Source organism: Vigna umbellata, chromosome 3, assembly GCF_029865625.1.
Source record: "Vigna umbellata cultivar VRB3 chromosome 3, Vumbellata_1.0, whole genome shotgun sequence".
Classification (NCBI taxonomy): domain Eukaryota; kingdom Viridiplantae; phylum Streptophyta; class Magnoliopsida; order Fabales; family Fabaceae; genus Vigna; species Vigna umbellata.
The window spans coordinates 1,894-288,027 of record NC_142167.1 but is presented as its reverse complement, the minus strand read 5'-3'; the positions used below and the strand labels follow the sequence as shown (position 1 = coordinate 288,027).

At 34.7% G+C, this 286,134-nt stretch overlaps 29 protein-coding genes, 6 long non-coding RNA genes and 4 pseudogenes across 43 annotated transcripts in view; 22 read left to right on the top strand and 17 right to left on the bottom strand.

Annotated features, from left to right (window-relative positions):
- The first annotated feature begins 2,327 nt into the window (after positions 1-2,327).
- Positions 2,328-4,457, top strand: LOC148201315 (DNA repair protein RAD4-like). The gene is made up of 2 exons (XM_088108462.1): positions 2,328-3,203; positions 4,235-4,457. The coding sequence occupies exons 1-2, from the start codon at positions 2,470-2,472 to the stop codon at positions 4,455-4,457; spliced, it is 957 nt and encodes a 318-aa protein (XP_087964588.1). The 5' UTR covers positions 2,328-2,469.
- LOC148201314 (DNA repair protein RAD4-like) lies at positions 4,330-7,851 on the top strand. Its single transcript, XM_088108463.1, has 5 exons — positions 4,330-4,479; positions 4,559-4,753; positions 4,853-5,005; positions 6,785-6,994; positions 7,345-7,851. The coding sequence occupies exons 2-5, from the start codon at positions 4,679-4,681 to the stop codon at positions 7,747-7,749; spliced, it is 843 nt and encodes a 280-aa protein (XP_087964589.1). The 5' UTR covers positions 4,330-4,479; positions 4,559-4,678; the 3' UTR covers positions 7,750-7,851.
- An 8,487-nt stretch (positions 7,852-16,338) lies between these two features.
- On the top strand, positions 16,339-19,685 carry LOC148201313 (uncharacterized). The gene is made up of 5 exons (XM_088108790.1): positions 16,339-17,605; positions 17,711-18,314; positions 18,378-18,884; positions 19,047-19,387; positions 19,627-19,685. Exons 1-5 carry the CDS (start codon positions 16,339-16,341, stop codon positions 19,683-19,685), a joined length of 2,778 nt encoding a protein of 925 aa, XP_087964916.1.
- Positions 19,686-20,328: 643 nt separating this feature from the next.
- Positions 20,329-23,270, top strand: LOC148201312 (uncharacterized). Its single transcript, XR_015784645.1, has 3 exons — positions 20,329-21,188; positions 21,286-21,374; positions 23,137-23,270. It is a non-coding gene; the product is annotated as an uncharacterized LOC148201312 (long non-coding RNA).
- A 747-nt stretch (positions 23,271-24,017) lies between these two features.
- Positions 24,018-25,273, bottom strand: LOC148201311 (uncharacterized; annotated as a pseudogene).
- Positions 25,274-26,263: 990 nt separating this feature from the next.
- Positions 26,264-28,548, top strand: LOC148201310 (organelle RRM domain-containing protein 2, mitochondrial-like). Its single transcript, XM_088108563.1, has 3 exons — positions 26,264-26,378; positions 28,040-28,108; positions 28,186-28,548. The coding sequence occupies exons 1-3, from the start codon at positions 26,264-26,266 to the stop codon at positions 28,419-28,421; spliced, it is 420 nt and encodes a 139-aa protein (XP_087964689.1). The 3' UTR covers positions 28,422-28,548.
- Positions 28,549-46,997: 18,449 nt separating this feature from the next.
- LOC148201309 (uncharacterized) lies at positions 46,998-49,783 on the bottom strand. 2 transcript variants are annotated; one of them, XR_015785232.1, is made up of 4 exons: positions 49,567-49,783; positions 49,314-49,379; positions 49,125-49,213; positions 46,998-47,295 (listed from the first exon to the last, which is right to left on the bottom strand). It is a non-coding gene; the product is annotated as an uncharacterized LOC148201309 (long non-coding RNA). The 2 variants fall into 2 exon arrangements; XR_015785231.1 differs by lacking the exon at positions 49,567-49,783 and having other exon boundaries at positions 49,314-49,533.
- Positions 49,784-50,847: 1,064 nt separating this feature from the next.
- On the top strand, positions 50,848-52,005 carry LOC148201308 (uncharacterized). The gene is made up of 2 exons (XM_088108447.1): positions 50,848-51,641; positions 51,718-52,005. The coding sequence occupies exons 1-2, from the start codon at positions 51,450-51,452 to the stop codon at positions 51,988-51,990; spliced, it is 465 nt and encodes a 154-aa protein (XP_087964573.1). The 5' UTR covers positions 50,848-51,449; the 3' UTR covers positions 51,991-52,005.
- An 862-nt stretch (positions 52,006-52,867) lies between these two features.
- On the bottom strand, positions 52,868-53,718 carry LOC148201307 (uncharacterized). Its single transcript, XM_088108789.1, has 2 exons — positions 53,519-53,718; positions 52,868-53,438 (listed from the first exon to the last, which is right to left on the bottom strand). Exons 1-2 carry the CDS (start codon positions 53,716-53,718, stop codon positions 52,868-52,870), a joined length of 771 nt encoding a protein of 256 aa, XP_087964915.1.
- A 10,156-nt stretch (positions 53,719-63,874) lies between these two features.
- LOC124845387 ((+)-borneol dehydrogenase 2-like) lies at positions 63,875-67,156 on the top strand. 2 transcript variants are annotated; one of them, XM_047322477.2, is made up of 3 exons: positions 63,875-63,948; positions 64,049-64,125; positions 66,158-67,156. In XM_047322477.2, exons 2-3 carry the CDS (start codon positions 64,082-64,084, stop codon positions 66,954-66,956), a joined length of 843 nt encoding a protein of 280 aa, XP_047178433.1. In that variant the 5' UTR covers positions 63,875-63,948; positions 64,049-64,081; the 3' UTR covers positions 66,957-67,156. The 2 variants fall into 2 exon arrangements, with proteins under 2 accessions (XP_047178433.1, XP_047178434.1); XM_047322478.2 differs by lacking the exon at positions 63,875-63,948 and having other exon boundaries at positions 63,970-64,125.
- An 11,788-nt stretch (positions 67,157-78,944) lies between these two features.
- Positions 78,945-81,543, top strand: LOC124842493 (xanthoxin dehydrogenase-like). Its single transcript, XM_088111147.1, has 3 exons — positions 78,945-79,105; positions 80,162-80,625; positions 81,037-81,543. The coding sequence occupies exons 1-3, from the start codon at positions 79,062-79,064 to the stop codon at positions 81,369-81,371; spliced, it is 843 nt and encodes a 280-aa protein (XP_087967273.1). The 5' UTR covers positions 78,945-79,061; the 3' UTR covers positions 81,372-81,543.
- Positions 81,544-82,491: 948 nt separating this feature from the next.
- RPL27 (ribosomal protein large subunit 27) lies at positions 82,492-85,098 on the bottom strand. Its single transcript, XM_047319002.2, has 3 exons — positions 84,751-85,098; positions 82,949-83,050; positions 82,492-82,853 (listed from the first exon to the last, which is right to left on the bottom strand). The coding sequence occupies exons 1-3, from the start codon at positions 85,042-85,044 to the stop codon at positions 82,674-82,676; spliced, it is 576 nt and encodes a 191-aa protein (XP_047174958.2). The 5' UTR covers positions 85,045-85,098; the 3' UTR covers positions 82,492-82,673.
- Positions 85,099-93,831: 8,733 nt separating this feature from the next.
- LOC124842496 (uncharacterized) lies at positions 93,832-97,220 on the top strand. Its single transcript, XM_047318996.2, has 2 exons — positions 93,832-96,435; positions 96,805-97,220. Exon 1 carries the CDS (start codon positions 94,067-94,069, stop codon positions 96,419-96,421), a length of 2,355 nt encoding a protein of 784 aa, XP_047174952.1. The 5' UTR covers positions 93,832-94,066; the 3' UTR covers positions 96,422-96,435; positions 96,805-97,220.
- On the bottom strand, positions 97,194-97,776 carry LOC124842498 (subtilisin inhibitor 1). The gene is made up of 2 exons (XM_047318998.2): positions 97,695-97,776; positions 97,194-97,595 (listed from the first exon to the last, which is right to left on the bottom strand). The coding sequence occupies exons 1-2, from the start codon at positions 97,759-97,761 to the stop codon at positions 97,315-97,317; spliced, it is 348 nt and encodes a 115-aa protein (XP_047174954.2). The 5' UTR covers positions 97,762-97,776; the 3' UTR covers positions 97,194-97,314.
- Positions 97,777-112,944: 15,168 nt separating this feature from the next.
- Positions 112,945-115,538, bottom strand: LOC148201306 (uncharacterized). Its single transcript, XR_015785152.1, has 3 exons — positions 115,407-115,538; positions 114,999-115,264; positions 112,945-113,169 (listed from the first exon to the last, which is right to left on the bottom strand). It is a non-coding gene; the product is annotated as an uncharacterized LOC148201306 (long non-coding RNA).
- A 320-nt stretch (positions 115,539-115,858) lies between these two features.
- LOC148201305 (uncharacterized) lies at positions 115,859-118,927 on the bottom strand. Its single transcript, XM_088108784.1, has 7 exons — positions 118,654-118,927; positions 118,061-118,494; positions 117,193-117,484; positions 116,530-116,770; positions 116,340-116,427; positions 115,968-116,195; positions 115,859-115,873 (listed from the first exon to the last, which is right to left on the bottom strand). The coding sequence occupies exons 1-7, from the start codon at positions 118,925-118,927 to the stop codon at positions 115,859-115,861; spliced, it is 1,572 nt and encodes a 523-aa protein (XP_087964910.1).
- A 1,349-nt stretch (positions 118,928-120,276) lies between these two features.
- On the bottom strand, positions 120,277-123,227 carry LOC148201304 (uncharacterized). The gene is made up of 3 exons (XR_015785117.1): positions 122,736-123,227; positions 122,328-122,593; positions 120,277-120,501 (listed from the first exon to the last, which is right to left on the bottom strand). It is a non-coding gene; the product is annotated as an uncharacterized LOC148201304 (long non-coding RNA).
- A 1,302-nt stretch (positions 123,228-124,529) lies between these two features.
- On the top strand, positions 124,530-127,876 carry LOC124842486 (protein trichome birefringence-like 38). The gene is made up of 5 exons (XM_088109991.1): positions 124,530-124,828; positions 126,286-126,457; positions 126,838-127,013; positions 127,204-127,362; positions 127,489-127,876. Exons 1-5 carry the CDS (start codon positions 124,578-124,580, stop codon positions 127,778-127,780), a joined length of 1,050 nt encoding a protein of 349 aa, XP_087966117.1. The 5' UTR covers positions 124,530-124,577; the 3' UTR covers positions 127,781-127,876.
- A 1,345-nt stretch (positions 127,877-129,221) lies between these two features.
- On the bottom strand, positions 129,222-133,645 carry LOC124842487 (RNA-binding (RRM/RBD/RNP motifs) family protein). The gene is made up of 3 exons (XM_047318984.2): positions 133,512-133,645; positions 131,063-131,524; positions 129,222-129,674 (listed from the first exon to the last, which is right to left on the bottom strand). Exons 2-3 carry the CDS (start codon positions 131,504-131,506, stop codon positions 129,522-129,524), a joined length of 597 nt encoding a protein of 198 aa, XP_047174940.1. The 5' UTR covers positions 131,507-131,524; positions 133,512-133,645; the 3' UTR covers positions 129,222-129,521.
- A 3,519-nt stretch (positions 133,646-137,164) lies between these two features.
- On the top strand, positions 137,165-138,546 carry LOC124842499 (isoliquiritigenin 2'-O-methyltransferase-like). Its single transcript, XM_047318999.1, has 4 exons — positions 137,165-137,586; positions 137,689-138,002; positions 138,092-138,156; positions 138,253-138,546. Exons 1-4 carry the CDS (start codon positions 137,165-137,167, stop codon positions 138,544-138,546), a joined length of 1,095 nt encoding a protein of 364 aa, XP_047174955.1.
- A 3,767-nt stretch (positions 138,547-142,313) lies between these two features.
- On the bottom strand, positions 142,314-142,727 carry LOC148201303 (L-type lectin-domain containing receptor kinase S.4 pseudogene; annotated as a pseudogene).
- A 1,150-nt stretch (positions 142,728-143,877) lies between these two features.
- LOC124842492 (dirigent protein 21 pseudogene) lies at positions 143,878-144,630 on the top strand (annotated as a pseudogene).
- Positions 144,631-155,373: 10,743 nt separating this feature from the next.
- LOC124842489 (GRAS family protein TF80 pseudogene) lies at positions 155,374-156,648 on the bottom strand (annotated as a pseudogene).
- LOC124842506 (GRAS family protein TF80-like) lies at positions 156,124-160,433 on the bottom strand. Its single transcript, XM_088108494.1, has one exon. It carries the CDS (start codon positions 160,245-160,247, stop codon positions 159,102-159,104), a length of 1,146 nt encoding a protein of 381 aa, XP_087964620.1. The 5' UTR covers positions 160,248-160,433; the 3' UTR covers positions 156,124-159,101.
- A 3,517-nt stretch (positions 160,434-163,950) lies between these two features.
- On the bottom strand, positions 163,951-175,533 carry MUS81 (Restriction endonuclease, type II-like superfamily protein). 4 transcript variants are annotated; one of them, XM_088109278.1, is made up of 16 exons: positions 175,064-175,529; positions 174,320-174,408; positions 174,132-174,210; positions 173,922-174,008; positions 173,697-173,822; positions 172,986-173,211; positions 172,016-172,169; positions 171,780-171,898; positions 170,075-170,223; positions 169,659-169,716; positions 166,802-166,960; positions 166,281-166,360; positions 165,520-165,591; positions 165,354-165,411; positions 164,777-164,863; positions 163,951-164,305 (listed from the first exon to the last, which is right to left on the bottom strand). In XM_088109278.1, exons 1-16 carry the CDS (start codon positions 175,255-175,257, stop codon positions 164,201-164,203), a joined length of 1,842 nt encoding a protein of 613 aa, XP_087965404.1. In that variant the 5' UTR covers positions 175,258-175,529; the 3' UTR covers positions 163,951-164,200. The 4 variants fall into 4 exon arrangements, with proteins under 4 accessions (XP_087965404.1, XP_087965405.1, XP_047174941.1 ...); XM_088109279.1 differs by lacking the exon at positions 165,354-165,411 and having other exon boundaries at positions 175,064-175,533; XM_047318985.2 differs by having other exon boundaries at positions 165,354-165,591; positions 175,064-175,520.
- A 464-nt stretch (positions 175,534-175,997) lies between these two features.
- On the top strand, positions 175,998-176,910 carry LOC124842503 (uncharacterized). The gene is made up of 2 exons (XM_047319004.2): positions 175,998-176,331; positions 176,412-176,910. The coding sequence occupies exons 1-2, from the start codon at positions 176,028-176,030 to the stop codon at positions 176,705-176,707; spliced, it is 600 nt and encodes a 199-aa protein (XP_047174960.2). The 5' UTR covers positions 175,998-176,027; the 3' UTR covers positions 176,708-176,910.
- Positions 176,911-177,712: 802 nt separating this feature from the next.
- LOC124842490 (protein EARLY RESPONSIVE TO DEHYDRATION 15-like) lies at positions 177,713-180,169 on the top strand. Of its 2 annotated transcripts, XM_047318988.2 has the most exons (3): positions 177,713-177,866; positions 179,031-179,400; positions 179,757-180,169. In XM_047318988.2, exons 2-3 carry the CDS (start codon positions 179,049-179,051, stop codon positions 179,915-179,917), a joined length of 513 nt encoding a protein of 170 aa, XP_047174944.2. In that variant the 5' UTR covers positions 177,713-177,866; positions 179,031-179,048; the 3' UTR covers positions 179,918-180,169. The 2 variants fall into 2 exon arrangements, with proteins under 2 accessions (XP_047174944.2, XP_087966898.1); XM_088110772.1 differs by lacking the exon at positions 177,713-177,866 and having other exon boundaries at positions 177,935-179,400.
- Positions 180,170-183,705: 3,536 nt separating this feature from the next.
- Positions 183,706-189,250, top strand: KOB1 (elongation defective 1 protein / ELD1 protein). The gene is made up of 11 exons (XM_047319003.2): positions 183,706-184,220; positions 185,020-185,169; positions 185,300-185,352; positions 185,735-185,843; positions 185,963-186,097; positions 186,225-186,269; positions 186,917-187,104; positions 187,187-187,328; positions 188,125-188,171; positions 188,280-188,367; positions 188,578-189,250. Exons 1-11 carry the CDS (start codon positions 183,852-183,854, stop codon positions 188,857-188,859), a joined length of 1,608 nt encoding a protein of 535 aa, XP_047174959.1. The 5' UTR covers positions 183,706-183,851; the 3' UTR covers positions 188,860-189,250.
- Positions 189,251-189,935: 685 nt separating this feature from the next.
- HCF153 (high chlorophyll fluorescence 153) lies at positions 189,936-193,084 on the top strand. The gene is made up of 2 exons (XM_047319014.2): positions 189,936-190,277; positions 192,638-193,084. The coding sequence occupies exons 1-2, from the start codon at positions 190,014-190,016 to the stop codon at positions 192,794-192,796; spliced, it is 423 nt and encodes a 140-aa protein (XP_047174970.2). The 5' UTR covers positions 189,936-190,013; the 3' UTR covers positions 192,797-193,084.
- A 1,405-nt stretch (positions 193,085-194,489) lies between these two features.
- Positions 194,490-197,682, bottom strand: EMB3131 (Pentatricopeptide repeat (PPR-like) superfamily protein). Its single transcript, XM_047319008.2, has one exon. It carries the CDS (start codon positions 197,537-197,539, stop codon positions 195,389-195,391), a length of 2,151 nt encoding a protein of 716 aa, XP_047174964.2. The 5' UTR covers positions 197,540-197,682; the 3' UTR covers positions 194,490-195,388.
- A 730-nt stretch (positions 197,683-198,412) lies between these two features.
- LOC148201302 (uncharacterized) lies at positions 198,413-200,951 on the top strand. 2 transcript variants are annotated; one of them, XR_015784910.1, is made up of 4 exons: positions 198,413-199,016; positions 199,473-199,704; positions 199,921-199,998; positions 200,231-200,267. It is a non-coding gene; the product is annotated as an uncharacterized LOC148201302 (long non-coding RNA). The 2 variants fall into 2 exon arrangements; XR_015784909.1 differs by lacking the exon at positions 200,231-200,267 and adding an exon at positions 200,429-200,951 and having other exon boundaries at positions 198,414-199,016.
- Positions 200,952-202,168: 1,217 nt separating this feature from the next.
- LOC148201301 (uncharacterized) lies at positions 202,169-204,110 on the bottom strand. Its single transcript, XR_015784911.1, has 3 exons — positions 203,604-204,110; positions 203,170-203,259; positions 202,169-202,543 (listed from the first exon to the last, which is right to left on the bottom strand). It is a non-coding gene; the product is annotated as an uncharacterized LOC148201301 (long non-coding RNA).
- A 3,070-nt stretch (positions 204,111-207,180) lies between these two features.
- On the bottom strand, positions 207,181-210,054 carry LOC124842510 (uncharacterized). The gene is made up of 2 exons (XM_047319009.2): positions 209,823-210,054; positions 207,181-208,347 (listed from the first exon to the last, which is right to left on the bottom strand). The coding sequence occupies exons 1-2, from the start codon at positions 209,920-209,922 to the stop codon at positions 207,443-207,445; spliced, it is 1,005 nt and encodes a 334-aa protein (XP_047174965.2). The 5' UTR covers positions 209,923-210,054; the 3' UTR covers positions 207,181-207,442.
- Positions 210,055-217,180: 7,126 nt separating this feature from the next.
- On the bottom strand, positions 217,181-220,674 carry LOC124842491 (E3 ubiquitin-protein ligase RGLG2-like). Its single transcript, XM_047318992.2, has 11 exons — positions 220,305-220,674; positions 219,879-219,963; positions 219,649-219,789; positions 219,449-219,562; positions 219,213-219,310; positions 219,010-219,086; positions 218,822-218,927; positions 218,360-218,484; positions 217,842-217,953; positions 217,561-217,617; positions 217,181-217,474 (listed from the first exon to the last, which is right to left on the bottom strand). The coding sequence occupies exons 1-11, from the start codon at positions 220,548-220,550 to the stop codon at positions 217,391-217,393; spliced, it is 1,245 nt and encodes a 414-aa protein (XP_047174948.1). The 5' UTR covers positions 220,551-220,674; the 3' UTR covers positions 217,181-217,390.
- A 4,710-nt stretch (positions 220,675-225,384) lies between these two features.
- On the top strand, positions 225,385-228,445 carry LOC124842485 (protein IQ-DOMAIN 11-like). Its single transcript, XM_047318977.2, has 5 exons — positions 225,385-226,013; positions 226,090-226,446; positions 226,935-227,153; positions 227,333-227,464; positions 227,758-228,445. The coding sequence occupies exons 1-5, from the start codon at positions 225,942-225,944 to the stop codon at positions 228,304-228,306; spliced, it is 1,329 nt and encodes a 442-aa protein (XP_047174933.1). The 5' UTR covers positions 225,385-225,941; the 3' UTR covers positions 228,307-228,445.
- A 23,180-nt stretch (positions 228,446-251,625) lies between these two features.
- Positions 251,626-255,603, top strand: LOC148201300 (cytokinin dehydrogenase 6-like). The gene is made up of 5 exons (XM_088110674.1): positions 251,626-253,574; positions 253,879-254,006; positions 254,111-254,371; positions 254,496-254,758; positions 254,894-255,603. Exons 1-5 carry the CDS (start codon positions 252,932-252,934, stop codon positions 255,213-255,215), a joined length of 1,617 nt encoding a protein of 538 aa, XP_087966800.1. The 5' UTR covers positions 251,626-252,931; the 3' UTR covers positions 255,216-255,603.
- A 6,237-nt stretch (positions 255,604-261,840) lies between these two features.
- Positions 261,841-267,760, top strand: LOC124842494 (putative glycerol-3-phosphate dehydrogenase [NAD(+)] 1, cytosolic). The gene is made up of 5 exons (XM_047318995.2): positions 261,841-263,040; positions 263,852-264,073; positions 264,638-264,885; positions 267,249-267,388; positions 267,497-267,760. Exons 1-5 carry the CDS (start codon positions 262,389-262,391, stop codon positions 267,621-267,623), a joined length of 1,389 nt encoding a protein of 462 aa, XP_047174951.1. The 5' UTR covers positions 261,841-262,388; the 3' UTR covers positions 267,624-267,760.
- Positions 267,761-269,245: 1,485 nt separating this feature from the next.
- LOC124842512 (protein EIN6 ENHANCER) lies at positions 269,246-273,229 on the top strand. 2 transcript variants are annotated; one of them, XM_088108656.1, is made up of 4 exons: positions 269,246-269,409; positions 271,606-271,786; positions 272,347-272,414; positions 272,784-273,229. In XM_088108656.1, exons 2-4 carry the CDS (start codon positions 271,612-271,614, stop codon positions 272,913-272,915), a joined length of 375 nt encoding a protein of 124 aa, XP_087964782.1. In that variant the 5' UTR covers positions 269,246-269,409; positions 271,606-271,611; the 3' UTR covers positions 272,916-273,229. The 2 variants fall into 2 exon arrangements, with proteins under 2 accessions (XP_087964782.1, XP_047174967.1); XM_047319011.2 differs by lacking the exon at positions 269,246-269,409 and having other exon boundaries at positions 271,579-271,786.
- A 1,489-nt stretch (positions 273,230-274,718) lies between these two features.
- The window catches only part of LOC148201299 (uncharacterized), an 11,798-nt gene continuing 382 nt past the window's right edge, over positions 274,719-286,134 (top strand). The window contains exons 1-3 of the mRNA XM_088110317.1: positions 274,719-274,978; positions 282,283-282,594; positions 286,060-286,134. The exon at positions 286,060-286,134 is cut by the window's right edge and continues 382 nt beyond it. Of these exons, the coding sequence (XP_087966443.1) occupies positions 274,866-274,978; positions 282,283-282,594; positions 286,060-286,114 (480 nt within the window). The 5' untranslated portion in view covers positions 274,719-274,865 and the 3' untranslated portion in view covers positions 286,115-286,134. The remainder of the gene's footprint in view (positions 274,979-282,282; positions 282,595-286,059) is intronic.

Genomic DNA, 286,134 nt, shown 5'->3' with positions numbered 1-286,134 from the left:
ATTAGATTCACAAGATATATAAATATCAAATATTAAATTGTCTTAACTATTTGTATCACTTCACCCGATATCACAGTTTAATTAGACTCTATTAATATTTAGTTGGTTTAATCATTCACTAAGTCCCTATTTTCGCATGAAATCTCAATTTCGTCCCTTTCTTTCTGAAAATATCAATTGGGTCCCTAATACGATCTAAGGTAGGGGTAATAATAAGGGTTAGAAAGTATATGAGCAGAGAGAATATTTAGTATAAGTTAATTAGAGTAAATAAATATAGTATAAGTTAATTAGAGTAAATAAATATAGTATAAGTTAATTAGAGTAAATAAATATATATTTAGGGAAATATTCAATATAAGATATTTATAATTAAGGATATATGTTAGGATAATATACGGAGAGATATTTATATTAAAGATTGAATATTAAATATAGGGATATTTATATTAAATATTGAATATTAAATATAGGGATATTTATATTAAATATTAAATATAAGGATATTTATATTAAATGCAGATATATTCTAGAGGAATATTTAATAAGAGATGGGCGGGAAATAATTAATATAAATAAGGTTAGAGTCTAGGGTTAAGAGGAGGCTTTTGATTATTGAATTTTGTGACAGACATTATTGTCTTGTGAGGGAGGTTATGCTCTCAAAGTAATTGAAGGAGGTTATGCTCCCAATTATTGTTTACCCTTGTTTATTCAGATATTACCATCAATAAAAGAGATCCATTCATCCATTGTTATTCGTTTATTGTTCTATTACGTGTGAGAGAGTGTGAAAGGTTGTATTTGGCTAGTTTACGTACTCAGGTACGTAACAATTGGTCCGACCTGCCGGATCGTCAAGGGAGGAAACTGCCGGATCCTCAAGGGAGGAAACTGCCGGATTGTCAAGGGAGGAAACTGTCGGATCCTAATAGAGACGAGTGAAAGACATCATGGAGGGAAGAATAAATGCAATTGAAGGGAAACTGGAGAGCATGGAGCAGAGACTAAAGAACATGGAGTTCTCCCTAAGGAGGTTGAAGGCAGAGTTGAGTGGAATACGCCATGAAGTCCAAGCTCCAAATGGGAAGGGACTGTTGGAACCGAACGATAGTGGACTAACGGATCCGAACGTGAGCGAACTGCCAGAACCGAATGATAGCAGACTGCTGGATCCGAACGTGAAAGAACGGATGGAACCTATAGAGAGAGGACTTACCGAGCCGAACGGGAGGAGACGGCCAGAACTGAGCGTGAGAAAACTACCTGAACCAAACGGTCTAGTATTGGAAGGAAGAATGAAGGCTTTGGAAGGAAGGGAAAATGGAAGAATCAATACCCTGGAGAGAACAATGGAGTCTGTGAAGAGATGGGCCGACAAAAAGAACAGGGGGCTTGCAGTGTTTGGTACACTGGCAGAAGGAAGAGAGCGACGTGAAGTACTGAAAGACATTGAAAACCATTCCCTCAGGGCTTATGATTTAGGAGAAGTGGTAACCAGAATGCTGGACGAAGAATGGAAGACATTAGAGAAGGTTTTACCACCACCCAAACCTCCAGACATGAATTGATGAGGAGCCATGAGATCCAGCTCCCCGTTTCCAACCTTGAGGACAAGGTTGTTTTGCAGCGGGGTGTAATGTTACGATCTAAGGTAGGGGTAATAATAAGGGTTAGAAAGTATATGAGCAGAGAGAATATTTAGTATAAGTTAATTAGAGTAAATAAATATAGTATAAGTTAATTAGAGTAAATAAATATATATTTAGGGAAATATTCAATATAAGATATTTATAATTAAGGATATATGCTAAGATAATATACGGAGAGATATTTATATTAAAGATTGAATATTAAATATAGGGATATTTATATTAAATATTGAATATTAAATATAGGGATATTTATATTAAATATTAAATATTAAATATAGGGATATTTATATTAAATATTAAATATAAGGATATTTATATTAAATGCAGATATATTCTAGAGGAATATTTAATAAGAGATGGGCGGGAAATAATTAATATAAATAAGGTTAGAGTCTAGGGTTAAGAGGAGGCTTTTGATTATTGAATTTTGTGACAGACATTATTGTCTTGTGAGGGAGGTTATGCTCTCAAAGTAATTGAAGGAGGTTATGCTCCCAATTATTGTTTACCCTTGTTTATTCAGATATTACCATCAATAAAAGAGATCCATTCATCCATTGTTATTCGTTTATTGTTCTATTACGTGTGAGAGAGTGTGAAAGGTTGTATTTGGCTAGTTTACGTACTCAGATACGTAACAGTGTCAGTAACGAAATTTATTCAATTTTTGTGATTCATGGACTTCTGAGGATATCTGCTGTTAAATTTATGAAATGCATATTTCAGGTTTGTGTCCATTTTGGATGTTTCTCCTCTTAAACCGTTTCAAGTTGCAAGTGGATCTAGTTGTGGGATATTTAAAACTTCTACACCAATGATATCTAAGCGAAAATTGGATTTTAAATCACCTCAAGAATCATTATCTTGTCGTGAGGGAGAGAATGTTTGTGAAAGTTCTCTTGCCCCTTCGCAGAAAAGTAAGAAATGTCGTGTGACAAAGCACATGGATCAGTCTAGAGAGAATGTCTGTGAAAGTTCTCTTGCCCCTTCGCAGAAAAGTAAGAAATGTCGTGTGACAAAGCACATGGATCAGTCTAGAGATCTTCCTATTTTTGAAGTAAGAAATGATAGTGTTGCAAACTTGAAAGCTTCTGAGACACAAGATAGTAACCTGGAATCGTGTCTCACTGACAAATCTCGTAAATCAAAGAGGAAAGGAGATCTTGAATTTGATATGCAGTTGGAAATGGCTCTTTCTGCTACAGCCGTTGAATCTAAGGAGAGTAAAAACAAGTCAGCTGCAAATCCTGAGTCTTTGTGTTTTTCTTGTCCATCCAAAAGAGTGAAAAGGGTTACCGGTGAAGAATCTTCAACCTCCTCTCAAGTAATTTCTACAGCAATTGGATCAATGAAAGTAGGATCTCCTCTGTATTGGGCAGAAGTATATTGCAGTGAAGAAAATTTGACAGGAAAGTGGGTGCATGTTGATGCTGTGAATTTGATTATTGATGGAGAGGACAAGGTTGAGGCCATGGTGGCTGCATGCAAAACATCTTTGAGATATGTTGTTGCCTTTGCTGGGCAAGGGGTCAAAGATGTGACCCACAGGTTTGATATTTTCTCTATATGTGTTAAGTATGATAAAGTGAAGTTTTTTGAACTTTTATATTATTGCCTAACTTGCTTTGTTATTTGTTTTTGGGAATTTCAAATATTCTTAGAAATTAAGAATGAATTATTTGTGTTTCTTGGAGATCAAACAGAAATTCTCTCTCAATACTTCTTGGAAACTAACTGAAGGACAATAGATGACAAGTTTTGCAGTGAATAAGCACTGTAGGATCAGTTATAGTAACATAGATTGTAATATACTATTTTTTATTAACTCTCACTCAAGTGAGAGGAATACATGGGGAAATCCTGTTCACTAAAATATCCATGTTCTCACTGAATACTTCTTGGATACTAACAGAAGGACAATAGATGACAAGTTTTGCAGGAATAAGCACCGTAGGATCAGTTATAGTAACTGAGATTATAACACACTATAATTATTTTAACTTTCATTCAAGTGAGAGGAATACGTGGGAAATCCTGTTCACTAAAATATCCATGTTTACTTTGGTCACATACACAATGATACGAAAAAACAAAATACTTCCTTAGACATTGGAGGGATTAGTTTAAGGCTAATAACTTGAGCTGCTGAATGGGTTTCTAAATTAGGAAAGGAAACATGGTGTGAAGACACAAGTGAATGCCTTTTTATAATTTTACCTTGATAGAGTAAAAATTTTGAGGGAACAGGTGGGAAATCTGGGGGCCAAAATCCCACCTTTCCCATTTTCAACCCAATCCTTCCCCCCCTCCCCCATCCCGCCCTTCTCCAATATTAGAACCAGTTTGGGGAAGAAAAGTGTTTTATAATTTCTGAATTGTGCTGATTAAATTGTCTTTAGATATTTTTCCCTATAATATTTAAGGTTGTAATAGTACATAAATTTTTCCCTCCCCTCCACCATCTTCTTTGAACATGTTCATGATTACTTTTTAGTAGCTTTTCTTAAGGCATGAGACACCTCTATATAAAGTTACATCTCATGGTGGCCTGAAAATGCTACCACATGTTGACATGTCAGGTATTGTATGAAGTGGTACAAGATAGCATCACATCGAGTCAATTCAACATGGTGGGATCCGGTGTTGGCACCATTGAGAGACTTGGAGTCGGGAGCAACTGGAGGTGTGAATGATTTAAGAAACAGCCAAATCATTTCTAAGCAATCCAAAGTGAGGGATTCATTTTTCCCTACTAGGAGCTCTATTGAGGATATTGAGTTGGAAACTAGGAGCATTAACTGAACCTCTTCCTACCAATCAGCAGGTAGGTCAAAAGTAATAGGAAACATGATGCTTAATACTCTACATGGTGATATATATCTTGACTTTTTATGCCTTTGCAGGCCTACAAAAGTCACCCACTTTATGCCATAGAAAAATGGTTGACAAAGTATCAAGTACTTCATCCAAAGGGTCCAATACTGGGCTTTTGTTCAGGTCACCCAGTTTATCCTAGGACTTGTATGCAAACAGTTAAGACAAAAGATAGGTGGCTGCGAGAAGGACTTCAAGTTAAACCCAATGAATATCCTGTGAAGGTATCAATTGGCTGACTATGTTAGCGTTGCTTTCCTGATTCTGTTGTTTTCTTTCACTTTAATTAATGTAATTTATTATTTACCAATAAAATCCATCAGGAACTTCAACGTTCCATAAAGCCTCAAAAAGTAGAAGATTCTGAAGCTGATGACTATGGCTGCAATGATTCTATGGACAAAATCAAACTTTATGGGAAGTGGCAACTGGAACCGTTAAATTTGCCTCATGCAGTGAATGGGATAGTTCCCAAGGTAATGTGTCCCTTACTTTCTGGGTGTTGTTTAAATATTGGAAATAGCATGGATATGTATGGTAATGGGTGTATGAAAAATTCTATGCAAAGTATTCAACTATTTACCACATGACTTGCACACCGGATCATTGCAAAACAATTGTTGGTTTGACATTTTAAGATCATGTCAAGTAGATTTGTGACCCCAACTGTACACTCCTACTGGTCTAGTGTATGGGTGTTCTAATGAGGTATTTCTGTTCTTAGTTACCGCATTATCTAGACTAGAGTATGAGATGACAATGTAAAAACCTCAATCATATTATAATCACCACACGTTCTGGGACCGGGAGGCGCCTTTCAAATAGTCATTTTATTGTACTTTAAATGTATGGAAGCAGTAGGGAGAAAGAACTTTTATGTTGTGTTTGGATGAGGTAATTTAGAAGGATAATTAATTTATTTCAAGAATTTAAAATTCTTTAAACTAAAATGACTTGTTTGGAGAAAGTCAACTCGGGTTAAAGGTTGGGCCTAATCAGCCCAAGTCGAATCTGTTGGAGTTGACTCAGGAGAGTTGCACCCTCCACCACACACTGTTCCCTACACCTTCCCAATCTTTTTTAATTCCAAAAATACCAGTTTTACTTTTCCCCTTTATCTTTTTTAACTTTTTCTTAAAACCCTAATTTTTTTTACTCTCTTATTCACTCAGCCACACACTCCACTCCCACCCCCACATCCTTTACCTTTTTTAACTTTTTCTTAAAACCCTAATTTTTTACTCTCTTATTCACTGAGCCACACATCACACCCCCACTCCCACACCCTTTACCTTTATTAACTTCTTAAAACCCTAATTTTTTATACTCTTTACCTTTATTAACTTCTTAAAACCCTAATTTTTTATACTCTTATTTACTCAGCCACACACCACACTCCCACCTCTCACCCTTTACCTTTTTTAACTTTTTCTTAAAATCCTAATTTTTTACTCTCTTATTCACTCAGTCACACACCACCCCCCACCCCCACACCCTTTACCTTTTTTAACTTTTCCTTAAAACCCTAATTTTTTACTCTCTTATTCCCTCAGCAGCACACCACACCCCCACTGCCCAGACTATTACTTTCTCTCTTCCTCTCTTATTCTCCTCTTCCTCTTTCCCCAATTTCCAATCTTTCTCTAATTTCCGTGGGAGTATTTGGGTGTGGGGCTGCATTGATACAGTGGGTGAATGTTGGTGAAGGTAAATACATTTTAACCACCACGAATTAAATATTTTATAGGGGCAAAAGTGGAATGGGGAGGTATAGGGAGCAATGTGTGGTTGTGGAGGGAGTAACACTCTTGACTCATATCGAAAGTTGAGACAAGTTGTTCCAGATTAAAGATCGAGCTAACTCAACTCAGGTTCAATGATAGAGTTCAGTTTACCTTAAAATAAAAATTAAACTTGCTTATCCAAATAAGAAAATTGAAATCTATGATATTTTAATTACTCCATCCAAACAAACTATTTAAGATATGAAGATAATTCAATTGTAAGTAATTCAAATACTATACATTTTAATTTCTTTGAATTGTTGAAATCCCTTATCCAAACGCGAGGTTAGGTTTACATTGAAGAGAATGAAACTAATGGAGCTTGAATACAATTACATGCTTTAGTAGCTGCACCGTGTTAATAGACATTCACATGAACTAACTGGAAAGCTAGTGTACATTTGCTTGTTTTTGTGGAGATTATAGATGTTTTCGTATTAATGACTGTTATATTTCTTATTTTACATCCAGAACGAACGAGGTCGAGTAGATGTTTGGTCTGAAAAATGTCTTCCACCAGGGACTGTACACTTAAGGTTTCCAAAGGCCTTTTCTGTTGCCAAGAGACTTGAAATTGATTATGCGCCTGCTATGATTGGTTTTGAATTTAAAAATGGTCGTTCATATCCTGTCTTTGATGGTATTGTGGTGTGTTCCGAGTTCAAGGATGTACTGCTGGAGGTATTTTTATCTTTCTTGCTGAATAAATATTGTTGGAAATAAATTGAACTTTGACTTATGAAGCTAGTATATCATCTACTTTATTGCTCTCAATATAACTGTTGAATTTAATTTGATAAACTTTGCTTTGCCACGTATGATAGCTTTGGTAGGGTAAGTTTGATGTGGCTAGCAGTTTATTTTTAAGGATATTCTTGATTCTAGAAGTTGTTTAGCCTCTTTTTATTAAAGTTTATTTCTAAGAAACACTGAACTTGCTTCTTCGCTTATGTAAATTTTGGTGAATTTTTGTAGCTTTTTCATAACGTTTATGATTTATGTTATTAATTTTATTTTACTCCTTTCTCTAGGCTTATGCAGAGGAAGAAGAAAGGCGACAAGCTGAAGAAAAGAAAAGGGATGAAACACGGGCTCTTAGTCGGTGGTACCAACTTCTTTCTTCTATTGTAACTCGTCAAAGATTAAATAATCGTTATATTAGTAACAGTTTGCCTTCAGAGATGCCAACTGGTGGCCAGTGTATAAATAATGAGTCAAGTGTCACAGTTAGTGAGAATTATGACAAGAATCATAACGTAAGACACCAACAACAGGTGGACCAATGTGATATTACTAGTCTTGATGCATCATTAAGTCCTCCAGTAAAAGATCACGAACATGTGTTTTTAAAAGAGTTGGAGAGCTTTGACAGGGAAACCTCTTTATTGACAAAGCGATGTCAGTGTGGATTTTCAGTACAAGTTGAAGAATTGTAGTATTCGTTAGAAGATAATTTCATGTTTAGATCTTAATTCTCTGTCCATGGTGCTACAATCAACGCAAGACATTTTTTCCCCTTCAGTTTTGTAGTTTTTGGAGCTCAAGTTGTTGTTAATTAGTGACTTGGTAGTGAATAGCTCTGATTAAACAACTTGGCTGTAAGATATAGGCTTAACTAATTCCTAAAAAAATCATGCTTATAGTATAAAATGCGCCATATTTTTTTGGTTAGCAAAATCCTCAAACCATGTTTATCAAATGATCTCTGGTTAGTTTTTCATTATGAGAATTTATTTTTTTATTTAGGCTCTTTAAATATCATGGGTTTCTTAAGTAGTGTTTGGAAAGGGGAGTGGATGTGAGAGAGAGTGTGGATGAATTGAGAGGAGATTGTGGTGTTGTTTGAATTAAGAGATTTGAAAGGATGAATAATAAAGGGATTAAGGAAAAGTTTGTGAAAGTTTATGAATGATTTAATGGGTGTAATGGATTTAAAAAAATATTTTAATTGATAAAAATAGATAATTACAAATTTATTATTTATAGAAATTTGATGTAAATATACATATAATTAGTAAAAATTATAATAAAATAAAATTGAAATTGTTATTGATAAAAAAAATTAAACTGTAAAAAGTAAAATTAAGATTTATAAAAAGGATTTGTAAATTTGAAATACATTTTCTTAAATAATAATTTGTATATTATTATGTAAATTATTGTTAATAAAAATATATTAAATTTTATATGATAAATAAAAATGTCTACATTCATGATTGAAATAAGTTTTGCACATGATTTGTTAACACAGACTCAATTAGTTAAATTTAACAATTTTGAAAAATTATTTAATTAAACTTAACAATTTTGAAAAATTACTTAATATAGTGTATTAATTTGATTTTTCAAATTTTGCAATCTTATATAGGTGTTTTTGAATCATCGTCTCACAATTAATGTCAATATAAAAAGACTATCTGTGATTTTATCTTCATAATTTGTTAAATTTTGTCATCTTCATTGATAGGATAACTTCCGACCTTTATATAATACATTGTATAAAGTAATCTAATATGTAGATTTTATTTTAATCTTTATAGATTTCACCTAATTGGATATATGACCATTATTACTAACTTTGAGGTTTGTGTAGAATCCTTTAACAAGTTTCATATAGTAAGTGAGACTATGAAACTACATAAAGCTTACTTTACCTAAATTATAATTAATATCTATTCTTAAATTTAAAGGAAATTAAATAAAATTCTATCAATATCTATCAAAAACCATATTAAAACTCCATAATAAAATACATATATCACCTTACATAATAAAAATATTAAAACTCACCACAATAAAATATATATACATGACTTTCATTTCTATCTATCACATTTTTATCCTAAATATTTCCAAAAATTAAAGTAAAAATAATAATCAAATAAACAAGTTCTACTTAAGATACCAACTAAACAATATATTAACCTACCAAATTAGTTTTCTAAAATTTGTATAATTACACTCCATACATGCAATTTTCATTAAAATGATCTAAATTAACTAACCTTTTTAAAATATAGACGACATAAACTCAACAATAAACAAATAACCCCTTCCTTTCTTGAAGAAGATCCACAAATGTAAACATTTTCCTTCCCGAGCAAAAGCTCATGAACAAGATCACCTCTACCTAATCCAAGAACCACCACCCTAGATGTGGGCTTGTTGTAAATGAGAAGCATCAACCACTCACTAACACTAACCACGTTTAAGAACCAGGACACCAAAGCAACACAAAAAACATACATAAAAACACCACAAAACAAATAAATCACACATTAAAAACAAATAAATCACACATTAAAAACATCGTACAAACATTCTTATGAATCATCGAAAAAAATAACCAATTTGAGAATACATTCTATTATCAGCAAATATGAAGAGAATCGATTGTATCCTTCTTGCCATCACAAAAATGATATAATTACAATTAAAGTTGCACAAAATCAATGAGGCCCTTAATTGATTCTGTTTCGGTGTAGATGTTTTCCAGTGTGTCTTTGTTGCTCCTGGCTGTCTGGGACGCTTGCTCTTCTCCAATTGTTGTTGTTCATACTCTCCAAAGGAGGGGGAGGTACCTGCAAAGATACTCCGACGCTCTCAAATATTATTTAGGGTCTTTAGAACATAGAGAGAACGTACCTGGACCTTTGCCCTGTTACTGTATTTATAGACAAAATAAAAATAACCACCTTACCTAAAAATGTGGTTAGTTACTTATAAATATCTTAATCGTTTAAAATATCTAAGATATTTTATGTAATAAATATCTTACTACATAACAGATTCTAACACCAATGGAAACCAATGGAATTTATTCCATTTCCAACACTAATGGAATCGATTCCACCATTCTCATAATAAATTTTAACAAATACTTCCGTGCAACCGCGTGACACATGAAAACAAAGTTGCCTCTAAATATTATAAAATACTTTTTTTTTCTCATGTTGAGCTCTTCAAACTTTCATAGATTCTACCAGAATTTTACTGTTTATGATTTACATGTCGCAAAATACTTCGCCAACATGAAAACTTTGAGATGAGTTGTACAATCTCAAACCAAAATACGAGGTATCTAGTATCCTTTAACTGACACTAGTCCCATTGAATTTATCTGTCGAATCCAAGTGGCATTCTTAGTCATTGCATACTCCTTAACTTGGAACCTTAATACCAAGCAATCCAACTTAGATGGAGCCTGTGGTATGATGAAATTGAGAATTTTTTATCATTATTATATATGGTATCAATTTCTATCTTGTAACAAGTTTTGATTCTGGGCCTCTTCATCTGACCCCAACTTATAATTTAGTTACCATCTCTTCAAGTACCCAACTCACCCCTAATTTCTCATAATAAATTTGATTTTCCTTTTCAAATCTAGGGCATATATACTCATCAAACCATCACCTGATAATCATTATTACTTTTGAATATAAAATAAACTATATTGAGAAGGGAATAATAGGACTATTGTGTTAGTTTTCGGTTTAGAAGATGAATAATCCTTGTCATAGGTATTAAATAAATAAAACTATGCCACAATCATAGTAAGAGGATTCTAAGACGTGATCAATTCTTTCCTACATCATTTTCCTATTACTTTTAGGTTTAATCCTTTACTACATCCCTATTTATGTACGAATTTCTCAATTGGGTCCTCATTTTTTAAAGTGTATCAAAATGGTCCCTAATTTTGAAAATTGATATCAATTGAGTCCTTTCCGTTAAGTTGGCTGGACGGCGTTAAAAAAATTGATGAGTGGGATGCTGAGATGACGAACGAGCGCTCGTCCACCAGCGACGAACGCTCATCCATCAGCGAACGAACGCTCGTCGACCACCGAACGAACGGTCGTCCAGTGTGGAACGAACGGTTGTCCAGCAGTAAGAGGTCGACGAGCGTTCGTTCTCTGGTGGACGAGCGTTCGTTCGCTGCTGGATGAGCGTTCGTTCGCTGGTGGACGAGCGCTCGTTGGTCATCTCAGCATCCACTCATCAATTTTTTTAACGCCGTTCAGCCAACTTAACGGAAAAGACTCAATTGATATCAATTTTCAAAATTAGGGACCATTTTGATACGCTTTAAAAAACGAGGACCCAATTGAGAAATTCGTACATAAATAGGGATGTAGTAAAGGATTAAACCTTACTTTTACCACCAACTCATTCTTTTATACCAAATATTTGTGTGTGTCTAGATAAAGCTAAAAGAGTTTAAAGGAATACTCTTAAATAATAATTTTTTATATATGTATTAAAAATCATTGCTATTAAATTTCATTAAAAAAAGTACATTTCAAATTTTGAACCCAACATAATCTAAAATCTACAATCTATAACAGTTTATTACAAGGTACTTTATTTGGTATACACAAACACCTAAAATTGTTTGTGTGCAGTAAAAACAAAACCTTTCACTTTTTATACTTAAAAAAAATAAAGTATCTACACAAATACTCACAATGAAGGATTATGGTAATTCCAAACACAAAAAGAAAAAAGATGATATTGAACAAGGTAACATTAAAATAGTGAACGAAAAGAGAACTATCACATTTACTATAAAGTATTGTAACTGTATAGTTTACCTTATTTATATTCAACTTAAGAATAATTCTCTCTAAACCCTTTTCACTGTAATAATAAACATACCATCTCAATTCACGTATATCTAATTTCACACAAGTTACATTGAATAGTTATATTTTTAATAAACTGCCACAAAAAATTATTTTGAAATCAATAAAATAGGTAAAATTTTGAAGAACATAAAAATGGATAAATTGTATTTGAAAAGATAATTCCATTATTTAGAAGTCGTGTTTTTAAATACAATTTCAATTTTTTTATTTTAAAATTAACATTGATGATGAAACTACGAATAATTTATAGAGCCAACCATAAAAATAAAATTTATCCGATAAATATGTATTAAAAATTTTATGAAAATCTCTTATGGTGTAAATTTTAGAATTTTTTATGAAAATCCTTCATGGTGTAAATTTTAGAATATTCCATAACCCGGATCTTATATATCACGAAACTTATTTATTGTTAAATATATACTTTTTTTTCATTGTGTATACGCAATCATTTCATTTTCATTACGTGGAATATTTTATATGACTTTCATAAAATACAAAAATTAGATACTTTATAATTTAATTTACAAATAATGAAACACAATTACAAAAAAAAAATTTGAGAATGAAAATATATTTAAGTCTTTCATTTTAAAAAAGACTGTTTCGCTATTAAAAAAATGTTATAATTTTCAACAGAGTAAATAAGAATGTAATAACTTCCAAAATTAGTTTTTAGAAGTATTTACATTCCTAATTCTATCACATCTGGATATTAGAGTTCGAGATTTTCTTTCAAGCACGAATTTTCTCCTCCTCGTAGCAACGTTCAAGAAGTACAATTTTTATCCTACGAATACCAATGTTAAGAGTTATTTTTTAATTAAATTATTTTTTTAACACCGGCGTATGCAGTCATCTAATAACTGCGTCTATAGGGTTTTCGGCGAAGAATCCTATTTTGATATCATGTTCATCAATTAAATTGTACAACACCATCCAAATATACAATGATACCAATACTCAAATTCAACCCAGCCCAAGGGAATAATTGCGTTTGTTCACAGACATACTAAGAGGATGCCCCAAATACAAGACTCAGTTTGAATGATAGTACATACTTAATTGTAGAAGGCAGTGTAAATTGTGAGCAAAAAAGTTTAAATTCTGTCTCTCACTCGTTCCTTGATAGATGTTTATTCAAAAAGCTATAGCCAGATTACCGAATCTCACACTAACATCTTCGGCAGCTGCGTGCCTTCTAATGATGTTCTAATGATGTCAATAAGTTCGGACTTTAGTCAGATACAAATTGTCCCAAGTGCAGAATCTACCTAACATCAGATAGATGCATTGTTAATATGCCAAACTGTAAACGATTTTTGTATGAAAGAAAAATGAATTTAGAATGTGCAGGCCAATGTAAAGAACATTAATATGCAAATGCAAAAAAAAAAAAAAAACATTTTTCATAATGAGTTGTTAGCCATGTAAGAGTACCTACCTACTATGACGAATTGCTCTAACAAGTCAAACTACTTTTTATTAATAAGTTTTTTCCTATAATATACATTCCATTTCCTATCACTGTCCATGTGCCTATCAGATACAGTCAGTGGAATTATCATCACAAGAATTGCAGTTCCCTCCTATACCATATTCCACAAGCTTTTTGTCACGCCCCATTTAATGCCTCTGTGTCTCATTAATACACCCACGCCCCTCCACGTGCTGTGTCATTAATGTGCACTTTCATTCTCTGAATCTCTCTGACATGTGTCACATCGGAAGGTTCTGCACTCAATTCTGGAAGCCAGGTGTCAGCACAGGAAGGAACGTCCGTATGATTTGGTAAGAGAATTAAATTTCTCTGAAAAACTCTTCCCCTCCTCTGCGTACACCTTCCTCTTCCCCAGAAATTCAAAATCTCCATTTTTCTCCTCCTTCTCTCTAGAACCTCCACCTTCTCTCTACCATAACTCACTTTCTTCTCCTCCGATTACGTTTCAGAGACCACAGAAACGTTCCCTGCACCAAGAGCTTCAGACTGAACCGAACAACTTACAGTTCTGGTAAGTTTATTTGGACGTTCGTTTCTAGAAGTTCCTGCAAACCCTATTCCGTTGCATGCAAAGGCGTGGACTAAGTCCTTTCTTTTTCCTTGGTTAGTTTAGTTGGAAAGCGTAAGTGAAACGCTGAGGGAGTCTCGGTTAGACGAATCAAGATCCACTCAGTTTAGGACGTTCACTACAATCCGGGTAAGGGAAGCTTTAGTAATTTAATTTAATACTTGTTTGATGTGTATGAAAGCAATGAAGTGTACTGGATGTCTGAAATGCATGAAATATTTGATGTTTAAGTATGCATGAACGAGCATGGTTGCACTGGATGTATATGATGAATATTGTTTGAACTGTATGCTGAGAATGAAACGTATGATTCGGAGTATGATTAAATTTCTGTATGGTTTGGGATGATAATATGAATTTTGTAATGTATGAGATTTATGGTGGGGAGAAATTATAAGTTATGAATCTTATGAAAACTGTAAAGTTATTGTAAAATGAAAAATCTGGAAATTTTCATATTCTCTGCTTGATAATGTACGCTCGTCATCGAACGGTCTTATACCGTTCGGTTTCCCTTGAAATAACTTAGAATAAGAATTCTTTCATTTGGAAAGGATTCTGATTAAGAACGAGCGTCCTTTGAGTGAAGGGTTAGGTTTGAGCGTTCGGCTCAGCCTAGCGTGTCCAACGATTGAAATAAATTGAAGTATTCTAGTAACGCTCGGTTTTATATTCCAGCGTTCGTCATAGGTAGCGCTTAGTCTTATACTGAGCGTTCGTCCAAATGAGCTCTCGGTCTTAGATTGAGCGTTCGTCCTAGTTAGCGTTCGGTCTAATACCGAACGTTCGTTCTAAATGAGTGTTCGTTCTATTTAGTGCTCGGTCATTTACCTAGCGTTCGTCCAAAGCAGAGTTCGGTTTTATAACTGAACGCTCGTCCAAATGAGTATGTGGTAAAAGAACGCTCTGTACTATACCGAACGTTCGTTCCTTCATAAATTATCAACGAGCGGTAATAGCGTTCGTCCCAAATTTGAAATAGCGTTCGTCCTTAAAATCTAAATAGTGTTCGTCCAATAATTCTAGTAACGTTCGTCCAAGACTTCAGTGACGTTGTCCAAAAGTTTCATTTTATCACTCGGTCATTGACTGACGGTTGTTTCTTGAATTAAATCGTGTTCGGATTCTTTATCTAAACAATTTGTGATATATCTATCCATTTGATTCGTTCCAGAGTTATTGAATTTAAATTATTCTAAGTAAATTCCAGATCATCCTAGATTCAGTTCATCTAACTGATTCAAGTTCGTGAATAAGCCTTCTTGGTATTGCATTACGTTCGTCCTCTATTACAAAGAGGGCTGGACGTTCGTCCTCTTATGGAAGTGAAACTAAGAATGAGAGTGTGAATGAGATGAAAGATTAAGAGGTGTGAACACTATGAGAACTGAAATTGTGATTTGTGTATTTGAACGAGCGTTCCAGGGTGGAACGACTCTTGAATGGAAATTGAGATTTGTAAGTATGAAAGTGGTAAGCTTAGATGGTGGTTCATCCTGATATTCCGTGAGTGCTCGTTCTCAAGTAGAGATGAGTACGTCATGCGTGGGAATGGCAGGAGGTCTAGTCCATAACTGTAACTTGGACAGAAAAGACTAACCTCAGGTGGCTACTGATGAGTATTCCAGTCACTCACCTGGGTGCACGGACGCCTTAGCTACACAGGATTCATACAGTCCGGACGGTCGGTCTAGCATCAGGATTTGGATGGAATTATTATATGAATTGAATGTATATGTTTGTGAATTTACTTGCTGTATTTAATAAGTATGAAATATATATATTTGACTTGAATTAAATTCAATAAGCTTACCCTTGCACTTTCCTTGCGTTGTCTGTATATGTGTATCCGTCTTGTCCTTGCTATGATCATCCGTGTGGATGTCAGAAGGTGATACTTCCCTGGAGCAAACACTTGAAGAAGAAATCCTAGCTGAGGAGAATCTCGTTGAACTGGAAGTGAAGGCCGAGCAGTAAAGACGTTCGGTTTTTGGTTAGAGAAATTAGAATAGCGGGTCACTTAAGCGAGCGCCCTTTTGTTGGTTGTTTATAGTTGGACGTTCGGTCATTATTTTGTAAACCGTTCGTCCTAATTCTTTTTGTGAACGCTCGTTATTTTTGTGTGTATATGTAAGGCCGTTCGGCCATTTTTGCACACTGCTCTCTTTAATTGTAAAACTGCTATATAATATTAATACATGTTAATATTCTATTATATAGTTGCTGACTGTATAATTTTGGGATGTTACACTTTTCATTGGGTTCAGTTAAGCCTTGTCTATTGCGAGGCTCTTGGCCTTTCTCCATGAGAAGTCTTGAGGCCGCACGCGAGAACTCCGAAGCTACTCAGAGACAATTAATGGAACTCATCGCCGCCACAAGGGGCACACCAGGAGCGTCCTCTTCCAATGCCGTTCATCATACCGAGTGGAGTTTGGAGAGTTTTCTTCAACACCATCCGGCCAAGTTTAGTGGGAAGGGTCTTCCGGATGAGGCAGATCAGTGGCTGCAGGATATGGAACGGATTTACAACGCCAAGAGGTGTCTAGATGAGAATCGTTTGGCTTTCACGGAATATTTGCTTACTGGAGAAGCAAGCCATTGGTGGGCGAGCATGAAGGCTTTATTGACGGACGCTCACAGTCCTATTAACTGGGAAATATTCAGAGGCAAGTTCTATGAGGAGTACTTTCCGGATAGCGTTCGTTTTTCTAAGGAAGTGGAATTTTTGCAATTGGTACAGGGAGGAAAGTCAGTTTCTGAATATACGAACAAGTTTAAACACTTGGTTCGTTTCAACACCATGGCAACCAGTGAAGAGTGGCAATGTAGAAAATTTGAGAATGGGTTGAGGAGCGATCTAAAGGTATTGATCTCCAGTCTTTGCATTCGGTCTTTCCCTGCAATGGTCGAGAGGGCTAAAGTGTTAGAGAAAAATATGGCTGAGGCAGAACAACATAAGAAACAACAAGCGTCAAGGGGACCAGTTCTGTCGAGGCCCAATCTGAACCGGAACAGGACACCGTATGCTCGTCCAGCACAGAATAGTGGGTCTCAAGCTTTGGTGGTTACTGGACAGTCAGGACAACAGGGGCCGGTTAGATGTTTCCAGTGTGGAGGACCTCATTTCAGATCATCATGCCCTCAACTGGTTGGAGTAAAGTATTGTAATCGGTGCAGAAGAAATGGACATCTGGAGAGTGAGTGTAACATGGGCGGACGCGCAGTGATGAGGCCGCCGAACGCTGGAAGGAATCAACAAGGAAGAGGTGGACGAGCCCAAGCTGTTGGGCGTGTGTATGCGATCACTGGGGCAGAAGCAGCGAGCTCAGGTACGCTCGTCACTGGTACCTGCTTAATTCATGGAATACCTTGCTGTGTGTTATTTGACTCGGGGGCGACACACTCCTTCATCTCGAAGGCGTGCGTTGCTAAGTTGGGAATAGCTGAGAGCGAGATGCAGTTTGATCTGGTGGTGTCGACCCCAACAGCTGGCGAAATCAGGACATCTACTGTGTGCGTTAGATGTCCTATTGAGGTAGAATGGCATAGATACAAGGTGAATCTCATCTGTTTGCCTCTCAAAGACTTAGAGGTAATTTTGGGAATGGATTGGCTGAATACCAATCGTATTCTCATAGATTGTGGAGCTAAGGAGTTAATTTTTCCTGAAGAAGACGAAGAGGAGTTGGGGATGACGCTCGGCAAGTTGCAAGAAGATATTATGGAGGGCGCGAGTTGTTTCTTGATTATGACGCATGAAGACATAGGGGCTGCGGATAAGAGCTTTGAGCGTTCGTCCAATAAGTACACTGAGGGACGAACGGTTGTGGACGAATTCCCGGACGTCTTTCCGGATGAAGTGCCTGGATTGCCTCCTGTTCGTGAGGTTGAGTTTACCATCGACCTGGTGACAACCACAGCACCCATATCCGTTCAACCGTATAGAATGGCACCAGCAGAATTAGTTGAACTTAAAAAGCAAATTGAAGATTTAATGGACAAGAAGTTCATCCGTCCAAGCGTGTCACCTTGGGGAGCGCCCGTGTTATTGGTGAAGAAGAAGGATGACAGCTCTCGGCTTTGTATTGATTATCGTCAATTAAATAAGCTGACCATCAAGAATAAATACCCACTGCCTCGGATTGACGATCTACTGGATCAATTGCATGGAGCGAGCGTCTTCTCAAAGATTGATCTAAGATCGGGTTACCACCAAATTCGGGTTAAGGAAGAAGACATCCAAAAGACGGCCTTCCGTTCACGTTACGGGCATTATGAGTATGTGGTCATGCCGTTCGGTGTGACGAACGCTCCAGCAGTCTTCATGGACTACATGAACAGGATCTTTAGGCCGTTCTTGGACAAGTTTGTAGTGGTGTTCATAGATGATATTCTCATCTACTCCAAGAACTGTGAAGAACATGAAGGGCACTTGAGATTGGTACTTGGAGTGTTGAGAGAAAAAGAACTGTATGCTAAGTTATCCAAGTGTGAGTTTTGGATGAAGGAAGTACAGTTTTTGGGTCATGTGGTATCCGCTGGTGGAATTTCAGTTGATCCGGCTAAGGTACGAACGGTTTTGGAATGGGAGAGTCCACGCTCGGTCACGGAAGTGAGAAGCTTCGTGGGGCTCGCAGGCTACTATAGGCGTTTCATTGAAGGATTTTCTAAGATAGTAGCACCATTGACTCGTCTTACAAGGAAGGACCAACCGTTCGCATGGACTGATTTGTGTGAAGAGCGCTTCCAAGAGTTGAAGAATAAGTTGACGAGCGCTCCAGTTTTGGTGATTCCGGACACTGCCAAACCCTTTGAAGTCTACTGTGATGCGTCTCACCAAGGGTTGGGGTGCGTTCTAATGCAAGAGAGACGAGCGGTGGCGTATGCCTCTCGGCAGTTGAAGATACATGAGAGGAATTATCCAACGCACGACCTAGAACTGGCAGCGGTCGTCTTTGCATTGAAGATTTGGAGACATTACTTGTATGGATCCGTCTTCCAAGTCTTTAGCGATCATAAGAGCCTCAAGTACCTCTTTGATCAAAAGGAGTTGAATATGAGACAACGGAGGTGGCTCGAATTCCTAAAGGATTATGAGTTCGAGTTGCTTTATCACCCTGGTAAAGCGAACGTTGTGGCGGATGCTCTAAGTAGGAAGGCGTTTCATGTCTCGGTAATGATGGTTAAGGAGCTAAGTTTAGTGGAGAGTTTTCGAGACCTAAGGTTGCAGTTCGAGTTGGAACCGAACAGTATTAAATGCTGCACCTTGAGGATATCAAGTGATGTGTTCGACCGAATCTGGATGAAACAACGAGAGGATGAAGAATTGATGAAGATTTTAAGCGCGCTCGGTACGGATCAAGCCAAGCATTTCAACGCTGGAACGGACGGCATGTTACGTTACATGGGACGGACGTGCATTCCCAATGATGGCGAGCTGAAGAGGATTATCTTGGAGGAAGGACATCATAGTCGTCTCAGCATACACCCTGGTATGACTAAGATGTATCAAGACCTTCGACGTTCGTTCTGGTGGCCAGGAATGAAGAATGACGTTGCACGTTTTGTGGCATCTTGTCTGACCTGTCAGCGAGCGAAGGCGGAGCATCAGAGGCCGGGCGGCCTATTACAACCTTTGGAGATTCCTGAATGGAAGTGGGACAGCATTTCAATGGACTTCGTGACTCACTTGCCTCGCACGGTCAAGAATCATGATTCTATTTGGGTAATAGTGGATCGTCTGACAAAGAGTGCTCACTTCCTAGCGATCAACTTGAAGATGCCCATGACTAACTTGGCCAAGCTCTACATCAAAGAGATCGTTCGTCTGCATGGAGTACCGTCCAGTATCATCTCTGACCGAGACACAAGATTCACCTCTCGGTTTTAGCAGTCGTTGCAAAGCGAACTGGGCAGCAAACTCCAAATGAGTTCAGCGTACCATCCTCAGACGGACGGTCAATCCGAGAGAACAATCCAGACGCTTGAAGATTTGTTAAGGACGTGCGTACTTGATCACATGGGCGTTTGGGATGAAGTCCTGCCATTAGTGGAGTTCACCTACAACAATAGCTTCCAATCAAGCATTGGAATGGCTCCATTCGAGGCTCTTTACGGACGCAAATGCCGCACACCACTTTGCTGGTTCCAAGAAGGAGAAAACATATTGACTGGACCCGAGCTCGTTCAACAAACGACTGAAAAGGTGAAATTAATTCAAGAGAGGTTGAAGACGTCCAGAAGCAGGCAGAAGTCCTACGCAGATAAGAGGAGACGACCCTTGGAGTTCGAAGCTGGCGATCACGTTTTCTTGAGACTGAATCCAACTACTGGAGTAGGCAGGGCGTTACGACCAAAGAAATTATCTCCCAAGTTCGTGGGGCCGTATCAAATTCTAAGGAAGATTGGACCTGTAGCGTACGAGCTAGCTTTGCCTCCTCAATTATCCAACCTTCATCCAGTATTTCATGTCTCGCAACTCCGAAAGTACGTGGCCGATCCCTCGCACATATTGGAGCTGGAGAACGTTCGTCTTCGACAAGACCGAACGCTAGAGATGAAACCGATTCGCGTTGAAGACGAACGCACTAAGTTATACAAGGGAAAGGACGTTCGGTTAGTTAAAGTAGTGTGGGACGAAAAGACGGGCGACTCTACCTGGGAAGTGGAAGACGCTATGAAGGATTTATACCCTCACCTCTTCCCCGGTAAGATTTAATTTTCGAGGACGAAAATTTTTGTAGTTAGGGGGATTGTCACGCCCCATTTAATGCCTCTGTGTCTCATTAATACACCCACGCCCCTCCACGTGCTGTGTCATTAATGTGCACTTTCATTCTCTGAATCTCTCTGACATGTGTCACATCGGAAGGTTCTGCACTCAATTCTGGAAGCCAGGTGTCAGCACAGGAAGGAACGTCCGTATGATTTGGTAAGAGAATTAAATTTCTCTGAAAAACTCTTCCCCTCCTCTGCGTACACCTTCCTCTTCCCCAGAAATTCAAAATCTCCATTTTTCTCCTCCTTCTCTCTAGAACCTCCACCTTCTCTCTACCATAACTCACTTTCTTCTCCTCCGATTACGTTTCAGAGACCACAGAAACGTTCCCTGCACCAAGAGCTTCAGACTGAACCGAACAACTTACAGTTCTGGTAAGTTTATTTGGACGTTCGTTTCTAGAAGTTCCTGCAAACCCTATTCCGTTGCATGCAAAGGCGTGGACTAAGTCCTTTCTTTTTCCTTGGTTAGTTTAGTTGGAAAGCGTAAGTGAAACGCTGAGGGAGTCTCGGTTAGACGAATCAAGATCCACTCAGTTTAGGACGTTCACTACAATCCGGGTAAGGGAAGCTTTAGTAATTTAATTTAATACTTGTTTGATGTGTATGAAAGCAATGAAGTGTACTGGATGTCTGAAATGCATGAAATATTTGATGTTTAAGTATGCATGAACGAGCATGGTTGCACTGGATGTATATGATGAATATTGTTTGAACTGTATGCTGAGAATGAAACGTATGATTCGGAGTATGATTAAATTTCTGTATGGTTTGGGATGATAATATGAATTTTGTAATGTATGAGATTTATGGTGGGGAGAAATTATAAGTTATGAATCTTATGAAAACTGTAAAGTTATTGTAAAATGAAAAATCTGGAAATTTTCATATTCTCTGCTTGATAATGTACGCTCGTCATCGAACGGTCTTATACCGTTCGGTTTCCCTTGAAATAACTTAGAATAAGAATTCTTTCATTTGGAAAGGATTCTGATTAAGAACGAGCGTCCTTTGAGTGAAGGGTTAGGTTTGAGCGTTCGGCTCAGCCTAGCGTGTCCAACGATTGAAATAAATTGAAGTATTCTAGTAACGCTCGGTTTTATATTCCAGCGTTCGTCATAGGTAGCGCTTAGTCTTATACTGAGCGTTCGTCCAAATGAGCTCTCGGTCTTAGATTGAGCGTTCGTCCTAGTTAGCGTTCGGTCTAATACCGAACGTTCGTTCTAAATGAGTGTTCGTTCTATTTAGTGCTCGGTCATTTACCTAGCGTTCGTCCAAAGCAGAGTTCGGTTTTATAACTGAACGCTCGTCCAAATGAGTATGTGGTAAAAGAACGCTCTGTACTATACCGAACGTTCGTTCCTTCATAAATTATCAACGAGCGGTAATAGCGTTCGTCCCAAATTTGAAATAGCGTTCGTCCTTAAAATCTAAATAGTGTTCGTCCAATAATTCTAGTAACGTTCGTCCAAGACTTCAGTGACGTTGTCCAAAAGTTTCATTTTATCACTCGGTCATTGACTGACGGTTGTTTCTTGAATTAAATCGTGTTCGGATTCTTTATCTAAACAATTTGTGATATATCTATCCATTTGATTCGTTCCAGAGTTATTGAATTTAAATTATTCTAAGTAAATTCCAGATCATCCTAGATTCAGTTCATCTAACTGATTCAAGTTCGTGAATAAGCCTTCTTGGTATTGCATTACGTTCGTCCTCTATTACAAAGAGGGCTGGACGTTCGTCCTCTTATGGAAGTGAAACTAAGAATGAGAGTGTGAATGAGATGAAAGATTAAGAGGTGTGAACACTATGAGAACTGAAATTGTGATTTGTGTATTTGAACGAGCGTTCCAGGGTGGAACGACTCTTGAATGGAAATTGAGATTTGTAAGTATGAAAGTGGTAAGCTTAGATGGTGGTTCATCCTGATATTCCGTGAGTGCTCGTTCTCAAGTAGAGATGAGTACGTCATGCGTGGGAATGGCAGGAGGTCTAGTCCATAACTGTAACTTGGACAGAAAAGACTAACCTCAGGTGGCTACTGATGAGTATTCCAGTCACTCACCTGGGTGCACGGACGCCTTAGCTACACAGGATTCATACAGTCCGGACGGTCGGTCTAGCATCAGGATTTGGATGGAATTATTATATGAATTGAATGTATATGTTTGTGAATTTACTTGCTGTATTTAATAAGTATGAAATATATATATTTGACTTGAATTAAATTCAATAAGCTTACCCTTGCACTTTCCTTGCGTTGTCTGTATATGTGTATCCGTCTTGTCCTTGCTATGATCATCCGTGTGGATGTGAGCAGAAGGTGATACTTCCCTGGAGCAAACACTTGAAGAAGAAATCCTAGCTGAGGAGAATCTCGTTGAAGTGGAAGTGAAGGCCGAGCAGTAAAGACGTTCGGTTTTTGGTTAGAGAAATTAGAATAGCGGGTCACTTAAGCGATTGTTGGTTGTTTATAGTTGGACGTTCGGTCATTATTTTGTAAACCGTTCGTCCTAATTCTTTTTGTGAACGCTCGTTATTTTTGTGTGTATATGTAAGGCCGTTCGGCCATTTTTGCACACTGCTCTCTTTAATTGTAAAACTGCTATATAATATTAATACATGTTAATATTCTATTATATAGTTGCTGAGTGTATAATTTTGGGATGTTACACTTTTCATTGGGTTCAGTTAAGCCTTGTCTATTGCGAGGCTCTTGGCCTTTCTCCATGAGAAAGCCAATTTCATTGCTTACGTGAATCCAAAAAGAGCCCTTCGACTTTGTGATAAGAATTATATACTTTTGGTGCGGGGACGTTGGTCGCAGTCAAGAAGTTCATACATAAAGGGGAGGGAAGGTAGAAATGAATATAAATATAATAACTGGTTGTTGGCGAGTGAAATCAAAGAGTATAGTCAGCTAAAAATTAGAGGGGCTGAACATGATACGGTGAGGACCCTTCAATTAAAAAAGTGAGAAAAAGAAAGTGGCAGTGGTGAATTTATAGTGAAAATGTGCGGTGGATTGGGACGGTGAAGAGTATGTCTTGAGTTTTAAGTGCATGATCACGAATTGCGCATTGATAAAATTTCTCAAAGAGTATCACTAGAGCAACATGTTCATTCCTCTACGTTTTACACTAATTCAATCGAAACATGTATTAAGTTATATCCCACCTACTTGCTTACCAAAACTCAAGCCACAAGATAAAAAGATTAAACCAAAATGCAGTTTACGAACCACAATTTTGGGCAAGACTTTGAAGTCATCACCACCATTGCGCATTTGTCCACAATCAAATCTATCTGCAATTTCCCGCTCTAGAGCTACAACTACAACAGCATTTTAAAATATTGGCACAGTCCCCGCTAACGCTGAATATTGAGCATGTCCTTGGCCTCGGTCTGCTCCTCCATAAGCCCCTCACTCACATACTTATTCAACAGCTCCATCTTCTTCTTCTCCAGCACCCTCCTCTCAATCTCCTTCTCATCCGGCAGCGGCACGTGCACAATAAACTCCCTCTTCTCCTTCTCCTCCTCTTTCTCTCTTTGCCTCTCCTCCTCCACCACCACCTCCTCCTCCTCCCTCAGCATCTCCCTAGCCACCGCCGACACCTCTGCCACCTCCCCACTTTTCACCCCCTTCCTCGCCTCCCTCCTCACTTCATCCAATCTCCTCCACTCCTCTGCCGCCTCCCACCGCATCGCATCCTCCGCTGGGCCCTCCAGCCGCTCCAGCACGCCATCCTCGTCATCACGGTAACCGTAATAACTCGCATCAATCCGCTTATAAATGTCATACCGCGTGCGCCGCTTGCGGAGCTCCGGGGGCTTCTCGAAGAGCTCCTTGACGCCGGGAAGCTTCTTCGCCGCGCCGAAGTATCGGTAACCGGGGCCGCGCCCGCCCGGGTTGGGAACGTCAACAATGTTGCCGTCGAGGTCCGTCATTTTGGCCGAGTGCTTGGCGTAATTGGGCCCGCCGAGCTCCACGATTCGTCGCTCCCAATGAGACTTCTCCCGAATGAGCTTGTTGATCTCGTCGTTGAGGTCACGCAGGCGGTGTTCGCCCAGACCCTCGTTCTGAATCTCCGCCACCTTCCGCCCGATCTCGCGCATGATCTGCTGGCGCCACTTGTCGGCCTCCGACAGGTCGCGGCACTCCGAAGCAAGGAACGGACGGCGTTCCTTCGGCTTCTTCTTCTCCTCCGCCTTCATCGTGATGAAGCGGTTCAGCATCGACTGCGCCTTCTCCTCGTTTCGAGCCATTTCCGATAACGAAAAGAAAAACCCTAATTGAATGTGAATGCAGAATTTCACTGTTCCTTCTCTTCCTTGCGATTTGCGATTTGCGATTTGCAAGAACGTAACCCTAACCAAAACCCCTGTTTCGCTGTTTATGTTGCTGCAGACAATCTCTACTGATAATCTACCAAACCTCTCTCTATCCACCATTAATTTCAACCCTTGGATGTATCACAGGGATCGCATTTTAAAGGCCAATATACTATCCTATTTTTTTTTTAAAAAATCATTCATAAGTACTCATAAAAAAGAGTAGTAATAGGGTGACACGCCTACGTGTCACTTACACTCATTTGACACGGTCCAGGTCAGCTTTTTTAAAAAAAAATTGCAATGTGATGGAGGGTAAAAGTGGAAAAACACCTACTGGGGGACGTTTCTTGTTTAGGTTAAGAATCTAAATCCCCATTTCAGTTTTCTTTCAAAACTCGATTTCCACCACTGTTGTATGGTTCCCATTTTCATGTTTGAGGCAGTTTAGTGGTTTGTTGTGAACGTTATTCAGGCGCTGAAGTGGTTTATTGTGGAGGCTTGTGCTTGGTGTATCGATTTGTGTCGCGTGTGTCGTCTTCGGGTTTGAGGTACAGGTTTTTGATTTTATTTTTTCTGTCTTAGGCTTTGTAGTTTTTGTCCCAATGTCATTTTTTGTTATATCGGTTTATTGATTTGGGGTTGTGGGGGACCAATCTCTTATTTTTGGGTTGATGGGAGGTGGGGTTGGTTTGTTGGTGATGTGTTCTATGTTGGAGGTGGGGTTGCTTTGCTGGTAACGTGTTTTAGTAGTACTCTTTGAGACTTTTTTGTAGGAGCTTTATGTGTGGTGCGACAGGAAGCACACTAGTAAAAAGGTTGAGACTTTTGTGTTTGATTTTGACCCTAAGGAAGAAGGGTGTAGGCGTAATAAGGGGTCCATTCGGTTAAAAATTGGGGAGGTGGTTTTTAAGAGTTTTGAGTTTGATTTTGTCGCTATGTCATTGACTGAGGTGGGTTTTTAAGACCCTTTATGCATGCATTAGTTGAGTAATGAGCTGCAGTAAGTGGTTATGTTGTTGACAATTATCGGGTCCCACCGCGTGTCAAATGAATGTATATTTCTTTAACCGTGTCAAAGAATCATTTTTGTTGCTTGAATTTGTTTTCAGATGGCTTTTATGTCTGGACTTCAGCGTCTACTTCGCCAATCCCCACTTCTTCATTCGCACCATGCTTCCATTCGTTTAGCCTCAACTCTCACCTCCCCCAAACTTTTCGTCAGCGGTGAGCTACTATCTCTTCTTTACTCCTTTTCGTTTTCCAAATACCCCTCTTCTATTTGCCTCTTCAATTGATTAAATCAATTGGTTAGTTATGGATGCTAATCGGTCTTCTCTTATTCCATTGTTACTATATATATATATATATATATAGTTGCAATGTGTTATGTTGTTCAATAAACTGTTGTGTGGGTAATAATTTGTTTCTCCTACTAGGTTTGTTTTCAAACTAGCGTTGCAAATTCATCGCACCCATTTTAACATGATATTAAAATCCAACTTATGATTTTCACTTGCCCTAGTTTTATGTTTTGTCGAATTGCAATCCATTCATGGGGGATTTCTCAGAATGACTCTGTTTGTTTAAACATAAGTTATGCCTAAGTAAAAGAGAAGAACACCCTCCTTAGAAAAACGTCTAGTCCCTCTAAAACTTGGGAAGTGCACTTTGGGGATTGTAGCTAGCTTGACTATTTTATACACTTTGATTGATCTTTAGCTGCACTTTTGAGGGGTTGGATCCCTTTGTTAAGACATATTCTGCTGAGCATAATTCATTTAACTGTTGTTTTCTCTTGGTTCTGTGGTATGGAACCTAGATATTGAATGGGGTTTGTTGTACAAGTACCTCTTTTCAAACTTTAGAATCACCTCTAAGGTGTGCATATGGATACAAATATCCCGAGGCAGGAACACACACAACATATTTTTAACTTTGCCAAAAATTAGTCACATTTGGAGTAGTTATTCACTGTCACAAGTGGGTCATTGGTGTGTCCACAAACCTAGAAGCTTTCTTTTGATTAAGGAGGGCAACAAGTTAAGATTATTTGTACTGTTATTTTAAGTGAAATGTCTGGGGTAGTTTCTTTGTCACAATATCCATTTCGTGGTGTCTCTTTTTTTTTCCATATATGTATCTTTTTGTAGGTTTCTTCTTGGTGGAAATCTTGCCCTATAAATCACGCCTGTGTTGTTTGTTTTTATTTGCCTTCTTGTCTGACTAAAGGAATTGTATATCCTCCTCTGTCTTCATTCTTTCCTTCGAACATGCTCCTCTTTTTATTAAAAAAAGCAGTGGTCTAGTGATGAATGTGGATTAGAACATTATAAAACTAAAAATAATTAGTCAAAATTGTTTTCTTCTGCAGTAAAAGAAAAGAGAATCTATGGAACTCGATAGTTCAAATCCAATCTGCAGATCTAATTTGGTTTAATTATATATCTTTGTTGCATCATAAATTTCTGTTCCAAGCAACGCAAGTTTAAACAAGAGATAAACTATAGCTCTTATTTAGGATAATTTCCTTAGAAAACCTTGTTGGATTCCAGCAGTCAAGATTTTCCTTGTAAAGGTTACACTTTTATTTCTGTCTCATGGACACTTCCGTGAACCTTGAATGGACCAGTTTTCTGGTCTATTTGATATGAACTTCAATTAAGTTATATTATACCTTTTGGCCCCATTTGATGTATGAAATCTCTAGGTGTATTATATTATGTATAATGTATGAAGACGTGTATTACAATAACCGATGCATGCATGTAAATTATTTTTCGAATCCTTTTGCTGGTTAAAAAATTTCAATATATTCATCTAACGTGCGATAGTTATATGATTCTGCATTTAACATTTATGAATGTGAATACTATGCATACGGACAGGTCTCTCTAGATTGACAACAGATGAAAAACTTAAGGAAGCATTTTCTTCATTCGGGCAGCTGGTGGAAGGTAATCATAAGTTTTTTCCCTATTACCATAACATGTTTTGCTTGATCTTGAGTTCATTTTGAATTTTCATTATCCAGCTAAGGTGATAACTGATAGAGCCTCTGGAAGATCAAAGGGATTTGCCTTTGTAACTTATACAACCATAGAAGAAGCTGAAAAGGCTAGAGAAGGAATGAATGCTAAATTTTTGGATGGATGGGTTATATTTGTTGATCCTGCTAAACCAAGAGAGCCTAGACCTCCTCAGCAATCACGGCCCCAACCCTCTGAATCAGGTTTCACTGTTAACAAAACAGTTGGGTGGTGTGGTTGAGCACTAAATAAACTTTAATTATGGTCACCATATTTGGATGATTTTTTAGAGACTGATTCAAATCAGCCAATTATACTACAATTTGTTGAGAAATATTTGCATCAAACAGTTGAAATTGACAATTAAACTCTGGGCGCATCATCCAACTTGTTTTCCATGGTATTGTATCTGCCATGTAACTCCACTGAATTCTTGGAAGTTAATTACATTCCCTGATTTTAAAAGTTAATACTTATCTTCTATCTAAACCTTAAAGAAAGCCTTTATGGAGAGCTTTTGGACATTTACATTGGAATAGTAATTTCAAGAATTCTTTGTAGTATATTTTCAAATATAAACGAGAATAAATCTTCTGATCTACTTTACCAGTGCCGCACAACACTCATAAAAAATCATAAAAAATAGTTTCAATTTTGAGTGTTGTGCGACACTGGTAAAGTAGATCAGAAGATTTATTCTCGTTTATATTTGAAAATATACTACAAAGAATTCTTGAAATTACTATTCCAATGTAAATGTCTAAAAGCTCTCCATAAAGGCTTTCTTTAAGGTTTAGATAGAAGATAAGTATTAACTTTTAAAATCAGGGAATGTAATTAACTTCCAAGAATTCAGTGGAGTTACATGGCTGTCAACACCCAATTTCGTCCGGATGGACTACTAAATTTATCTTATTGTATTTTCCTCAAATAAATAAATAAATAAAAAAAGAATGTAAATAAAAAAAATAAAACTAATAATAATAATAAAGAAAACGATCGTCTTTAGCTCGCGCGTTCGCTTCCATCATCTGCATCAAACCGATCGTCCTCTACCAGGCGTATCAGTGACGCTCGCGCGCCTAAACTCAACCGTTCGGTCATTCAGTTTGATCGTACGTTCGTCATTTATGAGCCTCGACCGTTCGGTCACGGTATTTAGTGAGCGTTCGGTCTTCATCTAAATGTTCGGTCTTCATTTGAGCGTTCGGCCTGGCCGAGCGTCCAAAGGACGTTCGTGATCGTTTTCGAGGATCGTTCGTCCTCTTCTTGGGGTGATCGCTCGTCCTTTCTTTGTTCGCCCGTTCGGCCATTTGGTCCTTTCGGACGTTCGTCCTCTGCTTCAACCGTTCGGTCATCCTCAAATCGTTCGTTGTTCGACCGTTCGGCTTTTGTTTAATTTAAGACGTTCGTCCTCGGTCTCAACCGCCCGTTCTTTGCTTTGTTCGACCGTTCGGCCATTCGGCTCTTAAGGACGTTCGGTCATGTGTTTACTGGACGTTCGGTTTTGGTTTCGTAATTGATCGATCGGTCTCATTGTGTTCGGCCTGGTATAACGTTCGGCAATTAGAGTATTGCGACGCTCGTACAAATAGTAAAGCGTTCCTAGAGCGTTCGGTCATTTGTCTTAACGAGCGTTCGGTATTGGTGACGTTACCATCTTCTACCGCTCGTTCTCCCACTTGTTAGCGTTCGGTGTCCTCAGGTTTTCCTTGTGAACGTTCGGTCGTATTTTGGGTTGAGTTTTACGCGTTCGGTCTGTATGGAAGTCACTGTGAGCGTTCGGTTTTGGCGTTTTGGTAACTCTTAAGCGTTCGACATGGACGTGAGATTTTATCTTGTGAACGTTCGGTCCGAGGGTTCGGTTTTTCGTTTTCTGTTTTGACCGAGCGTCCAAAGGTAGTGGTGTGTGTTTTAAATTTGGGCTGAGCATTGGGTTTCTGGAAATCATCTTTCTGGCACATTCATTTTTCGAGTTGTCTGCCACGGCTGTCAAGTGGTCTTTTACGCCATTCAAGAGAGGGAACATTCTTGGGAACATGGGGAAACCCATTATCTTGGGCCTTTCTTCATTGGGAGGAGAACTTTTGACCACGCTCACCCAGAACCATTTTGGAACTCAACGGATTATCTAGGGGAACATGTATTAACAGTGGACAACAGAAGTGAGGGGAAGGGAGGGCACACAAAAAAAAAAGAGGACTTAACCAAAGAAAAGAGGGAGAGACGTTAGAAAAAAAAGGAGTCAGCCACAAGAACATCACTCATCAGTCAGCCACAGGGAATATCACTCAAACAGTACAAGGAACAAGAGGTAGCATTCACAGCAAGGAGAAGGAGGACCGAAGGATTCATCTTGAAGCTGCGGAGGTAAGTTTCGTGTTCGTTTCCTCCAATCTACCGCACGGCTAATTCTCGTCTCGTCTTCCTACGAGCGCTCGTCTTTTCCCGAACGTTTGCCTCCAAAACTGACTTTCAACCTTCCGCTCGGCCAATCCCCATTTCGTTTTCCACACGAGCGTTCGTCTCCAACACCTTGCCCCCCGGCCAAACGGCCTATCTCATTCACGCCCTGCTCATCATCTCCAACGCCTTCATCCTTGTGTCACCGCTAACACCGCGTAACCCCACTCGTATACGCGGCCAACATCCAGCAGCCTTCATCTCCTTCGATCATCTCTTAACACCCAAAAACTCTTTTCCACCGTAACCACCTCAACCCTTTGCCTCTCACCACTTCCATCATCATCACTCTCATCTCCCCAACATCTCTAACATCACTTCCACTTTCACCGCTTTCATCTGTCAAAACCCGAACATAAAAATGGAAAATAGGAAATAGAGAATAGGAGGGTCCATCAGCGGCGGCTTCCAAGGCTGACGGCGTCGCGGTTGGGAATGGATTTGGGGCTTGCCGCCGACGGCCAGAACGGCTTCCAAGGCTGACGGCGTCCCGGTGGTATTTGGGGCTTGCCGGCGACGCAGGAAGTGGTGGCACGAGTGGCTGGGTCGACGGTGGGAAGAGAAGGAGAGGGACCAGAAGCAATTAGCGGTGGTCTGCTTGGAGGAGGCGGCGGCCAGAACTGCTCCGACAGGCGTGAACGGCATCGCCGGCAGTGGTCCTGGTGGTGCTGAGCGTCGTCGGGGAAGCTTCGGATGAAGTAGGGGTCCTCTCGCGGCAGCTGGGACGTGGGCACCGTTAAGGGGAAAAGATAATGTTGATGCAAATGGTTTGAACTTGGAGGAACCCTAATGGGTTTTTCTGAGTTGGGAATAAAGGCTTCGGGCCATATCCCCCTTCCTGGCACACACCAATTTCACGTTTGCACCCCCCCTCTGTTTGGGTCGAAGCCCATTCCGTCTCTACAAACCAAAGGAGCCCCAATTTTGTTCTGCACCCCCGTTTCTCATTTAGGCACCCCCACCATTTGTTTTGTTTTTATCACTTATTTATTTTTATTTATTTATTTTGTTCCCTTATGTAACATCCCAAAATACAGTAATCACTATAATTCAGAATTAATTACAATTAAAAGTAATCATAAACAGTCTTTGCATTAAAACAGAAATAAAAGCCTACTGGCTAATATTTACAGTAGCTGCTCCAAAATAAAACAGCAAATTACAGTGTTCATAAACTAATCAAAATATAAAACAGTTCTGGATAAAATGCGTCTGCAGTACTGTACACAGAACTGTTAAAATACAGTACAGAAATAACTAACAGCTACTATGGATCTAATCTCTACTGCTCCGATTTAACTTCCACTTCTACCAAGTTGGCATCCTCCAAATTTTCTTCTTCCAGCATTGTTTCAAGGGATGCACCACCATCTGCTCACATCCACAACGGATGATCATTGCATTTGACAAGACGGAAGTACATGGACAATAGACAACACAATGGAAAACGCAAGGGTAAGCTTATAATATTTAATTTATACAATTAACACATACGTTCACATGTCAATTCAAGCGTGCAGCACATAAATTATCAATTCGCAATCATAAAATAAATATAAAAGACAGACTGTCCGGACTGTATGAACCATGTAGTTACAAGCGTCCATGCACCCGAGTGGTGTACAAGCCGGGATATACCTAATCAGCTACCACTCGAGGTTAGCCCCTCGCCCATATCTAAGCGATGAACGAAGAACCTCCTGCCATTCCCACGCATGACTACCCCCTTCTACGTGAAGATGAGTATCACGGAATATCAGGACGGACAGCGAGTCCTAACTTATCCAGGTTCATACTTTACCATTCAACATTTCACATTCAACACATCAGAGACGTTCCTCCTTGGAACGCTCTTTAATATCCACTTCCAATATTTTCTTCAAAATATATCATTCGTTCATAATAACCAGTTCTCTTTATTCCCTTTCTCATTTTGTGTTTCATTCCCTTAACATTTTACAACATTCATCCTTTGATCAAATAAAACGAAAGTATTACAGTACTTTTGACCACGCGTTTCTGAATAAAAGAAACGAACCGTGTACTCACTTAATACGTTTCAATACTTAATAATTTGAAAATACTGATCTTTAAAAGAGGTGGATGATACTTAGAAAGATTTTGAGTGTACAGAGTTCAGGTAGAATCCAAAGGATAAAACCAGTAAGAAAATGTTTAGATAAACAACCAATATAATTGAATTTCAGATAAACAGCACTGCCAGTCAAAGAACGAACGTTCAGAATTTCAATTTGGACGAACATCAATTACGTTCGCTCAGAACTCAATAATAAGGACGAGCGTTCAGTTAGAAACCGAACCCTGCTGTGGACGAACGCTAGGTCAATGACCAAGCACGAATCAGCACTAACGCTGGTTATAACCCAAGCGCTTTATAGGACGAGCGTTTCGGTATAGGACCGAACGCCAACTTTGGACGAACGTTCAGTATAAGGACGAACGCTCTCTAGAACTAACGTTCGACATAAGGTCGAACAACAATAAGGACGAACGCTCGACATGAGGCCGAACGTCATTGAGGACGAACGCTCGACTTAAGACCGAACGTCACTTATTTATAAAGTTTTAAATATTGATCTATACTGAGCAGAACGAACGCTCATTCACTCAATTGGGGGACGCTCGTTCTCGAGCAGAATTCATTCCAAATGAATGAATTCCAATCTAAGTCATGTTAACCAAAAACCGAACGGTCTAAGACCGTACAGTGACGAACGACCTTTTAGCAACAGAGAATGATCAGAAAATTTAGATTTTTCACACTTAGCAGAATTTTTCCAGATTTCCATTTTCCAACTTTATACTTCCATTTCAGGTTTAATTCCCTTCAAACATCATCATCATGCAGATTTCAACATTTAAAATCATTCCAACCACACAATAGCCATTCTCCATTCATCCATAATCAACTCAACATGCATTTAAATCAAATTCAACATCAAATATAATTCATACAAGCCGTATCAGTTCATGACAGATTCATCCAAACCAGAATGCATATCAGATATCAGTGATCATTTCTAACAACTCAACTTCATATTTTTCACACATGCAAAACAAACCAGAAATCATATTCCATATCAGTAAACGTTTCTAAATACTCACACATCATGCTTTCCATATATGCATCTCAGATCATAAATCAAACAGTATAAATTAAACATATAAACTTCCCTTACCCGGATTGAAATTCAAACTTGTCCTAGGTGTAGAAATGGCTTTGTCCAACACTTTTTTTCTTATGATCTTGACTCTTCCGAACTAAAATCTAACCAAATTTTACAGAACACTCAGTATACCAGTTTGCATGCAACTAAAAATCCTATTTTCCAGAAACCTAAAGGATGAACTACCGCGAAGAGACTTACCAGGTTGGATTTAATTTCTGTTCGGTCCAAAATGAAGATCAAGGCTGGACGAACTCTCCTATGGTGCTGAAATCGTGATTGGAGAAGAGATATAAGTTTTTACAGTAAAAAGGAAGTTCACTGTTTCAAGAGAGAAGTTGGAGAATATGAAAGGGTGAGTTTCAGAGGTTGAAGATGAGTTCGTGTAAGTGAAAGTGTGTTTTCGAAAAGTCTGATTTTGTTAAACTAACGTTAAAATTTGAGAACTACTCACATGTAGCCACATGCACACCAACTCTGATTTCAGAAACTTCCAACATGACAAGTGGCATGCTTGCATGCAGACTTTAGTGCGTTTTAATGAAATCAGAGAATGATGGGCGTGGTGTTTTGTGCACGTCAGAGGGAATGGGATCAGTCTAGGGAGTGGTTTTAAATGGCTGGGAATGAGGTGGAAAGCATTAAGAGTGATGTGTCAGGATTAAATTGGGCTAATTATTAAGGGTCTCACATTCTCCCTAACTACAAAAATTTTCGTCCTCGAAAATTTAGAACTTACCCGGGAATAAGTGTGGAAACAAGTCTCTCATTGCACTCTCCACTTCCCACGTTGAATCCCCAGTCTTAGCGTCCCATACTATTTTCACCAAACGGATGTCTTTTCCTTTATGCAGCTTGGTGCGTTCATCTTCAATGCGAACTGGTTGCAGTTCCAACGTTCTATCTGGACGCAGTTGAATGTTTTCCAGTTCCAATACATGAGAAGGATTAGATATGTATCTCCTAAGCTGAGACACATGGAAGACTGGATGCAGATTTGATAATTGAGGAGGCAACGCAAGTTCATAGGCTACTGGTCCAATCTTCCTTAAAATTTGATACGGCCCTATGAACTTAGGAGACAGCTTCTTTGGACGCACAACTCTTCCCACTCCAGTGATTGGATTCAGTCTTAGAAACACATGATCACCTGTAGCGAATTCCAGTGGTCTTCTCCTCCTATCAGCATAGGATTTCTGCCTGCTCAAAGACGTTTTCAACCTGTCTTGAATCAACTTAACCTTATCGGTTGTTTGCTGGATGAGCTCAGGTCCAGTTAGCACGTTCTCTCCCTCTTGAAACCAGCAAAGTGGTGTTCGGCATCTTCTCCCATAAAGTGCTTCAAAAGGCGCCATACCAATGCTAGACTGGAAACTGTTGTTATACGTGAATTCCACCAGTGGCAATACTTCATCCCAAGCGCCTAAGTGGTCCAGGACGCACGTCCTCAATAAGTCTTCTAAAGTCTGGATTGTACGTTCAGACTGTCCATCCGTCTGAGGGTGATATGCTGAACTCATCTGCAGCCTGCTTCCTAATTCACCTTGCAAAGATTGCCAAAACCGAGATGTGAATCTCGTGTCTCGGTCAGAAACTATGCTTGAAGGCACTCCATGAAGACGAATTATCTCCTTGATGTACAACTTAGCCAAATTTGTCATTGACATCTTCAGATTCACGGCTAAGAAGTGTGCGCTCTTCGTTAATCTGTCCACGATCACCCAAATTGAATCATGATTCCGGACCGTACGTGGCAGATGGGTCACGAAATCCATAGAATTGCTGTCCCACTTCCACTCTGGGATCTCCAATGGTTGAAGCAATCCTCCTGGACGTTGGTGTTCTGCCTTAGCACGTTGGCAAGTCAAACAAGATGCCACAAAGCGTGCAACATCACTCTTCATCCCAGGCCACCAGAACGAACGCCTGAGATCTTGGTACATCTTAGTCATACCGGGGTGTATGCTAAGACGACTATGGTGCGCTTCCTCCAGTATAATTCGTTTCAGCTCGCCATCATTGGGAACGCACGTTCTGCCAAGGTAACGTAGCATACCGTCCGTCCCAGCATTAAACTCCTTGGCTTTGTCTGTACCGAGAGCACCAAAGATCTTCACCATCTCCTTATCTTCACGTTGCTTCACCCAGATACGATCAAATATGTTACTGGATATTCTAAGGTTACAGCACTTGATACTACTTGGCTCCAATTCAAACTGTAACCTTAGATCTCTGAAACTCTCCACTAAACTCAACTCTTTCACCATCATCAACGAGGCATGAACTGCCTTCCTACTAAGGGCGTCTGCCACTACATTAGCCTTCCCGGGATGATAGAGTAACTCAAACTCATAGTCCTTCAAAAATTCTAACCAACGCCTCTGCCTCATGTTCAGCTCCTTCTGATCAAATAAATATTTGAGGCTCTTGTGGTCACTGAAGACTTGGAATGTTGATCCGTATAGAAAATGCCTCCAAATCTTCAATGCAAAAACGACTGCTGCCAGCTCTAAGTCGTGCGTTGGATAGTTACGTTCATGAATCTTCAATTGGCGAGACGCGTACGCTACTGCCCTTTTCTCTTGCATAAGCACACAGCCCAAACCTTGATGAGACGCATCACAGTACACTTCAAAGGGTCTGGACGTGTCTGGAATGATCAGCACAGGAGCGCTTGTCAACTTACGCTTCAGCTCTTGGAAACGTTCCTCACACACATCAGTCCACGCGAACGGCTGATCCTTCCTAGTTAACTGGGTAAGAGGAGCCACTATCTTGGCGAACCCCTCTATAAAGCGTCTGTAGTAGCCCGCAAGTCCAACAAAACTCCTCACCTCAGTGACCGAACGCGGGCTCTTCCAATCTAACACTGCTCTCACCTTTGAAGGATCCACTGCAATGCCTCCAGCCGACACCACATGCCCCAAAAACTGGATTTCCTTCATCCAGAATTCACACTTAGATAATTTTGCATACAATTCCTTCTCACGTAACACTCCAAGTACCAGTCTAAGATGTTTCTCATGCTCCTCTTCGGTCTTGGAATAGATGAGAATATCATCTATGAATACAACTACGAACTCGTCCAAATAGGGCCTGAAGATGCGATTCATGTACTCCATAAACACGGCTGGAGCGTTCGTCACTCCAAATGGCATCACCACATATTCATAATGTCCATACCGTGACCTGAACGCTGTCTTATGGATGTCTTCATCTTTAACTCTGATTTGATGATAACCGGATCTCAAATCAATCTTTGAGAACACTGCAGCTCCATGCAGTTGATCTAGCAAATCATCTATCCTTGGTAAAGGGTATTTATTCTTGATGGTCAGCTTGTTTAATTGCCTGTAATCTATGCACAACCGAGAGCTGCCATCCTTCTTCTTCACTAAGAGTACAGGCGCTCCCCATGGTGACACACTCGGTCTAATGAATTGTTTCTCCATAAGCTCCTCAATCTGCTTCTTGAGTTCAACCAATTCCGCAGGTGCCATCCGGTATGGCTGAACGGATATAGGGGCTGCCGTTGTCACCAAATCAATGGTGAATTCAACTTCTCTAACAGGAGGCAACCCTGGTATCTCATCTGGAAAAACGTCCATAAATTCCTCCACAACTGACGTTCTCTCTCGACTGCCAATAGCGTACGTTCGTTCATGTCTCAAATCTCCAAGCTCTTGGTCTTCATGCGTCATGATGAGAAAACAGCTTGCACCTTCCATTATATCTTCCTTCAACTGGCCAAGCGTTACTGTTAACTCTTCTTCTTCATCATTAGGAAACACCAATTCCTTGTTACCACAATCTATAAGAATGTGATTGGTGGTCAACCAATCCATCCCTAGAATCACCTCCAACCCTTGGAGAGGTAAGCAAATTAAATTCACCTTGTAACTACGTCCCTCAACCACAATAGGACATCTAATGCATACAGTAGACGTCCTAATCTCTCCAGCTGCCGGGGTAGAAACCACCAGGTCGAACTGCATATTCCTCTCCACTAATCCCAATTTCTCAACACACGCCTTCGAGATGAAGGAGTGAGTCGCCCCCGAATCAAACAACACATGACAGGATACTCCACACAGCAAGCATTCACTGGTTATAAGGTTACCTGAGTTAGCTGCTTCCGCCCCAGTTATTGCATACACACGACCCGCTGCTTGTGCTCTACCACCTCTCGGTTGATTCCTTCCAGCAACAGGTGGTCTCGTCACTGCCCGTCCACTCATATTACACTCGTTATTTGAGTGTCCGTTCCTTCCACAAAGACTGCAGTACTTTCCTCCAGCTAGTTGAGGGCATGCATTTCTATAGTGTGGTCCTCCACACCGGTAACAAATAACGTTCCCTTGTACAGGCTGTCCAACAGGAACGATCGCTTGTGATCCGCTTGTATTAGCTGGTTGGTTTGGACGAGCGTAAGGTAATCTTCTTTGAACAGAACCTCCTCTGGACACTATTGGTCCCCTACTCACTTGTTGCTGTTTCTTATGTCGTTCAGCCTCTGCCATGTTCTTCTCCAACACCTTAGCCCTCTCAACCATGGCAGGAAATGTCCTTATGCACAAGCTTGAAATCATGACTTTCAAGTCACTCCTTAAGCCGTTCTCAAACTTCCTACACTGCCACTCCTCGTTGGTGGCCATCGTATAAAACCGAACAAGGTGCTTGAACTTGTTGGTATATTCTGAAACTGTCATCCCACCTTGAACCAGTTGTAAAAACTCCACTTCCTTCGCAAACCGTACGCTGTCAGGGAAATACTCCTCGTAAAACTTACTACGAAATACTTCCCAAGTGACAGGACGTTGAGCTTCTACCAGAATAGCTCTTGTGCTCGCCCACCAATGGCTTGCTTCCCCAGTCAACAAATATTCTGTGTAAGCCAACCTGTTCTCGTCCGGACACCTCTTTGCGTTGAAGATTCTCTCCATGTCCCCTAACCATTGGTCTGCCTCATCAGGGAGGCCCTTTCCATTGAATTTAGATGGATGGTGTTGGAGAAAACTCTCCAAACTCCATTCGGCATTTGGTTGGGCAGCGTTTGAAGAAGATGCTCCAGGCGCACCTCTAGTTGCAGCCAGTATCTCCATCAATTGTCTTTGCGTGTTTTCAGAATTAACACGCGAAGCCTCCAAACCTTGCATAGCAGCTTGGTTTTGCTGCATCAAGGTAGCATTCTGCTCCAGTAACGTGGTATTCTGTTGATGCAGTCTTTCCACCACGGTTTCCAACAATCTAGTGTTGCTGGATGTCTCGGACTCATTCGGTTGAGGAGGAGGAGGCAATCTAGGTGCCATTTGTTCTCTGGATACAGAGAAAACAAACTAACGTTAGTTATGTTCAAGAGTTAAAATAAAGTAACTCATTAAACATACAATAAGCACACAGCAAAACACAGTGCACTCATAACCCTACAGTGTCCTTTAACAAGAACAAAACTGCTCTGATACCAATAAATGTAACATCCCAAAATACAGTAATCACTATAATTCAGAATTAATTACAATTAAAAGTAATCATAAACAGTCTTTGCATTAAAACAGAAATAAAAGCCTACTGGCTAATATTTACAGTAGCTGCTCCAAAATAAAACAGCAAATTACAGTGTTCATAAACTAATCAAAATATAAAACAGTTCTGGATAAAATGCGTCTGCAGTACTGTACACAGAACTGTTAAAATACAGTACAGAAATAACTAACAGCTACTATGGATCTAATCTCTACTGCTCCGATTTAACTTCCACTTCTACCAAGTTGGCATCCTCCAAATTTTCTTCTTCCAGCATTGTTTCAAGGGATGCACCACCATCTGCTCACATCCACAACGGATGATCATTGCATTTGACAAGACGGAAGTACATGGACAATAGACAACACAATGGAAAACGCAAGGGTAAGCTTATAATATTTAATTTATACAATTAACACATACGTTCACATGTCAATTCAAGCGTGCAGCACATAAATTATCAATTCGCAATCATAAAATAAATATAAAAGACAGACTGTCCGGACTGTATGAACCATGTAGTTACAAGCGTCCATGCACCCGAGTGGTGTACAAGCCGGGATATACCTAATCAGCTACCACTCGAGGTTAGCCCCTCGCCCATATCTAAGCGATGAACGAAGAACCTCCTGCCATTCCCACGCATGACTACCCCCTTCTACGTGAAGATGAGTATCACGGAATATCAGGACGGACAGCGAGTCCTAACTTATCCAGGTTCATACTTTACCATTCAACATTTCACATTCAACACATCAGAGACGTTCCTCCTTGGAACGCTCTTTAATATCCACTTCCAATATTTTCTTCAAAATATATCATTCGTTCATAATAACCAGTTCTCTTTATTCCCTTTCTCATTTTGTGTTTCATTCCCTTAACATTTTACAACATTCATCCTTTGATCAAATAAAACGAAAGTATTACAGTACTTTTGACCACGCGTTTCTGAATAAAAGAAACGAACCGTGTACTCACTTAATACGTTTCAATACTTAATAATTTGAAAATACTGATCTTTAAAAGAGGTGGATGATACTTAGAAAGATTTTGAGTGTACAGAGTTCAGGTAGAATCCAAAGGATAAAACCAGTAAGAAAATGTTTAGATAAACAACCAATATAATTGAATTTCAGATAAACAGCACTGCCAGTCAAAGAACGAACGTTCAGAATTTCAATTTGGACGAACATCAATTACGTTCGCTCAGAACTCAATAATAAGGACGAGCGTTCAGTTAGAAACCGAACCCTGCTGTGGACGAACGCTAGGTCAATGACCAAGCACGAATCAGCACTAACGCTGGTTATAACCCAAGCGCTTTATAGGACGAGCGTTTCGGTATAGGACCGAACGCCAACTTTGGACGAACGTTCAGTATAAGGACGAACGCTCTCTAGAACTAACGTTCGACATAAGGTCGAACAACAATAAGGACGAACGCTCGACATGAGGCCGAACGTCATTGAGGACGAACGCTCGACTTAAGACCGAACGTCACTTATTTATAAAGTTTTAAATATTGATCTATACTGAGCAGAACGAACGCTCATTCACTCAATTGGGGGACGCTCGTTCTCGAGCAGAATTCATTCCAAATGAATGAATTCCAATCTAAGTCATGTTAACCAAAAACCGAACGGTCTAAGACCGTACAGTGACGAACGACCTTTTAGCAACAGAGAATGATCAGAAAATTTAGATTTTTCACACTTAGCAGAATTTTTCCAGATTTCCATTTTCCAACTTTATACTTCCATTTCAGGTTTAATTCCCTTCAAACATCATCATCATGCAGATTTCAACATTTAAAATCATTCCAACCACACAATAGCCATTCTCCATTCATCCATAATCAACTCAACATGCATTTAAATCAAATTCAACATCAAATATAATTCATACAAGCCGTATCAGTTCATGACAGATTCATCCAAACCAGAATGCATATCAGATATCAGTGATCATTTCTAACAACTCAACTTCATATTTTTCACACATGCAAAACAAACCAGAAATCATATTCCATATCAGTAAACGTTTCTAAATACTCACACATCATGCTTTCCATATATGCATCTCAGATCATAAATCAAACAGTATAAATTAAACATATAAACTTCCCTTACCCGGATTGAAATTCAAACTTGTCCTAGGTGTAGAAATGGCTTTGTCCAACACTTTTTTTCTTATGATCTTGACTCTTCCGAACTAAAATCTAACCAAATTTTACAGAACACTCAGTATACCAGTTTGCATGCAACTAAAAATCCTATTTTCCAAAAACCTAAAGGATGAACTACCGCGAAGAGACTTACCAGGTTGGATTTAATTTCTGTTCGGTCCAAAATGAAGATCAAGGCTGGACGAACTCTCCTATGGTGCTGAAATCGTGATTGGAGAAGAGATATAAGTTTTTACAGTAAAAAGGAAGTTCACTGTTTCAAGAGAGAAGTTGGAGAATATGAAAGGGTGAGTTTCAGAGGTTGAAGATGAGTTCGTGTAAGTGAAAGTGTGTTTTCGAAAAGTCTGATTTTGTTAAACTAACGTTAAAATTTGAGAACTACTCACATGTAGCCACATGCACACCAACTCTGATTTCAGAAACTTCCAACATGACAAGTGGCATGCTTGCATGCAGACTTTAGTGCGTTTTAATGAAATCAGAGAATGATGGGCGTGGTGTTTTGTGCACGTCAGAGGGAATGGGATCAGTCTAGGGAGTGGTTTTAAATGGCTGGGAATGAGGTGGAAAGCATTAAGAGTGATGTGTCAGGATTAAATTGGGCTAATTATTAAGGGTCTCACATTCTCCCTAACTACAAAAATTTTCGTCCTCGAAAATTTAGAACTTACCCGGGAATAAGTGTGGAAACAAGTCTCTCATTGCACTCTCCACTTCCCACGTTGAATCCCCAGTCTTAGCGTCCCATACTATTTTCACCAAACGGATGTCTTTTCCTTTATGCAGCTTGGTGCGTTCATCTTCAATGCGAACTGGTTGCAGTTCCAACGTTCTATCTGGACGCAGTTGAATGTTTTCCAGTTCCAATACATGAGAAGGATTAGATATGTATCTCCTAAGCTGAGACACATGGAAGACTGGATGCAGATTTGATAATTGAGGAGGCAACGCAAGTTCATAGGCTACTGGTCCAATCTTCCTTAAAATTTGATACGGCCCTATGAACTTAGGAGACAGCTTCTTTGGACGCACAACTCTTCCCACTCCAGTGATTGGATTCAGTCTTAGAAACACATGATCACCTGTAGCGAATTCCAGTGGTCTTCTCCTCCTATCAGCATAGGATTTCTGCCTGCTCAAAGACGTTTTCAACCTGTCTTGAATCAACTTAACCTTATCGGTTGTTTGCTGGATGAGCTCAGGTCCAGTTAGCACGTTCTCTCCCTCTTGAAACCAGCAAAGTGGTGTTCGGCATCTTCTCCCATAAAGTGCTTCAAAAGGCGCCATACCAATGCTAGACTGGAAACTGTTGTTATACGTGAATTCCACCAGTGGCAATACTTCATCCCAAGCGCCTAAGTGGTCCAGGACGCACGTCCTCAATAAGTCTTCTAAAGTCTGGATTGTACGTTCAGACTGTCCATCCGTCTGAGGGTGATATGCTGAACTCATCTGCAGCCTGCTTCCTAATTCACCTTGCAAAGATTGCCAAAACCGAGATGTGAATCTCGTGTCTCGGTCAGAAACTATGCTTGAAGGCACTCCATGAAGACGAATTATCTCCTTGATGTACAACTTAGCCAAATTTGTCATTGACATCTTCAGATTCACGGCTAAGAAGTGTGCGCTCTTCGTTAATCTGTCCACGATCACCCAAATTGAATCATGATTCCGGACCGTACGTGGCAGATGGGTCACGAAATCCATAGAATTGCTGTCCCACTTCCACTCTGGGATCTCCAATGGTTGAAGCAATCCTCCTGGACGTTGGTGTTCTGCCTTAGCACGTTGGCAAGTCAAACAAGATGCCACAAAGCGTGCAACATCACTCTTCATCCCAGGCCACCAGAACGAACGCCTGAGATCTTGGTACATCTTAGTCATACCGGGGTGTATGCTAAGACGACTATGGTGCGCTTCCTCCAGTATAATTCGTTTCAGCTCGCCATCATTGGGAACGCACGTTCTGCCAAGGTAACGTAGCATACCGTCCGTCCCAGCATTAAACTCCTTGGCTTTGTCTGTACCGAGAGCACCAAAGATCTTCACCATCTCCTTATCTTCACGTTGCTTCACCCAGATACGATCAAATATGTTACTGGATATTCTAAGGTTACAGCACTTGATACTACTTGGCTCCAATTCAAACTGTAACCTTAGATCTCTGAAACTCTCCACTAAACTCAACTCTTTCACCATCATCAACGAGGCATGAACTGCCTTCCTACTAAGGGCGTCTGCCACTACATTAGCCTTCCCGGGATGATAGAGTAACTCAAACTCATAGTCCTTCAAAAATTCTAACCAACGCCTCTGCCTCATGTTCAGCTCCTTCTGATCAAATAAATATTTGAGGCTCTTGTGGTCACTGAAGACTTGGAATGTTGATCCGTATAGAAAATGCCTCCAAATCTTCAATGCAAAAACGACTGCTGCCAGCTCTAAGTCGTGCGTTGGATAGTTACGTTCATGAATCTTCAATTGGCGAGACGCGTACGCTACTGCCCTTTTCTCTTGCATAAGCACACAGCCCAAACCTTGATGAGACGCATCACAGTACACTTCAAAGGGTCTGGACGTGTCTGGAATGATCAGCACAGGAGCGCTTGTCAACTTACGCTTCAGCTCTTGGAAACGTTCCTCACACACATCAGTCCACGCGAACGGCTGATCCTTCCTAGTTAACTGGGTAAGAGGAGCCACTATCTTGGCGAACCCCTCTATAAAGCGTCTGTAGTAGCCCGCAAGTCCAACAAAACTCCTCACCTCAGTGACCGAACGCGGGCTCTTCCAATCTAACACTGCTCTCACCTTTGAAGGATCCACTGCAATGCCTCCAGCCGACACCACATGCCCCAAAAACTGGATTTCCTTCATCCAGAATTCACACTTAGATAATTTTGCATACAATTCCTTCTCACGTAACACTCCAAGTACCAGTCTAAGATGTTTCTCATGCTCCTCTTCGGTCTTGGAATAGATGAGAATATCATCTATGAATACAACTACGAACTCGTCCAAATAGGGCCTGAAGATGCGATTCATGTACTCCATAAACACGGCTGGAGCGTTCGTCACTCCAAATGGCATCACCACATATTCATAATGTCCATACCGTGACCTGAACGCTGTCTTATGGATGTCTTCATCTTTAACTCTGATTTGATGATAACCGGATCTCAAATCAATCTTTGAGAACACTGCAGCTCCATGCAGTTGATCTAGCAAATCATCTATCCTTGGTAAAGGGTATTTATTCTTGATGGTCAGCTTGTTTAATTGCCTGTAATCTATGCACAACCGAGAGCTGCCATCCTTCTTCTTCACTAAGAGTACAGGCGCTCCCCATGGTGACACACTCGGTCTAATGAATTGTTTCTCCATAAGCTCCTCAATCTGCTTCTTGAGTTCAACCAATTCCGCAGGTGCCATCCGGTATGGCTGAACGGATATAGGGGCTGCCGTTGTCACCAAATCAATGGTGAATTCAACTTCTCTAACAGGAGGCAACCCTGGTATCTCATCTGGAAAAACGTCCATAAATTCCTCCACAACTGACGTTCTCTCTCGACTGCCAATAGCGTACGTTCGTTCATGTCTCAAATCTCCAAGCTCTTGGTCTTCATGCGTCATGATGAGAAAACAGCTTGCACCTTCCATTATATCTTCCTTCAACTGGCCAAGCGTTACTGTTAACTCTTCTTCTTCATCATTAGGAAACACCAATTCCTTGTTACCACAATCTATAAGAATGTGATTGGTGGTCAACCAATCCATCCCTAGAATCACCTCCAACCCTTGGAGAGGTAAGCAAATTAAATTCACCTTGTAACTACGTCCCTCAACCACAATAGGACATCTAATGCATACAGTAGACGTCCTAATCTCTCCAGCTGCCGGGGTAGAAACCACCAGGTCGAACTGCATATTCCTCTCCACTAATCCCAATTTCTCAACACACGCCTTCGAGATGAAGGAGTGAGTCGCCCCCGAATCAAACAACACATGACAGGATACTCCACACAGCAAGCATTCACTGGTTATAAGGTTACCTGAGTTAGCTGCTTCCGCCCCAGTTATTGCATACACACGACCCGCTGCTTGTGCTCTACCACCTCTCGGTTGATTCCTTCCAGCAACAGGTGGTCTCGTCACTGCCCGTCCACTCATATTACACTCGTTATTTGAGTGTCCGTTCCTTCCACAAAGACTGCAGTACTTTCCTCCAGCTAGTTGAGGGCATGCATTTCTATAGTGTGGTCCTCCACACCGGTAACAAATAACGTTCCCTTGTACAGGCTGTCCAACAGGAACGATCGCTTGTGATCCGCTTGTATTAGCTGGTTGGTTTGGACGAGCGTAAGGTAATCTTCTTTGAACAGAACCTCCTCTGGACACTATTGGTCCCCTACTCACTTGTTGCTGTTTCTTATGTCGTTCAGCCTCTTGCCATGTTCTTCTCCAACACCTTAGCCCTCTCAACCATGGCAGGAAATGTCCTTATGCACAAGCTTGAAATCATGACTTTCAAGTCACTCCTTAAGCCGTTCTCAAACTTCCTACACTGCCACTCCTCGTTGGTGGCCATCGTATAAAACCGAACAAGGTGCTTGAACTTGTTGGTATATTCTGAAACTGTCATCCCACCTTGAACCAGTTGTAAAAACTCCACTTCCTTCGCAAACCGTACGCTGTCAGGGAAATACTCCTCGTAAAACTTACTACGAAATACTTCCCAAGTGACAGGACGTTGAGCTTCTACCAGAATAGCTCTTGTGCTCGCCCACCAATGGCTTGCTTCCCCAGTCAACAAATATTCTGTGTAAGCCAACCTGTTCTCGTCCGGACACCTCTTTGCGTTGAAGATTCTCTCCATGTCCCCTAACCATTGGTCTGCCTCATCAGGGAGGCCCTTTCCATTGAATTTAGATGGATGGTGTTGGAGAAAACTCTCCAAACTCCATTCGGCATTTGGTTGGGCAGCGTTTGAAGAAGATGCTCCAGGCGCACCTCTAGTTGCAGCCAGTATCTCCATCAATTGTCTTTGCGTGTTTTCAGAATTAACACGCGAAGCCTCCAAACCTTGCATAGCAGCTTGGTTTTGCTGCATCAAGGTAGCATTCTGCTCCAGTAACGTGGTATTCTGTTGATGCAGTCTTTCCACCACGGTTTCCAACAATCTAGTGTTGCTGGATGTCTCGGACTCATTCGGTTGAGGAGGAGGAGGCAATCTAGGTGCCATTTGTTCTCTGGATACAGAGAAAACAAACTAACGTTAGTTATGTTCAAGAGTTAAAATAAAGTAACTCATTAAACATACAATAAGCACACAGCAAAACACAGTGCACTCATAACCCTACAGTGTCCTTTAACAAGAACAAAACTGCTCTGATACCAATAAATGTAACATCCCAAAATACAGTAATCACTATAATTCAGAATTAATTACAATTAAAAGTAATCATAAACAGTCTTTGCATTAAAACAGAAATAAAAGCCTACTGGCTAATATTTACAGTAGCTGCTCCAAAATAAAACAGCAAATTACAGTGTTCATAAACTAATCAAAATATAAAACAGTTCTGGATAAAATGCGTCTGCAGTACTGTACACAGAACTGTTAAAATACAGTACAGAAATAACTAACAGCTACTATGGATCTAATCTCTACTGCTCCGATTTAACTTCCACTTCTACCAAGTTGGCATCCTCCAAATTTTCTTCTTCCAGCATTGTTTCAAGGGATGCACCACCATCTGCTCACATCCACAACGGATGATCATTGCATTTGACAAGACGGAAGTACATGGACAATAGACAACACAATGGAAAACGCAAGGGTAAGCTTATAATATTTAATTTATACAATTAACACATACGTTCACATGTCAATTCAAGCGTGCAGCACATAAATTATCAATTCGCAATCATAAAATAAATATAAAAGACAGACTGTCCGGACTGTATGAACCATGTAGTTACAAGCGTCCATGCACCCGAGTGGTGTACAAGCCGGGATATACCTAATCAGCTACCACTCGAGGTTAGCCCCTCGCCCATATCTAAGCGATGAACGAAGAACCTCCTGCCATTCCCACGCATGACTACCCCCTTCTACGTGAAGATGAGTATCACGGAATATCAGGACGGACAGCGAGTCCTAACTTATCCAGGTTCATACTTTACCATTCAACATTTCACATTCAACACATCAGAGACGTTCCTCCTTGGAACGCTCTTTAATATCCACTTCCAATATTTTCTTCAAAATATATCATTCGTTCATAATAACCAGTTCTCTTTATTCCCTTTCTCATTTTGTGTTTCATTCCCTTAACATTTTACAACATTCATCCTTTGATCAAATAAAACGAAAGTATTACAGTACTTTTGACCACGCGTTTCTGAATAAAAGAAACGAACCGTGTACTCACTTAATACGTTTCAATACTTAATAATTTGAAAATACTGATCTTTAAAAGAGGTGGATGATACTTAGAAAGATTTTGAGTGTACAGAGTTCAGGTAGAATCCAAAGGATAAAACCAGTAAGAAAATGTTTAGATAAACAACCAATATAATTGAATTTCAGATAAACAGCACTGCCAGTCAAAGAACGAACGTTCAGAATTTCAATTTGGACGAACATCAATTACATTCGCTCAGAACTCAATAATAAGGACGAGCGTTCAGTTAGAAACCGAACCCTGCTGTGGACGAACGCTAGGTCAATGACCAAGCACGAATCAGCACTAACGCTGGTTATAACCCAAGCGCTTTATAGGACGAGCGTTTCGGTATAGGACCGAACGCCAACTTTGGACGAACGTTCAGTATAAGGACGAACGCTCTCTAGAACTAACGTTCGACATAAGGTCGAACAACAATAAGGACGAACGCTCGACATGAGGCCGAACGTCATTGAGGACGAACGCTCGACTTAAGACCGAACGTCACTTATTTATAAAGTTTTAAATATTGATCTATACTGAGCAGAACGAACGCTCATTCACTCAATTGGGGGACGCTCGTTCTCGAGCAGAATTCATTCCAAATGAATGAATTCCAATCTAAGTCATGTTAACCAAAAACCGAACGGTCTAAGACCGTACAGTGACGAACGACCTTTTAGCAACAGAGAATGATCAGAAAATTTAGATTTTTCACACTTAGCAGAATTTTTCCAGATTTCCATTTTCCAACTTTATACTTCCATTTCAGGTTTAATTCCCTTCAAACATCATCATCATGCAGATTTCAACATTTAAAATCATTCCAACCACACAATAGCCATTCTCCATTCATCCATAATCAACTCAACATGCATTTAAATCAAATTCAACATCAAATATAATTCATACAAGCCGTATCAGTTCATGACAGATTCATCCAAACCAGAATGCATATCAGATATCAGTGATCATTTCTAACAACTCAACTTCATATTTTTCACACATGCAAAACAAACCAGAAATCATATTCCATATCAGTAAACGTTTCTAAATACTCACACATCATGCTTTCCATATATGCATCTCAGATCATAAATCAAACAGTATAAATTAAACATATAAACTTCCCTTACCCGGATTGAAATTCAAACTTGTCCTAGGTGTAGAAATGGCTTTGTCCAACACTTTTTTTCTTATGATCTTGACTCTTCCGAACTAAAATCTAACCAAATTTTACAGAACACTCAGTATACCAGTTTGCATGCAACTAAAAATCCTATTTTCCAGAAACCTAAAGGATGAACTACCGCGAAGAGACTTACCAGGTTGGATTTAATTTCTGTTCGGTCCAAAATGAAGATCAAGGCTGGACGAACTCTCCTATGGTGCTGAAATCGTGATTGGAGAAGAGATATAAGTTTTTACAGTAAAAAGGAAGTTCACTGTTTCAAGAGAGAAGTTGGAGAATATGAAAGGGTGAGTTTCAGAGGTTGAAGATGAGTTCGTGTAAGTGAAAGTGTGTTTTCGAAAAGTCTGATTTTGTTAAACTAACGTTAAAATTTGAGAACTACTTACATGTAGCCACATGCACACCAACTCTGATTTCAGAAACTTCCAACATGACAAGTGGCATGCTTGCATGCAGACTTTAGTGCGTTTTAATGAAATCAGAGAATGATGGGCGTGGTGTTTTGTGCACGTCAGAGGGAATGGGATCAGTCTAGGGAGTGGTTTTAAATGGCTGGGAATGAGGTGGAAAGCATTAAGAGTGATGTGTCAGGATTAAATTGGGCTAATTATTAAGGGTCTCACACCTTATTTATCTTATTCTACTTGTTTTTTTTATTTTATTATTTTTGTCGTTGTTACCGTTATTATTTATTTTTATTTATTTTAAATATCTATTTATTTTAAAACGCCTATTTAGTAATATATAAAAATAAGGTTTAATCCTTTACTACATCCCTATTTATGTACGAATTTCTCAATTGGGTCCTCGTTTTTTAAAGTGTATCAAAATGGTCCCTAATTTTGAAAATTGATATCAATTGAGTCCTTTCCGTTAAGTTGGCTGGACGGCGTTAAAAAAATTGATGAGTGGGATGCTGAGATGACGAACGAGCGCTCGTCCACCAGCGAACGAACGCTCGTCCATCAGCGAACGAACGCTTGTCGACCACCGAACGAACGGTCGTCCAGTGTAGAACGAACGGTTGTCCAGCAGTAAGAGGTCGACGAGCGTTCGTTCTCTGGTGGACGAGCGTTCGTTCGCTGGTGGACGAGCGTTCGTTCGTCATCTCAGCATCCACTCATGAATTTTTTTAACGCCGTCCAGCCAACTTAACGGAAAGGACTCAATTGATATGAATTTTCGAAATTAAGGACCATTTTGATACACTTTAAAAAACGAGGACCCAATTGAGACATTCATACATAAATAGGGATGTACTAAAGGATTAAACCAAAAAATAAAGGTTTAATCATTCACGGTTTAATCCTTTACTACATCCCTATTTATGTACGAATTTCTCAATTGGGTCCTCGTTTTTTAAAGTGTATCAAAATGGTCCCTAATTTTGAAAATTGATATCAATTGAGTCCTTTCCGTTAAGTTGGCTGGACGGCGTTAAAAAAATTGATGAGTGGATGCTCAGATGACGAACGAACGCTCGTCCACTAGCGAACGAACGCTCGTCCACTAGCGAACGAACGCTCGTCCACCAGAGAACGAACGCTCGTCGACCTCTTACTGCTGGACAACCGTTCGTTCCACACTGGACGACCGTTCGTTCTCTGGTGGACGAGCGTTCGTTCGCTGCTGGACGAGCGTTCGTTCGCTGGTGGACGAGCGCTCGTTCGTCATCTCAGCATCCACTCATCAATTTTTTTAACGCCGTCCAGCCAACTTAACGGAAAGGACTCAATTGATATCAATTTTCAAAATTAGGGACCATTTTGATACACTTTAAATAACGAGGACCCAATTGAGAAATTCGTACATAAATAGGGATGTAGTAAAGGATTAAACCATCATTCACTAAGTTCCTATTTTCGCATGGAATCTCAATTTCGTCCCTTTCTTTCTGAAAATATCAATTGGGTTCCAATTTTATGAAAATTGCAACAAATCGATCCTTTCCGTTAAATACTGTCAAACGACGTTACGGTGTGTTTGACGTGGCACGCTGCGTTGGACGTGTTATCTGACGTGGTTGAAGAGAGCAGGAGCAATGGGGCATGTGGATATTGAATATTTTATAAGTAAAAAGAAAAGAATTGTTTTATAAGTAAAAAGCACGTGGATATCGAATTAGGGATTCTTCTCTCTCAATACTTCTAGGGTTCGGTTCGTGCAGATCGAATTAGGGATTCTTCTCTCTCAGTACTTCTAGGGTTGGGTTCGTGCAGATCGAATTCTTCTGAGTACTTCTACGGTTTAATCGAAGTTGCGGTTGAAGATGCATCCCTGCTCGTCTTCGTCATGCAGCGGGTGGCGGAAGCAAGATAGTAATGTGGTCTGTGGTGGTGCTCGAGGAGTTAAGAACAGCAATGGTAGTCCGTTGTGCTATTGTGGGATGAAATGTGTTATCAGAACTGCAAGAACAGTCAAGAACAGAGGCAAGCAATTTTGGGGCTGCCCTAAGTTCAAGGTAAGGTTTTTTGTTGGGTTTTTCGTTGTTCTTATTTTCAGTTCCAGGGTGCCCTGATTGGTGTTTTGTTGTACAGAATGGTGGTGAAGATGGTGGTTGCAATTATTTCACATGGTGTGCAGATCATGGGGTTATTGAAACGGAAACCAGTGCAAAGTGTGAAGGCAAGTCTGAGTGTTTGCTGAACAGAGAAGCAATGGAAGGTGGATGGAAGATTATAAGTGATTTGGACTGCTCTGTGAAGAAATTGGGAAATAGGCTTAATGTACTGTTAGGGATTGTCTGTGTTCTTGTTGTGGTGAACATTATTGTACTTACAATAGTGTTTTTTCGTTCACCATCACCATGATTTCATTGTACTTATGATGGGATGTACTTAGAATGCAATGAACCGAAGTTATTTTGACTATAAAAGTTTGTATTGTTTGTAATTTTTGGTCATATATGTGACGCTCGTTCTTATGATGGAATGTACTTCATGTTGATTTTGCATGTTTTCTCAGTTAGGGAGCGTGCGTTCGGTTTTAATTTGGGTTGAATCTTAAAGCGTTCGGTCTGTGTGGTAGTGTTTGTGAGCGTTCGGTTTTGGCGTTTTGTTATACTAGTGATTGTAACGTTCGGCAGACTCGAGTAACTTGAAGGCGTTCGTTCCTTATATGTGATGTTGATTTTGCATGTTTTCTCAGTTAGCGAGCGTCCGTTCGGTTTTAATTTGGGTTGAATCTTAAAGCGTTCGGTCTGTGTGGTAGTGTTTGTGAGCGTTCGGTTTTGGCCTTTTGTTATACTAGTGATTGTAACGTTCGGCAGACTCGAGTAACTTGAAGGCGTTCGTTCCTTATATGTGATGTTGATTTTGCATGTTTTCTCAGTTAGCGAGCGTCCGTTCGGTTTTAATTTGGGTTGAATCTTAAAGCGTTCGGTCTGTGTGGTAGTGTTTGTGAGCGTTCGGTTTTGGCCTTTTGTTATACTAGTGATTGTAACGTTCGGCAGACTCGAGTAACTTGAAGGCGTTCGTTCCTTATATGTAATGTTGATTTTGCATGTTTTCTTAGTTAGCGAGCGTCCGTATCTAGCGTTCGGTTTTAATTAAGCTGAAGTTCCTACATAAAAGTGCTGTCATACAGACCAGAATATTACATCAGTTATCAACATGAAGTTCCATCAGTTAATATCAACTGCAGTACCAGAAATATTACAAATTTGCATCAGTTAATTCGTACTGTCTACTACGGTTGATTCCCAGAGTGATGTGCTGATGTACTGGGCTGATGTGCTGATGTACAGAATATTTCAGATTGTTGAGTGGATGGAGTTGCTTGGGTTGCTGATGTACTGGGCACAGTTCCTGGTTGGGTTGCTGATGGGCAACGAGTTCTGTTATGGCCATGTTCTCTACATATGCCACATCTCTTTTGCAAGCCAGATTTGGTCATTCTTGATTCATCCTTCCTCATTTCCCATTGCTCTAGCCTTCGTTTTCTCTTTGGTCGTCCAGGCATTACTCTTTTGTGTGGTGGAGACACATCAGGATATGGAGTAATGTTCCACATGTTGGCTCCATTTAAGGGATATATGATTGTTGAATATGTCTCCTCATATTTGGACTTCATGTAGCAAGACTCAATAAATTGTTGTCCATCAATGTTGAGGAACTTCATTGCAGCCAATGAATGACAACAGGGGATTCCAATCATCATCCAAGTTCTGCATGTGCATGAGGACTCATCTAGGTTGACTACAAACTTATCTCCATTGTTAGACATGTGACGAACTTCGAATAGCTTGTTGCCTGACCAACTGTGTACAAGAAGACAACAATAATTATTAGGCACAGTAGTAAATTAATATATAACACAGAAGTGATTACTGAAATTTACCTAGGAATCCAATTTTGAGTTAAATGACATTCCTTTCTAAATCTGGATAGAATCTTGGGACAGATGGATCCAGTAAATGATGATAGGCTTGACCTGTTCTTTGCCCATCTTTGCATGAGGTAAAGCCGTATCGTCTCCAACATCGTAATGATGGGTTTACTCCTGGCAGAAACGAGGACACTGTTGAAGCCCTCACTCATATTGTTTACTAAGGTGTCAGATTTAGCTCTTTCAGTGAACCTTGATCTTGACCAATACCTACAACAAATAATACAATTATTATTAACATTATATGAATAAGGAATTATGTTCAACTTCATTCTGTTCTACACCTTCATGTTCACCATCACCATCAACCTCTTCCTCCATAACAGCCTCAACTTCCACTTCTTCACCATCCCCACCAACTTCCTGAACTTGTTCAACTACAACAACCTCTTCCTCCATAACAGCCTCAACTTCCACTTGTTTACCCATCTCTTCCAACACACAACCAACTTGTTCAACTCTAACATCCTCTTCCTCCATAACAGCCTCAACTTCCACTTCTTCACCATCACCACCAACTTCCTCAACTTGTTCAAGTCCATCAACCTCTTCCTCCATTACAGCCTCAACTTCCACTTCTTCACCCCTGTCTTCAACTTCTCCTTCATCATTACCAACATGTTCCAGCATATGTATGACTTGGGGTTCAGAAACAGGGTGTATCAAAAACACATGGACCTCACCATTCAGCCTAGCTAAATTAACCATATGCATGGCACCAGTGTCATCACACAGACGCTCTAACTTATCATCCAAAATTGAAGCCCCTCCTACAGAGTACCACATATCTTTAAGCCCATCGTATCCCAAAGACTTCACTACACTAACAATCACGAAATAACTCCAAACATCTGGGTCAAACATAAACCTAGATGTCTCCCCCCCTTCATACTTAAGCTTCCCATCGTTAACTAATTTCCCTCCATGGTGAAAGACAACCTCAATATCCTCGTCCATGATGCAAAACACTATATATAAGTATTTGTACACCTATAATATAATCAAATCACGACAAAACATGTATTAAAACCGTAACCAAAACACACTCACACACATAGAAAATTATCACTTTAAACATGGGGGGCATGGGGGACCACAACATTGCAATAAAAAATGGAACACAATCCGACCAACGGAACCACAACATTGCAATAAAAAATGGAACACAATCCCACCAACGGGACCACAACATTGCAATCAAAAATAAAACACAATACATAGACGGGGACCACCACCCAACATCGCAAGATAAAGGTTTCTAACAAAACCAAACTTTTACTGACCTGGCCACTCCAGATTGCAACTGAAGAAGGTCCCACAACTCCGATGAGGACGACGACAACTGCACACTCTCTGAAGGTCAACCTCGATTCAACCCTAAATACCCAAATTCATACCCCAATTTTCTGAAATGAAATCAACTTTGGACGAACCGAACCCTAGAAGTACTGAGAGAGAAGAATCCCTAATTCGATATCCACGTGCTTTTTACTTATAAAACAATTCTTTTCCTTTTACTTATAAAATATTCAATATCCACGTGCCCCACTGCTCCTGCTCTCTTCAACCACGTCAGATAACACGTCCAACGCAGCGTGCCACGTCCAACGCAGCGTGCCACGTCAAACACACCGTAACGTCGTTTGACAGTATTTAACGGAAAGGATCGATTTGTTGCAATTTTCATAAAATTGGGACCCAATTGATATTTTCAGAAAGAAAGGGACGAAATTGAGATTCCATGCGAAAATAGGGACTTAGTGAATGATTAAACCTAATATAAAAATATTTAACTTTTGGCATTTTTGTATGGATTCTTTTCGTGATCGAAGTAACAAAGCATATATTTTGAATTTTAATAATTGTTAAGTGTATTTATTAAAAACAAAGTTAGTTAATATTTACTTTATTAAAATCATTAAAGATTTTAAATTTTGTGAACAAAAGACAAGAATAAAAGACTCACTTCAAAATTATTTATATATTAATATTAAGGCTTAATTACCTACTTAGTCCCCATGTTGGGAGGTAATTTGCTATTTAGTACCCGGTTTTAAAAATGTAGGCATTTGATAACTATGTTTTGAAATTTGTATCAATTGAATCCTACCCACTTAACGCCGTTATAATTGATAACGTTTTTCTGACTGTGTACGTGATTTGTGCAAGCGTGGCAATGAGGTGGCTTAAGTGAGTTGACGTGGCAGGCTGATTTGGGAAATTGAAATGGGGTAACGTTTTTTAAATTGGGGAAATAAATTAGGGTTTTTTTTTGTACGTTCAAGAGGGCTAATTAGGGTTTTTTTTACAGGTAGCTAGTAGCAGAGGTTAAAGAGGTGAACTGAGGTGGGGGTGGCCTTCGTTGTTTGGTTGGTGTGAAGTGGGTGCCCTATGTTCAGTAACTATTGTTGTTTTGTGAGGTGAAGAAGGTCGCAGAGGTTTTGTGCCCTTCGTTGTTTGCTTCGTCTGAGGTGGGTGTCGTATCCCTGTTCTCTTCTCTGATTGTGGTTCATTTTTGGGGTTGGGGTTGTTTTGTTGGTGTGGACGACGACGCAATGTCAACGAATGACTGTTCGTCTTGCTCACGGGGAAGTTGTCGTGGTGCTTCATCAAGAGGAATGCTTGGCACACAAATATGCTATTGTGGAGAGCTTGCCGTATTGAGAGTCGCGAAAACTGCTAAGAACCAAGGCAAGCCTTTTTGGGGCTGCCCTAATTACAAGGTTTCTTCCCTTCGTGGTGTTTTTTATTTTCGGATACATTTATTTGGTTTTGGCTGAGATGATTTTGGTTGCATGTTTTGTACAGCGTAGTCGAAATGAAGAAGTGCGAGGATGTAATTTCTTCAAATGGGCCAGTGAAGATAATGTTGATGAAAGGGATACTACAATTGGGTGGCAAAGGAGAAAGATTATGAATTTGGAAAAATCCCTTTTGGTTTGTCAGAGAAGGGAAAAGGTCTTAATTTGGATGTTATGTTTGATGGGGTTGATTAATATCGTCTTTGTATGTGTTATGTTTTAATTCTGTTGTATCAGTCACATTTTGTGATGAAGAAGTTAGTTAAATTGTGAAGAAGTTACTTAAATTGTAATGAGATTGTGCTTCTAATGGCATTGTATTTATTGAAGAAGATGGTTATATTGGAATGTAATTTTCAGAAAAGTGTTATGTTTCTGGCAAGAAGTACCAAATCGTTCTAATTTTCAAAGAAGTGTTGTAATAATTTAACTCACTTAGACTAAGAATAATCTCTTTTTAGTATGGCTGAAGTACACTTTACAATTATACTGAGACCCAATCTCCAACCTTCCTATTATACTCAAACCGAATCTCCTATAGGTGTTAATTCCAGTTCAAAATCCCCACAAGTGGAAAAACAGCATCCACTGAGCGTGGACGAGCATCCCACTTCTCGATGCCGAGCGTCCACTAAGCGGTTGTGGACGAGCGTCGTCTTAGTTCGCTGAACGAGCCTCCTCTTCTGCCTTATTGGGCGTTCGCTTCGCTGGACGAGCCTCCTCTTCTGCCTGACTGGGCGTTCGCTTCGCTGGACGAGCGTCCTCTTGTGCCTCATTGGGCGTTCGCTTCGCTGGACGAGCGTCATCTTCTGCCTCACTGGGCGTTCGCTTCGCTGGACGAGCCTCCTCTTCTACCTCACTGGGCGTTCGCTTTGCTGGACGAGCGTCCTCTTCTACCTCACTGGGCGTTCGCTTCGCTGGACGTACTTGCGTCCACAGTGCGAGCTGTTCTCGCTGGACGAGCGTGAATTGGACGTGCGTTCTCGTGGCGAGCGTTTATTAAGTGCAAAATATGAAATCAGCCAATACAATATGACAGAAAATACTTCAGAAAACATCACATATCATCCAAAATAGTTCAGATATCATCCAAAATGTATACATTGTTAAGTGCAAAATACACTACAGAAAGCAAAGCAACACTATTTAAAGTCAAAGTACATATCCAAAATAGAACAAAGATGTACTTAATGTTTGAAACTAGAACAATCTAAAGTTGTGCTGTAATTTCATCAGTCTGGGGTTCTTGAGTTATCTGACTTGCTTGAGTTGGGTCTGGTGTACGTTCTTCGTTTGATTGTTGACTTCTCTGTGGGCACTTAGTTTTTCTATGCCCAAGTTCTCTACATATGGAACATCTCTTAGGGATTCCTTTTTGTCCAAGTTGTGTATCATCCTTTTTTTGCTCCCAACTCTCGAGCCTTCTTTTCTTTTTTGGTCTACCTGGCAACACCCGTTTTGGTGGAGGCAAAATATCAGGATATGAAGTCCTTTTAAGAAACAACCATCCAAATGTATAATAGGCCTACAACTTACAAAGCTGTCCTTACATGCTTTCAAACACACATACATTCTCTTGAATATGGCCTTATCCTCAGTTGGTTGTACCTTAACTTTAATTGTTGAGCCAGGGTTTGATCTGAGTAACTCGTGTGCATAATCAAATAGTCTTTCATATTGTTGTTCGAAACAACCATCAATATTGGCGGATGCCATTGCCTTTGCCCTACTTGTTGTAGACCTAGACACACCAATGTTGTACTTTTTACAGAATTTATTGTGCAGGTTTTTCATATTAATATCCGGATTTACTGCCACAACTATCAGATTCCCACTCACTATCAGATAATCCCCGGGCCTGTACATGCATTTTTCGAGTAGGACATCCACTTCTTGTACCCACTTCACCAAACAAACTACCTTCGGATTCCTCTTGTTCGGGTTCTTCATCTCCTTCCAATATAACATCCTCCAAATCATCTCCTTCCAATATAACATCCTCCAAATCATCTTCATTCACAGAAGCGTCTTCATCAGAACCTACCCAACTACTAACATCAAACTCATCCTGTACATCCCCTACACCACCATCTACACCACCACCAATGATATCATCCTCACCATCCCCTACACCACCACCAATGATATCATCCTCACCATCCTCACCGTGTTCAGGCAGTTGACCTTCAACAACTTCAACAACTTTATCTCCATCCTCACCAACTTGTTGTTCACCATCCTCACCAATTCCTTCTTCACCACCATTCTGACCAACCTCACCAACCTCATCATCGTGATCTTCACCTTCATGACGATGTTCCAACATTTCTATATAATCTGGTTCGGACACCGTGTGAACCACAAATAAATGAGCTTAACCATTCAACATCGCAATGCTGACCACATGCATTGCACATATGTCATCACTTAACAATTCCAACCTAGCTTCTAATACAGAACCACCCAGGGAATACCACACCTCCTTAACATTTCTATATCCCATCTCCTTCAGTATGGACAAGATTTCAAAATAACTCCATCTGTCTGTGTCAACCATCAAGGTACTGGTAGAACCTCCATGGTATCTAAATGACCCATCATTCACAAACTTACCCCCATGGTGAAACACCACCTCAACATCAGGGTCTGACATTTTCTTTAATTGTCAACTATTATATGCCTATATAAAAGTAAGTGTCAGACTACATATGGAACAACTTAATGACCTTCACATGCATCTACTATCATTATTTAATGACCTTCACATGCCACGTTTTTAACAGCTATTAAACAACAACCACACATTCAACAATACGAAAGTGAAAACAGTACGCACTTAAGGTACACAAAACAGTACGCACTCATGGGGAACCAAAAACATACAAACAATAAGCATAAGAAAACGACAGCCACTAAAGAAAGGGACCACTCCAAACACAACAAAGGGGACCACGACAGGAACACAACATGACACACTAAGGGGACAAGAATCCAACATATTACCATGGGGGACCGAAACTACATAAAAGAAATCATAAAAACTGCACCTTTCACCTTTCCGCCTCCAAAGGGATACCGCTATCGCTATCGCTCACCCGCCGCCAAAGGGATACCGCTATCGCTCACCTTTTCGCTCAACAAATCTCGTTCCACAACCACGACAATCCTTCACTCAGTATCAACCTTTGCTCGCAAATCCTTCCACACTATCAACCACAACAATGAATGAAAAATCCCCAATTTCTAACTTACTATTCGTAGCCCTCTTGAACGTACAAAAAAAAAACCCTAGTTTATTTCCCCAATTTAAAAAACGTTACCCCATTTCAATTTCCCAAATCAGCCTGCCACGTCAACTCACTTAAGCCACCTCATTGCCACGCTTGCACAAATCACGTACACAGTCAGAAAAACGTTATCAATTATAACGACATTAAGTGGGTAGGATTCAGTTGATACAAATTTCAAAACATAAGTATCAAATGCCTACATTTTTAAAACCGGGTACTAAATAGCAAATTACCTCCCAACATGGGACTAAGTAGGTAATTAAGCCTAATATTAAATTCTCCTTTTAATAAACAACCGTGATAATTATTAAAAAAATTAATTATTTTAATTATTATTAAAGTTTAAACAAAACTAATCAAATACAAGCTTTTAGACCAAGATTTGTTTTTCACATAAAAAAGGAAAACATTTTAATTTTTCTATTTTTGATGAAATTTTAAGTAAATGAACTATTATGTCCCTTTCCTTCTTTACTTTAATGTTCATTGATCTGTCATTACATTTTCTATGCTATTATAATTATTTTTTCTCTCCATATTAATTAAATTGAATGTATGATTAAAATATTTTATCTTGAAATTTAAAAATAAGAAATAAAACAAAACACAATTTTGTAAAACAAATCAACAATTAAAAAGAAACAAAGAAACTTATTAATTACAAACTTTAAGAACACATTAATTATTTATTAATTAATTTTAATGTTTAAATAATTTATCCATATATTTATTTCATTAATGTGGTACAGGAAATAACGTTAAATGAATTAATGATGAGATAAATATGAAGAAAACGTATTATATGTATAGACTTTTTTACAAAACAATATTGAAAGATAAAAGTATGTTTTTATTCTTTAAACATTCATCTAAAATTAAAATTCGTTTATTTCTTAAAATTTTGATATAGCTTCCTCTCAAACTTTATAATTAAATAGAACTAATCTTTTTAACCAATTGTCTTAAATTTTATATTATTTGACACATTCTCATTGTGAATTTATCACCTCGTTTAACACATTATTAATGTAAATTATTTAACATGTTTGACACATAAAAAAAATAGTGTAATTGAATTAAAAGAAATATATATAATGTAATTGGATTAAAAGAAATATATCAAATTATTTATACAATTTGGAAACCAAAATGAATTGTAAAAAAAATCAATTTTACATCATAGACTATAAATATATTTAAGTTATAAATATATTAATGGTGAGAGAGATTAAAATATTTAAACTTACTAAAATTATTTTAAAAATAAAAAATATCATATCAGGATTAATTAAAAACATAAAAAATTTAAGATAAATTTGTAACACCTTCAAACTTTTACTGCCTCCTATACCCATCAAAGGTTCATACAAATATTATATCAATACAAAATACAATCCTTACGCAAAATATTAATAAATATAAATACTTATAAAAAGCAAGTCAAATTAAAATTTTCTATTCTCATCCAAATAATGTTATTGCATTTCCACCTATACCTATTTGTATACATAGTACAATCATATAGCAAGTTATAACAACATTATATATATTAAAAACTCTTGAAACCTATAAATAAAAAATACTAAAAAACAAAAATTGGGTAAAAGATACACATTTATAAAAGAAGAAGAAGCAATAATTAAAATAAAAATAACAACAACACATGTAGAAAAATAAATAAACTAACTATAAATAGAAATAAAAAGATTGATACACAGTCAACATGAGATTGGAAAAATGAAATATGTCAAAACTCTAAAAAAAATAAAAATAAAAAGTAATTATACGAGAATAAAAGATAATTAATTATTCTCTTTTTCCTAAATAAAATTGTTATTTATTGAAAAAAATGTTATAACTCATTAAATATAATTTTTCATACCAATAAAAATTTTGATAATAATTTAATTAAATTTTATTCTCAAGCATAAAGTTATAATTAATTTAATAAGATATATTAGTAGAAAAAATGTTTTTTTTTGAGATATTTTTTCTTAAACATAATTTTATAATTAATTTAATAGAAATATATCAGTACCAAAACTTTTGTAGCTTTTTTTAAACATAATTTTATAATTAATTTAATAAAGAAATATTAGTATGAAAAAAAATATGCCTTTTCTTAGGTTAAAATAATATGATCATGAAAAATCTTGAGTTTCTTTTGTAACTTTTATCTTTTAATTCTTATTCATACAATAAAGACTAAATATAATATTAATGAATATTAAATATTAGTTATTGATAATTAATGTAAAATGGAAAAGGTTTTGTCCAATTTATACACTTGTAATATAATTAAATTAAGATAGATGAATTTGATAAAAACTTCAGTTTTCTCGTGCAAGAGTTTATGGAGTTATGATTATGAGTTTGGATTTTGATAACTCAAAACTCAAATTTAAAACAATATTTCAATAAACAAAGTTCAATATAATCAGTTAAATAGTTTTCAGTTAAATCACAATAATCAAAATCTTGTAACTAAATCATTTTCATATTCAAAACATTTATTTAATTCTATAAAAAAATCATAAATAGTTCCTCTTATTTTAAATTTGTATCTTCAAAGCAATTACTAAAACTCTAAACAATAAGATTATTTCAAAATTTAAAAACTTATGGTAAAATATTCAAACATAATCAAAATTATTTTTAATATAGACTAAAAATTAGAAGAATTATTTTTTCCAACCGTCAAAATTAATAACAAAATTATAAAAAAGAAAGAAAAAAAAATACAAAGCAAATAAAAATTTTCTCTGTTTGAAAATCTAGTCGGTTAGAAATGTTCATTGACTTCTTAGCTATGACCATGTGTGATTAAACTAGGTTTAATCCTTTAGTACATCCCTATTTATGTACGAATGTCTCAATTGGGTTCTCGTTTTTTAAAGTGTATCAAAATGGTCCTTAATTTTGAAAATTCATATCAATTGAGTCCTTTCCGTTAAGTTGGCTGGACGGCGTTAAAAAAATTCATGAGTGGATGCTGAGATGACGAACGAACGCTCGTCCACCAGCGAACGAACGCTCGTCCACCAGAGAACGAACGCTCGTCCACCAGAAAACGAACGCTCGTCGACCTCTTACTGCTGGACGACCGTTCGTTCCACACTGGACGAGCGTTCGTTCGGTGGTCGACGAGCGTTCGTTCGCTGATGGACGAGCGTTCGTCCGCTGGTGGACGAGCGTCCGTTCGTCATCTCAGCATCCACTCATCAATTTTTTTAACGCCGTCCACCCAACTTAACGGAAAGGACTCAATTGATATCAATTTTCAAAATTAAGGACCATTTTGATACACTTTAAAAAACGAGGACCCAATTGAGACATTCGTACATAAATAGGGATGTACTAAAGGATTAAACCATTAAACTATAAAACATCACATGAGGAAAATATTTTAAAAAGAAGACTGACAAAAAGTAAAAAAAAAAGAAAGAAAGAGAAATCAAAAGCAAGAGGTTACTGATTTCACATTATTATTTTTTAAAAATTAGTTAATAAATAAAATTCTTATTTTATATAACATTATTAATTTTTTAAAATTAGTTATTCAACTCATGTTCTTTTTAATTTTTCTTTTAATATTGTTTTACAAGTATAATAATTTTCTCAATTCAATAAAATAATTGTGTACTTTTTCTTCAATTTAACCTAATAAATATATGTATAAACTACTTAAAAATTAAAAATGCATAAAAGTGTAAGAAAAAAATATAAATAAATCAAGTTAATAATATTTTCAAAATTTCGACAGATATAAAGAGAACAGGATACAATATTTGTATATAAAATATAAAAGTTATATATATGTATTTAAGTAACCAATGTTTTTTAAGAAGAAAATATTTGAAATATTACAATGAATTAAAATTAATTTTTAATCTTTGGATACAAAATTACAATTTGTCTTTATAAAAATTTTTTATATATTTTTGGTGTTCAAATTTTAAAAATAAATAGTTAATTTTTTTTATCAAAACACATTTTTACAAAATTAATTAATATAATTCTAAAGTTATATTCATTATTTTTGTAAACTTTAAATTAAAATGTATTAAAATTTAGAATAAAAACAAATTATAATTAAAATTTAGAGATTAAAAATATATTTAATTGGTAATCATTTAATTTTATTCATTTATTGAATTTAATTTGTAAGGATTCAATATGATTTAGCTTGATCAGTTATGGTTTTTGTGTCCTTATTTATACTCTTTGTTTTGCTCTTTGAAACACTGCATCAACTTTTAGCATCACTTTCAGTTTTGTGAAACTGCTAAGAGTACTGTTTCTTTCTTTCTCTTTCTGATATTAATCAAAAGAGTGAGCAAATGTTCTTTCTTTGTGTTTTAGCATTGTAAAAATATTTTCCTTTTGTGTAGGACGAAAAAGACAGAGAGAAGGTAGACACAGCCATGTCCACTACCAGTACAGTTCTGGCTTCCACTCTAACGCCAAGGTAATAGATTCTTTCTGTCATCTCTAACACCCATTTCACTTCTGCATGTTCTGTTCTTGCTTTTCGATCTAATCTATGCAGCTTGTCTGATTTTGCTGAGTTTGTGTAAGTTTATTTTAATCAGATTTCTGTCTTTTTATCTGTTTCTCTGAATTGCTTATTTTAAAAGCAAATAATTTTCTACTTTTCTAAAAAGAAACAGGTAATTGCTTGTTTAAGAAATGCTTAACATAAGTTTGTATTTACTTTTTTTTATTAACAAAAGAAATAAGATACCTGCTCAGTGGATTTGAAATTTTCAAGTAGTTGAATTCATGAATATAGTGGTCTGTTTACGAATTGCATGGCTCTATATTGCTGTTATAGATGAAATTTCTTCACAATCTTTTACATTGCGACTGCAATTGCCACTGAAACTGTGGTTTTTTTACCATTGTTTAAAAACCATGAGAAATTGTTTGATCCTGTTTTCACCTAGTGGGCTTATTTTCTGCAGCTTTGCTGTTTTCATTCACCTTATTTAGTTTGGGATTTGTCCCAATTTCTGGTTAACTGTGAGATCTCTATCAAATTTCTATCTGTATTTGGTTCAAATGGATTTAGGCTTGTTTCATGAAGCTCTTGGCTCTCCCTGTTTTGTAAAAGTGTTTTGGTCCTCTCAAGCCCAGATCTACTGATATGAGTCAATCTTCAAACGCCCACCTAATTGAGTTTGGATCGTTATTTGTTACATGCTTTTATATTTTTGGTTAAAATCTTCATACTGATTAACCATGATATAGTTCCTTTCTCTGCTTTTCAGATAACTGTGACAAACCCCTCAATCTTTATGATGTTAAATCTTTTTTTTTTCAGAAAAACAAAATCAATTTAATGAAGTTCTATTTTTATGTAAAAAGTTGAAATTGGAGATAACATCTTTTTGGTCAACTCAGGCTAAAACATTCCTTGTACAGTATTACAGATTGTCAAGGCTAATGTTGCATACTTATTTTAAGTGTATAGTGAGGCAGTTTGGTATTCAATCACACACTGCCAGTCTCTAACATAATTTTGATAAAACGCAACTCAGAAGCCAATTTCAGCTTCATGATTTGTACATGGAACTAGATTCAGTTCAATAATCTTTCACTTATATAGGGTCTGTTTAGACCAGCTTATTCATAAGGAATTCTACAAGAGAAAAATATAGAGAAAAAAATGAAATTGACTTTTTCATTAGTTAAAATTAGCTTATGCATGAGCTAATTTTTAGATGCTCTCTCATGTAGCTTCTTCAAGATTCTCCAATTTTTTATTTTTTTGAAATTGTGCATAGACTAATTTTAACTTATGGAGAAGTCAATTCTACATTTTTCTTCCAGAAATCCTTCTAGAGAAGCATACATATGTGTTTCCTCATTCTTCCACTGAGCCTGAGTACTTTGTGACAGGTTTACAAAAGTGAATGGTAAAATAAATTGATGTTGTCTTTGTTTATACTTTATAACAATCTTATATGGTACTGTTACCTGCCCTTGTTGAGATGTAGATGTCATTGTCACTATATTCACCATGGGATAAAACAGTCGTGCTTGTGATTGGAACATTTTCTGCATTTTCTTTGCAGTATTTGAATGGTAGACGATATTGGAATTTTGATGCAAGAGATTAGTCAATCTTCGTTTCTTTCATGCCAAGTTCATGTCATGGGAAATAAATGAGTTTTATGCATATTTATATTACTTGCTCTATAATTTACAATTTTTAATTTGGGCAATAGAGTTTTTCATCTCCTGCCAGTTTACTCTAACAATGAATTAGAATTGTACTTAGGCAGATACCATAAATGGTCATATCTGAGTGTTCAAATGGTTCAGAAATTACCAACACTTATGGAAATTGTGGCCGCACTATTACCCTCATTTCATACATTATTTTCAGTACTTGTTAGTGTTTCTACTTTTGATTGTCTGGGGTCACACCATTCTCCTTGTGCTCTTAAAGTTTCATTTATGTGACTACCAAGTTTTCCATTGTCTCTTTTTCTCAGGTTATTAGGCAAAGTGGCATTGGTTACAGGTGGGGCATCTGGAATTGGAGAAAGCATTGTCCGCCTATTCCATATCCAAGGTGCTAAAGTATGCATAGCAGATGTTCAAGACAACCTTGGAAAGCAAGTGTGTGAATCCCTTGGTGGTGAAGCAAATGTTGTCTTTCTGCATTGTGATGTTACCATAGAGGATGATGTTTCCCGTGCAGTGGACTTCACTGTGGAGAAATTTGGCACCCTTGACATCATAGTCAACAATGCTGGAATTTCTGGATCACCTTGTCCTGATATCCGTGACATACGGTTATCAGAATTTGATAAGGTGCTTGACATAAATTTGAAGGGAGTGTTTCACGGCATGAAGCATGCTGCTCGAATTATGATCCCAGAAAAGAAAGGCTCAATTGTTTCTTTGAGCAGTGTGGCTAGTGCATTGGGTGGAATAGGAATACATGCATACACAGCATCAAAACATGCTGTTGTGGGGCTAACAAAGAGTGTTGCAGCTGAATTGGGGAATCATGGTATAAGAGTGAACTGTGTTTCACCTTATGCTGTTGCAACAGGTTTGGCTTTGGCCCATTTGCCTGAGGAGGAGAGAAATGAGGATGCCTTGGCCAGTTTTCGAGATTTTACTGGGAGAATAGCCAATTTGCAGGGTGTGGAGTTAACTGCTCATGATGTGGCTAATGCTGTTCTCTTCCTTGCAAGTGATGAGGCAAGATATATCAGTGGAGACAATCTCATGGTTGATGGTGGCTTCACCAGTGTGACTCACTCACTCCATCTTTATAGATGATTTTCAATGTTTGTTTGTTAGCAGTTTCATTTGAGACATTGCAATCATTAAGTTTACTGCAAGGATTTTCAGTAAACATACAAATAATATGATTATTCTGGTTCAAAGTATGCTCGTTTATCCTTAAGTTTTAGTATTTTGAAGATCACAGTACACTTAAATTCAATTTATGTGAAATTTATCTCCATGCAACCCACAAAGGGACCAAAGTGCCATACTCTTCTCCTTGGTCTATAGGAAATTTATCAGTGACTTGCCTAGCATTCTGAGGTTATAAAAGGATCTAAGTAAATATTGACCATATTGTTTATCCCTTTCTTCAATTCTTGGCATTCAAGTTCAAAGTCCAGTCCTTGATCTGGAAATATATTTCAATCAAGTACACCTTTGTTAAATTCGAAAAGGCAATGTCATTGGAATGGATGAATTTTTGAGGGTTTTTTACCCTACTAATTTTCATCGCTTATTCAATGTTATTTCTAGGGACTTTGTTTAGGGAATTTGTTGAGGCAGTTGGTAATTCAAATGTGAGTTTAGTAAGAAATTTGAACAACATATAAGAAAAAAAAACCTATAAACTTCTTGTTTTAGGATTTTAAATTAGAGGTGGTGTAAATTTGTCAAGTGGCTTATGTTCAAAATTTATTACTATTGTATTTTTCTAATAAATCCTTCCTCGGAAGATCCATTAGAGTCAATATGATGTTTGATAATGTTTGTATATGCAAAATCTTCAGTCTCAATCTCATGACTCAGATTTTTTGGGTTCATGTTTCATGCTCTTAAAGAACTTGTGACATCTTCATGGTGAGAAACTATGAAGTTGGATATTTCAAAACATTATCATGATTCATATTAAGCATAAAGACTACATAGGTACGTTCCATGTATCATCGTTCCTCTATAATTTAGATAAGAAATATTAGAAGTGAACTTTAAACCTAACTTAACCCCACAAAACCGGCTTATAGGATGAGGTTTGCACTCACTTATTGTTAGCAAAAATCAAAGATGAAGTTTTGATGATGAACAGATTTGCACAAGTCAAGATCCATAAAGACAAATTGAAGATCTCTGTAATTTATAAAGCTTTTATAATAATCAAAGTTGATGTAATAGTGCTCAAATATGTATCAGGGTTGATTCTTGTAATTTATATTTGATTTATTTACTGTTAAGAATCATCCACAAGCTGTTTTAATCGATTAAACCCAGTTTTAATCGATTAAAACGAGGCTGGAACTGAAAACCCAATTGCCCCTGTAATAATCGATTAAAGCTAATAATAATCGATTAGTTAATCGATTATTCCTGAGAATAATCGATTAACACTAGCCGTTGGGGATCTTAGATTTGAAAAACTAGCCGTTGTACTCATTTTAATCGATTAATACTTGTGTTAATCGATTAAATGCGTTAGATGGCCCGTTTTCGAAGAATGGAAGAGTATTAGGCTGAGTCTATAAGATGGCTCACTCTTTATCTCAAAAAATACACTCTTCCCTTGTGCTAAAGACCTCTAAACCCTTTGAGAACTCTGTGAGATTGTTGAAGCTAAGGAAACTCTTGTCTGCAAAGTCCTGAAGTGCTACTACGGTGACAGAGGAATAACTTGTTCATCCTTGGTGTATCCGAGGAAGTGCCTGGAAGAGAATCATCCTTCGTGAAGCATTCGAAGGAGGTGGTCATCCTTTGTGAAGATTCAAAGGAAGTGTAAGTTCGTCTCTTGTGGTTTCAAGAGAGGTGGTATTTCTAAACTTTTACAAATTGTTTTTCTTTTTGATTAATATTTGTAACTGTTTTGTGTTAGTGAAAAAGGTTTATCTTGTTTGAGATAAGCGACTGGACGTAGGATCCGAGTGATCTGAACCAGGATAAAATCACCTGTGCAATTTTTCTCTTTCCCTTACTCTGTCATTTATATTTAATTATCTGCTCAGTAAGAAAAATTAAGAGAAAAATAATAAAAGGCACAATAAAAGTATATAACCAATTCACCCCCCCCCTTGGTTTGTTCCACGCTAATAATTCCGTTGCAGCGATTCTAACAATTGGCATCAGAGCTTGCTTTGATAGTCATTCAAATGGCAGGATCACATCAAACCTTTGCAGAGGGTGCATCAATCAATAGACCCCCACTATTCACAGGTGAGAACTATGCATTTTGGAAGGTAAGAATGCAAATATTTATTGAGTCTATTGATTGTGAAATTTGGGATGTTATTGCGTCTGGCTCTTCTGTTCCTACTAACAATACACAGGAACCAAAGCCCCGTGGTCAATGGACCACTGAAGAAAAGAAAAGATTTCAGAATGACGTAAAAGCCCGGAATATCATTGCATCAGCGTTGACTATTGATGAGTTCTACAGGGTCTCTGTCTGCAAAACTGCTCAAGAAATGTGGGACGTACTCAGAGTGACGCATGAAGGAACAGATGATGTAAAGAAGGCAAGGAAGAACTCCTTAATCCAAGAGTATGAAATGTTCCGGATGAAGCAAGGAGAAACAATTTCAGACGTTCAAAAACGCTTCACCAACATTGTCAATCATCTCATTGGACTGGGTAAGTCATTTGATACCGATGAACTTAACATTAAAATCTTGAAGTCTTTAGACAGGTCGTGGCAACCAAAGGTGACTGCAATCTCGGAGTCACAAAACCTCAACACTATGACTATGGCGGCACTCTTTGGAAAGTTGAGGGAACATGAACTAGATCTTGGAAGACTTGATGAAGAAGAAGCAAAAGCCAAAAACAACAAGAAGAGTTTGGCATTAAAGTCGAAGGTTGAAAGAAGCAAAGGTAAATCGGAAGATGAAGACTCAGACGAAGAGGAAAATTTAAGTCTTGTGATCAAAAGATTAAACAGGTTCATGAAGTCTAAAGGTAAAGGAAGATTTAGATACGAAAAGAAAGATAATCAAGTATCTTCCTCAAATTACCGATGCTACGGCTGTGGAGAAAAGGGGCATCTAAAAGCAGACTGCCCAAATCAAAAGAAGGGTGAAGACAAAAAGGAGAAAAGATTCTTGAAGAAAAAGAAGGCCTACATTGCATGGGAAGACGACAATGAGACCATTTCAGATTCAAGCGACTCAGATGAAGAAGCAAATATCTGTTTCATGGCAGATGATGATAATGTCAGCCAAGTATTACAGAAATCAAGAAAAGTCATGTGGTGTCTCGATAGTGGTTGCTCAAAACACATGAAAGGAGACAAGACGAAGTTCACAAATTTTAAAGAAAAGGAACAAGGCTTTGTTACCTATGGTGACAACAACAAAGGAAGAATTCTTGGAAAAGGGGATATAGGAAGCAAAGACACCTTGATGATCAAAGACGTGCTATATGTAGAAGGACTAAGGCATAACTTAATTAGCATAAGTCAACTGTGCGACAAAAGATTCAAGGTAACCTTTGAGAAGAATTCTTACACTATTTTTAAGAATGATTCTTTCGAAATTGCATTAAAAGGAGTTAGACATAATAATATTTATTTAATTGATTTAGAAAATGCATCAAATAAAAATATTTCATGTTTAGTTGTTAAAGAGGAAAGCCCATGGTTATGGCATAGGCGTGCTGCTCATATACATATGCAACAATTTAACAAACTTATATCTAGAGATCTAGTAATTGGCTTACCTAAATTAAAGTTTGTAAAAGATAAATTGTGTTATGCATGTCAAAAGGGTAAACAAGTTAAAAATTCCTTTCATTCAAAAAATATTGTTTATACTTTAAAACCTTTAGAACTTTTACATATGGATTTATTTGGTCCTTCAAGGATAAAAAGTTTTGGTGGAAACTATTATGCTTTGGTTATTGTCGATGATTTTTCAAGATACACTTGGACTTTGTTTCTCACTCTTAAAAGTGAAGCTTTTAAAGAATTTAAAAAGTTTGCTGTTTTAGTTCAAAATGAAAAGGATCTAAGGATAAAAGCTATTAGAAGTGACCATGGTGGTGAATTTCAAAATGAATTATTTGAAAATTTTTGTGAAGAACATGGTATTTCTCATAACTTTTCTTCACCTAGAACTCCCCAACAAAATGGAGTTGTAGAAAGAAAGAATAGATCCTTAGAGGAACTTGCTCGTACTATGTTAAATGAAAATAATGTTCCTAAACAATTCTGAGCTGATGCTGTGAGTACTGCTTGCTATGTTTTAAATAGAATGATAATTCGACCTATTTTAAAACGTACTCCTTACGAGCTTTTCAAAAATACAAAACCAAATGTTTCCCATTTAAAAATTTTTGGATGCAAATGCTATGTTTTAAACAATGGAAAACTAAATTTGGGAAAATTTGATTCAAAAGCTGATGAAGGAATTTTTCTTGGATATTCTTTAACAAGCAAAGCATATAGAATTTTTAATAGAAAAACGTTCACAATAGAGGAATCCATACATGTTACTTTTGATGAAATTGTGGACCTTGAGGCAAAACCTCTTGAGTCAGAAGAATCTGATGCAGGAACAAGTGAAGATTCATCAAAGAAGACAAATGAAGAGAAGAATCATGACAATCCTCAAGATGAAGATTTAAATAAAATATGGCAACAACCTAGAGGATTATCTTTGGACAACGTAATTGGCGATATCACACAAGGGGTAAACACAAGAAGTAATATTGTAAATTATTGTATGAATGTTGCTTTTGTGTCACAGATTGAACCAAAGAATATTAAAGAAGCCCTTCAAGATGAAAAATGGTGTATCGCAATGCAAGAAGAACTCAACCAGTTTGAAAGAAATCAAGTGTGGGAATTAATTCCCAGAAAAGACACTCATCAAGTAATTGGAACAAAGTGGGTGTTCAGAAACAAACTGGATGAAGAAGGAAACATCACCAAGAATAAAGCTAGGCTTGTGGCAAAAGGATATAGTCAAGAAGAAGGTATAGATTATGATGAGACATACGCTCCAGTTGCCAGGTTAGAGGCAATACGCCTACTTCTTGCTTATGCATCTATAATGAAATTTAAATTATTTCAAATGAATGTTAAAAGTGCTTTTCTAAACGGTTATATCAAAGAAGATGTATTTGTTGAACAACCACCTGGTTTTGAGGATTTTAAAACCCAAATCACATCTACAAATTAAAGAAAGCACTATATGGTTTAAAATAAGCACCTAGATCTTGGTATGAACGTCTTAGCAATTTTCTTGTAGAAAATGGTTTCAACAGAGGAAAAATTGATTCAACATTATTTATTAAAAGAATTGGAAAACATTTTCTAATTGTTCAAGTATACGTAGATGATATTATTTTTGGTTCATCTAACGCAACTCTTTGCGAGAATTTTGCTAAGTCCATGCAGGGAGAATTTGAGATGTCAATGATGGGAGAACTTACTTTCTTCCTCGGACTTCAAATCAAACAAATGGAGGAAGGAACCTTTATATCTCAAACCAAGTATTGCAGGGAAATCCTTAAAAAGTTTGAGATGGACAATGCTAAAGAAGCATCAACTCCCATGGGAACATCCTGCTACTTAGACAAAGATGAGATAGGTAAAGAGGTAAGTCAGACCAAATACAGAGGTATGATTGGCTCTCTATTATATCTTACTGCTAGTAGACCTGATATCATGCAAAGTGTATGTGTGTGTGCTAGGTATCAGTCAAGCCCTAGAGAGTCTCATCTTACTGCAGTAAAACGCATTTTTAAATACCTTAAGGGGACAACATCCTTTGGTTTATGGTATCCTTCAGGAGCTGAGCCTAGTCTTGTAGGATTTTCTGATGCTGATTATGGAGGTTGTAAGATAGATAGGAAAAGCACTAGTGGAACCTGTCACTTTTTAGGTAGTTCCTTAGTCTCTTGGCACTCTAAGAAACAAGCCTGTGTAGCCTTATCAACCACTGAAGCTGAATACATTGCTGCGGGTAGTTGTTGTGCACAAATCTTATGGATGAAACAACAATTAGAAGACTATGATATTCCTTTAGATCATATTCTACTTAAGTGTGATAACACAAGTGCTATAAAACTTACCAAAAATCCTATCATGCATTCTAGAACCAAGCATATAGAAATTAGGCATCACTTCATTAGAGACCATGTCCAAAAAGGCGATTGTGAAATGGAATTCATAGATTCTAAGCATCAATTAGCGGACATTTTCACCAAAGCATTGCCTAAGGATAGATTTTTTGAGCTTAGAAGAGATCTAGGCATATTAGAAATAGTAAAATAGGCACTCTTGGACTTAATATTGCATTTTTTGTTGCTTAACGTGTTTAATCTGCGTGTAAATCGATTAAACGCGTTACATACACATTTACGAATGGTTTAATCGATTAATCCAAGTATTAATCGATTACTTAATCGATTAAAATTGCATTTAATCGATTAAATGCGCTCCAGACTGTTTTTTTCAAAAAAATGTTGCAGTTTTCATTAAAACTAGCCGTTGCCAACGGCTATTAACGGGCAAAATCCCAAAATCTGAACGTTGGGGAGCATTCTTGAGCCTATTTATACCCCACTTGGTCCCCACTTTCCATACTTGAATCAATCTTGAGCATATCCCTCTTGCGTTCTCCTTTCTTTCACCAAAATCTTTGCTTTCCATCCATCTCAATGGCTAAACCTTCAAGAAGAAGGAGAAGAACAAGTGGAGTTTCGGAGAATAATGTTCGCAGAAGAGATGCTACCATAGAAGGGTGGCTTTCCGATGAACAAGATCAACAGTCATTCTCACAATTTTGGAAGGAAAGGAAGCTCATCAAACAAAAATTCATTGATCTCGCTTGGTATACATCCTACAACTTCTCCTTTCCCAATCTCATCATTGAACAAGGAGTTCAACACATAATGGAACTCCATGGAAGGTACTATCCGAATCTTGTTCGCATCTTCTATTTTAATTTAAAGGTTCGTGATGAGGTTTTCCAAACAAGGGTGAAAGGTGTGGACATTGTCTTGGACAATGACATCTGGACAAATGTAGCAAAAGTCCCTGTTTTAGAAAATTCTCAAATTGTTCCGAATGACTTTGCTCAATTCAACAAGATAGCGGTGTACCAGTCATTTCTCCGCAATCCTCGACAACACAATGCTTGTCTCTTCCTTGCTGGTGGACTCAAGATGGAAGAACGCCTCTTGCACTACCTTATTGTGTGGCTTTTGTGCCCTAGAGGGTCAAATCATGCCCAATGCTCTGAGACTGATCTCATCATTATGTATGGAATACTTTAGAGCATTCCACTAAATTGGCCTCACCTGATTCAGACAATAATGTTCAAGGCCAAAAGGTTAGATGTTGCACCTCTTCCATATCCTCTTCTTGTTTCCCAAATTTGTGAGTACAAAGGAGTAGATGTCACAAATGAACATCATGAGACTGTCCTTCCGGGTCATAAGGTTGGAGATAACTCCCTGAGGCAAATGGGTTTTATCAAACAAGGACTCTCCTACATCCACCCTGAGGATGCCATTGGTGGGCAAGAAAATGAAAACAAAGTTGCGGATATCCCCATGCCTGACCCCACACATGTTGTTGGCCCATCTCAAGTGGCCCATCTCAAGTGCATGAGGAATATAGTCTAGAGAGTCTCTCTAGACAAATGACTGAGATGGCTCGCCTCCAAAATGAGATGATGAACATTCAAAACACTCGCCACGAAGAAATATGTACTCATCTCAGGAATCTAGACACTAGGATTTCAGGATTAGAGCGGCACTTTAATAGTGACGCAAGTGATGATTTCTAGATCCTCTTTGTTTGTTTTGTTGTTTCTCTTTATGATTGTATGCATCTTTAATAAAACGTTGTTGTTCATTTCTTTTTCTTCTAAGCATAATTTCTTTTTATTAAGGGGGAGCACATATTTTTTTTCTTATGATCAAAAAGGGGGAGAAGATAGTTTAAACTCTTTATTTCTTTATTTTTCTATTAATCTCTCCTTTCGTGAGTTGTGGTTGTTTCAGATTATTAAAAAGCTTTAAACTCAGGAGAATTTTTTATCATCGTCAAAAAGGGGGAGAATGTTAGCAAAAATCAAAGATGAAGTTTTGATGATGAATAGATTTGCACAAGTCAAGATCCATAAAGACAAATTGAAGATCTCTGTAATTTATAAAGCTTTTATAATAATCAAAGTTGATGTAATAGTGCTCAAATATGTATCAGGGTTAATTCTTGTAATTTATATTTGATTTATTTACTGTTAAGAATCATCCACAAGCTGTTTTAATCGATTAAAACGAGGCTGGAACTGAAAACCCAATTGCACCTGTAATAATCGATTAAAGCTAATAATAGTCTATTAGTTAATCGATTATTCCTGAGAATAATCGATTAACACTAGCCGTTGGGGATCTTAGATTTGAAAAACTAGCCGTTGTACTCATTTTAATCGATTAATACTTGTGTTAATCGATTAAATGCGTTAGATGGCCCGTTTTCGAAGAATGGAAGAGTATTAGGCTGAGTCTATAAGATGGCTCACTCTTTATCTCAAAAAATACACTCTTCCCTTGTGCTAAAGACCTCTAAACTCTTTGAGAACTCTGTGAGATTGTTGAAGCTAAGAAAACTCTTGTCTGCAAAGTCCTGAAGTGCTACTGCGGTGACAGAGGAATAGCTTGTTCATCCTTGGTGTATCCGAGGAAGTGCCTGGAAGAGAATCATCCTTCGTGAAGCATTCGAAGGAGGTGGTCATCCTTTGTGAAGATTCAAAGGAAGTGTAAGTTCGTCTCTTGTGGTTTCAAGAGAGGTGGTATTTCTAAACTTTTACAAATTGTTTTTCTTTGTGATTAATATTTGTAACTGTTTTGTGTTAGTGAAAAAGGTTTATCTTGTTTGAGATAAGCGACTGGACGTAGGATCCGAGTGATCTGAACCAGGATAAAATCACCTGTGCAATTTTTCTCTTTCCCTTACTCTGTCATTTATATTTAATTATCTGCTCAGTAAGAAAAATTAAGAGAAAAATAATAAAAGGCACAATAAAAGTATATAACCAATTCACCCCCCCTCTTGGTTTGTTCCACGCTAATAATTCCGTTGCAGCGATTCTAACACTTATAAACTATGAATTGACCTTATGTCTAGTCGATGTAGGACTTCCAACACTCTCTCACACCGAGGTATATACATCTCGAGCGTGAGATTAGACATTTTTAATGGGTGGTCCGATAGCGGGTGGAACAATATGCCCAACAAATAAAAAATATCGCTAGGATAAACTCTAACCATATACTAAGAACTTTTAACATACATTCAATAATATTTCTGTACAAGAAGGGAAAAAGGGAGGAAGAACCCTAGATATATAGGATTCCTGAAAGAAGAGGAATTATGGTTAGAAAATGTCTTTCTCATAAGAGAAAAACTAACCCTAACAACCAATTGCTCCCATTGAGGAACAATCAACCTAAATCAGAGAACATTAAATGTTAGAAGTGGGATTTAAGCCTAATTCAACCCCACAAAACCGACTTGTAGGTTTGCATCCATTTATAAACTATGAATTGGTCTTACCTCTAGTCGATGTGGGACTTCCAACAAGAAAGTTTGCAAAAACGTAATACTAAAACAATTAAAAGAGGAATTTTGTGCAATGCCAATGATTCTAACATAAGTAATTTTCATTATCTACACTTCTCTATGAGTGGCTCACCATTGATGTCCACTATCTGCACTATCCAATGCTCATTAACATACAATCATCATAGACGGATATAACCACAAAAGACATAAAAGATAAGGGTAAATTAAAGATATTAAAATTTTACTAACAATTTCCAATAAAAGATCACACATAAGGTTATTAAACTTGAGAGTTTATGTAAACTCGTGATCGTAGACTTGAATTGTAAATGGATAAGAGTTTACCTTATATAAAAAAATAAAATATTTATAAATAATATAATATTCTATTATTATATTATTTTCTAAATAACTTCTAAATTTTTTTAATGAAATATTGTTATTAATTTTAGATTATTATATTATATTTTTAAATAATTTTTTATACTTTTTTAATATGATTATTATTTTATAATAAAATTAATTAGTTACAACAAGGTTTTGTCTGAAATTGTTTTATTGGATTGTATTAATAAAGCAAGTTACTGTTTTAGTTTGTCATAGTCTGTGTCATCAATGTAGATGTCTTATAATGATAGTTATGTTGAGAATTCAAGTATGAGTATAAGTTCCACATTGGATAGAAATAAGAAAATAGAACACTATATAAAGGTGAATGATCCATTATCTCATTACCTTAAGGTTTTTGGTAGAGAATGGTGTCAATCCCTTATATCTTTGGACTCCAATGTTATTGGTGTTTGTATCTCGCATGTAAACCTCTTTCTCGATAGACCCAACAATTTGTTGGGTACTTGGTGGTGTTTGGGAAAGGTGGAGAGGAAATGGACTTTTTTTTTTTGCAATAGCAAGGTATCCAAGTCAAAGTTATTCCAGGTATGATTCATGAATGTAATGATTTACTTAAAAAAATTTCTATCCTTTTTTTTTCTCTTTTGGTTCTAGCAATGAATGGTATAATATGAAAATATCTCTTCATGAGAAAATAACATCTGCTCAACTAGTGTCACCAACACTCATTATAGTAGGAAAATTTGTTGAACTATTCCTATTTGACTAGCTTCTACAAAAGAAGAATCCTTTAATGCAAACATGACAAATAATGTTGTTGAGAAGTATTATTTTGATGTGAATGAGAAGTATTATTTTGATGTGAAAGCTTGATGAAAATGAAGGGTTGCCTCGTTGAGGGTTGATTTAACATGAGCTTGCACATAACAAGGGGTGATGATAATCTTGATTGAGATCTATGCAGGATGGTTGGGAAAGCGAAACAAACCTATCTGATGTTTGTGGAAATGCAGAACTTCTGCCACAGTCTCAGGGTATCAATGATTTTTTCAGTCTTTGGAAGAGTGTTAGGCTGATAGCATTATGAAATATTGGAATGCATGAATTGGGTTTGTGAGCACCTCCTATTAACTCGCTCAGAAATACAAGACTTCGATATTAATGTTTCTTAAATTACATTTTTTATTTATTTACATTATAATTGTTAATGAATGTACTTTATCTTAAATTATCAATAAAGTTAATTTTAATTAATTTTTGTGTACTTTTATAATTTTATATTTTATTTATTTTTTATTAAAAAAAATAGATTTTATTAAATTAAAAAATTATAAATGTAAATGAGCTATTATAAATAGAAGAGGTTTCAAACCTCTACAAAATAATAGTTTCTAAGAGGTTAACATCTTCAAAAAAAAACCTTTGCAATATAACTCAGATATCAAAGATTATGAAAAATCTCCTTAAATCAATTGTGATGATTTGAACGGTGGGAATATGAAAAACTTCCAAAAATTAATTTACAGAAGATAAAAATCTCAAAAAATTGAAGAAAAAACCTTCACTAATTATTTGTTTTCGTAATTAGAGACTGTGATGTAAGAACCTTATATGAGAAAATAAATATAATTTTCTATAACTAAATCATTTAATTTTATATTTTAAATTTTGAATATTTGATTTTTATAATCTAAATGTGGTCCACAATTTCATCTACATAAGGTCCACATACTTTTCTACCCACTTTAAATATAAGCGGAGAGAGTCTTGATGTATAAACTCCTTAAAATTAAACAAAGTTAAATAACATAAGACTTGTCCTTCGAAATTTTCATAATACATAAGAAAAAAAAGCGACGTTCGTTTGCTTACAAATTAGAAAAGATATTAGTGTTATTTTATTAAAAAAATACAATAGATATTGATGTTATTTTTAAAGTATAGAGGTATGAGTGATATTTAAATCATAATAAAAAGTTGTGAAAAAAATTTGTTAAAATTACATTTTTCCAAAATAAAATACACGTTACGCTCACATGACAAGTTTGGTTTAAAAAGATGAAAGAGAAATTATTAATATAAAATTAAAATTGGATTTCTTTGAAGTCTTAGTAGTTTCAGTCAGTTTCTTTCAATTGTTTTAAGATATGTACAGAAGAAGAAATGTTCAGTTTTTCAACCTTTTTCTCATCCTAATAACTACTATTCCGTGTTTTCGTTCCTTAGGAGAGAGAAAGTAGACAGCCATGTCCACCACCAGTGTTCTTCTGGCTTCAACTCCAACTCCAAGGTAATACATATTGTCAAACAAACACACCCTCTATATATATATATATATATATATATTCATTTTCTAGTGCTAACTTTCTTTCTCTGTTTTGAACTGATTTCTATTGAGCAACATCTGTTTTTGGTTTTGGATTGTCAAATGTTTTCATGAGTCAGATCTTGTGGAACATAGCTTTGAAACCAGTTAGATATTTGAAGTATCATACCCTATTGCTGCTGCTGCAAGTTTTACTTCTTTCTGTCTTGTTTTCATAACATTACAAGATTTGTGGTTTTAAAACTGATGAATCTGTTGAATGGATAATGTTTTCACATATTTGGCTTGTTTTCTGCAGTGAATGTTTTTATTAGTCTTTACTTACTCTTATTATTCAACCAATTGAGTTTGAGATTTTTCCCAAATTTTTGAGAGATTTTCTGTCAGATGTTTATTTACTCTTTCCTGATTTGGTTCAAATAACGGTGTTATAATCGGCTCAAACATGTGAGGCAGCTTCCTATTTATATGCTTAGTTTCCAAAATAATATTGACTATACACAACATTCAGAAGTCAAATTCTGCCTCATCATGACTCTCAGTGTTAGATCTTTCTCCGTTTATCCTCTAGAAAAATTCCTAGAATTGGTAATGGATTTTCTTTGTATTAGAGATTAACTCTGACAAGTAACAATTAAGATGAAATTTGTATCCATCTCATTAAGAGGTGGGTTTTAAGTCTAACTCGACCCTACAACACTAGTTTCTAACATGAAGTTTGCATCCACTTATATACTATAAATTGATCTTATCTCTTTAAGTGAGATTTCCAATACGCTGAAATATATACGGCTTGAGTATAAAACTGGACATTAATAAGTGATCTGGTAGCGAGTGAAATAATATGTCTACACAAATCTGGTTATGATAAACTCTATCCTAATACTATGTTAAGAAATTGACTTTAACCCTAATTCAATCATACGAAACTGACTTAATATTTTACTTTTATATCTTATTTAATGGATGTAAGGATTTTACAATTGTATATATTTATATATGTGATCTCTTTTGTGGCAGGTTATCAGGCAAAGTGGCATTGGTTACAGGAGGAGCAGATGGAATTGGAGAAAGCATCGTGCGTCTGTTCCACAGTCATGGTGCTAAAATTTGTATAGTTGATGTGCAAGACAACCTTGGAAAGCAGGTGTGCGAATCCCTTAACGATGAAGCAAATGTTGTTTATTTCCATGGTGATGTGACTGTGGAAGAAGATGTTTCCCATGCAGTGGACTTCACAGTGGATAGATTCGGCACCCTTGACATCATAGTCAACAATGCGGGAATTTCTGGATCACCCAGTCCTGACATACGCGAGGCAGACTTATTAGAATTCGACAAGGTGTTCAGTGTGAATGTGAAGGGAGTGTTCCACGGGATGAAACATGCTGCCAGAATCATGATCCCAAATAAGAAGGGCTCCATTGTTTCATTAGCCAGTGTAGCAAGTGTCATTGGTGGCCTTGGACCACATGCATACACAGGTTCTCATAGTAATTTTTCATAGAAAAATGCCATTAGTGAGATATTATTATTATTATTGTTGGATCTATCGAGGAGGAGGTTTACTAGAAAGATACAAACATCAATAAGATCTGAGTTTGGGTTGGAAGTTTCACGTCGACTAGAAATAAGACTAATTTATAGTATATAAGTGGATGCAAATCTAACCATAAAAGTTGGTTTTGTGGAGTTGAGTTAGATCAATTTATAATATATTGTGTAAAAGGACATATTGTTCCACTCGAGCCGTACCACCCATTAATGTTTAGTATCACAATATAATTTTTAATTCAAAACCTTGCATTGAGTTTATCAGTATTTTATCTGATTTGATGTTTAATTTTGTCATTTTTACTTGATGAGATTTTGACTCAAACTTGTATTATTCTCAGGATCAAAACATGCTGTTCTGGGGCTCACAAAGAATGTTGCAGCTGAATTGGGAAAACATGGCATAAGAGTGAATTGTGTGTCACCTTATGGTGTTGCAACAGCATTGTCTATGGCCCATTTGGCTGAAGAAGAAAGAACTGAGGATGCTTTGGCTGGTTTTCGTGATTTTACAGGGAGAATGGGAAACTTGCAGGGTGTAGAGTTAACTACTAATGATGTGGCTAATGCTGTGTTATTCCTTGCAAGTGATGATGCGAGATATATAAGTGGAGACAATCTCATGGTTGATGGAGGCTTCACCAGTGTAAATCACACACTTAAAGTTTTTAGATGATTAGTGCTGTTTTATTTTATGTATGTTAATGTACTAAGTTTAAGACATTGCAATCATAATGTCTGTCACAAGGATTTTCAGTTAACACTCAAATAATGTCAAAAATATCTGAAAATGGGTTTGTTTGGATTATGCTATAGAGAAATATATCCGAATTTGTCTTTATCCCCGACATCATAAAAGTTCAGATTATACTCACTTTTGTAAATGATAAATAATTCAGATTGAAGATTTTACATTTACTAAAGAGTAAGCTTTAATTTTACTGGTTTTTTATTTGTAATCCAAGATTCACTAACATTCGAGAAAGAATAGATGGTACTTATTATTAGTGATTTTAAATTCACATCCCATAAATTCACATTATATAAATTAAAGTTAAGTTTAATTATGTTTTAAGTTTATTATAAATTTGGATATCTTCGATTAACTTCCTATTAAATCTTTTTAATCTACTAATACTTAAAAAATTTATATTTTCAATTAACTATCTACCGTTTATTTTATTTTTTTTAATTGAGTGATATAATTGTTGTCTTGTGATCTTAATTTCTTGTCTACAAATATTAAAAAATGTATGATTCTGTGGTTAATATAAAATAACATTATAATTAATATAATGTTTTATATAAACAAAAATATCACATATCTTAATTCCTAAAAATAACAAAACAAGATAATAGGACTGAACACTGTTTCTTATCATGTCATGTTCAGTGGTTGTAGTTGAGTTGGTTTGGGTTACTTCTAAGTTCATCTGTTTGAGACGGAACTGATTCTTTTTCCAACTAATTACAATGAATCTCATCAAAGCCTACTTGTACATTGTCATGACGCTAATTCATTTTCACATTTCTGAAGGGTGAATAAAACACGTAAGTAGAGCTATAGAACTGTTGCTTTCATGAGGCATGGATTTTAGGATGCACTGAACTGATTCAACCATACAAATGAATGACCATGACTCTGACTGGTATGCCACAATAATAACAAAGAGGGCAACCGGCATATGAATTGTATTCTAAACACTACAAAATCAAGTTCTCATGCGTTAACTTATTAATCAAAAGACTTCTCTCATTCATCAAATGAAAAGTTACAGAATCAGTAAAAGAGGGTATTGGTCTAGAATATTAATGATGGATTTAGAGCACGAATTCAATTTTCCTGCCCAGAAAACATGGACAGACATCTTGGTACATCGATACTTCAACAAAACTCAATAAATGTGATGGTTTAGAGATACACAAAAGCAACAAAATTTATATGCGTATTTTACACAGTAAATTAATCTAATCAGAATCAGCACACTGGATTAGTGATTGATGCATCATCAGCAGAAGCCAGAACAAGCTGGGGTGGAAGTACTGCTCCTTCTTGTCTAGCTTTCTTGCGTTCTCGCTGCAACCTGAAGAACTCTCTCTTCCTTGCTCTATAGCTGTTGGGGTTCTCAGGTTGTACCTCTCGAGGATAAACACTGACCTGTAGTAATACATGTTGTTGCATAGCCCATTAATTTGTATTCTCAAGGATTATAGGACACATGTCATCATCTAGTTGTAAGAAAATTATTTAACCTTTTTCCTGTCAGGTCCATATTTCTCAAATTTTACCACTCCATCAATCAAGGAGAAGATGGTATAGTCTTTGCCAAGCCCCACATTCTTTCCTGCATGAAACTTCAAGGTTTGCAGAAAAAGGAAGAAGAGAATATTAGATGATTGAAACAATGAAAATGGCGCTTCTATCAGACAGTATGTACAGTAAACTTTTGTAACAACGGCATAATAGATTTTGGGTGTAGCAAGTTATGTTGAAAGCGGCATTAACTTACCTTTTGCAAAGATTTAAGAATTAATAAAAGATGTTTTTGTATTGTTTTTCACTTCTCTAGCATGACCTCCTCCAAAATACAATTGTCCTCTAGCTCTGATACTAAATAGATTGATTATTGACTGCATTTGTAACTATGAGATCCCCATTACTTCATCACTACCATTACCATTATAACAACCATAAAACCGACTTAGGAAGTTCTTCCAGTCTATAAAATGTTATAAAAGTTATGGAATAGTTCTACTATAGCAAACAATCATCAAAAGAAACTACTATTGTTGATTGCACAAGGCAACTCAGTTATGGAATAGTTCTTTGCTCTTTCTGTATTAATTTTCTAGCCATTGAATAGTGTAGTAAACATTGATTATCACGAGGTTGCCAATGCACATTCATGTAAATTTTTATTCCAGGCACCAATTCAGTAATAAACTATTAACAACTTCAACAAAGCATTGAATCAACAAATCACAAAAAGCAAAAAAAAGCTTATCAATAATCCACCACCTTCCGAAAACCATCAATCTCCATGCACCATTAAAAGAGAACGCCACACAAAACTGTTACTCCGCGAGTGTACGCAACCCAACAATTGAGACCATCACTCCTACTTCCTTCAACCACAAACAAATCTTAAGCGTAGTACATTGTGTTCTTATGGTCTTATCCTCCAACTAAAATTATAATCTTACCTTAATAACTAACATCCACCTTTATTGCACATATTACCAACGAAATTTTCAAGACATACACCAAAAAGCACATTAGATTCAGCACCTAAGTTTTGTCTTTTAACAATACCTCTGGCGCTTCTGGTAAAGTTCTCCAATCAGAACTGAAGTTCAAACCATCAGTAATGTCTTGCATTAAAGATTACCAAGGTGAAACTCCAACACGAAAAACGCTCAAGCTTTACTTGAATCTATATTTTGTCCTCTCCAAAAACGACATTCATAGTCGTATAATCAGTGATATTATTATCACATACCTTAGAACATGCAAGCTTACCTTTTACAAACCACAGGGTAATTCATGGAGATGCTTAACATTCAACTAGTTTCTCTTCAAACTGACTTCCAAACCCTTCTTTCCACCCCTATTCAACTCAACTCATATAGAAAATCACCAAACTTAACAATCGAGCATAAATTAAAAATAAGACTTGAACAGGCTAATTCAATTATGCTTCTATAAATGAGCTTATCTCAGTAGTCGTAATATGACAAACTATTTCATTCCGAATATTTCTTTGAACGAGTTTGTCCCAAAAGACTTTACAGTGATAAAAAAAAATCACTACCCCCACACAATAACATTAGTTTATACAGAAGCTAAAAATAAAAATTTTGGAAAAGTGATACAGATTAACTTAAACACAAGCTCTCTCTCTCTTTTTATTCCATTTTTTTAGCCATGGTGTTTAGGGAGAAGTTGTTCCAAACATCCTTAGTAAACAAAAAACGAAGTCTCTTCACTAATGTGAATAACAGCTCAGCAACCGAAATTCACCGTAAAGCGAAAGAGAAAATGGTAAGAGAGGCACCTTGGTTCCGCGCTGGCGAACGATGATGGAACCGGGCTTGGCGACCTGGTCGCCGTAAATTTTGACACCGAGGCGCTTGCTCTGCGAGTCACGGCCATTCTTGGTGCTTCCCGCCCCCTTCTTGTGCGCGTTCTCGATTATGAGCGGGCGGCGGCGTGGGAGGCAGACCACAGAGGTGGGGCCCGCGCGGAGAGAAGCTCCGGCGAAGAAGGATGAGGAAGAGGAAGAAGATAAGGAGAGGCCCTTGAACGCTGATGCGAGGTTGAAAGTCATAGCCATTGAAGCTGCAGCCATTGGAAGTGAAGTGGTGGAAACGATAAAGGCCACACAAAGGTCCACTGGGAAATGAAAAATGGGTATAAATGATGGATAAGAAATAAGGAGGCTAAGGCAAAAATTTTGGGAAGATTTTAATTTTTTAATCTCTTCTACATGTAATTATTCAATTATAAGAATTCAAATTATTATTATTAATGAATTTTATTCAGCATTTTTAGTTTTTTTTTTATATAAATTATGAAATAATTGTTTTTAATTATCATAAATAGTGTGAATTTTGATTTTAATATCTTATGTATTAAAAAAAATTACCACACTAAATAACCTATGCTCGCATTGTAACATAATATCAGCATGCATTATCTAAAGGAAGTTTAAAAATCCATAAAATGATTCTTATTCACATATTAACCTTTTGTGATGTGTTTTTATTTTGAAACTCTCCCCTTGAAAAAAAAAACATATAATTATAACAATTAACAAAAAAATATATTTTCTAACTATTTTCATTGTTATTTTATTACAATTTTATTTTTCTATTATATAATTATCACACTGTAAAACTAATTAATAAAAATATTTATTTTCATAATTGACTTTCACCATGCATTTTTTTATAACTTCAATATGTAATATTTGTTAATTAATTTTATCAAGAACTAGTTCATCATAGAATAAATATTAAGAACTAAAACACTGCTTAAAATTTTGGAGCATAAAAACCTTTTTTATACAACAATAATTGAAACATATTATAAGGACTAACTGACTTCAAATTTTATAAAGATGAAAAGCATTTTTTTTAATAAAGATCAAAATAAAAAACTCACTAATTTGAATAAAAAATGTTTAAATTATAGTATTAATATAGTAAAGACAACATTTTTTTAAAGAACAAGATTTTATTTAAATTTAAAAATAGTACATTTTTATACAATCGCAATTAACCGAAGAGGCATTCAAAAGAAGAGACATATTTTTAGTTTCCCAGTGATATAATGTTAAGAAAGTACTCTTCATGTTTAATTTACCTTTAAGAAAAATAATATTGTCAAAAGAATCAGGTTTCCAAAAATAGATTTTAATCAAGTTTCACACAAAAACATTATCAAGAGATGAAAATCTAACTTTTACTTGGTGTAAAAAAATTATTAAAAAAATCAGATTATTCTATTAAATCTTTAATGTAGCACTAAATTAAAATTTAATAGAAAAAATAACATTACTCTTTACTTTCGAGAAAAATTCTGTAAATTCGCCAATAATAATTTTTATTAATCAAATACATGTTAGTTCTCTCTGAGAATCATGTAACTCTCACCTACCATAGTTCCTGGGTATGAAAATTTTCCTCTTAACAAACATCCCATTAAATAATTTTAAATCATATATAGTAAAGGGAGATCGAAAAAAGATCGACCAACTATAACTTTTTTTCTTAATTTATTGAAAAACTCATGTTTGGGACATAAAATTGAAAAGTTTCTAATATGATTTTCAGTAGCATTATTGGTTTGCAAACTAAGCTTTGCAAATTTGGAAATGGAAGAAAAGGAGGGTTCTTATTCCTGAATTCCAAAACACAAAAATAAATTCATAAAAAAACATCATTTGAGAAATAAAATTACTTGTAAGCTCTTAGTTAACATCCCAATTTCTTCTTCTAAAGGGTGTTGATGTTCTTCCTATGTTCCTATTATTTCATTTGAACAACCTTCCATCTATATACTCTAATCTTTTCAATACCATTATCATTCATCTCACTTAGTTAATAATAACCGAATATATATAATTGACTATATACTATATTGAATGACTTTTTTACTTTATCACGTTCAAAAACTATATTCAATGACTTTTTTACTTTATCAACGTTCAAAAACTATATTCAAACTATCATGCCACACATTTTCAGCATCTAAATAAAATATTAACTAACGCGAATCCCACAACATCACCAATGTCAAATTGCCAAGCCCACAAGAAGATCAATTTATGGGAATATGGTGCAAAACACATGCCACAATCACAAAAATCGATGAAAAATAGTAAAGTATAAAAAAAAAATCACCATCGTGCCTGGGTTCCAAATTTCGCTGGCGGTAGTTCAGTTACGACATTCAACAAACACGTCGTGTGCCCTTTTATCCCAGGCGAGTTTAATCAGCAACTCACACTCCAAGAACGAGTCAGGAACAGTGCAGATCAATCTCTATTCATGTCCACCAAAGACGAGTCAGTGGTAGCGGAATCGTGCTGCTGTTGTTGTTCGGCGTTCATGAGTGCTTCCATGTCTCTCATTCTGGTGCGCATGGCGTTGGTGAAAAGGACTGCGAGAAAACAGAATGAGTGAGGTGAATCTGATTAATGGTGATGAAACAATTGAAGGAGAAAGAATGGGAAGAGAGGTTACTAGCGGCGGTTCCAAAAGTCCAAACCCATAGGATCTTCACACCAACGCTCTTCGGTTCGCGCGCCATGAAGAAGAGATTCTGCCAAGCATAGAGTGCAAGTTTTTCTGAAGAAAAGGAAGAAAAAGGGCTGGGCCGGACAGTTAAGATGAATGTCGCTGAGCTTTTTCTTCCTGCACCCCGTAATTTCTAACAGCAATCCAATAGTTTTTAAAATGGTTGTTTTGTCTTCCGTAAAAGTCAGAATAGGATTTATTGAACAAATTTTGAAATAGGATTTTCAAAATAAGATTTCTAGAACAAATTTTCAGAGCACATAAAATGCAATTCATAACAAGTTAAATTACTAAATATATATTTTTACTTGCTAATTTTGTCTTAATTTTCATCTTGTTCATTATTATACTTCATTCTAATATTTGTGTATTCGGAAGCACGTTTAAGAACTATAGATATTTAAAAATATTATTGTCTTCCCCACCTATAAGTTACTAAGAAAGCTATTTTGGTATTAACATAATGACACATTCACCCTCAATGGCAACCATTGCATGCACGTGAATATGTGAATTTATTCCTTCGTTACATTGCACTCAATCACTCTTGAATTCTTTGAAGAAAAATATTTTAAATAAATTCAATACCAATAAATTATAAACAAATCCATAAAATATTATGATATCACTTATTTCCTGAAATTTTGAAATAATGAGTTTATAAGTTTTTTCACATTTATGAAATTCAAATTCACACTTAAATTTCATATATAATATTACTCTTTTAAGTATAAGTATCTTTCTACGTTAGTACTCTCACCTTTAATAAAAATATTTTTAATCAAAAAATAATTTAGTAATGTCTTTTACTTATGTTATTATTTAATACAACAACCTAAAATTGTTCACACACTTCATATTCTCATTAAAATCAATTATACAAACAAATTACCTAAGACCATTAAAGAGTTTTTTTTCAAGAGGATACTATTAAAATATTTGACACTAATAAATTGTGAATCCCCTCATAAAAAATTACAATACTATCTTCTATACAAAATGTTTATAAGTCTTATTTGACACAACCTCACGACGACCTTGTTCTTTTGAGTGGATTTGAGGGAATGAATTTGAGAGAATTTGAGAGAATTTGAAGATAAATATTTTTGTCGTTTATTTGAGTGAATTTTGAGGTAAATAAGAATAAATTTGGAAATAATTTTTTTTAATTTGTCACGTCAATACAATTCTATACTAATTCTCACAAATTTTATTTTCAAATTCACTCTCATTTACCTCCAAATTCATTCAAATAAACGACACAAAAATTTATCTTCAAATTCCCTCAAATCTATCAAAAGAACAGGATTTTAATGACTATTGTAGAACCTTAGTTTTTTCAATAAAAGTAATGAAAATCATTTTTTTAAAGTGATCGGTAAAATTTTATGATAAATATTTAAAATAACAATACAGATTTGGTGATTTGGAAAGAAGTGATGCACCTCTACCAACTTAGCAATGAAAAAAACCAAAAGTATAATTTATCACTTAACATCTAAAATGTTTTTTAGTGTCTAATTATTTAGTTCTATAAGATATTTTGTCAATAAAATATAAGTTTAAAGACCATTTTGACACTGAAGATATATATTCATGATTATTTTTTATTTGTTATCTATCTATGGATAACACCGGATTAATCGTTCTTACAAAAAATAAATCAATCTTTTATTCTAATTCAATCACTAAAGTGATAAATTATTCATAAATGTAAAATATTAAATGAAGGAAAGTGTGAAATATTTTTTCTAGAGTACAAACAGAATAAATCCCTTTTTAATAAACATAAAATGTTAGTAAAGTTGGCCTATAGGAAAAATAGCCAATAATGAGGTTATAATTAAAAAAAAATGATATGAACATTGAAAAGAAAAAGAAGAGGACTATGCTTGTCCTTGATAAAAAAGAAAAAAAAATATTTTCTTTTTTACAATATAACAAGTAGCATTAAAGTAACAAAATTTTAATGGTAGGGAATATTTATGAAGCACTAATAAAATGCATCTTTAGATATAATAAAATGAGATTTATGTATCTGGAATATATTATATTCTATATATATAATAATAACACCTGACAATGCACGTGTATACCCTACAATACTTTATAGTGAGATGACAATTAGGGCATTATTACCCATCATTAGAGGGACCTTCTCATGCAACCTTAGCATTTACTTTACATTATTGAGATAATAGTATTTTCTTTAAGAAGATTCTTTTCATCCACAAAAACATTTTAAATATAAAAATCTATTAAATATATATTTAGATATAAAAGTATATCAAGTATTGCATCTAAAAAACCTTTACGACAGTAGAATGTCAAATAAACTCAATCATAACTAATACATAATTTTTAAACCAGGGACGAAAATAAATATTTATATATTTATTTCGTTTTTGTTTATATACTTGTTTTTCTGTTTATATATTTACTTTTGTTTTAAATTATTAAAACACTTTGAATTTACAAAAATATTTTTCAATCAAACTTTATTTTATTTGAATAATATTTTTATGGGTTAAATATGTTTTTAGTCCCTAAATTATCACGCGATTTTGATTTTTCATCATTTTTGAAAGATTTGTTCATTTTAGTCTCTTAGTTTTGAAACTCTTATGTTTAGTCCTTAAAAATTAACGACGTTAAGTTTTCTGTGAGGTGGTAAACGGCGAGTCACGTGTGATGTCACCTTCTCTGACCACTTTTAATTGACGTGGCAGTAAAGTCTCGTGGTCGGTCGACCTGATGGGTGGTCAGCCATAAAAACCTGGTGGTCAGTCTGCCTCGTGGGTGGTCGGCCAATCGTTCTGGTGATCGGTCGGCTTAGTGGGTGGTCAGTCTGGTTGTGCCTGAATGAAGGTCAGTGTTTGTGCTTTATTGACTTCGTTTTTATGCAACTTGCTTTATACAACTTGACTTTGTTTCTGAATATCGTGCAGTCTCATGGCACCACCAGGTCGACCACATACCAAGCCGAGCACCAGGCCGAGCACCAGGCCGACCACCAAGCTGATCATCCACTAGCCGACCAACCACCCACCAGGCCAACCGACCACCAAACCGAGTGGCCGACCACCAAACCGAGTGGCCGACCACCCACTAGGCCGACCGACCACCAGACCCATACTGCCACGTCAATTAAAAGTAGTCAGGAAAGGTGACATCACACGTGGCTCATCGTTTGCCACCTCACAGAAAACTTAACATTGTTGCTTGTTAAGGACTAAAAATAAGAGTTTTCAAACTAAGATGACTAAAATGAATAAACCTTTCGAAGAGAGAAGAAAACCAAAATCGCGTGATAGTTTAAGGACTAAAAACATATTTAATCCTATTTTTATTATATAAATTTTATTTTCTCTCTTATTTACATTTTAATCGATATTTTATCAAGTTGATTTATATATTTCAATTGTTTTTTTCTTAATATTTATAAGAATAATAATTGTTCAAAATGTTATAAAATTTTAATTGTGCGTCATTATTTTTTTAGTAATTATTTTTATTTTATTTTAAAACTTGTAGAACTATAATTTTTTCTTTAATATTAAATATTAAAAAAATTAATTTTTAGTAATGTAATAATTTTTCAATGTGGATTTATTAATATATATATATATATATATATATATATATATATATATATATATATATATATATATATATATTAGATACATATTATGATAAAATATAACAACCATAAATTTTATATGAATAAAAGTAGATAAAATATACATAAACGTACTTAAAATCAAACTGACACCTCCTAGCAAATTCTCATCATAGTGATAGTGTAATATACATAGATAGAAAGCTTACCAACTTATGCAAAGACACTTTTATCGATCACGTGTTTTTCTTTTTCTTTTTCCTTTTGTTACTTTTTCTTTTTCGGTATTTTGTTTACATTTTCGACTACTATACATTTTTTTCTACGTACGAAAACATATATATTATACATGTATTATTGTATTTCCTTTTCTTTTTCCTTTCTAAGTGTCAATTAGAGATTTGAAATGTATTATATATATATATATATTTTTTTTTTTAATAATATGATTTGACAATTGGCCGAAAGAGAAATACTAACAATACGACGTTTAACACATTTTAATGTAATTTTGATTATTTATTGAAATTCATTTTAGCTTAGAAAGAAGTTGATAATTGAAAAGGAATTTGAAATGTTCTGAAACAAGAAGAAGGAGCTGGAATTGATGACCTAATTATTTTTGAAGATTATTAAAATGAATAGGTTTAGGAGGCACTAGCATGGGGCGGTGGCGTGTGGCATATCTAATTAGGGCACTCTTTTCTTTTTTTTTTTCTTTACTTTATCACTTTCTATTTTCTATTACCTTTATTATTATTATTTCTTTTAATTTCTTTTATTATTATTTGTTTGAATCTTTGGATGAGAGGAAGAAGAGGAGCGTATGCAAATGTGGGCTCCACGCCCATGTAGGGCCCAATAGCAGCCCAAGTTTGCCGACCACACGGCTTTGTCTTTTCCACAGTGCTTTTTCTTTATGCCTCCCAAACCTTACTATCCACAAAGAAAAAAAAGAAACATATTTTTACTTTAAAATAGTATATTTAGTAGGTTAATTTACTGTACTACCCTTTTTTTACTTGATCAAGGAATAAAGTTAGAGTAACTTCTTAACATTCCACGTGTTTCGAACAATTTTTTTTATGAGAATCTTTTAGCAGAGAGAAAGATATGAAACTCAAATTTAAATTAATCTGTAAAATTTTCTTTATATAATTTTATTTTTTAATTTATATAAGTAGCTTTGGTTTGGATTGGTGTGTATAAGTGATGTTAACTTATGGTGAAGTTAAATTTATCTGACTTGTTTGATTCTTATGTTTAAAAAGTTCAAATAGTGATTACTGTGTTTAATTAATGTTAATGAGAAAGAGAGAATTGTGATTAAACGTTTAAAGAAGTTTTTGTTTTTTTAATTTAAATATAAATTATATAAATTAATGTGCAGAAGATCATTAATGTCTTTACGGAAATTAATTTAAACTCACAGAAAACTTGTTTTTATTTTTCTTTAAACAAGTTTCGGAAAAAAGAGAGAGAGAGAAAGTATCTTAAAATATATTGTATTTTATTTATACTTAAAAAATAATGTAAATAAAAAAATATCTTGGTACACCATGCGTATAAAATACATGCGGATATTCAAAAGTGTTTGAAAACTCTGTTCTACACCAACTTTAGCATAGATTGTCGGTCACTTAAAAGGATACTTTGCAACGTCTATGATTAATAATATAATAATAATAATAGCAATAATTATTGAAAACTCAAGTTTCAAAATAAATTTGATATATAGTAGATATAAAAAATTTACGTAATATAAGAAAAAAATTCATTACACATTATTTTAAAGACTATTAAAGATTGATGTCACTTTTTATATGAATTTAACTCATTTCTTATCATTATTATTTTATAAATTTTCAATAAATTTATTTAAAAGATAAATAATAATAATAATATAGTAAGAAATAATTCTAAAAGTAATTAATTGAAATTACTGTCATCTCAAAATTCAAGTGTAGATATGGTGTTTTTTTTTTACCTTTTGCTTTACATATAGTGTCTTAGTCTTGTGTTGATGACATTAAATACTCAAAATAGAGTGACACACTATTGATTGAAATTTGAAGGAAAAACTTGGTTGTTAAGGAAAATATATGTTGAAACACACACATGCAATTTATGAACATTTGAAGCTTTTGACAACCTAATGTTGATTTTATTAAGCTAACAGATCTACTAACTGCCACCTACTTTTCTCTCAGCTACACCAACCAGAAACTGCTACATGAAACAGATCAATTCCTTTTGATGAATGAAGTAGCATTTGCAATTCTGTTTGTGAAGCAGCATTGATGGAAAAGCAGAAGCCATGATACTTGTTTCCTGAATCAAACCAATTTCCTGAATGAAGCCAAATTCACATTACTCAAAAGTGTCTTAAACTAAAGCAACTGCATTAATGCAGCTTGTCCTCATCTCTTCACCTAAACTAGGCCACAAAGGGTTCCCTTATCCAAAACCAAGAGGGTTGATTTGGTCATTTTTTGTGAAAGATGATGATGAGTTAAGAAATCAAATCAGCAGCAACAAGTATTGAAAATAGGCAATGAAAAGTTCCCATATTTTAAAATACTAGTTATTCATGTAAGAAAATGCTAAGCATAAAAGGGTCCCAAAAACCACCTGTTAGTGCTGGTCAACATCAAATACTTATCAAAACCATATTCAAATAACATCACCTGCCAAACCACAGTTGAGAATATACAAAAAGAGAAAACCACATCAAACTAAAGCATGCCAAACCAAACCAAGGGGAGAGAATATCTCTCTGCTTGTTTGGCTTTCAAGCTTTCATTCCTTCCTCTTCTTTTCTTTCCTCTCTGAACTTCTTCCTCATTAGGAAAACAAAACCACCTCAAGGAAGGAAAACAGACCAAACCATATACCAAACAACTATATATCCTTTATTCCCACTTATTCAACCTCTGGTTTATCCTTCGAATATGGTTCAAAGAAAGGTTCCTGGCAAGCTTGGAATCCAAGCTGAACATGTTAAATCAGACAAGAGGTTGGCAAATATGAAGCTATCTTCATCTCAGCACCAAGATGGCAAAAGTAGAGGGGCTGATATGAAGAAGAAAATCAGAAAATCAAGGTCAATAAACCTTTCTGATCTTGAGGCTCTTCAATCATCATCATCATCACCTTCGAGGAGAAGCTTGTCTCAACCAGGAAAGCCACCCCCTCTTCACACTCCAACCACTGCTGCATCAGCATCACCTCAGAAGCAGCAATCTTTGTTCAGAACAACAGATGTTTCACCCAATTACATGAAGCCAACAAGCAGTTCGCATGCAAAAAAGGAACTTTTCCCGGTAAGCCACAGGAACTCTCAATCTGGTTCTGATTTTAAGAATCTTCCGAGAAAATTTTCTACTGATTCCAAAGCTGCCTGTGCTAAAAAACCTGCCAAAGCCTTGGCAAGGTCGTCTAGTTTGAGTTTGGTCAGAACATTGACAAAAACCACTACTTTCAAGGCTTCTAGAGCCTGTCCTAGAAAATCCTCCAGGGCTGTTATGTGTGCAGATATGACTGCACCACAGAGAGCCACTTGTTCTTCAACTTTGAAGGACTCAAAGTTCCCTTCGTACCTCATGCTTAGCCCTGGGGCAACTGAGTCAGAGGGAACTTCAGCCATGAAGGTTTGCCCTTACACGTATTGTTCCCTTAATGGTCATCATCATGTTGATTTGCCGCCATTGAAGAGCTTCATGTCAGCTAGGAGGCGCCTTCTGAAGACGCAGAAGCGCGCCAAGCTTGAAGCTCTCAGCCCTCGGAGACTGAAGGTTCCCCTTGAGACAGATAAGAAGGACTCTGATGTTGAGCAGAACGTTTTTGAGGAAAAATCTGCTTGCGATGAAATTGGCATTGATATCTTCATTGAAATCTATACCAATGAAAAGGATGCAACACCAACAGGAGCAGAAGAAATAGGGAGAAGAGATTTTCTCAAAGAGATTGAGGATCAAGCAGATAACAAGTCACCAATTGAAGATAATGGCGTAGCAGCAAGAACCGTTGGTTTTCCTTCTCCCTCTGTACGTGAACTTGATCTTGAGGAGGATTTGAAAAAGCCCTTTGATGACGTTGCAATCGAAGTAGATACCAACGGCAACTTTCTTCAAGAACAAAGTTCACAAGATGCAGATGAAGATCACCAACCAACTGTCTTGTGTCATGAAGAAATGAGCATGGGAAGCTACTGCAGCGATGGGGAACAAGACATGGGGGATGTTGACATGGATGATTCTGATTCCAGAACCTATGAAATGGAGTGGAAGGAGGAGAGATTTTGTGGATTCGATCACGAAGAGGATGCTGATTCTTCTGTTTACACAGAAGAGGACAACGACTCAAGAGTTGAGTCCTCATCAGAGAGTTCTCATGATGTGTCAGTGACATGGTTAGATGACATCCTTGGCAGCTACTATGAGGACTTTCTGGTTGATGAAACACACAAAAAGGCCAATTCAGAAGAAAACACCCATTTTGAAGAATCTACTGGGATTAGTTCCGTCCTTGAAGACACAAATGGAAGCATTGAAACCAAAGAAATCGAGTACTCCTCCACGGGTTGTGACCAATCTTCATTTACAGAGGAAATATTTGAGTATATGACAAATGCACTAGATAATAGTGGAGAAGATGAGAAACATGTGGATGATGAGGCCGGTTGCAACTCAAAGACACTTGATGAACAGACATTTGACAGCACTCAGAATCAGAAGATGAGTGATACTAGCACAACTGACGGGACAAGTGAAGATGGATGTTCAAGCAGCCTAGAGAACAATGATGAGAGCAGTACAATGGAGAGGGAAATTGAGTTGGTGGATGTGTCTGAGGAATGTAACATGACTGATCAAGATCAGGATTTGTTGGAAAAAGACCAAGGTAAAGGTAGAAGGTTCCAAAGAACAAGTTGCATAGATAGTGAAGATGAAAACACAAGCAAGAATTGGAAAGGTTCAATTAGGAGAAAGAGGGTTGTTGAAGATGATGACGAGATGAGAAAGTTCAACCCCAAAGAGCCAAATTTCCTGCCTTTGGTTCCTGAACCAGAAAAAGAAAAGGTTGACCTGAAGCATCAAATGATGGATGAGAGAAAGAATTCGGAGGAATGGATGCTTGATTGTGCACTCAGACAAGCTGTGACAAAACTTGCACCAGCTAGGAAGAAGAAGGTGGCACTGCTAGTTGAAGCCTTTGAAACGGTGATGCCAGCACCCAAATGTGAAAACCGTGTGAGAAACAATTCAGCATTTGGTCATGCAGGAAGAATTCAAGCTTGTAGCTGATGGATGTTGCTGAGGTAAAAATTGAACACAACCCTTTTTTCATTCTTTCTAAGCTTCTCATTAACATCAGCAATTATTTCAGTCTTTCAGCATTTTCAGAAGATCATTGACATGGGAACTTGTGAACATTAAGATTCTTTATATCACTATGAGCACGCACCTATGCTATTTTTACTGATTTCTTGTTTCATATAAATTATTTTGATAATAACATAACTAAGCGGTTTTCATATCTTTAAGAGTTAAAACTAAAACAGAATTTTCCGTGTATATGATAATAGATTTGACTTTCTTTATGCATGAAGTTGTTGTTGTTTTTAAGCGTGGACATAAGATCAGTCCCTGAATACAAGGTTTCTGTCTTCTTTTTCTGTTTTGGTTAGTCTACTGTCATGAAAGGTGAACCAAGAGAAAGTGTTATCTTCTTGCACGGGAAGCATAACCAAACCTCTGAGGAGAAATATGCCATCACACCAAGTAAATTTGGCTGTCATGTCCAACTTTCTGAAACGTGGATAAACTCGGCTTCAAACATCAAGGACTTGTGACAGTAAAACGAAGAGTGAAGCTTCAGAAAGGAAACTTGTGGTTGCTGTTTAGCCTTGTGGATTTGCTTTACCAGAATGTTTAGTGAACTTTAATCATGTGTTGTTTACTTTGTTACATATGTTTGTATTTGATGCACTAGTATATTTGTGTTGATGAAGATTATCCATGCCTCTGGATTCTGATAACTTAATTGCTAGTTTGTACAATGCAGGACAGCTAATCATTACGTAATTTTCTGTTTTCACTTTCATTATTGCGAATTACAAAAAGTACTACATGGATTCAGAATATTGTATCATGAAAGCAAACATATTATTCATACTAAACCAAAAAAAACTTCAGATTCAAAAGCAAATAAGATCTCCATGAAATGATGATACATAATTAGCAGATATTAGCCAATTGATTGGAGTCCTTGTGACTTTGTTAGATTCATCCACATACAATCGAACTCTCTTAGGATTATAATCTGCAGTGACAAAAGAGTCATGAGGCACCACTTGAATTTGAACATCACTCATCTCTTCTTTGATCTTAGTTTCTGCTTCTTCAGCAGTGACACCAACCAGTTCAGGCCAACTTGTCTTTGTAGGAGTGTTAGTTTCCAAAGCCTGCTTGTAATTCCCTGCACACCAAACATACTTTGATACTGTTCATACACATTCATGAAAGTTTTATCAAATGTGACTTGAACATATTTGAAAAGAGGAAGAATAGTACTCACTTGGTAAGGGCACATTGGGTTGTTCCTGAGAAGGGTTAGTCCCTTGTTCTTGCTTTTCCTCAGCCATGAACACCAAACAATGTGTAGAACTCAAAAAAGGATCCTTTGATGAAAGTTTTGTTGAGTTTGAATGGTTTAAGTAGAGGCCATGGAAACTCTGAATCGGTGGAGTTTGGTTTTAGCTTGCCACCTCTTTTGGAGTTTTGCCTGTTCAGATGATTAAGCTGATTTTTCCAATGCCATATGCCTCAATTTTGTAGTGTCACGTAAGCCACCTAAGACTATTTTAACACATGATAATGCTATTAAAGTCTTGCTTCATTTTATAAATCAAAATTTGACCTCTTTCTATGTATAATGAAATGTAGTAGTTTTATATCAAGTAATCTTGAATAATTTAATATTTTTATAAAACTTCTACCATATAACATTTATTTATTCTAAGATAAGAACCCATAATTTCGGTGCATTTGTTGTCAAACTCTAATTTTTAAGGCTCAACTTTATTTTAATTTGTTTTTTCAAGATTAATTTAATACTAAAGTTGAAAGACTCATTCTTACTTTTATATATTTATGAATTAAATAATTTTTTAATGTCTAAGTTCGCAATATCTTTGCGTAATGTAGTTGATCATTTTGCGTAATGAATCTTTTATGTTTTATTCTTTTCATCTTTGTCGCAGCTAAGGTTTAAGAGGCAGGATAAGGCATTACGGAAAAGACAAAACGTTGTGGTCGGCAAACTTGGGCAGCTAGTGGGCCCTGTCATGGCCGTTTGTATTTAAATGTAAATATAATAATAATATATTATTTTTAATATATTTATAGAAATTAAAATGTTGTTCTTTCTTTTCTTCACTAAAGATTTTTATAATATAAATCCTTTCTTCTAATAAGATTTTAACATTATGTAAAAACAAGATTTTATGTAGTCAAAATGGCATTAGTTTATACAAAAATTATGTACAAATAAATTTAATAGGAATTTTGTAAATAAGTTGGTACTTATGTTAATAGATTATTATTAGAATAATTGTAAAAATAATAATAGGATGATATATGTTTATATTTATTTGATACATATTAAAAAAGTAAAATAATTATAAAAAATAAATTAATGTACTTTAAAAAAAAGAATAATAATATTAAATAAATATGAAAAATTTGTGTATGAAAATATCTCTCTAGTCTCTAGTTATTTAATGTATAGTGAAATATAAATTGTGTTTTGAACTAATATACATACATATTACATTACTTCTAATAGTAACCGATGTAATAAGTACAGCATACTATATTCCTTATATAATAAGTACAACATACTATATTAGTTATATATGCAGTTTATACATATTACATGTATCGACGTTTCTTTAAATTTATCCGTGATGTTGCATGACTTCTCAATATACTAGATTACTTATATATGAACATTGCAAATATTAATTTTTGTACGGTTCGGTATTAAGTTTCTCAACATAATTCTCCCTCTAGTGGAAAACTTAAAAAAAAAAAGTGACATTTTGATTGTAGAAACATCATATTTTACATTGTAGTTCAAACAACATATGTAGAATGTCATTTGTACATTGGTGGTAAGTTAGAATCGACGTAAAATGTTAGTCAGATTTATAATTGAAGTTGAAAATACATTCTTTACTAATTCATAAATTGATTGAAAAACATAGATGTCATGGATGTAGAATATTTAAAATAAATGATGTAAAAAAAAGATTTAATTAGTTCTTTAGTCGAAGATTTACTTATTTTTTTTCAATAGATTCCTATTTTTTATTTTGTTTCAAATGAATTTTAAATTTTATTAAAACATGTCAATCATATCTTAATTACCAACTGTATTAAAATAGTTAAAGATAAATTTATAAAATATGTTTATTTGATACTTGATACATATTTTTGACATGGATTGACTCAACTTGTTTATTGACCCATGTCGACTCGATGCAACCTTTGGTCTTAATCGACTCAACTTAACTTTCGGTCTAGGTTGACTTAGTCTGACCTTTGTCCAAGGTTGTCTAAGTTCAATCTTTATCCTAGATCATCTTGGCTTGATCTGCGTTTTCTGATAGACTCGACTCGACATGCAACTTGGTTAATATTGACTTGACCTCTGACTTGACCGACTCAACTTGATCTTTGGTTTGACTGACTCAACTCGATCTTTAGTTTATGCCAAATCAGTTTGACTTCAGACCTATGCCAACTTGGATTGACCTACGTTTCCATCGACTCAGCTCAACATTTAACCTGGATAGACCCGACTTGACATTTGATTTGAGCCAATTGACCTCGAACTTCAACCTAGGCTAAATCGAATCAACTTTGAGCCAAAGTCGATTTGATTGACCCTTCAGCTCGAGCCACCTCAACTAAGCCTTCAAACTGTGTTGACTCAATTGAGCCTTTAAGTTGAACCGACTTAACTCGACCTTTGTGAACATAATGATAATAGAGTTAAATTTCAAATTTTTTACACTTTTAAAATATTTAAAATTCTTTTTATTTCATTTATTTAAAATATTTTCCAAAATTCTTTAAATTTGAATTTATTTCTAATTATTTTATCCAAAAATAAATAAATAAATTATCTTTCTAAATTATTTAATCCAAACACAACATAAAGAAACTTGACGTAAGATAATCTTCTTACCTAAATAGATGGTGCGCATGACCATACTTATTTTTGGGCAACTAATGGTTGATGTTAACAATAGTATGGATGTCAAAATGATCCTCCATATGGTGCCACTATTACCATTGTGGTCGTCAATGTTGCATATGGCTTTCCACTACAAGCATGGAATTTTGGTATAAAAAATACATTCTAAATCAATTCTTGAATTCATTGACGTATAAAAAGTCTCATTTTTTTAATAAATTATTTGTTTTGGATCCAACCCAATACCTGTAATACAATAAGTAATTTCCAACCACACAATTTGAGCAACAACAAAACACTTATAATAACTATGCGTATAATGAAACTTCTAAAATGATTTATAAAATCATAACAAACAATTTATTTTAAAATTATTAAAATTACCAATGCTTAAAAATATTTGTCCAAATTAATGTTATTAAAATATATCATAAATTAAACAAATAGAATGGTGAGATACCTACTTGTATGTAGTATATAATATGTTTGTTCAATCATATTATACTAAACTATGTGCAATATCATAAACAATATAGGCCATAAGTTGCATAAAACAAGAATAATTTGTAAAAAAATTTAGTTTCTCATCATTCAAACTTCATTCCCTCCCTTTTAAAGATCTTTGATTCAAGATCAATACATATTAACTTTTGGTAACAAATTACAAATATTAATAAAAATAAATATCTATTCTTTTGGTAACATAATAAACGCACACATTTATAAGATACAAATGATTAAATAAAAAAGAAAAATAATAAGAATAAAATATCTATTTGATAATATCATATTTGGAATCTTATTTTAGAGAAACAATAAGAAGAATAATAATTTCAACTGCAAAAAAAAGTAATAATAAAGTCAAAGAATCTCCATGATAAAGAATAATCACATAAAGATAAAGTTAACCCATATATTATATGTATGATGCTTACCTAACGAATTAATTTGTCTGATGTACCAATAATTAATAGTTAATATTAATCTAAAAGTATAATTGTTTGAACTCATGTACTTTCCTATCTCTCTCCAAAATTCTTAATCTGTTTTCATATCATCTTTATTCTTTGTTGTGTCTATCCACAATACATAAAAAGAATAGGCTTAAGACCCTATTTTGTTCCCAATTTCACTCGACGTTAATAGAAGAGAGAGAAATAATTAAAGCCGTTTGTACGAATTTAACGAAAGAGATTTCATTCATTTTATTAAATAGGGACGTAATTGACGCACGTTTTAAAGGATGGACTAATTTAACATTTTCGAGCGAAACTGGGGACAAAATAAGGTATTAAGCCAAAAGAAAATAATTAACATAGTTTGTTGGAGTGAAGCTTTTTTATATTGATTGTTTTTTCAATTAAAATAAAAATTCTGGATTATATATTGTTACTCATGTGCTGCATGTGAAATTGATATTTTTTTTTTATAAACCACATGTGAAATTAGAAAATAGAAAACACTTTCATTTCATTTAATCTTACAAATTGGCTTTTAAATAAAAATAACATCTTATTTATATACGAAATCAATATTATTTTTTGACTAGTGTCAAACTTTTCTGAGACGACAAAATTCAAAATAATTGAGCACTGGTATATGTTAACAATGATTAATACTTTCAACATGACAGCGCATTGACTCTTGAACAAGTTTATTTAATTAAACAACATCGAACTGATTCAAGATTTATTTAGTTAAAATATATCGGTAATCTTAAATTTAAGACTTATATTTTATAAATCTTTATTAAACTATATTCATATGACACGAAAAAAAGTGGTAAATTTACTTTTGAATTTTAAATAGGATCCGTGTTTTATGATTATTATTTTTTTCAATCTTAGCAAAATGTAATAGATTAATTATTTAAATTTAAAATTCCAAAGTGTAATTAGAAAATGTAAGACCCTATATAATTAAGCAATGATAATTCTGTGTTAAACCAGATTAGTGCACTATAATTCTGAGTTGATTTAATCCTACTTCAAATCTGCTAAATCTCTTCCTGCAATGCACTGAAATCAAGCTCCACCATTCTCTGGAAACTGCACCACGTCACACACACTCAGTGCATTAAAAACGCACCAATCTGTGCATGCACACACGCCAAGTGTCACGGGAGAGAATTCCAAGCAGGGTTTGGTGTGCAAGTGGCAGACTGTGAAACGCTCTCTTGTTTGATGTGGAATCCACTCAAACTTCTGAGTTTTGAGAAAACTCTTTCACTCACACTCACACTTCGTCTTCCTCAAGGATCACACCTTTCATCTTCTCCAAACTTTTCTCTACGAACCTTCATCTTCCTTCTGCCATTACTCACTTCCTTCAACTCCAATCCGTTTTCTGAAACCATAGGAACATTCACGGGCCAGCAAGCTCCATTTTGATCCGAACCTCTTTTGATTCTGTAACTGGTAAGCTCCAAACCACAATCTAATCTTAAAATTTCTAGGAACACTGTATCAGTTGCATGCAAGGATAAAAATCTGAGTTTCTGAGAACTCTCATCTTCCCTCTAAAATTACTCATTCATCATCTCCTCAAATTCTGTTTCAGATACTGTAAACACTGTCACTGCACCGTGAACATCAACTTGATTCGAACAGAATTGAGAACTGAACTGGTAAGTTCTCATTCTGCATAATTGTCCATTGAGTTCATGCTAATCAAAATTCTGGTTGCATGAATGAGTTATAGGTTTGATCTTTATGTTATTTTGGTATTTTAGATTTAGTGAAAGTCGTGGAGTGAATTCATTTGGGTAGAGAACTGTGAGTGATCAAGATAAACCTTAAACAATTGGAATTTCACTGCAGTAACAGGTAAGGGAAGTTTATATGTTTAATTTATACTGTTTGATTTATGATCTGAGATGCATATATGGAAAGCATGATGTTTGAGTATTTAGAAACGTTTACTGATATGGAATATGATTTCTGGTTTGTTTTGCATGTGTGAAAAATATGAAGTTGAGTTGTTAGAAATGATCACTGATATCTGATATGCATTCTGGTTTGGATGAATCTGTCATGAACTGATACGGCTTGTATGAATTATATTTGATGTTGAATTTGATTTAAATGCATGTTGAGTTGATTATGGATGAATGGAGAATGGCTATTGTGTGGTTGGAATGATTTTAAATGTTGAAATCTGCATGATGATGATGTTTGAAGGGAATTAAACCTGAAATGGAAGTATAAAGTTGGAAAATGGAAATCTGGAAAAATTCTGCTAAGTGTGAAAAATCTAAATTTTCTGATCATTCTCTGTTGCTAAAAGGTCGTTCGTCACTGTACGGTCTTAGACCGTTCGGTTTTTGGTTAACATGACTTAGATTGGAATTCATTCATTTGGAATGAATTCTGCTCGAGAACGAGCGTCCCCCAATTGAGTGAATGAGCGTTCGTTCTGCTCAGTATAGATCAATATTTAAAACTTTATAAATAAGTGACGTTCGGTCTTAAGTCGAGCGTTCGTCCTCAATGACGTTCGGCCTCATGTCGAGCGTTCGTCCTTATTGTTGTTCGACCTTATGTCGAACGTTAGTTCTAGAGAGCGTTCGTCCTTATACTGAACGTTCGTCCAAAGTTGGCGTTCGGTCCTATACCGAAACGCTCGTCCTATAAAGCGCTTGGGTTATAACCAGCGTTAGTGCTGATTCGTGCTTGGTCATTGACCTAGCGTTCGTCCACAGCAGGGTTCGGTTTCTAACTGAACGCTCGTCCTTATTATTGAGTTCTGAGCGAACGTAATTGATGTTCGTCCAAATTGAAATTCTGAACGTTCGTTCTTTGACTGGCAGTGCTGTTTTTCTGAAATTCAATTATATTGGTTGTTTATCTAAACATTTTCTTACTGGTTTTATCCTTTGGATTCTACCTGAACTCTGTACACTCAAAATCTTTCTAAGTATCATCCACCTCTTTAAAAGATCAGTATTTTCAAATTATTAAGTATTGAAACGTATTAAGTGAGTACACGGTTCGTTTCTTTTATTCAGAAACGCGTGGTCAAAAGTACTGTAATACTTTCGTTTTATTTGATCAAAGAATGAATGTTGTAAAATGTTAAGGGAATGAAACACAGAATGAGAAAGGGAATAAAGAGAACTGGTTATTATGAACGAATGATATATTTTGAAGAAATTATTGGAAGTGGATATTAAAGAGCGTTCCAAGGAGGAACGTCTCTGATGTGTTGAATGTGAAATATTGAATGGTAAAGTATGAACCTGGATAAGTTAGGACTCGCTGTCCGTCCTGATATTCCGTGATACTCATCTTCACGTAGAAGGGGGTAGTCATGCGTGGGAATGGCAGGAGGTTCTTCGTTCATCGCTTAGATATGGGCGAGGGACTAACCTCGAGTGGCAGCTGTTTAATGTTATCCAGTTACTACATCACTCGGGTGCAAGGACGCTTGTAACTACATGGTTCATACAGTCCGGACAGTCTGTCTTTTATATTTATTTTATGATTGCGAATTGATAATTTATGTGCTGCACGTTTGAATTGATATGTGAACGTATGTGTTAATTGTATAAATTAAATATTATAAGCTTACCCTTGCGTTTTCCATTGTGTTGTCTATTGTCCATGTACTTCCGTCTTGTCAAATGCAATGATCATCCGTTGTGGATGTGAGCAGATGGTGGTGCATCCCTTGAAACAATGCTGGAAGAAGAAAATTTGGAGGATGCCAACTTGGTAGAAGTGGAAGTTAAATCGGAGCAGTAGAGATTAGATCCATAGTAGCTGTTAGTTATTTTCTGTACTGTATTTTAACAGTTCTGTGTACAGTACTGCAGACGCGTTTTATCCAGAACTGTTTTATATTTTGATTAGTTTATGAACACTGTAAAGTGCTGTACTGTATTTTGGTATACTGTATATAATTATGCAGACATGTAAATCAGTACTGGTTTTAGTAAATTAGATGAATTCTGAACATTTTAAGTTGTACTGTAAATTGCTGTTTTATTTTGGAGCAGCTACTGTAAATATTAGCCAGTAGGCTTTTATTTCTGTTTTAATGCAAAGACTGTTTATGATTACTGTTAATTGTAATTAATTCTGAATTATAGTGATTACTGTATTTTGGGATGTTACATTTATTGGTATCAGAGCAGTTTTGTTCTTGTTAAAGGACACTGTAGGGTTATGAGTGCACTGTGTTTTGCTGTGTGCTTATTGTATGTTTAATGAGTTACTTTATTTTAACTCTTGAACATAACTAACGTTAGTTTGTTTTCTCTGTATCCAGAGAACAAATGGCACCTAGATTGCCTCCTCCTCCTCAACCGAATGAGTCCGAGACGTCCAGCAACACTAGATTGTTGGAAACCGTGGTGGAAAGACTGCATCAACAGAATACCACGTTACTGGAGCAGAATGCTACCTTGATGCAGCAAAACCAAGCTGCTATGCAAGGTTTGGAGGCTTCGCGTGTTAATTCTGAAAACACGCAAAGACAATTGATGGAGATACTGGCTGCAACTAGAGGTGCGCCTGGAGCATCTTCTTCAAACGCTGCCCAACCAAATGCCGAATGGAGTTTGGAGAGTTTTCTCCAACACCATCCATCTAAATTCAATGGAAAGGGCCTCCCTGATGAGGCAGACCAATGGTTAGGGGACATGGAGAGAATCTTCAACGCAAAGAGGTGTCCGGACGAGAACAGGTTGTCTTACACAGAATATTTGTTGACTGGGGAAGCAAGCCATTGGTGGGCGAGCACAAGAGCTATTCTGGTAGAAGCTCAACGTCCTGTCACTTGGGAAGTATTTCGTAGTAAGTTTTACGAGGAGTATTTCCCTGACAGCGTACGGTTTGCGAAGGAAGTGGAGTTTTTACAACTGGTTCAAGGTGGGATGACAGTTTCAGAATATACCAACAAGTTCAAGCACCTTGTTCGGTTTTATACGATGGCCACCAACGAGGAGTGGCAGTGTAGGAAGTTTGAGAACGGCCTAAGGAGTGACTTGAAAGTCATGATTTCAAGCTTGTGCATAAGGACATTTCCTGCCATGGTTGAGAGGGCTAAGGTGTTGGAGAAGAACATGGCAGAGGCTGAACGACATAAGAAACAGCAACAAGTGAGTAGGGGACCAATAGTGTCCAGAGGAGGTTCTGTTCAAAGAAGATTACCTTACGCTCGTCCAAACCAACCAGCTAATACAAGCGGATCACAAGCGATCGTTCCTGTTGGACAGCCTGTACAAGGGAACGTTATTTGTTACCGGTGTGGAGGACCACACTATAGAAATGCATGCCCTCAACTAGCTGGAGGAAAGTACTGCAGTCTTTGTGGAAGGAACGGACACTCAAATAACGAGTGTAATATGAGTGGACGGGCAGTGACGAGACCACCTGTTGCTGGAAGGAATCAACCGAGAGGTGGTAGAGCACAAGCAGCGGGTCGTGTGTATGCAATAACTGGGGCGGAAGCAGCTAACTCAGGTAACCTTATAACCAGTGAATGCTTGCTGTGTGGAGTATCCTGTCATGTGTTGTTTGATTCGGGGGCGACTCACTCCTTCATCTCGAAGGCGTGTGTTGAGAAATTGGGATTAGTGGAGAGGAATATGCAGTTCGACCTGGTGGTTTCTACCCCGGCAGCTGGAGAGATTAGGACGTCTACTGTATGCATTAGATGTCCTATTGTGGTTGAGGGACGTAGTTACAAGGTGAATTTAATTTGCTTACCTCTCCAAGGGTTGGAGGTGATTCTAGGGATGGATTGGTTGACCACCAATCACATTCTTATAGATTGTGGTAACAAGGAATTGGTGTTTCCTAATGATGAAGAAGAAGAGTTAACAGTAACGCTTGGCCAGTTGAAGGAAGATATAATGGAAGGTGCAAGCTGTTTTCTCATCATGACGCATGAAGACCAAGAGCTTGGAGATTTGAGACATGAACGAACGTCCGCTATTGGCAGTCGAGAGAGAACGTCAGTTGTGGAGGAATTTATGGACGTTTTTCCAGATGAGATACCAGGGTTGCCTCCTGTTAGAGAAGTTGAATTCACCATTGATTTGGTGACAACGGCAGCCCCTATATCCGTTCAGCCATACCGGATGGCACCTGCGGAATTGGTTGAACTCAAGAAGCAGATTGAGGAGCTTATGGAGAAACAATTCATTAGACCGAGTGTGTCACCATGGGGAGCGCCTGTACTCTTAGTGAAGAAGAAGGATGGCAGCTCTCGGTTGTGCATAGATTACAGGCAATTAAACAAGCTGACCATCAAGAATAAATACCCTTTACCAAGGATAGATGATTTGCTAGATCAACTGCATGGAGCTGCAGTGTTCTCAAAGATTGATTTGAGATCCGGTTATCATCAAATCAGAGTTAAAGATGAAGACATCCATAAGACAGCGTTCAGGTCACGGTATGGACATTATGAATATGTGGTGATGCCATTTGGAGTGACGAACGCTCCAGCCGTGTTTATGGAGTACATGAATCGCATCTTCAGGCCCTATTTGGACGAGTTCGTAGTTGTATTCATAGATGATATTCTCATCTATTCCAAGACCGAAGAGGAGCATGAGAAACATCTTAGACTGGTACTTGGAGTGTTACGTGAGAAGGAATTGTATGCAAAATTATCTAAGTGTGAATTCTGGATGAAGGAAATCCAGTTTTTGGGGCATGTGGTGTCGGCTGGAGGCATTGCAGTGGATCCTTCAAAGGTGAGAGCAGTGTTAGATTGGAAGAGCCCGCGTTCGGTCACTGAGGTGAGGAGTTTTGTTGGACTTGCGGGCTACTACAGACGCTTTATAGAGGGGTTCGCCAAGATAGTGGCTCCTCTTACCCAGTTAACTAGGAAGGATCAGCCGTTCGCGTGGACTGATGTGTGTGAGGAACGTTTCCAAGAGCTGAAGCGTAAGTTGACAAGCGCTCCTGTGCTGATCATTCCAGACACGTCCAGACCCTTTGAAGTGTACTGTGATGCGTCTCATCAAGGTTTGGGCTGTGTGCTTATGCAAGAGAAAAGGGCAGTAGCGTACGCGTCTCGCCAATTGAAGATTCATGAACGTAACTATCCAACGCACGACTTAGAGCTGGCAGCAGTCGTTTTTGCATTGAAGATTTGGAGGCATTTTCTATACGGATCAACATTCCAAGTCTTCAGTGACCACAAGAGCCTCAAATATTTATTTGATCAGAAAGAGCTGAACATGAGGCAGAGGCGTTGGTTGGAATTTCTAAAAGACTATGAGTTTGAACTGTTGTATCATCCTGGGAAGGCCAATGTGGTGGCGGACGCACTAAGCAGGAAGGCAGTGCATGTCTCATTAATGATGGTGAAGGAGCTGCACTTAGTGGAGAGTTTCAGAGATCTGAGATTACAGTTTGAGTTGGAGCCTAGCAGTATCAAATGCTGTAACCTTAGAATAGCTAGCGATGTATTTGATCGAATCAGAATGAAGCAGCGTGAGGATGAAGATCTGGTGAAGATATTAAACTCACTCGTTTCAAAGAAAGATAAGGAATTCAATACAGGAACGGATGGCATGCTGCGTTACAAAGGTAGGACGTGCATTCCTAACGATGGCGAGCTGAAGCGGATTATTCTGGATGAAGGCCATCACAGTCGTCTTAGTATACACCCTGGCATGACCAAGATGTATCAAGACCTCCGAAAATCGTTTTGGTGGCCTGGGATGAAGAGTGATGTTGCACGCTTTGTGGCATCTTGTTTGACTTGCCAACGTGCTAAGGCAGAACACCAACGTCCAGGAGGATTGCTTCAACCATTGGAGATCCCAGAGTGGAAGTGGGACAGCATTTCTATGGATTTCGTGACCCATCTGCCACGTACGGTCCGGAATCATGATTCAATTTGGGTGATCGTGGACAGATTAACGAAGAGCGCACACTTCTTAGCCGTGAATCTGAAGATGTCAATGACAAATTTGGCTAAGTTGTACATCAAGGAGATAATTCGTCTTCATGGAGTGCCTTCAAGCATAGTTTCTGACCGAGACACGAGATTCACATCTCGGTTTTGGCAATCTTTGCAAGGTGAATTAGGAAGCAGGCTGCAGATGAGTTCAGCATATCACCCTCAGACGGATGGACAGTCTGAACGTACAATCCAGACTTTAGAAGACTTATTGAGGACGTGCGTCCTGGACCACTTAGGCGCTTGGGATGAAGTATTGCCACTGGTGGAATTCACGTATAACAACAGTTTCCAGTCTAGCATTGGTATGGCGCCTTTTGAAGCACTTTATGGGAGAAGATGCCGAACACCACTTTGCTGGTTTCAAGAGGGAGAGAACGTGCTAACTGGACCTGAGCTCATCCAGCAAACAACCGATAAGGTTAAGTTGATTCAAGACAGGTTGAAAACGTCTTTGAGCAGGCAGAAATCCTATGCTGATAGGAGGAGAAGACCACTGGAATTCGCTACAGGTGATCATGTGTTTCTAAGACTGAATCCAATCACTGGAGTGGGAAGAGTTGTTCGTCCAAAGAAGCTGTCTCCTAAGTTCATAGGGCCGTATCAAATATTGAAGAAGATTGGACCAGTAGCCTATGAACTTGCGTTGCCTCCTCAATTATCAAATCTACATCCAGTTTTCCATGTGTCTCAGCTTAGGAAATACATATCTAATCCTTCTCATATCTTGGAGCTGGAAAACATCCAACTGCGTCAAGACAGAACATTGGAGCTGCAACCAGTCCGCATTGAAGATGAACGCACCAAGCTGCATAAAGGAAAAGACCTTCGTCTAGTGAAGGTGGTGTGGGATGCTAAGACTGGAGATTCAACGTGGGAAGTAGAGAGTGCAATGAAGGAATTATATCCACACTTATTTGCTTGTAATTTATAAATTTTCGAGGACGAAAATTTTTGTAGTTAGGGAGAATGTAAGACCCTATATAATTAAGCAATGATAATTCTGTGTTAAACCAGATTAGTGCACTATAATTCTGAGTTGATTTAATCCTACTTCAAATCTGCTAAATCTCTTCCTGCAATGCACTGAAATCAAGCTCCACCATTCTCTGGAAACTGCACCACGTCACACACACTCAGTGCATTAAAAACGCACCAATCTGTGCATGCACACACGCCAAGTGTCACGGGAGAGAATTCCAAGCAGGGTTTGGTGTGCAAGTGGCAGACTGTGAAACGCTCTCTTGTTTGATGTGGAATCCACTCAAACTTCTGAGTTTTGAGAAAACTCTTTCACTCACACTCACACTTCGTCTTCCTCAAGGATCACACCTTTCATCTTCTCCAAACTTTTCTCTACGAACCTTCATCTTCCTTCTGCCATTACTCACTTCCTTCAACTCCAATCCGTTTTCTGAAACCATAGGAACATTCACGGGCCAGCAAGCTCCATTTTGATCCGAACCTCTTTTGATTCTGTAACTGGTAAGCTCCAAACCACAATCTAATCTTAAAATTTCTAGGAACACTGTATCAGTTGCATGCAAGGATAAAAATCTGAGTTTCTGAGAACTCTCATCTTCCCTCTAAAATTACTCATTCATCATCTCCTCAAATTCTGTTTCAGATACTGTAAACACTGTCACTGCACCGTGAACATCAACTTGATTCGAACAGAATTGAGAACTGAACTGGTAAGTTCTCATTCTGCATAATTGTCCATTGAGTTCATGCTAATCAAAATTCTGGTTGCATGAATGAGTTATAGGTTTGATCTTTATGTTATTTTGGTATTTTAGATTTAGTGAAAGTCGTGGAGTGAATTCATTTGGGTAGAGAACTGTGAGTGATCAAGATAAACCTTAAACAATTGGAATTTCACTGCAGTAACAGGTAAGGGAAGTTTATATGTTTAATTTATACTGTTTGATTTATGATCTGAGATGCATATATGGAAAGCATGATGTTTGAGTATTTAGAAACGTTTACTGATATGGAATATGATTTCTGGTTTGTTTTGCATGTGTGAAAAATATGAAGTTGAGTTGTTAGAAATGATCACTGATATCTGATATGCATTCTGGTTTGGATGAATCTGTCATGAACTGATACGGCTTGTATGAATTATATTTGATGTTGAATTTGATTTAAATGCATGTTGAGTTGATTATGGATGAATGGAGAATGGCTATTGTGTGGTTGGAATGATTTTAAATGTTGAAATCTGCATGATGATGATGTTTGAAGGGAATTAAACCTGAAATGGAAGTATAAAGTTGGAAAATGGAAATCTGGAAAAATTCTGCTAAGTGTGAAAAATCTAAATTTTCTGATCATTCTCTGTTGCTAAAAGGTCGTTCGTCACTGTACGGTCTTAGACCGTTCGGTTTTTGGTTAACATGACTTAGATTGGAATTCATTCATTTGGAATGAATTCTGCTCGAGAACGAGCGTCCCCCAATTGAGTGAATGAGCGTTCGTTCTGCTCAGTATAGATCAATATTTAAAACTTTATAAATAAGTGACGTTCGGTCTTAAGTCGAGCGTTCGTCCTCAATGACGTTCGGCCTCATGTCGAGCGTTCGTCCTTATTGTTGTTCGACCTTATGTCGAACGTTAGTTCTAGAGAGCGTTCGTCCTTATACTGAACGTTCGTCCAAAGTTGGCGTTCGGTCCTATACCGAAACGCTCGTCCTATAAAGCGCTTGGGTTATAACCAGCGTTAGTGCTGATTCGTGCTTGGTCATTGACCTAGCGTTCGTCCACAGCAGGGTTCGGTTTCTAACTGAACGCTCGTCCTTATTATTGAGTTCTGAGCGAACGTAATTGATGTTCGTCCAAATTGAAATTCTGAACGTTCGTTCTTTGACTGGCAGTGCTGTTTTTCTGAAATTCAATTATATTGGTTGTTTATCTAAACATTTTCTTACTGGTTTTATCCTTTGGATTCTACCTGAACTCTGTACACTCAAAATCTTTCTAAGTATCATCCACCTCTTTAAAAGATCAGTATTTTCAAATTATTAAGTATTGAAACGTATTAAGTGAGTACACGGTTCGTTTCTTTTATTCAGAAACGCGTGGTCAAAAGTACTGTAATACTTTCGTTTTATTTGATCAAAGAATGAATGTTGTAAAATGTTAAGGGAATGAAACACAGAATGAGAAAGGGAATAAAGAGAACTGGTTATTATGAACGAATGATATATTTTGAAGAAATTATTGGAAGTGGATATTAAAGAGCGTTCCAAGGAGGAACGTCTCTGATGTGTTGAATGTGAAATATTGAATGGTAAAGTATGAACCTGGATAAGTTAGGACTCGCTGTCCGTCCTGATATTCCGTGATACTCATCTTCACGTAGAAGGGGGTAGTCATGCGTGGGAATGGCAGGAGGTTCTTCGTTCGCTTAGATATGGGCGAGGGAATGTACATCCCAAATAATAATTACCATTAACCAGAACTGATCACATTTACAGAGATAAACAGTGCAGTCTTAAGAATATTACAGTAGCTCAGAATTTTAAAACTTAACATACAGCACGTACAGTAAAATCTGCAGTGTTCAGAATTCATAAAAAAATAAACAGAAACCAGTTCTGATTATCCATTCTGTAGAATTTAAATACAGAATATCAAAATACAGTACAGCACTTTACAGTGTTCATAAACTAATCAAAATATAAAACAGTTCTGGATAAAACGCGTCTGCAGTACTGTACACAGAACTGTTAAAATACAGTACAGAAAATAACTAACAGCTACTATGGATCTAATCTCTACTGCTCCGATTTAACTTCCACTTCTACCAAGTTGGCATCCTCCAAATTTTCTTCTTCCAGCATTGTTTCAAGGGATGCACCACCATCTGCTCACATCCACAACGGATGATCATTGCATTTGACAAGACGGAAGTACATGGACAATAGACAACACAATGGAAAACGCAAGGGTAAGCTTATAATATTTAATTTATACAATTAACACATACGTTCACATATCAATTCAAACGTGCAGCACATAAATTATCAATTCGCAATCATAAAATAAATATAAAAGACAGACTGTCCGGACTGTATGAACCATGTAGTTACAAGCGTCCTTGCACCCGAGTGATGTAGTAACTGGATAACATTAAACAGCTGCCACTCGAGGTTAGTCCCTCGCCCATATCTAAGCGATGAACGAAGAACCTCCTGCCATTCCCACGCATGACTACCCCCTTCTACGTGAAGATGAGTATCACGGAATATCAGGACGGACAGCGAGTCCTAACTTATCCAGGTTCATACTTTACCATTCAATATTTCACATTCAACACATCAGAGACGTTCCTCCTTGGAACACTCTTTAATATCCACTTCCAATAATTTCTTCAAAATATATCATTCGTTCATAATAACCAGTTCTCTTTATTCCCTTTCTCATTCTGTGTTTCATTCCCTTAACATTTTACAACATTCATTCTTTGATCAAATAAAACGAAAGTATTACAGTACTTTTGACCACGCGTTTCTGAATAAAAGAAACGAACCGTGTACTCACTTAATACGTTTCAATACTTAATAATTTGAAAATACTGATCTTTTAAAGAGGTGGATGATACTTAGAAAGATTTTGAGTGTACAGAGTTCAGGTAGAATCCAAAGGATAAAACCAGTAAGAAAATGTTTAGATAAACAACCAATATAATTGAATTTCAGAAAAACAGCACTGCCAGTCAAAGAACGAACGTTCAGAATTTCAATTTGGACGAACATCAATTACGTTCGCTCAGAACTCAATAATAAGGACGAGCGTTCAGTTAGAAACCGAACCCTGCTGTGGACGAACGCTAGGTCAATGACCAAGCACGAATCAGCACTAACGCTGGTTATAACCCAAGCGCTTTATAGGACGAGCGTTTCGGTATAGGACCGAACGCCAACTTTGGACGAACGTTCAGTATAAGGACGAACGCTCTCTAGAACTAACGTTCGACATAAGGTCGAACAACAATAAGGACGAACGCTCGACATGAGGCCGAACGTCATTGAGGACGAACGCTCGACTTAAGACCGAACGTCACTTATTTATAAAGTTTTAAATATTGATCTATACTGAGCATAACGAACGCTCATTCACTCAATTGGGGGACGCTCGTTCTCGAGCAGAATTCATTCCAAATGAATGAATTCCAATCTAAGTCATGTTAACCAAAAACCGGACGGTCTAAGACCGTACAGTGACGAACGACCTTTTAGCAACAGAGAATGATCAGAAAATTTAGATTTTTCACACTTAGCAGAATTTTTTCCAGATTTCCATTTTCCAACTTTATACTTCCATTTCAGGTTTAATTCCCTTCAAACATCATCATCATGCAGATTTCAACATTTAAAATCATTCCAACCACACAATAGCCATTCTCCATTCATCCATAATCAACTCAACATGCATTTAAATCAAATTCAACATCAAATATAATTCATACAAGCCGTATCAGTTCATGACAGATTCATCCAAACCAGAATGCATATCAGATATCAGTGATCATTTCTAACAACTCAACTTCATATTTTTCACACATGCAAAACAAACCAGAAATCATATTCCATATCAGTAAACGTTTCTAAATACTCAAACATCATGCTTTCCATATATGCATCTCAGATCATAAATCAAACAGTATAAATTAAACATATAAACTTCCCTTACCTGTTACTGCAGTGAAATTCCAATTGTTTAAGGTTTATCTTGATCACTCACAGTTCTCTACCCAAATGAATTCACTCCACGACTTTCACTAAATCTAAAATACCAAAATAACATAAAGATCAAACCTATAACTCATTCATGCAACCAGAATTTTGATTAGCATGAACTCAATGGACAATTATGCAGAATGAGAACTTACCAGTTCAGTTCTCAATTCTGTTCGAATCAAGTTGATGTTCACGGTGCAGTGACAGTGTTTACAGTATCTGAAACAGAATTTGAGGAGATGATGAATGAGTAATTTTAGAGGGAAGATGAGAGTTCTCAGAAACTCAGATTTTTATCCTTGCATGCAACTGATACAGTGTTCCTAGAAATTTTAAGATTAGATTGTGGTTTGGAGCTTACCAGTTACAGAATCAAAAGAGGTTCGGATCAAAATGGAGCTTGCTGGCCCGTGAATGTTCCTATGGTTTCAGAAAACGGATTGGAGTTGAAGGAAGTGAGTAATGGCAGAAGGAAGATGAAGGTTCGTAGAGAAAGTTTGGAGAAGATGAAAGGTGTGATCCTTGAGGAAGACGAAGTGTGAGTGTGAGTGAAAGAGTTTTCTCAAAACTCAGAAGTTTGAGTGGATTCCACATCAAACAAGAGAGCGTTTCACAGTCTGCCACTTGCACACCAAACCCTGCTTGGAATTCTCTCCCGTGACACTTGGCGTGTGTGCATGCACAGATTGGTGCGTTTTTAATGCACTGAGTGTGTGTGACGTGGTGCAGTTTCCAGAGAATGGTGGAGCTTGATTTCAGTGCATTGCAGGAAGAGATTTAGCAGATTTGAAGTAGGATTAAATCAACTCAGAATTATAGTGCACTAATCTGGTTTAACACAGAATTATCATTGCTTAATTATATAGGGTCTTACATTCTCCCTAACTACAAAAATTTTCGTCCTCGAAAATTTATAAATTACAAGCAATAAGTGTGGATATAATTCCTTCATTGCACTCTCTACTTCCCACGTTGAATCTCCAGTCTTAGCATCCCACACCACCTTCACTAGACGAAGGTCTTTTCCTTTATGCAGCTTGGTGCGTTCATCTTCAATGCGGACTGGTTGCAGCTCCAATGTTCTGTCTTGACGCAGTTGGATGTTTTCCAGCTCCAAGATATGAGAAGGATTAGATATGTATTCCCTAAGCTGAGACACATGGAAAACTGGATGTAGATTTGATAATTGAGGAGGCAACGCAAGTTCATAGGCTACTGGTCCAATCTTCTTCAATATTTGATACGGCCCTATGAACTTAGGAGACAGCTTCTTTGGATGAACAACTCTTCCCACTCCAGTGATTGGATTCAGTCTTAGAAACACATGATCACCTGTAGCGAATTCCAGTGGTCTTCTCCTCCTATCAGCATAGGATTTCTGCCTGCTCAAAGACGTTTTCAACCTGTCTTGAATCAACTTAACCTTATCGGTTGTTTGCTGGATGAGCTCAGGTCCAGTTAGCACGTTCTCTCCCTCTTGAAACCAGCAAAGTGGTGTTCGGCATCTTCTCCCATAAAGTGCTTCAAAAGGCGCCATACCAATGCTAGACTGGAAACTGTTGTTATACGTGAATTCCACCAGTGGCAATACTTCATCCCAAGCGCCTAAGTGGTCCAGGACGCACGTCCTCAATAAGTCTTCTAAAGTCTGGATTGTACGTTCAGACTGTCCATCCGTCTGAGGGTGATATGCTGAACTCATCTGCAGCCTGCTTCCTAATTCACCTTGCAAAGATTGCCAAAACCGAGATGTGAATCTCGTGTCTCGGTCAGAAACTATGCTTGAAGGCACTCCATGAAGACGAATTATCTCCTTGATGTACAACTTAGCCAAATTTGTCATTGACATCTTCAGATTCACGGCTAAGAAGTGTGCGCTCTTCGTTAATCTGTCCACGATCACCCAAATTGAATCATGATTCCGGACCGTACGTGGCAGATGGGTCACGAAATCCATAGAAATGCTGTCCCACTTCCACTCTGGGATCTCCAATGGTTGAAGCAATCCTCCTGGACGTTGGTGTTCTGCCTTAGCACGTTGGCAAGTCAAACAAGATGCCACAAAGCGTGCAACATCACTCTTCATCCCAGGCCACCAAACGATTTTCGGAGGTCTTGATACATCTTGGTCATGCCAGGGTGTATACTAAGACGACTGTGATGGCCTTCATCCAGAATAATCCGCTTCAGCTCGCCATCGTTAGGAATGCACGTCCTACCTTTGTAACGCAGCATGCCATCCGTTCCTGTATTGAATTCCTTATCTTTCTTTGAAACGAGTGAGTTTAATATCTTCACCAGATCTTCATCCTCACGCTGCTTCATTCTGATTCGATCAAATACATCGCTAGCTATTCTAAGGTTACAGCATTTGATACTGCTAGGCTCCAACTCAAACTGTAATCTCAGATCTCTGAAACTCTCCACTAAGTGCAGCTCCTTCACCATCATTAATGAGACATGCACTGCCTTCCTGCTTAGTGCGTCCGCCACCACATTGGCCTTCCCAGGATGATACAACAGTTCAAACTCATAGTCTTTTAGAAATTCCAACCAACGCCTCTGCCTCATGTTCAGCTCTTTCTGATCAAATAAATATTTGAGGCTCTTGTGGTCACTGAAGACTTGGAATGTTGATCCGTATAGAAAATGCCTCCAAATCTTCAATGCAAAAACGACTGCTGCCAGCTCTAAGTCGTGCGTTGGATAGTTACGTTCATGAATCTTCAATTGGCGAGACGCGTACGCTACTGCCCTTTTCTCTTGCATAAGCACACAGCCCAAACCTTGATGTGACGCATCACAGTACACTTCAAAGGGTCTGGACGTGTCTGGAATGATCAGCACAGGAGCGCTTGTCAACTTACGCTTCAGCTCTTGGAAACGTTCCTCACACACATCAGTCCACGCGAACGGCTGATCCTTCCTAGTTAACTGGGTAAGAGGAGCCACTATCTTGGCGAACCCCTCTATAAAGCGTCTGTAGTAGCCCGCAAGTCCAACAAAACTCCTCACCTCAGTGACCGAACGCGGGCTCTTCCAATCTAACACTGCTCTCACCTTTGAAGGATCCACTGCAATGCCTCCAGCCGACACCACATGCCCCAAAAACTGGATTTCCTTCATCCAGAATTCACACTTAGATAATTTTGCATACAATTCCTTCTCACGTAACACTCCAAGTACCAGTCTAAGATGTTTCTCATGCTCCTCTTCGGTCTTGGAATAGATGAGAATATCATCTATGAATACAACTACGAACTCGTCCAAATAGGGCCTGAAGATGCGATTCATGTACTCCATAAACACGGCTGGAGCGTTCGTCACTCCAAATGGCATCACCACATATTCATAATGTCCATACCGTGACCTGAACGCTGTCTTATGGATGTCTTCATCTTTAACTCTGATTTGATGATAACCGGATCTCAAATCAATCTTTGAGAACACTGCAGCTCCATGCAGTTGATCTAGCAAATCATCTATCCTTGGTAAAGGGTATTTATTCTTGATGGTCAGCTTGTTTAATTGCCTGTAATCTATGCACAACCGAGAGCTGCCATCCTTCTTCTTCACTAAGAGTACAGGCGCTCCCCATGGTGACACACTCGGTCTAATGAATTGTTTCTCCATAAGCTCCTCAATCTGCTTCTTGAGTTCAACCAATTCCGCAGGTGCCATCCGGTATGGCTGAACGGATATAGGGGCTGCCGTTGTCACCAAATCAATGGTGAATTCAACTTCTCTAACAGGAGGCAACCCTGGTATCTCATCTGGAAAAACGTCCATAAATTCCTCCACAACTGACGTTCTCTCTCGACTGCCAATAGCGGACGTTCGTTCATGTCTCAAATCTCCAAGCTCTTGGTCTTCATGCGTCATGATGAGAAAACAGCTTGCACCTTCCATTATATCTTCCTTCAACTGGCCAAGCGTTACTGTTAACTCTTCTTCTTCATCATTAGGAAACACCAATTCTTGTTACCACAATCTATAAGAATGTGATTGGTGGTCAACCAATCCATCCCTAGAATCACCTCCAACCCTTGGAGAGGTAAGCAAATTAAATTCACCTTGTAACTACGTCCCTCTCAACCATGGCAGGAAATGTCCTTATGCACAAGCTTGAAATCATGACTTTCAAGTCACTCCTTAGGCCGTTCTCAAACTTCCTACACTGCCACTCCTCGTTGGTGGCCATCGTATAAAACCGAACAAGGTGCTTGAACTTGTTGGTATATTCTGAAACTGTCATCCCACCTTGAACCAGTTGTAAAAACTCCACTTCCTTCGCAAACCGTACGCTGTCAGGGAAATACTCCTCGTAAAACTTACTACGAATACTTCCCAAGTGACAGGACGTTGAGCTTCTACCAGAATAGCTCTTGTGCTCGCCCACCAATGGCTTGCTTCCCCAGTCAACAAATATTCTGTGTAAGCCAACCTGTTCTCGTCCGGACACCTCTTTGCGTTGAAGATTCTCTCCATGTCCCCTAACCATTGGTGCCTCATCAGGGAGGCCCTTTCCATTGAATTTAGATGGATGGTGTTGGAGAAAACTCTCCAAACTCCATTCGGCATTTGGTTGGGCAGCGTTTGAAGAAGATGCTCCAGGCGCACCTCTAGTTGCAGCCAGTATCTCCATCAATTGTCTTTGCGTGTTTTCAGAATTAACACGCGAAGCCTCCAAACCTTGCATAGCAGCTTGGTTTTGCTGCATCAAGGTAGCATTCTGCTCCAGTAACGTGGTATTCTGTTGATGCAGTCTTTCCACCACGGTTTCCAACAATCTAGTGTTGCTGGACGTCTCGGACTCATTCGGTTGAGGAGGAGGAGGCAATCTAGGTGCCATTTGTTCTCTGGATACAGAGAAAACAAACTAACGTTAGTTATGTTCAAGAGTTAAAAATAAAGTAACTCATTAAACATACTATAAGCACACAGCAAAACACAGTGCACTCATAACCCTACAGTGTCCTTTAACAAGAACAAACTGCTCTGATACCACTAAATGTAACATCCCAAATAATGATAATTACCATTAACCAGAACTGATCACATTTACAGAGATAAACAGTGCAGTCTTAAGAATATTACAGTAGCTCAGAATTTTAAAACTTAACATACAGCACGTACAGTAAAATCTGCAGTGTTCAGAATTCATAAAAAAATAAACAGAAACCAGTTCTGATTATCCATTCTGTAGAATTTAAATACAGAATATCAAAATACAGTACAGCACTTTACAGTGTTCATAAACTAATCAAAATATAAAACAGTTCTGGATAAAACGCGTCTGCAGTACTGTACACAGAACTGTTAAAATACAGTACAGAAAATAACTAACAGCTACTATGGATCTAATCTCTACTGCTCCGATTTAACTTCCACTTCTACCAAGTTGGCATCCTCCAAATTTTCTTCTTCCAGCATTGTTTCAAGGGATGCACCACCATCTGCTCACATCCACAACGGATGATCATTGCATTTGACAAGACGGAAGTACATGGACAATAGACAACACAATGGAAAACGCAAGGGTAAGCTTATAATATTTAATTTATACAATTAACACATACGTTCACATATCAATTCAAACGTGCAGCACATAAATTATCAATTCGCAATCATAAAATAAATATAAAAGACAGACTGTCCGGACTGTATGAACCATGTAGTTACAAGCGTCCTTGCACCCGAGTGATGTAGTAACTGGATAACATTAAACAGCTGCCACTCGAGGTTAGTCCCTCGCCCATATCTAAGCGATGAACGAAGAACCTCCTGCCATTCCCACGCATGACTACCCCCTTCTACGTGAAGATGAGTATCACGGAATATCAGGACGGACAGCGAGTCCTAACTTATCCAGGTTCATACTTTACCATTCAATATTTCACATTCAACACATCAGAGACGTTCCTCCTTGGAACGCTCTTTAATATCCACTTCCAATAATTTCTTCAAAATATATCATTCGTTCATAATAACCAGTTCTCTTTATTCCCTTTCTCATTCTGTGTTTCATTCCCTTAACATTTTACAACATTCATTCTTTGATCAAATAAAACGAAAGTATTACAGTACTTTTGACCACGCGTTTCTGAATAAAAGAAACGAACCGTGTACTCACTTAATACGTTTCAATACTTAATAATTTGAAAATACTGATCTTTTAAAGAGGTGGATGATACTTAGAAAGATTTTGAGTGTACAGAGTTCAGGTAGAATCCAAAGGATAAAACCAGTAAGAAAATGTTTAGATAAACAACCAATATAATTGAATTTCAGAAAAACAGCACTGCCAGTCAAAGAACGAACGTTCAGAATTTCAATTTGGACGAACATCAATTACGTTCGCTCAGAACTCAATAATAAGGACGAGCGTTCAGTTAGAAACCGAACCCTGCTGTGGACGAACGCTAGGTCAATGACCAAGCACGAATCAGCACTAACGCTGGTTATAACCCAAGCGCTTTATAGGACGAGCGTTTCGGTATAGGACCGAACGCCAACTTTGGACGAACGTTCAGTATAAGGACGAACGCTCTCTAGAACTAACGTTCGACATAAGGTCGAACAACAATAAGGACGAACGCTCGACATGAGGCCGAACGTCATTGAGGACGAACGCTCGACTTAAGACCGAACGTCACTTATTTATAAAGTTTTAAATATTGATCTATACTGAGCAGAACGAACGCTCATTCACTCAATTGGGGGACGCTCGTTCTCGAGCAGAATTCATTCCAAATGAATGAATTCCAATCTAAGTCATGTTAACCAAAAACCGAACGGTCTAAGACCGTACAGTGACGAACGACCTTTTAGCAACAGAGAATGATCAGAAAATTTAGATTTTTCACACTTAGCAGAATTTTTCCAGATTTCCATTTTCCAACTTTATACTTCCATTTCAGGTTTAATTCCCTTCAAACATCATCATCATGCAGATTTCAACATTTAAAATCATTCCAACCACACAATAGCCATTCTCCATTCATCCATAATCAACTCAACATGCATTTAAATCAAATTCAACATCAAATATAATTCATACAAGCCGTATCAGTTCATGACAGATTCATCCAAACCAGAATGCATATCAGATATCAGTGATCATTTCTAACAACTCAACTTCATATTTTTCACACATGCAAAACAAACCAGAAATCATATTCCATATCAGTAAACGTTTCTAAATACTCAAACATCATGCTTTCCATATATGCATCTCAGATCATAAATCAAACAGTATAAATTAAACATATACTTCCCTTACCTGTTACTGCAGTGAAATTCCAATTGTTTAAGGTTTATCTTGATCACTCACAGTTCTCTACCCAAATGAATTCACTCCACGACTTTCACTAAATCTAAAATACCAAAATAACATAAAGATCAAACCTATAACTCATTCATGCAACCAGAATTTTGATTAGCATGAACTCAATGGACAATTATGCAGAATGAGAACTTACCAGTTCAGTTCTCAATTCTGTTCGAATCAAGTTGATGTTCACGGTGCAGTGACAGTGTTTACAGTATCTGAAACAGAATTTGAGGAGATGATGAATGAGTAATTTTAGAGGGAAGATGAGAGTTCTCAGAAACTCAGATTTTTATCCTTGCATGCAACTGATACAGTGTTCCTAGAAATTTTAAGATTAGATTGTGGTTTGGAGCTTACCAGTTACAGAATCAAAAGAGGTTCGGATCAAAATGGAGCTTGCTGGCCCGTGAATGTTCCTATGGTTTCAGAAAACGGATTGGAGTTGAAGGAAGTGAGTAATGGCAGAAGGAAGATGAAGGTTCGTAGAGAAAAGTTTGGAGAAGATGAAAGGTGTGATCCTTGAGGAAGACGAAGTGTGAGTGTGAGTGAAAGAGTTTTCTCAAAACTCAGAAGTTTGAGTGGATTCCACATCAAACAAGAGAGCGTTTCACAGTCTGCCACTTGCACACCAAACCCTGCTTGGAATTCTCTCCCGTGACACTTGGCGTGTGTGCATGCACAGATTGGTGCGTTTTTAATGCACTGAGTGTGTGTGACGTGGTGCAGTTTCCAGAGAATGGTGGAGCTTGATTTCAGTGCATTGCAGGAAGAGATTTAGCAGATTTGAAGTAGGATTAAATCAACTCAGAATTATAGTGCACTAATCTGGTTTAACACAGAATTATCATTGCTTAATTATATAGGTCTACAGGGACTAACCTCGAGTGGCAGCTGTTAATGTTATCCAGTTACTACACACTCGGGGCAAGGACGCTTGTAACTACATGGTTCATACAGTCCGGACAGTCTGTCTTTTATATTTATTTATGATTGCGAATTGATAATTTATGTGCTGCACGTTTGAATTGATATGTGAACGTATGTGTTAATTGTATAAATTAAATATTATAAGCTTACCCTTGCGTTTTCCATTGTGTTGTCTATTGTCCATGTACTTCCGTCTTGTCAAATGCAATGATCATCCGTTGTGGATGTGAGCAGATGGTGGTGCATCCCTTGAAACAATGCTGGAAGAAGAAAATTTGGAGGATGCCAACTTGGTAGAAGTGGAAGTTAAATCGGAGCAGTAGAGATTAGATCCATAGTAGCTGTTAGTTATTTTCTGTACTGTATTTTAACAGTTCTGTGTACAGTACTGCAGACGCGTTTTATCCAGAACTGTTTTATATTTTGATTAGTTTATGAACACTGTAAAGTGCTGTACTGTATTTTGGTATACTGTATATAATTATGCAGACATGTAAATCAGTACTGGTTTTAGTAAATTAGATGAATTCTGAACATTTTAAGTTGTACTGTAAATTGCTGTTTTATTTTGGAGCAGCTACTGTAAATATTAGCCAGTAGGCTTTTATTTCTGTTTTAATGCAAAGACTGTTTATGATTACTGTTAATTGTAATTAATTCTGAATTATAGTGATTACTGTATTTTGGGATGTTACAGAAAAATTATACAAAACTTACAAGAAAATGTTAAAAATGATATTATACGATGAGATTGTTAAAAGTAAAATAAGACTTAATTACAAGAAACATTCAAAATAATCTTTTAAAAATTAAGTTCTGTAATATTTAATTAGACTACAATAATATCAGGCATATATAAAATCAATATAATTCAACCGATAAAATCGTGAATTTTCTAAAATCATAGAACTAAAGAAAAGAAAATATAAAAAAGACCAAAATAACATTATGAATTAAATTACAATTGAGACAAAATAGAAATCTTAAAATTAAACATAAATGATAAAGGTGGTTTTAACCTAAATTATACAATTGAGATTATTTTGAGCATTCCATATATGAAGATGGCGAAAAGGGTTTTAATTAATTTTATATTGATTACATTAAAATGTAAAGCTTTTAAAAAGACAAGCACAATCTTTTAAAGAAATATTAAATAGTTTACATTTTATAATAAAATTGACTCCGAAATTCTATATAAAGAGAGACGGAGAGAGACAGCATTTTGAAAGAGACAGAAAGACAAGAGAATCAAAGAGTGTTGTTGTTGCAATGAGGTTATACAGATGTTTGGTTTTTGGGTTGGTGTGTGTGTGTTTGAGTTTGGTGAGTGAAGGAGAAGAAGATGGGTTGTCGGGTTGCAACATGTACGAAGGAGAATGGGTGTGGGATGATTCTTATCCTCTTTATGACTCTGCAAAATGTCCTCACCTTCGTTCTCAGTTTGATTGCTCCAAATTTGGCCGTCCTGATCATTTTTATCTCAAATACAGATGGCAACCCTCCAAATGCAACTTACCAAGGTACACCATTTTCGCTTCCCTTCAAATCGTAAAAAAAATCGATTTTGTAAGATTGGATTAATTTAACTAAGTCGACGTTGTAAGGTTGAGTTTGTGTAAAAAAATCGATTTTGTAAGATTAAATTAATTTAACTAAGTCGATGTTGTAAGGTTGAATTTGTGTAAATATGATCAATTTTTTGTGCTTTTTATCAAATGATATTAGTCGTTAGTATTTTCTTATTAGAGAAAAATGATCTCATTGTCTCTTCCACCAACTTTAGTTAAAAAAGAATTGAATAATGACACTCTTACTTTTCTTTTTAACTTTCTCTTGCAAGTTCATTTGAATTTTTATATGAGAAATTTTCTTGCTTTTGTTTATGTCAAAAATCAATTTTCAAAGTTTTTACAAATTAATTTTGTAATATTGAGTTTTTTTTGTTAATATTAAGTTTATATGATCACATAATTTTTTGTCAACTTTTTTTTTATGTATCAATTTCAATTTTGGTATGTTAGAAATGTCACCTCGACTAGAATAAAAGTCGATTTATAATATATAAATGAATACAAATCTTATTTTATAAGTTGATTTTGTGAGGTTGAATCACGCTTAAAGTTTACTTTTAATTAATCTTTAATTTCTTTTGCATTTTTCTCGTTTTAATATTTAACTTTCGAAAATCACTACATAACTAAATAAAATAATTAGTGAAGTTTTATGTTAAAGAGCGATTAGATTAAGGAATGAATGAATCTGTTTTGATTTTGATGAGTCACGGGTGAGAGCATTGTGTAATGATGTTTGAAACTCACATGGAGAAGAATGAAAACACAGCTCATATACATTTCATGCCAGGATAGGGACATACATACATCCACACACAATATATTTATTATCTTATTAATAGTGCTTTTATTTTTCATTCTTTCAATGTAAAATCATTGGTTTTTTTAGAGTTTTTCTTGAAAAAAAAAAATTATTCCTAATAATACAAGTATTGGATGATTTTACATGTGACTAATATTTTTAGGAAAATTTAAGTGTCATTTTTTTTCACAATATTGGTTGTTTTATAGGGCTGTTAAAGAATAACTTATAAAAAATTAATTTAATATTTATAAGAATTTATTATTGTTATAATTATTATTAATTTTAAATTCATTAGTGAAACTTAATTTATATGTATAAGCGTTTAATTATAACTCGATAATGCATTTATGAGATTTACGTTATATCTTTTTATGCATTTATTAATTAGTATTATACATTTAAATCCACTGATGAAACTTAAAATAAGAATTTATTATTCATAAGTTATTTTGAACGCATTGATAAACCTTAATTTAATCCTCCCGGCAACCTAAACTTTGAGCCAAATTTAGAAACAGTGATACATGTTTGAGTAATTTTCATTTTTAACATTTGAAAAGTGATCCGAAATTCTGAATATGATAAAAATAGCCTTTTACAGATTTGATGGGAAAGAGTTTTTGACAAAACTGAGGGGGAAGCAGATCATGTTTGTAGGAGATTCAGTGAGTCTCAACCAATGGCAATCACTGATTTGTTTGCTTCATTCTTTTTTGCCTCAAACTCAAATATTGGATGAGCTTGATAAGCTAGTCTATAACTACACATTCCCGGTAAGTCACATGTCCACTTTTTCAGAAGGATAATGATACTTTAACAACATTTTTTAGACAACATTTTAATATCATTTACGTGTTTTTCTATGATTGGTCCAAAATTACTCTACAATCAATAATAATAATCATAAGACCAATCACAGAATAACACGTAATGTTAAAATGTTGTCATGTTATCAAAATATCATTATCTTTTTTAGAATTCTGATAACTTTCTTATTGGAAGTCTCGATGACCAGAAATAAGACGAATATATATAATATAGAGATAAAATTAATATATAATATATAAGTGGGTGCAATTTTTATCTTTCAAGTTGATTTTGTAGAATTGAATTAGGTTTAAAAATGACTCTTTTTTTTCACTTGCTGCTGCAGGACTACCAAGTTTCAGTGTTCGTTTATCATTCCACACATTTGGTTGACATTGAAGAGGAAAAAATTGGTCGAGTTCTGAAGCTGGATTCCATCAAGAGTGGAAGCATATGGAAAAACATGGACATTCTGGTTTTCAACACTTGGCTTTGGTGGTATCGCACAGGACCCAAGCAACCGTAAGATCTCTTCAAAATCGTTTCATCTTTGCTATCACAGCTTTCTGCAGACACATTAACAGCTTAAAATAACTGATATACAAGTTAAAAATAATCTTTTTGAAGAACTTAAATATTTTATTTTGTGCAGCAGAAGCTGTGATTCTGATAGTAGTTAAGGATTAACTGTACCCTTTTGTTTGTTCTGCAGATGGGATTATATTCAGATAGGTAACAAGACAGTGAAAGACATGGATCGCATGGAAGCTTTCAGAATTGGTTTGACAACATGGGCTAAATGGGTGGATGCAGAGGTTGATACAAACAAAACCAAAGTTCTTTTCCAAGGAATTTCTCCTCAACATTACAAGTAAGTTTGGCACATTTTCTTATCAGTAAATAAATTCATGTAAGCAACAAAAGTTTCATTTCAGATAGATCAAAGAATCGGTTAAATGCATTTAAGTTTGAATGTTTGAATCTGTGTATAAATCAGTGGAATAGAGTGGAATGAACCGGGAGTGACAAACTGTTCAAAGGAGACAAGGCCAATAAATGGATCAACTTACTCAGCTGGATTGCCGAAAGCATATTATGTAATGGAAGATGTGTTGAAGAAGATAACCAAACCTGTTCATCTGCTTAACATTACAACTCTGTCACAGTTGAGAAAAGATGCACATCCTAGTTCTTACAATCTCTTCAAAGCCATGGACTGTACTCATTGGTGTGTGGCAGGCTTGACAGATACATGGAATGAATTATTGTCTGTACAAGTCACAGATTGAAAATAAAGGTTTGAGTTGGCTGTTTAGTCACATGAATTTTTGGGACAAAATGTAAAACTCTAGTCAATAATAATATTAAACAACTTTTAAATTTCATCTTTACCTGTTTGAACTTTATCTTCTTAAGCATATGTGCTCAAAGGTTTCATGAACTATTTGTTAGAAGATATCAGTATCTCAGATGAATATCAGCATCTAAACACTTAACTAAGGTAATAACTAGAATAAGTGTTGAATTATTGATCATTGCATGTATTTGTCAATCTGTGCATGTGTCAGACTTATGACAGTTAAGAATCATATACATATCTTTTGTATAAAAATTGGAACATCCAAATGTTTCGTTATTTTAAATATATATATATATACTTATTACTTATAAAAGTAAAACAAAATGCCACATCATTATCATTGCAATAATAAAATGACTAGAAAAAAAAAACAAGATAAATTGCAACGAAAATGAGAAAAAAAAAATACCTGAACTAAAAAAGTGATATACTTACGGGTACAACAAATAATAATTCATAAGTTGAATTAAAAAATTAACACAAAATAAAAATTTTAAATAAAATAATTATAATAATCACACATTTTCTTAACCTTCTTAATTTTTTTTTTCTTCACCTTAGGTCATTCAGACATTACATAATATTTCTTATTCTCTCACTCACTATTCATCACGTACATTCTTACTCTCTAAAACACGCTTGCCTTCTAAAAAGAATACGCACTAAAAATGCTATCTGCATACCTCATACTATGATGTGTAATTTTTTTTTCTTCCTTTTTTTAGACTCTAATAATTTTTTATGTATTAGTTTTGGTCTTCAATAAAGTTTTTTCTTATTTTAGTCCTCATACATTTTTATTTATTATTAACACCTATTTTATTGTTTGTTGGAATCTTTAAGTGATAAGTTGTTCTTTAAATAACTATATCACGAATTGGATAACTCGTTTTTTTTTTAATTATTTTACTTTTAAAAAAATAATCATTATAGTTAAAATAAGAACATTTCAACATAAATGAAATTAAACGAAAATAAAGACTAACATGTATATGGTTTTTTCTCATATCATTCTTCAGTTTATCGTCAAATAGGAAATGTTGAAAGAAAAAAAATACTGCAAACGTTAATCGGAGAAAAATAACATTGTTTACATCATTCATTAATTCTTGTTTTAAAAAAATTAATTAGTATTTTAATTCTAATATTTGTGATGTTAATTCAATGTAATCTTTTAATTTTTTTTCTCAATTTAATCCTTATTTTATTTTAAAAAATTAATATAATATATTCTGTTAACTGAAAAGATAACCACGTATGAGTTGAAATTTTCTTCTCTCTAACGACCTTCCCTCCTTGAGGTGTATATATATATATATAAACCTAAGAAATAGTCGAGAAAGAAACAATTATAATATTGTGTCAAAATAGAAGAAATAATTATAGCTAAAGATAGAATTAACCAGGACTAAAAAATCAAGCTATGAAGGTTCCTTACAAAACTTCTTTTTTGGAAAATCCTTACGAAACTTGGGTCTTCTTTTTTAAGTGCCACCAACACCCCACTATGAATCAAAAGAAAACGACACAAAAGATTATCTTTAGGCATGATTATATACCATGTATGAACTGAACTTCATCAGTAGTAGTAGCACGACGCAACAAGCCTTGATTCTAGCCAGAAAAAAGAAAAACATATATTTACATGAATTGTAGACCAAACGAAGACTTCATTCATCTGCAACATGCAGATTATACTTTCTCGCCAGACGATGGGCAGTTTTATCAGCCATAATACCATCTATCATCTTGAACTTTTTGTAATGCACTTTAAGCGTTTCTTCCTGCTGCTTTGCAAGCTTCTCTTCCTCGTCTAGTTGCAGCTGAACAAACACAAAAACACACCCAGAACCCACTTCAGGATAAGATAATGTAACTATCGCTTAACGTAGACATTATCAAACATTTTTGTGATTAATAGCGGGCAATAGTTTCGGGCACTATTTTGATAGAAGAGAAAGAAGTTTATTTAGCAAGATGGTCATCCGTACTAATAAAAGAGTCTTCTATAGGGAGTGAACTAGTGCTGTGTTTTTAGATAGTTCGTAAGAGGTCATAGGTTCAAACCTGAATGCTATCATTGTAAATAAATAAATAGAACGTGTGTAACCAGAAGGATAAAACAGGGATATGCTTTCATATCAGTTTTGCACATAATTCTACTGTTTAACGTAGCATTCTTTATTCAAGACAACATAAAATTCAGACACGACAATTCTTCTAAAAAGTGATCTTGTCTACAAATCGTAAGTAAAGGGGTATCGCCCTTTGATTTAAAGCACATGAAAATATTATAATATGGGCGACCTCTGCCCTAGGATTCTTACCTCGCAACAATCCTTGCCCTCAATCTTAATTTATTAAAATTCAAGCACATTCAAACATACTTCAAAGACACTAACTTTCAAGATTCTCCCACAATCACATTTTAAACACGTGAATTTTTCATTTCAGTAATAATTCCAAATTGAGAACAATGACATGTAGTTATAAAGAATTAATATGCATTATATTAGAGAGAGTGGTTATATCCGCTTTCTTTGAAAATAAATTGTTCGAATCACAAACTGAAGGAACATAAAAACTAAAGCTAAGAGGAAGACATAACGAGGGCCAATCTTACACACTTAGAAACAAATCAACCAATATTTGAAACAGTTTATCTGATTCCAGCTCATCAAAAAATAAAAAATAAAAAATCAGTCTCTGGTATGTTTAGCACAAACAACAAAAGTCTTATTCTACAACTTTATGTTATGTTTAATAACGACAGATTATCTTTCCATCCTTAAGTTTCTCCAACGTCTAACTTTGTACTGGATATTTCTGTTATTTTAATTTCAGTATAAATTCCTCTACATCTTCACAATTTATAAAGGTTTGTGTTAACAGTGCATAAGAATTAAGGATCACTTGTTACAGCACCATTTCCACCACTATGTTCCCATAAAGTTACTAGTAATTACATACACTCACTATAGAAATGCTTAACACTACTGCTAACTACTCTTCTGTTAAGGAAAATGTTGACAGATTGACAGAAGCACGCATTTCGCACGACACCACAAACTTGCATGAACATTGCAAATAAAAAACTCATTTGAAAATAGATTTTCCTCACATCAACTCCTGGAGACATACTCAGCAAATTCATTAATTGAAATATTAATAGTCGTAAGAGCTACAAAAAAATTACCAGAAATGAACTTACTTTGCGTACAAATTCTATTTCTGCAGCATGTTTGCGTGTAAGATTCTTTAGTTCCTTCGCCACCTCAAAATCAGGTTCACTTGGCTTCAACCAACGTACCTTAATCTTTCTGTTAGGCTTTATTGGCCGATCATCAAACATTTCCATCACAGCAGGCTGAGCCCTTACTGGCCGTGGCATCCCAGACATCATAAAAGAATATTGTCCTACCATTGATACAATTTCCTTGACCTTTTTGGCAGAATCTAATTCTACTAATGCACATTGCGGAAGATTGCTAGGTCCAAAGTAGTTGGGAATAAACTTGACATTTTTTACAGTGGCAAACTGGTCAAGGGCAGTTCTTATCACAGATTCAGTGACCTGTGGTGACAGGTTGTCAAAGTATACTGTCCTACTAACTTTCTGTTCAAATGCAGAATACTCTTCTGCTGACGATTCCATGCAACGAGTGAATAAAACCTAAAAACACATATTTCAAACTTTGGGTAACTAAATGCGTATACCATAGGAAACACATGAAGATAATGGTTTCTTTTTTATTCCATCACCAATGCAAGTTACTTCAAAGCAGAAGGGCTCAAAGTTTTTCAACAGTAGTTAAATTAATTGATCATTTTGATATGGCACAAAAACAATATTTTCTCTAAAATGTAAAACATATTAATATAAATATAACTCTCTTCAGAAGTATGAGCTAATATGGAATTAAATTAATTATAAAAAACACACAAAAATGACATTTGTTTGAAGAACATCTGTGTTGCAATTGAGGAAGAATAAGGACGCAAAAATTGTTATAAAATCTTGTTAACTTTCCAATAAAGAAACTCATTATTACATATGCTCCATTCCCGAACATTACAGATTAGATTCACTTGTTTACTAATAGTGATGATATGCAGAGTCAGGGTGGGTCCAGTTTCCAAGAGAGATTAAACCAATCAGAATAAAATATTTAAATCCAAAAAGATTTCACCTACAAACCTATGTGTTAGCTTTCCCAGGACACAAACAGCAGATGGTTTCATGTTCTATAAGTCAACTCATCAAATAAACAGAATACACTGCTATAAAGGAGACATCAACCCAGCATGTCAGCTTCCCAAATCCCATTGATGGAAGCCAAAAGGAGACAATACCAACCAAATTTTAAAGAACAAGTTTAAGGCATTACTGAGCAACACCAATGTCAACAGGTAAATCATAATCATCCATGAGAGATCCCAAAATCCACTTCAAGAAGCCAAAATCCCAAACATACAAAACCAAAAAGCATCTGAAGAGTTTGATATTGATGTGCAACCTGAATTTTTCAAACATAACCATGGAGCAAAACAAGAACTCTCATGGGAAAAACGAGCGAATAAACCAAAGTTGTCATAAAAGTTTACCCAAGAGAAAAATAGTATTTAAAATGACAAAACTTTGATCAAGCTTCTCATATCAAGTTCTCTAGCCAAATGCTAGACACAATTTTCTTTCATAAGTTTTATAACACATAATAAATGAACGTAATTTAACATTAGAAGAGCATCCCCACATCATTTGATCTCCAAGAGACTTAGTTGCCAGAGATAAAAGTGCCCAGACGCACAGAAACCCGTCACCATTGTGCTGGCTCAAGAGATAAACTAGGTTTGGCTTGAGAGAGACAGTGAGAAATGACAGCTTTCGATTGATTTTATAAGCAAAAATAATTTTTCAAAATTGAAATTCCAAAAACATGCTCTGACAGTGGTATTCAGGGGCTCTTTTAGAATAAAAAACATAGCACTACTATCCGTCTGCTACAGCTGCCATTGGCACTGTACTTACACTAGAGCATACTATATAAAACCCATGTTTAAGGGCCTGTTTGGATAAATAGCTTGAGTAAAACATAAGCTAACATAAAACTAACATAACATTTGTCAATCCCATAACAATATAAACACTCATTTCTTATATTCGAAAAAAAAAAACGAGATAAAAACTTTTATTTTTGTAAGTTACATCGTAAAGCATAATGAAATAAACGAAAACAACTTAGGAATGCATCATAAGCTCTTTTCATAAAAGTCTCTTAACGCTGAAAACAAGCTCTTTCAAACATATATCCAAAAATAGATCGAACAGAACATTGATGCCACAGACTCACAGACCTAAAACCACAACAATAATAATCATAATAATAGTTAACAGTAAGGAAACATAGTACGTTCTCGAGAATAGCAAGACCAGCAAAAAAATTGAAAGGTGGAAACAAGTACGAGCGAAGCTACTGATCCACGAGTTTAATAAAAATGAGAAATACGAAAGCAAGAAGGCTTGAAGTTCAGCAGAGATGGTGAAAACAAAGAAGAGTGTTGGCCAAATGCATTTGAAAGGAGTAAAAATGGTACACGAAATTGAACAGGAATTAGGGTATTAGTTGCAGATAGAAGAAACGAAACTAAAAGAAACAAACCGAGGAACATAAAAAGCGTGTCTGCGACGGTGGATTGAATCGCTTCCTCGCTGCGATTGCGTTTCGGCAGAGAAAGGGCTTCCAAAGAACCTCTTTGTTCTGTCTTTTGTTAATTTATGCTTCACCATTTATTTTCAATAATAATAATAATTATTATTATTATATACAAATTGTATAAAACAAAAATATTTAATTTAATCTGGTCAAAGTTATCAATTAAATTTATTGACTTTTTATTTTTGTGAATAATCACATGATTCTCTAAATATGACTTTTATTATGTTATTTATTCATATAAATAATATGACTAAATATTGAAAAATTGGCAATATTAAAAATTTGTAAAAATTGAAATACTTGATTTAACTTTTTATTAACGGTATGATTAAATTGAATAAAATAATAGTAGAATAACAAATAAATCATTAATAATAGTTCACTATATTTCACTTTTCACTTATTTGGAGTATTTTCTTAATCTAAACAATTTTATTATCTCAATTTTGTTTCTCTTTTTTTTACTCTTTTCCTTTTCATCCTTTAATATAAGCAAAATAGTTAAAAACAAATTAAATAATATTAAAACATATTTTTATAATACTAAAAATTAAATAAAATATAAATTTATAGATTTTTATAATTTTGAACATATAAAATTAATAAAATGAATTATCATAATTAAATTAAAATTTTGAAAACATTTATCAATATAATAAAATAAAAATAAAATAAAAAATAATATAAATTATTTTTTTAAAGATTATTATGAAAGAAGGTGTGAAACTAACTTTTTTTAATTAAATAAAAATGTATTATATGACCATTTAGTTAGTCCATCGATCAACCATACTCAAATTATTTAATGAGTCATCAGTTAACTTATGGACTACGAACTATATTCAGATTATTTAATGAGTCATCAATTAACTTGTTGACTACGAAGCAAACTGGTAAATTATGAATCAACACATTAACTTTAATATTGATCAACTTTAAAGGTAAAGTATGATTAGTATGATTATTTCGTAATTGAGTCATAATAAAGCCAATGTTAATTAAAAATTTATCTTAAAACTTATAAATAAAGGTTTAAGTTAAAGAGATAGATGATTTACATTAACTGTTGCAGTAATTGTTAACTACCAATGTTCAGCTGAATTTGGCATTAGAATGTCTACTATACAAGTATCCTTCAAGTGGTTCGTATGAACAAGTTGACCCAACACTTGGATTTATAGACAACTTTTGGACTTTAGACGACACAACACAGCTTAAATCATTGACCTTGACCCTCACACCTGAAATAAAAATGATTCTAATTGGCGACGATACTAATCGCATGAAAAATAATATTTCTCCTAGTATTTTTTTCAAATTTCATGAATTGCAATTCGAATCAACAATCGTGGCTTGAACCTCAACCTCCATATATCGCTTTTTGCCAGGGTTCGCTTTTGCTTTAGTCGTCTTGTATTTTTGTTAACTTGGTCGATCGACCTTACTTTTTGTACACAGTTTGGACAAATTAATGAAACATTATTCTTTCATTTGTTGTCTTCTTATAATTGCTTCTTACTTGCTGAGCTTTCATTGAATCATGCGCGATTGTTCTGATGGCTTTACTAATTGAGTAATAAGTTTCCTGAAATCGATCGGATAAGTCTATTATTTAAATCTTTATATTGTTGTGTGAGATTAAATTATATAGTATTAACTCGCTCATCATGTGTCCAATGATTGCTTAGAGGAAGTAGTTATGGTCAGAAAATTCATTGTGGTAACTTTGTGTTCCACCCATTGCTCGATCAAGACCACAAATCTACTAGCAAGTATACTAGGTTGATGTAGTAAACAAAGCATCGTATCCACAGGAATTTGGTGAAAATAATAGTGTTAATTTTTATGTAAAAGGAGTGAGAGTGTTGTCATGTTAATCTAGAAATCAATCTAAGCTATCAAAGAAGTGATTATAGTATTAAAACAATGTTGGAGTCTGATTTAACAGATCCATCCTCTCTTGCATTAGATCTTCCTTCAAGTCTGCAGCTTCACGTGATCAAGTCCTGGGAGTGCTCTTTATGGTACTTCAAGCCCATCCTGGTACCAGGAGAGTAGTATCTTGCCTATTGTCCAATATGCAACCTAACAAGTGACCGTGTACGACTCACATGCATTACGAATAAGACTTTATTCCAACTGCACATCTCTGGCCTATTTCATCCCACAGAGGGAAATTGATTGAACCACAACTTAAGACTAGATGCCACGCCTCAAGCCAGTTAAATATGAAAAGTGATAAGTTCATCCCAAAATCAAGCACAAATTAATTAACTACTTTAAATCAAATAAAAACTACATAAATGAAAGTGTCACCAAATACAAGAGAGTTTGAATCTGCTACATCATTCTCCAACACATGGAGATTTAGCTCCTCATGAAGATAGAAAAAATTACAAGCAAGGAGGAAAACATCTTCTTATCTTTTAAGGATGTATCTTTGAAGTACAAGGATTATGTAAGAAACTCGAGTCTCTCTCTAAAATCACCCTAAGAGGGCTAAGACCGAAGTCTAGTTCCCTTATGGATCTCTCCAACTTCTTTCTCTCCCCTTCTCAAAATTTGTCCAAGATGCTTGTATTTATAGACTTTTCACAATACAACTCAAGCGGTGGCTCACGGCTCTAGTGCTAAGGTTTCCTTCTTTGGTTGGTTTCCTCTGTTACTTAGGTTATGAAGATCTAGGCTCGAGCTATGTGAGATTGCTTAATAATGAAACACTCTCCCATGGCTGAAGCCTTAGTTAATGGCTTAAGGAAAACATCTTTGGTGAGTTTTCTTCTATGGTTGAACATAGACAGTGGACTTCTATTCCTAATATAATAACACTTATCGAGACAGTATAATAACAATATAATAAATAATAATAGAATGATAAATAATAATCAACATATCAAATTACCATAATTTACATATCAAATTACCATAATTTAGTTATGATATTAGAATATGAGTTGGATTGTTTAGTAATGAAAAGATTTAAAGAGTCGTATTGAACGGCACTCTTTAATATACATATTGGAGCATGTAAGGAATAAGTTCAAAAACTATGTAAAATAGTTTACTTTGATTAAAAATTACAAGAAAGAAGAGCAACAAAATTTTTAAAACTCTAAACCTACCACCAAAAACAATCAGTAGCATGCAGACCCCTCCCTAACGAGACAAATATTACTGTTAAAAGAGATGAAAGTGACAGAGTTGGCACAAATGGCAGGCCTCGAACATTGTGACTTTGTTTATGGAATATTGATATGATCCTCACATATAAACCCACAAATAAGACACACCGGGCCAAATACAGAAGCATGTGCGTAGACATTCTACACGAATAATTTTATACCAGGTAGCAGCATTACGCCTGCAGAATACAGTGTTTTTCTAATTATAAACACTAATATATGTATACAAAATTGTTAATCAATATTTCTCAGTCCATGCCACAATCTCAGAAGACATACGCAGCTAAACATGTGAGACAAAAATTTCATCTATATGCAATGATCACCTAAAGCTGATTGTTGTAATTTTTCATCGTTCTTCTTTACATCTTTTCATCTTAATCTGCACCTCATTGAGAAAAAACCATACACCAGATGGGTTCTAACTGTGAAGAGATTAATGGTGAAGAAAATGATCCATGCCTATCTGCTATGCTTCTAAGCTTCAGCCCAATGGTTTACACTGCTGTGTTGAATGCTGCCATTGAGCTCAACTTGTTCGAGATCATTGCTAAAGCAACAACAACAACCACAGCCCCATTTGGCGTTTCAGCTTCTGAGATTGCTTCTCAGCTTCCAATTCAGCACAAAAAACTGGCCCAAAGGCTTGATCGCATGCTGTCTGTTCTTGCAAGTCACTGTCTTCTCACTTGCTCTACACTCACAAATCAAGATGGTAAGGTCCAAAGACTCTTTCAGCTTTCAGCTTCCGGAAAGTACTTCATCAATGCAGAAGCCACTGCTTCTTTGGCCTTGTTCACAACGTTTATGAATCATCCAAAGCTTGTTCAGGCATTGTAAGCAATGTTCCTACATGCAGTTAATTTAGTTACACATTTTGACAGTTAATTTGAATCAGATTCTAACTTGACCAAGTTGGTGTATTTGATGTGAATTAGCCTTAATTTCAAGGAGATACTTCTTGACTGTGATAAGGGCCTATACATGAAAGTTCATGGAATGCCTATTTTTGAAGGCATACAATCTGATCCAACATGGAATCATATCTTCAATGAAGCAATGGCCAATATATGCAGAATAGAGATGACAAAGATACTTGAAATATACAGTGGATTTGAAGGAATATCACTGCTTATTGATGTGGGAGGAGGAGTAGGGCAAAGTTTGAATATCATAATCTCTAAGTATCCTTCCATAAAGGGTGTCAACTTTGATCTTCCACAAGTAATACAACAAGCTCCACCTTATCCAGGTATTTTGATCTTGATCTTCATCTCTCACCTTAATTAACTACTCATATATAAGTAATTACAATGAATGAAAATTTTCATTTTCATGAAGGAATTGAACATGTTGAAGGAGACATGTTTGAAAGTGTTCCAAAAGGTGATGCCATACTATTGAAGGTTAGTCTAGATACTAGCATAAACCTATTAAAACTGTGATTAAGTTAATCTAATGATCTTAATAACCATTTGTTGTGTGGTTGGTTATGATTTTAGGGCATATTGCACAATTGGTCGGATGAAAATTGTTTGAAAGTTCTAAATAATTGCTACAAAGCATTGCCAGAAAATGGAAAGGTGGTTGTTGTAGATTTCATAATGCCTGAAGCAATTGGTTCTTCTGAAGCAGATAAGATGGTTACTAGCTTTGATAACCTGATGTTTCTTGATGGAGGAAGTGAAAGAACAGAAAAAGAGTTTATGAATTTATGCCAAATTTCTGAATTTTCTTCTTTCAGAGTTGTTTCTCGTGCCTTTACTGCTCTTGGAGTAATGGAATTTTATAAATAATTAATATGTAAATTTTCTCATGCATTTCATAAGAGTAAATTGCATTTTCCTTGTTAAAAACTCCTTGATATATTTTAACATATAATGTATCACATTTTGTTTATTATAATTCGTTTCTCTGTGATGAAAGACTAATATTACAAAAGAGAAAGATGATAATAACTTAATGGATTTAAGGGTGAAGTAAAAGAAAATGTGAAAATCAAAACATGAGAGAGCAGATACTATAATTTTGCAAGAAAAAAAAAAAGTGTTCAGTGGTATTGTACCATGATAAATAATCCATTATGTGAATGAGTTGTTTTTTAAAATAAGGTAAAAGTAATATAAAATATGGTCAATAATGTTGCTAAAATAAATAACTTAAAAATATTCTTTTGAATAATAATTTATTTTTTACTATTTTATAATAATAAATACAAATAATCTTTCATCTCACTAATTTTTAAGTAACCAAATAAATATATTTTTTCTGTTCATTTCTTACAATATAAATATACCACCTTTTGTTTTTCATTATTAATAATAATAATAATATATGTTTTTTTTACCACTCATTTTAAAGAACGATGATGATGATGATAATAATAATAATAATAATAATAACAAGAAAGCAGATAAAATTGTTACAATCAAATAAATGGAAGAATTGTTACAAGCAAATAAATGTTACTACTAGTGCACTATTTTTCTTTTATAAACACTACAGATACAAAAACACATATAACGTCACGCGTTAAAAAATGTTAAAAAATGATCGGTGGCAGTTTTATAAATAAATGTAATTATTAATGAATTTAATAAAAATTTGACATTCACTTTATCTTAACGCGCGAGACGCTCTTCTCTTCTCAAACTTTTCTCGAACGAAATTTGACGACCATCGCATGTAATATTTCTTTCATTTGATACAAATGCATGTTAATTAACTACTTTATGTATGATTTTCGTTTGTTTTGATCGATTATTTTCGTGTTTTTGTCCTTCATATGTGCATTCTGTTTTCTCTCTCACGGGTAACGACACTTTATTCCGACGAATCCAACTTTTGAAAGTTAGTTTTCGTTTTGGTTTTGAAGAACTTATTTTTTGAACTTGTTTATTGTTTCTTTTGTTGAACTTGTTTGTTGTTGTTGTTGTTTCGTTGAACTTGTTTGTTATTGTTGTTGTTTGATTGAACTTTGTTTGTTGTTGGTTATTTTTGTTTGTTGTTGATACTACAGTACACCTTCATAGTTCTTGCTTTGTAAAATACCAAAAACTGAAATTTGTTGTTTTTCTGCTTTTCATGTCTCCTAGAGTTGTAAAAAAAATCACAATTAATTAAAAAAAAAGTTGATTAACGTTGAATTTTTTAAATTCGACGTCAATTTAACGTCTCCTAATACAACGTCGTTCGCGAATTCGCCATTAAAAGCCCAAAATATTCGACGTTGTACGCGACTTTTGTATTAGTGAAAGAAAAGTTAAAAATAAGAAAATAACTTAGAGGTATATTGAATAGCTACATATTATTCACTTACTTAATGAAGAACTTTAAATAGATAAATACAAATTATTAAATGTTAGAAATTAGGAACCTACTACCAACTGAAAATAAAATTATAAGAGTAATAACAAAATTATTTGTTAAGAATATGGCTACTGACTAACTACTTGGACTTAAGTTTCGTAACTCTTTACACATATGCACAACCTTAGCCTTTAACAAATTTCCCCTTAAACCAAAATATTTGTAAATATTTTGTTTAAAAGATGATATTTTTAAATTGGTTTAATACTTATTTAGGTTTTTATATTCATTATTTTTCGATGTTCAAAATAGTCTCATTTTTTTTTTGTAAAATTTGTTCAATTTAATCATTTTCGTTGGCGGCGTCTAAATCACTAATGGCGTAGAGTCCACATAAAAAAAACGAAACGAGAGTAGAGACTGACATCATCATCTCGCCACGTCATCATCATCTTTCGCAGATCATAAAAGTACAAAGCTTTTTCAAATGTTCTACATTAAATCAGAAGAACTTTAAGAAATAGGAAGAAATTATGAGAATATCTCTTCAAACTTTTTATAATTTGTTCATCCGTACATGCTATATTTACAAAAACATATAACGTTTGACTTCGTACCAAAAGGCTACTTATCCTCGAGTAATGGATATTTTTCAAATAAGACTATATAAAGAAGATTGCATGAACAAGATTTATTTTTTCTATTACGCTATCAACATTCTTTCTCCGCTTGCATCGTCTAACACTTGTTTTGAGAAGAAAATCTGTTATAAGTTTTCAGATATTCATTGTATTGAAAATTTATCCTCTTTATGAGAATTATCATCTTGTTTTTGATGAAAAACACTTTGTTGTTTTTGTAGAATCAAAAGTGATTTAAAATACTTATTTGTTTAACTTAGTGAAGTTAAACAATATAGTTAGTTGAACTATTTATAAACTAGGAGCGATGAAACTCGTATAGTCAATTAATTAGTGTAGAGTGGTTAAACTCGTTGCAATCTTTTTAAAGATTAATGAAATCCTTAAGAGTGTTTAAGGGAAAACCGGACATATCTCAGTTTGAAAGTATAAAAACAAGTCTTCTTCCTTGTTATCTTTAAAAAATTCCTAAACGCTTTATAAGAATTCATTCATAAATGTTCAACATTCTGTGCCCAGACCGTCACCCCACCTCCCCTTTCTAGAGTTTACCTGTGATTTCAAACCTAAATACATATAAACTTACTAGAACAACTCGCCAACTACAACCTCCTCACAACTCAAATCGTCTTCGAACTCCTTTCGTAGAAGTATGAGATGTCTTTAAGGTCCAACTACCATATAGTGACACTCTAACGCTTAAGCCAATTATGTGAAGTTTTTTTTATCGTTAAATATTAGTTATTATTTTGTTAATGGAGTTAAACTCACCATCTTTTTCACTTTCTCCCTTCTAAATTCATCAAAGATAACTCTCAAGTATTAGTGAGAAAGTGAAATTAGATTATCTTTTTTTCATTTTTTAAATAAATGTAAATAATAAATATGGATTTTGTGCTTGTCAAACCTAACTATAAGGAATGTAAATATTGAAAGACAAAAAATCAAGTGATAATAACAAGAAAAATATCGACCATTGATCTAAATATAGTTTCAACCAAAAATAGCAAAATCATACAAATAAAAGTTAAAGTAAAGGTTAGGCAAGACAAGTGTGATAATAACATGAGAAATATCAATCATTAATCTAAATACAAATTTAACAGAAGATATCGAAATCATATAAATAAAAATTAAGGTAAAAGGTTATACAAAACAAGTGTGATAATAACATGAGAAATATCTAGGCCTAGATCTAAATGTGAATTTTAAATTTAGGTTTAATACCCAATTTTGTCCCAAGTTTGATTCGGAAATCTCAATGCAGTCCCTTATTAGAAAAGTAATTGTAATGAATCCTTACTTGTAAATTAAATTTGTGAGTCAAGTTAGTCCCTTCCGTTAAATATAAGCACAGAGAGTTAATGGGATGATGATTTGACAGTAGTTAGTGGTTAGGTATCAAAATGCAATTGTGTGCGTGCTTACGTGGTGTTGAATTAGAGAAGTTTGAGTTTTATTTAGAAATTGGGTTTATTTTAATTGGGGATAAATTGGCCAGTTATGGTTTTTAATTAATTTTGTGCAATTGAAGCAGAGGTTCAGACAGTATCACACAAAATGTAAATTGAAACCATAATTTCAGATGCTTCAATTCAGATTTCACGTTCATTTCAAAACATCATATTATGTAACTCCTCGTAGTAGCCACCACCACCATCTTCTTTTTTTCCCGTAAACCACCGCGGAGGCGGCACCACCTCCCTCTCCAAATACCTCTCCACCTGCCTCATGCTGGGCCTCTTCTCTGGTGTCTCCGCGGAACAGTACAACCCCACTTTAATCACTACCAAAACTTCCACCTCATCAAACGCCCCACCCAACCTGGGGTCCACCACCGCCAGCGGCGCCCCCATGCGCCACCGCTCCCAGACCCAGTCCACCAGCCCCAGCTCCTCCGGCAATGCCTTCACCTCAATGGGCCTCCTCCCGCACACCACCTCCAACAACAACGCTCCGAAAGCGTAAACATCAGAACTGGTGGTAGGTTTTCTCGTTCGTGTGAGTTCAGGTGCAAGGTACCCCATCGTTCCCACCACACGTGTGGTGCTAGGCTTGGCACCATGCTCGTAAAGCTTGGCCAACCCAAAATCCCTGAACCTCCCATTTCAAATCATATTACAATTCCACTACAACCCTAACTTTGTATCTATTCAATTGCACAAAATTAATTAAAAACCCTAACTGCTGCCAATTTATCTCCAATTAAAATAAACCCAATTTCTGATAAAACTCAAACTTCTCTAATTCAACATCACGTAAGCACACACACTATTGCGTTTTGACACCTAACCACTAACTACTGCCACATCATCATCCTATTAACTTCGTTTGGTTATATTTAACGGAAGGGACTAACTTGACTCACAAATTTATAAGTAAGGATCCATTATAATTATTTTTCTAACTAGGAGACTAAATTGAGATTTTCGAACTACACTGAGGACAAAATTGGGTATTAAATCTTAAATTTAAATTCTTTCCTCTTTTGTAATAAATTATCGACCATAAGACTTTAGGTGTAGAAATACATTTTATTTTAGGGAATTTAAGATGTATTTAGCATTTTCATCTCAAAAACAACTTTTAAATATTGAATGAATTGAGAGAATATCTAAGACATCTTTGAAGCAGACAAAATTGAGAGTTAACTCCTTACTTGAATCTTATCTTAAATAAAGTTTATGATTTCATACTTTGTATGGAAGAAATAGCCATCAAAGTCTAAAAATAAATAAATAACTATTATATATACGCGTGGTGCACGAGTGTTGCAAAATTTCAGACGCCATGCTGCGGGACAGAAGGCGGTGCACGTTTTAAATATAAGACAAAACATCGATTCTCTAAACGCTAAAATATAGTTTTATATTTTCCAAAATAAATCTCTATATCTCTATATACTTAAAATATAATTTATTCCGTCCTTACAAATTAAGTAAACTATATGATAACATATATTAAAGTTATATACACACTTTTCAAGATTGAATTCAAACGGTCATATTCATTAAAACAATATGATTTGATTATTAATATTTTTTTTAATAAGTTATCAAAGAAAAATATAATTTGATTATTAATATTTTAAAAGAAAAAAAAAAGTCTCCTTTTAGGTTTTGTGTTCCCTTGTGGTAATAAAGAAATGAAAAATAGTAACAAACAAAGGTGTCTCTTTATAAAAGTGAACCTTATCACTTTGTTACAGTAGAAGAGCTAACAACAATGGCTGTTCCTCTTACGTTCTTGTTCCTTTTCTCTCTAACTCTGTTCTCCCAACTTCACACGTCGTTTTCTCGCCAATCCCACATCGAACTTCCATCAGAAACTCACCGTTCTTCGCAGAAACAGACCCACCTTCACTTCTTCTACCATGATCTTCGAAGCGCCAACAACCCCTCCATCGTGCAGATCGTGAACCCCCCCAAGAACCTCCCCAACGGCTTCGGCTCCACTTTCGTCATGGACGATCCCATGACGGAAGGCCCGGACCTCGGCTCCAAGCCCATTGGGAGGGCCCAAGGGCTTTTTGGCCTCGCCTCTCTCAACGACCTGGGCTTGTACATGCTCATCAATTTCGCTTTCACAGAAGGGGACTACGCCGGAAGCTCCTTGAGCATGCTCGGCCGGAACCCCATATCGGAGCAGGACAGAGAGATGCCCATCGTCGGTGGCACCGGCGTGTTCAGGTTCGCCACTGGCTATGCTATAGCCAACAGTATCGATGACCTTTCTACCCCTGAGCATTTTGTGGTGGAGTACAATCTCACCGTGCGCCATGGATAGTGTCATGTACCAGAGTTTTTCTAGGGTTTTAGCTTCATCTTTCACCTCTCACATGCTTTTACGTTTCATCTACTGTATTTTTATTGCTGGTGGTACTGTAGCTACTCTTTGGTTATTCAGAAATATCAGTTGCTTATTGTGAGACCCTGAATAATTAACAAAGATAATTATGACACCTCATCACTTATGCACTCATTTCTCAGCCATTAAGACCCACTCCCGAAATCTGATTTTTCATCTCTGTTGTGCACGGAAAGCTGAGCCAAATCATTTCTCTAAAAACATTAAAAACGCACCTAGTCTTGCATGCACACACGTCACGTGTCACGGGAGAAACTTCTAATTCAGAGTTTGGTGTGCAGGTGTCAGCTTGGGACACGCTCGTTCAAACGGATGTGAGATTAACAAAACCAGATTTTTGAAAACTCTTCCTCTCACCTGCACCACTCATCTCTTTTCTCTGAACGCAAACTCTTCATCTTCTCCAACTTCTCTCCAAGAACCTTCATCTTCTCTCTACTATTACTCATTCCTCTCTACTCCGATCAATTTTCAGAGACCGTAGGAACGTCCGCGAACCAGTGAGCATCATTTTGATCCGAACCCCTTTTGATTCTGTGAACGGTAAGTTTCCAATCCATACCCTAGTTCTGGATATTCTTGCGAACCCAGATTCTGTTGCATGCAAGGGTAGCAGTTGATATTTTCTACATTTCTTTGGTTAGATTTAGAGGAAGAAACTTAAGTGGCTGTTGAGTATAGAAGAGCTGTAGTTGAACGTGTGGAAGTCATATTATTAGGGCGTACACTGCAATCCGGGTAAGGGAAGCTTATATGTTTAATTTATACTTGCATGTTGTATGATCTGATTTGAATGTATGAAAGAATGATGTTGAGCTGTTATGATCTGGACTGTCTGTATGAAAAATATGATGTTTAAGCTGTATGGACGACCACTGCTATGGAATATGACTTCTGATTTGGAGGTACTGCATGTTGATTTTGATGTGTATGAAGGATTAATGAGTAGTATATAGCTGGATTTGATAATGTGAATTAATGTTATAAAGTATGAGAATTAATGCGGATATGAAATTACAGAGTTTGAATCATATGAATAATGTTAAAAGTTAAGATGTTTGAGAATCTGGATCTGATAAATTCCCTATGAAAATTAACGCTCGTCACCGTACGGTCTTATACCGTTCGGTTTCCCTGAAAAGACTTAGAATTGAATTCCTTCATTTGGGAGGAATTCGGTGTGAGAACGAGCGTCTTCATTTGAGTTACTATGTTTGAGCGTTCGGCTCAACATAGAGTTGTCGTACGCCTTAAATTAAACAATGCTGAAACGAGAACGTTCGGTCTTATGTCGAACGTTCGTTCTTAATAGCGTTCGGCCTTATGTCGAACGTTCGTTCTTAATAGCGTTCGGCCTTATGTCGAACGTTCATCCTTAGTAACGTTCGGTCTGATACCGAACGTTCGTTTAAATGGCGCACGGTATTCTACCAAGCGTTCGTCCTAAATAGCGCTCGGTCTTATAATGAGCGTCCGTCCTGAATCGCACTAGGTCTCATATCAAGCGCTCGTACTGATTGGATAAATAACTGATAAAATAGCGTTCGTGTAAAGTATTAACTATTCATTTTATTTACGTTCGTTAAATTCCTGGCATTGGTTTTCCTATACAAATTTCTTCAAAGATAAATTCTAAGTGTTCTTGACCCTCCATTGTGCATTAAATCTGGTACAAGTTTTTATCTCAAATATTTTCTAAGGACCAGTACACTTCAAGTCGAGTCAGTTCATTTAATTGGTCAAACAGAAATTACGTTCGTTATATATTCTTCATGAATATCCAGTAACTTCATTTGGACGTTCGTCCTTACTCTTCAGTGGACTGAACGTTCGTCATTTTTGACTCCTGAACCTAAAGATGGAAAAGATGATGGAATATGATAAATTAAAGTGTGAACACTATGAGAACTGAATCTATGATGTTGGATTTTGGACGAGCGTTCCAGGGAGGAACGTCTCATATATGTTGAATATTGAATTGGTAAAGTATGACTGTGGTTAGCTAATGCTGGCTTGGTCCATCCTGATATTCCGTGATACTCATCTTCACGTAGAAGGGGGTAGTCATGTGTGGGAATGGCAGGAGGTCCTATTCCTTAGGGGTACTTTGGATAGAGCTAACCTCGAGTGGCAGCTGTTGAGTGTATCCCAGTTACTACATCACTCGGGTGCAAGGACGCCTGTAGCTACACGGTTCATACAGTCCGGACGGTCGTCTATTATACTTATAAATTACTATGATGAATTATGTTAAATTGTATGTTGTGCGTGTGCATTGAAATGTTGAATGTGTATGTTGGCTGTATGAATTAAATATTATAAGCTTACCCTTTCGTTTTCCTTGTGTTGTCAATTGTCCATGTATGTTCGTCCTGTCTTGAAATGATCATCCGTTGTGGATGTGAGCAGATGGTGGTGCGTCCCTTGAAGAAATGCTGGAAGAAGAAAATTTGGATGAAGCTAATCTGGTGGAAGTAGAAGTTAAAGCCGAGCCTTAGAGCGCTCGTTAGGTTTTTAATGAATTAGTATTTCTGTATTATTGTGAACGTTCGGTTTGATATTTTGTAAAAACCGTTCGGTATGAGCGTTCGTTGTTTTTAAGCTGTATAGTGAAACGCTGCACCTCTAGCCGTTCGTATTTTTATTACTGTTATTGTAAAGACTGCATTGATTACTGTTAATCGTAATTAATTCTAATTTATGGTGATTACTATATTTTGGGATGTTACATTAGTGGTATCAGAGCAGTTTTGTTCTATTAAGGGACACTGTAGGGTTATGAGTGCACTGTGTTTTTGCTGTGTGCTTATTGCATGTTTAATGAGTTATTATTGTTTTAACTCTTGGACATAACTAACGCTCGTTTGTTTTTCTCTGCATCCAGAGAACAAATGGCACCTAGGCTACCTCCTCCTCCTCAACCGAACGAGTCTGATACGTCCAGCAACACTAGGTTGTTGGAAACCGTGGTTGAAAGGCTGCATCAACAGAACACAACGTTACTGGAGCAGAACGCCACGTTGATGCAGCAAAACCAGGCTGCTATGCAAGGTTTGGAGGCTTCACGTGCCAATTCTGAAAACACGCAAAGACAATTGATGGAGATTCTTGCTGCCACCAGAGGTGCGCCTTGGAGCATCCTCTTCAAACGTTGCCCAACCGAATGCTAAATGGAGTTTGGAGAGTTTCCTTCAACATCACCCTGCCATGTTCAGTGGCAAGTGTCTTCCGGACGAAGCTGACCAATGGCTAAGGGATATGGAGAGGATCTTCAATGCCAAGAGGTGTCCGGATGAGAACCGCTTGGCATACACTGAATATTTGTTGACTGGAGAGGCTAGCCACTGGTGGGCGAGCGCGAGAGCCATTCTGACGGACGCTCAACAACCAATCACTTGGGAAGTGTTCAGAAATAAATTTTATGAAGAATACTTCCCTGACAACGTCCGTTTTGCAAAGGAGGTTGAGTTCTTACAGCTGGTTCAAGGGGGTATGTCGGTTTCAGAATACACCAACAAATTCAAACACCTTGTCAGATTCAATACTATGGCCACCAGTGAAGAGTGGCAGTGTCGGAAGTTTGAGAACGGCTTAAGAAGTGATTTGAAGGTTATGATTTCAAGCTTGTGCATACGAACGTTTCCTGCCATGGTTGAGAGGGCCAAGGTGTTGGAGAAGAACATGGCAGAGGCGGAAAAGCACAAGAAGCAACAACAGGGTGTAAGGGGACCAATCGTAGCAAGGAATAATACCAGTCAGAGGAGATCCCCTTACGCTCGTCCAAATCAGCTCTCGAACACAAGCGGATCGCAAGTATTGGTTCCTGCCGGACAGTCTGGGCAGCAAGGTGGTATTACTTGTTTTCAGTGTGGAGGACCGCATTACCGTTCGTCATGCCCTCAGTTGGTGGGTGGAAAACATTGCACTCGTTGCGGAAGGAATGGGCATGTGGCGAACGAGTGCAACTCTGGAGGACGAGCAGTAATGAGACCACCAAATGCTGGAAGGAATCAGCCGAGAGGGGGACGAGCTCAAGCAGTGGGTCGAGTGTATGCAATCACTGGAGCAGAAGCAGCAAGCGCAGGTAATCTTATAACTGGTGAATGCTTGCTGTATGGAATGCCATGTCATGTGTTGTTTGACTCTGGGGCGACGCACTCCTTCATCTCGAAGGCGTGTGTTGAAAAGCTGGGAATAGTGGAGAGAGATATGCAGTTCGACTTGGTGGTATCAACACCAGCGGCTGGAGAGCTTAGGACATCTACCGTATGCATTAGATGTCCTATTGTGGTTGAGGGGCATAATTATAAGGTGAACTTGATCTGTTTACCTTTGAAGGACTTGGAAATAATTCTAGGCATGGATTGGTTGGCTACCAACCATATTATCATAGATTGTGGCAAGAAAGAGTTAGTATTTCCTGAAGAAGATGAAGAATGCTTGGGTGTGACGCTCGGTAAATTAAAAGAAGACATTATGGAGGGCGCTGCTTGTTTCCTCATCATGACGCATGAAGACCAAGAGCTGGGAAATTTGAGGCAAGAACGAACGTCTGTCATTGGCAGTAAGGAACGAACGTCCATTTTGGAGGAGTTTCAGGACGTTTTTCCAGAGGAAATACCTGGGTTACCTCCTGCTCGGGAAGTTGAATTCACCATTGATTTGGTGACGACAGCCGCACCTATCTCAGTTCAACCATACCGGATGGCGCCTGCAGAGTTGGTTGAACTTAAAAAGCAGATTGAAGAGTTGATGGAGAAGCAGTTTATTAGACCGAGCGTATCACCATGGGGAGCGCCTGTGCTCTTAGTGAAGAAGAAGGATGGCAGTTCTCGTTTGTGCATAGATTACCGACAATTAAACAAGCTGACCATCAAGAACAAGTACCATTTGCCAAGAATAGATGACTTGCTGGATCAATTGCATGGGGCCACTGTGTTCTCGAAAATTGACTTACGGTCTGGATATCATCAGATTAGAGTGAAGGAGGATGACATCCAGAAGACGGCTTTTAGGTCTCGCTATGGACACTACGAATATGTAGTGATGCCGTTCGGTGTTACGAACGCTCCAGCCGTCTTCATGGATTACATGAACCGAATATTCAGACCTTATTTGGACAAGTTTGTGGTCGTTTTCATAGATGATATTCTCATCTACTCTAAAACGCAAGCTGAACATGAAGAACACTTGAGGGCAGCGCTGAGCGTGTTGAGAGAAAAGGAGTTGTATGCAAAACTGTCCAAGTGTGAATTTTGGATGAGGGAGGTACAATTTTTGGGCCATGTGATCTCGGCTGAAGGTATTTCAGTGGATCCATCTAAGGTGCGAGCAGTACTGGATTGGAAAAGCCCGCGTTCGGTCACGGAAGTGAGAAGTTTCGTTGGGCTTGCGGGCTACTACAGACGCTTCATAGAGGGATTCGCCAAGATAGTGGCTCCGCTTACCCAATTGACTAGAAAGGATCAGCCGTTCGCCTGGACTGATCTGTGTGAGGAGCGTTTCCAGGAGCTGAAGGAGAAACTGACGAGCGCTCCAGTTCTGATAATTCCAGACACGTCCAAACCCTTTGAAGTTACTGTGACGCGTCTCATCAAGGGTTGGGCTGTGTGCTTATGCAAGAGAGAAGGGCAGTAGCGTACGCGTCTCGCCAATTAAAGATTCATGAACGCAACTATCCAACGCACGACCTGGAATTGGTAGCGGTCGTTTTTGCACTGAAGATATGGAGGCATTATCTATACGGATCAACATTTCAAGTCTTCAGTGATCACAAGAGCCTCAAATATTTATTTAATCAGAAGGAGCTGAACATGAGGCAGAGGCGTTGGATAGAATTTTTGAAGGACTATGAGTTTGAGTTGCTCTATCACCCTGGAAAGGCAAATGTAGTGGCGGACGCTCTAAGCAGGAAGGCAGTGCATGTATCAGTGATGATGATGAAAGAGCTTAGTTTGGTTGAGAGTTTTAGAGATCTAAGGTTGCAGTTTGAGTTGGAGCCGAACAGCATTAAGTGCTGTAACCTTAGATTATCTAGCAATATCTTTGATCGGATCAGGATTAAGCAACGCGAAGACGAGGACCTGGTGAAGATTCTAAGTACGCTCGGTTCGGATCAAGCCAAAGAATTCAATACAGGGACGGACGGCCTATTAAGATACATGGATAGGACGTGCGTTCCTAATGATGGCGAGCTGAAGCGGATCATATTGGAGGAAGCGCATCATAGTCGTCTTAGCATACATCCCGGTATGACTAAGATGTACCAAGATCTTAGGCAGTCGTTCTGGTGGCCTGGAATGAAGAGTGATGTCGCTCGTTTTGTGGCATCTTGCTTGACCTGTCAACGTGCAAAGGCTGAACACCAACGACCAGGCGGCTTGCTTCAACCATTGGAAATTCCAGAGTGGAAGTGGGACAGCATTTCTATGGATTTCGTGACCCATCTACCACGCACGGTTCGAAATCATGATTCAATTTGGGTGATCGTGGACAGATTAACAAAGAGTGCCCACTTCCTAGCGGTAAATTTAAAGATGTCAATGACAAATTTGGCTAAGTTGTACATCAAAGAGATCGTTCGTCTTCATGGGGTGCCTTCAAGCATAGTTTCTGACCGAGACACGAGATTCACATCTCGGTTTTGGCAATCTTTACAAGGCGAGTTGGGAAGCAAGCTGCAGATGAGTTCAGCATATCACCCTCAGACGGACGGCCAGTCTGAGCGTACCATCCAGACTTTGGAAGATTTACTGAGGACGTGCGTCCTGGACCACTTAGGCGCATGGGATGAGGTCTTGCCACTGGTGGAATTCACGTACAACAACAGCTTCCAGTCTAGCATTGGGATGGCGCCGTTTGAAGCTCTCTATGGGAGGAAGTGCCGAACGCCACTTTGCTGGTTCCAGGAAGGAGAGAACGTGCTAACTGGACCTGAGCTCATCCAGCAAACGACTGACAAAGTGAAGTTGATCCAGGAGAGATTGAAGACGTCCCTGAGCAGGCAGAAATCTTATGCGGATAAAAGAAGGAGGCCATTGGAGTTTGTTGCAGGAGATCACGTATTCTTGAGACTCAACCCAATTACTGGAGTGGGCAGAGTCGTTCGTCCAAAGAAGCTGTCGCCAAAGTTCATAGGACCGTACCAGATTTTGAAGAAAATTGGACCAGTAGCTTATGAACTCGCGTTGCCTCCTCAACTAGCAAATCTTCATCCTGTTTTCCACGTATCCCAACTCAGAAAATACATAGCTAATCCTTCTCATGTGTTGGAGTTGGAGGACATCCAGTTGCTGCCAGACCGAACGCTGGAGTTACAGCCAGTACGTATTGAAGACGTTCGCACCAAGCTACACAAGGGAAAGGACGTTCGTTTAGTGAAGGTGGTGTGGGACGCTAAAACTGGTGACTCAACGTGGGAAGTGGAGAGCGCCATGAAGGACTTGTATCCACACCTATACACTGGTAAGTTTTAAATTTTCGAGGACGAAAATTTTTGTAGTTAGGGAGAATGTGAGACCCTGAATAATTAACAAAGATAATTATGACACCTCATCACTTATGCACTCATTTCTCAGCCATTAAGACCCACTCCCAAAATCTGATTTTTCATCTCTGCTGTGCACGGAAAGCTGAGCCAAATCATTTCTCTGAAAACATTAAAAACGCACCTAGCCTTGCATGCACACACGCCACGTGTCACGGGAGAAACTTCCAATTCAGAGTTTGGTGTGCAGGTGTCAGCTTGGGACACGCTCGTTCAAACGGATGTGAGATTAACAAAACCAGATTTTTGAAAACTCTTCCTCTCACCTGCACCACTCATCTCTTTTCTCTGAACGCAAACTCTTCATCTTCTCCAACTTCTCTCCAAGAACCTTCATCTTCTCTCTACTATTACTCATTCCTCTCTACTCCGATCAATTTTCAGAGACCGTAGGAACGTCCGCGAACCAGTGAGCATCATTTTGATCCGAACCCCTTTTGATTCTGTGAACGGTAAGTTTCCAATCCATACCCTAGTTCTGGATATTCTTGCGAACCCAGATTCTGTTGCATGCAAGGGTAGCAGTTGATATTTTCTACATTTCTTTGGTTAGATTTAGAGGAAGAAACTTAAGTGGCTGTTGAGTATAGAAGAGCTGTAGTTGAACGTGTGGAAGTCATATTATTAGGGCGTACACTGCAATCCGGGTAAGGGAAGCTTATATGTTTAATTTATACTTGCATGTTGTATGATCTGATTTGAATGTATGAAAGAATGATGTTGAGCTGTTATGATCTGGACTGTCTGTATGAAAAATATGATGTTTAAGCTGTATGGACGACCACTGCTATGGAATATGACTTCTGATTTGGAGGTACTGCATGTTGATTTTGATGTGTATGAAGGATTAATGAGTAGTATATAGCTGGATTTGATAATGTGAATTAATGTTATAAAGTATGAGAATTAATGCGGATATGAAATTACAGAGTTTGAATCATATGAATAATGTTAAAAGTTAAGATGTTTGAGAATCTGGATCTGATAAATTCCCTATGAAAATTAACGCTCGTCACCGTACGGTCTTATACCGTTCGGTTTCCCTGAAAAGACTTAGAATTGAATTCCTTCATTTGGGAGGAATTCGGTGTGAGAACGAGCGTCTTCATTTGAGTTACTATGTTTGAGCGTTCGGCTCAACATAGAGTTGTCGTACGCCTTAAATTAAACAATGCTGAAACGAGAACGTTCGGTCTTATGTCGAACGTTCGTTCTTAATAGCGTTCGGCCTTATGTCGAACGTTCGTTCTTAATAGCGTTCGGCCTTATGTCGAACGTTCGTCCTTAGTAACGTTCGGTCTGATACCGAACGTTCGTTTAAATGGCGCACGGTATTCTACCAAGCGTTCGTCCTAAATAGCGCTCGGTCTTATAATGAGCGTCCGTCCTGAATCGCACTAGGTCTCATATCAAGCGCTCGTACTGATTGGATAAATAACTGATAAAATAGCGTTCGTGTAAAGTATTAACTATTCATTTTATTTACGTTCGTTAAATTCCTGGCATTGGTTTTCCTATACAAATTTCTTCAAAGATAAATTCTAAGTGTTCTTGACCCTCCATTGTGCATTAAATCTGGTACAAGTTTTTATCTCAAATATTTTCTAAGGACCAGTACACTTCAAGTCGAGTCAGTTCATTTAATTGGTCAAACAGAAATTACGTTCGTTATATATTCTTCATGAATATCCAGTAACTTCATTTGGACGTTCGTCCTTACTCTTCAGTGGACTGAACGTTCGTCATTTTTGACTCCTGAACCTAAAGATGGAAAAGATGATGGAATATGATAAATTAAAGTGTGAACACTATGAGAACTGAATCTATGATGTTGGATTTTGGACGAGCGTTCCAGGGAGGAACGTCTCATATATGTTGAATATTGAATTGGTAAAGTATGACTGTGGTTAGCTAATGCTGGCTTGGTCCATCCTGATATTCCGTGATACTCATCTTCACGTAGAAGGGGGTAGTCATGTGTGGGAATGGCAGGAGGTCCTATTCCTTAGGGGTACTTTGGATAGAGCTAACCTCGAGTGGCAGCTGTTGAGTGTATCCCAGTTACTACATCACTCGGGTGCAAGGACGCCTGTAGCTACACGGTTCATACAGTCCGGACGGTCGTCTATTATACTTATAAATTACTATGATGAATTATGTTAAATTGTATGTTGTGCGTGTGCATTGAAATGTTGAATGTGTATGTTGGCTGTATGAATTAAATATTATAAGCTTACCCTTTCGTTTTCCTTGTGTTGTCAATTGTCCATGTATGTTCGTCCTGTCTTGAAATGATCATCCGTTGTGGATGTGAGCAGATGGTGGTGCGTCCCTTGAAGAAATGCTGGAAGAAGAAAATTTGGATGAAGCTAATCTGGTGGAAGTAGAAGTTAAAGCCGAGCCTTAGAGCGCTCGTTAGGTTTTTAATGAATTAGTATTTCTGTATTATTGTGAACGTTCGGTTTGATATTTTGTAAAAACCGTTCGGTATGAGCGTTCGCTGTTTTTAAGCTGTATAGTGAAACGCTGCACCTCTAGCCGTTCGTATTTTGATTACTGTTATTGTAAAGACTGCATTGATTACTGTTAATCGTAATTAATTCTAATTCATGGTGATTACTATATTTTGGGATGTTACACTTATTCGAACTTCTGAGTTTTTTGGATTCACTAAACATAGTTTTTGATTTGGATTTATTTTATCAGAAGATAATACCTTATGATATACCTCTATTAAAGAATAAATTCCTCTAACCTATTTATAAACTTAGTTAGATATTGCCTCTAGTAAAATTTCAGGTCTTAAATAATATATCGTTATAATATTTTATTAAGAAATAAATTTTAAACTTAATTTAATATCCGACTTATAAAACTTGAAACATGATATTTATATTTTTTAATGTTTCATGAATTGATCATATTTTTAATTCATGTAATATTTTTAGCAAAAATCAATAATTATCCAATTTATTGGAAATCCATGGAATAAAGATAAAGCTAATAATCTTAGGAACAAGTCGGTTATGTTTAAAGTTCCATTTTTTAATAATATTTAAGGATTCATCACATATAACAGAAAAGAACACGTTCCTTTTCATCGTGTTTACTATTCCAAATGTATAAGTAAATTCAAATCTTACTAATAAACAGATTTTAAAGGGTTGAATTAAACTAAAATTATAGCATCTTGTAAGAGATAACTGAATGCAATATAGTTTATGCCTTATCTGATGTGCATTCCACAGCAATACACTTTGTTACATAACCATGTTATTCATCTTCTGAACTGTCCAGGCTGACACAGAAAAGAGAGGTTTATCATTCCAGCAGACAAACAAAGAATTATTGTCGGGACAAAGCCTGTATCGATTTCCATAACCGAGCAACTGTTTTCTTGCTTGCGTGATCCCATGATGGCTAATATGTCTCTTCCCAAACCCAGCCATTTCTAGCTTTGGGATCCAAGTCTCAAGTTTCTCATGCCTTTCCTTTCTCTCAACTCCTTCACCTGCAACAATGTTCTTTATTTCTTGCCCCAGTAGAGTCCTTTCCATGATGTTTCTCTGTACTAGTGTTGTTGAAACAGTTGATTCCAAACAGTTGAACAATGCACCGTAAAAGTCCAATGCTTTGTCAACCCTTTCTGTCAAAGAACCATTGCCACTGGATTCTTGTTCAGTAACCACCATCACTCTAGGTTGGAGTTTCCACAGGCCCTTTAGAAAGTCCATCATCTTGGTTGAAGTAGCACACAGAGAAAGTTGTAACAACGATGATTCAGAACTGAGGTTGGTCTTTTGTTTCCCAAGCATCTCAGCAAATGTCCTTTGATGCATTGGTTCTTCCTTCGAGCTCCTGTTGCAGACCACTGCATCATCAGTGGCCAGAAGAGTGTGCAGCTGAAGCACTGAGCTGATTGCAAGAGGCTCTCCTTTCTGCACAGGCAATTCTTCAAGGTCAACATTCTCCAAAGTGCTTACAATAGCATTGAATTCGAGTTTGAAGTTCAAACTTTTAGCTTCTGCTCTTAGTTGAGTGTCCACTTGCTCTAGAATTTCCTTCTTCTCATGTATGCCTGTGATTTTCAGAAGTGAGGGGCTCTTCAGGCTTTCTTTTAATCTATGCATAAGATAAATCCACTGAGCAGCATCAGATGCACAGAGATCAATGACATGGATCACTTCTTCTCCTTCAACAGCTTCAGCAATGGCATGACTTGTGATTACGTATGCAGTCTTTAAAAATGGATACAGGTCATAGAATGTCTTCTTAACAAGTTGTTCTTCCGAGGTTGACGTTGTCTTTGACAGATTGACAGCTTTAGGTACTCCCTGCAAGTTTTTCAGAACTTGGAAGGCTAGACCTTCACTAACATAGGTGGCTACCCTTTGCATTGCATCACCATAAGGGGAGGCAATATGAGCAATATAGTCCAGTCCAGTATCTGCATTCATGATGCTTCCTGATTCAATAAACTTTGCACATGCGTTAAGAATACGGGCCAGGTATTCATCCCTATCTTCCCCATTCATATCTTTGAGCCAAGGGTATGGTGAATCTAATATATTAAGAGATAGCTTTATCAGGACAACTGGAAAGAGCACTCTAAATACAATAAGAGTGTTGCAAATTCACTAGTATTGCAAGTTAGTTTAATTCGTACAGAAATACTGCTGCAAGAGAAATAATCAGTTGTATCAATGATTCATCATTTTCCATCAATTATCTCGCAATAAACTCTTCTCATGACAACATGCACATAAATTTTATGATTCACAACCTTAAGCTTTTGAGATAGTTCATCCTTGGTGAGAAGAACAAGATACAAGGTCAAATGACAAATTGTTCTAGCACTTTATGTAACACATTATTACTATCTAAAATGTTGTAAATTCGTAGAAAAACAAGGTTACATGGGGGATATGTAAAATGTTCTATTCTGTAGAGAGAGTATATTACCTGTGTCCATATGTTTGTCGTTGGACACCCAAAAGACAATGTATACCACCAAGCAACTTCTCTAGTTCTCACTACATTGCCAATCCTATTGAGTAACACAGATGAAGATCCCAAGAGCATCCAAAGTCCCTATAAGTGCAAGTAAAGCTTCATAGAGAATATGGTATTGGGTTTTGTGGGGTAAGTAAACCAGTAGAAGTTAAATTTCTTGTCATGAACGACATCTGCATCAAGTTAGGAACAATGAAAAGAGTTGGTCATGTCACCATTGATTTCACCTAATAAGATGAGAATTTAGTTGGACAAATCGGGTGTCTAAGTCCAATTCAAGTACAATCCAACAATGTCTAAACGGTTCCTTGCATCTTTGTCTTGATGAGTGTGAAAGTTAATTTTGCCGCGTTAGTCATTAAAGCCTCCAACCACTATTGTTCGACTGCATATAAAAGGTTATCTAGTCATAGATAAGGACATTGTCTGAAGAAGTTTGTTTTCAAAGGAGACAAACATGGTGTCATTATTACTACCTAGTTTATGGAGCGAGAATGAGACAACTCCTATGAAACCAAACATAGATGAAATATATGCTGATTTGTGTAAAAATGTTCTAGCACCATTTGTCAAAAGTATAAATTTTATCTTTAGGATAAACATAGGTTTTGTATAATATACCACAAGGGAGAAGCATTTAAACAAAGTTGCCTTGTGTTTTGAGATACACGACCTTCTTATGTAAAACTAAAGTCATCAACTATAGGTCTAAACAATGCTATATACGGAAGGAGAAAGCAAGGCTTAATATCTTGTAATTTTCCTATGTGGACATGGAAATCTACTAAAATATATGCAATGTAACCTCATAAAAGTTAGAGTCTTTTAAAAGCAATGCTGAAGATGATGAGTATTGCAAGAGATTATGGATATGTGAATTGGTTAAATCTAGGTACCAAGTAGGGTCAAAACATGGAATAGGAACAAAAAGTGAGGTTCTATGAATTGCACTATATTGATATTTTTGAAGCATTTGACAGTCATAAGAGATGTTGATAAGTAAGATGTCTTGCCTTGTAAAATATCTATCGTATGTGAAGTATTGTCAACCTAAAAGTCGTCTTCGAAGATTGCAGGAGCAAGGTGTATTTAAATTGTCTTTTGTCTTGACCTCTAAACATTAGTATTGTTTGTGGACTTGATGTCTGAACATTGTCTCAATGGACTTGATATTTGAACATTGACACTGTCTGTGAGAGTGAAAACTCCCTTAGCCCTCAATTGGAGGGCTTGTTCCGATACAAGGCGCCTCTAAAAAGATGCATTCATGCCATCTAATGTCAAAAAGTAGCTTTACATTTAAACCAAAGGATTCAAACACTAATTACTAATCCGTATTGTCTAGCTGGCCCTATAACCTTAATGGAAATGGTCCAAATAAACAAAAATGAATAAAAAACATGTTTATTTCAGCTAAGGTACAAGAGTTCTTTTTGCCAATCTGTCTTATCCTATCCAATGCTTCATGGCACAGCCAAAGACATTGAGGTAACATACATACACAAATATTTCTTGAGCAAAACTATGCCTAGTTTCTTATAAGTATTTGCAGTTTTTATAGATAATGGAACCACTTTCAGCTATTGTGAATAAGAACGAGTTTTAGCTAATGTTATTTCTGTGTGCTGATATTACTGAAAGAGATACAAACCAAGTTCAGTGATATGAACAAATTTTGTTGGCATATTAACCCAGGTGAGAATTAAAAGCGAATATTTTACTGAAATGAATTGATATTAACATCAACAGGAATACAAGATGGATTTGTTGTTTGGCTGTTTCAAATCATCAGCTCCTCTAGAGAACAAAAACAATAAAACCCTTTATATACAGAAACAATTAAAAACTTTAAAAAGAAAGAAAGATGAAAATAAAAACCCATCCACCTTCTTGTCTTGTTGATTACTTCATTTTAAACCTCTTGAAATCCATGGCAATGCAAGGGTTCCTTTATATCCAGCACATATATGAACATTCATCTCCTAAAACTCCAAGCAGATACAGAAAACAATGGTCTATCGCTCCAGCAGACAAACAAACAATCATTCTCTTCTCTAAATTTGTATTTATTACTATATCTCTGCAACAGATTCTTTGCTTCAATCCTCCCATTGTAGCTCAATGGCACTTTCACAAAACCAGCCATTTCAAGCCTTCGAATCCATTTTTCAAGTTTCTCATGTCTTTCCTTTCTCTCAACTCCCTCACAAGCAATGATATTTTTTATCTGCTCTCCAAAAAGAGTCCTCTCAAGTTTTTGTCTCTCAACTGATGTTCTCATTACAGTAGAGTCCAAGCAGTCAAACAATGCACTGTAAAAGTACAATGCTCTATCAACTCTCTCCATCAAATTTGATCCATTCAGATTTGATTCCTGTTCAGTGACCACCACCAGTTTTGGATTGAGCTTTCGCATGGCCTTCAGAAGATTCCCCATCTTAGGCGAGGCACCAAAGGAAAGAGGTGACAATGCAGAATCAGGACTCAAGATATATGCATTGATCATATCTCTCTCAAGCCACTCTGCAAAAGTCCTTTGGCCCATATGCACTGTTCTCTGCAGATTCATGGAGGCTGCCACTGCTGGTGAGATTCTTCCAGCCATGTCATCGTCAGTGGAAAGAAGCAAATGCAGTTGAAGAACAGAAGTTATTGCAACAGCATCTCCAGTCTTAACAGACAACTTCTCAAAGTCAACATCTTCCAGTTTGCTAACAACTGGGTAGAACTGTAAAGGAAAATCATATTTCCCAGCTTCAGATGTCACATGAAAGTTCACCTGATCCAACACTTCCTTCGACTCATTAATGCCTGTAATTTTCAGATGGGGTGGACCTCCCCGACGGTTTTTGAAAGTGAGTAGAAGATCTATCCATTGAGCTGGCTCACAACAATGGAGATCAATGATGTGAACCACCATTTCACATTCCATTGCCTCTACAATGGCTTGGTTTGTGATCAGGTATGAGAACTTCAAAAAGGGACACAACTCGTAGAAGTATTTCTCAGCAAGGATATCGTCTGAAGATAGTGATGTTTTTGAGGGGCTGATAGATTTGTATACACCTGGCAGATGTTTTATTATCCTGTGTCCAAGTGCTTCACTGAAATAGCTCACCATTCTTTGCACTGCATTACCATCAGGAGATGAAATCTGAGATATGTACTCAAGGCCAATATCTGCATTCTTGATGCTTCCTGATGCAACACATTTGGCACAGTCAATAAGAAGGCTTATTGGATTTAATCCCTGAGACTCCAATCTCAACTCCCTCAACCACTGGCATGGTGAACCTGTTCAATCCATAATAGTTGGAATTAGCATAAGTAAGACCCCAAAAAGAATATATAAGATGTTCATTCCTCTCAGCATGTAAATGTGAGAAACAAGCATCAGTGTCCAGATACAATAGTATAATAGTGATTCTATGTTTCTTGTTTTCAAAAAGCTTTGGTTTTTTTTTTCGACCAAGTTAAAGGGCTGGTGTGACCCAAGTAGCTTATCCATCCAGCAGGTTAAGGGGGTGGTATATGCTTTTTGTTTAAAGAAAACTGTTCATTAGAAAAAGTGCAAACGAACAGTCAAAATTCTTACTATAAACAGGTCATCAACTTCATGGGGTAATTATTTCTGCTCTTTCATCAAACTCAGACTGTAAAAGAGAAGTTAGTTGAAGAGAAAAGTATATTTTTCATATGGAAAAGTAAACAGTAATGATAATACCTAGATATCTATCTTATATTGAGTAATTGATCAACTTATCATGCACCTAATTCCACACAGACTGGTTACATATTTATTTCTTAGTTCAGAATTTCACTTCAGTTTTACACTTCTTACAGTGTTATGCTTCTGAAATGCTTAAAACTATCAAACCACTATTTAACTATCACATCATTAGGAGAACCAAGTGAAGCATATGAACAGTTTAAACGTTCTTTCTATTGTTTTCTGTTCTGAATGCAGCATTTTCTTTAGCCATGAAAACAAACAAAGAAATCATTACCTGAGTCCATAAGGTGAAACCTGGACAGAAAATCAATAGTCACACCACCAACTTCAAATTAACAACAGTTGGTGTTTTCGGTGAGGCCAAAATATAGCCTCTAAGAGCAACAAAACCAAAAATCAAAAACTGTTTCCCGGCAAGTTGCAAAGCTCTGAAGTGTTTTATAAGTCAGTATTGTCTTGAAGAGTTTCTCAAGAATGGAGAATGGACAGGAAAAGGGGTTGTTAATGTCACCTCTCATTTGTCATTCTTCTGGTGCAGCAAGGAATATGCAGTTTCTGAATTGCCGGGTGCTATCTACCTAGATTTGTCTCTTTGTAAAGTACAACATTTTAGTGCTGGCCAAAACAGGCATCCTTGTCAAATACAAACATGTCCAAACAGGCCATAGTTGTTCCATAGTGGTAGATGATGAGGATAGCAAGGAAAACCTTAGGAAGATCCTCCAAAACAAAAATTGGATTTATGTGTTGAAAGCTAAAACCTCCACTTGGTGACTTCTCCTTGGACATAGGACAGAACAAACAAGTCAATACCTGAGTTTGAGGTGAAAATCTACTCAAATTTTCTCTCAGTTGAATTGTTTATTGTTTGATGTGTTTTGTTTCATCAAAACATAAGCTGGATTTATCTTATATGTTTTTGTTTGTTAGTCTAATATAAGTGTTCAACTTTGCTAATCATGTTCATGTATTTAACAGGTTTTTAATTGCCACAACAGATAAAACCAGAAATTAGATAAAAACCAACAGATTCTGTAAATGATTTCCTGCTTCCGCAGAAATATTCATTTTAATTTTAATGTTCTATTTTTATGATTATAATTTCAAAATTTTAACTAATTTGTAACTTTACTTTAGATCTCAAATTTACATTTATTTATGATACCTTAAATAAAAAAATCAGGTCTAAGGTTTCGTCTGATCTAAATAAAATATATGTAAAATTGATATTGGATAAAATTGGCAGGTCTAAAATTTATATTTTCAATTCATGGATCAACTTACTTATTTCATTTCTAATATTAACTAGTGGATCAGTTTACTTTTTTATTTCCTAAAAAACGAATTGACCGGTGAGCGGAAGAAATTTATATTTTCAATTCATTCTTCTTTTTCTTCTGCTTCTCCCTTCTTTTCCTCTACTCTAAAGTCTCTATTTGGATTTAAGTTGAAAAGGTTAATTTTGGTTGAAATTAACTTTTTCAACTTAAATATAGTAAAAGGTAAGTTGAGTATAACTTGATTTATGTTTGAATATTTTTATTTTAAAAATACTTTTTGTTCAAATAGTTGTTTAGGTAATATTAATGAAAAGTGTTTTAATATGTATAATTACTTAAATGGGTATGGATTTTATAGTAATATTAATATTTGAATTGATGTATTTTTTTTTTATTTTTAATAATTTTTTGTAAGTAAATGAAAACAAATATGTAATTGAATTAAGAACAATAGAGTACATAAGGAAGGAAAAATTTGTATTAGAGGAAAATAAAATATATATAACTTATTAATAAAATATTAAAAAATTAAATATAAGATAAGAAAAAGGAATGGAGAAAAAAAAATCAAAAGTTGGAAAGAGACAATAACAATGAATAAAAAAAAGTTAAGAAATCCCTTATTCACAATAATAGAAAATGTAACAAATTTTAACAAGATGTAGAAATTCTAGTTGGAAGAAACAACCAATAAATCAAGTGATAAAAAAGTTTAGAAATTCAAAATCATCAAGAAATCAAAAAAATAGAGCACACATGCAGATAAATCAAACAAATGAAAAAAGTGATAATAAAAATATTAAAAAATATAATATATTAGTTCTCTAATAAAATATATATTTTATATGTATACATAAATGATATTATTTATAAAAATTAATTAAAATTTTGTAGTAGGAACAACCCACTTTAATCCTAATTCATTAAGACGGGACTTTTAGGATAAGACTTTTTCCTAGCTTCCACTTAGCCTCTTCAAAAGAAATTTTTTCAAAAATATTGATATATGAATCATGAATCAAGTTGACACCTCTTACTATAAAGGATAAAGTTGAAAATACATTGAAATTTGGAGGTGCAAGAAGAAAGCCCATTGTTAGAATGCTTGATGTAACTATCACCACTATATAAATTTTTGAACGTTGAAATACTTTAATTGTGAAAATGATATTGTATGACTCGTTTACTTTGTGTTAAACTTTCATATTTCACATTAATTAAATCTGAATTTGATATATTTTTATTTCGACTGATTTCGTTGAATGCAATCGAAGTAATTAACAAGGACAACCAAAACGTAGAAAGTTGAACAAACGAAGTGCATTGAAGAATAGTATTGTTTCAATATGAAGATTTGTTTATGATATTTTCATTGTATAAAACATTAGACCATGTAAATTGTTTTACTATTGTTTTAAATTGAAAGAATGCACGTAAATCATGCATTTGAATATGTATCTTTACATATCCTCATGAGCTTCATTAGTATACTTAAATAATTTATTCATCCAATTTTATTTTATTTTAAAAAAAACATACAATTGACCAAGATTTTACGAGATCAAATCAAACGTTAATAGAACATAAATTACTTTGCTTATCTTAAAATTGCTAAAGTCATGGGTGCTTTCAATTGATTTTGAATAGTGCATACAGAGAGCAATCAATTAAACCGATCACCTCTTACTTAACATGTGACAGTTATTAACATGAATTCTATTAGTCACCACCAAGCTTAATCATTTAATCATTTTGAAGGACTTAAAAAAGCACTGTTCTTTTTGCAGGCCTAAAGCAACAGGGGCTGGATATACTTAATTTATAATCTTAATCATAGTTATGTGATAAAAAAAACAATTAACTCCTATGCAGCATATATACGGGCCTATTTTCTTTACAAAATATACAAATTGCTGGCAAACTAAAACTTGGTTATGGTGCCAACAATTTTACAAACATGTTATTCAATAATGAGAAGTGGAGTACACAAAATATGGTGTTCAACTTTGCTTAGTGAATTGACACCCAAAAATCCAACTTCAAAGGAGAATGTAATGCAAGTTAGCTGCCCCAAACGAACTGAAAAATGTTCCTACTGGCAACTGCATTGATCATATTGTTACTCTGTTTTCGAAGCATCTCCTCCTGGGCACCAGCATCACCGTCCTAAACAAATCATACAATAATTAGAAGCGGAAGGGATCAGAAGTTAGTGACAGAGCTGCTAAGAATGTACTGAAAGAACGCCATAAAATGGACTAGGTCTCAAGTCTCCAATAGTAGTGCCATTTCCCAAGACTCTAAACACACTCGTATCAGTGTTGAACATTTTTAATTTTTCGGACTCTGCCCAAGTTCACTCTTTGGCAGAACATTCCATGATTAGGTTTTACTTATCTCATGATCAAGCTAGATTAGTTTAAAGTGAAACCTTGGAACACCGATGGACCATATCCATGGACCAAAACGTCCTAGTCATAAAGCATGACATATTATATGGGTAGAGTAGTGTGTACTGCATCCAAAAACCCTTACTCTGTACAAATTTTTGCAGGTAAACCATCCAGTCCAGTCTAAATCAAATTGTCATTTCTAAACAATTGACTTACTAGAAGGGAGAAAGAAATGAGGACTCACAAGTAATGAGTATGCACGGGCAAGAGAGAAAAGTGTAGGGAACAGATCCAACACAGCCATGGCAATCTCCTCTGTAACCTGTGGGACCTGCATTTGCAAATTCCAAAATGTTTGAATAAAAAAATAGTAATTACAGGATGAAAATCATGGGTACTAGAGTTACACATCCAATTTTACAAGTAATTGTAATTTATTACGTAAAACAAAGGTTAACAACAAACATGTTGCTCAGTGAAATTGCACAAGACCAAAAACAGCCGTGTCAACCAGCCAGTTCTTGGTCATATTTCAATACACCGTCAAAGTAAAATTTGAGGATCCACAGAAAAAGGAATACAATTTCTCCAAGGACTAATGAGCAATGATCCAAAAACAAAGAACTCGATTTAAGCTATGCTGTGAGTTCTGAAAATTGCCAGTAAATAGAATTTGAAAGCAAAATTACACCCGAAGGTGGGGTAGATGTGTTCTTACTTGCAAATTAAAAAGGTATTCAAGGTCAATGGATTCATTTAGTTAGACAAATTAAACAATCAATAGAAAAACAGTTCAAATTAAATTTTTAAATTGTTAGTACCTGCATAAGCTGGATGGCAAATACATCACTAACTGTTGTTTTCTCAACGTCTTGACACCTTTTGATAAAATCATCAAAAGGAGGACATGTCCCAGAGCTTTTAACATTGTTTACAAGAATTTCTGACTTATAATATTGAGAAATTGCTTGGGTAAGATAACCATACTTCTTTAGAGTGTCACCTAAGCCAGTTGTTCTCTGTACATCAAATCCCTCCAGAACCTCTGTTGTAAAACAACTGTACAAGGTAGGTAGGATTACAAAGTCTGAAAGGGGATGATTTTTACGTGAACAGAAATTGCGAATGCTTTTGAGCTTTTAAATATATAGGCAAACAATTTGAGTAAGCTTCACTCAAGAGAAACCTAGCAACACGTTCCCATCACACTGATACATAAACCTCATGAAATGGCTTCACCACAACAAAAACCCACCACATCACTAAATAAACAAAAAAAATCAATGGAAATTTTCAGCAATAGATGGTTGCTCACTCGCTTGCACCAATCACAGAGTCAGATACTTTCAATTATCAATGATAAAAACTTAAAAAAGAAGAAGCAAATGAACAATGTAGTACTCAGAAATAGATAATTTACAGTCAAGGGATCAGAACAGTATACAACAACTAGTGTGATTATTAAAGATAGAAAGAAACAAAGTTTCATTTGATGAACCCCATTCAACCTAGACACAGATGTACAGTAGGGCGTGTTTGGTTGGTGAAGATATTTTGTTTCCAGTTCTGCTTTTACCAATAAATTACAATGCAAAATGTTATCACAACTAAACCTTAGCATTTGTTATGATATCATAACAGTCAACAGTGATGGTAATAATGTTGCACATCAGCCTTAATTTGGTTTCTTCGACTTCCCCGCTATGGCTAGCAGCAGAATAAATTTAATTAAAAATTGGAAAACGTACGCAGTTTTTATGCTTTCAGCAGCTTCAGAAGAATTTGGGTCACCCTCCACAAGATATATCAGCTTCTTCAACCCACACCTCTAAAAATGTGCAATTGTAACGATAAAAAGGGGATGAGGAGGCTATGTCAGTATGTAATGTTTTAAATTATACATCTGCATAAAATATATTCCAAGCAGAAAAGCATCGATCAAACAATGTGATTTCTTCACAGCAATAATGTGCCACATTCTTCACCAGTGATATCAAATAACAAAACTAAAGTTTCAACCGTTGTAATGTTTCAGTAACATTGATTTGATTCCTCGATAGCATGTCAAATAATATAATGCATTCTATGAAGTTATCAGCCATAGGATGATATTTCTACCCAAATTCTACAACCAAACATCCATCACTTTGTTTTTTATTTTATTTTTTTGAAATAGAAAAAGAAAGCAACAGATGTAGAACCATTAGGCTGTGACCACTATATATGCTTGCCATCACAAGTTCACATAAAATTGACAAGTGATAATTACCAGAAGTCTTAACTTTTGATCCTTATAGCGGTTATCCCGGATGGAACTGCGTAGATCATCAATTTTCTTCCTCTCAACAATAAAATCCAACACATATTCACTGTCAAGAGTTTTATGGCGTGCTATCCAAATCCCGTCTCCTACTGGCAATCGTCGAACCTGTATATGAATCAAATTCTAGATGATTTTCTACATCTTCTAAATAGCATGTCTAAATGCATCTTTCATCCAAATCTGCCCAGGTACAACTAACTAATATCAAACCTAATTTGTTTTAAAATCATTGTTATCCAAAAACTTTAACAGAAAATTAAAACGGAGATAATGTGCTCAAATTCAAGGACAGTTTTGTTACAACCTCCTGACTGTTCCCTTTTGAAAGCATGTAATATAATATGCTAAAGGTTAATTCCCAAAACAAAATACATAATGATACGTAATATTGGCTGTTAATGTTAGACACGAGACAATCCTGACAATTAATGAGGAGAACAAGGTTTAGAGGTTTTATTCTTAGGAGGAATAGGCAACAATAATAGGTGGTTAGTATGTAATGAGTAAATTAAAGGGGGTTTGATTAGGAGTTTAATACATCAGTTACAATTGGTTTAAAACCATTTAGATAAACTTCTCCCTACACACTCAGGAGAGAGAAAAAATAATAAGTAAAATGAATAAACCTTACCTCATAAGCCAAAATCAACTTATGCAGTTAACTTTTAAAAAAGCTCTCAACTAAAATTTTCTGAACTTAAAGTGCATAAGTTGATTTTAGCTAATGGGAGGAGCTCAAATCATTTTACTTTCTTATTTTTTTATCATAAGTATTTACAGAGAACTTTATAAAAACAAAGACCTAAAAGGGAGTTAACGATAAAATAATAAAAATTCAACACTGAATATTTGAAATATTATACAATAACAAATGATAAACTAACAAAGGCCAGGGTAGATCTTTTATAATAGGCTGAATGTTGGTGTGATAGCTATTGTCATAGTGCAGCAAATAACTTCACTTTTTAGTTAGTGTATAGTAGACCACCACCGTCAATTTGTGACCTTTGTAGCTTTGGTGGATAGCGATGGTGCTCTGGGAAAGCTGAGGTTTCATTGAATTGGAGCACAGTAAAATTTATATGTTGAAATGGTCCGCAGGATTATTATAGGAAAAGGAAAGGGTCAAAAGTGTAACAGGTCAGTTGGTTCTGTTATTCTTTTCTGTTAATCTGGTTTACTGTAATTCCAATAAATAGGTTTTTTGCAAAAAGAGAATTTTTTGAATTGAGTTTACTGGTCATATTCCAATGTAAAAAGAAGAAAGCACCTTTGGAGGTATACTTGAATATCTTGGAGCTGAGGTGATTCTTTTAGCAATAAAAAGGTATATTCATAATTTCTTTTCCTTGTCTGGGTGTTAGTTTTTTGGAATAGGAACTATTATCAATATTCCAAGAAAAAGGAACCTAACACAAACCCATATGGTTCTCTATGCTAATAGCCACAGGAAGTCTTCCAATATTCAGTAATGAGTTTGGTAATATTTGAAAATAAGAAGGTTCTATGCCTCCTCCAACACCCTAAGCTAGTTGCTGGCTATAATACCTTATTTGGTGATCAAACAGATTGGTTCTAGGCATTTTTACTCGAGCTCCCTCTCATGCTCAGATAAATCCTGTTTTTAATGTATACCAACTTGACAAGACAGCAGGAAATAATCATGTGGAGACGGACCTTCCCATGGACTAGCAGGTGGTTGCAATTACCAATTCTCCTCTCAAAGATCTGGGGCTAACTGCAGAAGCTACTTCGGAAGATTGTTAACTGCTTATAGCCAATCTCCAGACATCAACCTCGAGGACAAGGTCTTCAGAAGATGGTATTGCCAGATGAGCACATGTCAATAGTTAATGAAGAGAATAAGGTCAGGAGGGTTTATTCCAGGAGGAATAAACAATGGTAGGTGGTTAGTAAATTATGAGTAAGTTACAAGGGTTTTTATTAGAAGATTAATAAATAATTTACAATTACTTTTATTTGGTGACATACGAGGTTAATGAATCAGTTAAAAGAGATTGCATTACGAGTTAAATGTGGGAAATTGTAAAGGCTCTGTAGGAGAAAATAATACCAACTAGTTTGTCTAAGTCATAAAGGAACGTCCCTTGTGATACGTCTCTTAGGAATAAAACAGAACTGTTCTATTAATTCTGACAAAAGATGTTCTTACACTTCCAAGGGACAAACCTCCCTTCACAGGATGTATGCTCCTGTCTTACAAAGAATACAACTCGAAAACTCCCCTCTCAAAGACCCTTCTCCCCTCCTATATACACAACCTCCTACCCACAACAACCTAACAGACTCACAACCAACACAGACAGCTATTTGTCTGTTTTTCTGTTTCTCCTAACATAAACTCTTAGGGTCCTATCACCTGGTAAGAGGACTATGCCACTTGAGTTCCTTTTCTGTTCATATTAATAGAAGAAAGTTTCCTCTCTCATTAATCTACCTATATTTTGTTTTGTTTCATATTATTCTATTTCCTCATAAACTGAAAACCAGCTACTGATGGGGCTACATCACTAGGAAAAGCATCAAACAAGTATCCCATTCCCTATACCAAGAGATCATTGCTGACTTAATAGGCATCTGACTCTGAAAGTCAAGTTCATGTTCATATTAAAGCAATAATAGACTTACAGATGCAAGACCTACGCATGACAGGGACATCTCCCCAAGTGATCACATAGGTCAATGTTAGTTTCCATATAAATACTAGTGTCAACATTCAGTATATTTGGGGAGCAATAGGATGTATAGAACTACATGTAGACAGTTAAGACATCAAACTCACTTCTATTTTAATTTTAAATTGGCTGCAGATATTCTCAATAATTTTCCTGGATCTTGACCTGAAACCAAAAAGAAAACATAAAATCCATTGGGGTTATTAGAAGTAAGACAGACAATACAAGAGAGTGATGTAAATAAAACTTAACTGTACATCAAGACATTAAATGATTGCAAAGGTTAAAAAAATAGCTTATAATATGTTGTTAAATGGTAACCCGATGAATTGAATGGCAGATTGGCATGGTGGGGTGCTTTTACTAGCCAAAGGCATTTTGTGAAGGAGGACTGCTATGGCAGCTCCATAGGCCACAGTAGCATGCTTATATGGCAGAATTTTGGCCTTCCACCACTGATAATACTATACAAATCATATAATATCCTGAATGAAAATAATAACGTAGTATTCATGTTACTAACCCCTGAGTGGCAAAATGTTCCCGATCATCCAATATTAAAATTATGTCATAAGCATCCTCAAATCTCTCCCCCAAGCTCAATGGTGGCACATTTAAAATGTTAATCTTTGATACAAGCTCATCCTTGTTAGGATTTTGCATGGAGTGGTCCTAAGACGTTCATCAAGTACCAATATCAAAATTTGTTTCAAAATTTATAAACAACTCCACAAGAAGGCACAAGAAAAAATATAGATAAACGGATGAAAAAAAACAACGAGTTAGGGTCAAATCCATTTCACCCATCTACTTCTTTATTTAATTTGAACTTTCCACTCTAATAAAAGTTAAGCACATTAAAACCTAATTTAACTCAATTTCATCTCTGTTCCATCTAATTTAACTGTTTACATTGACATGATTTCTTATAAAGTGATTTATATTTAACTCATCCTACAAAACTGACTATCCTTTTAAAAAGGTATTAGAGTCTATCCTAGATTCATTAAAAGTGCCACTCACCATGTTATCCACACATCATGTCCAATAATGTTGGGGTGAGGAAGAGTATTGGGGAAAACCCAAGTCCCACATTAACTCTTGATAGCTCTAAAATACAATATATAAATATACAAGGGGAATTTTCACCTTACAAGTTGATTATGTAGTGTTGAGTTAGGTCTAAATCACTTTGTAAGAATAATAAAATGCATATGCTGCAAACATGAATATATTATTTTTGAAGATAAAACCATCCTCTTATGCATACCTTGTTGTCTTTAAGATAGACCTTTTATATTTTATTTCCGGCTCAAAATGCCTATAGTTATGCAATATTGAAGGTGACAACCTAGTTGGTAATGGCTTCAAAAGTGCCACACATGGGTCTGAGAAGGGAATCCATGAGGTTGACACAAGACTGTCAACAGAGGAAGTTTTTGGCCAAAAAAGAAAATCTCAAAATATCTAGAGTTTGGGGATTAGCTAGAAGAAAGGTGACTGAGGATTTTTGGTTAGGGGAAGATGCAGGAAGGCAGCTAAAATAGTTTAAAACTAGAACATATAAGCATAAGAAAATGAACAGGTTTTGAACTGTTAGCAAGGGATAAAAATTTTGCTATTGAAGTGATTTGTACACAAGTCCAAGGCTGGAACACATTGGTCACTGTCATCATCATGCCAGATGTAGATCATGATGTCCTTGAAAATTTTATTTTGAGAAATAAATAGAAGAAACTGAATGACAAAAGGATACACAATGAAAGAACAATAGTCTTATAATATCAATTTCAAAATTTACTTTGGATGTAACAGGAATCAAGAAAAATGACCAGAGTTGTGTACTTACGTTCAACTAGGGTCTAATGTGCTTAGTTTGAGGGCAAGCAGTTCAACAGGAATACTAAATCAGGGCAATAAGCAAGTATCATCTTACACTTGTGCCACACATGTAATTGCAAAACCAATTACACGAACAGAATGTACAAAATAATAAAATGAATGCAAATGATATTGATGCGACTATTCAACATTTAACTTCTAGAGTCCTTTGGAAAATTCAAAACAAGTGTTTAAAACCAACAAAATTTGTAACTCAAAGGAAAAATATTTCTGATCATTCTAAGAACCACTGATCATTATATTTACACACACTAAGAATCTATTAATGTTAGATAGAGTGCACAATATAAAAAGTATATCAATTTAGTAAATAGATCGAACCATACAGATGAAGAGCAAGCTCTCAAGGGGAAAGAAGGAATATCACGTGAACAAATGTTTGCTGCATGCCCATTGCAAGATGAATGCACAGGTCTGTTCTCTTTTCCAGTGAAATCTCTAGACCCTGGTAATTTATGAAATGATTAATAGAGATGAAAGTTTGCTCAGTGTCATTACGAAAATTTGAGATGGGAAAAGACATATAGTATATGCCCCAATCAAGAAACAATTATTAACATACTTAGAGATTCTGGCTGTGAACCATAGACTTCTTGCTCTCGAAGATGACATAAAACAGCTGGCCACAGAGATGAGACATCTTTATTTGGATGGATTCTGGAAACTTCAATGAAAGCACTATTAATGTGTTCCTTGGAGTAACCCAATTGAGTAAACTGCAAAAGAAAAAAATTTAATAAACAAAGAAAAAGTACATTTCAATTATCAGCAAAAGAAAAACCATCTGCAAGTGAACCGAAAAGAGAATATGAGAAAAAAATAAGGATATTTTATTACATTAACTTCATGAACGTCCTTTGAATGAAAAGCGGTAACGTATGAAACACAAAACACAGACGGAACCCATAACAGTGAATTATAATATCGTAGGACACAGCATATGAGAAATAGCATATCATATATAGAAACTACAATAGCTTAAAATATCTTGAGATATGTTCGGTGTCAATACTTGCAATTTTGTATGGATTATCACAGCTGTTGATATTTTTCAAATAAATCATTATATGAACTTATTATTGAAGCCATTTAAAACTCATAGTAAAAGGGTTTTTGAAGCCAATATCATGGTAGCACCACAATAACACACAAAAGCGTCCAACTTTTCTATGTAACAGGAATATTTACAACAAGCTTGAAGTTTTAATCTTGAGAGGAAGTACTGTAATATAATATGTAATCATATTTTAGATTTTTGAGTATGATTAGTTTCCCTATTTAGGCTTTTCTTCATTATATCATAGGACTAGTTACAATATTTCATTATCATACCATGCCAATGATGTCATGAGATCAACATAACTGACCTCAAATAGTAGGATAAAGCTTCCTTATGTTAGAATTGTGATTTATAAAATTTATAAAAAAGGGTTAGTGTTTTAGGTTCTACGAGGAAATAGAACACAAAATTTCTACAATATGAATGTGAAGAAACAAAACAAAATAAGGAATTTAATTAAGAGGAAAAATACCCTCCCAAGGCAATCTAGAGGGACATCCATACGCTTCTTTTGCTGGGTCAATGGTGACAAAACCTCTGATTCCATATCATGATCATTGGGTTCCACATCCAATGAGTTTTGGTTATCCATACAAGAAGAAATTTCAACAGAAGCTGACTTCTCTACAGATTCTGCCATTCCAGATCTTGCAAGACAGTCACTAGCTGCTTCCTTGCCTTCTTGAGTTAGCATGTACCTTAACACAAAAAAAAAATCATCTATGGGGAATTTTTATTTGAACATATTCATGTTTCATTTACAAACCATATCTCAGAATTTAAAATTGTTTAACAAGAACAGTTCTAACAATTGCTGGTTTTACAATTTGGCATCCACTACATTAAATTTTAGACGTCCATTAGCATTGCTAGGTAGATTAATCAATTGAACACCTTAAATCAAAACTACAATGTTCAATGGTAAATGAATCACAAATAAAAACAATGCCTAAAAGGACTTCGTAGGTTACCATATACATGGCTCAATTCACAAGGAAAATGAGCTCAAGCTTAACTCTCAATAAACACATAATTAGTTATAGGTTCACAGTATGAAGGTTCTCCTAACAAGTCGATTTTAATATGTGAAAAATAATTAAAAAGGTTACAGAAAGATTTATATACAAACACTAGCAGTACATTGCAGAAAAAAAAAACACGTGTGCACAATGAAAACTCATACTTAGCAGGGCAGCTTGACTTCACAACTAATCCCTTAGCTATCAAGGTCTTCATGCAATTCCATCCACTATACCAATCCCGTGGAGAACTTCCAAAATGTCCTGGTTTTCCTTTCCCTTTTTCTGGCCTGGTCATGAAGAATGTGCTTCATCAAAACTTGTATACATTTTCACAGATACTTATATACATAAAACACAAAACAGAAACAAGAAACAACTAATCATACGCAATTGCCACTCGAGATAGCCCACTAGCTTCAGCAGCATCAATAAGCTCTTGCTTACGCATAAAGTCATTCCCGTTTGAAGTTCCCCTATTAAAAAGTGAGTTAAATCTTATAATCTAAAAAGTTTTACCATGATAACTTCCAAACAATTTTCATCCAGAAAGAAACATATACATTAGTAGCACATGTGACTGTATTGTGTATGCATACCTGTAAAGGGTTATCAACAATGCATATGCGACAGAGTTCCTCTGAGGAACATAACGTTTGGTTCCTTTAGTTTTCTTTCCTATAAGATTGGAGAAAAAAGGAAAAATTAGACAGAACTGTAAAAAAAGAAAAAACAAAGTAAAGCTAATTCAAATAACAGAAAAGAAAAACAATAGCACTAGACATACCCTTTTTAGTCAAATCTTCCGGTTCAGAACCACCACAACCAGTCCCAAAAAACCCCTGTATAAGCCTCAATATCATTTTCCCCACACCCCTTCCAGAAAACAGAAAAGAGCACCATCAGATCAGTACCCTTAGAAACTCAATTTAAACACCCTTCCTTCGTCCTTAAGTATCCTTACTTCACAAACACACGAATATATACACAGAACCAATCACTAAACATCCAATAACCCCTTTACAATAAAGTTCAGGCCTCCAAGATCCACAACAAACCTATCAAATTTTGGATAATTTTCAAATTTCAAATTATAATTGGTGTTTTGTAATACACGACAACATAATAACCTCACTTATAATTATAAATATAGTCTATGACATTTTTCTACATATGATGTTAAACATAACAACATAACACCGCAAACAACAACAAAAAAGTCTCATCTCACTAGCTAAAACACAATATACCATTCGGCTCAGTTAAAGACCAAATCTTCAATGATATAAACATAACAACACAATGAGACAAAAACTGCACAAATTTTAAACTCCAAAACAAATACATTGTTTGTCAAAGTGGAACTATATTCGAATTCCTTATGCAAGGTCTCCAGTCGAACCTTGTGGACAGAAAGAAGGGAACCCAACTAAAAGTAGACTAATTTGATTTTCATAATATGCATGTAACTATAATTCTTAAGAGTGTGGCATTTCTACGATGAGATGGTGTGGGAGAAACAGATACGTACTTGACTTGAGAGAAATCTTTGATGGTTAGAATGGGGGTTTTGGAGCTACAGACATTGAAGTGGGCCTTGGAAAGGGTCATTTCGAAGTTATCAGAAATGCCTTTGGGTTGCTCCGCCATTTCCTGCCACTTGCTCCACATGTACGCCGCCAGCTCTTGGTTCTCCGGACACCGCACCTGACTTCGGTTCTCCATCGAGTTAGGGCTCGGTTCGCGTTGAAACGAAGGTGAGAGTGAGATGGTTCCTGTGGCGGGTTTCTGAATCGGAGTACCTGGTTACGGTTGCACAACCATGACGCGCCAGGTTATTCTGCGGTTCACTTTTCAAAATCAAAAAGTTCGGAACTTGCTGATTTTACATTCAACACTTCATTCATGTGTCTTGCTCCTCTTAGGATGGGCTTGGCTGGAATCATGGGCTCAGATAAATGAACAATGGTAATGGCTTCCTGCACCCCATCAATTTCTTCCTACACCCCAACATTAACAGTAAAAGACTAAAACATTATAATGCATTATAATAACCTCCTAATTATTATATTCCTGAAAAAATACTCAATTTATTACGTTTAATGAATTATTATTCTAGCATTATACAATTATGAGGATGAAGTTAGTTTAACAGGTAGAGTAATGTAGTCATTCACATAAAGAAAAGGAAGAATATATTAAGTTTGAATAATCCAATCATTAAATAGTGATGCATGCTAGATTTAAGGTAACAACGAAAGACGTAATTGGATATAACCTAACGTTGATGATGTGCATGAAACAGAAAACAGAGCGAAGAGTGAGAGAGAGTTCCATTTCCCAGAAGTAACAAAAACTGTAAACACATTGTTTTGATGATCGAAATCCAAATGCGTGCATGTTTGGTTTGTTTCTCTTGACCTCACACAACAGAACAATATAAGAACCCCTCCAATGGTTATCCCAAAGCATTCCACAAGAAAAGAACTGCAGAAATGGAAGACATGATGAAAAGCAAACACCTTGTGATATTGGGGATGATTGGAGTTTTAGTGTTTTGGAGTGATGTTGTTGTAGGGCAGTGCGCTGACATGAAGGGCCTCATAAAGCAATGTGGCGTGTATGTTGTGAAGTCTGGTCCACCGATGAATCCCTCGAGAAAGTGTTGTGAAGAGATAAAGAATGCAGATGTTGAATGTGTGTGTAAGAACTTATCCAACCAAATGCTGCACCTTATTGATATGCAGAAGCTTCATCATGTCGCAGACTCATGTGGAAGGCCAATAACCAAGTGTGGAGGTATATATATATATATAGAATTGAAAAAATGTTTTTGGTTTAACTTGGTAAATCTGATACGAATTTATTGACTGAATTAGATGAAGATGAAGTTGAAGTTGCAGATGGACCTAAAACTGATGATATAAACTGGCCTCCACAATTTATGGAATCCGAAGATCCACCTAAAACTGATGATAGAACACCTCCAGAATTTATGGAATCCGAAGATCCACCTAAATCTGATGATAGAACACCTCCAGAATTTATGGAATCCGAAGTTCCACCTAAGAAGCAATCAACTCGAAGGCTTTCACCCATAGTTCCAGCTAAATCGAATTTGAAGTCATCTCCTAAGTTCATGGAAACTGCAGATCCACCGTCTGATACTGATTAATCTTCTTTCTTTTCTTTTGCAGCTCTGTTACCTTCCCAATGGACCAACTTATTATGCCTCTATCATCTCTTTTGTAACCTCGTACGCTTTAATTATTATTACTATAGAATAAGTCAAATACACCAATGTAATCTTGTATCACTTTCATCTTATATATCAACAATCATCATAATTATCTATAACACTAATGTCAATTTGGATTCTCTTCTCTGTGTCTTATTCTTCTCACGTGTTTCAAAATACATTCATGAATACTGATGTTTCAAAAAAGACTTAGTTAAAAAAAATTCTTTTTCAGTAAATACTCTTACACTTCCTGGGTTAGAAACATTTGATTTGATTGTGGTTGTTGTAGTGTTTAATGTTTTACATTTTCATTACACCCCATTAAAGTTATCATTAATAATAAAATTTAAATAAACTAAGTAAATATAAGATTAAAATCTACATTAAATAGATATATTAAAGTTAATCTTTTTCTTAAAATATATGAGAAGGAAAAAATTGGATGGATGACAGAAGGATCATTACAATATATATTTAATAGATACCATAAATTTCGCTCATGAACAGTATAACTATTATATTTACTACTATTTACTTTAGCTCATTCCTTTGTATAAGACACTTTTAATATCATATGATATATATATATATATATATATATATATATATAAAAAAAAATAAATGTTGAAGAATTAAACAGTCCAATCTCATAAATAAAAATTTTGAAAAAAAAATGAAGAACAATCAAACAAAATTCACAAACCTTAGTTCCAAGATCTTTATTTTAAAATATGGATTACTGTGCAACCGCCCACAGCTAATTTCTACCAAAGCCACCCTTATCTTGTCATAGCCTCGAACGTTACTACTCATAATTGAACCTTATCTGAAAATATCTGCTCCACCTGTTTCTTGTTCAACCGTACGATCAACCCTTTCTCTCTCTACCGTTGATCACTCTTGTCGCTTTCGGGCTACGTGTCGCCTCCACTTTTTCCTAACCTTAGCTTCGGAGTTCCGAAGCTCGAGGCTGCTGTCCCTTTTTCCCTTTATCACTTTTTCCCTGTCGTTATTTATCATCATTTGTGTCACTCTGCAGTTGTGATCTTTCTTCGCAAATCAACAACGTCAGTGTTGGGTACCCTGAAACTAGGTGACCATGGAGCATCATGTTTTCTTCATATGTTTGTGTTCACACCTGATGGGTGCAATTTTCTCGTTCAATTTTCATGCGTGATCAATTTCTTTGTTCTGTTTCTTTATTACTTTAAATGGTGTATTTTGATCTAAGTTTCAGGGCTTAGACTAGATCGTGCTTTTTGTATGGATACTAATTTAAAGATTGTATTTTTTTTTACTGGGTCTTATTCTGATGCAGTTAGACTACCTTGCACCGACCTTTTCTTTCAAGTGAAGGAACCCTTTTTATAGATTTTTTTCTCTTTAGTTCTCATATAGTGATCCTATTGTGCATAGCGAATTTCGTTTGTGTATGTGTGCGGGCAGTACTAAAAGATTGGATTTTTTTTTGTTGTTTTTACTTTATTCCTCACTGATTTTGAGTGGTGGTTTCTTTAATTTCTGATTTTTTGGTGTGAGTAGGTGAGAGGGGGCTTGATCTTGTAAGTTATCGCTGGCTATGTTGTTTTGGTTCTTTTGATCTCTGGTTTGATTGGATATATAGTGTTATGGGTTTGTTGTACTTGTGATGGTTTAATTTCAATCAGAAAGGTGGTGCTCTTGCTATTTACAAACCATGAGTGGATCATGTAGTTGTTAGTTCAACTGAATGAGTCTCTTACAGTGGATGCTCACTGGGTTTATTTGATTCTGCGATCTGTTTGGTATTCTATTTTCTTGTATAAATTCCTGAAACTATAGATCTTCCCTGCACTACCTTGTTTTTAGGAATCGAACTAAAGGTGAAAGACTTTTCCTTTTTCTGAACTTTTAAGTGATACTGCATTGGTATATATCAATTCTCCATCTCTTTCTTTTGTGATTATGCCTTGCTGGACCATTTTGAAAAGAAAAAAATACTTTTCATAAATCAAAATGCACCTCCAAGAAAGTATTCATAATTGAAAACAAAAACAAAAATCTTTGAGGGCTTAGTGTTTTCCTAATTGGAAAATTGTAATTTATGAAAATAGTTGTTAAAATATGTCAAATGTTATTGATACGGTATGGATAGTCTCAAATGTTGTCATTAATATGTTGAGTAGTGTTGAATATATCTATTAAAAATGAATTATAATTTTCTAATGCATGAAGGACAGTCATGTAAATTGATATTTTGCTTTGATGTACTGTGTAGATTGACTGTGAAGGTGTGATGGCTTTGGTCTCTGGAAGAAGTTCTGCTCTGAACCCAAATGCACCATTGTTCATACCAGCTGCTCTTCGTCAGGTTGAGGATTTTTCACCTCAATGGTGGGATCTTGTCAAATCCTCAACATGGTTTCGTGATTATTGGTTGAGTCAGCATAAGGAGGAAGAGTTTGAAGAAGTTGCTAATGACTCTACTAATGATGATATGGAGAATATGCTCTCAGAATCTTTTGATCTTGTCATGGAAGAAGACTTCAATGTTCTAGAAAAGGAGTTTGAGCAGTTGGTGATGTCCTGTGAATCACAAGATCATCCTGTTCAGGATAATCCTAATGATGGGAAAGTGGCTACTCATGGTAAGCATTGAAGCTAAACAGCCAACTGATCTGTGACTGTTTATAGAAAATCTTTCAACATTTTCTTGTGTGCTGGTATACTTACATGACTTAATTTTTGTTTCAAGCATGCCATGTTTTATGGTCGTATTGAGTGTCTTTCACTAGTTTATAAGTATACGGTGAATAAACCTATAACTTGATAATCATATTATTCATATGTTATGCTTATTCTGTATGATGGTGGTATCATTGTGAATTACTTGCAACATGATTTACTGCTATTGGAAGGATCTTTCCTTTTGAATGTTACATCTTTCAGTTGGTATTTACCATAAGATAGAGTAACTAGAATGTCTAATTTGTTTCTTAATCAGATCTTAACAAGGATGCTAAAGCCCTTCTTATTAACATGACACCAAAATCACCAAAGGAAAGGGCTCCTAAGTCACCTTCAGGGCTTGCAAAGCATAATGAGAAGCCAGCACAGCGTGTGAATGTCAAGGGTATGTCTCACAGAATCCACCAACCTCGTTGAGGAAACATTTGAAGGTGATAGGTTGGTAGCTAATGTTACTCACTATAGCATGTGATCTCTGGGGAAATAATTTTTGTATATAGAGGGTGCAGTGTCTTTGTTATGCTCTTGTTTCATGGTGTTGTATATTTGATGGAGCCCTAGGAACTGTAGGTAGGGGAGACTTTAATTCTGACAAGCCAAAATCCTTGAATGTCTATGGCTGATGAAACTTAGTATCATTTTCAATAAATGTTACATGGCATGGAAGAACGTGTGCTAGTGTTTGAGGTGTCTTAGGTTCAATGAGTTGGAGTGTAAATTAAGTGATTGGTTTAAAATTTGTGTTGGAGTGTAAACTATAGAAAAGAAACAAATTTTGAAGATAGTTTTTTTAAATATAATTTAAAATCAAGAATTTAGTGAATATGAGATTAAACTTATAAATTGACATATGTATAAATTATTTTTAGTTTATGGAGAAAATACTTTAATCCTTTTGTTCATATAAATAATTTATTCATTTGTGTTTCTTCTTTTGTTATCCAAAAGTAACTTATTTATTTGTGTTCAATTAGTCTAAAACTAGTTTTTTTTTCACGTTTTTTTTTCACGTTTTTTTTTCTTATTTCTATTCGTTGAAGTCATTTATATTTTTAATTAAAAAGATTATGAATTATGAATATTATATATTTTAAGAAATAGATTTTCGAAATTATTATTTATACTAATTTAATTAAATAAAAATAAAGTTTTTAAAATTTTTATATGGGATGTAGATAATTAGTTCAATTTTTTATGGATATGAGTTAGTCGAATGTATAATTGACCGGTATCCTTTCTTTTCGAAGAAATTTTGAATACATAAATATATTTATTCATATTTCTTGAATTGATATACATACAAGTCTTAAATAATTAGGCTTCCAAAAGAAATTTTTTATACATGAATGCCTCTGCCCATAGTTCTTGTATTGATTTACATACGTGTCTTAAATAATTAGGTTAATAAGGAGAAAATTAGTCATGTATTCGTCTATAAAAATAATTGAATTTGATAGAAAAAGAATAAAAATATGAAAAGAACTTTAATATAAATTTTGCATTTTTAAATTAATAAACGGCTTTTTTTTTAATCATGTAATAAGAAAACAGTTTCTTTATATAATAAGAGTAAAGATATAACCCAAAACTTAAGAGAAAAAATCACGTAGTTCAGAATTTTAATGTTTACATCCACCAATAACCAACAAAAAAGTATTATTTATGTAACTTTTTTTGCAAAAATTATAAATCTTAATATATTTTTTTATGGATAAATTGTAAACTCTTTTCTTACAACTTCATGTGGATAAACTATAAATTTTTTCATACAATTTTTCTAGTGAAAATTGGAAATCTTTTAATAATATTACATAATTATCCGAAACTGTTATACTCTCAAGATATTTATTGATGTGGAACTTTGAAGAACACCTGTTAAAAAAATCAACCATCTTTCCTTCCTTTACCAATAGCTGAGATACTCTTGTTGACAACTTTTACATTATTATTATTATAAATAACTCATTGATATTTAAAGTAAAATCCATTATTAACACTATTCGGTCAAATTAATCACACATGCAACAATAAATTATTGTACAAAAATAATTATCAAAACTAATTTCATGCATTAACAAAATTATTGTACAAAAATAATCATCAAAACTAATTTCCTTCCAAATGTGCAACACCCAATATTAATTTTTTTCAAGGTCTTTTCCTCTCTTGATATAAAACTAAGCTTTGATATTACTATTAATAATCATATAATAGAAAAATAAATTTTTCAAGGGGAAGCACACCAATAATAAAAACAAAAATTTAAATAAAAGCACATAAAGATCATCTACATGTAACTAGTATATGGTTATAGAAACTACCGAAGTTAAGAAGATGTAAGGTAACTATGTAAGTAAAAGAAATTTCTCATTTTATTAATAAAGTGTCTTGTTAAAACATTTTTGGCCAAAACCATTATTAGGAAAAAAGATCGAACAAGAAAAGTTACAAGTGTTTAACTATTTACAAGCATCTAACTCAGTTAAAATTTCAAATGGTAACATTACAAGTGTTGGGTATAAGTTGTCCTAACAAATGCTTTAGTTTGTAGACATCATTGCCAACATCTTTAACTACTTAGAAAGGTCTTTTCCAATTGGTGAAGAACTTGTCATCACTTTTTCTGGCATTACTAGTCATACACCACACTAAGTCGCCTTCTTTGAACGTTCTGAGTCGTAACTTGGAATTGTACCTTATGGTCACCTTCTACTTAGTAGTTATTCATGGATATTCGTGGATTCAGGCTTTCTCACGTTTCTCAACCAATAAGTATAAGTTGATGCTAAGACAGTTCTTATTGGGCTTTTCTTCATATTGTTCTCATCGAGGTGATAATTCTCCAATTTCCACTAGGATCATGGTATCAATGTCATATACTAAGTTGAAATGTGTTTCTTTAGTCAAAGACTAAGGAGTGCACCTATATACCCACAAAACTTACAATAAATCTTCCATCCACTTGCCTTTGATTGAATTTAGTCTATTTTTCAAATATATTAAGATGACCTTATTAGTACCTTTAGCTTGCCCATTTTATTGGTGATGCTTTATCGAGCTTGTGATGTTCTCAATGTCAAGGTTGACATAGAATTCAACTAGACTCTGATCTACAAACTGTCTACCATTATCACTGATGAGAGTATGCGGTACTTATATTGACATACTACATTTTTTTCAAACAAACTCTGCACTTGCTAAGCAGTAATCGTTGTTAGGGCTCCGCTTCAATCTCATTTACAATATAATAAAAAAATAGTTAACTAATAATATTAAAACATAAAATAATAAATAATTAAATTAAACTAGGTAGGTTGGTGAGTCAATTCAACTCACCACGAGTCCAACACAAATGAGTCAGGTTCTAAGTGAACCGGATTAAAAATTGGTCCGTATACAAAATTTTCATTTTTTTCAAATTCAATCCGATTCAAACCATGGTAGGTTGGATTGATCCACATATTCTAACCCATTTTGACAACAATTGCTAATGTTAGTTGATAAAAATATTCTTGTATGTTTTAGTTTACTATACATGTGTAAACATAATTAATTTTTTTAAAGTAATTAATTGTAAATAAGTGTTATTATATATCATTATCAGTATATACTTTTGACACTAACCGATAAATATGTCTTATAATTAATTTATAACATCTAATTTTATTAAAAGAATCTGTCTTTAAAATATTAATCACAAGAGTACATGCTAGTAGATTGGAATATGAATATAATTTCAATAAAATTAGTAATGTACAATTTGAAAATTATGAAATTATTACTGTCTATAGTTTTGACTAATTTTTTTGAAAGGACATTTTTCTTAACTTACTGTAGATACTTATCTAAATTTAATGTAGATATTAATTGGTATTTATGGTAGATATGAATTACATAATAATAACTTAAATAAGTTTTTTTATTTGATTTAATTGTTACATATTAACGTAACTAAAGATTTAAAATATATTTAATCATTTTAATTATTAATAAAGTTTAAATAAAATTAAAACTATTATATTAAAATTACAAATTCTTTACTATACTAAAGATAAAATATATTAATACTTATATTATGTATTTTAAATTTTAATCAAAATCTAAAAATTAATATAAATATGTAAAACAAAAAATAATATAAAGTTAAGAAACTAAACTTCCAATGCATTTAAATTGAAGTGACAGTGGAAGATGTTTTGACCCCATTTGTTTTGTTTTTCATATTTTTAAAAGGAAAGCTGTACACACACTTCAGACAGTTGACACCTTCCTTACAGTTAAGTCACGTTTCCTGCGTTGTGACCACCGTGTTGGGTGCGTGCCAACCACCGCATCCACCGTTACCACCACCATGCCCCTCCACAACAACCACCACCTCTACGCTTCTCTCCGTTCAACCCCTTCATCTTCTTCTTCTTCCTCCTCCTCCTCTTCCCATTCTTTCATCTCCAAGATCCTCCTCCTCCTCACTCTCCTCCCTGTCTCCTTGGCAGCCATCGCGTTCATCCTCCAATGGCGCGGCGGCGTAACCGATCCGACTACCCTCTCCTCCCCCGGTCGGTCCCACCAATACTTCCCCGGCATGGAGCCCTCTGCCCTCTCTCATCTCTCTCACTCCCAATCCCACTCTGACTGTGTCAATCTTGGCCGCGTCAATTCCCCTTCCTTCCCTTACTACCACAACTGGAAGCTCGACTTTGGAGCCTCTCTCACCCCCAAGGTTCCTTCTTTGCTCCAGTCATTCACTTCCCCCTTCATTCGTTTTTCTAATTTCTTTAGAATTAGAGGGTGTTACTATTTTCTTATTTTTGTTTATTGTGCCTGTAGTTTGAACTAAATAGTAGGGATTTTCGATTTTGGCTTTCTTTATTATTGCTGGAAATGTCTGTCGGGGTTGCCTTGTTTTGTCACTGCTCTCTACTATGGCAGCTATTTGAAGCAAAAGGGTTTGCTTCATGGTGGGGATTTTTGAATTTTGGGTTTGGTGAGTTAGATCCGGGTTGAGATGGATTTGTTTAGAGTAATTTGTGCTAGTTTTGGTGTGTGAGGTGAGGTGATCGGTGTGGGGGTTTATTTGGGAATTTTATTGGTAATTGATTATGTGAAGGTTGATTCTGAGGATGCTTTTGTGTTATTGCTCTTATTTTCAAGCGATTTTATTGGTAGTAGTTGTTTATATCTTTACAGTGCTCGTTGGAATGATGATTTGAGTTCATTCCGCTGATGGGTTTGATTGCGTTTGAGTAATGCTGCGAATGAGATCTGTGTTTTTTGCTTTTTTGCTTTTATGTGATCTGAACAGTGCTGGGTGCGTTGTTTGTGAATTGAGAGATTAGTTGCAAATTTTTATGTGAAAATATGGTTGATAAAAAAACGTTCTTATCCTTATTTTATTGAAAGAATTTTTTTCTCATTGTTCATTTTTAGTATGAGAACTTGCTTTGCTTTATCTGTACATATGTCTTGGGAAGTATCCGTGTTGCTATTGATTTGATCCACTTGTTCTTCTTGACGTGCAGATCTGTGTTACGACAAGTACATCTGCGGGGCTTGAGCAGATTCTACCATGGATGTTTTATCATAAAATCATTGGTGTGACAAATTTTTTCCTTTTCGTGGAGGGGAAGGCTGCTTCCCCTGAAGTAACAAATGTCCTTGAATCAATTCCTGTAAGTAGACAGACAGTATACTATCCATCTCAGGAGTCGGGATTTGATTGTTTTTTTTTATATGTTTGGCCTTCCTCCTTTCTCTTACATAATAATACTATTATAATTTCGTTTATGTTGTTTAAACCAGGGTGTAAAGGTTATATATAGAACAAAACAGCTGGAAGAGCAACAAGCTAAGAGGTAGATAAATTTTTATCATTTTCTTACAGACTCTTATGTGTTCAATTGAGTTTTTCAATTTACGGTTGTAATAGAATAATGTTCTTTGGAGTTTCTTGATTTGTAAATGGTGATATATGGAAGATGCTTTTAAGCATAGTAGTTTGATATTTCAGTATGTCTGTAAATGGCTTGTAATTAATCAAGTTTTCTTTTTTCTAATGATTTTTGGTCATGATCATTACTATAAAATTTTATTTCTTTTCCAAGCTCATTTTATACTGTTACTATTCTTGTTGGTATTTAATTTCTCTTTTGTCTTCAGGATACTTGTGATTCTAAATTGTAATTTTTTAAGAGATGGTTTTGTTATGCTAATTATTTATTTTGTTGGTTGCATCAGCCGTATTTGGAATGAGACCTGGCTGGCAGGTTTCTTTTATAAACCATGCAATTATGAACTTTTTGTGAAGCAATCTCTCAACATGGAGATGGCTATTGTGATGGCAAGGGTAATGCAAACTGTTTTGTTGCACTAATCCTTACTTTTCTCTTTTTTGAAAAAAAATTATGGTTTGGTTTGTAATTCAGTTCATCAACACTGTTCTGCTTGTTGAAATTGAAATATCAGGATTCTGGCATGGACTGGATTCTTCATCTTGATACAGATGAATTAATACACCCTGCCGGTGCTCGGGAATATTCTTTAAGGCAGTTGCTGCTTGATGTTCCAGCCCATGTTGACATGGTCATATTTCCTAACTATGTGAGTAGAATCTGCAGATTCTTTTTAATTGCTTGGTATTGATGTATATTTCATTGTATTGGAAAAGATTTTGCTATATTGTTTGCTTCAATTTTGTAACTAGTGCTGCCGTGATTATCCTTTTTAGGAGAGCAGTATTGAACGAGATGATATCAAAGAACCTTTTAGTGAGGTAAGTTATGAAAGCTGTACACAGTCATTCTGATAAGTGTCTAACTTAATGCAGCGAATCTGAAATAAATATTATTTGATGGATACGATCGTATTAAGCTCATCAATAATATTTGTGTAAATCTGTTTGCAATGCTGTTTCTTTCTTCAATTAACCATGCTAATCGTTTTTGGATTTCCAAAATTGAACAGACTAGTTCATTAAGAAAAAGTAATGGATTCTCTATATCTGTACAGTTGACAATCATATCGTACTGACAAAGCTGGTTTTACTTGAATTCCTTTGAGTTCAAAGTTTGAGATTATAACTCAAACTGGTGCATCGGGTCACTGTACTTTAGAGGGGATTAAAATCCTTGAAGTTTGGGATTTGTCATGGCCAGCATCTATTTATTGCTGGGCTGAGAATAATGTTGGACTCACATAGGTGGGTTGGATATGGTTGTGAAAACTTCAGAAGCTTATTAGTCAATGAAATTGTTAACAAAAATTGTTACCAGGCACCAAGTTCAAGACATTAGACAAAAGTTAGCTAAATGAAAATTTCGAACCCGACTTTTAAGTAAATATTGGATAAGTGATCAGTACACTGCAAAAGTAAACCTAAATTATAAATTTGTAACCTCTTCTCTTGATCTGTCAAAGCAGGTATCGATGTTTAAGAAGAATTATGATCATCTTCCAAAGGATACATACTTTGGAATGTATAAAGATTCTGTACGTGGCAATCCAAACTACTTCCTGACTTATGGAAATGGAAAATCAGCTGCTCGGATACAAGATCATCTTCGGCCTAATGGTGCCCATAGATGGCATAATTATATGAAAACCCCAAAGTATGATCTTTGAATCACAAGACATGAGTGTATCCCTTGACATTTTTGTTATTTCCCTGATAGTTCTTCTCAATTATGCTAGTGAAATCAAATTGGAAGAAGCTGCTGTTTTACATTACACGTATGCTAAATTCTCAGACTTAACTTCTAGACGTGACCGCTGTGGTTGCAAACCTACAAAAGAAGATGTCAAAAGATGCTTCATGTTAGAATTTGACAGATCTGTAAGTTTCCAGATTTTATTATTTGTTGTTATTCTTTCTCCTGTTTTGTTCAGGTTTCTATTTTGTCAGAAAACAGGATTTCTTATGCCAGTATGTAGAAGTGTGTGTCAAGCTAAAAAGATTATGACTTGATATTAGAAATGATTTTTTTATGATAGAAAAGGTAAATCTTTTGTTGAAAGTTTATGATTGTGTATTTAAAATGTGAATCTTGATGATTAAAATAGATGGATGAGATTTGTAGGGTAATAAGAAATGATATTATATTTTTGTAGTAACTTAATAAGCAAAAATTATAATCATCACCTAGGTATATGTATAAGCTATTCACTAGCTATTAATATCCATTCTATAGTGCTTGAGCTTGACTTATTTGAATAATGGAGCATTTTTAACTTTGTTAGTTTAGCTTATTAAACAAGACGATTGAGCACTTAACAAGCCGGAGTTCGATAATCCACAAATAGTTCGACTCATTTATACTCCTATTGGTATTTAGTAAAGCTTGGACTTAAGTTCTGTTATTAGCGAATTTTGGTAGAGTATCTGTTTTTCTAGTCTGGAAGATGTGACGCTTGTGTAATTGTAAGGTCGATGCATTGTGATCTGGTGGTCACAGGTTAAAGTATCACAAATAGCCTCCCTGCATTTGGGATAATGCTTCCTAGGGCTGACCCTCATTAGATTCAACAACGGAGGAACCTATTGCAATGAACTGCCTTTTATACTTTCTGGTGTTGTAATGTTAACTTGTATGTGAACACTCATTCATCCTAATACACCTTATCAATTTCAGGCATTTATCATTGCTTCAACTGCAACTGAAGATGAAATGCAGAAGTGGTATGCTGGCTTCAGCTCTTCCTATTTTTATATGTGCTTATCTATCCCTTGTTTTAACCACTGTTATTGATCTTCCAAAAACATTTGGGTCTTTGCTTGTTGATCCAGGTATAATGAGCATGTTGTGTGGGGTGATAAAGACCTAAAGCTAAGACTTTTGAGGAAGGGAGTATTGACTCGCATATATTCTCCCATGGTAAGTGATAAGCATTACGGGTGTAGTGTTAGGGAAGATAAAGAAGGTTAACGGTAGTGAACATTAAATATTCTTGCAATACGTTGACCCAAAACCCTATCTTAAGGTTAACATAACCTATTTAAAAATTTTCAAACAGTTAAAGGACTTACAAAGTAATTCAACTTCTTTTTACGCTCCAAACTCATTTCCTCATGCACTGGTCTTCAGGTCATAATCCAAAGTTTAAGGGAATCTGGAGTCTTCAGTTCTGTCATAGCATCAGCTCCATCCCTTTCCAAAGAAAACTTTCTGCTGTCAATTGATAGCAGTAATTCATCAAGAACCGCTGGCTCTGTAACCCTCTCCTCTAGAAAGGCTGGAAGAACCAAAGAATCTCAAGCAGCTACAAGGAAAGTTTTGTCTATTGAATCTGCTGCATTTCATGAAGTGGCTGTGCCACCACTGTCTCCCCCTGGAGTAGATGACAATGATCTAATTTCACACAATTGATCTCTCTTTAAGCACCCTTCCATTCAAGTATCATTACTATCCTTCCTTTCAACGCCATACTGAAAGAATCTGCAGGGGAAGGAAGAACAACTTGGTTGGTTTTTCTGATTATCCGAGCTTTGAATATTTGTGGTGTTTGTTGCTGCTGTCCAAATGCCGATTGTTGAGTGTTGTCAGTGAAGTGGATGGCCCTTGATGAAAACAGTTAGACCTTATTCAGTGAATTTTTTGTATAGAAACCTGAATGCCATTAATATGAATTGATTTTTTATGCCCTTTTTTAAGTCCAGATACTAAGATTGAGACTAGGATATTCGAATGACATTTCACTTGTATTAACTATTATTCATTGTATTATACGTCTTTTATGCTACACAACGATTTCAAAGCATGTGAACTTCTCTGCCAACCATTTCAAAAAGAATATCTTATTTCAGTTTGTTTATTTGCAACTATTTCATTTTCTCTATAGTACAATTAATAAATTAAATCAAATCGATTTTAAAAAGAAAAAAAAGTTATGAGTTTATCAAATTAGTTCTCTATAAACGGTATGGTGAACGAAACTAGTATCGTGTGTATATATATGTCTATATATATATATATATATATATATATATATATATATATATATATATATATATATATATAATTTTATTTTGGTGATCTCTTTATTTAAAATATTATTAATTTTGATAAATATAAAAAATAGTAATTATGCTTTTCATTTTTCCTTTTTGTTTAAATTTAATTCAGTCTTTTATTTTAAAGAATTATTTAGTTATTTATGTTCTAAATTTAATTAAATTTGATCTTCCATTAATTTATGGACTCTATTCACATAATTAATAAAGTGTTAGTAATACATAATAATTAAAAAACTCTTTGTGAAGAAAATTAATATTTTATAGCTACAAAATATGAATTTATTTTAAATTGAGTTCTATTCCAATAAACCCAATGTTAGTATAGTAAATGCTCGTATCATTGAATGATAATAACTTCAAAAATTGAAACAATATTTGTCAAATTTAAAAGCTCAATTAACATATTTCCATATATAAAAGGGTCTCTTTCAATCAAGATAAAAGGAAAAAAGAGATGAACGAGAAGATAATATAATACCGAAGAGGAACAGAAGCATCGTCATATCCATGGCGACTTTCTTCAGCGTCTCCAATCCAATCTCTCAACCCTCCTCATTCGCTTCTTTCAGTGGCGCGCCCTTCTTCAACTCTCCGCCGCTTCGCATCCACGCCGGCAGCCGGAAACGGAGAAGCACGGCGGTGGTCGCTCGTGCGGGCCCCAACACCAAGAGCATCCTCTTTGCAATCGCGCTCCCTTCCTCTCTCCTCGCCGTCACCATTTTCTCTGCACTTCGAATGGGCGATAAGCTCGACCAAGACTGGCGCGAGGAGGTAACCTTTCTTAATTGCATTTGGATAAGACTTCTAGAAAATATTAAAATCAAAATTTATAACACGTGTTAACATCTCTTATTCCAATATTTTAATTTTTTATTAACAATTAATAATATATTTTAATATTATTAATGGACTTGCTTAGTTTTGAAAAACTAAAGAATTAAGTGTGAATTACATTTTTGTAGAAATAAAAAATTGTAGAAGTATCGTTAATTTAAGTTTAAATTTATTTATGGATTGAAATGGAATAATCTTTGTGGAGAATTTAAAACTTTCAATTACTTCTTTCTACACAAACGACTTTCGAAGTATGAATTAAAAGTATGAATTGTGTAATTGTTGTAAGTGAATCATGAAGCTGGAATAAAGGATATGTGCTATTAGTAGAATGTTGTCCAATGTCGTCCACGTGTTTGACGAAATTCCCCGTCTTGGTTTTATGCAATTCTGGTCAGTTACTCACTGCGACAGTGTAGCATCTAGTGTAATGGGCATGAAATTAGCAGTGCTGTTTCTTTTAGCAAGACGAAATTCCCCAAATTTTAAAAGCTTTATTGATATAATAGTAAAAGCAAAGAAATAATTCCAGGAAGGCAAAATAAATCTTGCATTCCTTAGGAAGGTAAAGCAGTTTATGAAATCTTTTCATTCTTCACCTGCAAAGATGACTATTTGTTAGAAATTAAGGTAAAGTTGTTTATAAACTCTTTCATTCTTTACCTACTAAGACGACTTTAACTGTGAGATTCGTGCGAGCCAAAAAAAACAGACAGTAATGTGGTTTTTCTGTTCTTAAGAGTGTGGTTCTCTTGAGATGGAAAGAATGATATCCTTGGAAAGTTGAGTTTGTACCTCCAACGATAGGTTGCTGAGTTGTCGATGAAGATCGCCGAGAGATTCACTTATGAAAGATTTTCCAATACTAAACGTTAGTAAGATTTTAGAGAAATTATAAAATGTATGGGTATAGAAGTGAATAAGAGAATTAAGTGAATACTCTATGCATGGTTAATTTGTATTTATAGGCTTTTGCGTCCTTGGATTGGTTACCGAGTACTTGAAGTTTGTTACATTATCTTAATATCTTGAGTTAAGGTAGGTACATAAATCCTCCAAGGTCATAAGTCATGAATGAGGTGCATGTGGACGATTTGGTGAATAAATGAGTTTCAATTTGAGAAATTGATTCCGAGGTTGTATTTTCAGAACCATCGTTTGAGATTGAAGCTTTACGACCTTTTATAAGATTGAGTTTTATTCCGCTTTACTAATCTCATGTTATTTAAAAGTCGAGACCATGTCCAATTTAAATACATCTTCCTTTTTAACTCTCCAAATTTCAAAATAGACAACTATTCAAATGCGGTGATTGATGTTAACAATATTTTCTAAACATATTTGAGATTAGAACATTATTACCATGATGATAAATATACCTTCACTTAACATTCCAAGGCGCCTTTCGAACGATCACCATGATGTTGGTGTAAAATATTTATCAACTTTATTGATGATTAATCTTTTTTGAAGAACTTGACTAACTATTTCTTATAAATAATCATGTTATTTCCAACTACAAGACTCAAATTTAAAATTTTATTGAAGGGATTCAGGCCTAGTTTCAGTCAAATTAACGAGATGAATCTACAATAATAAGGGTGTGGTATTAAGTATTGTAAGAGAAATTAATTCATAAACAAATAGTATTATTATATTTCACGGCAGAAAATGAATTATCGTAGGAGTATTAATAACTCTTTTTCATTAAATTATAAGATACTAGTTCGTATGCTTCATATAATAATATAGAAATGAATTCGTGCTGCACAATAGGATTGTTTGTTGGAATTACAAAGTTTGGTTGTTTGGTTTTTTCTTGTTTGGTGAGCTTATATGGCCTCAGATTCTGCTTCTGTTAGAGTGTATTAATTGCTGTTAATGGCGCGACACTCAAGTGAGAGAATTTCTTAGTTAGACAGAGTCAAATGACAGTTGACAAGTGTAATTATGTATATGCATTCCTTGAACATCAGTTTGCTTGCTAGGATGGCCTATGCAACCTTGCTCATCTCAACGTGATATGTTCTTAATTTAGCACGAAGTCTTTGCTTGCACCTTGAAGGACATTGATATATGAGATTCTATTTGCCAATCCAATAAAGTATACAAAAACTGCTTGTTACTTTACTCACTTTTTTAAGTTTCTAACCTATCTAGTGTGTGGAATTGAAGACCAATTTTTTAGTTTTCTGTCTTCGATAAATCGTATGCGGAACTGGAGATAGGAAATTGATATTAGGGGTTAAAAAGGGTTATTATTACACTTGATTTGTTGACATCTTTCACAATATCAGATGGCAAAAATGGAAGCTGCAAAGGAACTTGATGAATATGACGACAGCGATGATGGAAGTCAAGATGACAGTATGGAAACTTACGTGCAAGAAGAACCTGCCCTGAAAGAAGAACCTACCCTTCCACATACCCGCAACAGACCCAAAAGGGAAGCTTAATTTTCATGTTTATAAATACATATTTTTATGTAGGATGATCTTGCTGCAGTAGATAGATCAACAATCTTTCAAATGTAGAGGGAGTGGGGAGGTGCCTTTATTTTGAAAATAACAATAAAAAGGTATGCTAAAAACATTACGTTTCGTAGTTTTCACACTTGAACATGTAAGCGCAGAAAAATAGCTGTTTCATTCTCGATCTTAGCAAAGACTATGAGCAACCGCAAATCCCTTTGTAGTTATTCCCCAAAAAATATATTATCTCACAGAAGTCGTATTGAATTGTCAGCTACATTGTGCCAGTTCTTGTTTGTTACAAGTGGATGACTACGAGTTTCTCATTGTCTTTACTCCTAAATTAATCATCGTTTATTTAATTTAAATTTAATTATGACTTGAAATAAATGGATGAATTTGGTTAACCCTATCGTGTAATGCGGTAAATAAATATATATGACTTATTTTGGTTTATAAACTCTGTTTATCAGCTTAGGGAACCTTAACGCTAGTTTAGGTGTTTTTCTGCATCAAAGATCATGCTATAATTCTGAAAATTATGTTCGAAAGGTTTGTCTGGCATTCTGTTTTTTCTTTAAATCAAATGTTTATTTTCTTAACAAGATTTGTTATGCCTTAATTACCAAATCATATTTGTCATTGTAATTTAACTATTGTACATGATATCATATTAACATTGTTAAATTAAATACAAATTTCAGTTGTTAAATGTTTTTTTTAAACGTGAGCATTTGTTTTACCAGCGTGAGAAAAGCATGTTATACTAGGTTTATTGTAGATTTTAATAAATCAATGTTTGGTCTAAAAAATCCTTGTTATATCCAACAATCATGTTTCCTAGGAATTATTTTTTCTTAAAATGTCATAAATATGTCTGTCTACTGACTGACCTTTCTTCGATCTCAGTCAACTTTTTGGGTTCAAAGGAAGCGAGACTCAAATCTTTTATATTTCAATACCGTTAAAATTCCATTTCAAGGTACCAAATTATAAATGATCACAAACCCTAACCTAGGAGATGGGCAAGCTAAAACCAAATTAAAATTCCTCGTTGTAATCATAATCAGGATATTTCCCAAAACTCATTGCTGTGTTAATCTTATGGACACCAATGAGTTATGAACGACTCATTTGATTTTCCTTGCTTCTCAATGATTAATAAATTTGACATGCAACTTTGTAAGGCAAACTTCATCCCAATTAAGGTTGGTATAATTTGGGCCATCTCATTCTGCAATATTCTTTAGCGTGAAGAACAATTAATCAATGCAGACAACACAAAGAAGCTCTGGAACAATGTAAATGTAAAGGTGTCTTTATTACTCTAATTGCTTGCAGTATTCACCACAACCATGTCTTTATCCGAGTTATTTTGAAGCAGCTAAAGAAATGGTCAGTAGTTGTTGCTCATCTATTCGTAAAATCCTATCCACCAGATGCTTTTGGAATAAGCTGCCAAATGGGTTAATGCATAGTTCTACAGACTTAAACAAACATGCCATTTATTTGCATGTACTAAAAGATTACACTCAATTAAGGTAAAAGAAAAATTATCAAGTTAAGATTTTTATAGTCAACAATTCAACCCAATAGTGAACAATACCTGTCCTACTTCTGCGTGAACTGATACAAAATTAGAGAAGGCTCTTTCCGAGTAGTAGTGACTCCAGAAATATAAGAGAAAGCAATGAGCTTTCTATTCACTGTATATTCTGCATTCATCATATTTGTAATCATTACATCACTACATTTTTTGGATCATGAGCCATGTTAGCCTATAATCTAACTATAAGCATAACAGATTCCTCTCAACAGAATTCGATAACAATAATACTAATACAGAAATTCCAATGCTTTTACTTGGTGACTACGTAAAAATAGGCTGCCCCAATTAATATTTCCTGTAATCCTTCCACAACATAGGCTGCTTCTTCACTCGTTGCAGCCTTGCTAACTTGGGCACAAAAACAATTGTAAGCCCATTCCTGTCCTTTCTCGGCCCATTCCTTCCAGACCTGGACCACTTCCTTTGATGCTGTCGTATCAAGAGTAAAAGGCTAATCCTCTAAATCATCTCAGCACCTGAAAAATGGACTTGAATGGCAGCTAAAAGGCCTTTTATTCAATTTAAATGAGGGGCCTACGACCTGATGAGAGGATGGAGAAAGGTATATCAAATTTGAGCATGTATAAATTCTTGTATCATTAAATATCTATATATTCCATTCTTCATTCCAAGATGGATTTATGGAAAGAACACAAACAATTGATATTCAGAATTCATGTAGCATGTAAGAGCTTAAGCTATGATTTGATGTCAGTTAAGCTTTCTGGAGCGACTTTGCTTTTAAGGATACCATCTTTGCAACCAGCAATTTATGATCTTTATAATACAACTGTCCAATGCTAAAGATATGCAAGCATCTCCGTCCAGCAATCTGTGTTTCGTGCCACGAAATTGAATATCAAAGCTAACCATATCCAGATAAAAACAACTGTCGGTCCTCCGAAATGCTTTTTCTGAATTCAACATGTTGAAAAAAAATGAGAACAATCAGTCCCCATTACTATTTTTCAACCTGGCAACAGCTTACAGCCCTTTGCTTTCAATTTTGATTCGAGACCAAAGAACTTCAAGCTTGATAGTACTAAGTCTGCTGTCTTTCTCTTCATATGATCGACTAGTAATTCATCATACACAATTGTATCAGATTCTGTCAAGTAGTTGCGCTCCCTCAAGTTTGAGAAAACCTTCCTAGCCTCTTCAATCGTTCCATGCTTACACATGCCAGAGATGACTGCAGAATATATTACATTGTCTAAAGAGCAACCTTGTTCCATCATCTCATTTAGTACATCAATCACCTTCTCGGCATCATTTGATTTACATGCATGAATAACTGTAAGACTATACTTAAACTCCGTTGGTCCATCACTAACACTGCCTAAGCAATCACGAACAAGCATCATGGCTTCGTCGATCTCTCCAATTTTGCAAAGCCCTTTGGTAAGGCTCCTATAAGCTGCAACAGAAGGAATGCAAGACATCTCAATGATCTTATTATGACATACACATGCCTCTTGAATTTCACCAAGATCGACAAGGCATAGAATCACAATACTATATGTGATCGAGTCAGGTTCCATGCCCAAGCCTTTCATTTCATCAAATAGAGACAATGCTTTCTTCACCTCACCAGTCTTGTAAAGAGAATCCATAAGAATATTGTATATTTCAACACTCACATGACCTTTTTCTTTCAAGTGAGCAAATGCCTCAACAGCCATTATCGGTCCGTTCTTCTCCACCAAAAGGGAGAAGAATTTGGAGAGATCAGCAACAACCGGAAAACCCAATTTCTCCATCTGCTCAAGCAACTTGGAAAACTCTTCCATCCTATTTACTTCAGCATAAGCTACCAACAGCGGTTTCACAGTTAAGAAGTCTGGCTCAAGCCCCTCCCGAACAGTCACCTGGAAAAGCTTGTAAGCCTTCTGCAGCTTCTTCAAATTACACAAACCTTCAATAAGGCAATTATAAATCTCCAAATCAGCAGTATACCCTGAGCTCACCAAATCCTTCAACAGATCAAAAGCCAATCCAACCTTACCCGCAGCTACAAAAGCCTCAACCAGCTTTCCATATATCACCCTATCCACCAAAATACCCTTACTCTTCATCTCCTTGAACAATTCATACCCCTCCTGAACCTTACCCCCTTTAGCCAGCCCCACAATCATAGTAGCATAAGCCTTGGGATCCATCACCACTCCATCCCTCTTCATCTCCTCCCAAACCCTCAAACAGGCATCCAGATCCCCCGACCGAACCAGAATCCGAACCAGCGCCGTATACGCAAACACGTCGGGCTTACACAACCTCTCCCTCATTCTCCCCAGAACCTCCAACATCTCATCAATCCTCCCACCCTTACACAGCCCCTTCACCAAAACCATGAAAGTCACACTCTCCTCAACCAACCCATCCTCCTTGAAATCATCATAAACCGACAAGCCCAGATCCAAATGGCCAGTCCTGAACAACGCATCCATGACCCTGTTGTACAAAAACACCCTCGGCTTCACCCCAAACTTGTTCCGCATTTTGTCATACACGTGGTAGACCCTAAGCCCTCGGTTGGCGTCAGAGTGCATCCTGATCAAAATCTCGAACTGCTTCTCGCTGGGGGGCCTCCCCTGCGAGTCCATCAGTTCGGGGAGGTGGTCCGCCGCGCGGAACTGGTGGCCGCGGTTCAAGCAGTAGGCGAGGGCATTGTAGGAGGCGAAATTGTGATGGTACCCTTTCTGGCTGTTCGCCCAGTGGAAGAACTTGGAGGCCAGAGCGTGGTTTGTTTGAACCTTTAGCACCTCCGCGACCAAGTTTGGGGGCACTCTGCGGAGCTTCTTGAGCTCTGCAACGACGTTGGGGCACCACTTGTTGTCGTTTTTGCGGAAGGCGTCAACGATGAAACGGGCGATCGGAGAGAGGCGGATGGTGCGGGAGGGAGAAGAGGAGGGAGGAGAAGGGTTGGAGAGGAAATGAGGGTCCCAGTCTTTGATGTTGAAAGGTGTAGGTTTGTGCTTGGATGTGGAAGAGGGGTTTATGGTTTGGCGGTTGGAGAAGAGGCCACCGCGGACGGTGGGGCGATTCTGGGAGGGTTTCCGGTGGCCGTAGAAAAAGTAGAACTTGTTGGGTTTGTTTGGTTGAGGAACCTGTGGAGGCATTTTCAGGATTTCAATATTCTTCTTCTTCTTCTTCTTCTTCAAACTCACTTTTCACATCTCTGCTCCTTGGTTCAGTCTTCTTGATAGAATGGCAATGGATTCGTCTACGTTAGTTATGTCCCTTCTATCATTTTTCATCCTAAAAACCTTTTTTCCTCTTTTTCTCTCCCCCTAATATAAATATGAAGTTAAGTAAATTACATTAATTCTCTTATTTATTTTTTAAATCAAAGGTTTTAGACGATTATTTATTTTTACAAAGAATGTTAAATATTTTATAATGAAATATAGGTTTAAATAATCTCTTAATTTTCGTATTTGTTTCAAAATCTTAATTTTTGAACTTCAAATTTTGAATAGTCTAAATTAAGTTTTTATTATTAGAAATATGATTTAAATCGGTCTTTTTCATTAGTAATATATTAATGATATTAATTCATGTGTCACCTGTTAGAAATATAGACACTGTGCAATAAAATTGATATACATATCACTCCTGCATTGTATTTGTTATTTTGTCTCAAAGTCTTATTTTTTTTAACAGAAACAATTTTATTATTTTCTAAATTAAGATCAAATTTAACTTTTATATAAATATTATAATGATATTTTTATTATTAGTTTTAACAAATATTAAGTTTATTAAAATTCATATTTTATATTAAACTTTTTTTAATTCTTTTAAATATTTATATATCAATAATTTTATATCGTATGTGACATGGTAGGACTCTCCATTTCTATTTATGTAACATTCTATTTTAATAATTTTAACACTACTACATATTCAATAAATAAAAGCAATTAACTTAAAGAAAACATATAAAGTGTTAGGATAATGATACTCGAACAACCAAATTTGACAACATTTGAACACGGCACACGTGTCAGCGTTTGAGAGGTCCACGTTTTCAAGGGAAAAAGCTGCTGCATTCTGAGAAAACCTGCTTGAAGTGTGACGTGGCGAGGGACGGGCACGGGCAGTTTAGGGTGTGCGTTTCAAATTTGAAATTGATTTTCGAACTTTGCAGAGAGAGAAGCGGCGCGAACATTGGGGACCTAGACAGAGAGACGAGAGAGTTGGAGAAAGGGTTCACGAGCGTAAGAGAGAACGACGGAGTGGTTGCCGGAGTGCGCCGTTGAAGGTCGAAGGCCGTGTCGGAGAGATCGAAACCCTCCAGCCCGTTCCGTTTGACGGCGCCGCAGCTCCGACGTCGACCGCTCGACGCGAAGACGGGATCGTGTTTGGTCCGTTCCGGCCCAGCGACTTAGGGAGGCGTTGAAGGTGTCGCTTCGTCCCAGGTGGTTCCGTCCCTGTCCCGGAGTGCCGTCGGAGTGCCGCGAGAGATTCGCCGGAGTCTCGCCGGAGTTTGGGCTGTTCGGAGGACCAAAAAGAGGGGTTTTCCGGGTTGTCAGTCCCACCCACACCTTAGGCAATCGGCTCTGTTCCAACCGCCACGCGTGGTCTTCACTCAAGGTTGGTTTCTTTTTTGATTTGTCAGTGCAATGAATGTTGAATACATGGATGATGTTGTATTTGGATTTGATTTGCTTATGTATGAAACGTCTCCCAAGTGGATTTTGTTCTGTTCCCAATTTTTATACAACTTCTTTGCTTAATCTTACATTGTTGCTGTAATGTTGTTCGATTGGTAGTCATGGACCTAGTTGGCCTTGCTGTCAAAAAACTTCAACCCAATAACCCACTTCATTCGACTTTGGTAGCAGTAATGTTGGTGAACCAAGGGTCCTAGAGAATGTATTTTTATGCGAGACGAATTTGTTAATAAAATGTTAAGAATTGTTCCCAAATTTTGTTGGATTGGTAATATGTTGTATGTGTATGAGTCCCCTTGTTGGGGCTTTAACTTTAGAGGCTGTAATGATTGGCTTGTGGAACTGAATTTTGAGATTTTCTGTTGAATTTATACAGAGCAAAAAGGGTTAGGTTTCCAAAGGGCAAGAAAGTGAAGCCAGGAGATGAAGTTGTGGACAAAGGAAATGTCGAGGAGGGTGAAGTTGACTTAAGGAATCCCCAAGTAGCTGCCAAAGCTGCCAAAGAGCGGGCAAATCTAAGAAATCAATCTAGTATTTACTTAACATTGTTCTACTTTTCTTTCAGGTGGAGCATTGCAAAATGATTATGTGTATGATGAATCTTCTGGGTATGGCTCTTCTCTTCCATGTAAATTTTGGGAAATAGTCTGATATACATGACATTATTTATCTTTGTTGTAAATTTCGAAACCAAAAAAAAAATCATTATGGTATTAAGGAGGTGGCAAAAGTTGAGGGTTTGTACCCACTTCTTCTTCTAATGAATTCTGTTACGAAAAAGAGCTGTTATAAGGTTGTTCTGACATCAATATTTGATGGTCCAGGTACTATTATAGCAGCAGTTTGGGCTATTATTATGATCCAAATACCGGGCTTTATTGCTCTGCAGCATCAGGACAATGGTACAGCACATTCCTTTATCATCTTTTCGTGTGGTTTGTCAATTTGTATGCTGACATCTTTTAGCCTTTGTTTACAGTAAGTGGTTCCAAACATAGATGTGGATTTGGATGTGTCTTTAGTTGTTTGTTAAAATTTAATCTTGATTTGTGATATATTTTGTTGGAAACTATATCAAGAGATGTGATATGTGTACGTCAATTTATAGATCTTTGGTGGCATAAAAACATGCAGGGTGATTAGTTGTATAATTAACACCTTTGGCTGAGAGGAGTGATAGGTGTAAATTTTACTTGTTTTTGTTGCTTAAATTGTTGTGCTTTTGAGTAAGTTTTAGTGTTAATTGTCATGAAAAGTATATAATTGTTGATATAAGTATAATTTTCACTGTTTAAATGTTTTTTATGCTTTTGTTTGTTTATTTCGAAGTAGAATAAGGATTGGGAGCGCATCATTTGGCTGTCGGCATCGAGAAGAGGACGCTCGTCCAGCGCGCAGAGGACGCTCGTCCAGAAAGTGGACGCTCGTCCAGAGAACGGAGATCGCTCGCCCAGCTGGCAGAGGACGCTCGTCCAGACGCTTGTTGCCCAGAGGGGACGCTCGTCCAGCGCGCAGAGGACGCTCGTCCAGCGCACAGAGGACGCTCGTCCTATCGACAAATCAGGATCAAGTGCTTGGGTGTTCCTCAAACCATTTACAGCAGATATGTGGTGTGGTACGACTGTCTCATTTTTTGTGATTGGAATTGTTATATTGATTCTTGAACACCGAGTCAATAGTGACTTTCGTGGTCCTCCTAAGAAGCAAATTGTAATTATGTTAATGTACGCCTTTGTAGCGTCATATGATAACCTTTTACGGCCAGTTTATTGAATTTGGTGCAGCAATAGGTGCCCCAATGTTCATCTTTTGTTTAAGATTCTAAATCCATTTAACGAGTTATTGATGATTTGAATTAATCCAATATTGCGGTTCAGTCATAGATCACACACGAAAAAAAGGGGGTTTTTTTTGGATTGTTTTGCAAGGAAAATTAAATTAATTAAAAGTTGAAAGTTAAAAACAATTGACAAAATTATGAAAATTAAAAGCTGAAAGCAGAAAACCGAACGGTTCTAACCAGTGTTAAAACCGAACGGTGATATAAAAGACCGAACGGTCCAAAGCACAGAACGAAAGGTTGAAGTATAAATTGCACGGAAGTAAAAACCGAGCTGTAATAACATTGAGACCGAACGCTAATTACCGAGCGTCCTAACCGCACGGTGCTTATAACAAGGCCGATCGGTTAAGGCAGTAAATCAGAAATGAGCACAATAAAGCCGAACGGTAAAAGCAGTTAATGAAAAGGACGAACGGTATTAGGTGACCGAACGGTATGAAGATAACAGGCAATGGAAAATGATATTGAAAACTAAACCAAACACAAAAACGAACGTTAATGACCGAACGGTACAAGAATATTCATTCATCAAGCTAAAGGTTCCAAGACCAGAGCTAAACCAGAAAATAAAGAATCAACCCAACGGTTAAAGCAGCAAGGTAAAGACCGAACGTCCATACTGTGACCGAACGGTAGATGTAAGTATAAGTGAAGAAGCCATTCGATCTGTAACAGACCGAACGGTATGAAGATTAAGAACGAACGGTCAATAAACAACAAGCACGAACACAGAGACAAGCCGAACGTCACGGAGCAAATACAAATCAGATGAAAGATGGACGAACGATCTCTAACAGTGACGTTAAAGACCGAACGGTTTGACAGGCAGAAACAGTAAACGTGCAGAATTCAAAACCACCAGAAACGCAATTGCTGGAACAGTAAACTCGCACAATAAAGCTATCAGTACAAACGAACGTAAAAATTAAATTGCAAACAATCAACAACAGTATAAATTAAATGGCAGACACACAACAACACAGATCAGATTTCAGCAGAAATTTAATCGCATCAGTAGAATAAAATTGACAATTCAGTAACAGGAAATTAAATGACATTGTTCATTCAAATTAAAATTCATTACAATCTCACTATGCACCTCACAGCACCTCACGGCACCTCTACTCTCATACAACAATCTCACTACATTACATTATCTGGAGTTGAAAACTAATCTACTGAACTTGGAGGAGAAGAACCGAGAGCCTCCTCCCAAGCGTAACCCTCTCACTCTTTTAAAGCCAAATTCTCAAGTCTCGTTCTGGTGCTGCCTCGTGCGTTTCCAGCCAGGTTGCCATGCTGTTGTCTCCCATTAGCAACCTTTAATGAATTTCTTCCATCACTCTTTTGCTTCTCTGTCAGATAAAGCCATGTGGGGCCCTCCATTTTGTTTACACTTCTGCATGTTCTGCACACCATCGCTGCCCATGCTGGAATAAACAAGGTCTGTGTCAGCTTTCCACTTCTCTCCCATCTCAACATGTGCATCCAATTCGGTTGGACTTGAAGACGGTGTGTGTTGTCGTTGCTGCTGTTTGATGCAGCTGGACGTGAATGCTTCCAACGTTGCAGCTCCCAAGCTTCTCATGGGCGTGCTGCTGGAACTGCTAGACGGATGGGGTGTGAATGAACAGAAAACGGAAACTTAATACATAGTATTCATATTCAAGCACAATGAATTTAATTTAAACTCTCTTTAAGAAATGCCAGATATTTGAACTAGACAGGAGGTGACCAACATGACAGTAATCCCCAAATCAAAATAACACAGAATTCAATGTATAATAACACTACACCAACACAAAAACTGAAATTACATTACACCAACACAATCAACTAAAACAACAAATTGGAAATCATAACAAACATTGTCAGCATTTATTAAACCTTTTCAAAAAAGAGAACAAAAAAATAATAGTCATTTACTAATTCATATAATTCGTGCCACATAAAACAACATTTTCTAACACTCATGGTACAGGGACAGAATTGGTACCTTAGGCAAAATAAGTGGGTACCTGTGTGCCAGTTTTTGCACAACAAGGCCAACTACGTCCATCACTTTCATTTTGGGGTGTCTTGTTTGTTTTCCCTCATTTTATCTACTTCTAAGTAATCTGGGAACAATTTCTTAACATTTTTTTAACATATTCGTGCCACATAAAACAACATTTTCTAACACTAATGGCACAGGAACAGAACTGGTACCTTAGGCAAAATAAGTGGGTACCTGGGTGCCAGTTTTTGCACACCAAGGCCAACTACGTCCATCACTCTCATTTTGGTGTGGCTTGTTTGTTTTCCCTCATTTCAGCTACTTCTAACAAAATTTGGGAACAATTCTTAACATTTTATTAACAAATTCGTCTCGCATAAAAATACATTCTCTAGGACCCTTGGTTCACCAACATTACTGCTACCAAAGTCGAATGAAGTGGGTTATTGGGTTGAAGTTTTTTGACAGCAAGGCCAACTAGGTCCATGACTACCAATCGAACAACATTACAACAACAATGTAAGATTAAGCAAAGAAGTTGTATAAAAATTGGTAACAGAACAACATCCACTTGGGAGACGTTTCATACATAAGCAAATCAAATCCAAATACAACATCATCCATGTATTCAACATTCATTGCACTGACAAATCAAAAAAGAAACCAACCTTGAGTGAAGACCACGCGTGGCGGTTGGAACAGAGCCGATTGCCTAAGGTGTGGGTGGGACTGACAACCCGGAAAACCCCTCTTTTTGGTCCTCCGAACAGCCCAAACTCCGGCGAGACTCCGGCGAATCTCTCGCGGCACTCCGGCGGCACTCCGGGACAGGGACGGAACCACCTGGGACGAAGCGACACCTTCAACGCCTCCCTAAGTCGCTGGGCCGGAACGGACCAAACACGATCCCGTCTTCGCGTCGAGCGGTCGACGTCGGAGCTGCGGCGCCGTCAAACGGAACGGGCTGGAGGGTTTCGATCTCTCCGACACGGCCTTCGACCTTCAACGGCGCACTCCGGCAACCACTCCGTCGTTCTCTCTCTCGCTCGTGAACCCTTTCTCCAACTCTCTCGTCTCTCTGTCTAGGTCCCCAATGTTCGCGCCGCTTCTCTCTCTGCAAAGTTCGAAAATCAATTTCAAATTTGAAACGCACACCCTAAACTGCCCGTGCCCGTCCCTCGCCACGTCACACTTCAAGCAAGTTTTCTCAGAATGCAGCAGCTTTTTCCCTTGAAAACGTGGACCTCTCAAACGCTGACACGTGTGCCGTGTTCAAATGTTGTCAAATTTGGTTGTTCGAGTATCATTATCCAAAGTGTTATTACAATTATTTGAATTTGGCCATAACACCGAACTTTTTATACAATGAGTTTTTAAAACTAAGAGTACTTGTACATAGATTGATTGTTTTAAGATAGTTTTTCAAAACTCCAAATATACATAAGAATCCATCTTTGTGTTTATACATCAGTTCTCGCACCGCCTAACAATTGCTCCATTGAAACATTATCCTCTATTCACACCAATCACGTGATCATTGCAAAAGGAAAACACAAGCAAACATACAAACATAACCGAAGGATAAACTAATTTTACCAAAGAAATAAACATACATTTTAGATCAATAATATGACAATTACACTCTTAAATCAAGTAAAATATAAGCATACACATAAATTTTATATTTGACTATGTGGATACATGTATTGATGTTGAACTCTTGCGAGTTCTGCATTTGTAGTGGTGAAACAACTTGTCTACCCAAGCTACCACACAAGGTTAATCTGTCTACCACTTATGACCAAGGAATTTAACTATAGACTAAGACCTTCTGCTACTCCTCACCACATAACTCACTCTTCTCTACTTAAGATTAGTTAGTTATTAGAGTGTCAGGATAACCCTCAAAGTGTAATCCCTAAATCAATACATGAAACAACCACAAGAAATCCTCCTTGAAATTATTTTCATATATCCTTTAACCATACATACAACCATGTTCATTAACAATACAATGTACATAATTTCCACATAGGTAAGCATTTAATTTATATAAATCAGCTTAAAACTCAAACCAGAATCAGAAAATACATAAAACAACACATGACTTGAAATAGAGCGCCCAATGACTCATGTTATTCGCCTAGCGAATTAAGGAGAAAAAAGGTTCAAACATGTAGTAGAGAAGTGACGCTCAGTGTCACTCAATACCGCTCAACACTTAGCAAATAGAGAACCCATTGTCTTAGTAGCTCTCAACGACCCAAAGTGCCCCTTAGCGCCCAGAACACAAAGAGCTCACTATCTTTGCAACGCTCAATGCCCTGAAGTCCAATGACTCTCTGACTTTGTAGAGCTCAGCGCCACTCTAGGCCCCTCAACGCCACACCAAAAACCAACAACTCTAAATCTTGATTTGTGTGTACTATAGCATTATTCAAATGACCAAATTGGTGTCATTATCCTTGTGATTGTTTGAAAAACATGTTTAAACATTCGATATCAATTTTCTTATTTAGTCAATGACTCAGTCCATTATATCAAATCAACACTTTACCACAACCCAAATAGCAAATAAGCATCCTAAAGACCCAATTTTGGTAAACTAAGTGGCTAACCAAGTGCTAAATGAAACAAAAACAAACTCATAACATCAAGTTCATTCAATAAACCATCTCCATTTTACATCAAGAATTCACAATACCAAATCATCAATTTTAACATGGCACACAATCTACTACCATATAATTCAAAACAGATTTCATTAATTATTCCATGCAATTACCACATAAAAACTCAGGTTATCAAGCTACTAAAAATTTAGAAATAAGGTATTTAGCTTCCTTTATGTGTTAGAAACTCAAACAACCTTAAAGAACTCAAAAACAACTCCCACATATAAAAAATTGTATATGCTCCTACAATTCACATAATCATGATCACGATACACCGTTAGAACTACTGATCAATAAAGAACCTAATAAAAACGTAGATGATACATGCCATAGAGCTAAGGTCACATCAATATGAAAACATGGAAGACATAGAAAAAGAGTAGAAATTAACTTACTATTTTACAAGAATTGACCAGATAGGAATGAAGACCTTGCCACAATGATCACTTAAACACCTCCTGATCTTCAAACAAATGATCCAACAATTTAAATAATGAATATGACTAAAATAGCATAGTTCCTTAATTGAAAACACAATATCATTTCTATTATTCTATTTTCTAAACTCTCACAATTTAACTTTTATAAAAATATTATGATGATATTTTTATTAAATATTTTTAATATTATTAAATATTTTTAATAATATTATTATATAATAGTTAAATTTGATCTATAAAATATAGAATTGAATTGAAACAAAATAGAGATTAAATAAAAAAAATTTACATCACCCTTATCTTAAAAGTGACACATGACATTATTATAAGATCTTCATTTGAGATCAAATTATTTTAGTTTGTGTTTTGAAATATTATTTAATTTGTACTTAAATTTTATGATAAAAAAATATTTTCATTTTACTTTTAATGTTTTTTACTTTGTTTTAGATTTTTAAGTATTTTATATAATCTTATTTTATAACATTAAGACCTCTACTGGTATAAAATAATCAAAACTTTTAAAAATGAGTAACCAGGCAAAGTTGGCAAATTTTTTTAAATTGAGATGAGCACTACGTATTTCAATATTCGTTCAAATTTAACCACATTTAACTTTTAATACAAGAACATTTGGTTTAAATGATCAAATTACCATTTTTTTACATTAAATTTGAAATTTCTTGTAAATTTATATATTTTTAATTAATTTTGTTATTGAAAATTAAATATTTTTATATTTTTCAATTGAATTAGTTTCACTCAATAACATAATTATTATTGGATGATGTAATTATTATTTTGCTTTATTATATTGATTCCTTGTATTCATTTGTTAAAAAAATTGTAAAATGTTATGATTCATATAAAAATTAAACAACAAAAACTCAATATATAAAACAAAATCAATAAAGATTCAATAAAAAGTGCTTCTATTTATAAAAAAACTTAAAATTTACTTAAATATATTTTTATCAAACTTCTAATTTATTTCTTCTCATTTTTCATCTTTTCCTTAGTCTAAAGGATCTCAATTTTTGCTCTGTTTCACTCTTATTTCTTTCTTCATTCACTAATTTTCCACTTCCTAAGTCAAACAAAATATAAAAGAATGGCATCCAAGCAAAATGTAAAAGAATAACAAAGGATGGTTGAAGCAGTGAAATAAATAAAGTTTACACACCAAGGATTGAGAAATGAACGTATAGGGCTATGAAGTATTGTAACATTTACTCTGACAACAAACCTTTAGAGCTCACATACTGTTGAAAGCAAAAGCCGCTCACCACCAAAATTCAGGCAAACAGTTCCATTCCACCATAACACCAGTATAAACAAAAAGAACTTGTTGCCAACAAAAAGAAAACAAAAAAGAGTGAGTTACAATGGGTATCAATAGAAGAAATCCCTCTTTTTACTTTTCTCCATGCCCCAGTAATGACCTGTTTGACGGCCATCTCTTTGAAATCGATGAGAGTTTTGCCTCCATTGGTTGCCCTCATTCTGAGCACTCCAACCTCCATAATTCCTTCTAAATTGCAAATGACTTGAAACATCACCAATGCCCTGGTGCTTCCATTCTGTCTTCATTGGAGTTACATTCTGTTGGCTAGATTTGCATTGCCAAGAAGATTTGCCAATTTTATTAGACAAATAAGTTGGCTGCTGCTGAATCCAAGGGCTGTCCCTAACTTTACCCCATCCTTTATCCTCTAAGTTTCCACAATCCCAATCCTTACATTGATTTTTATCTTCCTTTCCCTTATTCCAACCCCATGACACATGAAGACCACCTTCCAAAGCATTGCCAGTTAATCCACCATTTCCACCACCAACGTGGCGCTCCCATGGATTGTCAGTATTATCCACATTTCCAGAGTTTACCTCTTTCAATTCATACACTTTACCAGCAGGACATTCCCAAGGATTTTCACCACTATCTGAAGTTTTTGTTCTTTTGCATTTCGTAGCTTCTATCTCTTCCTCATCAACTACAGTAAACAATGCTCTATCTATTTCCTTAATGAGATCAGGATCAATAGAAGGGTTCCAATCTATTTCATCAGCATAAGTATCCGGATCAGGTAGAGAAATATCACAAGGAAGGCTGTTGATCTTTGCCCAGTAACGCTTTTTGGCATTTTTGAATGCTTCTTCGGCAGCTGAATCATTCCATTCAGACACATTGCTGTGGCAGCATATCAACGTCTTAGAATCAACGATTTTCTGCCACGGTACCAATCCAACTGTAGTGCAGTACTTCTTCTCCCATACAGGTATTCCGTCCTGCCAATACTCTTACAAGATTGAAAAACAAGAAATTCAGTATATTGATGTAAAAAAAGATGTAGTAGCAATGGTAACTCCCTACATCTGTATATGAAACGAGAGTGAAATGAAGCTACATATTTCTACATTTGTACATGAAACAAGACTGAAATAGAGCTACATTCCTTACAAATGCTGGAAACAGAAGATGGTCGCAGAAAATAAAATATATGAACCCATATAGACCCTTATTATTGTATACCATTTTCATTCTAAATAAGAATACTCGTGTGCATCAAACAAACAAAATTCATTATATTCCTTCTTCGTTTCTCTCTTCTCAGCGTGGTAGTAGAGTAGTATCATCCTTCCTGACCTGTTTTGTCACTAATTGTTTCAACACTCATGAACAAGAACCCCTTCCATAAGGATGAAGGCTTCTCTGAATCTCATAAACCTTCTCAGCCTTAGCAATCCACCCAATAGGGCTACTTTGATCAATGTTCGGTCATTCAACATTCTCAAGGGCCTTTTAAAACTCCATTGAAACCTCACCTTCAATGTTTGAAGAATGAACATCATAATGTCGATGGTTTATTTTGATGAGTAGTTCTAACATGGCAAAACTTCCTACAAAGTATCCTCCATTGTCTATCTCTTGTTGCTTAACCAAATATTGCAAGTGGTAGAATGGTATCCAACATATCAAGTTTTTCTCTCATTTCCCCAAAATCTTTGTGAATGTCCCGGGTGGCATTCCCCATTTTTTGCATGTGTTTACCATTATCAGAACTGGATCCCGACATCTCATCATTAATCTCTGCCACATGCTTCTACAATCCTTTGACTCTTGAGTCCATCTTCATCAAAGGCATCCAGTAGGTCGGATTTGTTAGACTCGAAATTGCATACAAAAGTAAGTCATAGATAACAATACTAGGTACAACCAGGATTACAGCATACCTAAGCCCTAACAAAGAGTCTTTCTTCCTCAAACTCCCCGCCATTCCTAACAAATAGTCTAAATAGACTATTTACAATTTGTCGGACATTTATCAAAATCATAAACTATTGTGAATTTTACTACTTAAAGAATATCAGTTCTTGTATAACGAACATCACTCCTTCTTTGAATGTTTTCAATAAATTGTAATAACAAACAATAGACAGAATATCCGATTCATGAATTTGTAGTTTCTAACAAAATTTTAGAATGAAAGATTTTGTTATACTAGCACTCATCTTCCCTCCAAGCAAAGTTAGCACTCATCTCAGTACGAATTATCTCCATTCCAAAGATTTATCAGTAACTTAAGTGTTCAATTACAATATCTTAAGCGCATGACAACATAGGGATTATGGTTCCTCCTCAAATTCAACAAAACATCCCTCCCCTACACAAACAGTGCAATGCCAAAGTCCAATTTTGTTTTCAAGAAAAGGAAAGCGAAAACAAAAGACAAAGATAGGCAAATGAAAGGTAAACAAGGAATTTTAAAAATACCAGGAAGATAAGCATTGATGTCGTAGAATCTCGGAGGACGCACCGGAGATCTTCGGTGGCGGAAGAACCTTCGCGATTGACGGTTGTCCCATTTACCCATTTCCCACAAAAACCTATCAAAAGTTCAAAATGGGTTTTTTTGGCAACAATTTAGGAAGAGAAAACGCAACCAACGAACAAAGTTACCATGACAGTGATTGTTCAAGTTCAATTTAAGCACATGTGGTTGGGGTAATTTATAGCACCCATTGCGTCGGCGTGTTGATTTATATTACCGTACTCTCCTGTTACATTCATCAAAATCTAATTAATTTTGTTTCGTAATCTTTCTAAAAAGTTTATATAGATTTCGTTTTATATTCATATATTAAATATTTAATATTTCTTCTCATTTTCTTATTATTGCATCATGTTTTATAAACTCATAATTTCTGTTCTGTCTTTATATATACACACAGACATATTATATATATATATATATATATATATATATATAATATAAAATGCTGAGTAATATTTTAAATGTACATGAACTATTTTACTTTCCACATTGCTATTTTTTTTTTGTTGTACACGTTTTTTTAATAGTTTGTACATAATAGAGTATCTAATATAATCATATTTTAACTAATTTATACAATTCCATTTTGTAAATGAATTTAATGGATGATTATTATAGAAAAAAAAGTAAAAGAACAAATTAATAAATTATTATTTTTAAGTTAAATTGTTAATTACAATTGATTTTTCTTATTAAAAATAGTAATCATAGTTATTAGTATTTGTTTTTATACAATTGTTACAATTGATTTCATTTATGTTATTTCGAGAATAACAACACACATGAAGCCAATGCTGAATTCTTCGAATAACAAAGTCTCGCATATCCACTCCAAAAAATAATGATCTTGATATTTAAAATGTCCAAATCAGCAAAGTAAACCGTGAAAGAGTTTTGGAGGTAGAAGAAAGATCACATTCCACTTCATCGACATAAAACATCAAGTCATTGACAGTACAAATATACCTTATGGATTGGGGCTGTCATCATAAGTATAACCGCATCAACGAAGTTATGCACTACCATATGGAGTTGTGCCATGTTCATAACCAATATCATCCAAGAGTTATCACTGTGACCATGACCAACAATCTTAATCGACTAAAGAGTTAGAACAACTCAGTGTTATATTGTTCGAATTTCGACATTTAGGTGACTAAGTATAGAAGTAGTTCAGTGTTCCAATGCCATAGTATAAAAAAATAACAATTCAACGTTTCATTGTCGAGTACAAGAACAACTTGATGACAAGAACAACTTGATGACAAGAGAAAATCGACATTATAGTGTTAAAGCACAAAAAGACAAATTCGACATATACCGAAATATAAGAAAAGTGTTGGGTACAAATAAAGTCTCATATCAGATAAAAGAAGAGTTGAACATGAGTTTATATACACATAGATATCTCTATTGATAAGAGGTCTTTTAGAGTGCTACTAAAAACAAATCTATTCATTGTAAAATAGAATAGGTTTGAATGAGTAGAAAGATTATGCAGAAAATTGAACTCAACTGTTATGGAATTCATTATGTTAGTCTTTCTTTCTTAACTCTTTCCTAAACTTTTATTTTTTTAAAGTTTGTCAAACTTCTCTCAAGAAACACCTTCCCATCCACTCTTCAAACACAAAAACTCAATATCTGAATCTCTTATGCATTCATCAGTCCTCAGATCAAAATTTGATGATCCCAAATGTCAAATACACATATGTACATTTCTTTAGGAATAAAGAACAGTGCATAGATTGTACGCAGCCACTTAAGCAGCGTCGTCTTTCTATCTCCATCCATCACAGCTCTCTCTTTCTCTCAGGTGTGTGTTTTAGCTCAATGAGGAAGTGAAGTGAAGATTATGAAAATGAACTTTGCTTGCCATATGTATTATTTCTGCACAGTTTTTTTTTCTTTTAATTATTTTGTGTGTTTAACATGTTATTGAAATTGTTGCAGCTTTATATGGGTTGTTGCATTTTTTCTTCTTTTGAGTTTTAGTTTAAAACTGTGCTTTTTGTGTTTTTTTTCCTTTTCCTTTTGATTAAGCACCGATGATGTTCGACTTTTTTTTTTAAGAAAAGGAAAGTCATTCTTCACGATCTTCTCAGTATCGATTTCTCCCAGGTAACTGTTAACATGTTTCGAAGGTAGATTGCATTTTTTTTTGTTTTCTAAGATCTAGTAAGTTTTGGCCAAAACCATGTTTTTGGAAGGCATTCCACAAAGATGCTTAGAAGTCTTATAATTATTTTGGTCGGATTATGGTTTGGCTCCTTTTTTAAGAATTTGTGTTGAGGTTGTCGGATTGATCTATGTCTGTGTGACCTGCTATGCTACTGCACCCAGTTTTCTTTTTCTTCTAGTCATTGCGCATTATTCATTATTATGATTGTGATTAAGTTGTACGAATTGGTCAATCTATGATTTCATTCTATGATTTGATCTATGAGGTAAGGTGAGAATGTTGTAACTATGACTCTGAGTCTATGTTTTGGATTCCATTCTGTTGCTTATAATTGTAGAACAAAAATATCTATGCAGTTTTTACTAAAATAGATCATAAAGATTTTTATGAATCTTGTTACTTTATTTATAATGAGATATAAGTATCACATCAAACACCTAAAATAAAGCCAAGAAAATACAAGAGACACACCATTTTATTTTAAAAAAATACTAAAATAAAAATTACAACTAATCTAAAAAGATATAATTTTTTTTATTAATTTGTAACGGATATCCGTCATCCCATTAAAAAAATAATTAAATATTTATATCCCTCGTTATCTATTAAAGATATTTATTTAATAACTTTATCCCAAATATTCACAAATCTATTTTTTTTTTCATCTGTTCATATATCACAGAAACTGATAAATGTATAATAAATTCTGTAAATTAGAGCCGTGTATATTAAAAAAAATAGTGAGGTGTGGTGTGAAGAAAAAATATTTTAGTATCAATTTTTTTTGGAAAGAATGAGAAAACTTAATAAAAATATTAAAACAAAACAAACAAACATTTTTATTTAATTATCCTTTTCATATTCCTTTTTATTTGTTTAAAACAAAAACTTAAAACACAATTTAGTATTTTGTTTATTATTATTCATATTTTTATATTTTATATTTTATATTTTCTTAACTTCACTATTTTTGTCTTTACTTGTTTAAATTTATTTAATATTTATTTCATTAATTAACTTCACTATTTATTCATTAATTATATTTTATTACTTTTGTATTTTGTATTACTATTATTATAAGATGAAATTCGATGTTGTAATATAGCTATTCTGAAATTTTGTATTTAGTATGTAATATATTATCTTATCTCAAAATATATATTATCTTATCTTAATATTTATTATCTTATCTTAATTTATATTATCTTATCTTAATAAATATATACTCTTTAAATTTTAAATATTTGTACGTATATTTACATATAAAGTTTATTCAAATTTTAACTAATTAATTATCAATTAAAATTATCTATGATAATAAATCTTTTAATCTTTTTATTTTATTTTATCTCATTTTATCTTATATCTTTAGTTTGTTTACCAAAGACTTAAAAAGTCTATAAAAACAATCTTGAATTCACACAAAATACTCATTCATTCTCCTACTAAAATTTCTTTCTTATTTCAGTGTGAGTATTGAAAAGAGTTTTTTTTTTCTTGTCAACTCTCATTCAATATTTGTCTTTCTCTTACTATTCAAGACTTGGCTTCAAAGAATCGGTGCAAGGAATTTACAAGTTTGGAAAATACATCATTTCTTCTCCAACTTGATTCGACAACGGTTGTTTTGTTTAGGTAAGATCACATCATGTACGTTTAAAATTTGATCGATAGATTTATAGATTATTCTAAACTATGCAATGCACAAAATTTTGTTATTATGTATATAAATATTTTTTCATTCTCTTTTTGAAGGTTTAAAAGGTGAAAAGAATATGAGGCCAAATATCAATGAATCCCAAGATTTTGAAGGATCGTCAAAGAATTGCTTTTGCTCTCAAGAATATTTGATTCATGAGAATGGTCATAATGCTTCTTATTCACCACTTCTCGTAAACTACAGAAACTATGTCTTATATCATAGTGAAGAACGTCTTGAAAAAAGACTCACAAAGAGTGATGTGAATGTTAATTTAAATAGACTTCTTTTTAATAAAACAGAAGCTGAAAAATATTTTTTACCAATATTGAAAGATGATGATGATATCCAAAAGGGAGTAGAGGTTTGTGCCTACGATGATTATGGGAATCTTTATTCACTGGCCTTCAAGAAGTGGGCAAATAAATACTATGTGTTGAATGGCGAGTGGAAAGTTTTCTTCGAAAATCATAAATTGCAAAGCAATGATATCATCAGAACATGGATGTTTCGTCATTCAGAACATTCAAAGCTATGTCTCGCACTTGAATTTAAAAAGATTGAAATATAGTCCTAGTTGACTTAATGAAATGTTATAGAATTACATTGGAGTTTTATTTTTTAAGAATAGTACATTCTAGATGAATTGTTCATCAAAATTTCTTATTTTTAATGTTGTAAAAATTATATATTTGATTTTCATAATAGTTTTTCTAAAATTATTTGATATCACCAGTTCCATTTTAACTAGTTAAAAATAGTAAATTATATATATATATATATATATATATATATATATATATATATATATATATATATTATATATATATATATATATATATATATATATGGGGTTTGCTAACGCGCGTACGCCTGATTTTCAGTTGGTACATTTTAGCAATGTGTACCGGATTTTAGTAGACAAAAATATCCTTATATATTATGGATTCCAAGTTTTAAGGTTAAGGGTATTTTAATAATTTTCATTTTCAAAACTTAAAAAAAAAAAAAGAAACCCCCCAAACCCTTACTCACCTCTCTCATTCCTCTCAATCCTTTCTCTTTCATCTCTCTCACTCCAACCTTTTCTCTGTCATCCCTACTGTAGCCCCAATTGAAAAAAATCAGAAACACATGCCTTTAAAAAATTTTCCTTTGTAAAGAATTGAGTCATTGACATATTCACCTTCAAGGCAAAGGTTCATTCAAGATCTCTTCAATTTCACCATCTTCACTAACCTCTCTAATTTCATCATCTGTATTTGTTGAATCATCATCTCTAAAAAAACCCTCCAGGCCAATTACCAATTCTTTCTGATGTCATTATGCTTGTGAAAATTAGATAAAATTATATACGACAAAAATTATAAAATGAAAACTCATTATAAAGTCATTTTTTTGTAAGAAATTGTTTAACAACTGAGTGTTTCTGATTTTTTTCCAGGCCAATTACCAATTCCTTTGATGTCATTATGCTTGTGAAAATTAAATAAAATTAGATAAGACAAAAATAATAAAATAAAAACTCATTATAAAATCATTTTTTGTAAGAAATTGTCTAACCGCGAGTATTTCTGAATTTTTTCCAGGTCAATTACCAATTCCTTTATGCTTGTGAAAATTGGATAAAATTAGATAAGACAAAAATTATAAGATGAAAACTCATTATAAAATCATTTTTTTGTAAGATTGTTTAACATTGGAGTGAGAAAGAGGAAAGAGAAAGGGTTGAGAGGAATGAGAGAGGTGAGTAAGGGTTTGGGGGGTTTCTTTTTTTTTTTTTAGTTTTGAGAATGAAAATTATTAAAATACCCTTAATCTTAAAACTTAGAATCCATGATATATAAGGATATTTTTTACACATGAGTTTTCTCAATTCTCAACCGTCATGAAATTTTTTTTTGTATTTTTTTAAAAGATCTTTAATTCATCCAGACCAACCCAATAATCATCTAGACACCGTACTGACCTAACAACTATCCAAACCACACCAGAGCAACTCGACAGACAACACACTAACAACTTGACAACCTCTAAACCAATCCAGCAAGATCTAGACCACATAGATCAAATGGACAAAACCAACAATATTAGATTTGATGACAAGAAAAAATCAAAAAATTGAAGACCAGTCTACAACAATGTGGATTGTAAATTACAATTCCATTTCAATTGTTATTATAGAAAACAAAATAATTTTATCATCTTAAAAATGAATAACTTGCAAAGAGTCAAAATTATAGTATTGTATAAATACTAGAGAGAGTATATTTTATAATCATTACACATTTGCATTGTATAAAAATTATTACACATTTGCATCCCTTAAATAATACAAACAAAATTTATAATTATTTAAAATTCAAACTTTTTATTTTAATTCTAATATTATAAACACACAATATAAAATTTTAAAAAAAGAAAAAAAAAGGTAAAAATCGGTAGACCATACCATCTATGAGCCAAGAAGTTAAGCAGGAGAGATCAGGACAAACTAAATTCCACCCCACTCACCCTCTTTCCCACCCTTAAGGAATATTATATGAAATAACTTACTACCATTCTAAATTTTATTTATTTATTAAACTTTCTTCAGAAAATTAACAAAAAAAGATTCCCCTCCTAATATTGCAGTTGAAAAATAAAACTAACAAAAAAAATCCCCTCAAATATTACAGTTGAAAAATGTCATCAATGTTATATTGTACCCAAAATAATCTTCCTCCGGGTGAGATTAGATGTCTCATTAAAACATAAATTTGAGTCATCCTTTTTTTATTCTGTAGGGTTCAGGCATCAATCTTAATCATATGGAGTTGTGCCATGTTCATAACCATGAGTAATATCATCCAAGAGTTATCATTATCACCATGACCAACAATCTTAATCGATTAAAGAGTAAGAGCAACTCAATGTTATATTGTTCGAATTTCGACATTTAGGTGACTAAGTATAGAAGTAGTTCAGTGTTCCAATGTCATAGTATACAAAAAAGAACAATTCAATGTTTCATTGTCGAGTACAAGAACAACTTGATGACGAGAGAAGCTCGATATTATAGTGTTAAAGCACAAAAAGACAAATTCGACATATACCGAAATATAAAAAAAGTGTTAGGTACAAATAAAGTTTCACATCAGATAAAAGAAGAGTTGAACATGAGTTTATATACACATAGATACCTCTATTGGTAAGAAGCCTTTTAGAGTAGTACTGAAAACAAATCTGTTCATTGTAAAATAGAATAGGTTTGAATGAGTAGAGAGATTATGTAGAAAATTGAACTCACTTAGTTATGGAATTCATTATGTTAGTCTTTCTCTCTTAACTCTTTCCTAAACTTTTATTTTTTTAAAGTTTGTCAAACTTCTCTCAAGAAACACCTTCCCATCCACTCTTCAAACACAAAAACTCAATATCTGAATCTCTTATGCATTCATCAGTCCTCAGATCAAAATTTGATGATCCCAAATGTCAAACTCATAAGCATTAAGATATGAGAAAAAGAATTAATCAAATACACATATGTACAACATCAAATCCTATTCTTCTACGAATTTAACCGATGAAGAAAAAAAGCAAAGAATTGCTATTGGCACAACATAAAGGAAAAGAAAGAAGTATGATTAGTAGTAAAGCTTAATCCTGGTGTTAATGGGGCTCCTGCACATGGGGCATGACTCAAGATCTGCTCCACACTCACAACATGTCTGCAGAAAAATAAAAGCAAAATATGTCAAATAAAATTCATTTTATTTGATGTTTTCTGAACAAATGCAGGGATATCTCTATTTACCTGATGCCCACATCCGAAGGCCATGTCTTTTGCATTGCTCAGACAAATGGGACAAAGCTGCATAAGGCCAAATTAATCACAAATGTCGGATTTAAAGATCATCAAACAACAGACAAAATTTATTTATACGTAAATTGTTTTTAAATGCACACGGTTCCAAACAAGTTTATGAGAAATGCAACAAGAAATATGTTTGAAAAGTAATCTATCTCAAGTTAATGTAAGGATATAGCAAGAGATATTTTCAAGAAAATAACATTATTCTACTTGAAACGTGGTACCTCATTGTCATAGGTGAAACATAGGGCAGAAGGAGCTGTGGGAGTTGGGTGGATACCAGTATATGTGGGAGGTGGGAGGGCAACCCTTTGAGGATCACTGGCTTGCAGACAACTGCTCAAGAGTAATTAGTATAAATTATCACAAAACATTCAACAGAAAATTAGCAGAATTTAAAGAAAAATATTCTTTGCTTACTTTCGTTTGATACTATCTTTCTTATTTTTTTCAAAAACTACAAAAATCCACTCTTTTATAATGATTTTACTTTGGTTAGTTGTGTCAAATGAATATAAATATATGTCATTCTATTATCACTCGAATTTAAAATGAGTAATGATAGCATGACACACGTTAACATTCGTTTGACACATCTAACAAGAGTAAAATGGTATTAAAAAAATTAATTTTTATAATTTTTTGAAAAAATAAAAAATTTAGTGTCAAATGAATATGAAAAAATTATGTGTCAAATTAACATTTTTCATTTAAAATCAATAATAAGGAACCAAATAATTACCCAAGATTAAGCTCTATTGCTGTCTTATACTGAGAAGGAATTTCCATCAATGCAGAAAGCGCAAACGATGCCTCTTTTCGTGAAGGAGGGATGTTCTTTGACATAATCTCCGTGAAGTTCACAAACTACACAGGAAGAAGGAGAAATCATATGTGATTCATTTGATCAACTTCTACAGGTATAGTCAAAGTTATTTGACATAAATTATGCTAAAAATTTTATATAAACTAAAATTAAGACTAATTTAGATTATATATAAATATAAATCTTATTTTACAGATATATATTAAAGTTTATTCTAATAATTTTTTTTTTGTTAATTTTTTTATATCATTCGTTATTAAGATATTTGTTATTTATATAGAATTATAGTTTAGAACTTATTCTAGAAAAAAATGTTTTTTATTTGCAAACCGATGGTTGGATTGAATTAAATTTAAAATTCATTTTTTAATAAATTACCTTAGAATTATCGAAGACACGATACGAGATATTGTCATCAAATTCCTTCATCGTATGAAATGGACCATCTCCAACTCCAACAAATACAATTGAAAGAGGAAATTTACTGTGACAAAGCAGGCATATATATAAGGCACAAGAAGTTTCAAACAAGGAACATTATCAAGTAAAAACTACACGACAATCACCTAGCTGCAACAATGGCATCCACAGTCTTCTGCTCCTGTGGACTTAGTTTCCCATGTCTGCCAACATTTTTTGTTACCTGTGTTAAACATTTGTAGATCATTTATTCTCTGTCCTTGGTAGAAAAGTCATTATCTAAGAAATAAAATATCCAATTCTGTACTCAGAAAATTGCTTCGTATGAAAGAAATATACTGAAGAATACCTGGCCATCTGCGATTATCACCAAAACATGGTACTGGCCACCACTCTGCTTTACAATTGTCATGGCCATTTCAATTATTGGTGCAAATGAAGTAGGCCCTGAAATTAAGATACGCTTCACTAACTCTATATTTGATATTAAAGACTCACATATATAGGGTTGAATGGTAAAAACTAAAAAACATAGTTTTCTGTTGAAAACTGTTCCCAAGAGCAAGAAAACTAGTTATAAAATACCTGCAAGTCGAAGACGAGGAACAATTTCCCTATACCGACTTAACACCTCTTCAAATCCAATGCAAGATCTTTCATCCGGGTAGAAACTGAAGATATCTTGATCGTGTGTTGATGCTGCCATCATATCATAGTAATTTTTTTAACCATATCTTAGCTTCAAAATAATGGAAAACATAACGTTAAGTTGTATTAGCAGATACCATCTCCAAATCCAAAACAGGGGATCAAGTTATCCTCATCGAATGCAGCCAAGGTTTTCCCAATAACTGATATTGCTTGTTCATAAGGATTCGGAAGACTTCCAATGTGATGCAAGCTCCGACCATTGAACGATTTCTTGCCTAAAATGTTAACACCGAGTTCATGAAATTACACTACAACACCATGCATAAATTCCAACTATAGTAACGATTCGTAAATAAAGCCTTACCTGTCCACTCGTTACTCTTGGTGAAATCAATACCAAGAATTAGATTACAAGACTCAAGCCCTGCCCGCTCAAGAGCCTCAGTAACCTAAAAGTATTGCGGATAATAAAAAAGTTTAGAATTAAAACACACACAAATCACCGACTTTAGATCTAACTCAACTCTACCAAACTGATTCTGATTTAAAAGACAAGATTTACATTCAATTATATACTCAAAATTGATCTTATCTCTAGTCTAGTCGACGTATAAAAGGTTTTGCCAAGAAAACACACTACAATTAAATATGAGTTAAATTTATACGGAATTGACGTGTAACTTAAAACCTTAAACACGCATGACATATATCTTTCTCTTCGGTGGATTGAATATAACAAAACGAAATACCACCTAAGGGTTAAATAAAAGAGTAAAAAAAATGAAGTTGCCTGTTCTATGGAATTGTAGCGATCAACAATTCTTGAGTTTGTCCTCTCTAGCTTTGCACTATCATAAGGTATCAATGTATCACCACCGTAAGCTTCACAGCCAAACGAAGAATAAGAGGGTTGTGGATCATCAAAAGCATAACCTGATATCGGATCCAAGTAAGCACTCCAAGAGGATGCAGAACAACTTGACCCTACCGATGAACTCTGCCTCCAACTATTCTCCTTAGAACTTTGACCACCCATTTCACACCCACCAACACTTCTCGATGAAAAATGAAGCAATGAACACAAACCAGTTGCAAAGGGTATATAAACGGCACGAGTGTATCGTCCTCGAGGTTGCAGTTTCCATTTTCCAAGCAACTTCTGGATTTGTTCAATGCAATAAGTAACGAGCAAAGGCAAGCTTCACACAAACGAAAACGATTGTTTCTAACTTAACCCACCGACGTAAGTAACACAGTGTAATTGCTGGTGACTTCAAGCGCAAGGAACCAAAAGTCTTTTGACAAAAGAACACATTGCGACAGGAAGAAAAGAGCGTTAAAAAATAAACTTTAAATTTAATTTAAATTCACAAAATCGATTTTTAAAATGAGATTTATATACATGATCGATGCTTTCAAAATAAGGAATCATATAAAAGTGCTTAGAAAAAAGAACATCTGATTTTGATGATAATAACGTAGATTCCTCGAGTGCACCAGAGTCAACACATGAACGAACATACGCAAATAAAACGAATCGTATAAGGTGTAAAGAGTGTATAAAAGGTGATATTTGATGAGTGTTGTGGGTTGGTGTGTTGAATAACACTGGAGGAGAATCTTCAGTGGTGTATACGCAAATGAGTAATAACTAATATTCGAATTTAGAAGCTTGGGAACAGAAGGTTGTGTGGAACTCAAGAGAAGTAACAGCAAGGGAGTTTCCTCGTATTGCTACAAGGCTGACTGGTCTTACTTTTTACAAATGTTTACACACTAGAGATAACCTTCTTCATAAACCGTTTTAGACCCTTCAAACATGTTTACTAAAAAACAATGAATTAACGAGTCTTTTCGATTTTTATACAGTTTTACTTTCTTATTTCTGTCCAATGTGAGAGTTAGACTCGTTTCTCGACATAAATTACATATGCATGGTAGCAATGGACTCTTTGTGTAATACTTCAACTTCATTCCAAAAAATTTCTCATGTGGTTGAATTTGTGGCATTTGATAGGCGTAAGTTGCTTAAATGAGTTCTATTAGCTTTGAGCTCCAATTCTGCAAGTGATATTTAAGACCTGTCTTTGCAATGTGAAGTTCTTAAAATGGAGCTTCCAGCTACCAAAAAGGAAAAGGACAAAGCATAACTGTTGGAAGAATTTGTTAAAATGAAGTTCAAGGACTGTCAATGAATTAATTCTGTATCGTTTTTTTGTTGGGAAATATTTACAGCTATGTAAATTAAGACTTTGCTAATTTAATTTTATTATTTCTTTCTTCATCAAAAATTAACAAAAAGTTTATTATAACACATAAAATGCACTATTAATGATAAATTTGTAATTATAGAATATTAAAATTTATTATTATATTTTATATATTTAAATGTATAATAAATATCTGCTATTAATACCATTACCTTCTCTGTTGGCTCCAGTAGGTCAACCCTAACTAGCCTATCGGCTAGTCTATTAGTAATTATTTAGTAGGTCATTTTTTTAGGACCTATCACCATTTTTTTTTCGTTCTAGACATTTTTTTGTTTCTATGATATTTTTTTCACTTTTTCCTGAGATAATAAAGATGAAATAATCAAATCACACTTGTCCGGATGTCATCCTTGTTCATAAGTTTTGGAATTGAAAATTTAATTAGTGTAACTAATGAGATTTAAACCAGATTAATTCTTGGTGTTCCTTTTAATATCTGGTGACTTGGATATTGAAATCTAAATTAAAATAAATTCTTGTTAAAGTACAGTTAAAGAACATTGTCTAGTGTTTCTTTATGATTAAAACAACTTCTTGTAAATCTATATTTGATTTAATTTTTGAAAATCTTTTCAAGTTCAATTCTGTCTTCTTGAACTTTGTCATTATTTATACAATTACATTCATTAACATAGATGAAAACAATATAATCAAGTAGAATATTTACATAAGTTAAAGTATAGTTAACCATGTTTTAAAAAAGAAAAATTATTGATTCTATTTTTTAGAGTAATTTTTCATGGATGAGTCTATCTACAATAAAAAGGCTTATTATGAGAATTCTAAAGTAGGTTATATCTTTGTTTATAAGAATTCTATTAAACCAAATACGAATATTTCTCCTAATTTAGTCGAGATTCTGCAAGGTTTTTACATGGTTAATTTGAATTACATTACAAATTACATCAAAGTGCTCTATTCATTTAAATTCCGAAATAATAACGACGGTTTAAAAACGTAGCAACTAAATTTTTAGACAATAAAGATCCAAAAGCATAAAATAAAATGTGTAGAATAATCATTGTAAGTAAATATGCAAAAGTAATAGACACATTTTATAAATTTAGTGATGTTTTTGATGTACCTTTGTCTTTAATATATGGAATGGGATGCAACAATTGTGACTATTAGCTCAAAGAAAAAAGTGGTTATGAATATGGTTGGTTGTATCTAACATCTGCAGTACTTGGTCCAATAAAGTTGAGGTGAAATCAACGTTGTAGTTCACTTTTACAGTTATACGCTTTATTGGTTTTTGTGTCTTTTAAACAAGTTTTGTTTAAACAAGTTTACTAAATTGTTAGGAATCTCAAGTGAACTATTTGGTTTGTAACGGAGTACAAATTTTTAAAAAAAAATTTGTCCTTTCCGTTGTTAAATTGTGATATATTGAAGAAGTAAAATTAATCAAACTGAATTAAATTATTAAATAATTGTATTATATTATACTAAAAATATTATATTAATTATAATAAAAATTGAAGTGAATTACATTATATTTTAGTTTGAATAAACTGAATTTTCAAAGTTATAGTTGAAAATTAAATCATATACGCACATTAAAAAAATTCATATTAAAATGAATTTGCATATGAAGTATTTAATTTAAATATATGTGCTATTGTAAAATACAGAAAAATCTCAATCCAGTGAGCATTTATGAAAAATCTTGAACTTTTTCCATTAGGGGTTAATGGGTGAAAAGTTATGATATTATAATTGTGATTTAATAAGTTTTTGCAGAGAATAAAATGGAACACAGATTGTTGTTAGAATATTTAAGGTAAAATGTGTAGTTAATATATGAGTTGAAAGATTAGGTTTCCATGTTGGGATAAGTTGTTTGGAAACAATAGAGACAACCTTACGTTGTCATAATTATAGATGGGTGGTTTAACCTCATAGTTGTCTCTTGAGGATAATTCAATTGAATAGGCTAAAAAATGGTACAATAATAAATACTCAGCAATTTTGGTCCAAGATTGTTTCCCCTAAAACGTTCATTGCATCATTGAGTGTAGGCCCTGATTCAAGAAACTAACCAAACCTTGATTGAGTAGTCTATTAATAACCAAACAAACATCTTTTTCATTCAAAGGATTCAATCCTCAGAAGTCATTTTAAAGTTAACCATTGCGTGACAAAGTCTGTGCTTTTGGTTTTCAAATAGCCGACCACACCCTCACTTCTCTCTTTATTAAAAGATGAGATTTCACAGATTGTATTATCACATTTCCTCTCTTTCCCTTCTTTTACATCTTCGACCTTACACTTTCCTCCACTCCCCTTTATGTTAATAAATATATATACATATTAAGTTTACTACTAGATATATTAGATAACAACTAGATATAGAGTGAAATAATAGGTTTAATAAACAATAAATATTTCGTTATATAGCGTAATTTGGCCTATCTCTAATGAATCATATTGAGAGAAGAATTTGTCGAAAATACTATGTTAACGAGATTTAAGTCCAATCATATATAAGAGATTAACATCATCTTTAATACAAAATAAAAGAATTAAATGATATATAAGAAAAAAAAACATAAAAAGATTAAATTTGCAGTCAAATTATATGATGAATATATCCTATATATCTCGTAAAAGTTTCTCCATAATTAGATCCTTATTTGGATCAAAAGACCTATAAATAATGTGTAGTGTATATATCTCTGCACCCATCTTACTGCTGCCTAACTTTGCAGGATGAGAAGTATGTGTTCACTTAGTTTCCACATTCATCCATAATGGAGATTTGACTTTTTGGTGCAATGGCATATGAAATCAAAGGTGTTTGAAGGAAATGCCATACTCTTGGGTCTATGTTTCAACAGACAGATACTAGTTCTTATCCTTCCATAGACCACCCTGAACCCTCCTTCACCAATTTCACAATCCTAGTATTATAATTAAGGCTTGCTGCTCCTTCCAATGTTTGCCATTTCTTGTTACACTGTATAACACTTTTTTAATTAACATTCTTTCTTATCAAACAATGTTTGATTGGAAAACATAGATACTTTGTTTTTGGTTTATGATGAATTCAAAATCTCTTTCAAATACACACAAAAATACCTAAATATAAAATAAATCATATAAAACTGTGTGTGTGTGTGTAAAACATATTTAATTCCTAAGATATAATTGTTTTAATAAACCAACACATTACACCACATGAGTGTTGTATAATTTGGCGATTTCCCTGCTTTACAAATGAACAGGCATATGAACATGTGCCAGTTGGAAAATTTGGATGAGGCCCACAAGGCTGAGAGCAACTGCTCGTTATTATTTAATCACTGGCTTTCTTAATGAAAGCAAAATGGTCTGTTTCTCTGCTGTGGAACACTTCCTCTTGAGGGTCCACACTTTGAACAGAGAAAGCTCATCATGCATGATAAAGAAGAAAAATGGGAAATGATTGAAGTTGCACCCACATAAAAATCATACCCACTTCACCAAAAGTTCCAAGCTTGTGATTTCTAACTAATAGGGAAAAAATAATACATAAAAAAAAAATCTTGTTATCCGTGCCCATTCTTGGGTATCTGATACTGTAATAAAGAATGTTTTGCTGATTTCAAAGGTTTCCCGTCTGATTTTAGTGACAACACTGCGCTTTTTGCAAGCTTCTAGTTCTCTTAAATGGTGATTCTTGACCTTTTAAAAGAGTTTATTGTTGTTTTATAGCCTTTTTCAAAGAGTCTAAGAGATTTCATAAGATGGGGGTAAGTAAGGTAGTGGGTGTTGGATCACACTACATCTGCATCAAATTCATTTTTTTTTTAACTGTGCTGACTTGTGTGCATTAGAGTTAAAATTACTCTGAAAGCAAAGTTCTGACTAATGTGCGTGTTTTGGTCTTTGTAACGACTATTTGCCCCTATGAGAAGCTTTTCTATGACAAAGTCTGCAAATTGTTCCTTCTTTTTGGGACAAGTGTAATGTTTAGGTTTTAACAAGTCCATTACTTAAATCAGTTCACTGTCTACTTACAAACCAATTTGTACGTTTCATCCATCTACTTGTTCAGCTCAGCTGGGGCCATTAGATAAACAAAAACCAAAACATATGCTGTATAAGAGAGGACTCTTCTGAGCATTCTCTCAGATCACAGAAACTGGAGTTGGTCCATGTGATGTTGTTAAATGGCTAAGAAGGGTTGGTTAAGCATGATTAAGAAGCTCTTTTTATGGGGGGCACAGTCCTCACAAACGAAGGTAAATGATCTTCTCCTTTGACTAATAATTCTCTTCAACCAAGATTGTGCTGCTCATGAGACAAACCTGTTTTCAGAAGGAAAAAAGAAGGGTTTGGATATTTGGGAGGGTTAAGACCAAGAGGTTGCCTTCAATTACAGCACCACCACCCTCAAAAGAAACAAGACTAAGTGAAGCTGAAGAAGAACACGGCAAGCATGCTTTAACAGTGGCCATTGCTTCTGCTGCTGCTGCTGAAGCTGCTATCACTGCTGCTCAGGTTGCTGTTGAGGTTGTCAGGCTCCAATCAGCTCATCAACAACTTAATGAAAAACAACAACAGCTTCAACCTGTTAAAACCAGACATGATGCTCCTCATTCCACACACCACTGCCAGAGGAAGATGGAAGAAGCTTCAGCCATCAAAATTCAAACAGCATTCAGAGGTTATCTAGTGAGTTTGTCTAATCTCTGTCATTTACATATATGAAGCTTAAATCCTTTTTCCACTCTGTTCACTTTTCTCAGCTAAATGGTCTTTTATTAGTTAAGTTTGAGAAACCAAATGTAAATAAGGATACACAAATATGTTCAGAACTAAAACTTAGTTATCAAGTTAGTAAATACTAATTCATTTGAAGTCTTCAACTAAATTAGTGATTTCCCAAAATATAACAAGGTAACTTGGGAACAGAAACTACATTTTTGTGTAGCATATTTCACAAATTTAACCGATTAGTGATTACCCAAATTGAGAAATAGGTAACTTTTGAACAGAAAATAGAGTAAAATTTTTGTAATCATATTTAACAAGTTAACACCAAAGAGGGTAAAAGAAAAATCTGAAAGAATCAAGGGAACAGTTACTGTAGATGAAAAAAAGTGAGTGAAGTCATCTTAGTAGATTCTTACTCACAATTCACTGATTGGTGAGAGTTACAGTCAAGGAAAGCTCTAAGAGCATTGAAGGGAATAGTGAAGCTTCAAGCTATCATTCGTGGAAGAGCTGTGAGACGCCAAGCTTTGTGCACTCTGAAGTGCTTGGAGTCCATAGTGAGTATCCAGTCACATGTCTTTGCAAGGAGACTTCAAATGGTTGAAGGAAGATGGGATTGTGGTGAACATGAAGATATGGAAGGTTCAAGAGACAAGATAATAAGGGTAGGAATAACATGTTCCTGTTGATTATTACTTATGTTCTCATCACATCACAAAAGTAAATTTCGCTTTCAATGCAATAATCTCCATGTTATTATGGATGACAGCTTACAGATATATTTTTGTCACTTGTTATCCATTGCATGGTTTACATTTCAAATATGGCTTTCAATTTTTTTCAGATGGACTCAAACAGTGAGAGAAGGTGGGATGACAGCATTTTGTTGAAGGAAGAGGTAGATGCCTCTTGCATGAACAAGAAAGAAGCAGTTGTTAAGAGAGAAAGAGTAAAAGAATATACCTTCAACCACAGAGTAAGCTCTTAAACCAGTTTTTTCCATAGTTTGAGAAAACATGATCTATCTTCATACTGGATTTTTATAATAATTGAAAGGTAAACATGTTTACATTTTGTTTCCTATTTCCAACAATTTCCTTAAGAAATAGTATGATTAAGATCTTGTTATTTTTGCTGTTTTCTGTACAAATCCTTCAAAATGGGGGGAAAAATGGAGAACATAGTTATTTGTGGAAGAAAGAAATTAAAACAGAAACCATTTCTTTAAAGGTCTTATTGTTCTTATTCTAACTTAGAAAACACTTTCAGAAGTCAGCTGAATCAGAAAGAGATAAAATAAATGGAAGATGGAGGTACTGGATGGAACAGTGGGTAGACACACAACTTTCCAAGAGTAAAGAACTTGAAGATTTAGTCTCAGTTTTCAGCTCACATCACTCTAGACCAGGGGAGGAAAGTGGAAGGAGAGAACTAAAACTCAGAAATAATCAGAGACAGAATCAGGTTGAAGGATTAGATTCTCCAGCAGTTTCTTCAAGGAACACATTTCCTCACAGGAGCCAGACTTCAGAGGCAGAAGATCACTCATTCCCAAGCTCACCTGCAATTCCTACATATATGGCTGCAACAAAATCAACACAAGCAAAAGCAAGATCAACAAGCTCCCCAAGAGCAAGGTTAGGAGGGAATTTTGACATGAACTCTGATAGCTATTCACCATGCAAGAAAAAGTTACCACTTGTGTCTTCTATTAATCAGCAAAGATCTCCTAGCTTAAAGGGCCTTCCTAGACCTCTGAAGTTAAGTCAGACATTGAGGGATCTCAGCATTAACTCTGATTGCTCTGTGCCAATTTGAGATGAAGAAAGCTCCTTCACATGAAGAAAACATTATCTCAGCATTACCATTGTTCCTCCTATTATATATGAAAGTAAAAATTGATTCTTTTTTGGTTCAGAATTGGATTTGAATGTGACAGAAAGGTGTTAGTTTTTTCTCTCAGCAGTTAGTTGATCACTTGTGTGCTCTAAAGTCAAAACTCAAAATCATATCAAATGCATCTGATGACAATATAAAATCTCGCGTACAAGTATATACAGAGCATGATACCCGTGTAGACACAATTAGATATATAAGACACATAATATGTTTTTGTATAAGATCTTCTGAAATCCTTGTGTAGTTCAACTTATGTGATTGGATGCATGATAGTCTTCATTAGTTTTGCACTCTCTATGTTGAACTTTTTTATATATTGGTTTGATATGGATGCATTTGTCTTCCCTTGTTTATTTGTTTGTTTTATGGATGTATATACAAATATATTTTTTATATGAAAAAGTCTTCTAACAGTTTTGACTGAGATTCGACACTTTTAGAAAGTATATTTTGTTGTTAGAAAATATGAAAAATATGAAAAAGACATTTTTTTTATATGAAAAAATATGGTTCAGTCAATTGTTTTTTAGACTATCATAACGCAATCTTTAGTTTTGTTTATAACTATTTGGTAAAACATCAGGTGACTTTAAAAAGTAGGTTACGTTCTTGTGTGATTTTATGGTTAATTGATTTGGTTTAGGTCATTCTGTGAAAATAATTTGTAAAATAAATTCACCGTATCAATTGGGATGATTAAAAGGATTTTGCAATTGGTAAAACGGGATTTCTCTTTGCACCTCATGATTTTCTCTTGCACTCCGTGGGATAGTCTAAAAGACAAAATTAACCCTAAACATTCGCTCTTTTTGTTTTTGTTGTTCTCTCTTTGGAATTACATGATCTCTGAACAACTTCAATAATGGAATTCGTAAGTATTTACAAGGAAGAGCAACTTTTGGATGTTAAAGCGTACTCGAATTGCAAAAGTTATTTCATAAGTTTATTTCAAATTAAAAAGGCCGAAAGTAAAAAAATATTTTAAAACTACGCAGTTTGAAAGGGGTGTTGCTTCCTCTACCACCACACCTTTCTCCCTCCATCTCCCCTTTACTATTTTGCCCCTCAGTAAAATTTTATTTTTAGGATTATTATTTTTTAATTTTACTCATTCACAACCTATTTCACTAATAACTTATTCTAGTATCGTACATGAGTAAAATACTTTTCTTTCATTTTAACATTATACTTCTTCTCTTTCTTTCGTTGCTGTGAGATACTACAAGTTGCAAATGTTGGTGGTGGTGGAAAGAATTATCAAGTAGTCTCCCTCTCATGGTGCAGTGTCGCTCTCGTGGTGCAGTGTGTGTCATGCTTCCTCCAGGTGCGTATTCGAATAAACCTTGAAATAAAACGCTAAAATAAAAAACATAACCTTTAAACGGAGGTGACATCCTTCAACAGATGTCACCTCCGTTTACGTTTTTTATTTTATGGTTTGTTGTGAAGAGAATGGTGAAGAAAACCAACCTGGAAGAAACGAAAACTCCAAAGAATTCCTCCTCCTCACGCTGGTCGACGCTCTGGACGCTCCTCCACACTACGGCGGCGACGCTCCTTCACAGCACGGCAGCAATGGAAGCTTTCAAACAAAACAAAAAACTCGGAAGAAAAAGGAATGGAAGCGGGGAGGTGGGGAGGTAAAACGGAAATGGGGAAAAGGGAAGAGAGTCTCGTAGGTGGGTGCTGGAAAAGTAAAATTAGGATTTCAAATTATTTAAAATAGGATAAAAGTAAAAATCTTTTTAACTTAAGGATATAATTGTATTTAAAATAATGTGGGGAGGTGGAGGAAGTACACGGTGGTGGTGGAGGGAGCAACACCCATTTGAAAGTCTACTTTAAAAAAAAAATCAAATTATATAGTCCAAAATAAACTCTTGAAAAAAAAACTTTTTATATTGTATAATTCAAAAGACTTTCAAATTTGAGCCTATTCAAGAATTCACGAGCCTTCCTATTATAATAACAAAATAAGGATCTTAACATTTATAGGAGTGCATGAGGACAACATGGAGGTGTGAAAAGAAATCCCCTTGATAGAAGTGTGAAAAATGGACCATGTCCAATTCGTTTTTGTGTTTTCCACCCACTCCAAAACCAAAAGGAAGAAGAACATTATTGCTATTTTTGATATGATTTAGTTAATGTAAAAATATCTAAAAACTTTTGTTCTTACTTAATGTTTCTCGTTTGATTTCCAGTCAAGTATTTTAGGAAGGGAAGTAAGATTTTTTATTTGTTTTTACTTTGGTTAATAATTTATCTTATTTGTCAAAGATACTTATAAATGCAACACTTACTGTACATTAGTCTTTGTTTTCCTATTTTCGGCAAAGAAAATTAAAAGAGAGAGCAAGCCTAGTTATTTTTTTCTTCTTTTCTTTTCTTATACACTTGAACAAATTAAGATAAGTTTTATTCACTTCTAGACCTCCATAATCGATGTGAATTTAGTTTTGAAATTTTAAAATTGTCCTATATTATTATGTACAGTAAATAGGTAGATTTACTGTACATAATAATAAATAGAATTTTGTATAAAAACTTAGGTTTTATATAAAAATCACCTTGATAGAATTTTGTGGAGAAAATTATAAATAGATTATGAGAGTGTGTTATAACTGAGAATGATAGGTAGATTTATCCTAAAATAATATCTTCAAACCTTTTTTTTTTCTTGGTATTATTCATTTTCTACAGAATGAGTGAGTAGGGTGTCTATAGAAGATTATCCGACGCTCAAGTCATTATTTTAAGTCAGATATTTTTGTCAAACTATGATTAATGCAAAAGTGAATTCAAAATTAGATTAACATAATATTTATAAGAGTATTTTACTTGTATATAATAAATTGAAGTAAACATTAATAGTTCATAACGTGGACAATGTCAGAACCAACCAAATGTACTTGTATTGAACTTTACAATGATGTTAACAACATTTAACTAATTAGAGTCCCTTTTTGTCCTATACCCCACTAATGGAGTTCCGATGACACGACTCTTGTAAGTGACTTGTATTTCTTTTATTCCACAAATACACACATCCAACAACGTGGAGTTGACTTGTATTTCTTTAATTCTTCAAAACCAATGAAGCATTGCACAAGCTCTCAACCAAATACTCTCACACTAAAATATCCCAATTATATTTACCCAAACTTTGTAAGTCATTCATAATCTTAAAAAAGTATGGGAAAAATTGTTCCACTTCAATTTGGTAACAAAAACTCATATATGTTTAACAAAATATAAAGGCTGCAAAAATCTTCTATAGGAATATCTTCATGTTCTTATAACATAAAATCATATATTACATTAACATGAACTTTTTTCAGACAAAAATACTCCAATCCTCATTTAAATCAATTTTATCTTTGATTACCCTCAGTCTCAGTCCTAAACATACATCTAATAAATTAAATCCAACTACTTTCGCACAAAGTAAAAAACCACCCCTCTTTCAACTCACATACTACATAACTCAGTTTAAAGATTTCTACTTATCTTGACAGGGTTGTTCAACACATGAACCACTAAAACGATGTGACTTCAATAAATGTTTTTTGTTTCATACTTAAATTTTCATTCAAAGCACCTAGAAGTTTCGGTCTCTAGGAATGGCGAAAAGAAATCTGCAAAACAAAAATTAAGCTTAGGTAAAAGATCTTAAGCCCACATAAAATGTCTATGATACAAACATCCATACCTTCGTGTCATGACTATATTTACCAACTTTATCACCTTACTCATCATTGTTATCCTCACACACCACTAAGAATCAACACACTACTTTGCAACATCAATTACAAACAACAATGATGATTGAAGGAATAAGAATGACGATTGAAAGGAAAACATTTCATTTGATAAATAACATATGAGAATATTGTCAGTTATTTCAACAAAAAAAAGTACCATAATATCGCCAACCTAGGTTTTTTTTTACTTGGTTAAACACTTGCAATTTGAAATTTCAACAGGGGAGAAAAATACGTCTTGATCAGCAACTTAAAAAATTATTCAAAATTAAATTTAAAAAATTTGCATTAATTATGTCATTTCCATATTTATATTTTATAGATGTTCTTTGATAACGATGGTTATATTTTGTGCGTGACCACTGGGATCAATACAAAATATTTATTTTTTAATAATAGAACAACATATAAAGAATTTATTCATGTGAAAAATAACAAACATGTTGTTAAACGAAAAACTATAAACGAGCCACCAAGTTCAGTATCATCATAAAAATATTTTATAAGTTTATAATAAAAATTGGTATTGTTAACCATTTTTACCAAAAGTTTTATTAATTATATTTCAAAAACTAAAGAAACTTTGAATAAATTATTTTATATAATAAACTATCTTTTAAGATAAACCTAACTGCCATTGAAGAATAATTAGTTTTAGATATATTATTGACAAATAGAAGAAATTTTGTTTAACATATGGAAGATTAAATTATGACGTAGCTAATTTGTTTCTTAAGATTTACATAGCAAGGCGAATCTCAACTTACTAGAGATTAAAAGAATGTTAAAAACTCAGAATGAGAAAAGGAATAAAGAGTATAAAAGAAAAGGAAAGTAAATATAAAAAAAAGTGATGATATTGATATGGTAAAGTTTCATTGTTATGATAATAATAAAAGAAAGAGCATGGTTGATGCTTAGCACTATATACGGTTTAGAATTTGTAGCATAAATTGGTGTTTGGATTTGCACCTAACCAACACTTTTTTTATTTATAAGGGCACATGCATGGATCATATCAGACAAGTTAGTTTATATTTGCAGCCGACAAACACAGCCGCAATACAAGATGCAAAATTGACTTGTGGAGAAACACACATCAATGGAGCCACTTTAACCAACACATCATTCCAGAATATCATGTCTTTCGTTTTATTTTCATTATAGAGCTCATGAAAATGGACAACATTTACAAAGAACGTACGTTCATTATATATATTCAATTATAAAATATTAAAAAATTATAAAATATTAAGGAAGGGAATTTTAACTTCATTTAGTTTATAAACTCTTAGACTTACTTGTATCTTATAAAATTGTTTTATTTTTCGTCAATAACAAACTTTCGACACATCTTTTTACGTCTATATATATATATATATATATATATATCAAATATGAGACTAGATATCAATAGATGATTCGATAGAAACTTGATAACAAGTGAAATAATAAATCCAACAAACAAAAACTTTATTAGAATAAACCGTAAACCATAATTCTGGTAAGTGGACTTTAAGTCTAATCTAATCTTATAAAATTGATTTGTAAAATGAAATTTACTGTCACTTATGTATTATAAATTGATTTTATCTTTAGTTAATATGAAACTTTCAACAAAAGAAAAATCATAATAACATGAAATACATTATGAGCTATTAATTTTAAAAAATGTTCAATAAAAGTGTAGGAAAGGAATTTAAATTTGATACATCTCACCGTTTGTAAAATGAGATTGTTTTTTTACTTGTATTTATCAGAAATTAGTTCTATCTACATGATCTCCAACCCCTATTTATATTTAGACATGTACATTTCATATTTATAAATATTTATCAAAAGAAACATAATATCAAGTAAATATAATTTATATAAAGAATTGACATTATTTTCATTCTTTTAAGCTAATGAGGTTATATATATATATTTTTTTTTCATTTTTACTCCATACAAAACTTATAATTGTATTCAAATTCTTCAGAGTTATGTAAAATTAAATATTTATTGATGATTAAATAAAAAAAGTGTGGATATAATGTATTATCGCTTTTTTCTTAAATTTCTTTAAGACATTAACCCACTATAGTTATAAATGGCTATTCATTTTAAAAAAAATGATGAAAATTGTAATAGATAATGATGTGGTTGTACTCATAGAGGTCTAAACCTCTACCATGCCTAAGCCATTGAAGAATGAAGGTGAGTGATTAATGGAGACACATTTTTCACATTTCACTTTTAGAAAGTATGTTGAGTACAAGGAAAAGAGGATGAGATGATTGGAGGATAGAAAGGATGAATCACACTCTAATCTTATGATTTTATTTGTCTTCATTCAGATGACAAAATAGTTTAAATAACAATTCATTTAATTACTTCAATTCATAATGTTAAATATTTTTTAATTTCAACTACATAAAATTTTAGAAACTAATCCAATTACTAAAAATAGTGCGATAGTAATCTATATTTATCAAATTGAAATAAACAATATCAAGTAAAAAAATTAAAAATAACAAAAAATCCATTAAAATATAATAAGAAGGATTAATACAAAATTCAACAATCCATAAGTTACAAATTATATGAAATAGCTTGTAATATATAAATTAAAAGAACTTTTAAAATGAATTATTTAAAATACTAATTTATAAACAAGTCAAATAAATTAATAAGTAAGTTATTAATATTTTTTTCAACCATACTCTACGTATATTAATTCACTGCACTATTTATCTTAGGTTGATATGTCAATATACTTTTCTATCATCTAATTCCATAATTATAACTTATAAATATACGCATGGACAAACACGTTTCTGCATATATATATATATATATATATATATATATATATATATATATATATATATATATATATATATATATATATATATATATATATATATATATATATATATATATATATATATATTAATTCATATAAAACGTGTTAGTAAATATATGTTTAAATGGGTTTTAATATGAGTCAATTCGATTGAAAAATTAAGTTTTCTAAATGCAGATGAAACTGAATCCAGCTCACTTATTTTACTATTTAAAAAGATTCAAGCTAGGCTAGAGTTAATTGATTCATAATTCATCAATAATAAAATTTTATCATGTTTTTACAACTAATTATTTACTATTTTTAGTTATGAGAATTTGATATTTTAAAAGCTAAAATATTTTATTTAATAATATTTAAATAATTTAAATATTTAACTTATTTATTAAATCAATTATATAAATTGGGCTTAAATGCTAATTTATTTTCTATTTTTTTGTTGACTTTGTTCAATTTTGTTTTAAATTTTTATTAGTATAAATGTGTGGGGTTATCCTTTTTATTAGTATCGTGACGACAAATGTCAATTATTAATTTTTTAAGATAACTTTTATATTTGTGCGTTTTCAGAAGTGGTTATATATAACAAATGCTAATTATTGACATTTGAATGACTTACTTTCTATTTATTAATTTTTTATCAATTGTTTGTTGTTTTATTTTTTTTACGTTTACTATTTTATTTACCATATATTTTTTAATTTTAGAAAAAAAATATTTAATCGAGAGTTCCATTATATATTAAGATTTTGATATATTTTCCCTCAAAATTAAATCTATTTAACTGTATATGTAAATACTAGATCTAAGATAAACTTATTCTTAAAAAAAATAAAATTAATAAATGAGTTCAATTGTAAATATAAGAGTCTTCTCAAAATCAATAAACATTTGAGATTACATAATTCACATTTTGACAAATAAAATCCAAGATTCTCTCTCTAAATACATTTTGAGTTCCATCAATCAATTAGACTTTTGGAAGAAGTTGCAAATGCAAGTTCATTAGGAAAAGTTTTCTCTTTGCAATTCATTATTTCAGAAATCAATCACATTTTAATGATATATTTCTAACAGTTTTTGTTAGTTCATTGAATTGATTTTCATAATTAGATTTAGTATATTGATGCAATATATTTCTACTCTGAATATATATTTTCTTGATATGTTATCAAGAAAGTTCAGATTTTTAAGTGCTTTAAACAATAGTGTTTAGTAGAACATATATTATTGTATATTGAATTTTAAAAAGATACAGAAGTAATCAATATAAATTTGGAGTGAATCGAATAAATATTACTCTTAGTTGTTAGGAATTAACTCTTTAAAAAAATTAAACAAATATTTTATGAGTCAATCTTTCGCAATATTGTTATTATAGCTTTTAAATTATAGTTAAATTTTTTATTAAGTAATTACAAATTATTTTAAAAGATTTTTTGATCTGTGTTTTATTCTTACACTAAGTTTTAACTTAATTAGTTCCATGAAACACGTGCTCAATGCGCGAGTGTCCACACTTCCACTAGTAGCAGTGTACACCTGCCGACATAGTAATTATATTGTAATATAACATCATCTTTTAAAGTTGTTAATTTTTAAAACGTGAATATTAAGTTAACACTTTTAATGCTATATCAGTATGTTTTTTGATGGAATTAATTAAATATAATTTTTTTTAAATATATTGCATAAATTATTTTGCCCACTTCCTTAGTTAAATATACTCTTTTAAGAAATAACAATTTCATATAGCTATATATTGACAACGTGATTTTCTAGTTTGATAAAATATATTTTATTTAATATCATGTCATAAATTTATATTTATGTATTTTTAAAATATAGAATAAATTATATCTTATGATCAAATACTTTTTAATGTAAATAAAATATAATTATTGTCTACTGTATTACTTCTGACAAAATGATTCACATCGACCCGTTTAAATTAATAGGTAGAACGGACTAGTCTATCATAACAAAATGGATTAAAAATCTTGATTTATTATGTGGAAAGATAGGTATATGAGCTCGTTATTTTTTAATTTTTTCTTTATTTATATTTTTAAAAGTTACATTTATATATATATATATATATATATATATTTAAATTTTTAATTACCCTATTATAATTATTCTATTACTGTTAATAATTAAAGTTTAATTTTATAAATATTAACTATTTAAGTTAGAACATTATTACATATTTATATTATTTAAGTAATATAACACATAAAAATTAATCTTTTAAATTATTAGTCCATCTCAATCAATTCTCTCATCCATCAATTTAAATTTAGCGAATTAGATTACATAATCAAATATATGAAGAGTTGAAAACTCCAACTTAAATAACAAAATAATGCAAATATATGAATTAATTACATAGCATAGTCTATTATAATATAAAAAAGTAATTTATAAAAATGTGATGATATTTTCAAATTATTAGCAAAGTATTAGTTACAGTTAAGACAAAACTATAGTCTATGCTCTGGATGGTTGAATGTAGGTTACGATTCATTATAGGAATCATAACCTTAACTCAAACAATCATAATATAGGCTACATTTTTTTAGTGAAACATTGGATAATGATACTTTGACAATATTTTTTTGACAATATTTCAACACTGTTTACGTGTCATTCTGTGATTGGTCTATATTGGTGTTTATGATTATTATTGATTGTGAAATAATTTTGGACCAATCACAGAATGACACATAGACAGTGTTAAAATGTTGTCAAAAAAATGTTCTCAAATATCATTGTCCATAAATAAGATATTCGAAATATAGACTACACTTTTACAAAATAATATAGCCTAGCCCCCTAAATAGTGAATTTGTGAAATTTATACTTGCCTCATTGTTTTGCGCTTTGGATCCTTCCATTATTATTGCAATTGTTGCATTTTGTGTTCTACATTTTTAGCCTTCCAATTGTTGCTTATGAGCTTTTTGCATTTTGTATACCATTGACTCAAAGAGCTTCTCCATTCTTGTACTCTTACATTGTTGCACTCTTAGGCTCCTGTATCGTGGTTATTGGTTTTTAAAATTTTTTATGATTTTTTGCTTTTAATATTTAAAATATTTGAAATTTTTATTATTTGAAAAATAGTTTGTTTGATTTTTTTTGTTAGTAAGTCTGAAGAGGTCATATGGTATCAATTGTTTGACCAACCAAAGCCATATCCCCTTTCTACCTCGACCAATCGAAGTCAAAAAATATGTCAAATATTCAAAATTTTTCAAAAAGTCCACTAGTTTTTATTTCTTTTTTTTTCTGAAGAGAACATATTATTTCAGTTATTTGACCAATCGATTCCATGTCACCTTTATGGTATGAGTTTCTGACTAACCAATACCAAAAAGTTGATGAAAATTTCAAAGTTGCCATTTTTTATTTATTTTCTTTTTATGATTAGTTCCTATGACTTCAGTTGTTAGTAGAACCGATGCCACGTAGTTTTTATGTTTTGGTTTTACGCAAAACAGAGACCAAAACTTTGATTAAAATTTAAAAGTATCGCTGAAAATTTTAATTTTTTATTTTATTAATAGCCGATGTCATAGAGGTGTTATTGCTTCAGTTATTTTAACAACCAAGATAATATGTCTTTGTAGGGTTAAAATTTTGTAAAAAAAAATAGAAGACTCATTTCTACAATTTTCTTCTTTCTTTCACCTGTGCGAACCAACACCGTTGCACAATTATTCATGGTATGAAGCTATAAGATAATAAGGTCAAGGTCATGGTAGAGGAAATTATACTACATTATTTATTTCTTGTGCCAACAGATAAGATATTTGTTGTGATACATATATTTCAATATTTTCTCCCCTAATCTAAAAATTTTATTGATTCTATATTTGTGACTCTCTTAGTATGGACTCCCATTATACATTTGTCAATTTTGAACTTTACATGTTATTCATGTTCTACACACAAAAAAAAATTCATTTATCTATTGAACACCTTCATGGTGCATTACACCATCTTGTTGAGAAATTAAGATTGATATATCATATGAATAAATCAAGTTATTATATTCTTAACTTATAATCTTCACCTCTTACCTAAACTAAATTTAAATAAAAAGTTTATAAAAGTTTGAATATATATAAAGAGAAACAAACTTGTGAGTAGAGTGTATCATGTTTCTAAAGCAAGATGTGGAAATTATACATGAACACAGTGGCATCTAAATCAAAATGATGAACCATGTTTGTTTGTTGACCTTAAGATTATGGTTCACACTACTCTCAAAGGATTATCTGCAGCCGTAAAGTAGCAGCATATAATCACCAAGAGCAGTTAACGTTGACACTAACACTAATTCTTTTTACTACTTTCACTTACCACCATTCGTTTCTCTTTTTCGCCATTTTCATATACCTTTGCTTTTCAGTTGGAAACTCAAAAAATAAATGAAAGGTAAAGCAGCATTTAGATTTCTACAATGAATTTTCAAATTACCTAAGAAAAATAAAAACATATAACAGTATATAGTTTATCAATGATTCAATCTAAAATTCAAAACATTGACTGATTGAAGTCATAATATTGACTTGAACATAAAGTCACAATTACAATAAATTAGTACGTTTAGAAACTTATTATATATCTCTTCCTTATTATACCTTCACTGTTGTTCTAATCGACATTAATATAACCCATTTACAAAATACTTTTTTTTTGGGTCTATATTTGAAACACTTTGTGAAAGATAAAAAATAGACACGAGAAAACTATGCATATATAATTATAAAAACATTAATTGATAATTACAATGTAATTAAATATACTCTGAAACAAGTTCAATTCCATTCTAAATATGGAGATTTACACGTGTAATTAAATAGTATAGTCGCAATTGTATAAGTTTGAAATAATTTAAAGGGGTTTGCTAACGCGCGTACGCCTGTTTTTCAGTTGGTACATTTTAGTAATGTGTACCGGATTTTAGTAGACAAAAATACCTGTATATATGGATTCTAAGTTTTAAGGTTAAGGGTATTTTAATAATTTTCATTCTCAAAACTTAAAAAAAAATTGAAAAAAATCAGAAACACTGTCGTTAAACAATCTTACAAAAAAATGATTTTATAATGAGTTTTCATCTTATAATTTTTGTCTTATCCATTTTTATCCAATTTTCAGAAGCATAAAGGAATTTGTAATTGACCTGGAAAAAATAAAAAATACTCGCGGTTAAACAATTTCTTACAAAAAATGATTTTATAATGAGTTTTTATTTAATAATTTTTGTCTTATCTAATTTTATCTAATTTTTACCAGCATAATGACATCAAAGGAATTGGTAATTGGCCTGGAAAAAATCAGAAACACTCGTTGTTAAACAATTTCTTACAAAAAATGACTTTATAACGAGTTTTCATTTTATAATTTTTGTTGTATATAATTTTATCTAATTTTCACAAGCATAACGACATCCGAAAGAATTGGTAATTGGCCTGGAGGGTTTTTTTAGAGATGATGATTCAACATATGCAGATGATGAAATTAGAGAGGTTACTGAAGATGGTGAAAATGAAGAGATCATCTTTGCCTGAAGGTGAATATGTCAATGACTCAACTCTTTACAAAGGAAAATTGTTTAACGACAAGTGTTTCTGATTTTTTCAATTGGAGCTACAGTAGGGATGACAGAGAAAAGATTGGAGTGAGAGAGATGAAAGAGAAAAGATTGAGAGGAATGAGAGAGGTGAGTAAGGGTTTGGGGGTTTCTTTTTTTTATTTTTAAGTTTTGAGAATGAAAATTATTAAAATACCATTAACCTTAAAACTTAGAATCCATATATACAAGATATTTTTGTCTACTAAAATCCGGTACACATTGCTAAAATGTACCAACTGAAAAACAGGCGTACGCGCGTTAGCAAACCCCTAATTTAAATTTCTAATGGCAGTGCAAATAGGAAATAATCTATAATAGCTTATATTTTATTGCAAGAAATTTCCTATTTACTAACAAAAATTTGTCGAGGCAGATAAGTTAATATGTAATAATGTTATTTGTGAGGTTAGGGTTTTCCATATGGGATGATATATATATATATATATATATATATATATATATATATATATATATATATATATATATATATATATATATATATATATATATATATATTCAAATCTTTGATCTAATTATAATTATGTATGTTTTTGTGTTACACCTCCAATGCGTATTTAAACCCTATCAATTAGTATATATGAAGGTTAAAAAAAATTAACAGATAATTAACTTTATAATATAAGTTCAATTTCCAATATTAATGTCCTTTCCTTTTGCTCCTTTTAATCCATCTTTAAGGCTAAGAGCTTGTTTGCCTCCATGTGACCCTTTTTCTCAACCGTACCTTTTTATCTTGAATTCTTGCCACCCTAGTTGTTGCATTAGCTATCTAGTCTTTTAGTAGTCCAAATCCACACCTTTCTGTATGGTAATTGCAAGTGGGAGAATGTGGAAGATAAGTTCAAAGTTATCTCTTTTCTCTCCTGTTTTTGTAAGGACAACAAGTATAAAGATATATATATATCCTCATCTTCTGGATTATTTCGAATGTTCCTGTTTAGTTTTTTCGGCATATTTGCATATTCAAAAACACACTATAATGACCAAAAGGAGTTAGACTAATGACCTTTCTACTCTAAATAAATAAATAAAAATTAAAAGTTAGTTTCAATCTAAAACTTATGTTACATATTAATAATGTTAGTTTAAGCCTTAATTAGAGCACTGTGAAGAAAAATAGAATTAGTTTCTCCATAAACTCATTTGTAGAAAAGTTCTCATATTTTGTCTAATTTTTTATTTTTAAATTATGTATATGATGTATTTTCTTCTGATTTGTCTTCTCTAGAAACGTTTATGCAGAAACTTGTTAAATATATCTTAACATAATTTTTAAGCTAACATTTATCTCATAACTAAAACAATCATTAACATTTTGTCTTCATTATCAACCTCATAAGATCTTGATATTTATATAATTTTTTTTACAGATTAATGTATTCTAGTTTGTATTTTCTTCTCAACTAATTTTTGTGCAACAACTATACCACACACAGTATAAGCTGACAAAAGTCATCCTCATTTTAGGGTTCTCAAAAAAGTTAATCTCATTTTTTTTACTCAACTCATTTTAATCCGCTTGCTAAGCAATCTCATCTATGGAAAACACATTGACCCACTTAAATTTAAAAAACAATTAGAAAGTTAGACACAATATCAACAAACCTCAATATTTATAATCTCCATTTATCACAGCAACTATTTTGTCAAAATGACAATAATAAAAGAACACGAATAAAAATTAACCCATGAAAAAATTTAATTTTAATGTGGATTGAAACTCACTTTTGATGAAAGTTTCACGTCAATTACAGATAATTACAGATAAGACCAATTTATAGTATATAAGTGGATGCAAATTTCATCTTACAAGCTGCTCTTGGGAGTTGAATTAGGCTTAAAATTCACTTCTTAACATGATATTAGAGTGAGGTTAAAGTTTATCTTAACGAGATTTGTGTGGATATTTTTACAACTAAATCTTCAGCAAGACACACTCTTTATTTATTTTTACAAGGAATTGGTGGTTTATATTTCAAATATCTTATTCTAGATGCTGCGAGAACCACAACTTGGATGTAGAATGGTTTTGAATGAATGTCTCTGTACTATATTATACCTTGTGTCCGTTTTCAGTGTGGTCCTGTTTCACAATATCTATTTGTGTTCTATATTTGGACACCCTTGTTGTGTCTTATGCTTTATTCTCGTTCTCATCACTTATTCATGAAATCTCTTTCAGTGGCAGAAGACAAAACATTGTTGTTTCTCTGGACATATACTAAGGTACACCAGTTATTGTGTGAGAGGAGCTTTGACACAAGGCACATGATGGGGATGATGATAAAAGTTCATATGTCTGATATTGAAAACATTTAATCTATTCAATTATCCCTTTAAAAGATGCTCTTCTTATAGACGTGTAAAGTGAGTACACTTTCGGTTGCATCAAATTAGAATAAGTTTAGATTTCATTGTTCTTTTAAGATCTAGATGTGAAGGAGATTAGTATATTATTAAGCAAGAGTTAGTGTGCATGTTGATATTTTTAGGTTATTAATTAAGAAGCTAATGAAAGAACGACAACATGGGTGTGTTTGAGCTTTAGAAAGGGAAATGAATAGGTAGTTTTGTGTTTTACTTTGAAAGTAAGGACAAGAATGAAATGGGGTAATAAGGGATTATAGGGTCTTATGATTGGTGGTGAGACAAGGAGACATTGATTAAAGTGGAATAAAAAGAGGAATGGGGAACATGATAAGAAAAATTATTTATAATCTAATGGTGTTTAGCATCCTAAATGAAAAATGTGTCCTACCAACCCCTCTAAGGGGAATTTTATAATCACCAAGGGATGATGATGATGATGATGGAGAGTACCTTATGTGGCGATTAAGCCACTCAAGTTCGGCTTGGTGGGCTCTTATCCTATTTGCAATATTATCATTCGTCACTCAACAATCCCTCACTACCCAATCCTCATCAACTCATTTTTTATTTTTTTAATTTATTCCTAAACTTTTTTTACTCTACATTCAAAATTCGGATCATCTTAGCTTTTCAACCTTTTATCCGTTTTTTTAATCTTTGTTTTAAAGTATAAAAACATTCAGAAAGCAAGAAATTTTCATATTTCTTTTTTAATTTTGAATTAAATTATTTAAAAATGAATTTTTAAAAGATAAACTTAGATACATATTTAATTTTTAATTACAAACCAAATCAAATTAATTAATAAAATATTACTGTAAATAAATCTGATCTTCATTCAAATGTAAATTTAAATAAATTGTGTTGTAATAAATAATTAGTTATATTATTCTATTGGTTCCAAAATTTGGATTAAAAGTCGTAAATCGGTTCCTCAATTATTTTTTATCCTAATTTGATTCTTAGTTTTGAAAAATTGATATAATCCAGTTTTTGTGTTAATTTGGTAAAAATGACGTTAAATAAATAGTACCTAGACATATTGTTTTAAAGTTTTAAAATGACATAGCTTAATAAAAAAGTCTGTGATGTGGAATTTGAATTTTTAAAAATAGAAAATCGGAGAACATTTGATGAAACAATTTTTTGTGAAAAAAATTAGAGATTCAATTCGTAGGTTTATTGTGAGAGTTTAGGGATTGAAGAAGCAATTATCGAAATTAGAGTTCATCTAGTGAAATTATTAATGTTGCATCTTATTCTTTCACTATTGAATCTTTGATCTTCGTCTTTCTCGCGTGTGTCATGTTGTGGAAAACATTAGTATGAGTAAGGTCGTTAATAGAATATTTGTGATTAAGAAATGTGTTTACTTGATAGAAGTGTACTAATTTTACAAATTTTATCACTTATCCCCTTGTCACTTATCTAAATGCTTTTAGCAAATTATGAGTAAAAGGAAGTGAAATATCAGTTTTTGTAGCATAATCAAACAAGATATTATAAGTGCTAAAATGTACATGAGTTATGATTAAAATAAGTACATATCAAAGTTTCACAAGATACAACAGAAACTCCTCAAAATTTTCAAAGATCTTAAAATTAGGAAGGAACTCTCAAAAACTAAATAAATAACCCAAGATATTATAAAATAAATATAACAGAGAAAATACGTGAGAGAGAATTAGAGTTTGAAAGTGTGTGTTTGAAGGAGGCATTAAACATTATTTATAAATGGAGGAGGGATATTGTAACGGGCCAAAATCTCATGGTTTGTGGAAGAAATATCCAACAACAAATCAACATTCAGAATAACTATGGCTTGTGGAAGATCCCCCAATTTGCAGAGTCAAAATATGTCAATGCTAGTGACACCAAGCATTTTGTAGGGGGAGTGAGTCTTATGGTAGACGAGATGCAACATTTATATTTTGAAATACATTTGTAAAATTCTATTTTTATAGTATTAAGTGTGTCATGTTGTGGAAGTAAGGTTGTTAATGGGATATTTGTGATTGAGAAATGTTTTTACTTGAAGGGAGTGTAATCCAATAAAGTCATAGTTTTGAGAATAAATCAAGTATAAGTTAGAATAATGCATTTAATAAAAGGAATAAATATGTTTTCAGTCTCTTAATTTTCAATGAAAATTGAAATTAGTTTCTTTAAAATTTTGACTAAATATAGTTTTCAAACTTTAGAAACGTGTATATTTAACTCTTTTAACTAAATTTATTTGATGTTTCAAATACCATAACATTTAAGGTATTTATACTGTTTGATATATTTGCGCTTTAATATTAGCTAAGAAACACAATTAAAATATCAAATAAATTTAACAAAATTTGATTAAAAGAATCAAATTTACACTATTCTAAAGATAGAAGACTAAATTGGTTCAAAATTTTAAAAATAAACTAATTTTAAATTAAAAATTAAGAAATAAAAACATATCTAACCCTTAATACAAACAAATAAAAAGAAAAAAAATTGAATATTACCTTAATTTTTTTTATATTGAAAGTGATGTTATTTCATTCGTGTTCAAGATCTATCAATAACATATCCTAACTCAAATAGACTAAATGGATCTACTGCAAAAATAATTTATGAGACTACTTAAAAAAACATTTTCTATCTAAGCAACTGAATTCTACATTTAAGTTTGAAATCAATTATTAAAATATATGCCTAAATTATTTTGATCAATAATATAGTTTGGTTTTAATTCTATACACCTTTTCACCCTAAAAATGGTATATTCTGTTTGCATGTATGTACGTACGAAACTAACCATAGTTACGAAAGAAAGATGCAACATCTCAAAGTGTGAAAATTCTAATTTTTTTATACTGTCAAAGGTTTCTGCTCTTCATAAGGTGGGTACCACTTTTTTAATTATGATAATTAGCTGAGCTAACAACAGTTTGTGCCTTCTTTTATTTATTAATGGTCGGTCTCCTTCTAGAAAACAGCCCATCAATTAGGTCTTTCACCATAATTGACAACACTGTTACTTTGGTTTACATTTCACATTATCATTAGTCAGAATGCACACTCACACAAATATTAAATTGTCGTTTTTTATATTTCATAACTTATTCATCAGTATGATTTAAAAAATTTCTTAATATTATATTTATGTCCAATATTTAACAGCTGTGGATACGAATGAAATAATTTATAAGTCAACATAGACAAATGAAGAATAATTAACTTACTATAAAATTAAAATTAATAAATTTATCTAATATTAAATATAAATATAAAGCATGCTAAAATGTAAATCTCAATTATGATATAGCAAAAGTTTATTTAAAAAATAGTGATACTCCAACCATCTGATTGATTATAACACCACTAAAATATTATTTAAAACCTGAATCTTGGCTGGGGCATCTGCATGAACAGAAAGTTGTTTTATGATGTTGGTTGGTTTCACATATCATGATTATGTCACTGTCATACTAATTAATCAAACTTTATTATTATTATTATTATTATTATTATTATTATTATTATTATTATTATATTAAAATTTATATGTGTGTCTAAGTTTTATGTTAAGTAAAAATAATAATATATAAAAAAAAATCTATGATTTTAAGTTGAAAATATATTTTATGCAAATTTAATTGAAGTTTGATTTTTGTTAACTGTCTTAATAGATTTAACTCAAAAAAACTATTAGTATATCAAAATCGAAAATTTATCTTGAGAACGACTCAAAGTAATAATCATTGAATATTCCAAATAAATCTTTCTCAACAAAATTTATCAAAATATTGAATATATATATATATATATATATATATATATATATATATATATATATATATATATATATATATATATATATATATATTTTAATGAAGAGAATTTGATTCCACTGTCACCATCCTTCCCAATATGGAAACCGTCAAAAATGAGTAAGCCATACAACCATTATCATTTAATTATTTAATTTTTGTATCCAATTATGATTGTTCCCTAATATTAAAAACTTATGCAATATTTTAGTAAAAGTGCAAGTGTTTTTTATTTCATAATAAAAAGTGTATCTAATCCAGCAATAGTTAGTTGATGAGGAAATAATTAAGTTGCTCCTCCATGAAATTATGACATTATGTTGCTGTTTGAAAAAGTTTTTAAAGTTTAAGAAAGGAGAGAAATAAGACAAATCTCTTCATGTAAAATATCATTTATAATATTTACATATTCTTCAAATATGTAAAATATGGGTTGGATTATGATTTATATTCGATAAAAATTAAACTCTTCAGAGAGTAATTAATGTATAATAGGATATTTTTAAAATTTTAATTTTTATTTAAATTCATTATTGATTCTTATAATTTTACCGTTATTTAATTTTTTTATAGAATATTATACATTTGATTTGTCCACATTTGTAACATTTAGTACTTTTAGGACTCAACAGAGCACAATAATACTTAAGGGTCTAAAATTACAAAAAGAAAAATCTCTATTTTATTTTATTGTCTTTACATTTTTATTTAACTATTATAATTATAAAAACCAAAAATAAACGTTTATAAATAAATACATAATAGAAAAGGAAAGAAGGAAAACCAAATAAAACAAAAATGAAAAAAAAATATATATATAAAAAAAAGGAAGGTGACGCATCATATTGTAGCGTCAATGTTTCTTTGTTGAACATTGACAACAACTTAACAACGGATCAAAATAACTAAACTATCAAACTGCATAATCAAAATTGACTCAATATAGGAAAAAAAAAATGAAAATTGCATGATTAATGAATTGTCACTTGACATATTTGAAGAATGAAAATACATAATCAATGTATTGTCATATGTACAAACTTTTTTAAAACATTAGATAGCAATAATAATAAAAATTATACTCGCAAATATTTGTAGGTACATGAATATTAAAATGAATATATTTACTAGATATTTATATATGATGTGTACCGATATTTTAATTACTTGTTTATTAATAACATGAATATAGTTATCATGATATCTAATTTACAAATACTCATTATATAACAGAATAAAAAATTTATTTATTTATATTGAATGAATAATATTATAAGCTTGTGAGATTAATAGTTATTCCATGGTAGAGTGTATCATTCTTTCACACCTTCCTTCTTATATAATACTATGCATTTCACTCTCATAAGAAAACCTATTATTTATAACAAAGTACGCACATCCTTCAACTATAAAAAAATATTAGTTCATTGTACATGTTGTTGAAAAGATATCGTTATCGTAAAAGTGAAAAGGTTGAACAATATGAAAAAAAAAATTAAGAGTTTAGCAAGTAAAAGTGAAATATATATATATATATATATATATATATATATATATATATATATATATCTATATTTATTTATAAATATATTTATTTAAATATGTTAATCAACAACAAATTTTAATAACTAACTTTTATTTATCAAATTTTCAACACATTTTTTTTTTCTGAATAGACATGATAAATCTATTTTGTACTAATAAACAACCCATGTACATGTATCTATATCTATATATATATATATATATATATATATATATATATATATATATATATATATATAATAGTAAAAAAAGTGTATAACGAATATTAGAAAAAGTATATGTAGATAGATAGTCACACATATATGAGAAGGAATGATTATCCAACCGACATAATAAAGATGAGTTACTACTATACTGTACTATCCTGAGATAATCTCATAAGAATCTTGTGAAAAGTGCCCCACCATTGGCAACCCTCATAGATTCTCGAAAACCATGGTTAAATAGACCCTTCACCAATGTCAAAATGCATTGATTTGGTAGCTTCTACCTTTGCTACATAACAAGTGTTTCTGGCAGAACTTATAAAAGCTATCATTAATTATTTAACCACCGATATCTTCTTGTTATATGTACCGTCCAGTCCTCTTCATTCATGAACCGAACGTCCATCCAGATCGAACACCGATATCTTCTTATTATATAAAAGCTGACAAAATAACGAGAAAAAACCTAACATTATTACAACATATATACCATTATCATGTTGCAACTACAATTCCAAAATCTTTCTAGCTCTCTGTTACTAATGAAAAACGAGAAGAAAGTTATAACTTGTTCAACTTTTGTTTCTATGGACACTATGTTGTTTGATATGCATTAAACACATACATTGTCTTATGTTTACTAGGCCACTCATTATATTCACTCTCTTCTTTTCTTCTAATACTCCAACACAAACTTGGACGGTCTTCACTTTAGTAGAGGAGTGTAATTTTTACCTTTAAATTTTTTTATAATTGTGTTCTAATTAACTTTTGAAAAGTAGTTTTAATTAGTTTTTTTTTTAAATTATTAATGACATTAACGTCATGGTCAATACGTATTCTTTTTAATTTTTAATTTTTTTAAAAAAATATTATAAAAATATTTATTGTCACAGTGTTAAGTCTTTCGTGTGACATGTGACATTACCAATATCATGTGACAAGATACTCTCATGTATCAATGTCAAGTGTCATTGTCCTCATTTTAATTTAGTTTTTGTGTATGTCTTTATGATTCATCTAATCTTTTCAAAATAGAAAAATGTTGTCACTCTCCAAATTGATACAAAATTTATACTCTTCCAATTGACACAAAATTTATATTTGTACAAATGTTATAATGATATTTTTATTACAAATAATTTTTTAACATATTATATATTATTAATTCATGCTAATTGATGTTTTTTTTACACGATTAACTCTAATACATGTTTATTATAAGAATAAATTAATTAATACCGTTTATATAAATAATAATTTTGATTTTTTTTTAATTGAAACTAAATTTATTACTGTATAAATGTTATATTAATATTTATATTAAAATTTAGTGGTTAAAGTCATGATTAACAAAACATGGGTTAGTAATATACAATAATGTAATATGTTAAAAATTCATTTTTAATAAAAATATTAATATAACATTTATACAAATAATAAATTTTGTCTCAATTTGTAGAAGATCCATTTTGAAAAAACTAAGACTAAATTGAATCAAAGGGACTTATATAAAAACTAAATTGAAATCAAGATAATAACATTTGACATTAACATTGACAAGTGGAAATATCATATCACGTCATGCATCACACTAAGGGATTTGACACATAGTAACCAAAGTTTTTACAAGATTTAAGAAATAAAAAAAAATCACATAATGACACATGACATGCCGTTAATGCCATTCGTAATTTTTTTAAAAGGTAAATTAATTGAGATACTTTTTCAAAAGTTATGATGTAATTAAATTTTTTTTAAAAATGGGAACTAACTTGACACTCTTCCACGAAAATAAAGACCATGTGAATAATTAAACCTAACATGTATAAACAAACATTGATACATATGTTCTACTTCACATATACATGTATATAGATTTTTATATCTTAATGAATTTGTTATTAGATATTCTTTTCTATTATACAATCCATTCAAAAATTTAAGGGTTAAATATGTTTTTAGTCCCTAAACTATTGGTCATTTCTGGTTTTCGTCCCTCTTCCAAAGTAAGGTACACTTTAGTCCTCAATCTTTAAAAAACGTTCGTTTCAGTCGAAAAAACGAACGTTTTGAGGACTAAAACGATGACTAAAAACAAAATTTTGAGGACTAAAACGAACGTTTTTCTAAAGAATGAGGACCAAATTGTACCTTAGTTTGGAAGAGGGACGAAAACCAGAAACGGCCAATAGTTTAGGGACTAAAAACATATTTAACCCAAAATTTAAATATTTTTTAGAATTAAATATATTTTAAGTCCCTTAATTTTCATACGAAATTAGATTTCATTTTTGTGCCAAACGTTGAATAATTTTCATCCTCAAACTATTAATAATGAATTTAATCATGGTGACTGGATGACGTTAAAATTTTGTTGATGTGACACATGACTTTGCTATGTGTGTGTCCACATTAGCACATGTTAATATATAACAACACCATTTGCCATGTTAGCAAATCTTTAATGTCGTTTAATCACAATAATTATATTCATTCATTAATAAAATTTGAGAAAATAATTCAAAATTTAAAATAAAAACAAAATTCAATTTGACATGAAAGTTAAGAGATTAAAAACATATTTAACCTTGTTTTAATAAAAAAAAATGGGATAAAAACTTGAAGAATCTAATACATCTTATAAGCATTAAATAAAGCTTAAGATTTTATGACAATAAATATAACTAAGTACTAAATTAATTATTTAAGCGATCTTCTTCAATTGGTTGTTGTCATGTAATGTTTATATTGTGATGTGGAGATATAGGAGTTAAATGAAAGATCACGTATTAAAGCAATTATGATCTAATCCAACACTAAAACGATCTATCTTATAATTTGAAAATTTAGATAATTCTTCATTTGACGTCTCTAAGCATGATTATCTTTATATTATTCTTTAAAATAAGGGTTTTAATAAGTGGAAAAAATCAAGGATAATTAAAAAAATGGGGCCAAAATTACAATTAAAAAGAAAGAAAGAGAATAAAGCCAAATAAATGTCAGCAATAAAAGGAGAACAAGTGGAATCCATAAGCAGGAAATAGAATATCCTAATTAATTGACTGGAGACAGAAATAGTAATCCAACTAATTAAGGAGAAGAAAACAAAAAGAGACAAACACTAAGAAGTATCATGATTATGTTTTCCCCTCAATGAAACATAGATGCTGCTACCTAGAGGCTATTCCCACACACAACAGAACAAGGCAGGTTTTCTTTCCAATTTCAGGACCACATGGAACCCATTGCTGATCAAAAAACAATTCCAACGACAGAACTCAACAATGCATGTTTTTCCAATCCTATGCATCACTCTAAGAACCTGTAAAATCTGTGATTGGACCAAAAACACAACTTGCAATGGAAAATGATAAAAGGGTAGAAGAGTACGAGTAGCAGAGTAATTCAGTGGCATCCAAATATAACAAAAGGAAGGTATAGACAAGAAAACCACTAAAAACTTGTCCAATAGCTTCGTACAAAAGATTCTAAATAACATCAGCAGCAACAGCAGTGGTGCATTGGTGCAGTGGTGCAGCATTGCATCAGAATGTTAGTAGCAGTCTTTCATTGTTTCCATTTGTTGTTCTTCCAATACCTTGGCCTACAAAGGAGGGCCCAAGAAGAGTCCCTAGACCCTACATGGTTCATCAGTAGCACAAAATGAATCAATCTTCACGTGTCACAAGGACCAAAAATTGCCCCACCACTGTCATATCTCCCTCTTGAATGTATTAATACAACCCCGCAAGTCCTTCTCATTCAATTTAATAACACCGATACTCGATGTTTACACTCCGACAGTAATGGATTCACCACCACCACCGTCACCACCACCCCAACATACTGAGGTAGACAGCAGCATGGGCATACCAAGAGCCTTTCATAGGCAAGACAAAACCAAGGACTTTTTTTTTTATTTCATTTCCCTAAATGGGAAAAATAAAATAAATAGAGCATACTTAAATTGGTTAATGATCATACAATTTGAAACATGTCTGTCCTTAATGGAAAGATGGGGTTGTGGTAGGAACTGTTTGGAAAAGTGGGAAGATTTGTGAGATCTCTCTTTGTTTTCACTTTTCCTCTTCAAGTTGGCTTAAGTATGATGGGTTCGGTTTCTCTTTTGAACAAACTAGCTCAAAAGGGAGAACCAAAAGGAATCCTCCCAAGTAATCAGTCTTCATACGGATTCTCATAACTGAAAGGTTGACTCAGCCACCTACAAACTTGTATAAATTCTGCCTCAACCCTCTCCTCTTTCTTCACTTCATCACTTCCCCTTTTGTTTTTCTTCCCCCTTTCTCCTCAACCCTTTAACTACCACCATGTCTTCGTGCAGAAAAATGAGATATCCATCGTTTAGCCTCCTCAGAGAATACAACATTCTCTTCATAAGAGGCCTCATGGTTTTGTTCCTCAGTTGCTTAACCATTAGGCTTAATTTCTCTATTTCCAGCATACCCTCTTCACTCAAAGCACTTCCCTTGAAAGGACACTTCAGTTTTGAAGAATCTGACCTTAAACATGTAGCCAGGGACTTTGGCAACAGGTACCAGTCTCACCCTATGGCAGTGCTGCATCCAAAATCAGTTTCTGACATTGCAGACACCATAAAGCATATCTGGAACTTGGGGCCTGCTTCTCATCTCACTGTTGCAGCCAGAGGCCATGGCCACTCACTCCAGGGCCAGGCACAGTCTCATGGAGGAGTTGTGATCAACATGGAGTCACTCGGTGTCCCAGAAATGAAGGTGTATGCAGGAGAATCTCCTTATGTGGATGTCTCGGGAGGAGAACTGTGGATTAACATCTTGCATGAGACACTAAGGTATGGATTGACACCAAGATCATGGACAGACTACTTACATCTCACAGTTGGTGGCACTTTATCCAACGCTGGTGTAAGTGGCCAGGCATTTAGGCATGGTCCCCAGATAAGTAATGTTCAGAAGCTGGAGATTGTTACAGGTTGGTAACTAAGTGAAAAAAAATATGTGTTGATAAAACCATGTGGCAGATAAGAACAAGGTCAAGAGTCTGAAGGGGGTTAACATATAAAACATACTCTACATATTCCACATAAAACAACAGCTACTATTTTTGTGTTTTGTGAACTAATAATTCACTTGAAACTGACATGATTCCCTAGTATACATTATTTGACTTAGCCTTGGCCAAGGTAGGAAGTCTCAAGTTGTAAATAGGTTTTTTTAAACAAAAGATATGCTTTCTCTTGGATGAATGAAAAAGATGGTCTGTAAAATGACTGCAGGAACAGGAGAGGTGGTAAACTGTTCTGAGGAGCAGAACGGTGACCTCTTTCACAGTGTACTTGGAGGGCTAGGTCAGTTTGGCATTATAACAAAGGCAAGAATATTCCTGGAACCTGCACCTACCATGGTAATGCATCAAGGACAAGAATACAAGAAACAAGGTCCTTTGTATTTTAATTATATACTTGCAAGTACCTGTTGTGATCATGGAGCGTTTCTGTTTTTGAACAGGTAAAATGGATCAGGGTGCTGTATGCAGATTTCACAGCATTCACTAGAGACCAAGAGAAACTGATATTTGCAGAAAAAGCTTTTGATTACGTTGAAGGATTTGTGATAATAAACAGAACCGGTCTGCTAAATAACTGGAGATCATCCTTCAACCCACAAGACCCAGTTCAAGCTAGCAAGTTCAAGTCAGATGGAAGAACTCTCTTCTGCCTTGAATTGGCCAAATACTACAATCTGGAAGAAACCCTTGTGGTGAATCAGGTGAGGGACCAACAGCTAAACAAAAAGTTTTTTGTTTTACGACTTTTGAAAAATACATTACACATAAACAAATGAAAAAACTTAACTAAACCATCTCTCTAACTGTGTTGGGTTTCTTTTGCAGGAAGTTGAGAAACATTTGTCCCACTTGAACCATATCCCATCAACACTTTTCCTAACAGAAGTCACATATGTAGATTTTCTAGACAGGGTGCATATCTCAGAGGTCAAGTTGCGTTCAAAAGGCTTGTGGGATGTTCCCCACCCATGGCTCAATCTTTTTATACCCAAAACCAAAATACACCATTTTGCAGAGGTTGTCTTTGGGAACATCGTAACAGAAACCAGCAACGGCCCTGTCCTTATCTACCCAGTAAATAAATCAAAGTAATCACACAAAAACTTGTTTTATTAAGCATGCATAGCTTATATGATTTTTACTTATAAATGTTTGATACATGATGATTTACAGTTGAATGCATGCCCCATTTATTAATGTTTGTTAGTTTGTTTTTTATGCAGATGGGACAACAGAAGTTCTGTTGTTATACCAGAAGAAGATATTTTCTACTTGGTGGCATTTCTTGCCTCTGCAGTGCCCTCTTCCAATGGTTCTGATGGGCTTGAACACATTCTGAGTCAGAACAAAAAAATCTTAGAGTATTGTGAAAGAGCTGATCTTGGAGTAAAGCAATACTTGCCACACTACACTACACAGGAAGCATGGAGGGTGCACTTTGGTTCTCGGTGGCAGATTTTCCAGCAAAGAAAATCACTTTATGACCCTTTGGCTATACTTGCCCCAGGCCAACAAATTTTTCAAAAATCAATAACCTTCTCATGACGTACCCACCTTTTAATAACGTGAAAAAAGAAAAAAAAAAGTTTTAAAGTAGCATACATGTGTGCATATATTTATACAGATTTAAATAAGTTTTTGATATCTCAAGTTTCACTCCTATTGGTTTTTTATCCCAACTTTTAACAAATATGTCGTTTGATGATTATAATACAAAACTTTTAATTTAACGCTTAAAATGTCACAGTTAAATGAAATATATTAAAATATGATATTCTTATAGTTAAAATATTAACATTATTACACTAAAAAGTGTAAGTACGTATGAGGTCATATCGTATTTATTCAATGTTAAAAATAAATCATTTAGTGATACTGATTTTAATGTAAATCAATTTTTGGAGGTAATAGAAACTTATTTAATCTTTTTTTATTTATTTTTAGTTTTCTGTGTATTTATGCGTTGTGGAAAATCTTATATTAGTTGTAAATATAGTCCGATTATATTATATAAGTGCATAATATAAAGAAGCTAGGAGAATTTATATTATAATATAAATATATTTAAATTGTAATATATAAGTAATTACTAATATGTTTTTTGTTCTATTATTACGATAACCTTTTGTACTTTCGTAACATCCCAAAAATATAGGAATAAACCATATAATAGAATAATTATATTTAATAATAAAACAGTTCAGTCTTACACTATTCAAGCGTACGGTTTTGGCCGAACGGCCTTACATAAATTCCAAAAGTAAACTGTACTAAAATAAAGAAAACATGACCGAACGGCTTACAAAAGCCAAAGTACCGATCGGTCAGAATCAAAAAGGAAAGGAAGTGACCGAACGGTCACTTCATGCTAAACTGCTAATTCCAAAACCGAATGCTCTATGGTTCGGTCTTTACTTCAACTTCTCCTAGATTCGCATCTTCCAAAATTTCTTCTTCCAGCGCCTTTTCAAGTAGCGCGCTTCCATCTGCTCACATCCACACGGATGATCATTGCAACGACAAGACGAACGTACAGACAGGACAACATAAGGAAAAACACAGGGTAAGCTTATGTAATTTAATTCAAGTAATAACATACATTTTCATATGCAAGCACATTCAAACACATTCCAATAAACGATTTAATCAAACCCTGATACTAGACCGACTGTCCGGACTGTATGAATTCTGTGTAGCTACGACGTTCGTGCACCCGGGTGATGTAGTAGCTAGAATTCTCATCAGCTGCCACCCGAGGCTAGTCCGTTCCATCCAAAGTACCCCTAAGGACTAGGACCTCCTGCCGTTCCCACACATGATCTACTCCCCTCTACTTGAGGACGAGTACTCACGGAACATCAGGATGAATCGCCAGCTAAGCTTTGTCCACATTCATACTTTACAATATCAATATTCATCCAAGAGTCGTTCCTCCCCGGAACGCTCGTCCAACTTCATATCATTTCATTCATAATCATTTTCAATTCCATCCTTCATTATCACTTTTCTCAAATTCATCTTTGTTCAAAGGTTTATAAAGACACCAGAAACTGAACGTTCAATTCTCACCCAGAACGAGGACGAACACTTGAGACGATACAGATAGGTCTCCAACCCCAAAATAGAATAAGACCAAGAGAATTACTTTTAGATTCAAGAATTATCCTGGGTAAAATATATATATAATGTAACGAACGTTATTGACATTGTGAATCAATTAAATGAACTAACTCTCGTGAGTTTAGACCCTCACTCAGAGAATAGAGTAAGTACGAAGACTCTAGGCCGGATCAAATGAACGTAGACACATCAGAACGTTAAATAACCATAGTTTAGAATCAATCATATACAGGAACCTAATGCCCGTCAATGACCGAACACGGTAAAAGGATTTACTGAATTTGAACGAACGCTGATTCATCAAGTTTAAATAAATTAAAACGATTACGAGCGTTCGGTATAAGACCGAGCCACACTCATTACGAGAGCTTGGGTTGAGACCCATTACTGATTTAAACTCATAATAGAAATATTGATAGTAATAAATATAATACGAGATGATGGAGATAGGGTTTAAGAATGACTAAGTATCCAACTATATGTTTACAAGATTCTCAATTCCTCACATAACACTCAGGGGCATCTACGCTTGGCCGAAAGCTCAAACATAGCATTATTACCAGAGGGCGTTCGTCCTCAACTAGAATTCTTTCCAAATGAAAGAATCTCATTTCAACTATATTCAACAGGAAAACCGAACGGTCAATGACCATTTAGTGACGAACGTACTTTATCATAGTGAAATCTCATATACAGAATCTTTTACATTCCAACTCATTTTTCTTAACTTATAACTTCATAACTTCAGAACTTTATAAAATTCCTATCATAATCAATTTCATATCTCATACAGCACATATCATATAAGTTTAACATATTTCATACATTATAACCTAATTCATTCATATTTCATTTCATCTTATCCAATAAACGAACGTTCATTCCATATAATCATATCAACCATCATGCATCAAAATCATTCAGTCAACTAAACGAACGTTCAGACAGTTCATCAGCAAACCAATCAAATTAAATTAAATAAGCTTCCCTTACCTCTAGTGTGAACGTACGTCCTTCAGACTAAACTCAGTTAGCAGAAATAAGATTTCTTCTACCCTCAACGCTCAACCAAACTCTTCAACTAAAACAAGTTACAGAAAACCAAGATTGGTTCAGATAAGGTGACTGCATGCAACCAGAGCTTGGCTTGCATGTTCATACGGACGAACAAATAAAGACGAGAAACTTACCAGTTTCAGAATCCAGAACTGTTCGGTTCAAAGTGAAGCTTGAGACGCCGGAAACGCTTCTATGGTCTCTGAATGATGATCGGAGAAGAGAAAGGGTGAGTTTCTTTAGAGAGAAGATAAAACTCTTAGAGAGAAGAAGGAGAATTCGAAAGATCAGGATTTTGGAGAAGATGAGTGCATGCAGAGAGTGTGACGCGGTTTTCAAAAAAATTAGTTTTGTTTAAAACGAACGTCCGCTCGTCTGCTGACACCTGCATTCCACTATCTGATTTTCGAATCTTCGACGCTTGACACCTGGCGTCTGCGCAGAGGATTTTGGGTGCGTTTTTAATGAGTCTGAACAGAGGGTTTTGGGATGCGTTTTCCGAGATTTAACAACTTTCGTCATTAAATTTAATTTTTTTTAATTTAGTTTTTATTCTTTTTAAACTGAGTTAATATAATTTCTTTTTAAATTAAGAAAGAGTTGTTAATAAATTATGAGTTAAATCATTTTTAACCTAACTTCAATTTGTTTAATTTATAGATTAAATGAATTGAGTTAAGTTTTACTCATATTTAAAAAAAAAACCTTTTTGTTTAATTCAACCTGAATCAAACTTATAATAAGTCAAATTAATTTACAAATTAAAATTTATTTTGATATTTTTATAATACAACAATGACAAGTGACATAAATGACGAATACCATCAATCAAAATTGGATTATTAATGAAAAGATTATTTAATTAATATTTTAGTGCTTTTTATTATTTGACTTATATTATTTTTATATATTATTAAAGTAACTTGTAAAGGGACTGTTTTATATCATTAAGAGTGTCAAACTATATTTTTTAAAATAAATTTTATAAAGTATAGAAAAAAATATGTATTTAATTTGAGAATGAAACAAAATTTTCAAAAAATAGTTTTGAAAGGAAAACATTTTTTTTAAATAGATATGAGAGATCATGAGTTGGATCCAATTAATCATAATCGTATCATTATAACTAGTTTTTCATTTTATTTTTTAATAATTTTTTTCTGTTAAGAATAATTTAAGTATAAGTCAAAATCTTATTTTAAATAAAAGAGACAAAATTAAATACTATATATGATGAAATATCCGTAAATTTATTAGTTTGAAATTTTGAATTAAAAATGATGTCAAATGTCCTGTAAAATAAGACTTAATGTCAATATACACAGATATAACTTCTCCTTAACAAATTCTTCACTTAAAAATATAAACCAATCATTTTCTTATTAAAATATTACTATTATCTTTCTCTCTTTTAAAAAATAAAATTATATTAAAAAATATAACCAAATACTTATTAGGTATCCATGCTCATCATAAAATTGTTTTAAATTTTCAATCAAGGTCGAATATGAGATTTTATTTTTGATCTTATATCCTCCTTGAATATTGTTGATATAAATTGATTAGGCTAAGATAAACTAAATATTATGTTTGCAATATAATATATTCGTACAGTTTTTTTTCTTTATTAACTTATTTGTTCAATATTTCAATTTATTATAGAGGATATAAGGAAAATCTCTTCATATGTTATGGTCTTTTAAGAAAAAAAAAATCTCTTTTTGAAACATTTAATACGACATTAAAGTTAATTCTTTTTCCACAGGACACATTGTGTTTTGGCATTGGAGATATCTATGACCCAAAAAATTATATTCATAAGATAGGATTGATGCATCCTAAACCTCTCAGTTACCTTCTTCAAGTATACTAGTTTATAAATAGTGATATCATCTACATTAAAACTCAAGAATAACATAGTCTTTTATTTCTTTTCCAAAGTGTAGACACAATTATCATAACTGTTCATCTGGAATCCCATCTCCCACAAGAAATCATTTAATATCTTATACCACTATCATACATACATGTTTAGAATATTAGTAGTTTTTACAAAAATGAATTTTTCAATTCTTTTAAAAAATATATTTTTGGTTATAAAAATTAGTAAAGTCATTCTAGGATTCGAATATTGAATATAAGAGATAATATTTTAGAACATTTTTATCTTAAAGAGATGGGCCTATCTATTATTAATCTCACATTTTAAGTTTTTTATATTCAAGTAATACTTGATTTATTTTAAATTAATGTATTTAAATCTTCTATTAATTTTGAATTTAAGTTTGGACAAAAAAGTACATAGAGATTACTTGTAAGTTGAATTGACCAAACCATGTATGGTCCTAAATCAATCATACAAGTGAAAGAAAAAGGCAAAAACAAACCAAAAGGTAAATTACTATATCTTTTAAGGTTCCAAAAATTAAATACAAATTTAATTGAATGTTTTATGAGGAATGTCTAATTGGTTCTAGCAATCTAATTTTATTTATTTCATTTGTTTTACTTTTTAAGACTAATATTATATTGTGCTAATACTTTTTTTAATAATTTTAAATATATTATTTAAATTACTTTTCTAATTTTTTTATATATATTTTTCTTAGATTTGTTTTACTATATTATATTATTATTTTAGTTTAGTTCTCTTATTGTTATTTGTTAAGAGAAGATCATATTAACAAACTTTGATTTGAAATTTAACGTACGTCTAAACAAAACAGCATTTAATTATCTAGAATAAAGATAAAAAGTGTTAAACATTACACTTTAAGTATTCTAAACGCTATAAGAGTGCCTAACAAGAATAACATCTAACAAATTTTTTATACCATCTAGGACAAGTGTTAAACGATTTTGTAATAGATCGTCTAATATAAACAACGTCTAACACAAGTTTAGAATAACGATAAATGTTGTAACTTGTTTTTCTAAACGACATAATGTTACTCAAATATACTACATTAAACGATAGTATTCGAATCATGCCTAAACACTTAGGATCGTCTAACATTTTAAAGCATGTACTTTTTAGTACTCCTTTGTGTGTTATGTTGTACTCTCTTTTTCTTTGCAAATTTTCACCTTTATCAAAAAGTCTACTCAAAATCAGAACAACGTTAAAATATAGGAAGATATTCAATAAATGTTTCATTCATACTTTTTTCTTTCCGTACACACAACATAATTGTTATGCTAAGATGCAACATAACTTCTGAATTTGCCTTAAAGGCTACATCCCTAGAAGAAAGTAAAAAGCTCTTATTAACGAATCTTTTTCAAATATGTATATATAAAGAGGATTGCATGAAGAGAAGAAGAAAAAGAAATATAATTGCAATATGCTCACATTACTTCTCTTTAAATTCTTTCTCTTAAGACTTATCTTTGAAAAGTTCTTTTACAAGTTTTCAGAATATCTTTTATTGATTTCAAATCCTCTCGAAGAGAGTTAAACATTATGTTCTTGTAATATTTCAAAACATTTTGTGTTTGTATCCATAAGTGAAGTAAAACACTTGTTAATTAACTCAGTGGAGTTAAAGGGTCTAATTAGATAGACTAATAGATACCATGAATGGTCACACTTGTCTAACCAATGGGTTAGTTGTAAACTAAGAGTCGTTAAACTTGTGTGTAACAACTAAGAATTCCATTCCAAAGATAGTTGCTTGAGGTTTTCCCCCAAGGTGAGTTTTCTATGTAACTAAAGCCTCGCACTTCCATGGCTCCAACTGTGAGGTTTCCTCTATGTCTTAGGCCTTGTGTTCTCTGTTGGAATCTCTTGAAATTACTTCAAGGTGATAGATTTTTCATGAGGATTAGAATATATTAATAATAATAATAATAATTTGATTAGAATATAGTAATAATAATAATAATTAAGTTACTTTTGATATGCTAACTAATTAATAATTTTTTTAAAATAAAATAATTTCATATCCTTGAGTTTTTAGATGGTGAAATAGGAGTTATTTTGGCTTGACAAACATGCCCTTTTTCTGTGGAAGTTGACTAACGCCCCGCGTTTCCTTAATCCCCTTCCCAGAGAAAGTGACACTCAAAAACACGTTTTGAATTCCACCATTTCACGCAAAACCAAATTGACAAGGCATTGGTGTTCTCGCCCACGTTGTTTGTTTGTTTTGTTAACTTCTCTTTCGATTGGTTTACCTAGTTGTTAGATTTGAGGTTTCTTGCTTGTCTTTCTTTGTGCATGTTGTGGAGATAGAAGTGAAAGAAACCAGTTGTTGTTGCTCATAGAGGGTTATATAATCGCTTAATCATGCCATTATTACCCAGTTGGATATTCTTGAATATTTTGTAAGGTAGTTCTGTGTTTTTTACTCGATGCTGCGATTGGTGGGTTGTTTATTTTTGTTAGAATTTGAGGTTAAAGGTTCGAACTCTCAATCTTGAATGAGGTTTTTTACTAGGATTTGGGGGATTATTAGAAAATAGAGAGATTTTGTTGGCGAATCTGTCAGAATTTGTGGGGTTACCATTGAGGTGTTTGTCGGTGTCATATTTGGAAGGAAGATGGTTGGAAGCATTACGAATGCACATTCAAATTTTTCTCTTCTGAATGTAAATGGTGGTAGTTTAGAAGAGAAGGTTGATGAGATACGTGAGCTTATTGGGAAAGTGGAGGGTGATCCATTAAGAATAGTTGGCGTTGGAGCTGGTGCTTGGGGCAGTGTATTTATTGCTATGTTGCAGGAAGCTTATGGTAGTTTAAGAGAAAAGGTTCTGATAAGGATATGGAGAAGGTCGGGAAGAGCTGTTGACAGGCCAACGGCTGAACACTTGTTCAAGGTGATCAATTCAAAGGAGGATGTACTGAGGAGGCTCATTAGGAGGTGTGCGTATTTGAAATATGTTGAGGCTAGGTTAGGTGATAGAACACTTCATGCGGATGAGATTTTGAAAGATGGATTTTGCCTGAATATGATAGATACCCCTCTTTGCCCTCTGAAGGTTGTGACAAACCTGCAGGAGGCTGTGTGGGATGCTGATATTGTGATTAATGGCTTGCCATCAACTGAAACTCTAGAGGTGTTTGAGGAAATTAGTAAGTACTGGAAAGAGAGAATCACTGCCCCTGTCATTGTGTCCTTGGCAAAAGGTGTAGAGGCTGAATTGGGCACTGAGCCTCGGATTATAACTCCCACTCTAATGATCAATCGAGCAAGTAAGATGCATTTACATTTATTTTGTTATCTGCTTTATTGATAGAGTGACTTCACTCTAAAGTACCAGCATTCCCATATTTATTGATGAAAAATGAACTGACCATGTTCATAAAGAAATTGTTTTCTTGTTTTCCCTTCTGTCCATGTTTAGACGCTTGGTGAGAATATTGAGTCTTTATTTGAATATGATGTGGGAACCATAAGACCCAGTGACAACTGGACATCTTTGTCTCTCACTTGCTTCTTTTCTTTATTCTTGTGTTTTTCTTCCTTTTTTTGCAACTTTCCTTCGTAGATTTTCCTGCTACTTAATAAAAAATTCGGCTGGTTCATGGTCTCATTAGTTGAATTGATCTGTTCAGTCCCGTATTTAAAACAATGATTTGAAGGATTGAATCCTTAGTTAATGGGAAAGTAATTTGTTGTGCAAAAGAAAATGAGGAAGCACATTTTAGGATATGCAATTGAATAGCTGTTTAGAGGTATAGCATATTGTGATATTAGACAACAGATCTGCTTGCCCTGTAGCTACAGACTGAGAGATCTGCTTGGTTCTCTCAAAATACTGAGATTATGTTTAATAAAATTTAAAAAGTGATTTCTGCTCTTGATATACATCCATAAATGATACTTGATACGTTGAGTATTTGATTTTTGTTCATTGTCACTTTTTTGGCATTCAATAGAAGATTATGTAATTGAACCTTGTAATGGGCAGAAAAATTTCTGTCTGTGGGGAAAATCTTGATATTTTTTCTGGAGTGCTTATTTTTGTAATCGAATTCCCATCGGTGCCTGATTTATTTGCAGCTGGAGTACCCTTGGAGAACATTCTTTATCTTGGAGGACCCAACATTGCCTCAGAAATTTTCAACAAAGAATATGCTAATGCTCGGATATGTGGAGCAGAAAAATGGAGGAAACCGTTGGCAAAGTTTTTGAGGCAGCCTCATTTTATAGTGTGGGATAATGGTGATCTTGTTACCCATGAAATCATGGGTGGGTTAAAAAATGTATATGCTATTGGAGCTGGTAATTTCATCACTTTCTTCTTGCATTTCTATAACAGCTTCATAGAAGCAGTGCCTAAATGCTACTTTAAGCAGGAAATAGATAATATCCGCTGTGGTTTTATTGAGGAGACAGAGCATCAGGGGAAAATCTTGTCTGTGTTGGTTACCCGTTGGTTATAGTGCGTGCTTGCATTGCTATTATTTGATTTGAGTATTGCAAAGGTGGGGATCGGGGGGTAGAGATGTAAGTAAGAGTGGCAATTCATCATGTGCTTTTTAGCATTGTGAAGACAATTTATGTCCAGAAAAATACTTTTCATTAGATAGTGGATGCATCACACCAGTGGCAATTTTTTGACTAGAAGATTTCCCGATTCCTACTGTCTGCCATCTTGACTCTTGAGTATTTACCTTTGCCTAATATTACTTGAGAGGTCTTAGAGACTAAATATTAGGTGTTTATTTATATTTTTGAGTGTTGATGTTTTGAACTTTGAATGAATTTTACGCCAGGTAGAGCAACCTCTTTTGATGTATCATATCACATTTAATAAACTGTATTCATGATATTTCTATTTAATAGGAATGGTTGCTGCTTTAACAAATGAAAGTGCCACCAGCAAATCGGTATACTTTGCTCACTGTACTTCAGAGATGATATTTATCACTCATCTATTGGCAGAAGAACCAGAGAAACTTGCAGGGCCACTTTTGGCTGATACTTATGTAACTTTGTTGAAAGGTCGTAATGCATGGTATGGACAGAAGTTGGCCAAAGGGGAATTGAATCTTGAAATGGGTGACAATATCAAGGGCAAGGGGATGATTCAGGTATAAATTTTGTACATTCAAATTTCAACATGTTTGTGACTTGGGGATAATGGTTGTCATGCTGTCAGATAAGAAAGAAGAAAGTCATTAGTCATACATATACATTTGATCCCTATAACTGTATTTTCTTTATAATAATCTCCAAGGTTTTAAAAAACAGTCTATGACTAGGATTTGTGGCCGCATCAGCAATTTCAAGGATTGCAATAAAACCGCAACTGCTATTGTAATAACAATATAAAATCTTATGTAATTTCCTTAAAACCATTCTTAATTGCAAAATCACGTGCTTCTAGTCCTTCATGACTTGTGAGGGACAAAATACTTTGTTTTTTTTGTTAAAACTAGGAACTGAAAATGAATAAAATTTAAATTTGAACTAAGGCTCTATTGGACAATCTTTATAAGCACTTACAGAAGAAAATATGTGAAGGGAAAATGTAATAATCTTGCTTCATAAACTAAGATTTTGTCGGCTTTTTAGGATAAATACTTGCTATTCTATTTTTGGAAAGAGTAATTATAAAATAGCAAAGATCTGAAATTATTACCTCAGACTATAGGGAAGACCTGAAATTATTCAGATTTTATTCTTGAAGGATTTTTTCCCTTTTTAATATCCTAGAGATCTGCCAAAAGAGGAGATTCCAGATTTTATTAATTTCTTTTTTTCAGCATTTAGTCTTCTATTTATGTGAAATATCTTCTGATGATTATCAGTGGAGGAAATAAAGTTTTACTGCTTAATTGTCCTAGTTCACCAACCAGGTGGGTAGCCAACTATAGATTGCAAATGGGTGTTTACAATTAAGTATGATTGAGATGGTTCTCTAGAACGATATAAGACCCATCTAGTAGCAAAAGGGTTCACGCACTCACATATGGCATTGATTACTCTGAGCCCTGTTGCTAAGCCAAACTCCATTAGAGTGAGTTCTTTTATCTCTTGCAGCCACTTTTGACTGGTCCCTAGGACAATTAGATGTCAAAAATGCCTTCCTCAATGGAGATTTAGTGGAAGAGTATATATGGAAGCCCCTCCAGGATATGGAGAGAAGTTTGGCACAATAGTGTGCAAGCTGGTAATGGGTTAAAACAGTGGGCTTGGTTTGAGAAGTTCACTCAGTTTACTTCAAAGTCATGGGTACGCACAACGACAAGGTGATCACACAATGTTCTTCGAACATTTACAAGATCTCCATATTAACAGTACTGATGAACTGATGATATAATTCTAGTAGGAGAGTATGTGTTTGAAATGAACTGCTTGAAGACATCATGTCATAAACATTTGAAAACAAGGACCTAGGATCCTTTATGTATTTTCTTGGTAGGGAGGTTACTCATTTAAAACAGAGGATTATGGTGTCACAAGGGATGTATGTTCTTGGATCTTCTTAAGGAAGCAAGAATGAGTGGTGTGGACCAGTAGACACTCCAATTGACCCCAATCAAAAGCTTTACATAAGAAGGAAAGATATAGAGTTATACATTCATCATCTCAAAGGCATCATGAAGCAGTATATGAGATCCTTAGATACTTGATATTTACTCCAGGCAAGCGTTTACTCTTTCAGAAGACTCCATAACAAAATATAGAGGTATATACTCATGCACATTGGATAGGTTAGTAACTAATAGGAGATTCACTTCAGGATATTGTACTTGTGTTTGAGAAAATCTGGTGACTTGGCAAAATAAGAAACAATATGTTGTAGCAAGGAATTCTGCAGAAGCAAGAATGTAGAGCTTGGCTAGTGAGACGTGTGATATGCTTTGCTGAAAATAACTCTTCAAGAGTTTCTCGGATGCCCATACAAATGTTAAGGAAGTTGTACTGCGACAACAAAGTTGCCATAATCATTGTTCAAAATCCTGTTCAGCATAATCGCACAAAGCACATAGAACATGACGGACACACTTCATCAAGGAGAAGATTGGAGCTATTTGGTTGTCATTTGTTACCTCTAAGAAACAAATAGCAGGTGTTTTCACCAAAGGGCTTCCCAAGCCTAGTTTTAAATTGTTTGTAAGCAAGTTGGACATGTTAGACCTATGCTCCGACTGGAGGGAGGTGTCGGATTTTAGGAGAAATACTTGTTATTCTATTTTAGGAAAGAATAATTATAAAATAGCGAAGTTCTGAAGTTATTTTTAGATTTTATTGTTGAAATACTTTTTTCCCTTTTTAATATTCTTGAGATGTGCTGATTGAGGAGATTCCAGATTTTATGGTTTTCCCTTTTTCAGCCCTTTCTATTTATGTGTAAAATTTTAGTCAAGAAAAGAATATAATAAAACTTGTTTTTTCTTCTTAAAGTTTGGACATTGCTGTTCAATAATTACCCTTGTTTGCATGTTAGGGAGTTTCTGCTGTTAGGGCCTTCTATGAGCTACTTAGTCACTCCAGCTTAAACGTCCTAAATCCTGAAGAAAACAAGCATGTAGCCCCAGTGGAGCTTTGTCCCATCTTGAAGATGTTATACAGAATTCTGATAGCAAGGTAACATTTTGCTACCTCATTTTTCACCTTTGCATGAAGGAAAAATGTATGAACAGAATTCAATTATTTAAACCAGCTTTTTCAACGGTTTTTGACCTTGATCTGCAGGGAATATCCAACCCAGGCCATTCTTCAAGCATTAAGAGACGAGACCACGAATGATCCCCGTGACCGCATTGAGATTGCCCAAAGCCATGTGTTTTATAGACCATCTCTTCTTGGTCATAAGATTTAGTACATCCTCGATTTCAATCATCAAATTAAACATGCACTTAGACCATCTCTTTTCATGTTCATCTGACAGGGAGAAAATGTTGGCTTGATGTTCAACGCTTTTTCAACAGCAAATCAAACAAAACTGTTTAATTTTTATGTTTGACAAGCTTCATAACTCATGGATTGGGACGAGGAAAACTACATCGGAACAGTGATCTGAGATGGGGTTCGAAATGCTGGCAAATTGGAAAATTTTCCATCATAAATACATTACTGATGCAAAAGTGAAAAATAATGTAATTTTAAAGACTGAAATAATTAATATATTAATAGAGAATAAACACGAAAAGAAAAATTATGTGTAGAACTAAAATATATAATTATAAGAACTAAACAAAAAATAACATATTTGCAAATGTAAGTAACTTTTGAAACCAAGTAACCCCAATCAGATAACTTATATCTATCAAGGCAATTCTTGAGAATTTATGATTTTTAAGGCCAAACACTGAGAGTCACAGTGAATGTCATGACATATATTGACATTTATTTAACACATTTAATAAGGAAAAATGTTTTAAAAGAATAATTTATTTTATAATTTTTCAAAAACAAAATTAAAAAATAAGAAAAGATAATGTTAAATGTAAAAGATTATGTGTGTTAAAGTATATATATTTTTTTTATCTTAAACCATATATATAATATAAAATGTTCAACAAATTCGTTATTAAAGACCAAAATCATCTCAAAAAATATCCATATGTTCACACTAATAAATTTTAATATACCTTTAGGTGTAGAGAGCAATTAGAATCACAAAAAGAAGTTACTTAAATATAATCTTAAAAAGGTCAACGCTTTATTATTTGACTTACTTTCTATAAGAACCTTTGCTTTTTTTTTTCTTTTCTTTTTAAATTTTAACTCTTTGTTTATAAGCTCTTGCCAATAAATCTTTATATCATACCATTAGATTCAATTATTGAAAATATTATATAATATAAAATAAAGGTTGAAAAAGAAAGTTCTATCAATTTAAAAGACAGGTTCAAGTGCGTTTAATAAACTAATTTAAGACAACCGAACTAAAAGAGTAACACAATGTTTACGTTAATAATTCTTATTTTCAATAATAATTTTTAAATTAATAGCAACAAATTTACTAATCTATTGATTTTATGGTATCAAAACATTTTTTAATATTAATTCATAGTATTTCAAATTAATAATTATTATTTTATTACTATACACAAAAATAAATTTATTTTGAGCGAATAAAATATTTAAATTAATATATATATATATATATATATATATATATATATATATATATATATATATATATATATAATTACTTTCAAAACAAAGTTTTCCAAAACCTTTGGCAGTGATTTTATTTGGGTATAATATTTCAAAAAAAAAAATTAAGAAAAAAATTCTATCATCGTTACACAGTAATAATACTAAAATTACATTAACTAGCAAAAATACAAGTGCAATTGCCATTATGTGTTCTCATTTTTTTATTATATTATTTAATTTAATAGGTTAAAATTCAATATTTATATATGTGTATATATATATATATATATATTATTGTGTAATATATCCTTTGAATAAAAACAATATTAAAACAACAGTCATTGCACTACAGTGTTTTTGGGGATGGACGACGGCTCTGTATTATCATCCGTTAGGCACGCATTTTCTCTTCCTGTGTCGTAAGTTTCGTGAAAGTGTGACACTGGGAAAGCTGCAGCGGCCGTATTTTCTCCGGCAAGCTTTTCCGGTGACCATAACAGGTTTCTTCTTTTAATTTTCAGTCCTCTTCTTCCTTCCATTTCTAATCGCCTTTTCTCGTTTATTTGTTTTCTCACTTCTTGTTCTCAGTGTGACTGTTCATGTTCTTCATCTGTTCAATATTCTTGAGCTTTGATTTTTCATGATTTCAGAATTTAGTTCTCTGTTTTTCTTATTTAATTTCATGAATGTTGTTATATGCATTTCATTTTTTATTAATCTTATAATGCTGTTTCCAGTTTTTTGTTGACACTGTCAAGACCCACAAAATTCACACTCACCTACATATTTTGTTCTCCCTAGCTTAAACCGCGTGGATGGCGGTTTTTTGGCTTACCACCGTTCGCCTCCGTCAGCTATTGATAACCCTATTAACTTTATTAAAAAAAGATCGCCTGGTTGAAGAAAATTTTGATCGATTGCATTACATTTATAGGGTTAAGACTAAGAAAACCCCTTTGCACACGAATGACTAAGGCGCTGTTCAGGATGGTATCTTTTGGAAATCTGAAAAACCAAACCTAGTTTTGACTGAATTTTCGCTTCCAACCTTTTTTGGTTTTCATTTTTGAAAATGTTGTTGCTAGTCTTCAGCTTGCTCAGAGCCTTGCCAATATCCTCCTATTTTTCACCTAATCGGCGAGGTTTTGGTTGTTTAATTCCCTCTCCCGACCCATCCGAATTTCTACGCGAGGTTTTGGTTGTTTAATTCCCTCTCCCCACCCATCCGAATTCCTACTATTTAACATAAACCCGTAAGTACCAAATCGATTTGTGGATAGTCCCCTGGAATTTTAAATGCAAAGTTAAAAAATGATAAAGGTTTTGCGTGGCCGTCTCTGCCCTCGAATGGGAAATCAAAGAGTGAGGGAAATTGGGGTTTGGAGAAGGGATTGGGAGATTTGAACATCAAGAAGGAAACTGTAAAAGAAAACGAATAATAAACCAGTATTTTTGTATTGTTTTAAAGGTCAGTAAAATATCCAACTCAGCTTTATTTTACTTGAACGTGTCTTGGTTTGAAATATTATTTTTTGAAACTTGAAAATTATCACTATACCTAACAGGTTCGAAATATTCTTGTTGCTAGTTCACAACCTGTTTTCACTTGGAAAACCCAGTTTTCTCATGTTATAAACTGGTTTTGACTTTGTTTTAATCTGACCAATAGCTGGTTCTGAACCTAAACCATTCACCAAAAACTAAATTATTTTCCAAACCAAACTATTTTGCCAGTTTATTTTGGTTTGGTTTTATATTCGAGTTCAAAACTTCCCTGTAAAGGTTGTTGACATCTATGGTGCTTTGCTTTTTAAGACCTTGTGATTATTGGTTTCTTTGCTGCTATGCTATTTTTTATAATGTTTCAAAAAAAAAAGCAGTTAATGAAGAAAGTTTGTGTAGAAACCAACTGGTATAGAAGTTAAACACTGAATTTAATTCACTGGAATAGGTATTGGAATACCAGAATTACATAACACACTGAACTGAACAAAACACACTTGAACAATACACACATACCAAGTTGCCGAGAGCTTGGTTCTCTCCCTTCCCTGATTCTTTTCTATTTTCCCGATACCCTTTTTCCCTTTCCCCCTTTCCCTATTTCTCTCAGTCCCCATAACTGCCTAAAAACAGTTATGTCTGCACTCTAACGAACATTAAAAGTGCCAACCTAATTAAAAAACTGTCAATAATTATTACAATAACTGTCCTACTTTCTGTAGACCCTGCATAATAGAAAGTGAGTTTTAAGCCTAACTTAACCTCACAGAACCGGCTTATAAGGTGAGGTTTGCACTCCACTAATATATTATAATTTGGTCTTATCTCTAATCGATGTGGGACTTTCAATACACTCCCTTCACGTCGAGGTATAGATAGCGTGAGAGTAGAAATTAATGGGGTGGTCCGATAGCGGCCCGACAACGGGTGGAATAGAAAGGCCCAAGAAACAAGAAATATCGGATAGACTTTAACCATGTCTTTGGTACCATATTAGAAAGTGAATTTTAAGCCTAACTCAACCTCACAAAACCGGCTTGTAAGATGAGGTTTGCACCCACTTATATATTATAATTTGGTCTTATCTCTAATCGATGTGGGACTTCCAACACTGCAAAACATTAAAACTGGTTTCTCCTCTTATAGTGTTTCCTTATAAGAGGTCTAACAGTTTGTTTACTATGCTAATGAAGGGTAAAATGGAGACAGAGGTGGTGGATGCAGAGCTTGTGTTGCCAAGCTATCTTAGTTTTAAGAAAGTTCAAATGTACGAGAAATATCCTAAAGGCCAAGCCAGAGGCAGGCACTGGAAACATCTGAAGCAGATAATTCAAGCTGAGAATTACCAGAACTACCCTCCTGATGAACCCAATTGTGAGTTATTATTCCCATTGTTTGTACTTTCCAAAGAAATTAATTTAGATGTTTTCTGTGCAAAAAATATGAAAAATTAACAATGATTGAATATAAAATAGTTTACAGTCGTAATCACTTTAGTATCTGTTTTTACTAACTGCAGGCAGTTATACTGAGCTGTCTAATTAGCGTAGCTTGGTGTGCAAGCTATTCTATTAGTCAGTTGGTAACGACAGCTTAGAGTTAGTTTCATCCTATAAATACTCCCTTTTGTAATCGGATCAAACTGAATAGAAAATAACAGTTCAGTTTATTGTATATTCTCTCTTTCTCTATATTCTAGTCTATGAAAGCTACTAAGTTTATGTAAATACATGTACTTGTACTTTAACAAATTTACTAATGCAAATTCTTCCAGTTTACTTAAATCTCTTTCAATTAAACTTAGGTCTTGTTTTCTTCAGAGGCTATGTAATGTATTTCAATATTGGCTATTTGTATGTATGTTTGCCACTTACGTATACGTATGCCATCCTTGCCAACGAATTTTAGTTTTATATTTTTAATTTGGATTGCAGATGTCAATATTGAGTCACCTCCATCTATGCATCCCTGCAAGAAAATTTGTGATATTACTGGCTTTGAGGTATGTTGTGATCTTTATTATTCTTTCTGAATTACAATTATATGATTTGATCGATCATTACTGGTAGCCCATTTGGTGTTTGTAATAAAAGTTTTACCCTAAGACTTAAATGACAGTTATTCTTGTATGCAGTAGTTTACTTAGTATATATGTAAAAAGACTCTCAACTGCCTTCTACAGAATTTGTGAAAATATTAGATGTCTTGTCTATTTCTTTTGCGTAAGTTGTCAAATTGCGATCTCATACTCTAGTATTCATTTGAGCAGCTTGTTAATTGAACTGGCTGCATGCTAACAAGAATTTATGCATATATATTGGTGGAATGTGCTTTTACCTCTGTTTAATTAATTATAATTTTTATGCTGCAGGCACCTTACCATGATCCTAGAACTAATCTTCGGTACGCAAATACTGAGGTTTTCAAAATCATCAGATCTCTTCCTAATGAGTATGTTCAAAGATACCTGGCTCTAAGGAACGCAGCAATTGTTCTTAAGTAGTCGTGTTCTCCATCACCAATTTTGAATGAAATCTTTAGAATGTGAATGGGTCTCACTATCACGGCATTCTCTCAACTCATCTGGTGTCAATCTGTCACCAACTTTGTATTGCAAGATTTGTGACATAATATTGCGGGTTGGCCAGCGAAGGAAACGTGCAGCATTTACCCAATCTAGTATCTTGATCTGTGTTTTACAAAGGATAGATCTGCATTTACCCAATCTAGTTCCTCAGACATTGTTTGCTTTGGATACTAGAGTTATGTTACGGTTTTGAAAGATAAAAAAGAGAAAAAAGTATTTGATCTGTCTTAGACCTTGACTCTTAAAGATTACTGGGTGTGGTTAAAACATAAAACCTTAGAGGTCTAAGAAAAATAAAACTTCATCCATAATGGAGGGTGTCAACAACCAATCTCGTTCGAAAAAATAAATTTGTTTTCAAAAAAGATCTATATAAAAACATGTCTTTTAGATTTTCAAACTTTAACTGAATAACAAAAATATAATAATAATAATAATAATAATAATAATAATAAAATAAAATATTAAAAAAAGGGAGAAAAGGGAGGAATATTAAATTTGTTTTTAATTATCACATCCATCCCATGAGTTCATTAACTTAAGAATTTTATACATATTTTCATTCTCACTTTTTACTCTCACAAGTCACAAGAAAAATATGTTATTTTTACCTAATATTAGTCAAAATATGTTGAGAGTTGGCTAGTTAATTAAAAAAGGTTTCAAAGTTATCTTTAAAAAGTGTTTGACCCAAGATGCAAATGACAACTGTGTTCACAGTAAAAATGAAAGGAACTGAAGTTTAGCACAAAAGAGCTTGGACGCTTCAATCATATAATTGCTGTGAATTTGCAAATAATAGAATTATTAGTTCAAGGCCTCCCGTATCTTGAATCTAAAATTCTAGAATGAAGAGCTTCTCAATAAGGAAAGCAAGACTTCCATTTCAGCAATTAACTTGGAGAGCTACTAAGAAGCTACAATTGATACACATGAATGTGGCTAGTCCTCACAACTCTTCATCTCCCAATGGTAACAGGTATTTTTTTATTTTTGTTGATCACTACTCAAAAATGTTTTGGGTCTATTTTCTTAGGTTAAAGTCAAAAGTTATTGGTGTTTTATAGCAATTCAAGCAATGGATTGATCATAAAATACATTGATATTAGGTAATGACATGATATTAGGTAATGACAAGGAGTACACCTCTAATTAATTTTGAAAAATAATAAAACTGAAAAAAAATTGATTATCTTTTCTAACTTTTTATAAAAGAGATATCGAAAAAAAAATAAAAGTTAAATAGAATAGTCGTAAGAAAGTTATTTATTATATATAAATAAAATAGTTACATTTAAGGTAAGTTTAGAAAAATAATTTATTACACATTTTTTTATTATATATTGTTACAGATTGATTGATAGAAATTACTTAATGAATATTATTTAATAAATAAATAAATAATAATCACTAAAACCATTTTGTTTTGTAAAAGACTAAATTGAGAAAAGAATGTATTAAGATAAAAAAAATATACAAATTTAGTGTGAATTATAAAAAATAAATACACATACAATTAGAAGATATGGACGAAATATTAATAAAAAGTTCATAAAAATCAAAGAGAAAGATATATTTTTTATTAGGAACGACAGACAAAAATTACAAAAGTAGAAAAGAGAAAAACATTATATAAGCAATGATACGCGCTATTCAATTGTACACCAAAATGTTTTTTTTTTATTAAAAATATATTTGATCTTTTGAATAAAATTGTGAGCTATTAATGTCTTTGACATATAGTTTTTTAAGAAAGAGGAAGTGCAATCCTCACCGCTGAAGAAACCAAAAATCCCGTTAACGGCTGAGAGCCACCGCAACTTGAACGCCGGCGAAGACGGAGAGAAACTCTCAAACGGACTAAAAATGTCGCTTGTTGATTACGCTTCCTCTTCAGACGACGATGTTCCAGAACCCACTGAAGAAGAACGCAAGAAAGAGGAGGAACCCCAACCACCTCCTCCTCCTCCTCGTTCTCAGTAATTTCCTTTTTCTTTGCTTCTTCACTAAAGTTATTCTTATTGCTTTATGATTTTTTTTTTTCAAAGTTTTTCATTTCAGCATTTGTTTCCGTAGAGTTGTAGTAGCTCGTTATTTTGGTAATATACCAATAGTTTTTCTGTGTTCATTCGCAATTGTTAATGTTGTGGCTGGCATTTTAGGTTTAGAGTCAATAGAATACTAACTTTTAATGTTAGGAGTTTTTATTAATTTTTGTATTACTTTCTACTTTATTTAATGGACAATGATATACAAAGAAGGGACTATGACTATCAGAGTGATGTGGATTGCTTGAAAGCATAGCAACAGTAGTGAACAATAGTATGGCAGTAGTAGAATCCAAACCGACGAGTAAAAGGAAAATAAGGCAAACTGGTTGGGATGGTTTACATAGTTAGACGTGGAATTGGTTTGGGGGTTAGCTTAAATCATATGAGGGGTAGAGAAGGTGAGGTAAAGGAATTCGGAACTCTTGCTATGGGAAAAGTGAAAAACGTAGTAGTTAGTGTAGGCTTAATACAATCTCGGGGAACAACTTGTTTTGCTTCTTACACCTGCTAACTTATTTGAACTAAAAGATGAATGTTGGGACTTGACATATATAGCAATTGTTTATGGTTAACTTTCTGGTTTAATCCAGATTTTAGCTGAAGACATGGGTGGCGAGTGATCGCTGCCGAGAATTCCCTAATAGAAGCACAATTAGGAAATAGGTGGGGTGGAAGCATGTAACTGATGATGATAGTAAGTGACTAAGATACTGTAAAACTAAGAAAAACTACCTGTGAATAACCATCGATAGCTAGAAGATAAAAAACATTTTCATTTTTCATTGATTGATTACAGTAAAGAAGGGTACACTTTAGAGATACCGACAATTAAATGGTGACCCTACAAGTGTCATCATGTAACTTTAGGGAATTAAATATAAGATCCTTGATCCAATTAATTTTCCTTCTTTTAGGCATCTTTAGGCCCATCTTATCATATGACCCTTCTATTAATTAGAAAGTAACTATAGGCCTAACTCAACTTTATAGAAATGACTTATAAGATGAGATTTAATCTTTATATAATATAATTTGGCTATATCTCTACCTGATGTGGTATCTTGAACACGAGACTAGATATCTATGGATAGTTAGTGTTAGAATAAATAGTCTTAGATAGGATTTATATTGTAAGGTGTTGTGTGCTTTTTGCTGAACCTAGTTTTTAGATGTATCTTTACGGATTCTCTTCTCTTCTCTCTCATACACTGTATCTGATGTATCCAAAGTTATTATAAATATGAAATCTTAAGACAGGGAAACACACAGTCAAATTCATTGTAATTCCCTTGTATCTTTCTCAAGTGTTAGATATCGAGTAACATTACATGCATAATAAACCTTGCTAGGATATAATTTAATATCATTTTAGAAAGTGAATTTAGGATTAACTCAAACCTATAAAACTGATGAACAAGGAGAGATTTGCACCTTATATACTACAATTTGGCCATTTATGTAGTTGGTGTGAGATCTTCAATAAATTTGTTTTGATGATAAGAATTTAGAGAAGCTATATCAGAGGGTTTCTATAAATTAGCTTATGCAAAAACTAATTTTAAATCTTGAAGAATCTCATTTCATTTTTTTTTTCTGAAAGTACTTATTGAGAAACTTGTCCATTCAGAACCATATTCATAACTTTCATTTTGGTAGTTGTAACAAATAATGAAGGAGAAAATATAAAATAAACTGAATAATTAATTTTCCACTGTCATTTGATTTGATTAAGAAGAGATTATTTATAGAATGTGATACAGATTGGGGGCTAAATAGCATATTGTTGGTTTTGTAACCAGTGTAATTGAAAAAACAACCATGGTGGCACCATATTGGATTTTGGTGACAAACTTTTCACAACCTACTACAATGTGGTGGCAAATTGGGTTTCACATGGTCTCTTGGGTGGTGTGTGACGGATCTTTGGAGGAGAGAACTTATTGGGGAGACACAAAAATAATGAGACCTGAGTCTAACCCACTTAAGGGATGGACACCACCTCCAACCCAAAACCTTAAAGCAATGAGTTTATAGGTCTTCATCCTTATATGGTGTTTAAATTTTTCATCTCTACCCAATGTGGGACTTAAGCCTCACACTTAGATTCCCACCAATATTCCCTTTAAGGATGAGTCCCTTTCACATTGGTACATTCCCTCTTTAGCGGAAACATTTCCAATCATGAGTACCCCTTTAGTACTGCCTTTCATCTTAACTAGACATGCTTACCTGAACCCATTATTAGAAAGATTTCGATACAAGGACCATACTGTACTCATATGAGTCAAACACCAAGATTTACTATTGGCTTTGATACCACTTTGATGGGGAAACGATAACACAAGCTAACATACTAAAGTATGCAGCGAAATAATCCTTCAAACTTGCAAAAATCTATGAGGTGCAACAACAATAGACAATGGTAACAATAATTACAAAAGAAAGTATCAATATTTTTAATGTAGAAAAACCCTCTTAATGTGAGAAGTAAAAACCCTTTCAAAGTAAAAACTTATGGGCATAAGTCGATCAAGCTCTAATATGATCAAATATGGGTATAAGAAAGTCAAATCGAAAGCAAAAGCAAGTGTCTATAATCAGCTAATGCATCAAAACAATGTTGCTCTCAAATATGATGAACAATAAAAGAGAGTCCTAAAATAGAGCAATATGTGGGACTGATTTCTCTTACCGCAGACCTATGATTGATGATCCCAACAATGAAAATGAGGAACCATATGCTGTGAAACTTCTGTCAAAGTTACAGATGTGGCTCAGTGAATTTGCCAACAAATTTTTCTCCCTCTTTTCTCTCCTAAAGGCTACGATGAAGACCCCTCTCACTTAGGTTAAGTGAGACAAAAGTGGGCTTGACTAAATTCGATTGTTTAGACATAGTTGGGAGACCAACCCAACACATCTACACCCTTACAACTATGTGGAGGTGACAACCAATCCGATGATCTCACAACAAGTGTCAAACTTCTACGTTGGCAATGCCTTAGCCACCACATCAACATCGTTGTATCTGTATGGATAGTTGTTCTGCAAAAAACCAAGGTCATGCAAGAATTTTTTCAGCCATAGCAACTCCTTGCATTCTTCTATAATGACAATGAATTATGTAGTTGACAATGCTACACACCTATGTAGCCTTGATTTCCAAGCACAACTCCCTCTACAAACTTAATCAAATATCTCGAAGTGGACTTTCTAGAATCAATGTCTTCATCTATATGTGAGTCTAAGTAACCTATCAAAGTAGGTTTATCACCTCCAAAAAAAAGCCTTAAATCACTACTACCATAAAGATCTCAAAATCCATTTTACAGCATTGCAATGCTCTTTACCTGAATTTGACAAAAATCGATTGACTATAGCAATACCATGTGCAATACTTTAAACTGTCCATTGCAGATGCATAAGGAACTTTGCTCATATATGTCTTCTCAACTTCATTTGAAGGACTCTCTTTAACACTCAATTTAAAATGAGTAGCAAGAGGAGTGCTCATAACTTTAGCTTTTTCCATCTAGAATCTTTACAACACCTTAATGTAGCACTCCTGTGATAGCCTAAGGGCAAAAGGGCTTTGGAGACCAGGTGGATTTTCATGGTGAAACTGGATGGTAATTCTACATCTCCAAGGTACAAGGCCAAATTAGTGGTGAATGACTTTAGATAGAAATAGGGTGTTGATTTCAATGATTTTTTCTTACTTGTGGTGAAAATGTCATCCATTAGAACTGTGCTAAGTTTAGCTGTGGTGAGAGGAATCTTCTAGGCTAGAAGTGAGTGAAAAATCACAGCCTGAGAGACAAAAGAGAAAGAAAATTTTGTTGGCAAATCATTGAGCTGCATTTGTAAGATTAAGATTCCTGTTTTGTTCACCTTTGGATCAAGATGAAACTTTGACAAAAGGTTTACATTGTGTGGTTTTTCATTTTGAATGTTGGGATCACAAATTGGAGGTTTGAGGTTAGAGAAAACAATCCCTGTTAGGTTTCTGGGTATGAAACCTAACTGTCTCACAGCACACACTCACCAATAGCACCCAAATGGTAAGAAAAGAATGAAAATATGTATTCACATCAACCAATGTCATGTACAACCAGTAACTGGGAGCATAATCCCCCTCCAGGATCAAGGTTCCTGTCTATACAATTGATATCAAAAACTCCCTCTCTACCAGACCCTCCCTTGCCTTCTTATAAAGGCAGCCCACTTCTAACTACCCAACAACAATTAATTCCTAAACTGAACAATTAATTCTTCAACTGTTTTCTCTCTCCTGCACACCTAATACCCATTATAACCTATCATATTAAATCCTATCATTACACCCTGCTGCAAAACAACCTTGTCCTCAAGGTTGGTACAATAATGCTTGTTCCCATGGCTCATCTTCATCATAGGAAGGGAACCCACTGGCTGCTGCCTCCAATTCAGGTCTGGAGGCTTGGGTGGTGGTCTATATGAAAGAATTGTTGACTCCTTTAAGAGTTGCTTTTTTTCCAGAATTCCCATGGACCCTATGATTCTTCTATATTGCCTTCTGACCTGGTGACCACTTACATGGGCCTGGATTTTAACTCTTTTCTGATGAATGATCAAGAATTCTTTTCTCTTCTTCCACCCCCAAAACCTGTTTTGTATTTTTATAGCAGCAATACTGGCGAAGCCCTCTCCTTGCCCAAATTTGTTCATCCTAGAAGCTAAAAAGGAAAGAACTTGTTGATCTGACCATCCAATTCCTTCATCATCATCATGTTGAGCTAACAGTTTCCTCTGAATGTTAAATTGCAGCCCTGCAAAGAAATATCTCTGCCATTGGTCTTCTAGTGTTTTGTATGTTTGTGACAACCATATTTTTTCCCCACTCAAGACAGCTGCATCTTCTACTTTATTTCCAGCCATCATAGTCACCCTGTTCCCACCATATTCTGCTTTCTTTCCTCTGTCTTCACCCTTCTTCTCTGTTTTATCATACACATCACAACCTACCCCACTATCTCTCCTAGAAACGGCAGCTTCTGCCACTTCCTGGGCAGCAACACAAACAATGCCTCCATCACATTTTTTGTCTTCTGCACTGATATCTCTTTCTCTTTCCTTCCCAGAAACAACAACTTTTGCCACTTCCTGGGCAGCAATGCCTCCATCACATTTTTTGTCTTCTACACTGATATCTCTTTCTCTTTCCTTCCCAGAAACAGCAGCTTCTGCCACTTCCTGGGCAGCAACACCAACAACTTTTGCTACTTTCCCAATAGTAGTAAAAACAACAGCTTTTGCAACTTTTCCAGCAGCAGTCACACCAATGTTTCCATCACAGTTTTCATCATTGCCTTCCTCTCCACATATATTTTCTTCTCTCCTATTCTGTCCTCTAATTCTTGCAAAACCATCAACACTCAAAACTGCAGCTTTCGTTTCTCTTTTCTTCTCAAAAACAGAACCTCTAACTCTTCCTCCGAACCCCCTTATCAATGCCTCTTTCAGCCCTTTCCAAGAATGGTTCTTGGTTTTATTTTCCCAGGCCCTGAACCAATAGATTGCACCTCCCTCCATGCTAGCATAGACCAATCTTAATTTTTCCCCCGCTGCCACGTTTTGGATCTCAAAAACTTTCTCTGCTCTGGATATCCATCCCTCTGGATCAATCCCCTCAAAAGTAGGCAATTCTATCTGCTTCCTCCACTTCTGCTGCCCTTTGCCCTCGTCTTCCTCTAGCTCTTCCTCTGAACCATCTTTCTTTCCTTTCATGGCAGATTCATCACTTCGTGTTGAGCCCTTTATCTGAATCTTGATATTCTGCATCATTTCTTTTATTTCTTGGATATTTCTTCTCCATTCTGCTAGCACTATTTTCTGTCCGCTGGCCCACCTTTCCACATTATCGATTCTTCCTTCCATCACATTCTCCTCTCCAAAGGATCCGGTAGCTTCTTGTTCCGGCAGCTTCTTGATCCGGCAGCTTCTTGATCCGGCAGGTCGGACCAAATTGTTAGGTTTCTGGGTATGAAACCTAACTGTCTCACAGCACACACTCACCAATAGCACCCAAATGGTAAGAAAAGAATGAAAATATGTATTCACATCAACCAATGTCATGTACAACCAGTAACTGGGAGCATAATCCCCCTCCAGGATCAAGGTTCCTGTCTATACAATTGATATCAAAAAACTCCCTCTCTACCAGACCCTCCCTTGCCTTCTTATAAAGGCAGCCCACTTCTAACTACCCAACAACAATTAATTCCTAAACTGAACAATTAATTCTTCAACTGTTTTCTCTCTCCTGCACACCTAATACCCATTATAACCTATCATATTAAATCCTATCAATCCCACACTCATGCTCTGTTTTAGGTCTCTCTTTAATTGTTCATTATATTTGAAAACATTATTACTTTGATGTATTGGTTGGTTGTAGGCAAATTCTTGTCTTTTGATTCGACTCTTTCGTACACATTTTTTATTGTATTGGAGCTTGATTGGCTTGTGCCTATGGGTTTTTACTATAGTAGTCAGTATCATGCAATTCATGATACAATAAGATTCTCATTGGAGATTGTACGAATCGCATGAAGAATTGTTCTTGCTCATATAATTTGATTTTTATTTTACCTTTTTTCCCAATTATTTGTGCGGATGTTGTACAATGGGTTTCTTATGGAAAAAACTACCAAATTTTATTTTTTGGTAAAACGCGTCACAAAAATAGAAACATATAACCATTCAAGCGATGATTAAGTCAATAAGTAATTGCTCATTAACCTCTTCTAAAATCTTAAATCAGTGGAGTAGTTACTTGTTCCTGAGATGGAAATGTTTTTCTTTGAATTCTATATTTTTCAATTTGGTTTTCCATTTTGTTATTCTTAGATCTTACCCATGTATCTCTTCTAATTATAATTTCATTCTATTGTAAAAAAATGTAATGTATACTTTTTTCATGATTTTTGCGTAAGATACATGTTAACCATAAAGAACCATCATAACTGCATCAGTGAGCTAGATCTGTAAAAACTCCGCTTTCCTGAAAAACATAAAAAAAAAGGGATCTGGAGATAAAGGCATGCTTTATATGTGTGTCTGCATAGTGTTCGTACCTGTGTGATTTTGGAGTCTTATGCAAAGTGTCAACAACAAACTCTTGTAGAATTTCACCTTTCTTGATCATCATTGTCTTCTAGTCTCAATATGAATGTTTTTTTTTTAATATGTAGGACTAAAGCTGGATCTTCGTCAAACCAGCAACTAGAAGATAAAACTCACTCATCTCGAACTTTAGTGGAGAAACTTCCTGATGCTTCTCTTCTTTTGGATGCACCCACTGTCTCATCAGATCTGATGAGTGCTAGTGACCACTTCTCTCGAGTTGCTGCAGCTCAAGCTGAAAATGCTTCACGGAAGAGAGACTCAAATGGAATGGCCTCCTCCACTGTTCGTAGTAAACTTCCCAGAGGAAATTTGCCTCATTCAAGGAATGTTCCAGAAACTTCTGGTGGTATGCTACTTCCACCACAGATCAGTGGAAGGTTCGTACTCATTTGTTGACAGATAGTGGTCTGCTTTTTTACTTATTTGTGCATTTGTTCTTTTTTTTTTTTAGAAATTAAATTTGTTTAATTTTAAATTTTATTTCAATGATTAGTAGATCTTGAATTGATGCATGGGGTCACTTGAGTTGAATTTGCACGTTATGCACTTAGATTGAATTTTAAATGAGCTGTGACTATCTGTTTGTAATGTGGATATTGATTTCATGAATTTAATGCTTGCATTTTCACTTTTTATTGTTTTTGTATACTTGTTGTTTTAGTTTTGTTGAGACGATGGGGAGATTTTAGTCTAGAAGCCTACTTTAAAGTGAACCCTTTTAAGCAGGCTAGCAAACTACTGAACAATAGTTGTAAACTTGTACGTAGGTTGGAGCATGTTTAAGCATTTAAATTAAATATACTAACAAATTTATAATTTCAAAACATTATTGAAAAATTTAATACAATAATGATAATGACATTCTTATACTAGTTATAATTATTTGCTTTGAATGGCCTAAAGCCTAGCCTTCGTGAATCATTTGACCTAACTTGTTTGGTAAATAGGCCTTGCTTGAGTTGGCCTCTTGTAAACCCCTAAAAACCATCTTGGGCTATTCTTCTCCGTAGTTGGAATTCTCCAAAAATTGGGTAAGGAACTCGTCCCTGCTAGTAAAGAGGCAATGGCAAGAAAGATGTGTCTTATCTTGGGAATCATTTGGGTAGAAGTAAGTCAGTTAACAACAATCTTGGCTTCTTAACTATTCTTTGTGAAAATCATATCTACTCAAGTCATGATCACCTTGTATGAAAGAAATTATGTGGGTATTTTTGGGAGTTTGGTTTTGGATGGAAAGGTAAGAAATGGTAATTTTTTTCATTTGTAACATATAAACATTATCTAATTTAATAATTTTTTAAGGTGAAACTAAAATTGTAGATTAGGATGAATTTAATGTCCTAATCTTTTTTTAATCGTTATATAAATGTTATAACTCTTAATTTCGAAATAAATGATTTCGCTTTCCTATCCTTTGCCTTCAAATCCCCACTCTTAACTTAAAGCACTCTCTTAAGCAACTTTGAAATTTGAAAAATGCTCGAGTGTCAATCTTTGATTAATGGTAACAGAAAATCAGAAATAAAATAAGATTTTCATTCCTCCTCAAGCAGGTGGATATTTAAGTTATATAGGTAACAATAAGAGAGGTGTTAAATTTGAACCTTTGGAAACTTTCTATTTTGGAGTTAGAAACTTTTATGATAGTTCCTTTACCATTACTTGGTTAGGATGCGAATTAGCTGAAATAATTAACTTTTTGATACAGGGAAACAGTTTAAATAACGTGCTTTGATGTTATTATTAATAGGTCTTATATAAGGTTAGTACAAACAATATTTTCATGTGTAAGTTGTTCTTCAAGTAGCTTATCTTTTAGATATACAAATTTCAGACCTCAGATATTTTGTCCTTTCTAAATATAGGACTTTTCTGCCGTTACATTTCACAAAATTAGTAATTAAAAAACAAATGAGATAAAAGAATAAGATGTTACTGCACAGTATTCTTAGATTGGCTCATCTAAACAATTGTTGGCTGCAGTTGAGATGATAGATTGCAGGGCTTTCAATAATTTTCTCGCCAAAGATTTGATGAAAAGGTGTGGGTTTAGATGTGTAGATTCTCCTACATATGTGGTGGAAGTAGGTGATGGGAGGAAACTAAAATGCCAAGGGAAATGCACAAATTTGATGTTGGAAATTCAAGGATTGAAAATTTGTCAAGATTTCTTCATCTTTGATATGGGAGGGGCAAATGTAGTTTTAGGCCTTGAATGGCTAGCTAGTCTGGAGGAGGTTAAGGCTGACTGTAGCAAATTAAAGCTCCCTATTGGTGGAGGTGGTAATCAAGTCACAGTGGTAGGAGATCCAACTCTGTCTACCCCTGCTACTTCTTTCAAAAGATTGATCACGGAATTGCAGAAAGGAGATGTGGGTTATTTGGTTGTGGCAATTAATGGGAATACTGCAGAAGGGTCAGCTGTAGTACCAATTGAAGTGGTGGAATGAATTGGAAAGGTTGCTTACAGACTACTCCTACCAGAACGCAACTGCATCCACCCTGTCTTTCAAGTGTCCTTACTCAAACCAGCCGTGAGTGTGGTGTCATTCCCTCAACCTTTACCCCCTATGCTATCTAAGGAATATATGTTGGAATTTACTCCAGAAAAGTTGCTTCATACCCGTAGAAATGCAGCCTGGTGAAATGGAAGTCTTGCTCAAATGGCAACAACTCCCTGATATTGAGAGTAGTTGGGAATCTACAGATGTCATCAACACAGAATTTCCAGACTTTCATCTTGAGGACAAGGTGAAACTTCAAGGATGAGGTATTCATAGGTTCAGTGGAAAAGTATTACTAGGAGAAATAAATAGAGGCAATTATAACCTCTTATAATGGTAACCTTGTAAAACAAACTATTATATATAGTCTGCGTTTAGGCTGTTTTTAGTTTTTGGAGTTTAGAAGGACAAAGGTTTGGGAGTTAAGGTCCTCTCGGAAGACCTGTGTGTGCTGAGATATCTTGTGTTGTATTCCTGCCACATTGGAAGAACAACTATGTTCATAATAAGATCATTCAAGAACCTGTCTTGGATCTTTCTTTAGCTACTGGGTGTCCTATCACTTAGAGTTCTATGCTGCGAGAAAAGTTGAAAATTATTCTAAGTAATGAGAAAGTGTCGTGAAAACGGGCCTGGTTATTGAGCTGGGCAAGACATTGCATGAATGGGCCAATAGTGGATCACTAATTAACTTGGTTAATCTAGTCTGCAATAGCTAAAGTAAAGTTAAAAGTGTATTATATATGCCTAACATAATTTGACAACTCTAACCTAAAATTAAAGTTTTTATCATAATAAAGTGCTAATATATGAAATGGCTAATGAAATTCAAGGCAATTTGATTTAAAAGTTCAAATTTAAAAATATCATTATGGTCGGACCAGTCAGTTTAGATTTTATAACTGAGACTATCACTTCTTCCAGACATGCTACAGATCATCTGCATATGCTATACGTATATCATCTGCACATGCGAGATGTATCTGTTCGAGATGCATATGATGAGCGATAATCATTCCAAAATCTTAATGTCCTTTTGTACTCTTTTGTTTTAGGCAATGCTAAAGCAGACATGCTACAGATCATCTGCATATGCTATATGTATATCATCTGCACATGCGAGATGTATCTGTTCGAGATGCATATGATGAGCGATAATCATTCCAAAATCATAATCTCTTTTTTTACTCTTTTCTTTTAGGCAATTCTAAAGCAGACTTCGATGGGATACTAGTTTGCCTGTTCTTCAAATTCTCGTCATTGAAATGCCATTTTGTGTATTCTTTATATATATATATGTGTGTGTGTATTCATGGATTTCTGATTTTATAATTTCAGGCAAAACATTGTTACAGAAGACATAAGCAAGCTCTTTGTCAAAAAACACCGCTAACATTTACGTCGTAGAAGTTT

Bases quoted from the DNA above. Each gene is read 5' to 3' on its own strand.
- LOC148201315 (XM_088108462.1), top strand. From the start codon at position 2,470: ATGATATCTAAGCGAAAATTGGATTTTAAATCACCTCAAGAATCATTA. The intron at 3,204-4,234 runs GTTTGATATTTT...TTGACATGTCAG, and splicing joins GTCAAAGATGTGACCCACAG to GTATTGTATGAAGTGGTACA.
- LOC148201314 (XM_088108463.1), top strand. From the start codon at position 4,679: ATGCAAACAGTTAAGACAAAAGATAGGTGGCTGCGAGAAGGACTTCAA. The intron at 4,754-4,852 runs GTATCAATTGGC...AAAATCCATCAG, and splicing joins CCAATGAATATCCTGTGAAG to GAACTTCAACGTTCCATAAA. The intron at 6,995-7,344 runs GTATTTTTATCT...TCCTTTCTCTAG, and splicing joins TCAAGGATGTACTGCTGGAG to GCTTATGCAGAGGAAGAAGA.
- LOC148201313 (XM_088108790.1), top strand. From the start codon at position 16,339: ATGAGAAGTCTTGAGGCCGCACGCGAGAACTCCGAAGCTACTCAGAGA. The intron at 18,315-18,377 runs GTATGTGGTCAT...CTACATGAACAG, and splicing joins TCACGTTACGGGCATTATGA to GATCTTTAGGCCGTTCTTGG. The intron at 19,388-19,626 runs GTACGGATCAAG...CTGACCTGTCAG, and splicing joins GAAGATTTTAAGCGCGCTCG to CGAGCGAAGGCGGAGCATCA.
- LOC148201310 (XM_088108563.1), top strand. From the start codon at position 26,264: ATGGCTTTTATGTCTGGACTTCAGCGTCTACTTCGCCAATCCCCACTT. The intron at 26,379-28,039 runs GTGAGCTACTAT...GCATACGGACAG, and splicing joins CCCCAAACTTTTCGTCAGCG to GTCTCTCTAGATTGACAACA. The intron at 28,109-28,185 runs GTAATCATAAGT...TTCATTATCCAG, and splicing joins ATTCGGGCAGCTGGTGGAAG to CTAAGGTGATAACTGATAGA.
- LOC148201308 (XM_088108447.1), top strand. From the start codon at position 51,450: ATGCATCCCTGCTCGTCTTCGTCATGCAGCGGGTGGCGGAAGCAAGAT. The intron at 51,642-51,717 runs GTAAGGTTTTTT...TTTGTTGTACAG, and splicing joins GGGGCTGCCCTAAGTTCAAG to AATGGTGGTGAAGATGGTGG.
- LOC148201307 (XM_088108789.1), bottom strand. From the start codon at position 53,718: ATGAGTGAGGGCTTCAACAGTGTCCTCGTTTCTGCCAGGAGTAAACCC. The intron at 53,439-53,518 runs GTAAATTTCAGT...TCTTGTACACAG, and splicing joins ACTCAAAATTGGATTCCTAG to TTGGTCAGGCAACAAGCTAT.
- LOC124845387 (XM_047322477.2), top strand. From the start codon at position 64,082: ATGTCCACTACCAGTACAGTTCTGGCTTCCACTCTAACGCCAAG. The intron at 64,126-66,157 runs GTAATAGATTCT...TCTTTTTCTCAG, and splicing joins GCTTCCACTCTAACGCCAAG to GTTATTAGGCAAAGTGGCAT.
- LOC124842493 (XM_088111147.1), top strand. From the start codon at position 79,062: ATGTCCACCACCAGTGTTCTTCTGGCTTCAACTCCAACTCCAAG. The intron at 79,106-80,161 runs GTAATACATATT...CTTTTGTGGCAG, and splicing joins GCTTCAACTCCAACTCCAAG to GTTATCAGGCAAAGTGGCAT. The intron at 80,626-81,036 runs GTTCTCATAGTA...TATTATTCTCAG, and splicing joins TGGACCACATGCATACACAG to GATCAAAACATGCTGTTCTG.
- RPL27 (XM_047319002.2), bottom strand. From the start codon at position 85,044: ATGGCTGCAGCTTCAATGGCTATGACTTTCAACCTCGCATCAGCGTTC. The intron at 83,051-84,750 runs GTGCCTCTCTTA...CAAACCTTGAAG, and splicing joins TTCGCCAGCGCGGAACCAAG to TTTCATGCAGGAAAGAATGT. The intron at 82,854-82,948 runs GTTAAATAATTT...GTATTACTACAG, and splicing joins ATGGACCTGACAGGAAAAAG to GTCAGTGTTTATCCTCGAGA.
- LOC124842496 (XM_047318996.2), top strand. From the start codon at position 94,067: ATGGTTCAAAGAAAGGTTCCTGGCAAGCTTGGAATCCAAGCTGAACAT.
- LOC124842498 (XM_047318998.2), bottom strand. From the start codon at position 97,761: ATGGCTGAGGAAAAGCAAGAACAAGGGACTAACCCTTCTCAGGAACAA. The intron at 97,596-97,694 runs GTGAGTACTATT...TTTGGTGTGCAG, and splicing joins ACCCAATGTGCCCTTACCAA to GGAATTACAAGCAGGCTTTG.
- LOC148201305 (XM_088108784.1), bottom strand. From the start codon at position 118,927: ATGACGCATGAAGACCAAGAGCTTGGAGATTTGAGACATGAACGAACG. The intron at 118,495-118,653 runs GTGTGTCACCAT...ATGGAGCTGCAG, and splicing joins GAAACAATTCATTAGACCGA to TGTTCTCAAAGATTGATTTG. The intron at 116,196-116,339 runs GTGGGAAGAGTT...CATGTGTCTCAG, and splicing joins GACTGAATCCAATCACTGGA to CTTAGGGAATACATATCTAA.
- LOC124842486 (XM_088109991.1), top strand. From the start codon at position 124,578: ATGAGGTTATACAGATGTTTGGTTTTTGGGTTGGTGTGTGTGTGTTTG. The intron at 124,829-126,285 runs GTACACCATTTT...AGCCTTTTACAG, and splicing joins TCCAAATGCAACTTACCAAG to ATTTGATGGGAAAGAGTTTT. The intron at 126,458-126,837 runs GTAAGTCACATG...TTGCTGCTGCAG, and splicing joins TCTATAACTACACATTCCCG to GACTACCAAGTTTCAGTGTT.
- LOC124842487 (XM_047318984.2), bottom strand. From the start codon at position 131,506: ATGGAATCGTCAGCAGAAGAGTATTCTGCATTTGAACAGAAAGTTAGT. The intron at 129,675-131,062 runs GTAAGTTCATTT...GTGTTTGTTCAG, and splicing joins AAATAGAATTTGTACGCAAA to CTGCAACTAGACGAGGAAGA.
- LOC124842499 (XM_047318999.1), top strand. From the start codon at position 137,165: ATGGGTTCTAACTGTGAAGAGATTAATGGTGAAGAAAATGATCCATGC. The intron at 138,003-138,091 runs GTATTTTGATCT...ATTTTCATGAAG, and splicing joins ACAAGCTCCACCTTATCCAG to GAATTGAACATGTTGAAGGA. The intron at 138,157-138,252 runs GTTAGTCTAGAT...TTATGATTTTAG, and splicing joins GTGATGCCATACTATTGAAG to GGCATATTGCACAATTGGTC.
- LOC124842506 (XM_088108494.1), bottom strand. From the start codon at position 160,247: ATGGTGAGCTATTTCAGTGAAGCACTTGGACACAGGATAATAAAACAT.
- MUS81 (XM_047318985.2), bottom strand. From the start codon at position 175,257: ATGGAGAACCGAAGTCAGGTGCGGTGTCCGGAGAACCAAGAGCTGGCG. The intron at 173,212-173,696 runs GTATGAGTTTTC...TTTTGTGTTAAG, and splicing joins AAGTCAAGCTGCCCTGCTAA to GTACATGCTAACTCAAGAAG. The intron at 166,361-166,801 runs GTAATTATCACT...GCACATTTTTAG, and splicing joins ATCAAAAGTTAAGACTTCTG to AGGTGTGGGTTGAAGAAGCT.
- LOC124842503 (XM_047319004.2), top strand. From the start codon at position 176,028: ATGGAAGACATGATGAAAAGCAAACACCTTGTGATATTGGGGATGATT. The intron at 176,332-176,411 runs GTATATATATAT...TGACTGAATTAG, and splicing joins GCCAATAACCAAGTGTGGAG to ATGAAGATGAAGTTGAAGTT.
- LOC124842490 (XM_047318988.2), top strand. From the start codon at position 179,049: ATGGCTTTGGTCTCTGGAAGAAGTTCTGCTCTGAACCCAAATGCACCA. The intron at 179,401-179,756 runs GTAAGCATTGAA...TTTCTTAATCAG, and splicing joins TGGGAAAGTGGCTACTCATG to ATCTTAACAAGGATGCTAAA.
- KOB1 (XM_047319003.2), top strand. From the start codon at position 183,852: ATGCCCCTCCACAACAACCACCACCTCTACGCTTCTCTCCGTTCAACC. The intron at 186,098-186,224 runs GTGAGTAGAATC...TATCCTTTTTAG, and splicing joins TGGTCATATTTCCTAACTAT to GAGAGCAGTATTGAACGAGA. The intron at 187,329-188,124 runs GTAAGTTTCCAG...TATCAATTTCAG, and splicing joins TGTTAGAATTTGACAGATCT to GCATTTATCATTGCTTCAAC.
- HCF153 (XM_047319014.2), top strand. From the start codon at position 190,014: ATGGCGACTTTCTTCAGCGTCTCCAATCCAATCTCTCAACCCTCCTCA. The intron at 190,278-192,637 runs GTAACCTTTCTT...TCACAATATCAG, and splicing joins ACCAAGACTGGCGCGAGGAG to ATGGCAAAAATGGAAGCTGC.
- EMB3131 (XM_047319008.2), bottom strand. From the start codon at position 197,539: ATGCCTCCACAGGTTCCTCAACCAAACAAACCCAACAAGTTCTACTTT.
- LOC124842510 (XM_047319009.2), bottom strand. From the start codon at position 209,922: ATGGGTAAATGGGACAACCGTCAATCGCGAAGGTTCTTCCGCCACCGA. The intron at 208,348-209,822 runs GTATTTTTAAAA...CAATCTTGTAAG, and splicing joins CATCAATGCTTATCTTCCTG to AGTATTGGCAGGACGGAATA.
- LOC124842491 (XM_047318992.2), bottom strand. From the start codon at position 220,550: ATGGGTGGTCAAAGTTCTAAGGAGAATAGTTGGAGGCAGAGTTCATCG. The intron at 218,485-218,821 runs GTAATTTATTAA...CTTCCTGTGTAG, and splicing joins GTGTCTTCGATAATTCTAAG to TTTGTGAACTTCACGGAGAT. The intron at 217,618-217,841 runs GTACCACGTTTC...GGCCTTATGCAG, and splicing joins GTTTCACCTATGACAATGAG to CTTTGTCCCATTTGTCTGAG.
- LOC124842485 (XM_047318977.2), top strand. From the start codon at position 225,942: ATGGCTAAGAAGGGTTGGTTAAGCATGATTAAGAAGCTCTTTTTATGG. The intron at 226,447-226,934 runs GTGAGTTTGTCT...TGAGAGTTACAG, and splicing joins CAGCATTCAGAGGTTATCTA to TCAAGGAAAGCTCTAAGAGC. The intron at 227,465-227,757 runs GTAAGCTCTTAA...AAACACTTTCAG, and splicing joins AATATACCTTCAACCACAGA to AAGTCAGCTGAATCAGAAAG.
- LOC148201300 (XM_088110674.1), top strand. From the start codon at position 252,932: ATGTCTTCGTGCAGAAAAATGAGATATCCATCGTTTAGCCTCCTCAGA. The intron at 253,575-253,878 runs GTTGGTAACTAA...AAATGACTGCAG, and splicing joins GAAGCTGGAGATTGTTACAG to GAACAGGAGAGGTGGTAAAC. The intron at 254,007-254,110 runs GTAATGCATCAA...GTTTTTGAACAG, and splicing joins TGGAACCTGCACCTACCATG to GTAAAATGGATCAGGGTGCT.
- LOC124842494 (XM_047318995.2), top strand. From the start codon at position 262,389: ATGGTTGGAAGCATTACGAATGCACATTCAAATTTTTCTCTTCTGAAT. The intron at 264,886-267,248 runs GTATAAATTTTG...TTTGCATGTTAG, and splicing joins AGGGCAAGGGGATGATTCAG to GGAGTTTCTGCTGTTAGGGC. The intron at 267,389-267,496 runs GTAACATTTTGC...CTTGATCTGCAG, and splicing joins TACAGAATTCTGATAGCAAG to GGAATATCCAACCCAGGCCA.
- LOC124842512 (XM_047319011.2), top strand. From the start codon at position 271,594: ATGCTAATGAAGGGTAAAATGGAGACAGAGGTGGTGGATGCAGAGCTT. The intron at 271,787-272,346 runs GTGAGTTATTAT...TTTGGATTGCAG, and splicing joins CCCTCCTGATGAACCCAATT to ATGTCAATATTGAGTCACCT. The intron at 272,415-272,783 runs GTATGTTGTGAT...TTTATGCTGCAG, and splicing joins GTGATATTACTGGCTTTGAG to GCACCTTACCATGATCCTAG.